Source organism: Bombus pascuorum, chromosome 11 (assembly GCF_905332965.1).
Source record: "Bombus pascuorum chromosome 11, iyBomPasc1.1, whole genome shotgun sequence".
In the NCBI taxonomy this organism is placed as follows: domain Eukaryota; kingdom Metazoa; phylum Arthropoda; class Insecta; order Hymenoptera; family Apidae; genus Bombus; species Bombus pascuorum.
In genome coordinates this window covers 10,737,557-10,988,336 of record NC_083498.1, presented here as the reverse complement: position 1 = coordinate 10,988,336, position 250,780 = coordinate 10,737,557, and the positions used below count along the sequence as shown (strand labels likewise).

General features: G+C 41.7%; 1 protein-coding gene and 2 long non-coding RNA genes across 3 annotated transcripts; 2 read left to right on the top strand and 1 right to left on the bottom strand.

Annotated features, from left to right (window-relative positions):
* The first annotated feature begins 58,921 nt into the window (after positions 1-58,921).
* On the top strand, positions 58,922-245,343 carry LOC132911969 (uncharacterized). Its single transcript, XR_009659127.1, has 4 exons — positions 58,922-58,958; positions 220,758-220,819; positions 239,179-239,378; positions 245,144-245,343. It is a non-coding gene; the product is annotated as an uncharacterized LOC132911969 (long non-coding RNA).
* LOC132911954 (uncharacterized) lies at positions 113,362-243,368 on the bottom strand. Its single transcript, XM_060969015.1, has 6 exons — positions 243,000-243,368; positions 153,610-153,815; positions 147,675-147,810; positions 146,654-146,787; positions 136,597-136,840; positions 113,362-114,463 (listed from the first exon to the last, which is right to left on the bottom strand). The coding sequence occupies exons 1-6, from the start codon at positions 243,115-243,117 to the stop codon at positions 114,312-114,314; spliced, it is 990 nt and encodes a 329-aa protein (XP_060824998.1). The 5' UTR covers positions 243,118-243,368; the 3' UTR covers positions 113,362-114,311.
* Positions 160,324-161,295, top strand: LOC132911814 (uncharacterized). The gene is made up of 2 exons (XR_009659087.1): positions 160,324-160,677; positions 160,769-161,295. It is a non-coding gene; the product is annotated as an uncharacterized LOC132911814 (long non-coding RNA).
* Positions 245,344-250,780: the final 5,437 nt, after the last annotated feature.

The following is a 250,780-nucleotide window of genomic DNA, read 5'->3' as shown; positions in this document are numbered from 1 at the left end:
GTCCCTTCGTGGACTAGTTACAACATGGGTGGCAACTAATCCGATTAGAATCCGATCTCCGCGACGGACAAGGAAAACGATGGCTACCTCGAGTCACCTCTATCCACAGGTGGCCAATTAATTTACAAGCGCACACACTTTGCGTGACATCGATTGATATCCCTAGCGTGGCACCAAGTCGAGCCCTTCCGTCTATCTACGACGAACCACGCTTTTCGAGTGTACCTACAAGGGTTTGAGGATAGTCGACGATGGTAGACGATGTACCGGGACCGAATTACCTGCTATCGGTCCCGTGTACGGCAAATGCGTCCATTGTTTCTTCGTCGAACAGAATTTTCACGTTGAAAGGGACGAAAAGGGCTTGTCCTCGTTTTCGGAGTCTGATTTATTGAAACTTTGTTCGGCTACTCCGAAGAGAACGGTATTAAGTGGAAGTTGATTTTCGAACGTTTGGAAACTTCCTGAGACACTAAGAGTGTTTTATAAATTACTCGAATACAAATTCACTCTCTCTCTCTCTCTCTCTCTATCTATTTTTATATACAGATTAAATAATTCCAAAGAATGGGACATACATTGTTCTATATCGTTTCAATTATCGCACAGTATATGCACGATTATTAACGATCGTTTAACGATTATACCGATACAATTTGATACGCGAGATTAAGAAATTACGTATTCTTATTTCAGGTGTCAAAGTATCTCAGTTTTTATATTTGTACGTATTCGAGGAATCTTTTAGTTGGACCTAATTTTGCAATTTTAACGTTAAAAATTTCTATCTAAGAGCTTTATTTTCTTGTCGGATTACGTTCGCAAAGTCGTACGATCAGACGCGAAGATCGATCGTAATACGTAAAACGGAAACAAGGAGAGACTCGAGTATCTATATAAGGTTAAAGCGACGAAAGTAGTTAAGAGAATATATTTTCGGTATTGGCGCGTCTTCGACTCTCTCGGTTGGAGAAGTCTGCCGGAAAATCGTCGAATTTCGAGCAGACAAGCACGGAACAAAGCGCATCGAAGGTGCGTTTTGCGAGTTTCCCCCTGTTATTCTCCCTTTTTTTTCCTCTTGCCCCTTTATTTTGCCCTTCGTCTACTCCTATCCTCTTTGAACACTTGTTGCACGCGGCATCGTGGGCGTGAAATCGATTTCGTTGCAGCCGATATCCGGTGACAAGAGGTCCCTGCGATTTTCCACGACGCGTGTGCTCGTTTTTCACTGTACCGATGGGCTTCGTTACAGACAATCCTCTCTCGCCCTCTTTCATCCCCTGCCCGTTTCGAAAACCATACCACGACCTCGAACTTCCGAGCCGTTTCCGCTTTTTCGGATTATCTCCGGCGAGTTAGCCGCGGGGTCGACGAGAATTCCACTGAAATTGCATCCCCGAAGCCGGACAACGCGATAATCCTCGCCAGCCCTCTGCTTCGCATGAAAAGAAACGGAATCGAACTACCGCAGCTCGCGAAGCGACCAACAAGTCCGCGAACGCGATGTTCAACCAGTTCCTACGTTTAGATTTCTGCCTAAGGGGGTGCGACATTTTTTCAGGCCGGATTAAACTATAGAGTTAAGGAATTTTAATTCTTTTCCGATATAGTTGCGGTACGATGTATTTCGTAGATAGTTGGAGACATCCTAAAGGAAGATTTGCCAGGATTTTACCTCGTACAACGAGTTTCTATGTTCAGATTTCGTAAGTTTCGTTGGCCTGGGTCGAATCTTTTTCCAGATGGACTAACGCGCAGAGTTAAAAAGATCTAATTCTTCGTCGATATTTTCAGGATTTCGTAAAATTTCTAGACAGTTTCGGACGTTTTGCAGAAAGATTTGCCAGGTTTTTATCCCATACAACGAATTTCTCTGGTTAGATTTCTAAGAAAGTTGACATTCTTTTGAGAATGATTTAGCGTGTTTATGAAAATTTAATTCTCGTTTGTTGTTTGTGGTTCGTCGAAGTTTGTAGATAATTTGAGAAATGTTATCGTCGGAAGAGCGTGTTAACCGTAATAAAATTTCGTTCGCAGACGCATTTAATTTATAGCCGAACAACGTATTTAATTTTGCAATTTGCTCCAACTTTGCAACGAGCCGATCGATTTCTCTCAAACTGTGATCCTCAGCCGGCACTGGCAACCGAGCAAAACTTTTTATCAAATTAGCAACGCTACCTGAGAAGGAAGCATAATTCGTCGAGGACGCCAATCGTTCCTTTTCACGGCATCTAATTGCCATGCTGTAAATTAATCGATCCCGAAAGCCAGATGAACTGTCACGATTAACCGGTGGCAACGAATTATACGCCAAGTTCTGACTATCGATCGAACATATCGCATGAAATTGCATAGCTCGATGATCCCTATAATTGGAATCGACTAAGGATAATTAGAGAAAGCTTTGAACACGATTTGAACACAATTTTTCGCCAAATTGTTACTCGCTAGGTAAAATATCAGGTTATTGCGTAACAAAACGATTTAGAGAAGCACATATAACATTTTATTAGAAACGGTAATTTGTCGTTAATTTGTAAACTCTGATCAAATTTAAATACAATTACTACGAATCGATCGAAGCGTCTAAATATTTGTAAAATCCTGCGCGATTTCTACTTGCAACTACTTCGAAACGAAATTTCTTGAAATTTTGGACGACCGAAATAGGATCTAAAACTATTGTCCGCTAAATTAAGAAATTTGTCCGCGTCTGGTCTACGTATTTTTGAAGTTTCTGGTTGCATGATGTCTCAGTCATCGGTTTTTTCAACGAACGTCTCTTTACAAATTCGCCTTATTAACGAAACATAACGACATTTTGTCGCGAAAGGGGGGTAACAAGAGATTCTCGAGTGATTTGCGAGACTGCAACGAAGCCAGGAAGGCGTTTTCCGCCGAAAAAGAAAAATCCCGGATGGACTTTCATAAAATGCGAATAAAGCTTCGTGGTGGTGGAATTTTATGTCAAAAAATAAAAAAGTATGACGCAGTGACCATGATTTATACCAAGAATAAATATCGTCGCGTGATAAACATCGTTTCTGAAACGAGAGAGTTTCGTTCGAATAATAATTGTCGATAGAACGAAAGTTCACCCAAATAATGTTCTTTGCATCCAGATCCTTCTATATATATATATAAAAAAAAGAAGATACAAGAAAAAAAAGAAAAAAATTTCGTCGAATCGATACGAGCTCGCGATATCAATTTCGTCCGTGTTCGTTTTCCAATGGGACACGACAGAGTCGGATATTCATAATTGCAGAGAACTACGAGAGACCGTCTGGGGTGTAGCAAAACAAGCCAACAGACGCTAACGGAAGTAGCAGTCGCGATCTAATGGACGGCGACGTGGCAAGAAACAAGAATTGCCCCGGCAGGACGACGATCGCATTCCAAGAAGAACGAAATTCCAAATAACTGGGGAGTAGACGCGATAAACGCGAGCATGAAAAGATAGGGATCGAATGAGAACGTTGCATAGTAGCGTAATATCGTGCGTACGCTATCCTCCATAGGTATTCGGATACTTTAATAAATTTCTGTTAATTCCGTGGACACATAAAAATTTCGTTAACGCGTAGAAATTAATTGTAAATTGTTAAGTAGAAACGGTAGTATCTGATACATTGGCGCGGAGCTAGTAAATGGCGAGTTGAAATTATATTACTAAAATACGTATTGTGCTTGACGGTGTTTGACATTGGATAGCGGCCATTATACATAGCAGAAATTTAAATGTTAAAAAAATAAACTAGAATATAGGAATAGCGAATAGGAAATGAACACAAATTGATTTGAAATTTCATCGATATAGTCGCGACGGTCGTGTTTCGTTGCCGCACGAGATATTTTACGTAACGTGAAAGTTGCTTCTGATAATTATGGAAATACATCCGCGAGCCACTGTAAATACAGAAGAAACAGCGACTCTGTGCGAACACGAAGCACGACGAGGCAGGCAGAGGCTCGGCGTATTACCCTCGCGGCCGTTTTCATTTCCGCGTATCCGTCTCTCTCGCTCGCTGTTTGCCCCGAAACGTTACATTATCAGTGGAACGGTCATGGAAATTGCGCGTTTTGTCACGTTGAACGCGGTCCAGCGGCAAAGGACGGGTTTCGCGAACGAGGAAAGGGGGTGTGTAGAGGAGAGAACCGGCGATCAACGGTCATTTCCAGAAAGCCAGGCTCGTGGACGGGACGAAAGGATGATAACCGGGCTTTTCTCTGGTATCCGGGGTCTGGATATAACACGCACCGTGGGCGCAGGTGAGACAGCCAGAGGGATGGGTAACGGTAACGTGCATTGCGTGACGTTATATAATGCCCTGTAGCCTCCCCTGCCGCGTGCAAAACTCCAAAACAAACTCCTTTATTCCGCGAATATAGGCGGCGGTGCGCGTCGCGCGAAACCACAATCCCCGCACATGTATCAAGCTGTCCGCGACTCGCTCTCTAATTTGCATTTCAACGCTTGCCTCTCGTCCATTATTACCAGCGGAACAGCTTGGTTGAATTTCACAGACGCATCCCGAGCACTCCTCTCTCTACTGCCCACCCTCCCCCTCTACACCCACCCTTGACGCTCACACCCTGCGGACCTGGTCGCCGTCAGGTTACCCGTTCTCTGGCTCGCTGGCTGTATCTCGCTCTAGCCACGATGTTTCGATGAAACTGCGCGTGACAAAAGCTGTTTTATTTGAAACGAAGAACGTCATATGCAGGAACCTAATATCGCGCGAAGAATCGAGACGAATCGAAGTGGCAATTTACAGAATCGAAAGAATACCGGAGATCTCCGTCTTCCTTTCTCTTTCCACGAATTTACGGCCATGGTAACGTAACCTGGAATCTGGCTAGCATCGGGTCTTCCGGTGGCCGGGCTCTCGATTTCCGTAACAAACGATGAATCCTTCTCGCGGCTCTGACTGCCGTGAATTTACAACAACGCGTGGCAAACAGCCGTCCTGATGGCTCGCGAATTTATCCGGAATTAAATTACACCGGGCGACGAATGCTGTTTTTTAACACTGGATTTTTGGATGTTGATGTTTTTAACGTGTCGGCGTTTAAACGTTGCGCAAACATTTGTCTATAAAGTAGTTGCTGGAGGCAAAAAGGCAAAGAAAAAAATATCGTCCATTTTACGGAGAGAAAAGCGACGCGCGAGACAACGACACGGAAATGTTACGATACGTTCCCTCGTTGCCGGAAATAAAATGTCACGTTAAACATTTCGCTACGCACGTCCCGCACTTTGCTTTAATTTCAATCTATCGAGTCGATTAACGTACTTCTCCTAAATGCGTCCAATGTAACTTTGAAATTTCTTCCTATTACAACGGAATATCGTAAGAAATATCATACAATATCAAATAGTATATTGCTTCCGGAAGATAGAAAATAAAATCACGAAAGCGGTTGAAGCGTTGAGCGATTCGAATAGTCAATTTTTACGTTTAATTGCGAAGATGTCGCGACAGAAATTTTCCGCGCGAACGTCAGTATCAGCGGGACGTTCGTTCTATCCAGTTAACCACTTTCGCCAAGTATCAATCGTCCTTTCACGGAAGAAACCGCCCCAGGAATGTCACTGCCGGTGGCAGAGATGTCAGAGGGATGCGGCCGTCTAATTTCTCAACGTTTTTCCGCTTATCCGGCCCGTCCGGTTGTTCCAAGGTTTCGCTCGCTCTCGCGACCTATCCCAGAACAAATAAAAGGTGCGTAAATTGCACCCCGTTTGAAATATGCGACTGTCCGCAAGAAATGCAGACGTGAAGACGGTGGTAAATCAACCGTCTCTTGTTTACGACAATGCGGCATAAACTTCCGTCCCTTTTTCTTTTGTCACCGCGCAAATAAATAGGATGTTTCAAGATGTTTCGAACGTACGAGTCGATCGAGTGGCTGGAGATGAAAGACGACGAAACGAACATTTTCGCCCATTAGATATTTACAACGTTTCGTTACGTTCTGATTTCTAACGATAGGTTGATGCATACAAAATATTATTCCGTCGAACGATCCGATGGGAAATCACATCGTCAACCGTATAAATTGAAAGATGTAGATAAAAAAATAATCTTTGTAGAAACAAGAGTTTGTTCGATAGCTTAAGAAAAAAATTCGATCTTGAAGAAGGTATCAACTGTTGGCTATAGAATACTTGTTTCTGGCAATTTACATTTTTCGATCATTTTAAATCGTTATCACGACGTAGAGGAGAATTTAAAGAGTATCGCTGGTATAGGAAATATGTAAGGTTGCTCGACGTACAGCTCGCGTGGTTTGGTCGACAAATGAGCTTCGTGGATCGAGTTATTGCTCGTAAAAAGTGCAGCGGTTACGAGCGTGTTATATCGCGGACTGGCATATCATTACCTTCCTTTGATGAAACGCGTACAATCCCATATCTGTACGTTAACACGTTTGCTACCACGCATCACGTATGCGTGACGCATCAGTGGTGAATAATAGAAAGCTTAAAGTTGATACAGTACGAGTATGCGTAATTTTTATACTAAATATTTCTCCATTCCTTTTATTAGCATCGGTTGAACTTCTTTGTAAATTCGCAGTACCGAATACGTTAAATATACATTTTTTCCGCGTACAGAATATTTTGTTTCTATTTTAAAACATTTCGTTTCGTTGTATACGCACGTAGATATATTTGATCCTAGGATCTGAGAAAAAGCTGTATTCGTAAAGTCAATCTCAGTTGCTTGCAATATTTCTCATTGTACGATACTTCACTTCCATAAAGACTCCTCTTAAGGGAGGATAAATACTTTCTTAAAGTCAAACTCAAACATCTTAAATACATACAGAAGCGCTTCTTCTCAGAACTACCGCTTGTAAAAAATATCTTTTTAAGAAAGATAAATCTACCATACTTGAAACTCCAACCGAGTAAAAGAGAAACAAGACTTAGCTACCGTTTACATTTTCCAAAATAGTAACCAATGTCACAGCAATGGTAAGCTTTCGTACTATCGAACGTCGAATGTATATTTTCAAAATATTTGCAACATTTGAAAATCGAAGCTGCCTTCTTCTTGCTGCAAACTTTTCCATTATTATATAGGGTGGGAGTAGACAAGTTTTCCATTATTTGTATATCGACTGTAACCAGCCTAACGACAGGAAACCATCCGAAGAAAGACGAATAAGAAGAAAAAGAAGAAGAAGAGAAGGATTCGTGAAAGTCTCGAAGCGTTATGGATCGCGCGGGAAAGAGGGTTGAAAGATTCGATGTTGGAGTAAAGAGGTAGAAAAGAAGAAGGATCGGGATGGAAGAATAGGTAGTGGAAGAAAAGGAAAGTTGAGTGGTATAGCGAGCACGCTGAAGGGTTTCTTCGGAGCTGAAGTGGCATTAAGTTGACACACAAAGAGGAGCGAGCTTAACGTCTGATAAAGCTGACGAGCAAACATGCTTTTTGTGCGAACACGCCGACTGCTCGGTATAATATGTTAATGTGTCGTGAAATACGTTGTCTTTAATAAACGGCGGCATGCGTGTACGTATTGTCGTTGCGATTTTAGGAAGAAATCTGTGACTGTCGTTGCGATTTTACGAAGAATAGAGCAGAAGCGGAGAAAGGACGTTGGCTTGGAAGACGCGTGGCGAGTTTGAAATTCCTTGAGTTTGAAGATCCAGAGATTTATTATATCTATGTCGAAATATATCTATGTATAAATCACTGATCGAATATTAAACAAATTTTTGTATTACGCGTGAGTTGAATCTTTTAATCGTTAAAGTCCCGAATGATAAACGCTTCGTTTAGAAGAGAGGATTTCGTGGCTTCGCAATTTTTGCGAATATAAGCTTGGTTTGTTATTTATGGGACAGCGTTCTACCAACGTAGCTACTGTGTCTGTATCAGTCAGCTTATCCACCATGCCTTTACCGACCTCTGATGAAGTTGGCAGAAATGGCGATGAAACGTCAGTCTAAAAATAATGAAAACACTTTATAGCCTGAAGCCAGAGCCAGTTCGTGATAAGGTAATATTCTTGCGGTTAGGTTCAAGAAGGACTTACATCGCGTTCAGTATGAACCTGACGGAACATTTCGAAAATGTTGGAAATTCTCTCGATACAATTTCCTTTATATACTATATGATGATGTGAGAAATAATTCGTTTAGAAATTCTTCTTTTTCTGTATAATCATATAACTCTATTAAAGATAAGAAATATCTATATTGGTTGTATCTATAAATACTAAATACTAGATACGGAAGCTGGCTAATCCCTGAAGGACGTGCGGCGTGCCAGCGATATCCGCAATATCACGCGTTAAAGTGCGTAACTCGTAACTCGTCCCCGTCCCTTCTTCGCAGATTACACGTTAATTGGCACGATCTCCCTGAATTCGGTGCCAAAGAGGGACCCTCAACCGATGTTAGACAAGCAAACGGTTCGTCAAACGCGTCCCAATTTCTCCTAGCCCTCAAATTCGCACAGGGAGGCTCAGCAGTAACGAATAAATATCAATCAGATAAGAATAAAATTCGCCTAAGGTGACGAAGGTTCAGCGATGACAGACAAACCTTGATTTCTCAATACTATAGTCTGACGTTCTTTATTCACAGAACCGTATGCGGTTGTTTTACTACACAGTTAATTAACCGGAAAGGAATCATAGTAGGAGATACTACAGCTCGCGAGATATCTCTCTATACCATGGCTTCGATAAAAAAGTATTGTATCCCTAAAACAAATGGGAGACGCTGGTTGAAAGGAAGCGGAGCACGAAACAAACAAGTCGAGCATAACTGGTTCTTAGACAGTTCATTAGGCGGGACAGACGGTGGTATAAATTTCCGGCGTCTGACGTTATCCATCGGAATGTAAAAATAACGAGAAGGCTACTCGGAAAGGGAGCGTTGCGCGCTATCGACGCACCGGACCGTTGGCAAAGATAATTTTTCTCGCTGTTAACGAGAGACAAGAGATCGTTCGCTAACGATGACGCAACGCAAGCCTCTGTTGCCGACAAAAAGAAAAAAAGAAAGGAAAAAAAAACACAGGAGAAGGAGAGGGAGGGAGTATCGGCTGCGATCGTAGTTGTCCTCGAGAGACAAAGTCGCTGCAATGGCTATTGTTGTTAAAGCTTAATCCATACTTGATCCGGTGTACCGCCAAAAAAAAAAGGTTTTATTACTTTCGTTTTACGTCGAAACGAATCGACAGGCCTCGATAACATCGGCGATATGTTACGAAGAGATTCGTACATACGTGTGCAGGATATTATAGATGAAACAGGAATACTTTATACCTCAGGAATGTAACGTTTGATCTTGTCTGACTCTACAACGATGAGACTTTAATCCTTGAATATGTAATCTACGCGTACGCGTACACAATACATGTACGTTTTTCCGAATATTTATAAGAACTTTTGGACACAATGTTTTCGTTCGAACCAGCCATGCTTGATACACAAATACATTGTATCTTATGTAAATTGTAAGAAAAGTGGAATATGAAAATATTTTATACGGTGATTCTCGAGAAAGACGAGCGATAACGTAATAAAGGTTCGAGGAGAACGACGTACGAGACGAGCAGGGGATGTTACATGGGGTAAGAATTTCTAAAAAGCAGAGGGTTACGTCGTATTTGGTCAGATATTGAAGCTTTTACGGAGGAAACATGGAATGTTAAGTACGTAGAATGGGATTGCACGCGTGTTTTGAACGTTGTTTGAGTTGAATACTTTCGGAGCTATCCCCGGCACAGGGAAATTGAATTCATTAATCAAATTCGCGGAAGAAAGGACGACGCATCTTTTTCTTACGCGTTGCCCCGTAAGAAATCCAGGATGATAAATAGCCGGGTCAGAAGGGACCAAAAGTTATCCTCCTTTGTTTCTCGGACTTCTTCCCTTAACCAGCGAGACTTTATCTTCCACTTGGATATTCACTGTTTTGGAACTTCTACTATTTTGTATCAATTTCACGTTTATCGCTTCAACAATTTTTAATTTCCCAGTTTCTCTGTTTTCTACGAAAATCTTCTCTTTTAACGTCTGTTCGTACTTGTGTTACAAATAAATGTGCAAAACGCAAAGAACACGAGTATATTTAAAAATTTTGTTCAATAATCGTTCTTCGGATTGTATTATCTATAAAAGACGTAAAAAGTATACGAAGGCAGAAGAAAGAAGAAATAAATAAATAAAAAAGAAGGTATATAAATAGAAGAAAAACTAAATCCGATATAAATTTCTTTCTCACTTAAACTTTTTTTTCTAACGTCGCGTTACATGTTAAAAGCCTCTTGTCCAAATATTTAGATGCATACTATACATTACTTATCCAAGTAACGTACATAAGATACTTGTCTTTTACTTTTGATACTTTTCTTCTTGTACTTGCTAAAAAATTATCAAACAGAGTTTTCGATATCCAAAGCACGATGAACAGAACGAGAATAGTATTACTATAGTTACTTCCCGTTGTTTCTCCATTTATATGCATTATCCTTCGACCGAACTGTACTAATTGTATGGAACAATTGATCACGAGGCGTTCTCACAACCGGGTCCGGAACTGTTTTCATGGAATGATCGTAACGGAACGCTAATCCACTTTTCTCTTCTCTTCTCTTGTTTTTAATCCCCTTCATCCAGTATCAATCGAACGCGTTCGGTCTTTTCAAAGGGCGACACGCGAGTTGCAAGTAATAATCGATACGTAGCGTAACAGGACGTCAAAGCGGACGCAGGAACTTTTATTCGGCCTTTGACACTCGCGAATCTCTATTTTCACTCTCTTCCTCTCTATTCCTATTCCTATTTAATACGGTTACCGTTTCCTATATGGGTTTTCTACTCAACAAGTAGATAATTCTGTATATTAAGACAATAAGATACGAATCTACCTTTGTATCGTTATCTTGCGCGATGTCTGATTCAATATCAGGTATATTTATTTAAAACACCTCTCCACGATCCCAAGTATCAGAATGATACTAACATTTAACGAAATATAATCTCTACGATTTCCGAGGAAGTATTAACTATGTCTATATTTTGTTCTAATAATTTTGCGTATTTATCGTATGTATTAAAACATTAACGTATAACGTACGGCAAGTAGATTCTGTACAGTGCTCGAGAAAGACCCTACGATATCTACTTATCGTTTCTTTCGGACATCGCTTCCATCAACGATATCCAACACGGGTTTTCCAACATTCGAATCTCGTGTTTTTGTACTTTCGACGCGGGAAAATTTTCGTAGCCGAACGTTTGTACAGTTGTAGCAGGTAGATGCTTTTGTAAGCGGAAACACGTTGACGATACTCAACCGTATCAGTTCTCGAGCGTAAATCGTGTTTCACTGGGATGCAAAAATCGTTCAGGTATTTTGACGAATTCTATGAAACATACACAGTATGTGTACGTAACACGTTGTCGTCACGTTACGCAACTTCGTCGCTCCGTCAATATTTGTATTTAATTTTCATCTCTTGCCCGCGTTAATTGCGTGCGCCTACACGCGCCAACGACGAGGGTGGGAAACGTCATTGGAAAAAGGTTCGTCGGCCATCCGCAATATTCGGCTTTACGGTTCACTTTTTCATGATTTTACGACGTATTTATCGAATAGTCGACGATATGCGCGATCGCGCACGAATTTACACGTATCTCACTCGCGTAGGTACGGCCGCGCTGTTTATCATTTTAGTGTATCCGCTGTTGGAAAAATCGTCAGCTCACGGGAACAGAGGTTGTCACAACTACGCGGTTAACCGATAGATTTACATCTCTCGCCTTTGTTATTTTGTCTATCGTCTTTGACTCTCGCGTGTTGATTTACCGTCAGTGTAAACATCGTTTAACTAAACCCGGTAGAAACTGCCAGCCTCCGTTCGGACGCAAATTGAAACCATTTCTCTATAGAAGACCAGTGTGTCGGATACGAGCGAATAAGCAAAGAGCATTAAGCGATAAGCTTTCAAAAATAATATTAACACCGTCGTCTTTCGCGTTAATTTTCGACGCAATCGAGGCAAGAATATTTCTGCAACGAGAATTACAGCTATGAAAGACAGCGAAGTCGAGATGGCAAAAATGCTTGAAAACGAAATGACGCAAAATAAACGCGCGTATCGGTCGAACAAAAGAACGAATTCAGACGCGTTCTCTCGCGTGTTTGTTCGCGTAATAGCTGTTTTGGACGCGGAACCACGAGTATCGTTCGTGGTCGAGGGGCGGTAGACCGTAGGGGTGGATAAAGAATTAATATTGTATTTTCGCGGGTGTTAAAAAGACGGAAAGGCAGCTGGGCCGACACGGATGCGGTCGGAATGAACTGGAACGCGTGGAACTTTGTGCACACGCGTCTGAAATCGTTTTCGCATTACGACAGTGAGAGAGAAATGCATGGAACTCTGCGTAAGCGGATTCGTCGTTGCTTTTGCTCGACATGGAATAGTTTGTCCCCACAGTGACGTGAAATTTTAACGCGGCTTGCTCGCCTTTTTTTCCCTTTCACCCTCCGCGCCACGTTTTTAACGATCCTCCATTTCCGTGTGTCGTTTACGCGCGTATCGGGCATTATATTTCGTTGACACACTGAAATCCGCTGCAGAATGTTGCATTGGAATCTGCTGCCGCGGGGATTCGAAATTTGAGAAGGTTTTTCGAGGACGGGTTTTATGGCGTTTGAAACGCGACGCGCATCAAAAGCCTTGCGATGCCTTTTGTTTATAATTCGCAGTCGTCTGTGTACCGAGAAATTGATAAATTTTACCATACTTTGTCAGACTCCGCGATAGCGTCGATGTAAACAAGAGCAAGTTGTATTAATAGCATCGGTGTAAGACGTTTTGTTTCCAAACTACGTCCGTTCTTAGAATATATAATAGAGCGGGAGAGAAAGGGAGAAAAAACGAAAACAGGAAACAGTGGCGAACGGATCCGTTACTTTGGTAATTCCAAGGCACAATTGATCGATCCAGATTTCTTACGATTATTCGCATATCGTCTCATTCTTCTAATACCTGCAAACGAGTACGTATACGTACACACAGGAGAGCGAAATCTAATTAAAATTACCAAGCTGCAACGAATGCTCAGAACCTTTTAAATAAAACCATCGCGCCTCAGCTTCGTATAGCGTGTTCCCTCGTCGATCGGAGTACTCAACTTGCCAGAGCCATGAACCGAGAGGAAATCGCGACGCTATCATCGTGCTCCATCCCGACAGCTTTTATTGGCCCATTCGGAATTCTTCTCTCTTAGAATCGACCTGTACGCAGGGTCGGAACGTTCGCTCTTTCGAATAATGTTTAACGTATAGCCTTTCGACGATGGTTATATAGGACGGTTGCCTGCACGTTGCGAGATATTTCCTGGCCCGTGCACACGTCCTCTCCCATTTTCCTCCCGTTGGTTAAGGACCGGGATCGACGTCAGGATGCGACGTCGCATTAACCGACCGTTAAATGTTAACGGCGCCCTCGACGGGGATGAAATAAGATCGCGGTGTAGAACTCGGACCTGGTGATAGAGAAAGACTGCGGATCGATTCCGGTGAAATGTGGAAACGTGGCGCGTACGCGTCGACTCCAGAAGGGGATGAACGTGATTCACGGGCTCGACGAAAGTCCACGGTTCGTGAGATCGGTGAATACTATTCCTCGTTGAACCACTGTTAAGGCCACCGTCCCCTTTTCTACAGCTTTTCTAGGGCGAGGATGATTGGTCGGAGTCCATGGGAACTCACCAGCGATTTTTCTGTCTGATTAACCCGCTGTACCATGGTTTTTTCTAAGGGGTGGTTTAACGGTGCTGAAAGACGGATGATCGAAGATAGAAACGCGGATGCTCGTTTTTTAAAACACGTAAGCAGATACGATAAAGTATAAAAGTAAAGCGAGAGGAATAATATCGATAGAAGATAGAACGATCAAAGTATTTTTAGACAGGTACCGCGTGAAACGTCTGTCGAAACGTACAACGATGGGTACGTCGCGTTTCGTCGTGATTGTTTCGTCGAGCAGGATACGTCGCGACGGTATTCGCGAGAAAATTTGCACCTCGATTGCACGCGCTCTTTTATTCATCGATTCCCTGACGAACTCGATGTCCGCTGTCGCTCTGATTCCTGTTTCGCGAGATTAAATCCGTCGATTACCATGCCGTACGTTCTATGAAAGTCGTATGGCCAGAGAAGCGAATGTTTAAAGCGCGAAATCGAGCAGCCTGGATTTCGTTTTAGGGTAAAAAACCAGGCCAGCGCGGTCCAATGTTTTCTCGACGCGAACGACATTCCGCGATTTTTACCCAGCTGCGTCCTGTCAAGCTGGATCACGTCGGATGATATTGGATTATTCCGAACGGCCGTATTGCCTCGCTCTGAAATATTCCCTGCAGACCGACTCGAATAAGTTTCCAACTGTTAAGCTTCTATCGTTTACCGGCAGATGCGTCCATAATCATCCTGTCAATGGAATCAGTCGATGAATAAATAACTTTCTCTCTGCAGATCTATATCGAATAAAACACTCGGGTGTCTATCATCGTCCGACTTGCGCTTATAAATCATTTTTATCTCGTTTTAATGTAATATCGACTAAGCAACCATTCGCAGCCAAATACCAGAATGACGAGTAACTTCTTGCCAAATATTTATTTAATCCTTTGCACAATCTCACCTGGCGATTCATCGAGTTCTAGGGCACGAAACCAGCAAACCGGTGCTCGTATCGCTTAACCGGCGCGTGTAAACGTCCCACGTTTCCATTGTAATTGTTTCGAACAATTCCAAGTTAAATACTCGCTGTTTTGTCGACTAATCGGTTTACCGTCAAAGGGGCTAAGTTAACGAGCGATTTTCCGATAGTTGTACAACCTGATGCACCTCTGTGTATGCATGTACGCTTGATTCATAAACTCCCTGTCGAAAACTCGCATTGTTCGAAGCGATTAATTAAACCATTACCGTGAAAATTTGCCTGTTATCGCGATTATCCTTTCTTCTCGACCCTTCGCATCTACCCTTCACGTTTATTCTTTTCTCGCAGTTCTATTCTCCTCAACTTCTGCCTACAAGGTGTAAATAAGAAGCGGATGCCGTCCAAGCATCTCGTACTTGTCATATACAGTTTCCAGACGGTCTGTAACTGTCACGTGTATTTTCCGATTTGTTTTAAACTTCGCTAATACAGTTATGGTAGTCTCGTATCGGTTCCAACGAGACGGTACATTGTTTCGTACAATACGCGTAAGACGTACATTCGTAAAAACGTCTACGAATACAAGTTGCGTATATTTAAAATAAACGTAAAGTACCGCCGCGTATAACGAGAAAAAACAACTTCAAACAACATTTTTGTACGCGAACTGTTTTCATCGCTGTCTCGAATCCACTTTTTTTATTTGCACTCTGTATATCACGTTTCCGCACCATCGATCCGCATCCATTTCCATGTAACTTTTGAAGTTGATCGTGTTACGCCACGTCCTGGCTTCTAACCTCGGCAAATAAATAAATATTTGCGCACGGGTTAATTAAAACACCCTCTTAGGACACGGGGTTGAGTTCCGCCATCGGCGTACCAAGAGTAAGCGGCACACCACTCGGAAAATGTCTAACTGACGTATCAGCGTTTAAAGGGGACCGTCTCGCGCTTTAGACCCGCCGGCGTTTTCTATTTGTCTGTCTTCTATCCGTGTTGCTATAAACTTTGGTTGTAGTCACGCGGACCCGCTCTTTGGAATCATGAAAGTTTCACAGCCGAATATCCTCGAACTTGCTTACCTTCGTCCCGTTTAAAGTATCCACGCAGAGACTAGAGATTTCTCTTTCTTGTCCTTATTACGTCGATCGTTTGTTCGAGTTAAGAATTTTCTAGAAAGCGCAGCTGCCTGGCTTTACCCCTATGCGTTTCCTACGCTGTTTTATCGTTTAATTTTAGATGGGTGTTGCTATAATACGTGTGTTTTCGTTTCACAGTTCTAAGAAGCGTGGATTGCGTTCTAAGTTTTGAACGCTCGTGGCATGGAATACAGACGTGCGGTATCTTATCTTGTTTTAATGCGACTGTATCGGTCAAATAAGCTCAGCCTACTCGCAACGTTATTCGGCGTATCGTTCATTCTGCAAAAAACAGTCGCACGCGATAAGCGCTTTAACGTTTCAAAAACGATTAATTTAATGAAATAACACGTAGAGGAATAATCCCTCGAACACCCATGGTGCCCCAATATTAATGGGAGGAATCAATAAGAATAGGCTACGCCTGTACCAAATATGTTACTATTTCTTCCGATCGCCGTTGCAAATTCAACGTTAAATTCATGTTAGATTTTTCTACACACGCAACACGAAGGTGAGCCATTTTCCATTTTAGGTATTCTCATGGAAATGGCGCGTCGAGCCAGGAAACAGACTTTATTTACGCATTCTTAGCCCCGACATCGCTTCGAGCGAGGATTTTCGGTCTCGGACAGAGTCGCGTGATCGCAGTTTCGCGGTTACTATTCTGAATACGTCGGCTTGTCCGTTATTTACACCTGTCAAGAGCGTCACTTAACACACTTCCGGCAGTTCTTCTGCGTCGCTGCGCACTCGACGCTAGCTCGTCTACGCTTCGGTCCGTTTACTTTTCATTGTGCCACGTGCATATGGGTCACGTACGTCGCCATGCGAAATTTTTCACGGAGAAATGACGGCGAAACGAACGCGAGCAGAGGATCACGCGGCGCGAATACGATCGAGGTGGTCGATAAAAATGTTGCTTCAGTTTACGGAGTATCGATGCGATACGGTGGATTCCAGGGAAATTCCATGCCTTGCGGTCGATTCTACGTTTCGTGCCGGCTGTTTTCCTTAATTAGGATGGTTCTAGCGCTCTGACTGGCTTTTGAAGCAAACGTAGCGGATTAAAGTGGAAATTCTACGAAAATCGGGTAATCGCGCGATCATTTGGACATTTGTAATTCCATTTGTAATTCATCGAGTACTTATTGCGTAATTTTAAGCGAAATATTCGTCGAGTTTCGTGAACTTTCTGTGGCTAAGTTTCCACGATGATTTAAATTATCGATATAATTTAAATGAAACGAGAGAAGCAAAGAACGGTAGAAAATTTCTCTTAGAAAAGAAAAATGCCGATTTACTGGCAATGTATCAGCGAGTGTCTGATAATACGTGTGTAGTTAAATACGTAATTATACCGTAATAATGTCTGCCTGTAAACCGTCTACGTAAAATCTCGCTAAAAACTCTTTCGTAATACTCTTGTAAAAATGTACGTGATGTTGAAGTTAAAAAGGAGCACAGCTGTAGCAAAAATGTTCCAATAAACTACCTCCTTTTTACACGGGTAGATACCACTCCACACGTGTTTAACGCGTCCGACCATACACACACCGTTTTTACCAATTTCACTTATTTGGCCTCATTTTCCTTTTCTTTCAAAATTTTCCCTATCTTTTTATACCTCTTGATATATAAATCATGATGATTCTTTTTTTTACGACACTCGATGCGTATTTTACGATCTTTTTAAATAGCCATAAACAGCAATAGCCACGTTCCAGTATTTTCACGAGAACAAAACCGGCTGGAACGAGCAAGTCAAATAGGACACCCGATACAACAGTTGCTTTTATCGCGACTAGTCGTAAAAAGCTGTGCTGTAATTGTCACGACTTCACCGGTTCTCGCGGAAATGCCGTGTAACACGCGGCGAATTATGCGCTCGCATGTTCTCGCGGCGCGTGTTCACACGCCGATAAGTGTCTATCGCTATGAAAATCCCCGTGAAACTCTCGCACACCTGATTTCCTACAAAATATTCCAACTGCGTCGTTCGCGATATCGACCACTGTTTTTCGATCGGTTCTATTTTGTAAGTGCGTCGATCGAATTACGGCTATCGCTAAAAATACATTCGCCCGTGAATTTACAGAGTATAGCGAGATACATTTTATTCGACGATGGTAACTTCAGTCTCGATTAATATTTCGGTCGTTCGTTGGTATCGAATATTACGTAGAGAACTCGACATTTTCTACCGTGTTTCAGAATATTTTACGAGGGCAAAGGTTTAAGTCTGAGGATTTAGGAACTTTCTCGGTCAACTTTTCGTTTCAGGTATTTTTTTGCGAATTAGCTTAACAAATAGGATAGTGCACGGACACGCAAAGATTTAATTATACTCCGTTATCCGAATCCTTTTCGTACGTGAAAAGCTACTCCTTTGATCAGTACATAATAACAGTCATCAAAACCGCATGAAAACTTCGGTTTTCATCGTGCGTGTGAAGCAAGCTAGTTTGCACACTGGTATCTTATGGCATTTGCATTTATTGTCCGTTTATTTAACAATAAAACGAGACCGACGGTACAGCGTATTCGGCGGTATCGCGGGACGCCGTAAATTCGACCGAACGCGGCCGGCTCGCATCGGTGGGAACCGCAAGAACGCGCGTTACGCGCGATACTAATTTCCGTTTTAATTAACATTTCACTCGGGCAATTAATTAACGTCGCCAGCGTTGGATCGCGCGGCTCGCGCGCCACAAAGAGACCACGATTCATTCATCGAGCAAACGTTCGGAGAACTGCGAACGAAGCTTCGAAATCGTCCCGCGATCGCGTTCCTTTCTCTCTACGTTTTCTATTCGCTCGATTAATCGTCGAAGTCGTGGCGATGAGGCCGAAGACGCGCGGCCACGGAACACCGATTTACATACTATTAATTAGAGGCTAGCACGTCCTATGCAAATTCCACGTAGCTGCGTATTGTATGTAATTAATGCGGCTTCTCGGCGAAGTGCGCGGTGATTAATGCAGGCTTGGTCGAACGTCGAGGGTTGGTTCTGTGCTCGGTTCCGAGGGAATTGTTGGTAGCTTCTTTGTGCACCGGGGCTTGAAGCAGAGGGAGGGTGGGACGCTGGACGCGTAATGCGAGTCTGTGTTGCTCTTTGGAATTCGAAATCGCTCGCAAGTTGCATCGTGTGTGAGAGGAAACCGAGAGTGTGTCTGCTTTTCCAACGCGGTGATTAACGCGCAATTTTTAATCAATTTTTGGTTTTCTAAGGATTTTACGATAGCGTTCGAAAGGGAAGAGACAACGTCGATCGCGGCGAGACTGTCTTATGGTAAGCGACGTAATGATAAATATTCGTTCTATCCGTGTATGTAGAACGATGAAGAAACACGGAATAATACATTTTAATGCGAGGATTTGGTATCGTGAATATGGAAAATACAACTAAAAATGGAACGATAAATATATAGGTTGATTTACAACGAAAGGAAGAACGATTCTATCAGAACAATTTTCTAGAAAGCAAATGATCGTACGAAAAAATTTATGTTCTACGTTTTTCATCCGTTTTGTCATGTAAAACAACTTTGTTCTCTATGGTATCGTTCAATTTTCCGGAAAACAATGGCTCGTTTTAAAAAACTTTACTCTACATCTTTTATTCGTTTTGATACGTAAAGTTTCATGACGTACGATTCATCGTTGAACGCTTTCAACTGTATGTTAGTACACGATTTTCGCCAAACAAGATTTCGTCTTCCACGTACTAACCCGAGTTTCGTTTAAGCATAATCAAATATCGCAAAGTTCCTTAAAATTATCAAACTGTAAACGTCTCGACGTTTTCGAACGATCGACGAAAATTCACGCAGGAATTTTTAACTATTAATTCGAAAGTTTCGACAAGCAAACAAATATCGCGTTACCGCGGTATCTCTATCAACTTTCCACTGGCAAGGAAACTTTAGATTTTCAATAATATTCCCGGTTATCGTTGGAGGATTCGTTGCGCGGGGGTTCGGCGTGGAGGCGTCCCGATGACGCCTCACCCCCTCCAACCCCAACCGTCGGCAACGCTGTCAGAAGTAGCAGAGTGTAGATATCGCGAGAGGAGAAGTTACGCGAGAAATTAACTCGCTGCTTGTTATTTCAGTTGCGGATGCGTTGCTTCCCCCTGGGTGAGAGGGTGGAGACGGCTAAACGGGGGTAAGAGAGGAGAGGGTGAAATCGAGTTTCTCAACAGTTGCATGTCGACAATCGGTAATGCTTCTGACGTGTACCAGCTTCCTTTTCGCTCTACGCTCCGTGTCCTCCTTCTCTCTGTCTGACTAGAACGGGGTTACGTCACTTCGCGTCTCTATCTTCATGCACAGAATGTATTGTACCACGATCACCGAGACACCCTGTATATATCTCGAGCTGCTATGCGCGAACGTACACGTGTACCGTTACTACTCGACTCGACTAGGCCAAGTTTTCACTCTTTGGAAACCGATGGCTGCTGTATTGACGGGCTGTTTGCTTGAATTTAACCGCGTAGGATAATGGTCGTGAAGCTTCCGCTAGGCTTCTCCACTACGCGAAGCGTAGTTCTTGAGCCCGAGTATTGTCGCGGCCAGATAAACGAGTTTTGAGACAATAGGCTTCGCGTTTAAGCCGACAATGGTCCGCCGCGACATTGCAGGACATGGGTCGGGTTGGAAGATTATTGGAATTTGTAAGGATTCACGGAGCGTGTATATAATAAATACCTATATAATAAATAACATGTACGTAATAGCGTTAAGAATATGGCAAGGTCTGTTGCTCATTGCGAGATCTATCCTAAGATAAGTTTGTTAGCGTCAGATTAATTAATTCGCGCGACAGATTCTCCCACTTTATGAATTGCTGTTGAATCGTAAAATTACTAAGCGACACCGAGCTGTTATTTCGAACGACCGTGCCACGGTGAATATTAAAACTCGAAATGGGCAAAGGACCACAGGTTCATTGCGATTCAGAGCGCAAGCCAGCCACGTGCGTTAAATCTCCCGAATGGTCCGTAAACTCTTTCGCGGTAAGTTACTAGACTTGGTCCTCGGTTGCTTAATTAACTGCTAACTGATATCGCGTCGAGATGCGTTCTCGTATCCGTTCATCAAGCCGATATTTTCCTTCTAATTTCTTTATTCGCCTCTCTGTTTCTTCGTTTTCCATGGCCACGGATGAATGATATTTAACACGGAAAGAAGGATCACGGAGAGATGGTGAGTTGCGAGAGAGTTGGCAGGAAATTTAAAGGGTGCGTACCGTCGAAGCAACCACGTATTATTAGCTGGTAGCAACGAATGATATTGCTATGCGGTGTATACTTACTAGAGTCGTGGATGTCGGAAAGTTATGGAATGGCTGGCCCTGTAATTTACCTACTAAGTGTTTGCGTACCTGGGGCCGCGGCAGTGTGCAAAGTTAACTAATTAAACACTTAGCCGAAGTTTCGAACAAATTAAACGAATGCCTCCCACCCACCCCATTCTCCCTCTCTCTTTCACCCTCTCGCTCTCTCCCTTCTAGCCGCGTCATTAAACATTCCTCGAAGTTTTTATTGCCCTCTTCTTCTTCTCCTTTTTCCCCCTTCGTGCCCGCTATATTTTTTGTTTCGTTATACCACCGGTTATGCGGCTATAACCTGGCGTTTGCCGGGTTGCTTCAAACGCCAAGCTTTTTCGGCACGGCGAGTACCCCTGGAATTGAAAACACAGCGATATCTTCTCCAAATTCCTTTTAACGCGGGACAGATTAAAATCGAAAACTTTGCGAAAGAAAAAGAACGAAAGCCACGAAAAGACGAGGAATCGTCGGTTCGAACGTTTTTCCACGAGCGAGACGAGGAAGAGCGATCTTCCACGCCGAACAATTTCCATGGGAAATCCTTTGCTCCCCGCCTCTTCTGGACAGAATCGATCGGCTGAAACTTTAATTGGCCGACATTCAAGGTAAATTGCCGGGCCACTACGTCGTCGATACACGGAACCGTATCTGAGCAAATATTATACGTGACTTCGATACGAGGGCCGGATAAATTTCCAGTAAATTTCACGCGGTCTGCTAACCCGGCACTGCTAACGATCGATAAACCGGTTATAATGCTTTAAATTTTAACGCTGATCCCTCCGGCGTGCCTGTAACATTATTATCGCCGCGTAGCCGGTGACGCACGCGTATACCGAACGCTTACTAATAAAACAGCCTCCCGGAACGCATACATCCTCTTTCACCCACTTTCAAACTATTCGCGATGAGTAGTCGAAGGCGTCCGATCGCGATATTTGTTCGCAACTTTCGTGGCTTTCGCCGATGTAACCGACCTATTTTTTACGTTTTTTCCCAGCGTATCGACCTTATCGCCAAGCCTCGTCGTCTTTCCCAGTCCGTTTACAAGAGTCCTTTTTACGGTGTCGCACGAGACGAAGCAGAAGTTTTCCATCACCGAGGCAAAGGACTCTACGTTGCTTGGTTTAGCGCGCTACGTTTCCTTATACTTTGCCTGGGATATAGCGTTCGAGTAAAAAGTACAGGAAGATCGATTAAAAGGGAGGAAAGTGGAATCATTGTCGCTCTTTTCCTTTCTTCGGTTGAAAATTTTAAGCAAATCGGCGAAACGAATAAGTTCTCCGGACAGTATTATTTTGTGCATTTTCGTACTCTCAAATTTCCTATAAACGAATATCACTACCATCCTTGACGTAGTTGTTAAATAATTTAAAAACGAAAGGGTTAATTTGAACGATGAAATTAGATCTTCAAGGCTACCGGTCAGGTAGTAGTCGTAAAAAGGCGCGAGCCTCGATCGTGGCCGCGGTTGATCAAGATTAAAAGTTTCAGGAGGTCCCAGTACGGCCAACGAAACTCCTTGGTTACGCTCGTTAAAACTTCCCTTAAGAAAGCTAAGACGTCTTAACGCATATAAATGGATCCGGTTCCATCGTTTGTCCGTGGGGGTTCGCTTAATTCCCCTGGGAACGCGTTAACGCGGTTTTTAGCGCGCCTCTGGGACATTGTTATAGTAGCCTTCGCGATATAACGATATAACGAGGTCTTAAATTAAAGAACCGAGTAGTAATATCGACTGATGCAGCCACGCTCTTATAGTCGACCACGTTTTCCTACTTTTTATCGATACGGGCTAAATTACGGCTAAAGTATAATTCACGTAATCTTAACCGAGTTCGAAAGTCTTTAAATTCATAAGAACGTATAAATTTTCGCAGCTTCGATCGATTCGTTTCTTCGTTTATCAATTGTATCTTTATTGTAAAGGAAATTTAGTAATTCAACGATTAATTTATATTAAATGTGGTCGTTGGAATAGAAGATTGATGCGGTTGCAATAACTCGCGCAGCTTGCGATGCTGTTGAGACACTTTTTAAAGCCGACAAATTCCATCGAGCATCTTGTACAAGATACTTCTCGTATCTGGTTACTTCTCGCTCTATCTCCTCAACTATTATTAAATTACTTCTGAATCGGAGATCCCGTGGGACCTCAGCTCACAGAGTATCGATGACCCGTGTCGGGGTCGACTGGAGTTTTAAATTGTTTCAGAACTATCGACAACTCCCGGCGCAATAGACAATCATCCTCCACTTACTAAATTGCTTAAACTATGATAGAAATTTATAATTTAATGGATCTAAAGGACTTTCGAGATATTTGATCTCTTCGTTTCTTTTAATCAAAGCTTTTGCTTGAAATTGTAAGAAAGCATCGTGAATTAACCATCGATATACATTCTCTATCGTTTCTTCGTTATTTAGAAATTAACTTTCCAGTATCCAACTTGTAAAATCTCTGTGATTATATATAATTACGTGTAATTACGTATCGTAATATAGAAACACGAAACGAGATTCTTTCGATTTTTTAGAATTAACGTGGTAGATCGGTGACGACGTATAAATGTGTTATTGATTACGAAAGTGTTAGAATTTAATCTTGAAGTTAAGGTTCATAACCTTTGGAAGACACAATGTTTGTGTTGAAATGATATTCAGTGATGTTTCTTAAACAGAACTACAGAACCTGATGTATACAAACAACGTGTGCAAGAACTGTTGATCGTTAGACCTAAGTAGTAACCCATGATCCCTTAAATACTTTTGAATCCCACTGTCTATACAGTAACGAGTATGACCTGTGTAAGTGTCCTGTTCAAATGCCTGTGTGGGTGCCTGTGTAAGGGTACTTATGCCTATGCGTGAAATATCGTCGTATTCCAATAGGAAGTATAGAAATACATCCACAGATATGGAACAAGTTTTTAAAACGACACCAAAAGTTGAATCAGATCTGCGATCCTAAATAATTCAGAAAACAATAGGAAAAAGTTAATCGAAAGAGAAATTGAAAAACACTTAAATAATGTACGAAGAGAAAACGAGGGGAAGCAAGATGAAAAGAAAAACATCAGCATTAAAATTATGGGGGACATTGGAGCAATTTTTCACGGCGTGCCGGGCTGTTCTCCAAACAAATACCTGGCAGCACCGCGAGCACCCATAAAAAAGTCATAAGGCGAGCGTTAACAGCGAGAGCAGCAGCGGATCCAAGCGGAAAGAAACACGCGTGTACGTGTCGCTAAAAATATCTCGCCGTCAGGGCTGTCGGCCCTGTTGGCTGAGAAAAGGAAGAAAATATTCGCGAACCGTCCGAAGAGGAAGGGCCGAGGCGAAACGCGACGAAAACGGAGAACAATATTTCGCTCGTGTTTCCCTCAGGTCGCGCATCTGAAAAGATATTGAATCCAAACGTACCTACTCGGCGTCGGCAAAAATTTATTTAACGCTACCGTTATTCAACGTTGGATCGGCGGTGAAAGCACCTTCCATCTTCAAAGACCCTGAGCTTCTTATTTGATAGAGTAATCCAAAGGAATCTCTCGTCGATGCTTACCAGAAGGGGAAAAACGAGAAACGAGAGAGAAAGAACGAATAGAGAGAATAAATATAGAAAATAAAACAGGGAGAAGCAGATAGAAATTCGTATGAAGCAGTTACAAGGGGAGGACCGATGCTCCGTTTCGAATAATCACGCGAACTCGTCTCGCAACCAGAATTCAGTGGGCCGTTCCTTTCAAAAAAGTTCGCTTCTGCATCGCGATCGATGCACGTTGCATAAGTTTCCTCCTCCACTGGATACATCTGCATGGAGAACGTTTCGTGTTACTTATGTAGCCTGGGATTCGGTTTACGAGGGATTTTTCGAAAGGGTGAATAGGGTGTGTTTGGTCGTTCGGGGTAGTCGACGGACTCGCGACAGAGTTTCGTAGATACTTTAAATGCTCGGAACGGGAAAACACGCGACGGAAATGGAGAAAGTTCAATGGTTGGTGCGTTTCGATATTTATAGATGTTCGTGTCGCTAATGCGTGGTTCTGCGCAGAAGATATACATTGTCGTATATTTGTAAAACGCGAAGCATTAATTTGGATCAAGTGGACTATGAAATACGACGTTGCACGACCTCTACGTCGAACCGAAGGAAATCTTAATTTATCGCGAGTCGCTAACAACCTATTATAGCGGCTGATACGATTGTAAACAATCGAGCGAAAGAAAAATAAATTGCGCGTTTACAATCGATAACTGAGCAAAGTAGCGTGTATATGTATGGAGGAAGTTGCGGTAATAGGAGCGAAATGCTCGGATCGACTCGTCGTTTAAAGTCACGGTGATGAGATCGAACGTTTGGTTGCCGCGTTTTAATATCTCGTATATAAAATTTACTCAGGCCAGCGCCGAACGTATTAATATCGGCACGGATTTACGGTTTGATTAACGACCGCGCGAGCATTCTATCTACGAAAAGCCCTCGAAAACGTTATTCAAAAGTGCTTTGACGCGTTACCAATTTCCCTCTTCGTTTGACTCCTCTTTTCCAATTAATTTCGCCTGCTCAGCCCCTGGCTGGCGTTCAGATAGTCAAAAGAGGAAAGGGAAAAGGGAGGAATGCTTGGCGGCTTCCTCCGCTGAGCTGATTCAATATAATTACTCGAACTGCGATTTTTATCCGTGTACCCGTTTATTCGATAGGAATCTGTAGGATTCGTTTCGCCGGAACGAATTAAACCCCGTCTTTCTTTGTAGTCGCGATCGGAAATGATATCGCGATCAATGAACCAGACCGATCATTTTTCCCTGCTTCTTTTTCTTTTATTCTCTGCCTATTACGTATCTGTTTCTGAAGCTTGTTTGTGTTAATCGCGCGATCCGACCCAATTGTTTCCACGGTTTTACGAAGTGGCTACGTTATAGAATTTCGATACGTTGGGGATTTCATAGCTTGTATAGATCTCATTATAGAATTCGACGCGATCATCCCGGTTTTAGCGTCGAGAAAATCTTTATCAGATGTTTGCTTCGCGGCTTACGTAAAATGGGAGAAAATTAAGAATCTTATAAAATTTCTAGAATATTTCCGAGTTTACTCGACGACTTTACTTGACGAAAAAAATCTTCTTCGAATCCATCGGAAGTGAAAGGCAACAACGACAACAGCGACACGATGTTTGCGTTCATCTGCCTCGTATCTTGCAGAAGGAGTGTCGATGTAATTGGCCGAGGATAAAAGCGCGAGACTCACGGCATCGCGTCGTTCATCCGGTGCGCGTCATCACACGTCGAGAACCGCTGAAGAATGTTCTCGGGTATCATGAAAATTTCTCCAACTACGCGGAAAGTCGTTTAAAAACTAATCTCACTGCCATTAAAAAGTTGTAACGAGTCGTCCAACTTTCACGCCCCGTCCCTTTTCCACCGTCTATCCGTTCCGTTGATCTCTTGGCTGGCCGAAAAATATCTCCCCGTCAAACGTACTCGAAATCTCAACTTTTCATTGCACGCGAGAGGGAGCGAGAAGAACAGAGGAGAAGAGAGAAAGAGGAAGTGGGTGAGAGAGGACCCGGCATCTCTGCACGCCACGACCGTTATTCTTTCTATCGTTCACAGGCACGACTACGCGCTCGAGAGCGCGCGATATTTACGACGAAAGCGTTTTTTAATACACCTAGCACGAGCTCCTGTACCGATGGATATTTACGAGGGGCGCAGCGCGAAAATTCGAAACGCGACAACGAAAATTAATCAGCGTTGTATATGGGATGCACAGGGTATGGCGCTTTTGTGTGGCAAGCTTCGATATGTGGTGAAATCATGAAAGCGGCGAGCGATACGAACGATAGAACGTATCCGGAACGACACGTTTGTTCGGTAAACGTATGCTGTATCTCGTTTTGGTTTTTAGTAATTGAGTTTCGAAGATGATAGGAGTCGCGACTATTGTACGCGTGGCATTTTTGTTCAGGTTAGCTGGTATTTTTTCGTGTAAAGTATCGTTCAGAACGAAGTAGCGTAGTATTTACGTTAAATAATATTAAATTTCCAATCTCAACGGTTTACAGAACGCTTTATTCGCGGTAGCCTGCTCGTTGAGACGCGCTTCGATTCTCGTTACGTTACTCTCTTCTAACGGGACACGCGTCTAGCGCGCGATGGGTTAACAAAGACTAACGAAAAGTTCAAATACCGCCAAGAAAAACGATCCTTGTTGCACTAAAATTACCCATCTATCGAGCGAGCGATCTTTACGAAACAAAGTTGCTTCTCGTTATTAAAAAACAAAGCAGGTGCTCCATTTTTGGCTTTGTTGTCGTGGTAAACGGTTCGTCGATAGCGTCGATCGTCCGCCCGTATCGACGGGGTATTGTTGTTCCAACAGGACCGACGTCTAATCTTTATCCGTTCGCCATTAAGGCGAAAATGTCGCGGGCGACAACAAGGAGACAAGTCAATAAAGCAGAGGGACAAAGGACGTAGAACAAAAGAGTTTTCCCTGAAGGACAAATAAGTTCGGTTATAAAGCAGCTGCTCGTAATATAAAAGACTACCGGCGAATGAGTTTGTGCGCGCGTAAACGTCGACTTGGAAACAGAGGTGGAACGAGGAGAAGGAACGGGGAAGCCGGTTAGAGAGCACCTTGTCGAAGTAGCGAAAAACTAACAGTTAAAACGGAGCTGAAGCAACGTCATAGCGCGATATTATATCCTTTTCTCTTCGCGACAAGAAGCAGAGAGTCTTTATGCGACTACGAGCGAACCTTCGACAAACTCGAAACGTTAGAAATGTCGTCGAACGAGCGGAAAATCGCTAAAGTCGATGTACGTAAGCGAATAAGTAGAATAGAAATACTTAGAACGAGACGAGGCTCGCTAGATCTGATTCGATATTCGATATTCTCGCGAATTTCTGATTATCGTCGCGATAATTTAAATTATTAGAACAGTCAGGATGGTCAAGCGGTATTTCATGAAAATCGTACAAATCTACGTACGGATATATCGCGTATATCTTTGTTTAGACGATAAACATCGCGAAATAAATTTTTCTCCGTGTTCGAACGTTTCTTTTTCGTTCGATTTCCTCGCCTCTGACGATGGAAATTGTGATCGCGATTGTCACCAGTGGTTCCTCCGATGTCAGTCTCAATCTGGTTCGACTATCCGCGGTATTAAATTACAGCGAGCCGTCCAGCACACGCTTCTTGCCAAAAGCTCTGGCCGCATCGATCGGTCCGTAGCTAATTGTCAATTTCCTGACCGATAAATCATGCAGGCTAGCTCGCGACCGCTCGCCCGCGAGATTGCCAGACACTGTATTATCGGTACAATTGTTGTCGTTAAAATTGCAGCGAACAAACACGCGGATCGCCTCGTTAGATCGTTCCGTTCAACTTTCGTTCGACATACCGTGCCACGGAATTCTCGTTGTAGCGTTTTATCGTCGAAGTATCGTTTAACGCAAGCAATTACTTTTTGACTTAAGTTAAATTAATTATGAATTATGCAGAAATTTGGGAAAACTCATATTGTGGTTAGGATTAGGTTTGTGAACGTTGGACGTTAGGAATTATGGTTGTTGGATCGTTGAAAGATCGAAGGAAACACAGGATTAAGGTATTTGGATACAGACGCTCGAAAGATACGAAACTGGTAGTTTGGACCGAGACGCATTGATCGACGAGCGCGTCAAAAGCGTCGAGAATTTTTGTCGCGAAAAGGACATTCTTTAAACAACTACCGTCATAGCTAGATGAAGTAATCGTTCCATACTCAAACTACCTACAAAGTAATTGATCTACATATCAGAGGAATTAAAGTACGTTCTACTTGTCTTCCTTGAATTTAATCAAGAACGATTTCGAACACGACGGATATTAAAAGAGACAAGCTACTATTCTCCAAGTGGTTCGATCGAGTTACTCCAAGAAGTTTAAGAGTCCTTTATCATCGTGAGGAGTCGTTCGAAACCCGTTTGCGGATCGATTAATCGACTAGTGGAATCCATCTATTTCTATTGAAACTTCACATGTAAGTCAGACATTGCTTTAAATTATTGGATACTAGCGACTTTCCTAAGTAAGTTATAATTTATAAATATAATATCGTCGAGCCATGCAACTGGGATAAATCAATTTAATATGTCCAAGTTAGAGTATACAAAAGTTGATAAAAAATACCAATACCACGAATACATCGATCAACTTCTCCTATGTTTCTAATTTCTCTGATGAACCTAGTTTGCTTCCTTGTTAATGGATTAGTTCTTCACTGCAGGAACTCGAGTTTCCGGTTTAACGAGACATTGAATTCGCAAAAGTGAACCGGTGAAAAGTGGCGTGCTCGTGTGACACGTTAACGATTGTTTCGTTAACGATCGTTAATAACAGACTCGCGGTACTTTTTCTTCTTTCGTTCCTTTTTCTTTCTTTCTTTTCTTTTATCGAACCATGCTAACGAACGCCTGTTTCTTTTATTTTCTCCCCTTCGCGAGAAGACGCCTCGACCATCATCCGCAACGATTAGCGTCGTTATCGTCGCGTAAACAACGCTTTTACGGTCGAGATGCGCGAACAATACCATATTGCAAGTCTAATGGCCGCGTGTGCTTCGAACATGCGTTAAACATTCGTGGCAATTATTTCGAAATTACTTTTCTTTGCGTCGCGCGCAAAGGAAATATTAGTGTCAAAGGTGACGGTGAGGAAAAGATTTTTCGTAGTTGCGATAGGACCACGTTATCGGAACACGTGTCCTAGTTAAAAGGTCTAATCCGATAATAAATTTTTTGCTGTTTATAAATTTTGCAGTTCCTCGTACGTTCGATATTTCTAGCGACTGAAATAAATAAAAGGTTGTCCAGTCATAGGTCATCGCACCTATCCGAGATTCGCGATGAGGCGTAGCGTTTCGCTCGTCCCGAGTTTCGCCCATTGCCTCTCTTTTCCTCTTATTCTTCTTTCTTTCTCTTTCGACGACGGCACCAAACGGGTTTTCGGGGGCGAGCAAGCGAGATCGTTTTCATTTGCAAGCTGTTACGAGTGCAGCATCTGCTGCTAAACGCTATAAACAGCTTTACTCGACTCGTAATGGCGGAAGGTGGAGTTTAACTTTGGAATAGGGTAGCCATCCATGCTGGCAGCTAGAGAGGAGGCAAGCGGACCCTTCGTGCACTCGTCTCTTGCCGTTGCTAGCCAACTACGGAGTGCTGGTCCTCGGTAATAGAATGTAAGTGCAATAATAGAGTCGCCACTTACTATCTACGAAAACCCTATTTCGTCTTCCGCGTCCACGTCCCCCTCGTCTTTCTTCGAGTCTTCTTCCACCTCTCGACCACCCTACGACGATCTCGTCCATCTTTAACTCGGTCCATTTTCTCCTTTTTTCACGCTCCTCTAGTTCTCTACCTTCTCTTCGCTTCGAGTTTGCCTTTTACCCCTACCACGACCACGCATACTTTACACGTACCGTCTATTGTCTTTTGAAAACTACGGACGAGGGAAAAGTCATGCAACACGAGAGAATGCGACTCCGTGACTTTGGTTTACGGTCAATGGGGCCGAGTACTTACAGAGGTATTGGAATTTTTAAAACGATTTTGCTATTAATTATTCGTTAAGTTTTCATAGCGACGCGAGTCTCGGATAGAGAATGTTTGGACGATTTCGATAGAGGAGGATATTTCACGTTTATCGCTTTCGAGATAACATTTACACGCACGGTCAATAAATCGAGACTAAGACAATTATAATTATAGAGACACGTACCTTAATTCCTTCTATTTATCGTAATCCGGTCTTTCTACCTTTTTCTCTTCTTAAACTCTTCTTCTCCGGTCTTTTGTTTTATTCCGTATGAATGTTGAACTTTCGCCAATTAACTCACCGCGTAACGTTGCCTGGGTCATTATCTGCCGTTTCCACACCCCCTTCGGTGCAATCGTTTACACGGCCACTTATGTCGGTTCCCTATGGCGCTAATGCCGTAAAAACGGGACGAGGAACCGGTTAAAAGCTAGCGTGGCTAAGTGGAAATTAATTGCCGGAGCAAAACCGATCTGCTCGATGCGCGATAAGGCTGCAAATTTTCTTTTTTCTTCGAACTGTTTTGTTTCGAGTAATTGGTGCTTCTTGCGCCTATTGAACGTGAATGATTCGATAGGTCGGAGGTACAGGATGAATATATTATATTATGAAATTTTCCGGCACAATCTTTGTCACTTTGAAAATTATAAAATTATAAAATGCCGATGTATGTAATCAAAGAACTTTTATTATTACGTCTCTAAGTCATTGGCTATTACAGTCACAAAGTAAATATTCTCTTTAATTCAAAAAACACGTACACGTACATTCAATATCCCAAAACATTTTTTTAATTCGTAGAAGATCAACATGTACAGAAATTTAATTAAAATATCTATATTTTACGATAATTTCAGTGAGAAAGTCGAAGGTTAATGAGTCGATACATTACATCCTCTTGTCTGTACGACTCCAACTAATTACTACGTTTGACATAAAGAAAATATTTCTTAAACGAGTTACACGGAACGAAGCATCATTCGCCATTCAGAGTCTATCTGAATCAGTAATTAACCAAGAACCGGTTTCTTCGTCCGTCCAGTCTTTCGAGAGCAAAAAGCCAACTTCTTTTAAACAGATCTTAAAAATCACTTTTCGATAATTGCCACGTGCTGGTACACGGAAACGTGTGCTTTCTGCGGGTAAAAACGCAACGATTCAAACGAGGCTAATCGTGCTTTTAATTGCGTCCCATCTTCCAGTTGGTTCGTAGACCGAAGGAAGCCTCTTTTCTCGTCCGTTTCCGTGGCAACAGAGCGGAAAAGAGCCACGGGAACGTTATCATTTTGCGCTGGCAAAAAGGTGTTCGCATCGTCTGGCCTGGTTCTCACGTGGCTGATACCTCGCTGCAGAAAAATTCGCCCGGCTTCGGAAAGTTGGTTCACACGGCCCGCTAACGGATCGCCACTTGTATATTTTTAAACATCCCGTCTACGATGTTATTTCGTTGGCGACCACGGTGAAACAAACGATCGAGGACAGCGTCGATCGGGCATTTGCTTGCCTACGTACACGATTTACTTCGTAAATTGTTTTTATCGGTGTTGTTGTTGTTTTCTTGATTCGTGACTCGTAATCGGATGTAATCCCTTTGTGATTTGTGATTTTTTTATCGGTAGATTGAGAATGAAAAATTGGGCGAATAACGACTTTTATGATATTTTTATCGATCGCAATCGGAGAAAATGCGGTCTAAACGGAGATTTGTCTCGTTTTTTTAGGTATTATATCGCGTGCTTTGTGTATTCCGGATATTTGATTTATCGTTCGTCGTATGTTCGTTGTACACAGTTTTCTAAAATTTAGAGATTCAAAATCCATGTGGTTAAATATATCGTTATGCGAGAATACATGTTTATTTGTACATTTTGCAGCAAAACGTAACGAGTACTGTCAAATTTATTCATAACGGTACGGACCAGTTGCTTTCAGTGGTCTAAATATTTCGCGTCGCATTACATATTCAAGCGAAATGTTGTACGAAGAATAAACGTTTACGGTTACAGCGTATTTTTTTCTTTTTTTTTTTTTAGAACGAAAGAATCGCAAAATTGTTAGCATGCTGTAAAAATAAATGGAAAGTTTGTTGTTCACAGCCCAGGGATACGAGAAATATCGTAGATTGTGTTTGACTTTATACCTGTGATATTTTCAACAGGACAGGAGAAAAATACCGGTGTAATTTAATATTCTCACTGTTTTCTGTGCTTTGGATCACGTAAGTATTAACTACGGTTTCGTACCATGAGATTGTTTTCTCTCTATATAATTTTACAAAATGCAATTTACGCGAGGTTTCGCATTTTCATTTTCGAACCGTGCGATGCTTTATTAGAAGACACCGACGTGCAAGTAGCGTGAAAAACAATTAAACGGCCACAAATGCCTTGGCCGAGTATAAAAAGCGTTGTTCTCTTGTTTAATTTCTCAATTTCATTTCCACGATATCAACGAGTCTTGGCGATGTAATATGAAAATAGCACAGCATGATAAACGATTCGACGTAGTCTAATTAAATAATTGCACCTAACTAATTAGTAAGTGAATACCAAGGCTTCTTGTACGTTATCGTTCGACTATGTGAAAGATATTCTCATAAAATATACGTGATATCCTAAAATAAAATAAAAAGAACAGATACAAAAATACTTACACACGATGCTATACGCAACGCGTTTCATTCGCCTTAATTACTTTATATTAATATTAATAAATAATAAAACTTCTCGCAAGATACGTCCATTTGGAGATTGAGACGCGTCCCACGCGCTTCCACCGACGAATCCTATAGTAGGAAGAGAGTGGACGAGGTCATCGTATCACGACTGACGGATTAACGTGGAATGAATCACAGGAAGCATGACGTATCCGAGGGGTAGCTACCCCAAGCTTGTCCTCCATCGTTAAACGAGTCGCGAACTTTCTTAATTCCTCGGGACGAATTTCCTATAGTGTAACTGAATGGAACATCTCGAAAATTGCTTGATACCGAAACTCGCAACTACGTAGACCGAATGAGAGAACTTTCGTCGGCGCGGTCGAAGCTTTGAGCTACGGAACGAACATGGTTTCTACGCGGTCCTAACAACTTCCGCTCCATCTTCCATTGATTATTGTGGCAGGATTTGAAGGGCCAATTAGAGCGTGGCTTTCGCGATACGAAATATTTCTCCGTAAGTTGTACATGCTGTTTCGGATAGTTGGTGGCAAATTTTAGAAGCACGCGGTGCTCATCGAAACGAGCATCCTTCGAAAAGGTCTTACGGTGTAAACTGTACGGTACAGACTTAGGTTTCTGTGAGAAAAACGAGAGAGAGTACGAGTTTCTCGTACGATTAAAGGGATACAGGAGATTCGAATAGCACAGAATAGTAATATTCATAGCGCGAGGATTGGAACACTTTTAATCGCATCCCCTGGATGTAACGCGATGAAATCGCTTTCGCCGGAAGGCGACAAGCCGCGCATTTGCTCCTGTATTGAGCGGCGGAAAATACCGTGCGATTCAGAGCGTCGAACGAGAATGCGATTGTAACGCGATCGTAAGTTGGGAAAAAGCGATCGTCCGATTGCTGATACTCGAACGAGCTGGCTTTGATAAGAGAATAGCGATATAAAGTCTTGGACCTATCTAATTGCGGATCTATTACGTTTATTTACTATCTACTTGCAATTTATTACTTACGTTTACCAATGAGTAAATATATTGGAAATTATCGTTAGGAATGTTAGATCGATGACGATGATATTTTATGACGATACTTTATTTTTTCATTGGATTCTTATACTTTGCATCTTCGAGTCTTTGTATCGGATTATACCAAAGAAAGATAAAAGATAATTCATAAAATCGTTGGGCTCGACGATGCGATAAATCCAACGCCGCTTCGATTCTTCGTTCGATATCATCCAGTATAATAATCGCGTTCAAAGACGTCTTACGCACGCTCGATGAACGCGCCGGATATCTTCGAGCATCTCTGTTTCTATTTCCCTTCTTATTTTTTCCACGCTCGGCCCGTTGGCGTCGTTTATTCTCCCACCGAATTTCAAGCCGGCGCGAAATGAAGCGAAATTAATTTCACCGACGGCGTCTGAACTCATCAGGAAAATCAGGCTACCCGGCGTGTTCCGCTCGAATCGCTCTGCGACACGTTGAATTTGATACCGAAAGAGCAGAGCGCAGCAGCGATAAAGGGGGAAAGAGAGAGGGAGAGGGAGAGAGAAAGAGAGAGAGAACGTTTGAAACGAGTTACACGAGGATGGCGGTGAATCCGAAAATTCTCGCTATTAAATCACGGTTAATTTTCTCTTCTGCAGGCGCGATAACTCTCCTGTCGCTGTGATTGAGCCATTGTACATCCCTTTTTTCCCTCTACCTCGTCCTTCTTTTTGTCTTTTACCTTTTCTTCTTTTTCCAGCGTTTTCTTTTTTTATTCGTTCACGATCCATTCGAAATTGCCAGGGGGTGAAATAATCCATCGAACGGCTGATTCGCCCGGCTAAAATTTGTTTCGCTTGTGCGATAAATCGTCGGCGACTCGTCTTCGCTGGAAAATTCTCGTCTCCTCGCTCCGTAGCAGCAGGATCGTGTCAATTAACGAGCATTCAACAGCTTCTCTCCACTTACGTCTCTTTTTCTTTCTTTTTATTCTCTCCTTTTCCTTCCGCTCTCCTCGCTCTCGTACAGTGTTTCGCCTTGAATTAAGGAATTTCGAAGAACGTTTCTACATAGGGTCGTTATCGATCGGCGTTTTGTTTTTCTTTCCAACATGTAATTCGTAGGCACCTAGTAGGGCACCACTTTGCTAAATTGAACGCGTAATTTTCTCCACGCACGCACACACCAGCACGTCTGCCGGAAGTCGAACGAATACCAGGATATCGCGAAGACGCTTCTCGTCGATTTACGACGAGACACTGTCTGTAGAGAAGTATCGACACCGCGATAAACAGCAATGATTCGACGATGTTCGTGCGTTTATACATCGGCGATATTTCCTTCCTCCTACTTGACGTACTTTCGATCGAGAAAGTGGAAGGGAAGAGCCGTGTGCTGTTATTAATTGATTGCCCAACGTTTATGCATTTTTATATTTATATAAACACAGGCAGAGGAATCGAACCTACCGCAGTTTATACTTGTTTAACGTCAAATTTCGTTAATTCAACTTTTTTTCTCGAGACTCGCAAGGAAAATTAATTTTCCTCCGGCAGCTGTATTTACCAAGACCCGATACCTTCTTTTCACCCGTTAATCTACGAGTCGTGTACTCCTCGCAATTACGTTCTTCTCTATTCTCCTTGTGTACATAGTGTTTCCATAAGTGAGCACTTAGTCGCTTAACTAAATTCTAAATCGCGAGCCTCTTTGCGAATTCCGCCGAGTTACGCCTCGAGGAAGCAGCATCTTCGCGAGAGGCAGAGAAAGGAAAGGATGGATTCGAACGATGCATTCTGCAGAATATTTAAATAACAGCCGATGAGCAAGAAGACTTAAAATGGTTAGAGGAAATGGTACTTCAAGTTGGTCCCTTCGCCTTCTGTTAAATTTTCATTAACCTGTTGTAAGACGACAGTAGGTAGGCACCTTAAGATCCTTTTTATTATTTTCAATTAAAGCGTCATTTCGAAAGATACAACGAAAACTATGGCGAGTTAACGTCACCGAACGTATAGATAGAAAAGGAATGGAACGGACGTTAAATAAAAATGAAGAAGCCTAGAAGATACGCGTTAAGGTCGGAATAAGATCCAAACGATTTGCAGAGCGAGTCGGATCATCGATTCTGCTGTTCGGTAAAATATACGGTAGAAAAGGGGGCGGTGGTTCTCGAGGAATACGTTTTTCCGATGAAAAACGACTGTTTGCGTTTTTAGCGGCAGATACGAATCTGTTTAGAGTGTCTGTGGGAGAAACGGTGACGCGGTCTCGGTTCGGTCGCTATTATTGTTCCGCCGGGGATGAGAGAATTTATGTTTGGTCGATAAGAGAAAAGGCGGTAACGAAAGTGCAAAGTTATTCCGGTATGGCCGAGATCTACGATAGTCGACTCGCGAGACTGACTGGCAGTAAGCGGTCGATTTTGATATCCCGTTTCGAAACTTTGCCAACCAAAATGAAGTCGATCGATCTCACATAGTTCTCTTCATCGTGGGAATGGAATATAAGCTTCGGACCATTTCGTTAATTCGATATCCGCGATCGATATTGTCGTGGAATTCTTCGTTTTCATAATTTTTCGCATCTCCGTTTTTCTCTTCGAAGCTGAATCCAATTTCAAAGACAACGTTAACGTAATAATAACTAGATACAAATCGTTCCATTTACGTCGTAATCTCTGTTTTAATTTATTTCTAGAATTCTCGCAAGAGATTCAGTTTCTACGTTCGATCGATTACGTTCGTTGCAGACTATTTTCCTCCTCTCTTCCGATCTTTTCTCCGACCATAGATTACGCTCGTCTCTATCATCGAGTTTCATGAATTTATCACCGATAACATTCTCACGACGATATCCAGCTAATTTATATCCCGCCACATTTCGAGGGAAACGTGGACATATCGACGATAAAGACACCAAAGATCGAATAACGTCGTTATCCAGACAATATCGAGTTTCCTAAGGACATAAGCGTGGTGAAAAACAAAGCCACGCCTATCTCGATCAGCGAAACATACGAAACTCGATGAAAGGGCGGAAAAAGTCATGTAAGAAGTTTTGGGAATAGTGGCCTGGGGTCTAGAGCCAAGGGATGAGTAATACGGGGAAGAATCCGGTAGGGAGTACAGGGTGTCTTAGAACAAACGAAAGCTCAGCAATCTTGGAAAACATTTGCCAAAACTAAAATTTCGTTAAGAGAAAGTTTCGGCTGATTTTTGTGATACAGGTCGAAGTAAAAGTTTAATTTCTTTGGGGAATGAATATTTTTCAGGTGTTACGCAAAAGGCTATTTTATAATATTTTATAATGTAATGTAGAGTGTCTCCTGCCAATTGTCCAGTCTCTTAATCCCTAAATTTACCCATTAATAAATTAATTCATCCTGTACGATTAATAGCTAGACGCGATTTCACGAGAAATCTAGATCTAATAGCCGATAACGTGGCAACTTGCCTTATCTTAATTAGAGCCTTTGAACCGTTTGTAAGGAGCCTAACGCTGAATCTACTTCGTGATCTTGCGAGAGCTTAATGTCAGGCAATAGTGGAATAACTTAGCTTATCCGATTTCCAAATTATATCTCATTAGCTTCGTAAAGATTCAGAAAGAACGGAACAGTGTTGCACCCAAAATTTCTAAGAAATCTCCATCTACCGTGTCATTTCCACTTTCCAAAATATGGTCACAACCTAATCGTATAGAATATTTTCGATATACTTTCTTAACCTTTCCTTCCTAACTTTCTTAAGAAGAGTCTGTCATGCGATCTGCAGGGATAAAAGTACGATTCCACGATTATTTTCGATATCGGTCATTCAGTTTTGACAAAGACTGTAGAAACATCGGCCGGAAGGTCTAGACAAGAGGATGTAAGGGACGACGCGAGCCCTCCAGACAATTCGATTCCCTTCGACTTTCATGGCGATTTGTTTCACCTTCGGGTTCTAGCGCCAGCGCGAATCGATGTTTGCTTTCGTTCGTGCGAGACCCTTCGTTTTTGCGCCATTTAAGAGGAAACCCTTTTCGACGGATGGCCTACAAATTTCCTAGACACTGACTGTTCGCGAGAACCTTTCCAGATTGCAAGAAACGGGCAATTAAGCCAGCAGTCAGCCGTCGAGTTCGTTAAAGCGAAAGTCAAACGAGATACGAGTTAGGCTTTCGCTGGCATCTTTCCTTTTCGATTCTTCGGTCAGTCTCGCTCGCTTGTTTTCGTTCGTCGAACCTCCGGAGTTACACGTCCTGCTAGCAAACAAATTTATGCGTCCTCCGAGGAACGCGGGGAATACCAAAGATCCAGGATAGGGATGGGGAAAGTTTTTACAACTTTTCGTCCAAGCGTCTCCTCCAAAAAAATTCTACACAAATGCTCTTTTCTTTAGTTTCAGTATATCTTACTCAATTTCTTTTCAAATTCTCCGTGCATCTAATTAATAACACACTCTAAGGATAAGTTTCGAATATACCGGTATGTATGTTAGCGGCAACGCACTTTCGTGCCGATATAATGGCAAATGGCTCGTCGTTAGTTAGCTTTACCGTAATTTATGACCGACGATTCGGCAAGGACTTGAGCCAACGTTTGGGAAGTCGATAGCCGGCGGCTGCAAGTATCGTTTATCGTTAAAACACGATTGCTCGAAATTTCGCGATAAAGGTGAGAGGATAAAACGAAGGAGGTCACCGCTGTATGTGGTTTTCGAGAAAATAGAAACGGAGGGCCTTTGGTATTTCGCAACATCGCGTCATAACGAATTCAGCAGGCGAGTACGCGTAGCTAGAAAGGGACCGATAAGCATGGAAATACTTGGACGTTCGATTTTTGCAACTTCTGTTTACAGGCGGTCGCTTGTTTTCGTCGGCCCGCAGCTAACTTGTTCACGGTTTAAGTCACGAAATCTCGAACAGAACGACGACATGCATAAAATCTGTCCCTTCGACGTGACTCGAGCTGGAAGTAAGAACTTGCAGCGAACTGCTTCTAACCAGAAGAAGAAGAAGAAGAAGAAGAAGGGGTTCAAGCTGTTCCCTAGGAACGGCCTGGTGTCTGCTCGAGATTGCACGGTGATCATTGAATATGGTACCGCATCAGAAACGCGTAAAATCTGCAAGCTGATCCGTTTCGCGGTTTTACGACGATAAATGGAGATCTTGTTTCGTGGTGCGGATCACCGCTGCAGTTTCAATTGCCGATCTCACGCAGTCGTAAAGAAGTATCTCGAATTTTGACCAGAACTTTGTTCGAACAGATTTATTTTGTTTTTCTTTTGTTTTTTTTTTTAACTGCGTTTGCGTAGAGCTATTCGTTTTAAAAATTGGCATTTGGTAACCGGGTAGCAAGTTTGGATTTTTCGAAGTTTTCTTTTGCTAAGGATTTCCGAAGAAGATTCTCGTGTTTGGAACGTAGGAAGATTTATTTTCGATCATTTAAAGTTACAAGGCGAATAGAAGTAAGCGTATCGCAAAAATATTTTAATAAAAGAAATTTAATAAATTATGTAGCGATAGGATAAATTGTCAGATTTATGGAAGCCAATTATAAACGATGATGGATGTTATATCAAAGATTGATATAATCACTTGATCGTTAATCTACAAATTATCCATAGCGACAAGTTTAATAGTTTGCTTATTCTAGCTATCGACTTTATATGTTCAAGTTAGAATATCTTCCAATAAATAAATTATCTATCTAATAAAATATACGCGATCACATTTATTCCTACCGTTGGTCTATATTCTATTCTAAGTAAATTCAACTATTAGCTGATTATTATTGAATTAAATTTATTATCTTACTCTATCAAACAAATTTAATACCGGTAAATCGAGAAAGCTCGTGCACCAGACGGTTGCTAGACATTTCGATGTTGAAAGCGCGGAAAAGAAAAGAAAAAGACTATAAAATTTTTCGATGAACCTAACGTCGTGCTATACTTGTAACTCTGCACCGATCGTTGCCGCTTATTGTAACTCGGCTGATTACACGCTTCGGTATTACGTATTCCGTACGTACGGCAGCTTATTACCAAACGAAATGCAATTCGGTGTCAATCTAATTCAAACTCGGTGCATTTGCGATGCTAAGCAACGCCTCGACGCTTCTCGTAGACCTAACAAAATCCTGGATACCCGCCCTCAAATTTGACATCACATATTCGAAATCTAATCGTATCTGGAACCTTATCAATCTCCGTTCGAAAGCCAACGAAATTCAAAAGCAACCCGCTCGCCACCCCACGTAGGTCGAACAAATTTCCCGCCTGTACCATCGCACGAGACGACTCTCAACCTTCGCCCTTTCCCCACGGGAATACAAATTCCCGTAGGTTGCCAGGCCAACACCGACAGCCTAGCCATCGTGCATAAAATTCGCAGTCAGCCGGCGTCCGCTTCGTCACTCGGTCGTTCGAACGCGATTTTAAAGCGGCGCTGTCGGCCTCGTGATTTCAACCGGGCGGAATCATGAATATATTCAAGAGGCGCGAATTTTCGTTCTGGCAACAGGGGTGAGTTAGTTCCGACGGAATCCCTTGGCAGCCTCTGGTAAACAATTTACGTCCTGCGAAAGCGCTCGTTTAATTTCACAGCGAGGGTCTCGTCTTGTCTTCGATTCTTCCCAAATCTCGAAAATTTTCTCTCTACCACCCGCCGTGATATTTCCGTCGATTTACAGTATGGCGCAAAACATCTCCAAAGTTCTGCTTTTCCTATTTACCCTCAGTTTCCTTATCATTTCCTATCGGTGTATGCACCACGAGAAAGAAGAGACGACTTTGATACTCGACCGGACGAATGGAACAACGTTCAGGATGATGGAAATTATTATTGCAATTTCTAGCGCGGATGTTTGTTTCGAGAGACTCTTTAATAGCGTTAAAGCATAGAGAGGATTTGGAGAGAACAAAAAGTTAAAATTTATTTACAGTTTATCTAAATTTAGCTCTACATGTAGCAAGGACTTTCCGAAGGACTAGACAACACACTCGCTTGCTCGTTTGTTTGTTTTAATCGCTCTTTTGTCTCGATTGAGACCTGGACGTCCTGCGACGCTCGCATACACTCTAGGCAGGGGGTGCATACATGTGTCTGCTCGCTCTTCGCTCCATCGCTCTCACACGTACAATGTAAATGTACTGTTTATTTAACAAATAGGAGAATATCGGAAGAGAACTTGTAATTGAGCGGACGATGCGCATGATTTTTGATCGATTTATGTTCTCGAATGGGATATTAGAATTTGCGAGTATAGGTAACCGTGGATGTTTTTGAAATTTATTCGGGCAGTGATAATACGAATTTTTGGCAAGATATCGACTATCGCGAATTTACGGAAAAAGTAAATTTCGAAATTTTACTCTACAGTGGTGTCTCTTATATATCTATTTATTTTCCCAACACTCCGCAAACTTTTTCATGAATATTTTTTCGGTAAATTTAAGATTAAATTTGAAAATTCGAAATTGCTTTAGTTTCGCGCGACCCGGTAGTTTCGCAAATTAACAAGCAAAAACTTTAAGGACATCCATACCAACCCTTCCGTGATCTTTTACGGGCTAAGGTGGTTCCAGGTAGCTAACGGTTTTTACATTTTCTCGAATACGGGAAATTTCGAGCGTTTGGACAAAAAGTTAACACCGGTGGGTGCACCTGGCCAGAATCGAGCCCTGCCTACACAAGCTGTCTCGTTGTTAGCGAACTGGGTCAGAACGAGTTGGAGTAAGAACTCCGAAGAACAATAGTCGTATCTGGTCGAAGAGCATTCTCCGTTGCACCGAGGCACGCTTGACGCGCAGTTTTATATTTTTCCTCGAGGTAAGCTCGAGGTGTGTGAGTGGTTTCGATGTAACGAGGAAGATTTTTGCGTCGTTGAAAAATTGCCAGTATCTGGCACGATAGCGTAACGATATTTTGTCGAAAATTTGCGTTTCGCTTATCCGTTGCTCTTATTTTACCGATTTTATAAAATATTTCTAAAAAGTCCTCCGTAAAAGCGAATAGTATCTCCAAATAACTATTTAATCTTTGATCTAAAACAACCGCGTTAAATTCGAAAATTTAACCTTACGAATATCCATAGGAACGCGAGAAAGGAAGAAACAAAGCCAACGAGAAGGTTGGCGTAATATAAGAAAAAGAAGTTGGAAAATTTGCCGGTGAAAAGAGAAATATTCAGTCTTGTAAAAAATACACGACTAGGTGGGACAGAGGCGGATGTTTGCAGGAAATTGAATTTACAATTTCACCGCCTAAATGCCCTCTTTTGTCGGATAAAAGCTGCCAGTCCGTAATAGGCCGGCGTGTCAACAGCTCGCTCGAGCTTTTCTATAGAATCTTTACCCTGCAACGTGACGTCGACCTTCGTAAATGATGTCACGCCACCTTTTCCCTTTTCCTCGTCCCCTTTCTACATTCTCCTTTTTACATTTCGAATCTTACAAAATTCCAGAAACTTTTATTCTCCCTTCATTCGTCGTTGTTAATCGAATTATTATCGATAGTTGTTGTTTTTCTTTCTTTGAGATGAAACGAGAAATATAGGGACGGTTAGGGGTTGGCTCTTTGCGCGTTTATGCTCCATCGAACTGACAAATGATCGATCTGCCGGGTGAATCTCGTTTTCCCGGTATCTGTAGCGTACTACGTTTGGCAGACAGTTCTTTTTCATATTTTCGAACGTCGAACGTAGAATTAGAATATCCGTCCTTAATTTGTCAAATAAATTTGTTTCGTTGTTCGAAAGCGGAGTTCGCGATAAGGATAGCTATGCCGATTAAGTATACAGATTCTAAACAAAAATTGACGTTAAACGCGAAAGGAAATAAATAGGGAGAACGCGTTCATTGTCGTTACGAATGGAAACATCCATTTGGTCGGAATTTAAAATAAATTGCTCATGTTCTGGGCGACGACGTCATTAGCGTTTGCTTTTCGTTTGTTTCGCATAAACGCGCGATACGATGTTTACGAATTTGCTGGACGATTATTGCTGGATTAATTACGGGAAGGCGCACGGTTCTTCCGATAATTACGCGAAAATGAGGACGCGGGCGAATTTAAAGCGCGACTTCGCCCCGCCCATTCGAGAATTTAATTACGCGGCCAAGTTGTTTTTCACCGTCCCTCTCCTCGCCTTTATGTGCTCGAATTCCGCCACCGTTCACGGTGAAAGTGGACGCGTTCCCAACGACTCTTTTTACGTCCCTCGATCGAGCTTTAATTGCGATCAGGTCACGATACATCGACTTCCAATTTCTTCTCGGCTGTGCTTCAGCTTCTTGCGCTTGTCCTCTTTCTCTTGTCCTCTTCATCGAGTTCCTCGATGAAACGACGTTAAATTTACACGGAGGTAGCGACTGTATTATCGATCGATCAACCGTGCCGTGTTATTTAAACAACGAGTGTATCTAACGGTATATACATACACGCCGATGAATTGGAAATAAGAACTCGGCTACTATTTTGTCGTGAGATTGCAAGACTGCAAATTTTAATTGCTTCTTGCAAGATCTAGGAATAACGTATTTTATTATTTATCTACCTATATATCTATATTCATACTGTTGAAGTGATCGCCACTTCTAAGAGAACTCTACATCTGGTCTTCGATTTTCTCGAGTGCTAAAGTCATCGATAGCGCATAGACAAAAGAATGCGTCGATGACAGACCATAAGCGGTACACGTGCGACGTTGGTTTCGGGGTTCTTTTAGTCTCAGGGTAACGTTGCTAGCGTGAGGATCTGGACCAGCTTACATCGTATTCCACACTTTGTACTTTAATATTCACAATATATATATACTTACAATACCTTACAATTTACCCACGCGTTTCTTTAATTCCACATACACCGAATAACCTTAACACATACTAACTAACCCCGCTGGGGGTAGCCGCCCACATGCTATATTATTTTTTATTTATATTTTTTTTTTCTTCGCCAACAAGATATAACACTTTACCAAATGTCTGCAAGGACAAATTGTAAAATAACCAAAATAAAATAAAAAAAAAAAACATACTAATTCTGAGCTTGTCCAGTATATTATACAGCATCAGATAGCAAAGTTGGATACGTTTAATAGTAGAATACATCGCTGCTATGTGTCGTAGCAGGCAATTAAAATTTGCGGTCTTCCAATTTCACGAATTTTCAATTCGTCATTGATTTCTACACTGTGACCAAATTGAAATATCGTTACAGCAAACGATCAGAGTGAACGGTACAGTACACACGTACGAGTACAGAAGCGGTATCGAAATCTAGTATTCGGTATTCCGATGGAACAGCCAGTCGACGAAAGTTTAACAAACATGGTGTTTAGTTGGAGGAACACTCGCGTAATTGTTCGTGTGCAACGATTACACGTGTACTGAAAATAGTGTAGCGTATATAGCGGTGACAGATAAAGCTCGGGAACGCGTTGTCAGCCGCAGCCGCAGCCGCGGAGTCGTGTTTATGCGAGCTCGCGTATCAGCTCGTTATTTCGCTAGGATAACAAATAGTTGATATGCCAGCCGCAGCGAGTGCCTGGATTTTACTGCGCCGTGGAATCGAGGCGGAAAGAATGATTTGCAAACTAGGGTCGGTGTCGTTACACCGTAATGACCGACAGTCACGTGGAAAAAGAAGTTTACGACGTCGTTCCAACGATTGTCCGTCAGACTCTCTCGACGGTCTTGCCTTCGTGTGGGAATTAAGCAAACCTACCTGCGTCGTTACCGTATCGTCAGGTACTGTGTTACTTTCGAACAGTTCCTTGGAACAGATTTCAGGAGGAAAGCGTGGGAAAGTTTTAGGCGAAACGGAATGGATTTGAAAGGAATCGTCGAGGATACTCCGAGTGCTTCGTTGCTACTTTGACATTTGGCTATGACGATCTTCCGAGTTGTTTGTTAAATCTTAAACGAACAACGCGCTGTTTGACAAAGTGACTTATATTCCTATTTTTAGCAGAATACAGCTTAGTTCAAAGCTAACCGATACCCGTTAAAATTAATTGGTTTCTTTTGAAACGTAGCGGTTAATACGAAAAGATCACAGATTCAAAGATTCGATCCAATCGTTCAATATCCAAAGTCAGTGGGAACACGCGATTCCACCTTTGCTCGGCTACTCGCTCTCCAAAGATTCCCATAAATTCTGTTTACACCCTAAAGCACGTTCGTAAAATCGGAAACGAGTCGGTCCATCTGTCGTGACCGAATGTTCGGCTGCACTGGATGTCTCGTGACACATTTGCGAGGAGCGGTCGAATGGGCGAATATGGAAACGAGATTCGGGAAATGGAAGAGGTAGACCCGTGGCAGACGATTCGGCCTTAAAACGAGGACCGAGATTAGCGAGACTCGGGCAGAGTGGCGGCTACAGATAAAGTGATTACTTTCGTCGACCGCGGTCTCATTCGAATCCTTTCTTTTAATTTAGCCTGGTTGTTCAGAGGGCGCGACCCTCTTCCTGGCGGAAGCCTGCTCCGTGACGCCGATAAAGTTAAGCCAGGAAGATTTATGCGCCAGAAGGAAGCTACTATCCTCCCCTGTCCGCGCGTTCATTGTCCGTTTTCCTCTGGTTTTCTATTAAAAAGCACCTCCTATATACCGTACTCTATTCGTACATTCGAAATAGACAACGTTTTGAATGGCACGCGTTCTCGACGCTTCGTTCTAGTCGCAGTGTCGCGTTGGTTTACTTAATTAACTCTGCCTAGACGGCGGACAGTATTTTTGTTACAAATTAGAACCGTTGATCCTGAATTTAATCAAGTCTAATTAACGCGCGCAACTCGGCCCACGGTAAATATGGCCGCACCCTCCACTTAATTCTGATTAAAAAGCGTTTCAATTCGTTTTATCTCGTAGTAATTATTCACGAATAGTTTGCGCTCGCTACGCCACAGATACGGCCCGCGCGGATCAAGGACGCGGATGGAAAAGCTTTAAAGACGGTTTTGCGTCGATTCCTGTCGTTTACGAGTGTCTTTTTACGTTATACGGTATAACTTATTACGTACGTCCCTTTACTACTGCCTTTTAGCGTTGCGAAACGCAGAGTGGTTCGTTAATAAACAATTAAAACCAACAGGTGCTTTAGAACGACGCAAGAATATTTTATGTTCCGTTTTCGCTTTGTGTTTCGGTAACGAGGCTTGAAAGATGTGAACGCTACAGCGACACGACGTACGTCGATCGTTTCTTTCAGCAACCAGTCATTACGCTACTTCTTTCGGCTTACCGGTAAAGTCTCCAATACGGAATTATAGTGGGACGTAATCCACAGTTACGTAGTTTCGTTTTTGTATTTAAGTTCGACTTGCTCGAGGCTATACGATCGGTGCTTGTCGTTTGTTGCGTTTATCGTTTGCATATTTCAAGCCTCGTTACCAGAGACGACGAAGGAAACTAGGACGACGTTGTAAAGCGAAGATGACAGGAAGCGTCTTTGTTGATTTCCTGATTCGAACGTTGCCCTGTGATTGAACTATCTATCGCGTAGGAAGATGTTAATCTTGTAGATGTAGCTGATAACTTGACAAAGTTTCGTGAGAGATCAAAGAAATTATTAGTCGAGAAACTGAATAAAAAGAGAATTTTAGCATGTGATCGATTGATGGTATTTTTTTTTAATTGGAACTACTTTTCTGTACAAAGCAGGAAATTCGATTCGTCGTATCTTTCCCCTGTAGTCTTCAAACCTGTCTTCCATCGTTCTCTGGCACTTTAGTAAATTTGAATCTATGGGTCAATTATTCTCTATCTTTCATCGACAAACTATGACCTGTCGACTACAGAAAGATTTTTCTAAATGACAAGGATCGACGTTTCATACATCCAATTCTGTATATCGTCACAGGTTTGTCGAAAGCTCGATAGTCCTCGAGCTATGACAAAACAAACGTCGACATATCGACGAGATTTTTTAGTTTTTTCAACACGAGAATATGCTCCGTACCGAGCGAGAACTATCAAAACCAGAGGAAATCGTTGCAATCGTCCTGTGATCGATTTTGCAGGCGCGATATTATAAGTAGTATTAGGCTGTTTATAGTCGGGCAGTTGATGTAAATCTCCGGCACATAGAAACCATTGTACATAGCAACCCTAAGTAATATCAAGTATGTATAATCAGGTACCATCTCTATGAATAGCATCAAGAAGTAGACTTTAAGTAGCATTAGACGTTGTACAGTCAGGCACACCATGGACGCTATCGGTAAGCAGAACTTCAGTAGTATTAGACCCAACCTAATCGGCCACTTTCTACGAACGATTAGCGCAAACTTATTAAAATTTCCAAACGGAATTCAAGTTGTAAACGCGACATATAAAACGTACGTTCTTCGAATTATACAAATTTTAGGATATAATCTTTCAGGGGTTTTCTCTTTTTGCTTTTTAAATAGAAAGATACGTTTGCTACGAAACGAGGACAGCGAAGATCGAACGGACTCGTTGTAGTTTGATTCTGTGGATCGCAGCTTAACGAAAACGAGGATGAAAACATCTAGAATTGCATCAATCACGTGGAATAGCGACGGTAATCGGTTTGCAAACGCGGTATCTCGAATTACTCCACGATCTCCGATCTAGTTACCGAGAGCTGTTTGTAATTGGCATAATGGCGAGTTTACGCCGATCGAGTATTGTTCCTGGCTGGTAACGCGATCCGTAGGATATTCCGGTGATTCTATCCGTTCTTCGTTAACGCTGTCAGGTATTAATGTTACCGTGCGTTCAGGATGGTTGGCCGATGATGATTTTAGATAACGTTAATCGCCGGGATTCGATCATCGTGATGCTGTCGTTTTAGTTAGCGATTCGATGATATTAATAAATCGGTAAATTCAGCTTGTAACGGCGAGAAGGTGGATAAACTTCATTCGTATTGAAAATGAAAATAGGAGAGAACGCGAGAGATTTCAAAGTTATTGTATGCTTTTTATTATCAATTTTTGCGAATTGTGTCAGCGAATGTTTTCCTGGTGATTTTCCGTGATAGCGACGCAAAGAAGATTCGAGGTAATCTTTCCGGAGAAAGCTTAGACCTTTCTCTTCCTTGTGAAATGTCATCGTCGTGTTTCCATCTCCAGTTCCACCTATCCCGAATCTAACCCAAAGCCGACTTAACTAAGCAAGGATACGCTCGGAACTGATCGTCAAGTATGGTAATTCCGTGGCGTTTGAAATAATTTCCCCCTACGTTTTTCGTGGGCCCATTTTTAATCCCATTTCCAATTCTATGAACCGTCCAGCTTCGTGCAAATATATTCGTATGACACAAGTTCGCGCGAACGAGCAATACATTTTTCTTCGCAACGATAAGTTACTATAATCATGTAGTGGCTAGTATTGCCGTTAGGGAAGAAATTGTCGTCCAAGAAGCAGCAAAATTACTTTGGAGAAAACCGTTAGTTCCCAACAAATAACTTTCTTCGGGGCACGATTCATTAGAGTATTTCACAACGGTCTCAATAGCAAATGGCTGGTGTCATAAACCTTGGATTTCCCAAAGGGTTCGACGACGCCAGGCCAGGCGGCCACGATCGGTCACGTCACGATCCTCTGTCCGGGCCCGCAGAAAATGCCGTTGCGTCGCCAACTTCCCCTGGCAACGGTAGCTTCCTCAAACGAGAATCAAAAGATACGCTAAGTTTCGGACGAAAAAAAAAAAAAAAAAAAAGATAGACGAACAACGCGGATCATCCTAGCCCAACTTTAACCTAACTCTAACCACGCCTTCAATCATATATTTATATATTACCATGATCGCATGTACCGCTACGAACAATTCCAATATCTTCATAAAAGGTGTCTGCAAGTACCGAAATACTTTCGCGAGCCTGTTTATATCAAGTTGTAAGCAAGTCCCAATTTTTATAACGTCTCTGGTAGAAATCGCGATTCTGTTAGTCGATCGACGAGACTCGCTCGCACATGGACACTGTGCAACTATAAATCGTCGGGGACACGTCCGATTATTGGTACATGGTCGACGCTATTTGCGACACGGAGTTAGATGATGCACGGGTTCCTCGGGGAGGATTTATGAAGCAATACCGTGGCTGGCGTTGACCCAACCGGCCAACAACCAGTTCACGACACGTGAAATAAACAAATAAGGAAGGAGACCGACTTTGAATTCTCTGCTCGTCGCGTCGAAACGAGTAATTTCCGGACTGCCTGTCGGCCCGCGGATAATCTATGCTCCCGTGCCACCAACAGCTTCCTTCGGCTTCTTCTCTCTACCGGCGCGCGATCCTCGCCGAGGACGCGAACAATACACCGTACGACGACGGGGTAGCGACTCGCGAGTCTGGCGTACGAAATTCGCCCCTGGATCTTAGCCAGTTGTACTCCGACTTCGTGCTCCGTTTTCTCTTGCTACGGGAATTGCGAACTCTGATGAACCGAGGTGGAGGCGTTTATCACGCGGTAGAGATTGAATTTTCGAAACGAGATCGTTCGGTTAATCGCAGATAGACGTAGGAATATTAGCGATCCTAGACATCGTCTGTTTGTTGCTATAGCGTGACGTCAGTAGCGAACCTGCAGCGATACTAAATTTGAAAATAATTCTGCCATTGAATTTTATTCGTTCCTCGGTGTCAATCACCTATAATGATAATAATAGACGTAATAAACGTAATTGGCGAAGCTGTCGAGTAGATTACGACTATGGTACGTGTGGCGAATTAACGATTACGTTTTTGCAGGAGTCGCAGAAATAGAACTGTCCGATAAATAAGTCACTAACGTGGAACATTTCGACTGAATTCTGCTTTCACTGGTAATTTCTCTCTGCAATGAAATTTCGGAAATCATGTTCTCAAACAAACGCTCCAACTCGTTCAATAATCCATCGAAGTTGCCAAGATAGAATTTATTCAAAACTCCTCCTCCCACAGTGAATTTTAAGTTTAGAGACGTACAGATTACAGGATGTTGCATTTTGGTAACGGCTGATCAATATTAACGAGTTAATTAACGTACTCCAGCTTTGACCGGCGCTGCAATCGGTGAAATCTATTAATCGGGAATCAGGTTGCCGCTAAAATATGTATTCAGCATAAATGGTGTATGGAGGCGTGCTACGGCTCCATGTTCGTCCATCTTTTTTATTCGAAGCTGTACCCCATTTCTAGTATGGCACTGAATAATTTTGTCCCGCGTCGCGTCTTGCTTTCGAAGCGCGTGCGTTGTATTTCGAAGAATGGAAAACGCTAGATAAGACGACTTAAGTAAGGAAAACGGCATTGTTCGACGCACGATCGAAATTTCTTAAGAACGTTCGTGCATAGGAAACGTAAAGCACAGATGGCTGCGAACACCGCTTCATCCACCGAGAGTTTACGTTTCACTCGATTTTACAACAGTGTCCACGAATTAATTTTCCTTTTCTTTCTTTTCTTCGTTCCACCCCTTTTTGTTCGCCACAGAGACGAAGTGGATCGTATAACTTGCGGGGTGAAAGAACGCCGCGTTTTACGGCGCCGATTCGAATCGATCCCCCCTTTCTTTTTGCTTTCTCTTCTTTCTTTTTCGGAAGGGGCGCGACTCGCGATCGAATATCGCGATACGCCGTTCGACCCGTAAATTTTTTATTCGAAATTTTATTCGGTCGCCCTTTCACGAGAAATATGCTCTTTTATCGGGAATCGTTTCTCGGAGCTAGAGATTACGAGCTTGCTACCTTTGTGCTTTACCCGCAGCTCTTATTTCTCGCCGTTGCTTTTTGGTTTAAGCACTGAGTAAATGTGACTTTGATAGGCGATGATGACCTTATGTAGAGGCTGCCGTAAAGTACTTAGAACGGCGTCGAAACGCCGAGGAATTGCGAGCGTAACGGAACGAAACAATCGTGTCGCACCTTTGCAGAATTTCAGCTCGCCGTACAGTCGTTCCGCGTCGCTACCTCCGCTCTCAAAGTCGCATAAATCAACCAAAGAACTTCGTTTAATGGTGTTGCCGCAAAGAAAAGAAAAAAAAAAAAAAGAAAAAAGAAAAAAGAAAAAATGAAATCTGTAGCCCTAAATCCGTAGAAACAGACGACCTCCTATTACTGAAAATCGTCTCTCTGGAAAATAAATATAACCGAGCCGGGAGCTCGTCAAAAATGCACCAGATGGGCGAATAATCAGGCGAGGGGAATAAATCGGAAATTGAACGAACATGAATATTTAATACGGTAGCTTTTATGAATAATGCAAGGGACGAAGATAGCAGACGAGAGCGTCGGTCACGGGAAGCAACAACGGTTAGCAGGGAATAGAATTTAGCCGTCGGTTGGAGAGCATAGTTTAACCATTAATCGGGATCATTGATTAGTCGACTTATTGGTGAGACGATGTTACGCGGTAACGGAAGCGAACCTAACGTATAGAACGGTGTAACGTGATATTAGGATAATTAGTTACGATATAAGCTAAGACAGCAATTATCGAAACGCGACATAATCGCGCTGTCGCCAGACACAATGGCGGTGGGCCGCTTTGATTAACCACCATCGTTAACCGACATGTCAATACGCGCAAGATCCTACAACGATAGTCCCCTGCACTTAAGTGGAATTCTCACGTACAGCGACGCGATATAATTGAGTCCGCAGAGGAAGATCGATTCCTGTCACCCATCGTGAATTCCAGCGAACAGAATATTTAGCATTAATAAAGATTAAAATGTCGAAGCTTCACGATACGGGAAAATTTCGATTTTTAAAATACTCGTTGGTAGAACGATCGCTGATGCGAATTTCGGCAACGATACGTTTTACGAACCATATAAAATGTTAAGGTTATTCAGTGGATGGAATTAAAGAAATGCGTGGGCAAACTGCAAGGTATTGAAAGTGTATATATTGTGAATAGTAAATTACAAAATATGTGGTACTATGTAAGCCGATCCAGATCCTCTCGCTAGCAACGTTACCCTGAGACTAAAGACAACTGCCGAAACCAACGTCGCACGTGTACCGCTTATCGTCTTTCCTCGACGCATTCTTTTGTCTACGCGCTATCGATGACCTTAGGCTCTTGAGAAACCGAAGACCAGATGTAGAGTTTTCTCAGAAGTGACGATCACTTCAACATAAAATAAATAACTTTACATCGATTTCTATTCAAATTTCAAGACGAGTTATATTTTTCTAGCTACGTTAGTTCTCAACGTACGACATAGTTCTCGTCGTAGTTGGATTTTCGTTTACGTTTTAACTAAACGATGAATACGTTTATTTACCAGTAGTCTCGAACTCTTTCCTTATTTTCGTCTGGCTGTCACGTTTCGACATTGAAACAAAGTATTCAGCGTACGAAGCCAGCCCCTATATCAACGATCACACGCTCGAGCTGATCTGGTCCTGAAATCCGTTCGAGTTAAATTCCGCGTACGGACGATAAAGGAAAGAAGTCGCAAAGTAGAGTTAAGGGGCTCGCAAGCGGCCAAAGTCCTTCCGTCTTTCGACTACTTTCTCGAGTCACGGCCAACCCTTCTTCCCAGAACGTATAACTCATCGAGGGGACTGCGATATATTCGAGAAACTAAATAGGAAAGAAAAAAGGCGGAAGGAGAAATAAAGAAACAAGAAACGCGTGAAATTTATAGCGCAGACGCAGCGATTTTTCGCCCGTGATTGAGTGACAAATACAGAACTAGGTAGCGTCAGAGGATATATCTAAAGAGTAAATCAAAGGAGAGATCCAAGGAGTATCGTAGCTTATACGGCCAAACGATATCCACGAGCAATTCGTATAAATCTATTTAAATTTCCACGCGTAAAAAATATTTCCATCTTCGGTTTTGTTCAAATTAAAAACAGGGTGGAAATTCCACGATATGATCGTTTCGGAATATTTTTCACGGTCTCCTTTATTTTTTGGTTGGACATTTCGATCCCGCGATTCCTACCATTTTTCCATCGGTTTTTTCAACGCAACACAGCTAGATACTAAGTGCATATCGAAGTATTTTTAATTGACGACTGGTTTTTCCACGGCAGTCGATCTATCGATTCGTGCGAATGCTTTCGAGTTTACTGGTCGGGGCTGGCGACCAATCTGAATGTCAGCCGTTCGTGGTATCCTGGCGTCGTGATGCCACAGTTATTGCATTACTGGGAACGAACATTCCTCGGGTTACGCCGAGTAACGTCAGAGGGTTGTGACAGCGGCGCATTCGATCGGATCCCGATGGTTTTCCTGCTAAATACACGGCCTGGTCCGATGAAAACGTTCTTGCACCGACTGACCAACCTGACCGGTCCCATAACTCGTACATCGGATAGCGTGGATTAGATTTCTAATCCGCAGTGATCGTTTCTCTGGTATTTCGTAATAGGTTCGTAAATATCCAACGAACTAACGGACAAAGATATTTTGGCGAAGGAAAGTCAACAGATAGGCGCGAAGACGTTGTCCGAACAATTAGACGATAGTTGCAAATAACGAGACGAGCGCGTGCTCGACCGTCCGAATCGATTTACAGCCGAGGATATTGACGAACAGAAGGAACTACTCGACCAGGTGGCCGGTACCAACGATCGAAATAAATTGCACTGCTATCGTCGAGGGAATTAAAGAAGAGCCAACATCTACTTTGTAGAGGGAATGGACGCGGACAAGAAGGGCGGAAGAACGGTCACGTCCTGACCAAGAGAAAAATATCCTGTTGAATTACAAAGCCAACACACCCGTTTCTTCCTTTCGATACGACCACTTGGGATATCTCGTGTGCGAAGCACCACGGGGAAAAGTACTCGGATGCAAGAAACTCTATCTTACAAGAAGAAGATAGAATGCATATGCGTTGTCAGGAAGTTTCGATGAAAATTAGTCGATGTATCACGCTATAAAGCTTCGATCAAAATAAATCTTTCGATCGAGTCGCTCATAAACTATAAATCTCTATTTTCGAGCTAACTCCAAAGCCAGCGGAACTCTCATCGCGCCAACTCTCCAACCTAACATCTCCGACTTACCTTCGAAAATCACGCTACCTGCGTCCCAGAAAATATAAACGACTTTTCAGTTGAAACATCTCTGACGACACGCTTCTTCGACGCGAACAAAGACGCAAGACAGTGACTGTGAGGCGGGAGAGATTCGTGGACGTGGAAGGAAAAAGAAGAAGGCTGGATAGCGAGGCTGCGTGGGCAAAACGAGTAGGAAGAGGAAGCTCGTCGACAGGAGGACGAGGGTCTGACGAAACAGACAGGCAGAAGGCGCGCAGACAGCGAAGCTGGTTCGTACGCTACGTATATTACGAAGAAGCTTCGTACATACGTAGCCGAGGTTTGTGTATCCATGGATAACGAGCTTCCTCTCTTGCTCGGATGCCTGTTACCGCTAATGAGCTACCGTTCTGTTTTCTGCTTGTGCGTCGCGTAGAAAGAGCCACGGCTGCCTCCAGCTTCGTGTCGAGAAACGCGAAAGCGACCCACGTCTTTATATTGGCGTTCGTTGAAAAGCGAATTCGTATCGGGCTCGCGTCGCAACTCCTATCACACAGGGGTTGCAACCACCCCATTTCTCTCTCTCTCTCTCTCTCCCTCCCTCTGGTGATGTACCGCTATGTCGCGTCGTTCTTGTCGCCATTTTTGTATTGTGGCATCTCGTTAACGCATGTGCGTGCGACCTGTCTGTCGTTAGGCCCCTTTTGTCCACCAGGATCCATCGACACCTACGTTTCAGAGAAATCGGCTCTTCGGCTGGGGCTGATCATCGACACGCGCCCGCGTCCTCTTCTCTCACCGCCGTCGACCTGTCAACAGCTTTTGTTCCTGATTTCTGCTCTCTCACGCGGACAGACCACGAATGCTCGCCTCTCTGGTTGAAACGCTGATTATCAACGAGTCCTCGAGCGATTCCAGCTGGTTAGACGAGGACATCGTGTACAAGGGATTAGCGACATTTAGTTTGCGGTTCGATAATTATGGGAACAGCGTTCGATCGTCTTTCTCCCTTCTTTCTTTTTCCGTGGCATTTTTCAAGCTTCCAGGAAATAGGAATGAACTTTCAGAAATCTTTCCTATAACACGTGTAGTATATTCGCCGAATGTTTCTATAAATGTTCGAACAGTCTCGTGAGCCTATATAACTTGTTGTATCGGATTTGTGCGATCGATTAACCAATATTTCACGATCGAAAGGGTAGACAATTCGGAGTACGATCGAAGTGGAATAGTCGCACCTGACCACCGACTACCAATTCTACCAGCTTCATCGCCAGTTTATCAGGGTATATGGAGTTGTTTTGCGGTATCAGTTGCTCAAGACGTGATTTACGCTAGCTGCTTTCCGTTTCTCTGCCTGGTCACGATTCATTCAAATATTCAGAACACCGTAAACACCGTGACGAACTGTGATTGGAGTGGTACGCCCGATATTTACTTATTCCCGTTCGGTAATTCTAAACAAACAACTGGAACCGCTCCGCCGTTGGAAACAATATTTCGTTAGGAGACTCGTCGACGATATTGCCACCGTCGCCACCGTGGTTTCATAAAGCCACCCGTGCGACTATTTGTATTTTAAACACCGGAAGTCTCTTATAGCTGCGCCCGACAGCCAACGATTTTTCTCCACTTGTCATTTCCACCTCGTGAAACTGCACTACCGAATTTCCTTCCAAATCGTTTCAAATTATTTCCCAACAATTCTTTCCACTTTACTTATGTACACCTTGTCGTTTCAAACGCCTATAACTCGCTACGAGACGCTGTAATCTTTCCCTTATCTTCCCAACTTCAACGCGTAGAACGTATTTGCGACAAACGGAAGTAACGAAACCGAATCAGGAAAATTAATTCGAAAATTACACGATCAGTCCTCGATCTTTCGTCGTCGTTGGCTAACGGCGTTGCTTGGCGCGAAAATTCACCGTTTCATCGGCACGATACGTTTGAAAGAAAGGCGCACGATCTCGCGGTACGCAAACGGCTTTCGGTGTCCACGAAGCGCCTTGTCAAAGCATCGCGTAGCCAGATCCACGAATTTATCTCGGTTTTCGGCGAGGGGAAACGACCACGTTTTCGCCGACAGCTAAACTGCCGACGAAGTCCGCTCGAAGCCCGGCAATTAACACCGTTTCCAGCCTTCCCTTTTCTCTCCCTGCGTCTCTCGTTTCTTTCGCTCTTTCCGAAACACGACAGGATGGTCTCGCGTTATAGCTTTGAGAAATTGAAGCGACTGCACACCGCACACGGCGGACGTTCCACCGCTTGAGATAAAGCGACGTGTGTCAGCCGCTCTCTTTGTTCTCCTTCGTCTTTTCGTTTTTCAGACTTTCGACTCTTTAAAGCCGTATAAATTACCGCCACGGCTAACGGAACGAAATACAAGCAAAATCCTAATGGACCGTGTAACGATACACGCAGGTTCGTGCAATTATTCCAACGCTCGCAGATATCTTTTATGCGAGTTACGCGGAACATTTTGAAATTCCATTACGATCGTTACGAGCGTAGCTGGTTAAAACGATATGACATAACAATTATCAATGTTATGAAAGTGACGCTACGGTATAGTGGATTAATTTTCCAGAGGAAGGATCGATTCAAACATGGAAGGCTCGATCTTCCAATTAATCGATATAGTTTAATAATACTAAGTTTCAACGATAATAATACGAAACAATGGCAAGTTATAGTATCGAGCGTTACCATCAATTTCCACAACGACTGTACGTACAAACACAAAATCCAAAACCATATCACCGGTGATCTTTCGTTTCCATTCGTTTATCCCATCCTGACAAATCTTTCACCGCGGCAGCTCCATTCACTCCATATTCTTTACCTCGTAAAAAAGGAAGAAAAAAGATGGTAAAAATAAAGAACCAACGATAATAAAAAAAATTAATAAATACATCGCCAGTTAGATCGTTTACCTGGTCGTTTATTGTTTAATAACAAACACACCTTCCCAGGAAGCTCGTAAATTTGTAGGGTGTGTACGTGTAAAGGTGTGCTTTACGACGCGACGTTAGAGTGCGTGCGAGTACCATCGTTACAGTTGGCATAATGCCAGGAGGTTTATTATTAACCGCAAACTGGCGAAGCTTAGAGTTTCCTCGTATCCTACCAACCCATGAAACGTTCCTCTACCGCCGAATTAAGAGGACACGACTAATCCTTGGGTGATACGTTAATGCGAGGTTAGAGGTATCAACGTTGCGTGGAAAATTTATCTAACCGGTGCCCGTGCAATTGTAAAGCTCGAGGTAACACACTTCGCAGCACAGACATCGCGGTTAAACTTTGTCAAAGAGTACAGTTATCGCTCTGCGTCTTAATTCGAGCGGAAACGCAAAGATCTTTGAAAAGACGTTGAAAATGCGAAGATTTGAGAACTTTGCTTATCGAATTTTATGCTCGATCGTGGGATCTGAACAAGGGATGGACATTTTTTTAAGCCTCAAGGACGCGGTTATTAGTTGTTCTGGCTCCTGAGATCGAAAGAGTGGAAGGTTTAGACGTAAGAATTTCGTCAACCGAACGAATGACGCGTAAATAGGGGCGTAAATTGTTTTCACGGGCTTTGGTGTTGACGCTTTTTGTCGTAACTCTTGATATCTTCGTAAAATCAGTTTTCATAAAATTCCAGAAAGCATCGTAGCGCTTCATATTCGAACAACGGCAATTCCACAAAATTTTGACGTAGACGACTGATCTTATATGCGAGCAATGTTTCATATCCTCCAGAAATTCCCTTAAAGGCACCTGAGAATCTCGCACAATTCTAATTTATACTCTCTCAACTTAATTTACTTAACGGCCCAAGATTCTTGAATTTGGCGCAAAACGAAAGGCCAATTAAGGGTAAGGGAATCGAGGAAATTGCGCGAAAAGCTCCGTCATTGGTTCCGCGATCGCTTGTAAATAGTGTCTCGTTAGGAAAGTTACCCGCGGAACACGATTATATCCTATGCTCGCCTCCTGTCCTGAAATCTCGTTAGAAATTTGTTTATAACGGTCTCGATAAAGTCGACGAACAACGCTCTCCTTTTTCCGAGAAACTTTGTACGGTACGCTCTTGAAACGCCGCGCAGTCATTTTTCCACCACCACGTTCGACGATTTGTACGCGTGGCTGCAAAACGATTGCTGCAAGCTGGCTGAAAACTTTCGTTGCGTTTCCTTTCGATTAATGGAATCCCGGAGGGTGAGTCTCAGAAATGCTGCGTTTAACGTTATATGCACCATATATCGTAGATTTAAATCTATTGGTTTCGTGCTTGAAAGTCGAGGGGTGGTGGTGATTCGATCTTTTGTCTCATAAAATTTCCAACATCTTAGAAGGCGACTACGTATTATATTGTTTCAAACTTTTCTACACTTTTTCTCACATTCTGCGTTACACGATCTTTTAACAGCTTCGACCATCCTTGCTTCCGAAATTCTACGGATGTTAATCGGTTACTTTTTATTCAATCAAGTTCTCTTTTCAGATACGAGATGCACACACGCAAGAAGAGAATCATCGTGTATGTAATCGCGTCAGGTCCATCGGGTACAGTGATCGACAGAGAGTCTGCGTATCGGTGAGTACATATCCTAATCTTTGCTCTTAACTTTGGCAAGTATCTGGCTATCGAATCAACGCTGTTTGTCCGTTTGATTCGTGGAAAGCACACGGCTGCCTAATTATAATATCGATCGATACGCGTGATATTATGTACGCTTTCCGCTCGAGATCTGCGCTCTGTATAAATTACGAAGCTGCAGGCTGTATTACGCCTGAATTATTTCCTTGCGAGTACTTGTTAGTAATTCTAACGTTAAATGGATGCTGGTTTCTAAAGCCAGGATTATAGAAAATCTATCCCGAAAGTGGATACGCGATCGTATCCGATGGTTGTAAGTCTGGCGAGGGACTCTTTGTAACAAATTGATTTCGAAGTAGCTTTAACTGCGAGCGATTTCGCAGCCCGCGAATAGCTGAAGTGTCTGTAAGTAACTGAGTGAGTAACTACGCGCGATTAAACTCTCCGGCCAGCTGGGAACAATTGAAGTCTCTGAATGGCTGTAACTAACTGACGTGCCTGGGAATTAGTAACTCGATTTAGCAATTAGGCGACCGGAATTAGCTGTTAAGCCTACTTCCGATCGCTCGTTCGACGTGTCCTCGTTCTCCCTTATTCGAATTTTTTCTTATCTCTTTCGATTATCTCGCGTTTCTAAAACGCTAATTCTGACAGCACTCGGCTATTCGAAACTATTTTGTTGGAAATCAAAATTAAAAATGGATAAACTAGCGGGCGAATAAACTAGATAGAAATTAACCGTATTTCGTGTCACGAGGCAAGGCAGTTTCGTTTTTCTGCCGGTGGTTAGTCGAGGGTAGGAGATTGGGCGCTAAACAAGGCCGTTGTAATTAAATTTTTGTCCCGACCGTTCTTTCTTCCCTTCATCTGGCGTAGAACACGAGCTCGTATAATTAGTGACGCCGTAAGGTTCACGAGGTGCCTCTTATGTCGTCACTTCAACGAAACACCGCTGGCCCGCGACTTTTTTCCCACCCTGAAAATCTCCTCTCTCCCCCTGTCGTCCAGTGAAATGGAACAAACGGAGGTCGTTACGAACGATGCAACTAACGAACAGCCTGGCGAATTATTCGGCCAGGAGAAAGAAACGAGCGCAATTTCACGCGAGCAGATGATAAGACAACGTGGATCTTGTGAAATTTGTAAAACGCAAGCAATTAATTTCTATGGACTTTTACGAACGAACGACCAAAATTCATAGCTTTCCGGGCACAGATTATTAGACCGTGATTTACGCAAATTTCCGTGAAATTAATTTATGTCTAAACGGACGATTAAGATTATCGTAATACATGCAGATAGGATTGGTTACGCGTTCTACACATTTTTCATTCGCTCACTGTTACGAGCGATTATCTGCTAATAAGAGTAGCAGAAAATTTAATATCATTCGTGTCTGTGAGATAAAAGTATCATTTTTCGTGGGCAAAAATCTCGGGAGAAAAGGCGAACCTGTTCATTCCAGCCGCAGATATAAAGAATGGTTGGCCGAGAACGTTGACGTCAACGCATTAAGCGCGCATTTTTCATCCACTGCTACATTCCGATTCGATATTTCCCTTTAAGCATTCGACGTTTCTGGGTCAACAGGGTCTTCGCGCAGTTCTGGACTTCTTATCAAATCAGCCGCTTCGTTAACCACTTCCCTTCTTTTCGTCCGAGCATCTCCGCGACCTTCCGCTCTTTCCAAATAAAAAAATTCTTTCGCCGGTTATTCCTCGCAGCACTTGCATCACTCTTGTATATCATACGTCTAGATTGATCCGCACGATTTACTTGAGATCGAATCCCTTTTCCGTTTTAATTACAGCGGAAACTCGATTGCTTCGTATTCGAGTTTCTCGTTCGCACACATCGCCCTAGTTTTCGGTTTTTCTGATATATTCAATCTTAAGCAGTTCGTCGACTCTCGAAGGAGACAACGAATTAAAACAGCGGTTTCCCTCTGTTTCGTTCCTCCGTGTTGCTGAGAGATACTCGCCTTTCAGAGATTTCCCACGCATCAGTTTCGTAAAGGAACGATGATTTACTACACAGACTTTTATTAAGCTTTTTGTTTTTCCGTTTTCTTATTCCCTCCTGTCTTTTTCCTCTTTTTACGATACCCTTATTCATTCCTATCAGCGTCTCTAGGTTGTCTTCTTATCGTCCAAGTACCTCTCCTGGTAACCTCGTCATTACTTCTTTCGTTGGCCTATCCTCGTTCTCCTGCGCCTTATTGCCGCAATTCGCATAACGCGTAGTTTGATTCAATCTCCGCTTAAAAGGGAGCGCAACGTTATGTACGTGTAATATAATCCGGGCTGTTACTATAATCGATTCCGCAACTTGACGCTTTAATTTAGCACCTAGGTACATTGGACAGGCTACTGTAACCTCATCTGCATGTGATATAGACCTAACTCAATCTCATATATTCGAATCCAAGCTCGATATGGATCTAATTGAAAACTGATCCCTAGTTAAACTTGGCATAACACAATCTAGCGGTAACTTAATGTAATCCTAACTCAATTTCTAACTCACGATTTAACGCGAAATTTTAATCCGATTGCTATCTGTTCTCTAAGCTAATACTTAGGGGAAAAATTACGTTTATCGATACGCGATTTCTATATGCCAACATAATTGCGGACAAGGTAATTCGTTCGAATTAAAATTGCAAAACTAGCTGAAAATGAACAGTTGATAAAAATGTTGCGTTACACGCTCCATTATTTCTATAACAAATTGTTCGAGTAGAAAGAGTAATCTGTTACGAATAAGGAAGAATTATTGCTCCGATAAAATATTCGAGTAGAATAAATGTATTCATCGTGTCGTATAATCGTCACCTCGTATGGGATCGCGTAACAGAATTATGGGGTCGTGAATATTTTTGCAACTGCCACGTACCAGCGAAATGAGAAATGACAATCATCCGTCATTAAAGGATCAAGAAGAATTCAGCGTGTTATTAATCGACGTAGGTAGGTAAAAGCTCAGCTTGCAATTAGGAAAAAATTCCCAACAATTTTTAAAACGATCGGAAACATCCTCGTGACACTTTATACCACGTATCCATTGCGAAACGACGTTTTCACCATCGACGATTACAGAATCGAAGAATCGATGAACTCTAAAAAACTGTTACAACGAACATTCAGACGAGAGATTAATTCTTTATGCAAAAATAAACAAACACGTTTATCTCGTCGATATGCAAATTTAATTTTGTCCGAGTAAATAGCAATAAGTGATAAAGTTATAAATACACCAAAGAATTGTTTGGAATTAAACTCGTTTAATTTATTATCGATTAATGTTTTATTTGCATATTTATTTTACGTAACTTTGCACGTATACAACTGAGTTTGCGTACAATATTTCCGTGCAAAATGTGCTCGCGAATGGAGAAACTCGAAGAAGCGTTGTTTTAAATAAATATTTATGCGAAAGGATTCGACCAATGTCCAACTCGATGCCATCGAGCAGCTCAATTTCTAAATTGCCTCTTACAAATTCCAAGCTAGAAGCAACAAATTTTTACATCGATTACACGAATCGTTATCGAAGTCTCCGGTCACGTAACAACGGCCAAGCGAAACACATCGGCTGTACAAAGAGACACGGTCCCAGAAGGGACCTTTCGACCCGTGGCCATCGCCTCTGATGGACACCGTCGACAAGAGGAGCTATGGCGTCCCAGGAGAGGCCACGAAAGGTTGTTCAGCGCGAAAGACCGACCGGAACTTCGTTCGATAATTTGACGTTTTACGAGGGGCACAGTCCCCGAAGGAAGAGAGACTGCCCTACAAAGTCTTCCATTCTCCTCTCCCCTCGATCCTTGTTCCCCCGAAATCGTCGCGAAGAAAGAACCTTCTCTTCCCACTCGCATTCACCGTTCCTTTGTTCTTTCTTTTCTTCCTATCGTTAGTTCTGCTCCTGATGTTGCAAACAGTCGATTACGTTATCGAGATTTTATTGGCCCGGTGAACGATCCTACACCGGAGAATATCCTAGTGGAGATGTTTTATCGCGGACGATAAATCGATATGAATGTCGCCTTGCTTCCGTGGATTTTAAAGCTGTTTCTTGACCACGTTATCCTTTCTCTCCGATTTTATTATATTCGCTTAGTTATGCGAAGAGTTACGTAATAGATATCGAAGCAGGTGATGTACGAGATAAAATTTAAAGGGCGAATATTGCTTACAATTACATTCTGTTTAGGTACATACGGATAGTTTGTATCAACGGTTTATGGAGGTTGTCCGATTATACACGAACCTACGCTACTTAAATTTCGTTGGCTGATGCTGCAATACACAGTCTGTTCGACTATATACAGCCTGATACCGCTCGAATTCTGTTTATTGACAGTTTATGTGAATTATCCGACTAGGTAAGGTCTGCATCCACTTGGATTTTGTTTGCTAGCAATTTATATACGCCGTCTAACTGCGCACTGCCTAATGCTATTTACGTTTCTCTTGCTCATAGTTTCGATGAACTGTCTGGCTATGTATAGTCTAATACTACTTGGATTTCACTTGCCGAGAGTCGCTTGTAGACGCGCTATGCAGAATTTTATTAACGTTATATCAACTTTTATCGGCGTAACGATCTGCGGTCTAATCATTCGAAGCGACGACTTAAAACTTAAAAAATTTCCCTAAACACCATAACTTTGTGCTGTTTTCTCTTACGAGTTTCGTCATCGCGATGCTTCTGTTTTTCCAATTTCTCGGGTATTCCAGGGACGCGTTGTGCAACCAGCACATTTTAATTAGTTACGAAACATCTGCGTTACGCCCATTGCCCTTGCGTTCGTATCCTTCGCCAGGAAATGCAAACGGTCGCATCGTTTTCACGTACGCCGTATACACGAGTCGCGATAGTTTATACGATCCGATTTACACGATTTACACGGAGATTCATAGGTGTGTAACGTTGGGTTACTGTTCATTGGATCCGCGAAATGTTCGATACATTTTTCCGCTGCCTCCTGACACGTCCCCTTTAAATGAATATGCATGCCGTGGTTAATCGGTCACGAAACACGTCCACGTTATTGCGCTTCCACCTGCTACATGAAAATTATCCGATACTTTTTCATTGAAGTTTTTCCCGATTGACCCTATTAGCGGATTACGTGGTTTTATTTTATTGGAAGATTAATTTCGCCCTTTCCTAAGTAACGATACAAGGAGAAACTCCTTCCAGTTGCCAGGAGATTGAAGTGATTTCATATTTATTAAGGAAGACTGCTACAGTCGGATAATTGCGAAGTTTAGAGTTTCTTGAAATTGCTTGCAACTCGAGATTTGTAATAACGTCTCTCGTAATTTGTTTCGGCGAAACACACATACTTGTTGTATCAAGTTTTAGTACTCGTTTCAAGATCGCGTCTCTCCAATCCTTTGACGATAAATTTGCGTATACGTATCGGACGGAAATAAAATTCGCGGATAACGCTGTCTCATTCTCGATATTATTTACTTAACAAAACGTACACCCAAGTACACCGACGATCGCTATATCTTCTATATTCGTTGGAACTGCTTACGAGTTGTTCGCGTTGACAGCCTCGTTTACCATGTTGCGTCTACCGTACGCGAAAGCGTATTATTACGTTGACACGCGTGCATAAACTCGATTTCGCGAATACCCAGACACGTAACCTCGCGATACATAGTCGACGACGCACGCCACTGTGTACGGAACGTGGGTGTGTCCATGTTGGAAGGTGGAGAGGGTGGCTTTTTTACGTAGATAGGGTGGCGCGCGCGCGGCTGTTGCCTCGGCCCGCAAGCGGTCTCAAAGTCGTTTCGAGAGGTCTTGTGTTTACATGAAAACACGGCGAACGTCGATTCGTGCTTGTTGTTAGCGTCGGAGCTTGGCAGAACCAAGGGGGTTGCGAGAGAAAAGAGTGAAAGAGGGGCGTGTGGAACGGAAGCAAAGAGCGTAGGACGAGAACGAGAGGGGATGGGATGAAGGAGCAAGCCCTTGGCGGGTGCGAGAGGCTTCGAGTTTTCAATGCACGCTATTCTACTATAGGAGCGAGGGTTTATTCTTTAATCGTGGTTGCTGTACACGCGCGACCGTTAGCGAGGCTACGCCGACCCGCTAACGATTTTATCGAAGGTACCTGGTTTTGAACGTTTTCTGATGTGTCGCCTGGTATGCGGCGACGTGCCGCCTTGTTAAAAGGGTGTGTCTCGTTCAACTTGGAGAGCAACTAGGCTGCGATTGATTTGAATAGGGGTGGCTCCCAGCAACTTGATTCGTCGAGGAAATTTCGCGTTCCTTTTTATTTCCATTTCGAGAGGATTCCGATCCAGAAAGGTTTAATATTCCGTAGAGACAAAGAGGTTAGATGTTACCTACGTACGTAACCGTAACCTCGGTCATCTTCTTATCTGTTCGCATAGTACGCAAGAGCGAGAGAAGAGAATGCGAGAATGCAAGAAGAAAGGAAGACGAAAGTCGGCTGGAAGCGACTACTTGCAGCAGTCAAAGCAGGGTAAACTATCGGTTTGTATCAGTGCATGAACCGTGCCCATAACTTTATTTTATCCTCCGAGGTTATATCTAGATTTATTGGTCGGACGTTGGACACGCTATTTCGGCGTTATTTATGGCTACGTCACGCCGCCACTGCGCGGCGCAGTAAAGTTGCAGCGTCGAGCTGCGCTCGCGATCCCACTTGCTCGAGGGTAGGGGGTTACAACGGTTTCCCATGGAGCGAAACTATCGAAAAGATCCGTCGATTTATCTATCCTGGACTCCACGGTTGCCCGATTGCTGACTCGCGATCATTCCACGCCGGAAATAAGCATTCTTCGGCAAGCACCGGTGTTAAATGCGTTCGCTTGCCGGCGAAATCGATTCATCCGACGTATTTGTCCGGGATCCTCGAAGATCTCCTGTCTCGACTCTCTCGCTCTTTGTCGAAGATACGGTGACAATTTCGAAATAGCGTCGATATTTATTGTTGCTCCGCGGACGACGTTTCTCATCCTCTCGTCGAACCCGATTTTCGTCCTGTTTCTACTTGATGCCGCCGACTGTGAATTTATCGGCGATTGCACTCCCGATGTTTCGTTTTACGTTAAATCGATTATATTTTTCGATACGAGGAATTACTTTTTTAATTCCGCTGATTTTCATTTACGTCCATTACGTCTTTCACATCGAGGTCAAGGTTTTCCATTTTTCCTAAATAAAATGCAACGCGACGTACTTTACGCGATACGCATTAGGCGTATTTCGAGTTATCGGTTCGACGCTTTTGAATTTGTTTTACGTTTAAACGATCGTTTATATTTAAGGGTGGAAAATCGTCGTCGAAACAGCCACGGGAGACGCTCTCCATCAGATATCGTAGTTATGTTATGGCGCAACGAGTACACAGCATCTGGAGAATTCTTAGAGCGAGTCTCTCAGCGTTAGGGTCACAATATGGTCCCTAACTCAGACGAGACTCTGAAATATCGTACAGGAAAATGGCACCTAAACTCGAGCAACCGTCTAAAATACTACGTCTCCGAGACTACTTAGGTCTACCGCTAGGCATATCGCCGTACCATCGAGAATTCTGAAAACTCTCGATGCCGACCAATAACTTCTATTCCCTTCTGCGAATCGCGTTCCCTATGCTCCATAAATTACACGCGCGCACACACGCGCATAGATAAAAGTATTTTTTGTTTTTACTCGTAACCTCCAGTCGTTGGATTCAGTTTCTCCATCGATCAAAACTGATTAAACTCGGAAATTTTTATCGAGCTGTAGCCTCTGCAGGTCGTCTATGTATGCAAAGTATGTATGAATAATATATGCTCGACTAAGGTAAAAGAGGTCTTCACCCGCGTTCGTTCGTCCCAGTGATCTTCTTCCGGTTTCCGACCTCTTCTCGATCCCAGTTTTTCTTCTTTCCACGCCACGTGGATTCGCAAAGAAGAGGAACGCGTAACTCGGGCACTTTAGAAGCCTTGACCGGTGGCGCGTAAACACGAGCGAGCGGAACCGGCCGACACGAAATGATATTTCCATGCCTCGTCCGTAAAAATCGATGGTTCGATCTACGTTCCGAGCAGAGGCACCGTGTAATTTTATCCGTGTGGGCCGGAATCGATCAACGGACCCTGCGAATTTCACGCAACGTGCGCTAATAATCTCGCGTTACCCGCGTTATAAGCGGGAGAAAGTCTTCTGTGGAGAAAAATTCACGGAGACCCTAACTCGGTCGTTCTTTCAGAATCTTTCTATTTGAGCGAATCGATTAGATTTAATTTGTTTAATCTGTACACAGGCTCTCGCAAGCACTTGCAGACACTTTCTATGATAACACGAGGGTCGTTTAAATATTAACCGGAGTGGCGCGTCTGCACAGTCTCGCTTATTCGGACGCAAAGGCGTGACAGTTGGAACAGACGCGTCTGAAACGCGTTCCACTTGACGCGATACTCTGTTTATCGTTTCTTCGGTAGACGACACAACGAACGCGAAAGAAGAAGTACACTTTTGGTGCACAACGTATAATTGTTAGGTTTTTAATCTTGGAAAAAGCACTGAAATGTTGCATAGATTGGGATTAGACTGGGAATGCGACGAAATCTCCTCGGAAGTTAATACGAGTCATGGAAGCGTGGTTTTCATCATTCGGGAGGAATTGAAGTTGCGCGAAATCACGACGACTTAAAGAGGAATTAGGAGCGCAACGTTCCAACAGCGACGAAGGAGTAGAGCAGTTCGTGTGCAAATCGGACCCGTCAGTTCTCCACTTTCTACGGAACTGGAATGAAAAAGTTACTAATCCGGCAACGAAAATGTACAGGGAGAAACGGAATATACATAGGAAAATAACCGAATTCTACCTTTTGGAACATTTCGCCGAAACGTAAAAGTTACATACGATTCAATGGTTTTGGTTCAAACTTTATTAATATAATCGCGATAGTCGCGTTTGGTTTACCGTTAATGAAATTTCTACATGTTACATATAACGCACACGGTACACGCGTAAAAGTTTTCTACGATAGATAAACGTTCAAATAATTTCACGAGCCACTAGGCGTCCACAATTTTCCTCTCAATTTACTCGCCAATCTTACGTTCAAAAAGTAAACAGTTCGCTTTGGGAACAAACTTTTGCGTTAATCCCAACACGCGCTATCGGTCATTACGCTGTTACCGCTATACCTTTAAATATCCAGTTTCCTCTCTTCGATTTCCAATACGCTTTATTACCTTGCCTGCAGCCGTGGACAAATTTTTCGCATTCGTAGCGACGCTCTTGAGGATGTCGCGAGAGGTGCCAGAATCCCAGGGTGCGCGTTAGTAAACACTGGCACGGAATAGAAAGGAATAGAGTACGTGGCTGCGTGGGCCGCGTGGTACGTGAAGAAAATTCAACATTCGGCGCCGTGCACGTAATCGATTCGGCGTGCAATTTGGCAAGGAGATCGAATTTCCAATAACGACGCGACACTGATTATCATGCGATTGCCACCTTATAGTTGCATCTCTCTTGGTAGAAACGCAGAGAATCGAAGGAGAAGAAATAGATAGAGAGGCGTAACGGGGGAGGGAACAGAGAGATAGAGATAGAGAGAGAGAGAATCGTGCCTCTCCAAAAGTGCCTCGATCTCCTTAGAATCGAGATCCGACGGCGAAATTGGCGTCGGAGATTCTCCATGAAAATCCATGAAATATCTGCTCGAGACTTCGCCGCCTCTCGCTGGCGTTATTACCTCATTATTGCCATCGGGCTTAAATCGATCTTCTCGTGCGCCCATTCGAAAGACTGGCCAGCTACGGCAGACGAGGAGCCGTTGTTCGTCAGCGTTCTATATCCGCGTCGTGTTCCGGTCAGTGGCCCACGCGCCCACGAATATCGCCGATTCCCACCATTGCAGGAAACAAATTTTCCTTTGTCGCAGCTTCTGCAATATTCCAAAACTGCGATTGAGCGTTCCAAAAATATTTTAACGTCTGACGACCATCTCACGAGTTACTTCGCTTCGGAAGATCGAGCGAATCTGGCTTACTAACGAGGACGATCCTTCGAAGATCGTATTGGACAAATTTTAGTCGCGGCCGCAACTATAAATTCTAAAGGTTGCGCAATCTTTAATTTGTAAATACGTGACGTACAGGCGCATAGTCGAATTTATTAAAATCCAACTTGTACGAATCCAGCACGCGTTCGATCCACGATCGAAACTTTGAAAGTACGCGGAAAAGCCGTAGTCGTGAAATTCGAAGCATCCCGTGTTTTCGCGTACGTGCGCCACGTTTACGCGACACGATTCACCGAGCAAGGGGACTTGCGAGTTCCAGCGCCTCGGGAGTTCAACTCGGAGAATGTAGGTCCCCGGCTTCTACTCGCTGTAGTACGTGACAAGTAGGCGTTCCGAGGGTCGAGGTGAATAAAATTAAGTGTTCTTCGTAGTTGGAGAGGGAGGAAAGAAAAAAAGAAAAAAAAAAGATGCGGAAGGAAGGAAGGAAGGAAGGAAGGAAAAGGGGTAGTAGCTTCCGGTAGTAGCGAAAACGAAAGTGAACCCGTTGGGGAATCGAGACCGCTGACGCGAGCTTTAATCGTGTTGTTAGGCGAAACTTTATTAGATCGTACGATATTATTGCCGCTACGTGATTCCGACTACGAGGAAAACCTGGTTTGTTACTCTGATCTTACTCCGCGATAAAGATGGAATATTTGCGAGATCGTCCGTTTGAATCGTGGCCGTTTCGTTTTAATCGTTTGCGGAGTATGGTTGGAATTACCGTTGTCAATGCACGTACATTGAAGGCAAATTTCAATTATTCGGATCGGGGTTATTCGGATTCGTTTTGCAAAGAAAGAACAATCGTTCGATCGATCCGTCGTATTTGACATTTTTAGAGACACTATGAAGTTAGTTTATCGGACCGCGATCGAGGTTGAAATATAAGATGAAAACGGGATGCGTTAATCGAAAGCAATTATTATTACTAATTTAGTAATTTTATTGATTTATCAGGATTTATTGTTTTATAGACTTACTTAAGGTACCGTTCAGTTGTAAATATCTAAGAATCGTTCCTGAAGATTCGGTTTCGTTGATGTCGTAGTCGAAGCGCGTGTAACTTGGCCATAAATGTCCGCCAAATGGGAAACGGAGAATATACAAAATTGGAAGTTTCGAAAGGGCGACGTGGAAATTAGTTTTTAACAGTTTTTTGATATCTATGTCGAGGACCACATCGTTATCAAAGTTACATTTATGGCCGACTGTAAGGAAACTACCGTTATAGGTAGAAACTTTCTTTTCCCACAGGTGTCGGAACTTAGCATCGATGAAGTAAAATAATAAAATAATCGGATCGTCGACAACTGGAATTGAACGTGTCAGGCCTTGAAACAAAGTTGGTCATCGATCGTGGCAAAAAGTTGCAGCCACAGGCGCAAATCGACTCACGGAGTCAAGAGGGACGATCTCTAGAAAAGTTGTTCGCACGTCGACGCCAGGACGGCGACGTAATTCGAAAAGTTGCCGATTGGATAGAGCAGTGTGGCGACTTAAATGCTCGACACACACTAACCGACACGTAGCGCAATTAGGGTTGTCGGCGTGCACACTTGGGCGCCACGTTCGCAGTAGGTTTCCTGGCGCAGCACCGGCTTTATTTCATTTTATTTTTGCAAAAATTTCCCCGGACCGGTCAGAAACTGTGCCAGAATTAAATTCGCGCGTGACCGGCACACGAACCAACTCTCATCGCCAGCTAAAAATTCGTAATCTTGTTAGTATCAATTTTTTTTCACGCCTCTGCAACTGCACCGGCGCGGCAACGTCTCTCGGTCTTTTTCCCGCATCGGATACGCGTCGACCATAGCATTACACGCTCGTTCGACGTTTCTTTTTTGTGCCAATTGAGACGAGGTACAACGACTTTTCGTTTAATAATCGTGGAACATATAATCGATCGGAAAGATCTTTCTACAACTCGCGGTATAAGGATACTTTTATTTAAGTAGTTCCCACGATATTAGTTTACTTAATAGGGAAATGAGTTTGTGTCGGTATAGGTTAAGAGGTGACGCGAGGAAGTTGTAGGAGATAGATTTTTCGAGAGCGAGGACTTTGCTTAAAATTAAGAAAATTCTTGGCGAGGTCGAAGGAAAGTAATATTCTTATGGAAAGCCGATTATGCAAAATTTGGAATGGCTGCTGAGAATAAGGAGGCATTATGCGTAAGCTAGGAACGAGAAATCTTTACAAGAAGGACGCCATTGAAATGCGAACCTTTGCTTTGTGTGCGTGACTCTTAGATGGAAATTCATATGCTGATAATGTACCGCTACCATCGTCGAGATCTCAACCCTAACGCTGTACTTTCAACCGTATTCTCAACCCTCGTCGGAATAGCATCCACGGTCGAAGTTGAAATTCTTTTTATCCTCGTTCGACTTTACTTTTATTCCGCTGCCAGTGACTTTTAACCTTAATTAACTTCGGTTCGCGTCAACTTTGTTCGGCTTTCGTCGTAAATCTTTAATTTTTTCAGCTGTAACGTTAAATATACGCGTGCACCGGCGACGTTACGTTTGTTCGAAAATTCCGGCAGATATTGTTTTATTCGACATTAAAGATTTACGAGCGATTTTTAAAATTTGTAGAAATATCGAGCTCATTTTGAGTTACTTGACGCGTTATCTTCAAATAATCTTCTTCCTGCTGGAGCTTTGTAACAAGATCCTTTTGTCCACAGCCTGCACCGTGGAATATTAATGAAGGAAACGCGATAAAATATTAATTTAATTAAATATCTCGTATCATCGACTCTACAAATTCAATTTAGTTGATTAATAACCAAAATCGTTGCTGACTTGTTGATCGATCCATTTATCCAGGCGCGTCATTTTCAGTAGTCGCGATCCGTAATGTAAATTCCATTAGAACGAGTACGCTCGACTCGGGTGTACAATCGTTGTTAACGAGTAATCGTATCGTCCACGGATCGCTATAGTATAATTACATTTTCTACATAGCAAACCAAAATAAACGTCACTTCTCTGTCATAATCTTCGGTGAATGTACACTATCGTTTATAAGTATCTGTCCACTTTTGTCGATTTGTCATAACGATACGATACGTGGAACGCTGTTAAAGCATAGAAATTAACGATGTGCCGATAATACAAGAAATATTCATCGTCGTAACACGTTCATAAAACGTTCCTAGATATATGTATTCAAAGTTAGAGTTAAGCGCGTGATTCGTTGCGATCTTAACTTTAAATATCGCTACTTCGATCGCGGTAATAATTCTACTGGTTTTAATCTTGATCTATCGGTTGGCCCATAAATATTCATTAAAGCTAGATAGAAGTAGCGCGCAACGTAGACTGCAGTAGGAATCGGTCTGGATATGAAATTTCCCTGAAATGGTTAAGGCGTACTTATCCGGCCGGCACAAATTTCAACGGGGCTCCTCTTCAATTCCTTTCCATTGGTTTCTTCATCTTGCGCCGCTGGAAATTTACCGAGGGATCAAAGCACGTGAAAGAAGCTCACGCGCTTCCCGGCTCGCGAACGAGCCGGTCTTTTCTTCTATTTCTACAGGGTGTCCTGTTTCCGTTCTTTGCTCCGACAACTTCTTTATTATTAATAATACTTCAAACTTTCATATCTCGACAAATAGCTCGGTTCTCTTTAATATTTAATTCTTTCGAGATCAGCGTCTCGCTCGTATCGACATCTCTCTTTTGTCTCGAAATCAGGTTCGTAGCATTTTTCCATTTCGCACGATGTCTTTGCGTAATTTCGGACGACGAAAGCACATTTTTTCCACACCCTCTAACACGTTTAGTACTTTGAAAAATTGAGGAAAATTTTACGTAAATGATTATTAAATTGTAAAGTTTATCAACGCGATTCGCTTCTGCAGTGTGTAGACTGTGTTGTATCTTTGGAACAAACGGAACACCCAGTGCATGAAGCTCGTCGCGACGGGAACAGGTATTGAAATAGGTGGCGGCGAGTTCTCTATGGTAGAGATGGAGATGCTCCGGTCCCATTTCCCGATACAGAAGTTCCTCTCGATTTCACATCCCAAATGCAACCTTCGTTCTTTCCATATATTTTATAATTTCACGGGTATTTCCTAAGCTGCAGTTCAGTTTTACCATCTCCACCGAGAGAATAATTACATAAATCGACAAAATTCCATTGCACGAATAAATAAGCGTCGAAAATCCCATGCAACCTGTAACGATAATTGTGTCTCGTTGACTCTTCCTTCTTCGTCTTAGAAACGTTCACAGCTGCGATACTTTCTACGTTCATAGTCGATATAAAATCCTAATACGATTATATTAACTTTCTACGCAAGTTCGATCTTTTCGCCGTTCCAAAGTCTTAAAAAAAATTCAAGAAAATTGTAGAACAATCGTCGACGTCTCTACCACGTTATACGATCGTCGTTTAAATCGGACGTTTCGGATGTGCAGGCCTGTTTAAACGCGACTATTCCAAGGATTCTAACAAATAGATAGATAGATATAAGATGGATGTAACAGAATGTATTATTACATCGTATTATTACATTACACAAATATATTACATCGTGTAACGTAAAGGATAGATAATATATTCTAAGCAAAGTGCAGATAATACGATATCCGTTAGAAAAACTTTCTGGAAAGGCCGCATTTGAAATCCGTCCGAGTTCCCTGCAATTTCACAAACATAGAGGCAGCATCCTGCCTTTTCAACGCCATTCATTGGCATCCGAATACCAGCTATCGGTTTCCGTAGCGGCGATACGTGGAAATTTTACAAAAGAATCGAGGCATCCAAGAGAGAAGCATGTGGCCCCATGTGGTATGCGCGTGTTATCCGCCAAGAGTTGCAGCGCTATAGAGCGACTTTTCCAGAAGAGCGCGTATGCAAAGAGCGATCTATATCGGAAACGGATGGAACGCCTTCTCGATCGTTGCGTTTCGAATTTTTAAGCGGCGATCTGTCGATCTGACGGTGCGAAAATGTATCCTACTCTCGATTCTCGTTATGACCGTATCGCTGGCAAAAATTGCTCGTACGTTTCAAGGTGAGAACACTTCGAATCTCTTTTGAAAATTCCATCGAGCACAGCGAAGTAGATAGCGAAGATGGAACCGGTCTACTCTCGAAGAATACTCTATTTTTTCGAGACAGGTTTCTACGTTCTTCTCTTTTACTTTCTTTTCTCGTTTTTCTGTTTCACAGATTCCAGCTTCGTTCACTACTTGCGCGTTTCTTCGACCGAAAGGTCACTGGCGGCAAAACGAAACCGAATTTCGTTATTGCGCCCGTTTCTCTTTTCTTTTCTGTTTTACCTCGTCGCTTTTTTTTTCATAGAAAAACGCGTAAAGGAATTCATGAGAATTTAATAGGGCGCTAACTCCCCTCGATTTTGAATTTAACGTTATTTCGCGTAGTCGCTTATGGATGGTTTGCGTTGTTTCCTCGCTCATATCCTGCTTTGTTTGTAGTTTACCGTGTTTTAGTTCACAGTATTTTCAATCCTGGCGAGCCAGGAAAATTCGTAGCCGATCAACTGGTCGAAGGAAATGTGAAACAATCCAGAATTTGGTATTTGCATGCATATTTCGATTGTTGTTAACTCCAAGGGAAAATTCATTTTAAAGTTTCTCTTTATATATATATGTATATAGGTATATTTTAATTTTAACTTATTATCGAAAATATTTCGAGAAGCATACCGAACGAAAGTAAATACTTTTGGAGTTCCGCGTTAGATACACTTTTACGTATTAATCAGGCATTATATATATATAGTTAGGAGGGCCGAGAGAAGCGTGAAAGGTAGGTGCTTAGAAAAATAGCTGGAAATTTTTCTTTGAAGAAAAAAGGATGGAAGTTCGTGGATCCTTCGTAGACGACGCCTCTGCGTCAACGGGCTCACCTCGGAGCCAGGAGAGGAAGCTTTTGAAATTATGAAATGAACTGCGTTTGACACGTTTTTTGTCGCGCTAACCCGCTCGTCGGGGAAAAAAGCGATCATGATTCATCGTTTCTGAGTGACTCTTTCCGTCCGCCACTTTTCACGTGGGAAAATCTTGCTGCTCGGTGCAAGCATCTATATCAACCACTGTCGATGAATTTTCGCGTTGATACGCAATTCGAACACGGCAAACGTCGACGATCTTGATTAATGTTGATGTAACGTTTCTAAAATAAGTTTTCTTTCTTTTTAAAAATACGAATTTTCGTAAAAATTTCCGGTCCCCTTACGAGTAATAACTTTTTCTTATTACAGAGCAGAGTTTTTATACGAGAATAAAAGGTAATTTCATTTATTTTTATACATAGTTGAAGCATAATATTTTAATAATTATCCTTACTTAATGCCAACGATTTACATTAATACGGTTAAACATCTGTTTGACAGAAATGAAATATTCGACTCGAACCAATTGTGAATGAAAATTTCAATAATGGGATATTTACCTTGTGTCCATCAAAAATGCAACGAAGATGATGAAATATTTACTTGGAACGACTAATCGAAAATTTACATTAGCTATCGATATCGATAGCGACGAATAATATTTATCGTATAACATTTGTAAACGGTATATCGGTTTTATCACGTAAACTTCCTTTGTCTTCGCGAATAGCGAAAGAAAGGCGGTGACATACCCTAGACATCGAAATATTTCCTTTATTAATGAACAGTTCTGTGCCGAATGTGATATACAGATAACGAATGAGCCACGGGGTACGACTGTCGAAACCAGTCCGGATTATTTATGGACTTCTTTTTTTACTTTTCTTTTCTACCCTCCGGTCGCTGCCCCGTCTACCGAGTTTCGCCACTATTCCCGGCGTTTTAAAGCGACGAAGAATCGTGTGTCTCGCGCCATACGAGCGCCACGAGCGGGGAAGAAAAATATTTCTTCGAGACTTTTTCCGACACTTCCCAGTTCCCGACGTCCTCGCGAAAGCTTTCAATTACGCCTGGGATTTCCAGTCAATATTCTCGATGATTCGCGTCACCCTCGTCGAATTCCTCGAATTCCTCGCGACACGTCGGATTTCCCACTTTGTTTACGCGTACACAATGTTCGCCAGCAAAATGTTTTTGCCACTTTGAGATTTCTTGCACGATAGTCTGGGAATGGCATTGCTTCTCGTGGCTTTGTACGAGGCCAAACTGATCGACCTCCGTTCTTCTTCTCTACGAGGCTTTCAATTTCACGGATACGTAATTAATATTCAAAGTCTTAACAAATTTCTAACCATCAGTTTCCTGCAAACTTATTTCATATATATTAAATATTTCTGCCTTTTCAACAATTTATTTATCACGAACAGACACGCTTACAACTGGGTTGAAGTGGTCGCTACTTCTAAAAAAACTCTACCTACATCTGGTCTTTTTAGTTTTCTCAAGCACCGAAGCCATCGACAGCGTATAGACAAAAGAATGGGACGAAGGCAGACCATAAACAGTAGACAGACGACGGTGGTTTCAGGGCTCAGTCATAGGGTAACACTGCTAACGTGCGGATCTGGACCAGCTCAAATTATATTCCGACTTGTATTTACACTTCTTGCATTAAAATATATTTTCTACTTTACAATTTATTCACGCGTTCCCCTGTTCGCACATCTAATAACCTCAACAAAAAGTATTTGACAACGTACTATAAAAAACTCGTATAGCCAGTCGTCATAAATACATGTTAAATAAACTTGAAATAATCTAACTGTGCAATATAAAATGCAAGTACATGGATATCGATCTGACATTGTCTTATTGCGATATATCCGCGACTCAGCGAAACAGTATGCAGTATCATAAAACACATTGAAGCGCAATAGAGGTTGCTACTGGCGCAGCCAGTTGCAGACTCTTCCTACGTCGATCGTTTTAATTAGTCGATGTTTCACAGTTAGCTAGACGAGCGTGCTGCTCGCTTCAAAAATTTCATTAGCATCGAACGCAGGTCGCCGGTCGAACGCGAGCGAGCTTTCTCCTACGGTCGGTGATTAATTAGACAATTTAGATTACGCGAAATGGTCGACGGGAGTGCCTTAGCCACCGGTTAACTGAACGTCGGTCTATTTTAATTTATGCGATTCGTTGGCCTTCTTCTTCGCGGAAGGGCCGAGTTTCATCCTCGCTCGTTCGCGGAAATTCTGTTTCATCGTTTCGCCGGCGATCGTTAATTATAACGCGCCGGAACATAATTGCCGCCGTCGTAACGCTCGGTTTTTATCGTCCGCGTGGTTAGATTAATCGAAATCCTGTCGAAAAAAAGGAAGGAAGATTAAATTGAATGGACGAGGAATTTCGGTAATTAGCTCACTTTTCCGTCGTTTCTCTTCTCCCGATTTCATCTTTTTATTTTATTTCGTATAATAGATTTCTCGATCGCCTTTTCGAATAATCACACCGTTAATTAAAAATCCACCTTATCACCGTCGTTCAAAGTGCGGAAAATCCAGCGAATCCCGGACCGGGACGAACAAATATTTGTCAATGGTGGTAAACGAAACGAATCATAAATAATCGTGGTCGGATCGTCATTATCATCGTCATAACCGTGACATTCGTGGGCGGTCCCGTATCAACGTTCGTACGATAGCAGAGATGGACGAACTCGATAAGTGACTGTCTAGATGCAATAATACACCGCAGTTACGTTTACAATTCCGTTAATTATTTCTCGTCACGGCAATAGCCTGGATGTATATCGACCGATCCGTATAATCGAACGTCGAGCGTTCGAGGACCTAGCGAAACGTTAGTTAAAACGTCGTTTCCGTTTAATTACTTATCGCGAAAGTGTCGCGAACAGTTCGGTTGATCGCGCTTTAATCCGGACGAATCGGTGACACGGTGCCCGATTCCAGTTTCGCCACGGCAAGCTCTCCAAATCGAATCTGTAATCTGACTTTAAGGTTTGTTGCGACGCAAATTTACTGATCGATACTCGAAAGATTAGTTTTACCGTGGCAGTTTGGAGATTATTCTACGTCGAAATGTAATTCCGCGATTAGAGAGTTTTATGGCTGTTGAGGAATTTTTCTCGAACGCCAGCTCCGCGTGAAAAAATTTCACTCTACGTCCTTGGACGTTAGCCGTGCACGGGGAATCGCCTCTTCTCCGATTTCAAAAACAGCCTGTATCATTTCAAATTCCTCGCCCGTCTGTTTCTCACCGCCTCGTTATTAGCCATCCATGATGTCTTTATCGGGAAACTATTTGCAGTTACGATCGTTACGTTAACGAGGCTTATCGCCGCGCTTCCTACAAGGAGAATACGTAATACGGCTGCTAATGGGTTCGACACGGCGCCACGGCAGACACCGGTTCACGAGCTCCACGGTTCTCGCGTCTCGTCGTTTCCTCGAGGAAACGAAGACCAACCGCCGCGCACATCGTTGCAAGCAACCACGTCTCGCGTTTGAACCGGTTTTAATTTGTCGCGGGTAGCAGCGCGAATCGCGCGTTAATTCGCCGAACAAAGCGGCGTTCGAGCTTCGAGAGATCGTCGAGCGTCGATGGGAGCCGCGCATTGTGTTACCAGCGTGCGTATTTTCAAGAAGTGACACCGTTTGTTCGTCGAGTGGCCGAGGGGTTGCAGTTTGTAGCGGGTTCAAACGAAATGTTTTACAATTTGCGTAGTACGGTTTACTTACAATATCGTGTTTTTTTATTTTTATTTTTATTTTTTTTCTAGAATTGGTCGGCGACACGATGTTTGCGAAATAATGGAAGAGGCGTTTGAATTTTCTGCTGGACAAGCGTGAAAATTGTGCGAATATTTTTTGTTCCCTCGTTTTGCGACGATTTCGTTGCGAGGTGTCGTTCAACTTAACTATCACAGTTAAATTACGAAAATTTATTTTTCCGATTCTGGTTTATTCGAGCAACTTCTTCGAATTACCCACTCAAATGCAGACGAATATGACTCATGATAAAACGATGCGCGTATTGTTTTATTTGCACGGATTTCATAATAACGTTACGTTTACGTAACTTTCACGCGCGTTATTTCACAGTTTAGTCTTTAACGCGTTAAATCCAACGTGCCAGAATGTTCGCGTTATAGTCGAGTGAGTATAGATTACTATTAAAGTCCTGCTCGATGATCTTTGCTTAATTGGCTGTATTTTCCCATGCAAGCGTGTTTCTCCACGCTTGCTCCATATTTTTGCATATCACCGAGGTTTATGGTTTTATTAACGTTTAATTATCCGCCTGCTTCTAATTACAAGGACGATGAACTTACCATGGAGTTTAAAAACCGTCGATCGAGTGAAACAGCTTTTCGAAATTAGAGATGCAATTATACCGTGTATATATGCATACACGTGTATATTATACTTTAAACTCGGAATACTTTCAATGAGATTTAACTTCACGACGAGGCATTAAATACAACGATTGACCATCCGACATTCATAAAACAAAAATATCATTTTCTAACTTCTATCTCATCTTTCTCTATCGTTAAATATACGTATTATCAAACACAATGATAATTTCAGTTTTTCTTCAATTTTGTCACAAATCTTTCAAACATTTCGATACAAAGAGTATCCTGCCTTTTGCGCGATTATTACCACGTTTCATAATTGAACAGAACGTTGGAACAACGAAGTTTGCCATTAAAATAATCATCGATCCGTCTATACTTGGTGCTCGAACGTCGGTTAAGTCGTCGAACCAAACCTCTTTATTCTGTTATATTAACTCGAACAACGTTTCTCCAATTGTCTCCACTGCGCTATCTCTTGCGGAAATCCGATTTCCCGGCTACGAGATCTTGGTTCGTTACGCGGCTCGGGATTATCTTCGGGCTCGCTCGCTCGCGTTCCCGCGAAATTTACGCCATTGTTAATCATTCGCGAACGATCAAGCGTCACGGTGACGCGCGATAACGCGATTTATCGAGCATTTAACGGCTCCAGACGAAAACGTCTTCGTCGTTTAAATAATTGAGCGAGCACCGAGTATGCTCGAGCGACGTGCACGCTCGGATGTACGAAATTTTGTTTCAACTTGTCACGATGGGTGTCGTTTAGGAACAGATTCTCGGCCGACGACGCCTGGCTTCGTTTTAAATTGCAATTTTCATATCGTTGTGTACCTTGCTAGGTCTTGACGACGACAGACTATAGTCTCCTGGGCTTATTAGCTTCAAAGCGAGTTGTATCAACGCAATGCACGTGTTTCCTATCGACTTTGATACGCTGGTGAATTTTGGAGAGGAGAACGAGAGCGAGTTAAGGACTCGCTGAAGAAGATTTTAAGGTAGACGGCTCGAACGCTTCAGCAATAATTTACAAGAACTTGTCAAGTTTTAGTTTACATCCTCGTCGACCATCCATCCAACGCCCCTCGTTGCGGACCGTTGGTTATCTACCTTCGTTTCCTCATAAATAATAAACGCGATAGTCGTTACGCCCGCGAACTGGCTTGTTTTCCACGTCGAATCGTCGACACGCGTGAAAATCGCGGCCTACGCGTGTCGCTTTAATTGCGTCAGCAGGAGATATCTTTATCCCCTGTCAGGCATCTAACGAGACAGGTTAAGAAGGATGGCCGTGTTACACGGCCGAAGAACGGGCCAAAGCAAAGAAAAGGAGAAACGCTGTGGAGGGTTTTCGAGGCGAGCGCGAACGAGCGTTTACGAGAATGTCCCATTATTAGGGCCAATATCCAGGATGCTTGACAATCCCCTAACGGCCCTCGAGTAACCCCTCTCTCGTCGAGTATTTCTTTCCCCCTGTCAGTTCACACGGGTTTTCGTCTCCTCGTTTCGTTTCGATAGAGCCGCAACACTCGTTGAGACGAAAGATCGGGAAGATCGAATTCGTTGTCATCGATATTTTTATAGGAATGGTAAATAAATGCGATGGCGTCGGCGTAATTTTCCGAGTTAATGCACGTTGATTCTTCGAACGCGCGGACGATCGTAACTAAATATTTGCGAGATAAAGTTCGAACAGAGAGGTGGAGCTGAATTTTTGTTAAAATTTGTTGAAGTTTCCTTTAGAATACAAAAAAAAAAAAAAACAGTCTTGTAAAAGGATACACTGTTGTTATTTGTACGTTCGTAAACAACACCCGATAACAGCTGGTAAATGTAACGAGATAGGATTGGGCGTGCGAATGGAGAAAATGGGATAGGCGTGCTAGTGATAACGGTTCGTCTATAGTCAGACACGGCGTGTACCTTGTAACGCGGAACATCGGTCGAAACAAACGTGAGCCAAAATTTTGATAATGAAAGTTAGTCGTGCTTTTTAGCTCTTAAAATTATCGCGCAATTTGCAACTTCGTTGTCTATCGTCAAAGTTTCTCTCAATTGCTCGTCGAATAGCCGCTTTATTTCAAATTTTATTCCTTTCGATTCAGAAAGATATCGTTATTTTTCGAGATTTTCTCAAGCGTCTCTATGCATATTCAGCCCGAAAAGGTTACATTTAACGTTCTTCTCGGTGCGTGGAAACTCGAGGTTCGCTCGTCGAAATTCTTCGTTAAACAATCGCAGCAGGAGTTTATCGAGTTCCGTGGTCATTGTCGTAACGGCATGGTTTCCGAATAAACTAACGTTAATTATAAGCGGTCTGACCTAGCTGTTCTCTTACCCCTTTCTATCTCTCTTATCACAGTCCTGCCGACTAACCCATCCATTGTCTTTTCATCTCCCGTTCTATTTTCCTGTCCCGGATGATCCTAGTTTCTTCCTTTCTTCCTTTTATCCTCCGGTTATTTTCTTTTCTTTTCTTCCCTTTGCCTTTTCTCAAGTCCTTTTTTTTTCCAACGACCGCTTCTGTCAGACTTACCGGCGTTCTTGTATTTCATTGTTTAATTTTTCTTCGTTATATCCGTGCTCGTTCGTCGCGTTGCCTTTCTCGGATTTGCACTTGGAAAATAGCGGAAGTCGCGAGCGGATAGACCGTCTTCTTTTGTCGCTGGCTTTTGTCCCCATGGCTCGGCGATGTATCCACCGGCTTATTGTCCGCCACGAAAAGTCACGCTGCTTGCTCCTGAATCGGCAGTTATATAATTGATCGTCACGCCGAGCTGCTACGTTAATTAATTAGTTACGTTTTATCCGGCGCGACACTGTTCTTTCTGCTTGAATTTCCGGTTCGATGCTCGCCTTTCCATTCGATTATACCGTCTTTTCCTTTTTTTTTTTTTTTTATTTCGTGCTCGAGAGGTTTGGTCTTCGTATATTGGCACGATAATTGAGCAGGTTGTCTGAGAGAAATTTAAATACACAGCAAAGTACGGAGTATTATCCGTTATGACGGTTGATACGGAATTCAGTCGTTCGTTCGACTACCTACTTTTCATTATTTTCTTACGTATTTATTACGCGGAGACTTTCGCTGTAGTAGCGTAATCGCGCTTTTACTTCGTTGCACCATCCTTGAAGACTGTCCACGCTCAGTCGTGGAGGAGAATGCGTTACGCGTTGTTTCAACATCCGCGTCAAAAGTTTCATTTGCTGAATAAGTAATTTACAAGCAACGTTTGCAGTTTCTACTTGTTTCTATTCGCTAATTCGATAAGTTACCGACAATTATTCATCCTTTGCAAGCTCGTAAATCCAGATGTCTCGCCGTTGAGTAGCCTATGAAGGATATCAGTAGCCCGAAGAGAAAACAGTAGGATATCTCAGACAAATATCTCGACAAACAAATCTGTCTAGCTGTTGTTTGAGAAATACCCGTTCCCCGACTAGAATAAACACGTATGCACACGCATCCAATGAATTTGTCAGCGTCAGCAGAAGCCATCCACCGTTTCCTTTTATATCCTTCGTCGTTGGCTCAAAACGAAATACACGCGAAACACCCGTATAATCCATTCGGCGCGCTAAAACTACCGCAAAAATCTAGTTAATTCGATTTACTAAAAGGACACGATACATTTCTCTTCGTATTCGATGGTCGATCGAATCGCGCTTCCGCTTCTCTTGTTCTTCTACACAGGCGGCATTGTACGATAACAGTTTCGACACAGCCGCATTCTTTTCCCTTTTTCACCCGTTTGTAATATCGATTTTCCATCAATTCGATTTAATCTTCCGCTTTATGCATATGACGTAATTCCTTGTTTTATGCCACGAAAGGGAGAACGAGACTCGACACGACGCCAACCGTGTTTGTTCCCTCGCTCCCTCTTTATCTGCGAAACTAACGTGGATTTCTCGGTTTAATAGATTTAGCTTGGGCTGCGGGTTAAATTAGGATCGCAGTTAGAATCGCAGATGGGTTTAGGATAGGTATACGAGTTTTACGCGATATCCAAGTTTATCTTAAACCTCGGAAATCCGAGATGTAGTATCGAACGAATACGAACAACTTTATTTATAATCCTCGGAAAGAAACGCTTGTTCGAAGTAGGAGTCTCCTCGCGAGAGGTACGCCAACTTTTCTCGTTAATTGTTCGGTTTCCTCAAACGCTGGTTTCACCTTGTCGATATTCGTCAAACGGAGTTAGAAGTAAACGTTTACCGGTATAAAAATTATATTCAGCGCGTAAACAGCATCGCAGCGAATGGAAGAAAAGAGGGAAAGAAGGAAAAAGAAGAGGTTGCAGGGTTACGACGAGGAAAGCGTCGTTCGTTGTAATTCAGATAGAGAGTCCAAAACAGATTTCATCCACGTTCCGCTCCCTTAATAATTATTTTTCACGTCGGCTCTTCTTCAACACCGGCCACCGCCCGTTGAAATTAATTCCGCTTCTTCCCTGTGAAACGTAGCACGCATAAATATGCGATTAAACATAACGGACCACCGACGTTCTGTTCCGGACAGTTTTATGTCACGTCGGGACAAAACCGAATAAATAAGATGAAAACGAAAGAAAGGAGGACGTTACGCTTCGTGAAAATAAAAGAAACAAAATTTGGAAAAAACCGTTTCGTCTTCTAGGTATTTTCACGGAAAGCGCGTTAATCGTAAAATTGTTTGGTCGAAAGGAAAAATCTCGATTAACAGCCGTATCGTCGGTCCCTAATAATCGAGTACAAAATTATCGGAAATTTCAATATTCCTTGACGCAACAGAGATCATTATCCTCCCACGTAGCGGTCCATGTTTCCCAACCTCTATCCCATTGTACATCTCGAGATATCCAAGCAGCGTCTTGTATCTATTTCCATTACGATCCTCGATAATCCTAATTCATTGTCGACGAAAATCTTGGTGCATTCGGCAGGGACTCGGTTCAGCGTTGGATATGGAAGCGGTGAAAAGGTTACACGGAACATCTATTTTTCACGTTCCATCGATCCGTGGAACGCGTATCGTCAACCAGGCAATCCTCGGGTTTAGATATTTGTTGTGTCGAGGGGATCCCGTGGGTTTCTTAATAACGGAGACGGTAGGCTTTCTTCATTGAATTCGTCTTGATACCATTATCCCGCAAAATCCGCGTGGAGCGAACCGTGCGGAATACATTTCGTTCTCTCTATTCGCATTCAATTCAGACTCGACGACGCATCGAACGGATCACATTACCCTACCTTTGTGCCAGATCGATACCAAGAAAAATTATGTTTTCACCCATCGTTCCGGTTTTGAAACGATTACGAGCCTCGAAAGTTGATCGGTTCAGGATAGTGTGTTAATCGGGTTCGTTTCACAAACAAACATGTTCGAAGAATTAGGCGAATGTACATTTCAAGCTGTCGTATCCCTGTGATTTTTAAACGATCGTAATTTAGGAAGAAGATTTGTAGAAGAAAAAGCGCAGTTGGTTAGTTTGGCTTGCGGGAGACTCGTACGATTTTCGAACGACTGTATCCGTCCACGACGCTACCTTCGCGATGTTCGCGATCTTTGAACAACGTCCGTCGCACGCGCTTACGATTTTAATTTTTGTTTTCAATGAACCGTTATTACTTGCTTTACGGTTTCACAGATCGATGAGATATTGTAAATATTCATCGTTGAACGTTAAAATCACGGGACCGTGCTGTAAAATTTGTCCTGAAATCAATCGTACGTCGAACGCGATCACTACGCTTCGACATACGTCCATGTATCGTGACGAAGCTGCGAGGTGACGGGATGACGAGGCGATAAAAGAAGGATAAATGGCGCGATCAAACCGATCGAAATGAATTTTTGAGCCGGGCCGAAAGTCCTCGTCGTCTCATTGATAGCTTCGGCCACGAATTACCACGCATTTTTGTCCGTTCTATATACATAACCGTGATAACAATGGGCGCGAGCGTTGTGAAATAATGGCGGAAAAAGAGTGCATTCATCAAGCTATACGCATCGGCGAGTCATCGAGATTTGTGGCCGATCACGTGCAAAGAGGAATTGAAAACTCAACGAGTATAGGGGAAATTTGTAAAGCTGACTCGGCTTCCATGCTCGATCGCCCGTGACTCATCATAGTATCGAGTGCAAGCTCATAAATACCGCATATCGCTCCTGCTTTATCGGGATCGCTGTTGATACTATCCTAAATTGCGATAGAAGTAGATTTCGAAAGAAAGCATTAGTTTTTCCGTGGCCTTTTAATTGGCCGACTGAAATTAAAACGCTTCGAATTCAAATTTTATGAATTTTGATCCGTCGTGTATTTCGGTTTTTAAAAATATCATCTTTTTAATTGCGCTATTAATTAAGTTCCAGAGAAGAGACGTTTACATAACTTGGAAGATTTAACGAATTTCTTCTAATAATATTTTCATGGTCTGCGAAATGTTGAACGGTGTACTCGTTTCGCTTCAATTTCACCGTCCGTCCTAGGGATCTCTCGTTTAAAGGTTCGTAGACAAAGACTCTTTCTCACGCTTTACCAATCCTCGGATAGGAAAATCATCTTAGAAGCAAGGTATCAGGAAATCGACTTGTTCGTTCCAATGGAAACTTTCGTAATCGATATCAACCAGCCATCGAATGACAAACGGCTCGCATATGGAGAGTCCGATCGTAACTTTACCTCCCACTTCGTTCTTTTCTCGTCGATTTATTCCACCAGTAAACTCCATTGATCAGCCGTGTCGTAAACTTCTATCAGCGTGGTTACCGAGTCCGTTTCCGACTGCTCGACTTTCGTTCTTCATCTACATATAGATAGTCTCGATCTTTTATCCTTCTTTCTTGCTGCTATAATGGACATCGTCATACAGCGAGAAAATTAAAGCATAAATCGGATGCAGTGACATTCCCCATCATGCTTCGCTATTTTCGCTAAAGAACGAAGCAAAACCGAAGCGTAGTTGCTGAAAAAATACAGTTTTTATAGCATTCTAAACAAAAAAAAAAAAAAGAAAAAATTCTTCGATCTAGCTTCCATTATCGTCCATCTAGAAATTCTTCTCTCTTCCGATTCGCATCCCTCTCGTTGTAACGCTACTTAAGCTAACTCGAGGTAATATAAAAATGCAATGTAAATCGCGATACCTTGGTAATGCGCGTTCGAATTCTGTCGCGTCGTTTGTTCGGATCGATGGGTCCAGGATTCGGCTGTCCCAATATTTAGATGCATTAACATGCTATGCGTGCACGTGCTACCGGTATGCATACGCGTGTAATGCTCACGTGTGCAGAGATTATAGGAGGCAGTGTTTGCGCGGGTACTGCGGATTATCCGGCATATTCATACTGGGTGTCCACAGAATAAGGATATAGGTTCGTTTCTGCAGTAAGCGATTTTCGAAGGGAGCGGCTCCTTCTTTGATTCAATCGCGCCGGTAAGCGATTTGCGTTTGCTTCAGGGTGATACGACTTTGACGGATCGAGGATCGCAAGCGGTGTCACGGAACGAGCGATGTCCTACACGTCCACTAATTGCAGTTCAAAATATAAAACCGATTGATCGTATACGGAAAAATGCTGTACGATTACATGGCTAAACGACGAAGAACCTAACGATCATCACGACCAATTAGGTAGCCCGAAACGAAGCAAAATTCACTATGAAATGACCAAACGTCTGCAAAGACGAACGATGGTTCCTATTAAAAGATGGCAAAGAGCCCGTCAATGATTAATAAATCAAGTGTCAGTCGGAAATGGCGAAATTCACCACGACACGTCTACCGTCGGAGAAAATCGGTTCAACGAATAAGCCGAGAGAGTCGCCTTTAAATTTCATTTCCGAACAGCTCTTTCGACCGACCGGGCGTTCTCGAGATCCCTGAGTCGACTCGCGTCAGTGTCACACGCGGACCCGACTCTCCCGTAAGATATTAAAGCGGCATTGTGTCCCCGGGGTGGAAAGTCAGGCGACGGATGCCAGCGCGGGAACGTCAGTCTCGATCGACCTCGAACGCTCTCGGGACGGATTATCGAGACTTCGTTGCCGTCGCAAAGTCGACGTGCCCGGTCAAACCAGACTCTCCTGGAATTCCCCGTGCCCAACCATCCCTCTCCCCTCCCAAAGATACTCACGAACGCCAACCCAGAGAATGCCAACTGTCCGATTCGGAGAGTCGAGCGACAATTAGCGGCGTGCCACCATCGGACGTCTTCTGCGGTCTCCTAATTTCGCGAAGGCTATGACAACGATCGAAACGAGTCGAGGAATCCAAGGACTGATCCTTGAAACGTTGTCGTGGCTACTGTTTTATGGCAGATTCGAGGGAGCAAGATTCTTCCTGGTGACGGAATAAGGGGATTTGTACCTTTGGAATTTTCCTCTTGAAGAATTTTCTTTAATTATGAAGATTCTGAGATTGGAATTGCACGTAACTCACGCTCGAGAGATTTTAAGGGCGATTGAAAGACAGAAGGTTTGAGATTAGGTCGAAAGTCGCAGGTACAATTTATCAAGTTCTTCTTTACGAAAGAAGTTTGAACGAGAAGAAAGAAATCTCTTACGCTTACAGTGTAATACGTTTCGTTTGTTTGCCAATTAATATTCTTGACAATTTTGTCACGTCGGAAATCGAGATTCCAAGAACGTGGCGTGTCCTGAACCTCCGCGTAACCTCGAGGAAGTGTCACGTGATATCCATAAAACCGAGCGCAGCCAGAACAACTCGCTATCCACGCATAATGCCCATCAACGACCGTCTTACCGAACAATAACGCGAAAAAGCCAAAGTACTGTTAAAAACCAGGAGCAAGACCGATCCATTGTTCGAGTGGCTATCAAAAGATAGAGCTGACAAACGAGAAGCAGCCTCGCTTTCGCGTGACGACAATAGGCCACGCCATTCTACACCGCAATAAGTTTCTCGAATGGTCGATTCCGGGCCAGAGATGGTCTTCCGTCGTTTCATGCTCTTGCAACGTCGTTTCGGTATTCTGGTTAATCCTGGACCGAGCCGTCGTCCCGTAAGTCGGAGACAAAACGACTCGGATCGCGGAGGATGGAAAAATTTCGCGACCTCGCCATTGTCGATCTCGCCTTAACTATTCTTTGATTTTCTTTTATCTTTCTAACTTTCATTTTTTTATCTTTACGTTATACTTTTCGTACGATTTTGGTTGGTCTTTGATTGCATTTAGCGAAACGCAAGCTCGATTACCTTCCCATTGCTCCGTACTTTGCCTCGATTTTTCTTTCGATCCGCGTTATCTTCTCGCGTTCTTTATCTCCAATATTTCTGTCGAGAAGCGTTTAATAGCTTTCGCGTATCTTTGGTTCTCTTCTGTTCGTTTCGGGAGTCCGTTATCGGCGATCTAATGCGGTTGCGTTTAGGATATACAGAGGAATCGCAGGATGAATCGGTTTGGAGAAGATCTCGCGAGCAACCTGAGTCATGGTCCGCGATAATAGTACATCAGCTGGGATAACCGAACGCCCGGGGCTATTGGTTTTTTGCCGACGCAATAGATTTCCGGCGAAATATAAATCGGCCGATGGCACGGTAAATTAATCGCGAATGGAAAGGCCGTTACATCCGTATGACACGAACGCTGCGATTCAGAAGCTCCTGGTCACTCGTACATCTTTATGGGTAATTTTTCTTTTGATGGAAAATTCCTAGAAAATTTTTTTTCTTCCTCGCATTGTTCGCTGCCCGTGAAGGATGTTCGTAGGTACAGCGTACAGTATCGTGCAAAACTTTCGAACCATTTACTATCGAACAATTTTTATCCATCTCTTAGTAGAATATAGATAACTGTATTTAAACAAAATGTTTTTTAAACTGCTTTCCGCGTTTACACCTTTTACTAATACTCGAATTTCGTTACCGTTGGAAGAAACAGAATTTACGAGAATAACGGAAGAACGCGAGCATTGTACAAATATGAGCGGTCGAAGGACTCGCTTTTTCAATGTACAGCTTGATTTATCGAAAATAGCTGGTTTAGTTGGCGCTCTCGCCATCGAAGTTACGAAAGAACGCGTCGAAGATATTCTTTCGCGGAAATGAATAGAGGAAAAGGATAGTATGTATTTTACGGAAGATACGATTCAAAGGATTCTATATTTGAGGCATCACCCTGTAGAGAGCAGAACCGAAGGTATCGCAGAGGGAAGGATACAGGCTTGCAGTATGCAGACGCACATGCACCGATCGAAGATAGATAAATACACAGACATATGCGTAATATAGGCGCGTGACTATGTACACGCGTAAATACGTTGATACCGGTTAATGTACAGCCAACGGCACGATGCGTCTTGAGCTTTCGGCGAAGATGATTTTATCGACAATTGGTTTCAGGAACGGTCTTTGTTGGAAATTGCCCGTCTCACGGAATGAAACTTCCTGTCTGTCATGGAAATTCGATCGAATACTATTCCTTACGATTTTACCCCAAGGAAATATTCGCGCTTTGCTCGAAAGTTAAATTTTAAAACGTAATACTAGGATGAAGGCTAGTTATCTTCGAGTTAAGTTATTCGTGTCCTTTGGATTTTTACCAAACTTCTTTTCCATTTATATAATAGGCAATTTTATAGAATAAATTTTTAGATTTCAAATATATCGAAGCGCAAAGAACAAGAAAGGCAAATTTCATTGTCAGGCAAAATTCGTGTTTAAATTTGCATCGCCGGAAGATGCGTATCGTCGTTTAAAAATTCTCTTATTACCACGTTTTTTATTTCGCGTTGCTCGTTTTCTTCTTCGGCAGTCCTCGAGGAATTTATGAATACGTCGGATGGTTAAATTCAACGTAGAATTTCCGGTTGCGTCTTTTCCTCGTCCTTAACTTCGTTTCGGTCGTTCCTCCGCGCGAACGAAAATTGCAGTTAGGCTAATTGCCGGCCTCCTTTCCCCCCTCGTAGCAACGAATTCTTTTTTCTCAGTCTCGTCAGGATTTGTCGCTGGCTGCGCGTTCAACGTGCAAAGTAAATAAGCCCGGCCGCAGCAACGTATCATTATGAAATTAAGTTTGAAGCACGTCGTCTCTCCGCGTTGCTGTATGATATTATCCAAACGTGGTCTGCCATGCTAAAAATTCTCAAGTAAATAGACAAACGTTTCCATATATTACGTACGTATACATCCGTATTTCGCACCCATTTATAATATTTTGCAAATTATAAAAACCTCGAAGAATTATTGTTTCATTGGAACTTTTGAATGTAAAAAGCACACGCTTATTTGGTACAGTAAGAAAAATCATAGAAAGAACATACATTATAGTATAACGATCGCATTCAATCTCATTGATTATCGCCTGATCGATAATTATCTCGGTGATTCGTGAAAATTCACGAACAAGCTATATACGCGCGAGTAAAATCTCAGTTGTACGAGTAAAATCCGCGAGAACTCGGTTTGTCTGTTTCATTGTTCGTCGAACGTTTTGTTCTCCATCTTGTCACTATGTTACGAGACTCGTGGCGGCGGTTTTCCAAGGAAAGCAGCGACTTTCCGTTCACGCTTCGACACGTTGCAAAGTCGGGTTCCATTGATCGATCCTCGGTCCAGCCTATTTAGATTTCACACATTTTCTCTTTCCGCTTCGATCGCAATTCTTGTCAGTCGGCTAAAGGAAGCGGAGTTTTATGGTGGCAGCCAGGCTGGATGGAAGCCATAAAGCCTCGTGCCACTCTCGGTCGTGGAAACCAGAGCGATAGGTCGCGTCCGACGAAGAATGAGGTAGAAGAAGAAGAAGAAGAAAAAGGAGAAGAAGAAGAGGCGACGATCGAAGGAAAATCAAGACGTTCGGTTGATATTAAACGATGAACGATAGATTTTGACGTAACCTAATTCTCTAACAGACGAGTAACTAGGTTGTCCAACCCCTTTCCAACGAACTTGCGGGCTGCGTACACTTTCGAGGTCGAATCAGATTTACGCGACGGTTAACGGCTAACCAGGTAATTCGGCCTGAAGTCCTGTCGATTTGCTTCCTTCCCAGATGGAAGAGATCGTAATGCGATTTTCCCGTTCCTAGCTCTGCTAATTATTCGTCGATCGATCCATCTCTGATTACTCGGTTTCCAGATGATTCGTCCTGCTCGATCTTATTCCATCGTGTCGTTTTGTCACCGTTATCGCGCTCTCGTTTCGTGCATGGAGCGTGTCGATAATTTTGTATTATAAATAAATAAACAAATTAATCGAGGATTCTCGACGTCCAAAAAATGAACAGGTTGCCTATAATATCGTAATGAACAATAGATAAAAAAAGGATAGCGATAATGTGTAGATAAACAAATAAGCGGAGAAGGTAAACAAACGGAGGAATATTTGTAAACGGTAGATCAGCAGGGAATATCCAGTAAAACTCGATTATCTGAAAAGACGTTGGAACACGGCTTCGAGAGGCTGAACGCTGTTGTTTCCGCTCGATTCGCACGATCCCGGGGCAGATTTGGCCGCGTTCAATTTACGAACGCGGCAACGAGCAGCATACGTAATTACGGTGCAAGCGGATTTTATATTATCTCGTATCTCTAACACGGGAGTTACGACGGTGCTGTTGTATCGGATACAGAGTTGCCGCTCTTTATGAAAGGGATGTCGCGATTTACATTTATACGAGCGATGCTACGCCAGAAAAAAAGAAGAGATATCCACCTCGCGACAGGTGGTATTAATTAAAATGTTAATAACAAACTGCGATGAACAGCCACGTATTTTCATCGTTAACCTATCCATAGCTTGTCCGTTGGCTGAATAAAAGTAATAAGACGATCAGCGCACGATTAGTCGGATCGATGTCTGTTTCCAGTTGGGAATTTTTCTTAACGTTTTATCAACAAACGTCGCGTTTAAGAATTAATTGTCGATATCGTATGTATCTTTTTATGGTCGAAACGTCGATCGGTGGAGGGAACGCAGCATTGATAGGTTTCTAGCGTAATGGGATCGTAGCAGCTTCACGAAAATTTGGAAACTAGAGTGTACGTATTTCTGTTACACGTACAAACTATATTTTCCGGTATTTGACAATTAGGAAAGATACGACGCGAATTAGCTAAAACCTCGTAAACGAATCGAAAGTCGTTTGGCAGATTCGAATCGTTTCGGTCGATGGCGAATTGGAATCCGCCGGGCATCGTGGATCGCCGCGTTCTGGATCTACGGTTCTGGACAGAAAAGACCCGAGAAATTATTGTTCCCTCTGATCCAATATCGAGGCAGGATAACTCTTTCCTTTGAAACCGGAGACGTCGAGTTATCGAGGTATGAAAGCCGATGGTTTCACTGGACGTCGCAATTACGCCTCCTCTATCCGTATAAGTCAGATCCTTCCTTTCTCTTCGCAGGCTTCCGTCGTGATCCTCGCTCGAAATGTCGCCGTACTCGTATAATAGTTCGATTTCGAAAAATCGAAATGCGAAATCATTTTCTTCCACGATTCTCCTTTCTATTTCCTACGAAATATCGAGTACGTTTTACGAACGAAATATCAACACGTCTGCCTTCGGTGAATTAAGGAAAATACTAAATTACTAAAATACTAAATTACTGTTTCGGAAATTAATTAAACGAAAGCGGTGCTCGTCGTTCTCGTTGATGTTCCGCGCAGTTTGGTTGATTTTATTCAACGAGCGATCGATCGGTGCTTGATATTCGTGGAACAGATGTTTTTTCGTGCGATAACTTCGGACAAAGTATTCGCACGGTTGTCCCGAGGGTATGCTGGAGATTTTTCATCGTGGTTACGGCTTCTCCGCTCCTCCATTGGCGTTCGACCACGTAAACGAGACAGAGATGGATCGAAGGACCGACAGTAGCCTGTTAAACGTTGCCTGGAACTCTTCATTAACGGTTTCGTAAATGGTTCGTGGGGTAAACTAGCAGCAATTTTCGGGAACAGCAGCTTCGCCTTACCGAACCGAAACTTTCGGAATTAAATATCGAACGTTGAAAGCGATACTCGTGTATGATAATTCGACGGAGGAACGCAAGGTACGAAATTAGACAGATATACTCTGTGAACCAGAATTTCGACCAAGAGTCGTTCACGCGAAGAAGAGATTGAACGTTAAAAAGTTTGGAGAAAACAGAACCATTCGGCTGTAACTTTTTCTACGAATCAAACATCAACAACTGGACGCTAGCAGATGTCTATGCAAATTCGTACATTTGCGAAGACAGCGGGAACTTAGACCCGAATAAAAATACGCTTTGCCTATTTCCCGAGAAGCAGTGGGAACACGCGAATTCCTTAAATTCCGTCGATAGGTAACACGAGCTGCGAATTAGAAATATCAAATTCGATAGAGCTCGCGCGTATTGTATCGCGTGAAATATCAGATTCGATGGAATTGAGGTGGAATTGCGCGCAGCTATTGAGCAAGATCGAGATTGTATCGACTCTGGCAGGTGTGTATAAGCAGTTTCGTTGAATTGGTCGTTTCTAATTCGTGCTTCGTTCAGCCTTGACGCGCGTGCATGCGCGTCGGTCGCGAAACGAGAAACGTAGCGCCGGTTCGGTTTCGACGATCGACGACGGTTTAAATGGACGCGAAAGGAACACGTCTGGAAATTTGCCGAAGAAAGAGTCGCAGGCGATCGAACGATCGCAAAAGCCGACGAAAAGAAGCTGCGAATGGACCTCGCGTAAATCGAATTCGAAATGATTTTATCGATAAGCAGGATAGGGTGCTGGTTTCGTAGCTTTCATTGCGAGCTATTAACAGTAAAAATAAACGATTGATAGGACGAAGGATTTTGCGAATGTATCGTAAGAATTTCGAGGTAATTTCTTTATTTTCGAACTGTTAAGAATTGTGGATCTTTGGTGCCGAAATAATGTTGAAGGAACACTGAATATACACTGGGGTGTAATATTAGAATAATATTATATTTATTACAAGAAGAATTCCTCATTTATTCTTCGATTCACACTTGCACGTATCTCAACACTTTCTATAGACTCAACAGCTAACCGGCCCTTCTGGATGCTTCTTAGCAATTGCCAATCGTCCTTTGTCTCAACTCAGGCCTGGACGCGCTCTGACGCTACACACACATTCACATGTACAGTGTAACTGTATCATCTTCCTAACACGATTATCGCGTTTTGTGAGAAATCGTTGTAGATTGTAGGTTTCTTCGATGTTATGGTAGAACTTTTTGACGATTATTAGGCGTCTGCTTCTTCGTCTACTTCGTTTCGGTCTTCCAATCTACGGGCAGTCGTTCAAAAAGGAAACGCGTTGTTAAGAATTGTGGATCTTTGGTGCCGAAATAATATTGAAGGAACATTGACTATACACTGGGATGTAATATTTAAATAATATTATATTTATTACTAGAAGGATTTCTCACATATTCTTCGATACATACTTGGACGCGTCTCCTCACTTTCTCTACACTCGACGACTAACCGACTCTTCTGGATGCTTCTTAACAACTGCCAATCGTCCTTTGTCTCAACTCAGGCCTGGACGCGCTCTGACGCTACACACACATGTATCCACACACTGATACTCACATACAAGTAACTCTAACACGCATTTAACCCAGTCCAGCACGAAAGATTATACATATCTCAACACGAACAATTAAAAAAGAACAGAAATTTGCATCTTCCATTTTCCCGTATATTACAGCAAGAGGGTAGTAGGAACTTGCTACGATCGTTATTACGTTGCCACTGGTATTTATACGATAGATCAGCAATGGACCGGCAAAGTGTCCGTCGGAAATCCGTAACCGCATTTCAGCGTGATAACCGCGGTTTCTACAGGATGACGTTGATGTAATTCTAATGAGCGAGGACAGACCCGGAAAACTGTAATTGCAAGTCACTCGTCATTAGCGATTAGTAAGTATTTAACGGTAGAATCTGCAACGTTCGAATTGTGTAAAATTTGTACAGTTATCTGGACAATGTCAATGACATTAAATAGATTTCTGTCCGACTCCTCCGATCTTCGTCTGATATCGCGTTGAGCGTTTTCGATGGTTTCCAAATAAAATAGAGATTGACAAAATTCTAAACAAGTTAGTATTTTCTCCTCTCTCTCTCTCTCTCTCTCTCTCTTCCTCTCTGTCTCTCTCGACGACGACGACGCGACGTCAGCTCGCTTGACAGATTTGTAAGGGAAATCTGGCTAAGTTTCTTATATACGTTGAAAGAACCTTCAGTTCCAAAGATGAAATACAGTTTTTAAGGAAGAGAAAAGGTATGTTAAGCGGCGGTGACGGTCCGAGCAAACTGCCTTTGCATAAATTTCCCTTAATTCCTTGTTCTTCTTCTCACGGTTTTCTTCGCGGTTCGACCAGTCTCGAGATCGTTCCGACGAAAAATCAGCAAGTAGTCGCGTCTGTCTGGACACGCTGCAACTTTTCCGTGGTTCCCGGACGAAATCTTGCTCGTTAACAGCTTCTGTAGCGAACAGCATTTCCATAATTCTTCCTCCCTCTTCTTTCTTTTTCCCCCGCTCGTCCTCGATATTTCTTCCTCGTCGAAACGTTTCTTCTCGAGGCGATCCATACTACCGATTTCATTCGTTAATCGTCAACTACTAATCCTCCGTTCGATTACTATTGTTTATCGTTAACGTACTTTGTCAATCGTCGGTAACAGATATAAAATTGCGAACGCGAATTCCAATAACAACGTAACTTGGTCGCGAACTTCTCGAACAACCTAAAAGTTTCGCGAATCACTGTAACTAAATTTATTACCTCTTCGCTCGTTCTAAAATCATGAGCCGTGTTCCACTCACCAGGAGTTCATCCTAGCATTGAGCGACGAGACGTTCTTTCTTGCCTCGGGGTCGTTGAATAAATTTTCTGAAAATTTTCCCGCTTCCGTGGACGTACGTTGCATACTTACGTATGTGTACAATCGGAGAGAGAAACGCAGATAAAGAGAGAGTGAGAGAGAGAGAGTTGGTACCGGAAGAGTACTCTCTTCTTGCCTGTTTGTCTTTTCCCTTCGATGCAACCGCTGCGCCGCCACGTCGAAATAAGCGTTCTGCCGTCGGAATATTTTTGGATGGCAGCCACTGTGAGCCCGCGGGGAAGCCGAAGTGCCGTCCAAGTACCGTGTACTCTTATTTATTTCCGGTTGCCTCCGTTGTCTCTGCAAACACACCGAAACTCTGCCCGCGACTCTTGATCGCGATTCAACCGTGCCAAGGGAACTCTGCTTCTTACCAAAACTACGCAAAGATCCGCGATTTTTCCACCATGCCGCCAAATTTTTAGTATTCTCATGCCATTTTTATTTTTATCTCGTTGCCTTTTTCTTCTCCGTAGCCTGGAAACTAGCTTCGTTTTCTGCATTTACGAAGTTTCTCTCGTTAAGAGATTGTTAGAAAATTCGGCGTTTTCGGCTCTCTCTCAGGAACGTTACGTTCGCGGGATTACGACTATCGATAAGGTAACAAAGTCGATCTAATTTCTCGTAAGTGTTCTAAAATTTATGAATGCGAATGTAAATGGTAATCAATGGAGAGATTACGCGGGTTTAATTGAAATGTAGATTACATAATTTCAGGTAATTAATAATAGATCCAATAGAATCTACCGTAGAAATTGTACGATATAAAATTCTCCGATCGCTAATTCACCGATGCAAACTTAATACCCCTCATTATTAACCCATGTTTCACAAATCTGACTATCCACCGTCCAGAAATCCACGCGCAGAAGCTGCAATTAGCCAACGCTAATTAACCGTGGCTTAAAGATACATCCGTGCCGAAGAAAGCGTCGGTTAAATCCAACTAGGACGATCTATCGGTCGAATATTTTTCCACGTGGCCACAAAGAACGATTCGGCTGTAATTTCTCTTTAGAACGTCGGATGAAACGGCCGGATTCGATGAAAGGCGCCAACAGCTCCGCCCGTACAGAGGATCCACGATATCGAGTCCTATACAAACTAAAATTCGGCATTTACAAAGGAGGAATATGCCCGGGCCACGTGGCGCATAATTGAACGAACACCAATATTTTTCGACAATTCCAAAATATACGTTGGCCGTGCTCGCATAATATTTGCCTGACGATGTTTTTGCGAGCGAAACGTTTACAATAAACGTCGCTGGGTAAACTTTCTCGATATCTGGCGACCGTTTCATTCTCTACCGTGCTCTTGCAACGCGTATGAAAATCGGCCTTTCGATCGTTTCAACCAGCCGTGTGCCACGTTGCTGTTCCAAGATTAATTAACGATTATTTTTGTCGATTGCTGCAAACGTAACTGGTGCGTCGTAGATCCTTGCACGAGTAACTGGATTGGCCCTAGCTCCGCAAATTAGAATAAAACATGAGCTTCTTTCGTAACTCCGATCGCATAAATACTCGTTGAAACGAAAGAGCGTGGCGTAGGAAGAAGATACTCTTCCAAAGATGTTGGAATATTTTGCTCGGTTGTTAGGAATCTCGAAGAATATTCTTTCGATCGAGTGGAACGCGTGAAAGATCCAACGTGTCTGATAAGTTCCCTTCGTTCCGAAATAACCGAAATAACAAACGGAAGGTGGTTGGTTCGCGAGTGTTGCAGGTGTAATTACGCGAGCAACATCAATTAGTAGCGGCGTTAATTATCTTTCCGGAGATAACTCGTTTTTCCGCGGCTCGAGGTTGCAACGATCGCGATTACTTTTTGTGTATGAGCGTAATTTGTCGTTTGGTGGAGGGTTGGGGAGTTTGCTGGGAGATCTCACAACGCGGACGCCAGTCGTTCGAACTTTTTTCTTCTCTTTTCCGGAATTCTTCTCTTTTAATTCCTCTTTTGTACGTAGGGAGAATCGATAGAATAATTTCGGGACGCTTAATATCACCGCTACGAGTAAAACGATCGTGTGTTTTTGGTGCAGCTTTGTCCAGCGAATAGGTGGTCGGACGTGAGGTTTTTCGAAAGTTTTTGTTCGAAAAAGAGGAACGACGAAAGAACGGATTTCTATCGCGGTTAATTGATTTCGTTGACGTGTTTCGATAGCCAAGGGGAAAATAGCGGAGACCTATTCCTCGCATAAAAAGGAACCGACGGATTAAGAAAAAGGAAGAAGTAGGAAAAGTGGAATATCGTTTCCTCGTTAAAGTAAGTGTAAAAGAATGGTCGAGTATATTAGTAGGAAAATTGAATAAATCGTATTCCGAGCAGTCTCCTACTTTCCAATTCTTTCGATTTCTTTTGGTACTTTGCGACGTTGTAAATGTACGTAGAACATTCTCCCAATTTTTGTTTCCAGCAGTAATTAATTAAATAATAGAGAAATAATAGACTAAGATCTAAAATATTGTTTTCTGACGAGAACGAGTGCAAAAAATGGGGTCGACGCGAAAAAGCGGAGGAGAGAACTATCATTATGGAGCGCGTTTAAAGTGCGTCTGAGAAGCGGAACGTTAATCGCGCTGGATACGTGTATAGAACGTCAGGCGAATTTGGGTTAATCGCGTTTCAGCGAAAATTGCAGCAACGACCACGCATAATGGCTTAAATACGGCCGTGCGTAATAGAAATATAATTTCATGTTAACGGGACCATCGAAATAGCAACAAAAAAAAGAGGAAAAAGGAGGAAAATAAAAAGGGAGAAGAGAAATCGCGAAAAACAGGAGAAAAAGAAGGAAGAATGGTAAAACGAGAGGAAAATGATGGTACGAAGAGAGAGGGAGAGAGAGAGAGAGGTAGGAAAGGGAGAGCGATAACAAAAGGTGGAAAAAGTTATGTTGAGAGTGATGAAATACTTTGCTCCGTTCTTCGCCGCGGCTCTCGCTCTAATTATTTAATGGCGATGTTCAATTTGCACCGCATTTTGCCCTGCTGCCGATAATTTTCCTTTTTTTTATTTCTCCTTCCTCTTTTTTTTTCGCCACGCTTTCTTGCTAAAATACCATGTAGTCCTATTGTTAGCGAAAATTTTAGTTGCTCCGTACCGTTGTTTTCACCGCTGCAACGGTAGTCCACGGTGAAGATGAATCGTCGAATTTGCGAGGACAAGATTAATGGTTTTTTTCCATCTCCTTTATCCGCCTTCGTTTTTTCTTTTTACTTGCCTTCGACGCGATATTGCCGCCTCTTGCCGCAATAAAATTCAAGCAGCTACGTTCGCAGCTATCCGCGTCGCTATTTTTTCGACCGGCAACGGTAGAAACGTAAATAGTCTTCTTGCATACTTTGTAGAAAAATTAAGACGAGAACGATCAATTTCGAAGTTTTCGCGCAACATCGACTTAATGGTCGAGTCGCGTCGCTTGTCTATCAATTTTCGGTGAAACCTTGGGAACGTTCGGTTGGCGTAACTTCTTGTCAATCGGACGACGAGCCGATGATCGTAATTAGCGAGGGATTTCGGGCGATGATCGCGGATGGATCTGGCGCGCCGCGTCGCCGTAGGGTTTCGCGCCGCGAGGGCGGATACGCGTTGGTCGAATGCAGATTTACACGGTGCATCAACGACGGCGTGAACCGGTGGGACCGGATTGTTGTTTACTCCGTCGCATAATTGCCCACTCCATTTACGTATCAATCGGCGCATTACCGTTGCGCCATAGCCAATTAACGTACGTGCTCGCGGACAAGCGCCAGCATAATACATACGTACGCGCGATCCAGCTTCCGTATGCGATCGCACACGCGTCATGCCTATTCTCTATGGGTTGTTCCACAACTGATGCGCGACACGGGCCGATTATATTACCTGTAATTTGGATTTTAAGCAAAGTTTCATTTCGAATACGAGATTCTGGTTTAATCCGAGTCCGTAACAAATTAGACGTGTTTTATATAAATTATATTGAAACTAGCGTTTGCATAAATCAGACGCGGTTGATCTTTGCGACAATTTAGATTTTTCCTGCTGTATTAACGTCGTTGTTTTCACAAGCATTCGCTTCATCTCGGAATCCATGTACTTGGTACATTTAGGGATGATTATATAGCGCGTATAACTTACGTCTAACTCGCTTCAACCTATGCTTCGTATACACAGGAACCTATTCTAAGAGCGCTTGGCGCAAGTTCGAATTAACTTAAGAAGGTAACTCTATTTCAACATATCCAAACCAGCCTCTAACTCCGTTTAATTAAATTCAATTTGTGCCTCAACAGCCGATAGCATTATTTTAAATCTGAAATTACGTAAGAAAATGAATCTACCAAGCTCTTGAGTAACTTTCCAACTGTAATCGCATTGAAAATTCGAAGCAGGCTCGCCTTACTTAACTACCTCATCTCCAAATTACCTAACCTATATTTCAACCTGCCCCGCCTAACCTCTCCATTGATCATCCTCGGCTTCGCTCGATTCGCAGATAATTAAAGTGATAACAAGAGACTTTGAAATTCCCTGCATCTCGCGCTATCTTTGAAAGTGCTTCGGCATGTTTACTTTCAGCCAGCCGGTCGATCGCCCTCGTTATAGCTACCAATTATAATCACGGGACGCGATACGTTGTTACGTTCGATCACCTTGTCAGATTTACCTGCATCTACAGTCACTTGCAAAAGTTCGCATCGCTCCATAAATATGAAATATCGTATGCAGATCGCGAGTATTCGCGCAATTTTATATTCGTACGCGTGTAACTAACCGATCGAAAGGAAAGGGAAGGCGATAATTACCGAATGGATGTATTATGGAATGGACGCAACCTGTGCGTCGGTAGAATCAGACGAGCCGTACGTGTCGGCAAAAGGAAACGTTTTTATCGAGATACGTATAATTTTGTGTGCTTGACTAGATTGACCGCGTAGTGGTGATACACGTACGTGAATATGAGCGTGTGGAAGAATGTGCGTGCGCGGCGTCTCGAAAACGAAAGAATGTAAACTGTTCAGTTAACAGTCTGGTACGGAAGAAGGTGAGACGCGTGTAAATGCGTATCGACGAATATCCTTGAAATCGTTTATCAAATAAATCTATAACTATTTTAATGTAAATTCTAAATGTAAACTTAGTGTTCCTTTACCATTATTTCGGCAATTAAGATCCAAAATTATCAACAGTATTAAACTCGAGAATCTTCAAAAATATTCAGAACGGATACTTCTGCGATCGACTGTATATGTATATTTCCTTCTTCTGTTTCTTTTTCCTTGTATGCTGTGGTTCAACGGTGGTACCGTTTAATCGATGAAAATGGCTGGCGATTCCCGATGGAAAAAGGAAGAGAAGGAAAGGAGAGCGACAGCTTCGATTGAAATTACTCGCTCCGGCGAGGGGAACCTTTTTCAAAGCACTACCCACAGGCCCTTTGTGCAGCGTTCTAGGTACTTTATCCTGGATTGGAATTATAATCACCATGATAAAGGGCTAATGAAACGTCGATCGAGCATATCATATGTTGGCGATAAATTCGATGCATTGGGCGCGGCGTGCAACGCGCCGGAACCATATGCATCCGACACGCTCTCGACCGATGCGCAACGGCAAATTTATGTTGCCCCTGGCGAAGTATCGAGAACTAGAATTCCGTTACATTCCGCTACCTCGTCCTCTTTTATCTCCTCTATTTTTCTCCGAGTAGATTTTTTCTTTCTTTTTTATTCCCTTCTTTTTGAAAGAGTTCGTCTACGAGGAATACGTCAGCCGGTTTAAAAATCGCGGATTTTAGTTACGCGATTGCGCCAGGCAGTGTTTTAGAGCGGCTCGTTTGTAAACTTTTCATAAATTAACCTTCGCATTTTCGTCGACGGTTTCGGTACACGTATGTGCATCGGTGAAATTAGACGATTGAAACGCGTTGGTAGAAGAGAAAGCTATTCGCAGCAAACACTGCAAAATGTTATTCCATCCTCTACGGAGTATCCTCGAAGAATCTTGGTATTCTACTCGCGAGTACCAAAAATTCGCTTCTAATCTTCTACTCTAATCCTCTCTCGAGAATATTACCACATTCGTGGAAGAGCGGAAAGAACAAAGTGGCTGCCGTATGCTCATCTCGCTGTCGTTATTATGAACCATGCTGTAGGTGTCACGTTTTCGCTATACTTGCCGCTGGACGAAGGTTAACAACGTCCGCATGAATTTTAATTGCCGATACCAAGCTCCCTGGTGCGCGTCGCGTAACTGGCCGTGACTGCCTGTTCAGATAGTCCTCTGCACGGAATGATAATGATAACGGTTATTACGAGGACCGTTAACCTGAGTAAGACCGCCGTCTTGTTTGCTGCTCGCCGTTAAATGTCTCCAAGGCTCGATCGAAACGAACGAGCTTTCGGGCCCGGGATCTCCAAGTAGATTGGGTCGTATCGAGACCTGTCGTTGGTTAAGAGACGCTGAAAGCTACGGTCAGTTTATGCATTCGGTTAAGTTTAGGTATTACGCGTTCGCCGTGAGATCGCACTGCGTTTCCAAATTATTAGCAACCTCCGCTGTTTCCGCACGGCTGTAACTTGCTTTCGACGAACCAAACCAAGGGAAGAAATTGAAATTTCCTGATTCGTTGGAAAAATAAAAAGCGACTGATTGATTAATTAATTAATAAGGAGCGATAGGAATTTTTATTCTATAGCGATCTGAATGGATCGGACGAGAGAATTTTTAATACAGACATTTATACAGATTCAAAAATTCGTGGACGCAACGACAAAGAGAAAAAAGAAAATGGAATTAAAGCGGGGAATTGTCAATATGCGCAAAATTCAACCGCAAAGAGTCTGACAAAGAAACAGATCAACGTTCGTCAACCTCGATGAGAGGTCTTCGATCAAATAAACGATCGAATTAAAGAAACCAAGTAAATCCGAACGGTAGACACACCCGTGGAGACTCTCCCAATCTGGCACGAACGAAACAAACCACCACGAATAACCCAATCGAACGTGTGTCCGCTATTCCGAAAACGAAACCAGCGAAGTTGATCGAAACGCTATCTGTTTATCAGGGATTCTTCGTTAGACGAAGTGGAGGTAATCAGTCGTGATTGAAGGCTGTGGTCGGTGAACGTGGAACGTATTTCACAGCTGTGAATCAGCGTCGCATTAATACCGAAATGTCCTGTTAGCCGGCTAGCAATTCCGCGAACGGTTTCACCAGCATTTATCGTTCTCGTATCAACGCATCCCCGTGGGCCTACACGCCGCCACCTGGATATATCGTAGCGTTCTCGTTGCCAGAAAATTATTCCACCATCTCTCATGGATACAAACCTGCAACTTCGTTATACCGATGGGATTACCACGAAAGAGAACGACGAATGACCCGGATGGTACGAACATGGTTGGTTTAAAATTGTCCTGAAAAAAGTTTTATTCTCCTGGTAGTTTTCACGTTTCGTGTTATCCCGATCGGGTAAATGGTTAATCGTCGTAATTGGTAGCGCTGTTTATATATTTGGAACGACAGAGATCGGATCGTGGTTAGATTTTAAACGAATAGCGAAACGAGCTCGTTGGAAAGTTGGTGAATTTCGGACGCTCGATGACGGTGGGATTGATTTTGTATTTTGGGAATTTAGAGCGCGCGATGAAGATTCGACGTTGAATTAGTTAGATTTGTAATTTTTAGGGTTTGAACGGCTCGGTGGATAGGAATTGGAAATTTTTGTTCCTACGAAAAAGATTTTCCAGATTCAAACGTAATCAAAAAAATTCCGAATTCGCGTAATTGGAAGTTCGAAGTGCGCACGTCGAGAGAGCCCATCAACCGCGAAACGGTCGGTAAAACGAGTTTTCTGTCATCCAGCCGGCGAAACTTGCGACGACAATTTTTACGTCCTCGTGTCGTAGGTACGGTAAAAGTTACAAACTACTGTTTTTTCCGCGCCTGGCCGGCTCTGATTGTTCGTGAACGTCGGCCGGAAACTCTGGTCCGCGTGGTTGGGAAATAATTTTCCTAATTAACACTGGAACAGCTTGCTAATTAAGATAGACGTTTACTAATTAACAATTGCTACCGGTTATTTCTCGCATCGTTAAAACGTCTCTCTCTTACAATTTTTCCCCATTCACCACCAGTATGCGATCCTTCTGAATTTCTACGATATTAATCCTAAAATTACATAATTATAATATTTATTTAGCACGTACAATAATTAAAAAAAAATGAATTTCTGTAAATATCCACAGCATATCGCTTTTGAACAATTACAAAAATGCCTGTTTTATGTATTTTATTCCAATTTCAGAATTTCAACATTCGTTGATAATTGCTAATTTAATAGATTAATTTCCATTAATACGCTTAACGATTCCGCTCGTTCCGTGGTTGCTAAAGAACATTTTCCAAGATACTTTCACTAGTTCCGCCGTTGAAACAACGAAAACGTACAACGAATCAATTATGCAGCCAATCCGTGTCCATTCCCTACGGCAGCAAATTCTTCAAATAGAATGTGCAGCATATATAGAGCTGCGCTAGCGTGCATGATTAATGCATGCGGTCTATTTGGAAAACTGATCGTGACTGGGCGTAGTCGAGACTCGATTTTTCTGCACGCTTTTATCTTTTTGCAAGTTTAACGATAGCACGTGTAAACTGACATCGAACGGTCCGGTTTCGGAGGATGAGACGTTTAAAGTCGTGCAATTTTTCTGCTGTCGCCTAAAGTGGATCGGTTTACAGCTTGATACGTATCAGAAATAGTCGTTGAAAATTTTATACCAAGCTTTTTCGATCCAAAGAGTCAGAAATCGAAGCGAGATGTAGATCTTTGATTCTTCTTTGAAAAGAAGCCACACAACCCGATTATAACTAACTAAATCGCGCATGTTAATGCAAATTCATAACAAAAAAAAATAGAAATTTCCTTCGTGTAATAAATATCACGATGCGTGGCTTACTTTGCATATTTTCTATATTTCTGAACGTTGTGCGCAAACTTTCGCATCTTGAAATTTTCCATAAATGCATAAATATCATAAATTCACGAATACGTTCCAGTTGGAACTTAAATATCGCAGATCTTTTTATAAAATTACCAATTTACATCCGTATATCGCGAAACAATATTTTGAAGGACGAAAATTATGTTTCTCCATGGGATTGGTTATTTCCCGGACTATGCTCGCTGCAACCAGAAGCAGCAGGATCCACGGCGATCATTTACAATCGCGAGAAACATTTCGGGGCCAGCCAGCAAACAGCTGCACAATTTACTGCGGCGTCGCACGAAACTAACACACCGATTCCGAACCGAATCTCGCACTTTCGCGCTTCGATGCGGTTTATAATAAATTACGCGAACCAACCCGTTACACTCGTCGTTTCCATGTTTTTTTTTTCCTTCGTTTTTTCACCTAAATAGTTCATCGTCCACGTACCGAAAGCGAGCTCTCCAGTGTTTATCGCGGTCAGTTTGCGCGTCAACGAACGTTCGTCGTCGTTCTCCATTATCAAATTTCCTTTAATCGAATCTTTTCATTGTCGATATTATTTATGTCCCTGGAGAACCATTTCCACGTGGTTTTTTTTGTATTATTTCACGGCATAACTCTTATCCGTCGTCGAAATTTCGGGAAATCGTATTCGCGAGTGGAAAAGGGAATTTATTTTCGGATTTATTTACTTATCTTCCGTATTACTATCTTAGGATAGTTGTTACTAGATTACGAGTTTTTGTAATGTTACGATAAAATTAAAAACGTTGGAGTAGGTTATAATTTGTAATATAGTACGTAAAACAGATCTCCACTTGATATCGAAACGTTAAGAGAGGATCCTGAAGCGAGACTTGTTCTCCATTTTGCGGAGGGATGAAAGTTCGAGGATTAGTGGGATTAAGGTTTTAACTGTTCGAACTTTACTTTGTGTTTTAACCAACTTTGCTGCTTCGATAAAGTAAGAGGTTAGTCGTTTAAAATTGGATTAATTAAAATTATGGAATTAAGATTCTACCGAATGGAAATTCGTCGACGATGAAACTCGCGCTATATTCTGAAAGAAACGTATCGTGAGCTCGAAGATTCATAGATAAAAATTATTTATTCGACTCGATAGTTGCACCGCACGAGCATACACAAGTAAAATTAATTGAAATTGAACTAGAAATAATGCGTATATATCGTACGACAATTTATTACTTTCCCGTTATAAATGCAATTTTTATTTTTCTATTATAAGGAAATATCAATTTTCATAATTACCATCGTATTGGAACGATATTAAATTTTATTTTTATTAGAAAATAATATACCTGCCTACTGTCGAACGTTAGAGAAACTAATTATTAGCAATGACGTGGAATTGTACACTTGGCAATACCATCTCATAATTGTACGTACGTGTTTCCTCGCGAAACGTTTTACACGTATTTGTAAAAGTATACAAGTTGGAAATTCCCAGTCCTATCGTCCCATAAAAATCCAACGAAATAAACTATACAATTCATGGCTACGAACCGCGCGAGCTGCGATCAATTTTCTTCCTCGCGGTGGTTCTTTTTTCAGGATGACTCCTTTTTGAAAAATTGCTCCACGGAAAAATCGAGGCGGTCGCGGCGTGGACTCACGCCAATTAATTACAGCCCGCTCTGTTGCGATGTTTAATTAAAAGTGCGAACGAAGGACCCGTCTCGAAATTCTCGCATCGCATTTTTCCGCCAACACACACACACACACACGCTCGCGCGCGCGTATGTACACGCCTTCGTGTAATTAATTAATGGATTTTGAATCCTGTTCGGAGGATGAAAACTCTCGCCTAATTGGAACAATTTCCTGCTTAGTTCGCTATTTTTTCCTCGCTTTTCTCTCCAGTTCTTTTTTATTCTCTTCGTTTTTTGCGTTAATTTCCTTGGTCGAAGGAAGAGAATGGTTGAAAAACGGATTAATTGGAGAGGCGAAAAGCGTACATAGAAGGCGGTAGAACCGATCAGGCAAACGAAAATGTAGATTCGTCGATTCGAAAGCATTAACGACTACGTCTTTTTTTATCGAAGCTTATCCCCGATTGAGAGTCGTGTACGCGTTTGCATTCTTCAACAGTCGTTGATTCTTTTAACGTGTAGAAGCGATTCCTGCGAGGAATTAGCCCGTATTTTCCGAGTGAAGCTATTGGAGTAAGGAAGAAAAACGAAGGAAAGTGAATTCTTTCGGCGAATTATTGATTTCTTGTCTGTGTTAAATCTGTACAAGACGACTTAATCCTGTCGAAGTAATTACTCGAAGAAAAACTCTACACTTTTTCTTTTGTATATCCGTGACCTGCAGACCGCTGTTACGAAGAGAATAGAATTTAGTGAAAGAAAAAATTCGCAACAACGAGAGCTCCGTCTTATTGTGCCCTTGAATATAAATTTTATTTTGGATTACAAGGTCTAGAAACAAATGAGCTATAAGTAGATTTCCATTGCTGTTGCTTGTAGCCTTCAACTAGAGCTACAAGGTTAACTTTTTGCTAATGCCCTTTGCTATAAATATATAAACGTGCTTCCTATCATTGCTTCTTCCTATTGTATTGTAACACTGTAAGAGCGAGGATCTGGATCAGCATATACTATACTTCAACCTATAGCTATACTTATTTCTATTGAGATATGTATAATTTTATGTGCTGGACTAGATTAGCTGCGTAGTAGTGGTACATGTATGTGAATATGAGTGCGCGGCGTCCCGAAGACAAAGAAATGTAAACTGTTCAGTCGGTTAACAGTCTGGTATGGAAGAAAGTGGTGAGACGCGTGCAAGTGTGTATCGATGAATATCTTTGGGATCATTTATCAAGTAAATATATAACTATTCTAATATAAATTCCAAGTGTAAATTTAGTGTTCACATACCATTATCTCGGCTATTAAGATCCGAAATTCTCAACAATTTCAATATATTTTTCTACTCAAATTCATCCACTCGCTCTTGTATCAGTCAACCTCAACATGTCTTGTGTATTATCGATTGATGTCTTATTACTATGGTTGATTCTTCCTATTTTTTTATTCATTTATTCGTCGCAGTCTTTAGGGAATATTTCAAATTTCGGAAGAAACTGTTGAATCGAATTTGCGCGAAATTTTGACGACTCGCGTGTTAACGTAGGAATTCTAGACTTCCCGCTGGAACAGTTTAACTCGAATTCTGCATCCGAGCCTTCGATTCGTCGGCTGCTTTTCCTTCTTTAACTCTCAGGTACTAGCTAAACTCGGTTGAAAGCTAAAACTTTGAAATTCGCAGCTCGGCTCTACCGCAAAAGCGTATTCACAGCCGGTTTCCACGGGGAAACCGAACCACGCTTCTTGACTACACTTTACACATTTTCCATGTTATTTCTTGGTACTTCTCGTTTGTATTTAGCACGTCAGAATTCACACAGTTTCTCGAGAATTACACGATAAACCAAATAAATAAGATGGCAAAGGAATCCGGTAACTTTATTTATGCATTTCCTTTACTCTGTCCCAAATGTTCCTTTACTCTGTCTCATTTCTTCCAGGACGTTCTTTTAATATCGATACGATAGTTCACGAAGAAATGTTAAAGTTCGTATACCCAAAGTTCATCGTAAAACGATCCTTCTCTTAAACCGTCATTTTCCAATATTTATAGCCTCGTTCCTGAATATCCACAAACCATATCCCGTTCGCCGTTGTTCCACCGCTGTCTAAACAATCGAATTACGTTGAGACTCGTTCATTTGGAAAGTTCAATGGAAATTCATACCCACGAGAATGTGTGTAAAAAAGTAGACGTTCGGAAAATAGTCGTTTCATCTATCAAGCATAACACGAGACGCTACACTTTGGATACTTTATTCCGTTTTTTCGTATTAGGTGCACTCTGTGCAATTTTACACTTCCAGAGCTTGTACGGACGCATGAAAGTTGCCAGTCTACTCATAACTCACAATGAAATATCAAACAGCAGGACGAGACTTAGAAAAACGTTTCTAGAGGTAAGAGAAATCTGTCGAGTGTACGAATCGGGCTGGTTCCTTCGTTGTCGACGAGGGTTTACTTTTCTTCAACGTCCAGAATCCACGGAAGCTTAAGGAAAACGAGAAGTATCGAAGCGAAACCGGGAAAAGCATCGAGGTCGGCGGGGTGGAGCGAGGTGGAACGCGTTCGGGGGGAAAAAAGCGAGAAGACAAATATTTGTCGTAACTCCGTCCGGTTTATGGAGGCCGTGAGTTATCAGTCGCTAACTTTGGCAACTTTGCCCCTCTTCCTCTCCCTTCTTCCTTCACTTTTCACGTTCTTGCCTGCGTTTTTCTTTCCGAGCGAAGTTTTTCACCAGCGCGCAAGTTGCGATGGAAAATTTCCAACCCCGTCTAAACGTCTTCGTGGCCGCGTTAACGCGAATCCTCCGACATTTCCGGAAGAAAGAGCCGTATTCTTTATCTTCAGACTTCATTTCATCAGAAAATTTTTTGATTTTAGCCTGATGGCTTTTGTTTCTTTCTTTTCTTTTTTACATAAAACTCCCAGCCAGAGTCGCGCAATCGTCGTATCGTAATGAAACTCGGAGAAAATTTTGTACGTAAATTATCGTAATCGCGGGAAAAATGTATCGACACAGATAATTCTACGTTTAGACATTCGTTATATAACAATCTAATAATATATATAGAAAATTATATTCAAAGAGAAATCTGTCACGAGATTGTAGCCTCGAGAGCAAACCTTTATTGCAACGCTGTAAAGATTCGATACAATATATTTAACTATGGCTCGTTTGGTCTCGTTAAAGTCTTCGTAGCTGCACGAAACCCGATACAAATAATTCTCCATCGCTGGATTCGGGTCGAGCAGGTAAATCGAGACCGTACCCACTACCTTCCAATAATCCATGCTTCCTAATTCTCGTCGAAACCTTCCTATTGGTAACACTCGTCGATAAAGAAGAACACGCCTTGTTTCCTACCTTTTATTCGTCTTCCACGACCATTTCCATTACTCCTTCTCAATCTACGATACAATTTTTCTTCTTTTTAACTCGCCTCGTTCCCCTTCGAACCTCGTTTCCTCGTGTTTTTCAACGGACATCGTTACAGTTGGTCGATCCTCGATTCGAACGACCAGTCATCCAATTATTTCGCTCATTCCCAACGACAAAGCTACTCGATGTCAATTAAAACCTTAACGAATTCGTTTTGCCGTGGCTTACTTGCAGCTTTATTCATTTATCACCTTTATTCTTTTTTTAATTTTAATCTTGTTAGAGATATATTCGTATAGAGGCGTAGTTTTGATTCTTAGCGATCCTGTTACGACCTGTTAATTGGACGAAACCTCGAAAATCGTTCTTTCCTCCCGTTTTAAGAAGTTTCTGCTTTCTGAATCCGATCGACGACGATCCAAATTTTTCGTCCTGGAAGTTAAGGTGAAACGAGGATCCGGCTTCGAACTGTTCTTTCGTCAATACCTTGTCTTTTAATTACTATTCTTCCAAAATTACCTGTCATCATATCGACGCGGAGATGAAACTTACTATTCGGATATTCCATTCGCCTTCCAATAAAAGCGTTTCTTCCATGATAAGAAGAAGAAAACTGGTATCAAAAGATAATGCTTGTTATCTTCAAACTAATCGTAGATCCTTGTTATGCCTTACTAATTTTCAAGTAGTAATTTCGTTATTTCTATATTCTATTTATTTGTCAAAGAATAAAGTTCTCTTATAAAAAGAAAGTCTCATAAAGAGGAAAGTAAAACCTGTTACTCCGTCTATCCAGTATCAAAAGAATTTTTCTTCCGAACAAAGGAGAATAGTTCGTATTAAACGATACGACTATCTTACTTTCAAATTAATTCAAGATATTTCTCATACCTTCTTTGTCTTTGATGGAAAAATGTTACATACCGTTTTACATGCTAGTGCTACTTTGCTCGAGTCAAGACCCGTTTCAGTCTCCTAGACATTGGTGCTCTAAGAATGATTGATAGTTCTAGTTGGAAATAAACTTTGGCCCCGTTTCCGTATTCCAAAGCTTGGTTAAATTGATCGGAAACGTGGTCCGCGATAAGTCTTGCTTCGAGGTGTTCTAGGCTCGTCCTTAATACCTCCGAAGAGATATTAATTCGCCAATTATCGAGGAAACATCGTCGACCCGTAATAAACTCTCTATCCAGATTATCGTAGGTGGCGTAGATAAGACGTAGGTGGCTGCACTGAACGATATAAAGAGGTGACTTTGCGAAAATTCATTTCCACCCGGCGGATTATTCTTCGGATATAAAAAATAATTTTTCTGTAATTTTGGAATCACGTATCAAAAATTATAGCACCGAAAAAAAAAATTATCTTCTAACGGTTCGTTCTTCTTCTTCTCTAGCCGAAATTACGGAGAATTAACATACCGAAAGAAAACGTTTCTTCTTTTTTTTCGAATACTTTAACCGGTCAAATTTACAGCGTCGACAAATTGGTGGCGACTTGAGGTCATAATACGGGAAGAAAAAGAGCGACGTCGACAAGGTGGAGAAAGAAGATGAAAAGGTAACAGGGAAAGACCACCGCGGAATCGACGTTAATCAAGAGCGTAGAGAAGGCAGTAAAAAGAGAGAGCGAGAGAGAGATAGAAGCCATTCGGTCCATCTGGCTTGTCGGCGAAATTAAAAGCTCTCTCGCACGTGTTCGTAGCACGTGGTCTCTGGTCGTGCGCAAGCTGACGTGCGCGGATGCCTAAAGCTTGATTTAGACTACTGCCGTTTCTCACTCACGTTCCTTTCTACGTGGACGATGCTAAGCTCGCCCCTTTCGCGCACCGATAACATCCACTGAATTTTAATGCGGATATTTACCGAGCATTCGGACCGCCACTGTATTAGGCGAGTCCGTTAAATCGTCCAGATTCTGCTAGCCTTCGCGTGATTGTATTAGGGGATGCTCGTTGCAATGGCAACTGTGTTTTCCTCGATTTTCATAGAACGGAGAGAAATCGAGAGGAACGTGTATCGAGAGTGGATCAGTTCAGGTACGATTGATACGATTTTTCGAAGAACCGATGGTATTATGGTCGGATAACGATATCTGTTAGCCGCGATAGCTTTGATCATACCAAATAATCTTTAACTTCATATTATGAATCATCTCTACATAATTAAGAAATAAATTATCCATTCTCGCGATAACTGTGCGTAACGCCACGTCGACTCACTGTTGAACTGTACGAAATTAAAGCAGCTGCAGATCGATCGTCGTCGACAACCCTTGAGAATATTGTCGCGTCGCTAACAAACCTAATTTACGTACGTCTATAGTATATGGTTGTTCCTATATGGAATCTGTATAGATGTCTCTGTAAGTTAGTCTCCACTACACATACGTACATACCATTCTACAGCATTATTATCGATTTCTGCTAGCTGAAAGTCTCATTCTTCCATTTCCGAAAAGAGAAATCGGGGTTTATAAGCGATTAAAGTCAAGATCAGCCCAATAAGAAGGGACGGTTGTTGAGGGAATGGCCGGTCGTAAACGTTGAAGTGCACTCACGTTGGCCAGGCTCGACGTCCAAATACATCGGCAAAATATGAATTATGTCGGTGAAACGTGACTGTTTGGCCCAGCGTAATTGCGTCGAAAGAGTTTCGGATCGGTGGGGAGGTTTATCGGCTCGTTAAATCGAATTTACTGGATTCATCGTTTAATTCGCTGTGCGGCCGCGTGCACGTACCTGTTCGCGGTATTTACATAAACCGATAATCGTTAGTTCGCACGCCGCCGGCTCGAGGAATTTAATAACGGCGTTCTCGTTGCTCGTTTCACGCTCTCGTTACCTGTTTCCTCGACGATCGGAGATCGGCTCCACGGAGAGGCTTTCTCTGGCCTAAAGGTAAATTCCACGCTCGAATATTTACGGATGATTTGGGAATATTAATTAAAAATACGTAAATATTGCTTCCTTTCCTTCTTACAACGCTGTATACGGTTACGCCGATATTCAGAACATAATATCAAACAACACGATACACGGAACACGATACTATTTCTCTATTATTACGTTACTGTAAATATCGTGTCGGTTGTTCTACGAGAATATAAGCCACTTATTTGTAGCTTGAGGATACGTAATCAATGTCTTCTTAACGATAACGTTTCATTGTACCGTAGACTTTTACGAGAAAACTGTATACACTTACCTGGATCTTTCGTTCCACAATCCTCAACTTCCAGCTACATTTTTACGGAAAGGAAAGGACGAGAAGAAACGAAATACACCGGTGATCGAATCGTACTTCGTATGGTAATTTATTACAATTTGTACAGATTACAAATCGGTACCTATGGTGTCGCGTTCCTCGTTAAACATCTTAAAAGGAGCAGATATTGAGCAGAACGCCGTTCGTCGCTGCGCTAACGTTATTCGTACTCGTTTAATATTAATTTACCCCTGTATGTATATATCTATATATCCTCGACACTCTCGGTGAACACTGGGGTTGCTAAACGAATGACGCGTACAACCCGATCGAAACGATCTTTCACCATGACAAATAAATAAATAAATAAATGAACGAATAAATATGGATCAACGACAAATACCGTAGAAAATCAACGAAGAAGCCGGAATAAAAACGATCGATTTGAAAGGTACGACCGTCCTTTTACGCGTGTCTCAGGGGCGTGTATCATATACAGGAGGTTACAACAAAACTTCTCCACGTCTTCTCACATTCATGTTGTTTTTATCAAATTCAGCCACGTGCCACCGCGTATTCTTCTTCTTCTTCGTTCCACCACTATTACCTCTTTTTTTTCTTTTTTACATTGTATAATTCGAGAAAAGTCGATGAATAAATGGCCACGAGTCAACAAAAATGAAAATCGTCTGCGTCACGATTTCGATTTATTTAGAAACGAGCTCGAAATAGGACAGACGCGTGCTGGCCAGGAAAAGAAACTATACCTGGGCGAGTATCTTCCTCGTCGATATTTTTGCTCGATATTCTTGTCTACGTCATCTCGACCTCCCGCTTAACACACAGGCCCACTCGTGAATAAAAATCAATTGTTATTCAAGCTATCTACTCCATACATAGTAACATACATAACTGGAAGCCCTAGACTACTAGGTTTTACATGGACGATGTTTTTTTATTTTCTTATTTTCCTCTTTCTTCTGTTTCTTAATCGGGTCAAACAGTGGCAGTGGTGTACTTGCGGGCGCGTACGAGCTACCTGCTGCTAGGAGTTGACGTCGACGAGGTGTAAGGCGTCATTGTTATCGTCGTCGAGGAGAACATCAGATACATGATCGCTGGCAGGATGAGAATCATCGTCGTCGCTGTAGTCCAGGTCGTGCTCGGGCTCGCGGAATTGCTGCTACCTGTAAATTCGAGAGAAAGGTAAGAGATTAGAGCGAAAAAGATTTTTTTTTAACGAATCACACGTTGTCCTTTTTTTCTCTCCGTTTCTTATTTTATCGAAGAAGTAGGTTAACAGAGAGGAACGAAGCTTGATAAGTCGAGAAACTATTTTTGCTCTTTTCGTCTGGTCCTTTTGGATTTTATTCTTTCATTTTTTGAGATTATGATTCTGGATATAAAGAGGCGAATGAAAACTGGTAATTAGGGAAATTGGTAGGTGCTTTCGTGTAATGTATCTGTCTTTTCGTTTCTTTTTTCGTGTGGCTCTTTTATTTCAGCATACCATTATTAAAAACGGCAAATGAAAATTGGTAATTAAAGAAATTGAGGACGATCCTGGGTAGTTTCTTTTTTGTTTCCACTTTTTACTTGAGCATAAAGATTATAGATATTAACGTGAACGAATATTAGTAATTCCAGAAGTAGATACGATATTCTTGTTACGAGAGAGTGTTAGAGATACTATTCCTTTCTTTTTTTCTGTGTATTTTTTCGAATCAACGTGAAGATTTTCGAAAATTCTTCGTTAATTCCAGCCTTTCCCTCCACCGTCTTAGAAAATATTTAATTTTTGCTAACAGAAACTTTTTTTATTTCCAACTGCTAGCTCTTAAGGTGTTGAACTTTTCAGAGTGATTTCACCGTTTGAACTTAAGTTACCGTAGATAAGGAAAAATACGTATCTTTTATTTTTGCCTGTTCTTCTCATCTACAAAGTTTCGTCTAAATCGCAGCCGGATCGTTCGCGGTGTTCCCTTGTTACGAACCTTGAAGCGTTTCACGGTATTCAATAGGGATTGGCACATCGTAAACCCGCGTGAACGTCAGATTTCCGATAATCTGGCTACAGTTGGAGCGCAAGATTGCAAGCTAGATTTCCCGGGGGTAAGCATGTCTGAAATGTCTCTGCATTTAATACCTGTACTCTGTGTATGCGTCAGATTTGTACCTAGCGAATATAAGTTTAAGATACCATCGCAGAGACATTCCATTTTTTATCCCGTTCTTCTTTAAACTTCTGAAAACCGCTGATCGAATTACGAAGCTTAAACAAACATTGGAATTCCCATTCTGTTTCTTTCCCGTTTTTCTGTATTTTTGTTTCCTCTAGGCATTCGCGAATCCACAATATTTGGTTATCGCGTATCAAAAAGATACGAAGTATCGGCGTATCGTTCGAACAGCTTTGCTCACTGGACACCGTTCAAATTATACGATAAATAAAGCTATCGATAGGAAGCTCGTTTGAAAAATGCAACATATTCGTATCGTTTTCATGCGTTCGATATATCGTCGAAATGCCCTCGTGTTGATTTAAAAATCGGGAATAAAGGTTTTATGTATATCAAATTTCTCATATGAGACGAGACCAAATACAGTGAGCACTGTAGCTCTTTTAATTAAAAAGCTGCGTAATACGTCGATATTGAAAAACGCAAGTAAATTGATGGATATATTATTTCGTCAATAATTATTTTGTCGGTCGAGCACGAAATAGTCGAGTGTCAAGGGAAGAATTAATTCGAAGATTCCTTGGACTGGCAGCGCGCGGCAATATCGAAAATCCATTTGCCACAGACTTCCGGGAGCGTGTGGTATTAATCAAACTCTGTCGCGGTTCCATCGGAGGTCAGCGTGTTACCGGCCACCCTCGTCCGAAACCAGAGGTTTTCCTCTCCAATTAGAAGCTCACCGAAACGATTTCACACACGCGACCCTCTCCACTGTCCTCTTTCTTAATTACAGTCGAATAAAAAGGATCTAAAAGAAAGAAAAAAAAAAAAAAAGAAAAAAAGATATCCCACCAGGAGAAGGAGAGAGAAGACAAAGAAGTAAATGGTCGAGGCACGTAGGTAGTCCAGCTCGTTATTTCCGGTGAAAATGTAGAGTCTGCCACTTCCGGCGCGGTTCCTTTGCCAAGTCCTCTCGGCCAGAAACCTGTTTCCGTAAACTTTGCTCCGTACTTTTAAGCCTTAATCCTAAATTATTTGCGAAAGAGCGCACCCACTTCTGTTCTCGGTATAAGGTCGTTTCCTATCCTCTTCTTTTTTTCCTCCTCTTTTATTTTATTCTTCATTGGCGAAACCGCGGTAAATTGAACAGTTGTTCCAGTTAAAACAATGGAACAGAGCTAGGTAGCAAGGACCAATTAGGAGGCACGGGTCAATCGCAGGCGAAATAAAATGTCTTGCCCTCTCGGACTTGTTAAAACGTACAAATGTTCCGTTTAAAGTGTTCGGCCGATAACCGCTTCTTTCGAAATCGGTAGAGGATCTTGGTGAATTTTTACTCTGTTATGGATTCGATCTTTTCGTCGGCTGAATAGTGTAATTTTTAAACGCCACTCTGTCTCTCCTCTCTCTTTCCATTCTGCGATGGAATTATCGAAAGTTTCGAGAATACGAATTACAGCACGCTGGGCTGGTTACATTGTGCGCGGAAGGGTTCACAATATTTCTTCAATTTACGAGGAACCTTGGAAGTTTAAAGGAAAAAGGGAAACGTCTGGATTATTGAAACTCTGTTGCCATTGTTCGGTCGAAACATTCCTTGCTTTTCTACATTTTAATTTAGTACTTGTTCACTCGTCGCTGCATTTTTATGAAGTACTCGTTTCACCGTTAAATTTTGACAAAAGTGGCATTGTTCGCTCTTCCTTTTTCAAAACGTTTGCAATGCAAATAATAGTTGTTATTTATGCATACTATTTTTGTTTAAGTTTTGCTGAATTTTGTTCGTACTTCCCGTGCTCTGAAAACATTCCATGACACCGTGCGATTCGAAATACATAATTAATATACGAATAACCTACAAATTCCTATAAATATTCGTATTAATAAAAAATATTTATTTAACCATATCGAATACGTTATATCCTGCAAGATGTTGAAAACATCGATCTATTCCATAAGTGTGGAATGATAGAGGATAGAGCTGTTCATATATAGGTATTTTTATAACATACGTATACAATATAACTACTGCCTATATTGATTTGTTAATTTAAATATTTAAATATTTACTATTTCTGTCGCGATGAAACGACGTTTTCTCGATATTTCAATATCCTAGATTCGTACAGACCTAGAGGAAACTGTCTCTGGTCTAGCACAAAAAGTGATCTGGCACGAAACCGTGTTGTTGTCGGACCGTTTTTACGTCGTAGTTTGTCTTGAGAAGATTCTGCAACGCCGGGTGTGAGGCAATGTGGGCGAAGGGAATCGCATTAGAGGCGGTGCGGTCGCGACGATTAAATTTTCAAGGAACAAGAAGAAAAGTAACAGCCAGCAGCGGAGCAGCGTGCCAGCTCTCGAGCAAGCGAATTAGCCGCTCTTGTTTTGGATAACGTAGCAATAATGGAGACAATCTCTAGAACTGCCGATTGAAATCTCTTTAAATAATACATTTTGCTTCTTTTTAGTCTTGAGATTTGCGTTCTTGGAATTTAATCTTAAAGTTAAGATTAATAATCTGTGGAAGACACGACGTTTATGTTAAAATAATATTCAGCGATATTTATTAAACAGAACTACGGAACCAAATGTGTATAAGCGAGTGATATAATTAACAACGTATGGAGATTGTTGATCGTTGGTCAGTTACTCTCAGACTAGACGTAGGTAGTGACCCATGATCCCTTAAATATTTTGAACCCCACTCTCTATACAGTAATGAATATGTAAGTGTCCTGTTCAAATGCCTGTGTGGGCGTCTGTGTAAGAGTATTTGTGCCTATGCGTGTAATATCGTTGTATTCCAACATGCGTTCTAAATAATTTTGCGTGATACAATTTTTTTCTATTCTGTATGCTCCGTGTTAATATCGAAATTTGTATCTTTCTTTCTTTTTTTAATTTTATTGCTCGCTTAATAATTTTAATTGATCGTCTGTGACATATATGGGTCCAGGCGATACATTCCCCTTGACATTTTGCTTATTTTATCCACCGATACGTACGGATTGAAGTTTCCGTATCTCTCATATTAAAATACGTACAATGACGGATGTACGTAAATATAAATAATATAAATTGATCCGATCGATTTATGAAAAGTTTTGTTTCTATCTTTTTGCTGTATCTGATAGAGGAGTTTTGCGATAAAGACCTTGCCTATTTATACACTCGACATAATTCAAATGAAACTTTTATTTTGGAAAAGCTACTATTCTAATTTTTACTAACTTCTCTTATTACAGAAAAATTTAATCGCTTTTTCAAATAAATATTCGATAACGTTTCTACTATGTACGTAGTTCTGACAGATATATATTGTGGTGAGATTAAAGTTGCAAATATGTTATCCAACAAAACAAAAAAGATTTCTTTATATTTACAGTTTGTACATAAACATGTTTGATTTGCTTGTTCGTATATATTCTCCACTTGTTTGTTTTTGTTCTGGATTTGTTTGTTTACATTTTCTGTTTGTGCTAGATACAGAATCCTAGTTATGATTCGTTGTGAAAATGTTCGACGATAAAAGATTTAAATGGGATTTCTCGAAATTCTTCTTGTTTACCCGCACGTGTATTATGTTGTTATATCATGAATCTTTCGCGTGGCGGTCTTTCGCTTCCGTCAGCGTTGCCATAGAACACTTAAAAATGATTTTAAAAGCAAGAAAAATATTACAACGTGTTAATTCGACATCGTGCATTTTCCACGACTTATTCTTCGCTCCATTGCTTCGACCATTGCTTTGTCGTTCATTGATTCCGTGTTTCATAAATATTCTTCTATTTGCATTAAGCATTGTTCAAGAAACCACTAGGAGAGACGATATAAACAAGTTTGTCGTAGACATTACGCGTACTTCGATCTCTGTTTAATGTCTGACCATATGCAAACCGAATCTACTGTGAACCGAAACAAAGTCACCTAGTTAATTACTTTTTTGATTACTTTGCTACCAATGGTGGAAAGAATATATGTATATAGCGTGTCTATTTTATCAGAAACCAAAGTACATCCTACGTATCTTTCGTACCATTTTTACCTACAACTTTCGACAAATTCTTTAAAGACGTAGATTCTTAAGAAGTAGAAAAACAATTCTAGCGGCGTCATATTATTGCGCCTTGGAATACCAACGTTGCTTTGGTTCGTTAGGTTCAAAGCTAAACGAATTCGGGAAAAAATATTATCGCCGTTAACTTTTTATAATAACGCCTGTCGATACGAATAGACGTGCTTTCTAAGACAGACATCTAGTCGAATAGTTTAGCGAGCCGAATAATCGAACAGTTAGAGAGTGGAATAGTAAGCATTGAGCGAGCGACGATTACTCTGTACTTGTACTTAAAGTGATTTTATTATAATTGACTATTATCTTTTTACCACTAGTCTCTTTAATAAACCAACCAACACGTTCGATAAACCACCTCACGATCGTTATTTCACACTAGCCATTCGCTTTGTCGGAAAGAATCGCGCAAGATTCGTGTTTACGGGTCGAAATACGCGCGGTGGTAGTTCATCGCTGGCCGCTGTAGGATGGCCGAAACCAATTCGAATTGCATAACTATTTAAAATATACGGCTCCGAATACTGTCTGTTAATAATTATTCCACCGGCCGGGAATCGTTTACATACAAACAAGCATTACTATCAACGTTATTACTGGCAAAATTACGACGCGATCGTGCGTGAATCGCGAAACATTATACACAGATCGAAACCCGATCGAATCGTTACGAAGATGATTTCTATCTGGCACGCTCTGTCGCGTTCCATTAGGATGGAAGGCTGGCACTTTCGTCGATCGATACGCTGTAATTTCACAGCATATGGAGAATAATCTTCGTAGAGTGTAGTTTTAATATTTCTCTTTTCGGATAAATATTTCCCTTTTATTGCTCTTCTTCTTCTTTCCCTTCCTTCTCCATTTTCGTTTTTTCCTACCGAAGTTTCGAACTTTGATTTGCACGAAGTTTCACGGGAAAACGTTCGTAGAAAAGTTCGGAAGAAGTTTCTGAAAACTATCGTGACAGACTAATAGGTAAATTAATCTTTGTTAGTTTCTCGTGGAAAATCGACGGATTCGCGATACCAAATACGCGAAGTCGGAGAGTCCGACTAAGGAAGATAATACAATTCGACGCTGTTGTCCCATTGCCTCGACAAAATATTCACCGAGACTCGGATAGCGCGATATTTCGCTGTCGTGTCTCGAGTCTCTAATCCGAAAACACAGAAAAACCACTCCTCTCGGAAGAATCCGCAGGAAATCAGAACGCCATCTCCATCCAATTCGATTCTCGCGATCGAATCCCCCGAAAAACAAATCCTCCTGACTGTGCTCGAACATCCTCCGAAGCAATCGCTCGCTCGCTTCGGCATATTATCTGCGCGCCCGAGGATCAAAAACCGAGAGTGAAACGTAGCTGCGCGCTATGCAATCGTACGTCGACGAGTAACAGCGGAAAAACGCCATGAAAAAGAGCGAATTAAAAAACAGAGGGGAAAAACGAAGAGATAAAAAAAAAAAAAGCGAAAGAGAAATCGTCAGTACGCCTAGCCAAATCCAATTAATCGAATATCGATCGTCCAGGGATTCGTTCGCGTTTCCCTTCTCTGTTTCGTTTTTCTCCAGGCATACCGACCGGTGCCTGTGCTCGTTCATTACGGAAACAGTGACCCGCCTACCTGGACAAACCGGTACGATGCCAGCTTTATGAAACACCAAGATATTTCGCTCACAGGCGGCCTTTATCGCCGGTTCGTGTTTAAGGGAAGAGGACTAATAAAGTTTCCACGTGGAATCGCCGCGGCCAAGGAAAGCGAAGCGCAGGAAAGCTTGGCGGGTAAAAAGCAGAGAGGAGAATGGGCAGTCTAGTACTAAAGGATAAAGAAGATTTAAGGATAATATAACAGCAACCATAAAGATTTTCTGGAATTGAAATTGTAAACGATATTGGAAATCGAGTACACGCGAATCACATTGTTTGCGATAATAGAGCTTTGTATTATACGATAGAGAATTCTTCAGAAATAACTAATTTTCGTCTCGTCGAACGGAGAAAATTTTAGGAGTGTCTCCTTTCGCGTTCGAAATAATTTTCTGTTAGAATCGCGCGACACGTTCGATTGTAAAATCTTGAACAAACAAACTTCGTTTCAGGAAATTGTTCGTCTATTTCATTTTGATTTATTCCAATATATTCACCGATCACGAATTTCCAACGCGCCAAGTCGAAATTTCAGGTGTAGCGGTCACAGTTAATGGGCGATTACGTTCCTCGTCTTCCTTTTTCCATATCCTTCTGTTCCTTTGCAGGTTTCGATATTGTTCTTGTTTGTCGAAGGCTGCTCTATCTGTCCAATGAGCTGTGTGATTAAAAAACAGTGCAACCAGTGGATAGGAAATTATCGTGGCCGAGTTCGATGATCCTCCGACTCTGATAAACCAGATAATTGCTTCGTACGAAAAAATACGTTCGGGTCTGCGATGGAAACCTCTTATTCTTGTAATTTCTTGTAATACTTTAGAATCTTTATAGGAATCGGTTGGAAACCGAACCGATCAATACTCGGCGATCGTGTTTCGCGAAGAAGAATTACTTTAACGTTCGACTAATTCAGCAGAATTTCGTATTAAATAATTCTTTCGAATCACGTTGAGAAATGGTACGATAAATCGGGTTGGCTCTGATACAATTGCTATGCTAGGAATATAAAAAATCTTGCAAGGGAAAAAGGAAAGTTGAGGGCGAAATCAAATTGGAAACGTTTAAGAAGTTGAGATTCGAGGAGAGTGATATTAAAAGATCTTCAATTAACTCGAAGATACCAAGAGGAAAAAGGGGGAAAAAATATTACAACTTCTTGATTAGCTTTCTATTAGGTAAAGGAAAAAGATATTCGCGAGCCTTTAATTAACTTTTGACTATCCCAATAGGAAAAAACGTTTCGTTCAAAGTAATACCGACGAACGTCGCGTTCGGAAAGCTGCGAGCAAGCAACATAATCTCAAGGCTGTTTAATTAGTTCTTAATTGCCCGAAGAAAATCTTTCGATCGAGCTTTCGTCGTGAACGTAAATCATCGCTGTATGTCCGGAAACTGTATATTCGGTGAAATGTTTGAAACGAAATCTTTTCTTACACGCTCGCTCGTCTATTATTCCAACAATGTCTTTGCTAGCAATTTGGTACACGTTAACTCGCGAGTAATCGACGTCCGATAGACTCCATTTAGCGATAGAAAACCGTTCTCTATTTTTTTAACGAACCAGTCACCGTATTGGCAGCTATTTGGACGCCCGCCGGTTGACACGGTCGACGCGAGTTATTACGTCGAGCAACGAGCTACTTCGTACAATCTCGTTAGATCTCGAAGTTTATTTTTTACCACCCTGTCTGCTCTGGACGTCGTGATCCGTACTACAGGCCCTGTATCGTTTTTTCTTCCACTTTGATCGGGTCATTTCCTCTCATTACGCCAAAACAATGTATCTTCCTATAACGATGCGGGGATTCGTGTTATTCATTTTTCTTTTTTTAAATTAATCGCGTTAGCAATTATATTTTCTCTGTCTTTTTCTATTCTATAAATATTCATAGCTATACGTATTTCTAGTAATCGTCGACAGACACCAACAAGACATACTGCATATCGAATTCCTTTAGCAACTCCACTTTATCGCGTTATAGTTAATTTAAAAGTTTTTATAGGTCGTAGACATTGTTTGAGTAGTTTAATGAATTTCATAATTTCGTTCGCTTAGTTCGTTTAAGAAAAGTCGTTATACGCGGCTAGGCGAGTCGGTTTCCTCTTTTTCTTCGTTTTCGCTTCTTTGAGTTGCGCGCAAAGACGGAAGTAAAGCGTTTGTGTTATGGGAGAGGCTATTTAAGAATGGTGGATGATTTTAAGATGTGTCGGGGATCTTAATATCCCAGTTTCTATTTTCTCGAGCGAGCTTCTGTTTTTTGTCTGTTAGCGAGCCAGATCGGATCATCCTAATTTCTAGGAACGAACGTTCTGTTAGTGTCGTTGCCTTCTAATAACCTGTTTCGTTTTTCATACGCGTCTGTTTAAATATTCGGTGGCTAACGATGCCGAGGCCATTTAATTTCTACGTTCAAGAAAATGCCTCGCACGTAATATTTTAATAAAACCAGCGCGAACCAAGGAAAAGGAAAACCCGTAGGGGCAGAGATGGAAAACATTTTCATTAAACATTTTTTGCTCGTACTACAAGAAAAAGGAAGTGAACTCTCGCGTCTCTCTTAAAGAGTTTCAATTTATCCTCGAAAAATTAATTTCGCGGCCAAATTCATTTTTATTTCCATATTATTTCTTTGCTTTCTTAATCTTTGATTTATATTCCACTCTCCTTCTCAGAAACGTCCGACGCAATTTTTTATTTTCCTATCTTATATCTTGCGTTTCGTTCTTACTTTTATTTCACACGCTATACTAAGAATAGAATATTGCTATAAAGGAAGAAGCAATAAAGTTTATGACAGTTTTGAAGACGTTTTACGTGAGAACCGATGACTGTAAACTTGTATCGAACGAAATTTAAATGTAGAAGACTTGCCTTTCTTACAACGGCATATTATTCTACGTTACTACTTGTATTTCGTTGGTTCTCGATTATAACACTTGGCAGTCTCGATTATAAATCAGTAGCATCGCCGATAGACTTTATTTCATTGAAAATTCACTCGTAATCGTCCAATCGCTTTGCGATCAATCACGCAGAATCCATTTCCATCCCCCGATTTCTCCTAGTTTATTCAATCAACTTCGACCATCTGGCGCTGCTAACTTTTCAGCGCGCGAAAGAACCGGCTCGTTCTCCTTTGCAGGCGGTCGTAAAATCGACTTCTAGTCTCGTTAACACTTGCCCACGATCATTCGATGACGTGCGGTTGGATCGTGAGGCGAATACGCTGGAATTGACCGAGCTCGTAAACCACGCAGTCGTAAAGAAGCGCGTCGATCTTTCGTTCAGACGCTCGTTCGAGCGGCGGAACACGATTAGAATCGAATCGACAGCAACCCATGGATGGAACGACTCGTGATTCATTTCTGAAAGAGGACGATACTACACCTTCTCTAGCGACGATTTGCCTCGTTCGTACATATTTTCTTGATTTTCCTGAGTTTTCAAAAAAGTTGTCTCGCTTTGGGACCCTTGAACGAGTTTGCAACTCGTGCGTTTGCGTGCGTTAAGAATTCCTTTCTATTCGTGGATTAATGTCGTTGTATACATTTTGAAGTTTTAGCGTACAATTTCAAAATGGCATATTTTCTAATTATTTTAAATTATTATTGAGATATATGTGATTTTGTGTGTCACACTAAATTAGCCGGGTAGCAGCGACACGCGTATATGAGTACGAGTGCGCGTGTTGGAGTACGTGGGTGAGCAGCGTCTCGTAAAACAGAAAAATGCGACTGTTCCGTACGTACGGCGGTAAAAAAGATGGCGAGACAAAAAGAGCGTTGAGACACGTGCAATATGTATCTACGAATATCTTGTAAATCGCATATTAAATAACTGTGAGACTATTTTAATATCATTTCTATGTGTAACACGAGTGTTCCTATACATTTATTTCGGTGACCAAGATCCACAATTCTCAGCAATTATCCTCTCGTGATTTTTCTGTAAATTATAAGTTAGAGATTGATAGGAATTGCACAGTAGAATTTTTAGGATTTGTGGCACCAGAAAACGAGATGAAGAATTTAAATAATTACGAACTTGCAACCTTGTTACTCGAGTATTCGTCGACGCCAAAAGATTATTATACGTGGAAAGAGAAAGAGAATTCGCGAAGATAAACGCAATAGAAGTACACGTTACATCTGGCGATATTCGAAAAGGAACGTCGTTACTTTATAACGATGGAAGATAATCTATCTTTCATTAACCTACTTACTCGTTACTCTACACTTTTTAATCTACTTATTCATTCATCATCTCTTCTTCCGATCTGATAGAACTTGTAGAGGAAATGAAAAAATGACGTTAGCAGACGCTTGTTACTCAAACCGCATCTTCTTTTAACAAGATAAAATCTTTTACTCTACACGGTAATTCTCCTTCGAAAAAATACTCTTCTTCCCATCGTAGAAACTTTTTTTTTCAAGAGAATCTTCCACGCAATAGCGAAATAAAAATATTCTCTTTAAACAGCGTTTTAGTCTTTACGAACGTTTCCCTACGAAGAGATCTTCAACGGCAACAAAACTACACGGTGCACGCATAGATAAATCACCGTAATGCAATTTTCGCACATACCCACCGTGCCATTTCACTCTTCCTCAAAGAACTTCGTCCCTCGAACTGCCAAGAAGTCGCGCGATAACGCGGAATAAACGATTCTGCAGTGTCGACGGCCTCGAATGTTAAATATTTTCTTGGAATTAATCCGGTCTGTCGGATGCGAGGCGGGCAAAAAACGGCGTCGCGTCGCAAAAGGAGATGAAAAATGACGGTAACGAGAGGAATACCGTACTATTGAACGAACAGAGACAGAGAGAGAGAGAGAGTAAGGGGGAGAGAGAGACGAAAGAGGGTAGAGTCGTTTGAGCGACGTGATATTTCGCTTTCCGTCGTGGATTATAAAGCAGCGTGGAAAATGGAATAAAGAGCGGTAAGTGGCTCGCGAGCGAATATAAATATCCATCTGGTGGAATAATAATTATTGGAATCGAGAAGATTCTAGCGACTGAACGCTGCTATCACCAGACCAGGTGTCTTCTAATTACGCGCCGTAATATTTCACATTATCCAGGGAATTATATCCTTCGTTGGCTTAATGTTCGTAAATCAACGAGCGGAGAAACCGAGGCGTCGTCTACGACTCCGGTCGATCGCAGATCGTTCGTCGGTCATCCCGTTAACGACTATATTTCTATTCGGATTCGATCGTCGACGGGTATACATCATTTACATGACGCGTTCGGTGGACAGTCGCAGCAGGGAATCAAGCGGCCGCAACAATGGTGTACGCGTCACGGGGTTGCTGCGTTTCGCTCGTGGCGTACACTACGTCAAATCAAAATAACGCGCATACACGCTGGTACAGGTTGGCAGCGGCCCAATTATTTGTTAGCCCGGAAACGTCGGATCTCGTCGCATCGAAACCTCTATCCATGCAGCCTCTCTGGTCTCTCAGATACAAGGACAGAGAAAAGCGAGACACCGCCGAAAATCACAATAACGAAAAATAAAAGTAAATGCAAGAACGGACGCGAAACACGGATGAACAAGAGAGGGATATGCGGAGCGGTGGTATCTCGAAGCTTGTCAAAACGTATTCGTCCACGGATGCAACGCATTATATAACGCGGTAGCCGATAGATCGCGATGGTCGTTCGAATGGCGCCAGAGGACACGCCGGGGTTCCGGTGATTGCAACCACTGGCTCGAAAACCGGCTGAAACGGGGAGAAACGTGACAGGGATTCGCTGGATGGGGACAACAGGGGTGACTGGTGTCCATCAACGTTCCGTCGTTTCTCCATACCCACCCCCATTCGCTCCATTCACCGTTCTGTTGTTCCGCGTTCTCTGTTCATAACAATTTCGATAGCCAGCCGGGTGTAATTGCTTTTTCGATGCGAAACAAGTTTCCCAAAAACGTCTATATTATCCCGGGGATAGCGATTGCCTCGCCATGTTCCTAACTATTTCGCCACTCGATCTCTGTCTTCGTTTTTGTTTCTCGTTTTGTTTCGTTTCCCTGTGCTTTTAATATATTTTTTCGGTCGTTGTCCTTTTTCCAAGGAGTGTTTTCTCGTTTCGAGATTGAAACGAGTACGTCGCGGCTTTGACAGCGTTCTCGGGTACCGCTATCGTGATTATCGATCGGTTGTTTGAGATTCGGTTGCGCGAGTGGTGAAGCGTTTAAGCGTGCGAAACGGATCGTTGGGTTACCTTACGTCGCACGATGACGAATTTGTCGAATAGAAAGACTTCGGTTCGTGATGGATCAAGGATGACAGGGACGTTATTGCGATCGTTGTCGGATCATTTAACGAGGGAGGAAAACCGTTGCAAACGTATTTTTAACCGAGGAGAAAAGAAGCATCGGTTTTCCTCGAGCACGAGAACTACTTTGCCTCGATATCTTCTTTCTTTCGCCAAAATATCTTCAGGAGCACAGGGAATTTAGCCATCGGTTGTCTTAAACGGCGATATCTTTGGTCTGGAGAACGTTTCGCTTCGTTTCTAACATATGTAGCACATATGTCGAAGCAGAAATTCCCAGTCGATTTCACAAGATCCGCTTTGACGTGGCATTCTGAGCGAAATAATCCGCGCGCGAAACGCTGTCTCCGCGGTTGCTTTGATGGAACTGACCGGCACGCGGTCACCGGCCTGTCCGGCTTGTCAATCAAAACGAAACAATTTCGGATGGCTTGGTAAATTGGCCGAGACCGTCGATTTGATTGCACGACGCCAGATGGGCTTACCCGTGAGGGAGGAATACAGAAATGGATTTCGAAAACGACCACGAACAGGCTTTCGTCTAGGTTTTCGTTGAAAAGTCGAGGATTAATTTCCTCGGTGAGGAAAGTGACGCCGTGGCCCGATTTACGACCGTTTCCGCCCGCAGCTAGACTGCAACTCCAACTGCTTCCTTCGCTTCGATTTCACAGCTTTAGGAGCGTCGGACCCCGGTTCAACCTGAGGTCTTCCAGGCGCGGTGATTAATTGGGTCGTTTCAACGCTACAATTCTTCGAAATGGATCTTTTGCGATTGTTTATGTAAAATAGAATAAATACAGCGATGACAGTGTGTTGGTTAGATAGGACCGACGTCGATAGCTGGTTGAAGTAATTAGTTTGAAAATGATGATTAAGCGGACAAAGCTGTATCGCGAAAGATTGGCGTTGTTTGAATTGCCAAGAAAAAGTGTGCTACTCGTTCTCGATACAGGAACACGGGAACTTGGTTGTCGTCGTTTCTATACAGATCGTCGGACACCGATAGTTTACAACGATCTTGTTAGATACCGAGCACTGTAACAAGCGTATCATGTCCATGTCAATGTTCTTGAATACCATGAACTTGGTGAAATCGATACTCGGTTACGAGATAACGATATTGTACCTGAAACGTGTGACACCTGGTTCGTTTAATCGATAAAGTCGTCAAACTCTCTCTTTAATTTACTCATTTTGCACGAGTAGCGTTTTTCAAACAAACTCTTCGTTATCAAAGCACTCACGCTCGTAAACTTTCCACGAGCGAATGAAAAAAGGAAAGCCGAAAGAATCGCAGAGTCCGTTCGACCCTCTTATTAACGCGCAAACTGCAGATAAGACACGATGACGAGAATAAATTTCCATATTTGCATTTTACCGCTGCATCTGAAATCCCTTACCCTCGAACGTTGCTTGAACGTAATTCCAAGACCGAAAGAAAAACAGTCTCACTGGACGTTGGAGTTTACGTTACCGAGTTACTAATCGAACCAGATAGTTCGTCCAACCCCCTTTTCCACTCCTCCGTCTTCTCGTCTTTTTTATCTTCTCTCCATTTCCTTCGCTTTTTTTCTCTTAGCTCTCCTACTCTATCCACCGCTCACCCTTCCTTAGGTTTTCCCTCCACGACTTCGAAGCGCGCAGCCAGCACTCTCCTTACTATTCCAGGATACCCTCGAAAGTGCAGTGGAGAACTCGCCTCGCATTGATAATGCCTCGGCCATATTCCTGGCGAGAGAGCAAGGAGGATGCTCTAGGGAGAATTTCCAGTCGAGGATAGGAACGAGGAGAAAAGAAGCGGCCGAGAGGGTAAAGGGATTGTCGAGGGTATCGGCCGCGAACCTTATCGAACAGAAGAAACGGCCGTGGGACGGTCGCGTTACGGGGATGAATATTAACCGGGACCTGTCACCAACGATCCTCCTGCCTTTCGCTCAAACTCTCGACTTTCGACTTTCATCCTCGCTAGACGCCTCCGTCGCTAGTGTTTAGCAGTGGAATCTTGAAATCTGGCGAGCTGCAGTCAGTCAACTCGGATTACTTTGTTTTGCTGGAATTTTCCGAGTCGTGGATTTTCGAGAGTCGAAATGTCGGAGAGCTTGCGGGTTGGATGCTATGGAAAGTTTCGAATCGCTATGTGTGGCACAAGATCGAAGAATTTAAAAGGAGGTCAGGTTGAAATTCCGTATTACCTTGGAAGACATTGTCGTGAAAAATCTGGCGAATTAAAGGAAACTACTACGGATCTTCGTAATTTCCTTGTCTTTGACGAATATAATTTAAAGGTAGCGTTAACTTTCACGAAATGGTAAAGGGAATTGGGATTCGACGTTTCGAATGAAATTACTACAGCGAAATCCAGCAGGCAGCGTAAGTTTGTCCGAAGACCTCTTTTCCAAGATGAAGAAGACAGCGAAGTTCAATCGCAACCTCCAACTACCGGAATATCCCTTGAAATATCACGAACCCGTACGAGCGCCGGATACATTTGGATAAAGTCGAGCCATAGGATCGAGGATTGCTTTTTCCGAAAGGCATCGTCACTCCGAAGAATACCAGACCGCGTTTGCGCATCTCGCGATGCCATTAGCGAATTACTTTTTCCCGTGTAAAGCATCGTCCTTTGGTGGCATAGATCCCTTTCGCCCTTCGACTTCACTTCGCTCTAATATGCACCAGATCCATGTGAATAGTCATTCATAGAGGTCGATCGAATGTCAAGAATCGAATGATAACGGCGATTCAATGGCACGATCTATCACCTGCCAGATCTTCCTCGAAAGGGACGTGATCGAGAGAAAGGAGAGTGGATCGTAAATACAGCGATTTTTCGCGATAGATTTGCCGAAACATTTTTATCGAGAGACAATTCGCAGCTTTCTTTCTATCGTTATATATTTTTAGTCGTCTTTACGTAGCCATCCATTCTCACGAAGCAAGAGCAAAAATTGATAAAAAGAGACGATCTATGTTAAAAATAAGAACCGTGCCCGCTACAAACCATGCAAAATCCAAACAGCAGCAATTGAATACTCTGTCGCGAGTACGCTGAAGCGAACAAGATTTCGAGAGCTGCAAACACGCCATAAAAGTCGTCCTAAAAACCATCGACGAAAATCTTCTTATTCCGACAACGAGTTTCTATACTTTTTCCCAACTACTAAAAAAGGCGGAAACCAACGAAAGGTAAAATCTGTGTACAGACAGAAGCGAGGTAAACGTTTCGAACACGAGAGAGTTTAGCGGATCCGGTTCGTTTGGTTGGAGACTCGTCTCGGGACAGCACAAAGAGAAGGTTCGATTTCCGGCACTTTCGCTGCGGAGTAATGGTATTGGCAATCTTCTAGGCAGCCACGCCATAGGCGAATACTCGGAACGTCGCGACGCCGACCATCTTGTGTCGCGTTCTACCGACGGACTCCGCGTGTCGGCCATCAAATTCTCTTCTTAAATCGCGAGGAACCGCGTGAATCAGACGTGACATGCCTCTTCCGAAAGATGAGTCAGCGTGCTCGTAAACGAGCCACCCTCGTTGCAATCCCCGAACGATAACGAGCTATGGTTACGACTGGTACGCGAATGAAGACATTTGGACCACTCGTATGGCGTTCTAATCGCGTTTTCGGTTGATCGCTGTTATCGATTTCAGTTGATTTGGATTAATCTTCGTCGAAGGAGGTTGTTTCTCTTTTTCGTGGTGATTAAGAGTTGTTAATGAAAAAGTAATTGGTGCTTGTCAGAAATTGATTGGACGCAAACTAATAAAGACATTTGGATTACTTTTATGGGATTCCTAAAAAGGTTTCGACGTGAATTCGATTGGAGCGAACCAAGTTCTAGCGCTTAACTGTTGGTTTACGGAGAGCTGTTTCTTAAGAATGAATCAATTGCGAATAAAGACGACTTGTATGGTATTTTGGACGTTTCGGTATTGTCGATTTGGCATGGAGTTTTCGGTAATCGAAGATCGGGTTACGAGAAGGTTCTTAAATTGGATTAGAAATTGATTGGTTTCTGATTAAACACGGTATACGTAGAATGTTGTGCGAGATGACGATTCAAACTTGAGCGAATACTTTTCGAGAACCAATTACACCATAGAATGCCGCATTTTTTACCAAAGCGACGCAGCAACGATTTAATTTCTGTACCATTTCTACGATGTAGAAAAAGGTATATTACGGCAGAAGGGCTGAACGAGTGTTCGTTCTCCTTGTTGCAAACGTTTCAACCCCTTGAGCGTTCAGAATGAGCGTTAATCAAAGAAAGGAAGCCGAACGTTCGCTAGGACTCGTTAACAGCGCGTAGGATTGCTACCGATGGAACGATCTGGATTAATTATACGGCCTTATTGGTGCGAGATAGCTCTTTGTAAAATCGTAAAAGGCTACAAGAAAGAAGCGAAGGCAGTAAAGGAGAAGAAAGCGAAGAAATTGTTCAAAGTTGAGAAAAATGTGATGGTATCCTACGTTTAAGAAGATTGGATGGTTTCGATGAAGATATTTTAGAGAAATATGATCCATTGAGCGCCACGTCAGACCGGACGTCACAGATTTCCGCGATATTTCAGCGCGGATTTCTCTCAAGGCTAACGCCAGACGAGCGTGAGGATGAACGTTCGTGACTGCGAACCGTTATTACGTACCAGAATACTGTGAACATTTGCGTTTACGTGATGGAGGGCTAATGGCCATTTCTGATACCATTTTACTTGGTAATGCAAATATTTATTTATTCTGATTATTAGGAAAATTATCGGCCATAGAAAAAGGGAAAGATGGTTTGATTTCTGAAAATGTCGGTACCGGTCGATGAAATAAAATTGCCCTACAATATCTTTGCATTTTGTTCGTTGCACGAGGAAATTTTGACAATCGTATCGAAGTCGAAGTGTGTTGATCGAACGATGATCAGGTATTGCAAATGGTTTCATGGAAGATTTAGAAACGATAATGGAAAAAATATGAAGCTACGTTATCGATTGAATATTTATGGATGGTTCTGAAGAATCGAGAGAAAAAAAGAAGAGAATGGTGGGCAGAGCACAATGAAGGAATACTTCCGCAATTTAAACGCCTGTAACGCAGACACCGAACTATTTCCTTCGTGAAATTGGCGGCTCACTTGCCTCTTGCCTTCAACGAAGCCTCGAGCGCCATTAATCAATGGGGAATTCAGCAATTAACGCTCTGGTTTTATTAACGTGCCACTCTAACCAGCACCCATGCCATCCAGCCGATATATCCACACCTTATACAAGGTGTCTCAGATTTTCCCCATTACGACCTATTACGAGCATCTATGGGATCGGGAGGATCGTCGATCCTGATTAGAAATTGAACAATCGTTAAGAAACTAAAATATGATTGCGACTCTAGAAAATATTCTTCGTTATTGAACCATTCAACGAATAGTTTCGAAAAAGTCAATATCTCTGAAAATAATAAAATATGGCCAGTGCGAAACACGCTTGATTTGCTATTTCGATATTTATGAATTTTTCATCAGACGTTAATCAATTCTTTCCGAAATATCGAGCGCACGCACGTACAGATGACTACGTATACTTTGATGCATGTGTAATTACGCATCCTGTGCGATGCATTCGTTCATGGTCGTGCACATTTCATATACGAAATTTTATCGAGTAAATCCTCCGGTAGCTTCGGCTGGATAAAGCCTTGCATTTTCACGCTTTTTGTCGGTTCACCTTTTTCCAACCCTTTCCTCTTTGCTCCACATTGTTCTTTTTCCTTTTAGCTCGCTTGACCTCGATCACCGTGGTCGCTGGACCGCAGATTCCTTTTTTCAATTTTAATCCCCAGCCAATAGGCAGCCGATGGCAAAAGGACGAGCAACGCAGTTCTTCTGACGAGATTTCGCGATCCCCTTGTCGACACCCAACCGTGAAATTGTCTTCATTAGGCGACTCGTGTGAAACTCCACGAGTGTCGGGTTTAATTTTTCGCGCGAAACAAAGTGTGTTTCGCCGTGAGAAAAATTGGGGAACGAGCGGGGAAGAAGTAAGTACAAGACAAGGGAAATTTCACGCGTCGAATAAAACCTTAACCGAGAAGGAAACAGAGGTAAAGGTACCCTTAATTAATAGATTCTGCCGTTTCAAAGGGCAATTTTGACACTAAATATCCAATCTTACTTCGTTTCAAACATACGTATACATATGCTCTCGCCAAATCTAATTTCTCGACCTCTCTCTAATTTCCTCGAAATTCACTGTCCCCCGGTTCACCCCGACATCAATTACCTGGAATCCATAGACACGTACACACACCGTGTAGGATGAAACTGGAAATCGAAACCACGCTGTTACAAACAGCATCTACGAGAGTAGAAGCGAAGTCGATGGCCGCGGGTAGGATAATTGCTCGGTGAAAGGAAAAGCCGCGACAGACAGTGAGATCGTGGCGAACGATTCGACCATGGATCCCATTTCCCGTAACAAGCTAACAGCTTTGCTTTTCCAGCTGGAACAATCGGACTCCCCCCTTGGCAGAGGACCGATACCACCGTAACAGCCGTATAACTGTCGCGAAGCGGCATGGTTTACATGAAAGATCGCGCGTGACTAGACGTGATCTGTACGATCGTAAATGCTATCTCACCGCTGTTGTTGGCTCTGTGACGTTACAATGGAACGCACACTTGTTCCGTGAGCTTCAGGATTATTTTTTCGTTAATTAGCACGGAACGGTTGGGTGAATAGAAAATATTACGCGTTTTAGAGTGCTCGTCGTTTCTTTAGATTCGACGTTTCATTTATAGAATCACGATATTAATATCGCGTGTTTTTAACATTTAATCACGAACAGAATGTTTATTTTATTTCTGAGCCAAGTTAATTTATTCTATTGTAAGCTAAAGTTTGTCAAACTCCTTTGAGTATTAAGAAAAATTATAACGAAAAAAGGGGATTTTTAATAATAATAACAATAATCAAAATTTAGTAAAAATACATATATTTCCAATTAAGCGCCAAAAGTAAGTTGATAAAAAGCACTCGTTACCTTTCATCTTGTAGTTTTGATTAACGACGAAGCATTTTTTTAAAGTTAATGAGAAATTCGATCGATTTGTTACGAACAATCGTAGCCGATTTTCATTCGAAATTCGCCGGTATTTTAAAGGGATAGAAGTGATAAATACGATATTATTGGCTTCGTTAATGAAGCATGCCGAGCACGATTTAAACGTAACATCGAAATAATTGCATTGTTTAGCGATTGCTATAGTCGTTAATGTATATGTAAAATAACGACGATCCTTGTCGCACATTTATCGCTAATGAACGAAGATCGTAGGAACGAGTGTTTACGAGAACCTGATGCCCGACGTTCGTGACTTCTATCGCATCCAATTGTTACATCATCCAAACGAGGAACGAAAATATAATAAAATTCTTCGAGCGCAGAAAGTTGAACTTTAACTTTATGGATCTGCGCAGAATTGTACGTTACGAGTAAAATCCGCTCTGCGGCGATATTTTTATTCGTCGCTGCGTGTAAATTTTTTTCACGTTTAATCATTTTCCCAAAATTAATCCTCTTGCAATGAAAGTTGGATCATTGTTGCCACGAGCGTGGAATATTTTATTCTATGGACATTAAACGAGAAACCGGCTGGAGAGCAGTTTATGTACAATAATTCGGTCGGATAATATAATAATACGTAAACGTAACATAGAAAATAATAAACGTGAAATATTTGCATGAACCAGATTTGGCTCGGTGTTCGCCGTCTACCCAATGGTTAACCGATTGGTTCTTTATCCGTCAAAGCAATTTCACTGTTGCGAATATTTTATAAAAGCGTATGATAACGAAACGAAGGGAAAGTTGGCGAAAATGCAACGGTAAATTGAGACGAAGCTTGCTGGGCTTTCTAGAGATAGCGGCTTGAACGATTTATCGAGAGCGATGCAATAAGGAAATTACGAGGACTCGAGGATTTATCGAATCTTCTCAGCTCGTTTCAGAGCGTAACTCTAGTCGAGGACGGATTGCGATAAAAGTGCTTAGCTGTAGCGAGTCGTAATGGAGTGTGATTGATAACGCTTTGCTCTCCTCGATCAGACCCAGTTTATCATTGTTAACACGCGCGGACAGACGTGGACACGTGTTCCCTGCAACTTGGAATAAATTCTCTCTTCCACCATTTCCCCTCTAATTATCCTCAAATATGTATATTTGTGTTTTATCACAGATCGATCTCAATTTTTGACAAATCGAAATTATTGTTATCAGGCAACGAATGAATTTCTTTCGACAGCAAGTACCGATCGATGAATCGAGTGAAAAATTTCAATCTCGTTCTGTAGCATAGAAGAGAAACTCCAAGGCCGTATTAAAATACCTGCAATCCATAAGCGATCTACCTTCTCGTTCCTTCTCTACTACTCTTCCCAATCTTCCTTGACAAGATTTCTTGAAAATCTCGGTGCATTCAGTTGGACCGGTAACAACCCCTTCCTGCATGTTCGTCGTGGATTACGCCCCTAAAATCGGGAGGTCAGTGAGCTGGAAGGAAGATAAAATCCGCGCGATTCGTATTCGCCTCGTTAGATCGGAACGACGCAATTAACAACGTCGATCTGGTCGATCGAGTCCGGACGCTGGAAGACGCCTCCGCTTTTGTCCGATTCGACTCGATTTGAAAATTTCACCGCGGCTACATCGCTGTTCTTCGCGACGTATAAACGAGAATATAGAATCGATACCGATTGCCTGGCGTACAGTTTCTCTCGGTGACCTTCCTATCCTCTTTCGTCACACAGGCAAAGTTCAGCTTGCAGTTATCTTGCCACCTCTTTGTATTGACGATTTCAATTGCCAGCTAGGACAATTTAGATCCAGCCGAGCGATAAATGGCGCGCGATTGAATAACGCCTTGATTAAACGCGATCCTATTTCTGATAATTCTCCCGCCTTTTACCGCCCCTCGATCCCCTTTCGTGGAATTTTCCTCGCGATAAAGCGCGGCTATTCGAAAGATGTCCGGAATACTTGGATCTTTTGGTCAATTTGTTGGCGAATTCGCTATAAATGAATTATTCCATCTTCTTCCGGATATCGTACTCCACCTTGCAATTGTCATTACGTTATCGTTACAATTGTAGCTTCGACTTACGATGTCCACGAGGTGGTGACTCGCCGGTGATGGAGGCGATGCGTGGTGCGTCCTCGCTGATTTCGATGTCAGCCGACTTCTGGTAGACGTCCGCGATGGAGGCGGTGCAGCGCAGGACCAATCTTCCATTACGAAACATGTCGTTCGTCACCTTGAAGTCTATGGTCGATTTCGATACTTGCGAATCGTCGTCCTGTGGAATGACCAAGTATCTGGTTCTGTACGTCATGCTGTTGTTCGTGATCTGCAAAGATGTTGAAACAGAGAAAAAGTTTAATTCTCGGTTCATATTTTTGGATTATAAATGATCGTAGTAGTTTGGAATAAAGACGATCATAATCATTCGCAGGATATTTAATTTTATTTGAAGACCACCGATGGTCTCGATATCTGTTACAAAAGAAACACGGCAAGCTTCGGTTATTTCAACGACGAGGTCGTTTCCTTCTACTTTCTTTTTTTAATTTTGCGTTTTCTGTTGTCGGCGGTTTGAACGAGAAACGAGGGTTTGTATTTTTCATTTACCGCTAACGGTTAGGCAAGATTTAATTAGAAAATTAGTTTCGCTATACTCGTCAAGGCAGAGAATGTTTGTCCGTTAACAATGCACTAAAGCGAGTGTACACGTCAAATAAATATTTAGCAGCTAGAAAATGAAACAGATTAATTCTGAAGCTCGATGTTGTATATACTTGTATATACTTTTATGTATAAAGCACGAATTATTACCACTGCGAGAAAACCGCTATCGTTGAATATGCTATCGTTGAATATGCTATCGTTGAATATGCTATCGTTGAATATGCGACGATGATTTTGTGCCGGGAAAATGTGTCGTGTTGTCTTATTCAAGGCATTGAATAAATAAAATACTCTTCGCAACTACCAAAAACTTCAATTAGAAAAATCTCTATCCCGCAGATTGTCGTGTATGCGCTTTTCGAGCCGACAACTGCAACTAACACTTTTCCTCTGACATCTTTCTTAAGACGACTCGACGAACCTAATCTAATCTCGCTTTCCAAAGCACGAAACATCGTCTATCGAGCGATACACCGTTCAAACCGTTACTACGCAGCTATTACGTTATTCCTCGGGCCTCTTAACGTTTTCCTGGACAAATAATTATCGATCGCCTATCAGAGATTCGCTAGTCAATCCAATTTCCTGCTTGCCATCGAAGACGGCGTCTCCGCAGATTCTTCTGCAACGTCTCTCTCAGAAATGAATTCGTTGCTTCTAAAGATATTACGCAGTTTCGTTGCTCTTAAGGTAAATGAACGACGGGAAGAGGAGCTTCGAACCTTTCTCTTTTCATTTTCCCATCTTGTTCTTCCTCCTTCGCTTTACTTCTTGCCGATTTTCTTCAGAGACGAAAGAAGAAAGGCTAAAGAAACAGAGGAGACGCGACACGAGAGTCGCTCGGAGTTATTACTTCGGGGAACAAACGAGGGGCTGTGCATTAAGTTCGCGGGCTCGCGATGACGCGAGACTACGCGGTCTCTGTTCATAAAACATAATGCATAAAGCTTGTGCCTTGTCGCGTATCGCCGTTTCTACTCTTCCTCTCTCTCTCTCTCTTTACCTTATTGCTTTATCCCGTGATATCGCGACTTCTCTCGCCAGTGATATCGACGTCACGTGGAATTCTCGGCGAACGAGAACGTATGACGTCGTTTCTGATTTTTATTCAGATCGACCGTGTTCCTCGATGCAACGTTGACACGCGATGGTTAATGGCGATGGAAGTTGCTCGTTTTGGGAAGATGGCAAATTCTGGTACCATGGATGCGACCTTCTCAGACAATTTATGGGGTTGAAGTTCGGACGAAGATAGGTAGCAGTCGTGGAACAAATTTTAAACTGCCCCGTCTTAAGTGTCCTGAATGACGATCGACTAACGATCAGCTGTCGAGTCACCAATTTTGTTTTCGACTGCAGTCGCGTTGTAGCTTCTAATCCAACCCTATCTTCGAGACAGTGATTTTCCCGGCGGGAAATGGAACGTAATCACGAGCCGGTGATCTCTCGAGAATACTTTGATCACGCGACAGCTCTCATTAATTTCGCAGTGGTGAAATATAATTAACCGGATATCCCAACGTGGAAACTTCGTCAGCCAGATATCGACGACGGATCGTTCGAGATTTATCGGCCCTAGCTGATGAAGCGCAGATACCCTTCGGTATTCCTTATACTTCTTCTCCGACTGTCACCGCGATATCGTCTCGTTGAAAATACGATTTTCTGTGATTCGTCATATTGCGAAAACTTTATGAGCGTTTCGAGTCTTCCTGGCGGAATTCCGCGTCGTTGTAAATTCGCCGAGTTTTATCGTTTTCTCGGAATTCCCTGCCACTGTCGTTTATCTTGTCTGCATCAGCGCAACCATACCGCTTCGTACAAAATTCCTAGCGTGGATCCTCTAAGCAGAATGTAGGTCGCGTTCCTTCCGCCAGTTGATAGCTCTTGTTGCATTTGACGATTAGCATTTCCAAATGGATACAGGATAATCATGAAACTTGGACGAATTTCCTTCGATCTTTGATCGAGAAGCTCGATTATTATTACGAACAAAGACCGTGTTTCTTGAGGGAAAAATAGTAACTGGAAAAAAAAAATATATAGAGAACTCTTACGCTACTTGTCAATTTTAGCATCCACATACGCGATCGATCACTTTCGAATTAATTTTTCAGGAGTCAAACAATCAACGTCGATGAAATTGATCAGTTTGTACAAGGTACGTACTTAGCTGAAATCATACGTAAATTCGTGCACGAAACAACGAGAAATTTTCTCTCGTTCGCAAACTACTTTCTCGAATACAGTACAACGAAGAATATCTTCGTTTATTCGAATCCTAGGCCAACTAGATCGCAAATACTACAATCACTACCGATGCTTTCGTTCGTAATCGCGGAATTAAATCACACCCTGTCAAAAGCAAACAAGCGTACGAATAGTTTTGAACGATGGTGCGTATTTCATTCAACGCTATTTTTGCTCAATCAAAACCCGCTTTGAAACAAACACTCGAGACCGGAGTCACCAAGTGGGTACTTGATCCTCTGCCAGGAGGGCGCTCTTTCCACCGATCCGGAATCCAGTACTCGGTCGTATTTTCTCGCCGCCGCTTCTTCCGCTTAGCCACGCGAAGCATCGACGAATTTTCTGCCACAAATCTCAACTTTCGGACGAAGATCCCAACGAAATTCCCTTAATGTTACGAATTCGGGATACGGGACGAGTGTATACGCGTGGATACAACAAGGCCGCTTCCCAGGGGCCTGGCCATCGAAAATGTATTATCACGGTGTCCGTGTCACGGATTTGTCGGAGACCGTCGCGCGAATCGGGAACGCCAGAAACGTCGCTCGTTAGAGGCTTCTTTCCGCTAGACGACGGACAGAAAACCGATAAACGCGTCATCCAACCCTTCGCGCGACTGTCATTGCCGTGATCTCCGGGTGCGTTGCAATTTTCGAGGACGAATGGTGACGAGAGGGTTTCCCTGCCATCCGAGTTTTCCAGTTACCCAAGTGGAAACCGGGTTAACGGACGTCGAACTGTATTTTCAAGATCGGATGGTTGCGTTTCTACTACGTTTTTTTACAGTTTTTCCTTAGTTTTCATCGAAGTAGATTTGCTTCGTACCCGCGGCCAATAAAATATTCCGCTTCTTATATTATTAAGCTAAGTGTAATCTTTGGCGCTGAAGAATATCGCGAAGCTCGATTAACCACCGATATTCCAAAGAATCATTATGTAAAACGACAGGACGAGTAGACCACTTCGATCCACCACAGAAGAGAGGAAGCTGCGCAACCAATAATAACTTCGAGCAGGGAGGATGCAATTAAGTTTCATCCAACATTACTCTCGCAGTCTGCGAAAGCTTTTAACTTCCAATATTGCCGGAGTCAGCCTGTGTATTCGTGGATGCACACCTGCGAACGCGTACATTTTTGCGACGCTATACACGCACGACGTTCCAAAGCATCCATACATACGTATATAGGATGTCTCTGAAATTGTGCCACAAGCGATCAGGTGATAATTCCACGTGTAAAAATAAGTTCTCTCTCTCCTCCTGTTAATATCTGTAAACACGAACGGTAATTGCTTCCTGCCACGTTACCGTTATCTTATTTCCACAATTTTCGTATTTCGAATGCTTTTGTAAATAAGGACGAGAGTATTGCCTTCTAAGAATCATTTTATTAACGTAACAAGTGTTCGGAATGTTGCCCAGAATGTTGCAGCATACATAGCCTCTGCTGTCCAATTAAATTATTGTCAGCACGAGCAGAAAGGAAAGTCCGATACCTCGAAACTTACAATTAGTACGCGCGCACCTGGCGGATCTTCGAACTCGTTATTCTCGAAAACGAAGCCCCAAACATCGAAAAGATATTGTTTTTTATTTTTCGACTTATCTTTACTCGTAGAATCATCGCCCCATCGCTCGTGCCATGATTTCGGAAACAGTTTGTATATTCTGCGTGACGAAGAGATGGAAACGATTTGCTATTCCGGTGACCGGTATCCTTGAGCTAACCACCGATTGAAAAACCTGCATTTTCTCAATGAACCCAGCTTCTATTTTGATGTTTGAACGACGCAAGACTTCTACCTGTTTCAACCCCTTTCTCGGCCGTCGTTCTTCCGCACGAGCTGACGCGCGTTTAACAACTTCTCCAGGCTACCTCCGTCGATATTTCTCGCGAGATATCTGCTTACAGTTCGCTCGAGAAGACTTAAAACTCTAGATCGTATTAAAAGTTGCATCGTCCCGCGAGGCTCGCCGGAATAAATCCTTTGCCTTGAAACTCCGCTCCTTCGATGGGTGAACCGAGTTAACACTTTGCTTTCTCGCCGGAGGGATATTCTCTGTTCTTTCAATTTCACCATTTAGCTAGACAAACTAGATACGATCGTGTTTCGCGCACGGTATACCATTGGCAAGAAATATCGCTATATTTTGCCGGAATTTTCTCCCTTGGTCGTAATACAGCGTAGTTTCTTATACAGCATGTAGACATTGTTTTCGAATAAATTTTAAACGGGAGAATTTTAAACAAGATTTTTCTTCATAGATCCTTTATTTAAGATTTGATATCAATTTTTCAATTTGATATTCCATCGTCTCGGTTACATTTTGTATTAAATTTTGCTACATTTTCTGAATAATTCGTTCGATCAAATATTGAACGATTCACCGCGAGACTGTTCGTAAAACGAAGCGCGGAAACAAGGCGAGGGTCTGCGATGATGTTAGGAAACAGTTGTCGACAATGGATCAGGAGGAGGAGAAAGGAAGAAGAGGGCGAGGGTACGGGTAGCTTGGTCCTGGTGACGCGTGTCAACGTTCACTAGCGCAGGTAGAAGCCAAAAATGGCAGGGCGAAATTGCTGGTCCCTGCTGCATTTTCGCAGCGGCTATTGTTACAGGCTGGACACGCGAATTTTCGATCGCGCTTAGAGACCTCTCCCTTTCCCCTCTGGCCATCCATCCTTCCACTCTGTTTCACCATCGTCTCTCGGCCCGTTTTCGTTCGGCGAGAAACTAAATCGCCAGCCGCTTTCAGCTCTCGTCGCCACGCGTTAATTATAACCGATCCGATCCCATAAAGCGGCCGAATTTATTTCCCGAACCCGTCGAGACCGGGAAAATTATTTCGTCAAATAAATCTCGGACCGGTGGACCGGGGGCTATCGACGCGTTGAAACACCACCAGGTAGAGAGATCGAAGAGCGCACTGACTGAGATATTAGGAGCCGATACGCTCACTGATTTGTTAACAGTGCAACTATGGATCGCTATATTATAAAATATGGATTTGCATGAAAAAAAAAAAAAGAAATGGAAATGGAAGATTTATTTATAATGGTCGCAAAAAGTATTGACAGATACCTCTATTTTTCAATGAAGCGTCCTTTTATCAAATTTTACATATTTCACTTTGATGCTATCAAATTTTTGTAGTCATACGATAGTATCGTTAAATAACACGAGATTTAATGTACTCGGACCCAATTAATTGATACGTAAACTATATAATAAATACAACGGCGTGTCGATATCTCTTCTAACGAATGTATAGTGTATTATCTGTATTTATCTGATATAGCAATACATTTTAGCGTTAGTAATTCACCGAATAACGCAGAACGTTAAGAGTTAAGCACTAAGCGAGCAGAATCCCAACAACAGGAAACATTCGCGCTGTCCGAAGAACAGTAGTCTGATTAACGACTAAAGTCGAGCAAATAACTTCGGCATCCTTTTCCTCGCGACATCGCGGTCCATTTAAGCCTCGGGCAGAGCCCTGAGGGATTCTCGAGAGCTTCGATCGCCAACTTTTCTTAGAACTCGAACGCTGTTAAACACGTTCCTCTCTGCTTTATCCTTGTTTTCCTCCGACAAATGTACATCCTTCCTCGCCAATAACATTTTTACGTTTCCGTAAGTGTTCTCAAAGAGATTTCTCCAACATTTGTTCCGGAGGATTCGCTGAAACTTGTTTGATACTGTTTTTACTTTATTTAATAGGATCGAAGAAACATATTCAAACGCTTTTTACGCACTGTTTCGTTAAAAATTGGTAGGTTCGGTGGAAAAGTGTGACGAATATATTCTTTTATTTCAAAAATTGAAAGATATATCCGAGCTTTTATGGAACATACGCGTAATAAATCAAATATTTCGATTTTTATTCTTGAAATATTTACATAAACATCTTCAAGCTTTTATGGCAACGCGTAGTAAAATATTTTAATGTTTCGAGGCATTTCTATTTGCTATTTTTTTTTTCTGCTTTCCTAAAATCGAAAACAATTCGCACGCGATTGCATTTTGAACGTCCTCTTCTTTAAAATCACCGCTTGAAAATCAAAGAAATTGGTTGGTTCCTTTATATTCTGCGAGGCATACGCGCCATTTGTTCCGATCGATCGCGTTACGTCGGCACGGTTCTATTCAATTTCCGTCCATCTTCGACGCCTTCGATCCAGTTTTGTTTTTCAATCAACACTGGGGCCGACTGTAACTACCTGGTCATTTCACATTTCAGCGCCGAGCTTTCGTGCGGTAGCACTGGTGTACAGCATAGCGACGGGAATTAAATTTATCGAGATCCATCGAGATACATATCCGGGCAATCGGCGTGAGGGTGGAGCGACGAACAGGGGAGGGTGGATAACCGGTGGCTCGCGATGCCTCGTATGCAAATAAATCGTTATTCCGCGGTATTTGTTAAATCAACCAAATTATTCCGTTAAATCGCAGGCACCATCGTGGCTCGACGCGTTTAATCGATCACGATGACCCCCGATGAGTTATATGTTTTCGATCGGGAACACGCGATGTTACGGCCACTTCCGCCCGTTGTCTTCTTTCTCTCGTCCCATTTTCTACAGTTTTTTCGGACGAATCGTGGTGCAAAAGCTAATAGATATTTTCTGTCGTTTAATGTTACTTTTGTTTCTTTATTTCTTTGTCGTTCTTTGGCGCAGTCGTTCTTTGAAATTTAGTTTTAGTCTGATATTTCCGATGGCGACAGCGAAAATACTGGCACTGTATCCTTGTTTCTCGTATTTTTTCAAATTTTCTGTCACCCTTTATCTGTATTTTTCTCTCTATAGCGATGGTTATTTCACCTCACGATGTACGCGTGACGCTATTTTACTTTAATTTCATTTGTTTCCAACCAGAACGATCTAATTCGATCCAATCCGTTACAAACAACTAAACTTGTAGTCGAAGCAATTTGATTCTATCTAATCCGTTATAGACGTGTAAAAAGTCGTCCACGCCTATTTTACATTTATAGTGGCTGTTTCGTAATAAATAAGAGCAATCTGAGATTTCGTCGAGACAAATTATTTCTCGTTTAAAAGATAGGCCACTTTCGCCCCGTTTGATCACCTCTCGAACCGATATCTCCACCAAATTGGATTTCAGGTATCAAATTCCGGCTTCGAATCTTCTCCCACGACGTTCTTTAAGATTTGTGCTGGGAAAATTCTTAGAAAGACAAATGACGTCGATTAAAGTCCAGGACGGGGTTATTCGAGGAGCATATAAGAGTGTAACAGGGAAAACGGCATTCATTAGTTTGTCGTCAGACCTTCCATTGGTTATCGCGTCGATGTGCCTTCATCTGATTTATGCTCGTCTTCTTGACTCTCTAAGTGAATACTTTGCCACGTTGAAACTCGTTTAACTTGTTGTGTCTTCGAAATGAAATCATCTAACTCTTTGGTCCATTCGATCCCAAAATTTATCGTTTTCGGTCGATCGACGAGTTCGATTTATCGTAAATTACCCATTTATAAAGGGTACATTTTCCTTCTATTATTACAATCATTCGCAAAGTGAACGATTAATCTTAAGTAAATTTACGCTTCAGACCCTTTACTCTCAAGTGCTCGAAACACCGTCGGTTGCAGGAGAAACTCCATCGTTGTAGAATGGTCCATCAATTTTGAAGTATCACTACCCTTCCCTCGAGTCCTCGAATCATTCTACGATTCCTCTATCATCGAGCATTCGACACAATACACGACCGCCGTATTCCAAGAACCTGTCATCCTCATCCACGCGAATTCTCGACGCTATCTCATCGCTTCTTCGCCTCTCTACGCTGGAGTCTTTCGAAAAATCGGGCGAGGCATATTTCATCGTGTCCTCCTTAACATTGGATTTCTCTGCGACGAGATTCACCGCAGAATCAAGGATTCTACGAGCGTTTCTCGAGAGTCTCTCGCGAAATTGATCTATTTTCAAGGAACATCCAAAGGAAAAGATCGATCGTACGATGGAACGGACAGGATCGATCGTTATCGTTCTGTTTTTCGACGAAATAATTGCCGTTTGCTGGATACGAGCCGTTGAACCGTGGCTCGATCATTTATGTTTGCTCTTGTTTACACGCGCCGCGTACACGGCCAAATAATTCGTTCGCGTGCGGGGAAATTAATTACGAATTATAAGCGGAACATCAAATTGCTCTAATTAATTAATCCGTCACAATGGGCCCGAATACGTGTTTGCTTGTGTCGGCCGCTCTTCGCCGGCCTAATATCCGGCAACATTAATAATTCACTCGAAATAATCGCGCCCCGCTATTATTGTACCCCCTTGACATATCACGGGTCACCGCAAAAACCAATGGCTATTTTTGTCTCGCCCCACCCACGGCCATCGTTTTTGTTCTGGTTACCTTGGCGAGGTACGTTTTTGATTAATTCCTGGCCTGGAGAAAATTTGTGTGCACGCGTGTTTTTAGTACGAAATAGGTACGAGGTAATAACGAAGCGCCGCCAAATGGATTGGCATTTTCTTTCTTTTCTGTTTTTTTTTTTTTTTTTTTTTTCGGAATAGAATACGTGGAATAGAATTGCGAATAGTACGTTTAGAATATTCAGGGTATTGTGGAATATTTCTGTATTTAAATACGCGATGCGCTAGTTAATAACGAGACACGATCAAATGAATTAGCTGCCATTTATTTGACATATCCTCGTGCCTAAAATGTTTAAGATGATTTCTGGAATATTTTCTCCTTTGGAATACGCGAGATAGTTGCACGATACTCTTATATTTATTACCAGGATATATACACGATACTCGTGAGATATTTTTCGATCGGAAAATCTATCGACTAATACAATTCATATATTTCTCTCGGAAGAAACGTCTTCCGAATACAAAATCTTCTCCACTCCGCACCCTCAATCTCCTCAAGCACTTCCTTAAATTCATTCACTTTCCTTCACATCCCTCGAATCACCCTTCCTCGCCTTTCCCTCTGAAATTATTCCTACAGCGAGAAACACCTCGTGTCAACGAGCTCACCTGAACGGCGAACGGGGTGAAAAGGTAAATGGAACGTAACGGAACGAGGGGTTAGAGGTTGGCGAGATGGAAGTCGAAGCGAGGGTGTTCCTTGTGGAACTTTAATCATCCAGTAAGGTCACGTAGCTACGGCTCGAGGACATACATATATAGCGGCTTGGAATAAGGCGTGAGAGAACTCCGACGATATACTTACGAGATCCTTGTTCAGCTTCCACGTAATGGCGGAGGCGGGCCTCGAGTTGCCTGTGGTGCAGTTCGCCCGCAGCAGCTCACCCACTGCGATCCTTTCTTTCTCGATACCGATCGTCGGGTCCGTTTTCGGCGCGTCTAAGGCATAATAATTACGTTGTTTAGCACACGCGACTGCTAACTCGACGCCTGGCGTAAAGCCAGCTACACGTCGAGGCGTCGATGCGAAGAGTGAGCTAGAAGGGCTTGCGAGTGTTTCCGAAGATCCTTCTTGGTTGTAAATATATATATATATATATATATTATTTTTGTAATTATAATAATATTATAATAATATTTAATTTTGTAAATATAATATATATATTATTTTTGGAGTTGGATAGAGTATTTATTGCTGTTATATATACATACATATTTCATTATATCCCATTTTTAAAAAATCAAGCAAAATTTGATGCTCTTAATTAATTTGTAATGTTCAGTTTCTTGTCTCGATAGACTTGATCAACTTGCAATAGAGATTTACGTATTCGTGATACATTTAATCAATCTGACTTATCAAATCTCGACGGAGTTGACTTATGTTTTGTAATCCTCCGACGCACGGTCGATAGATACCAACAACGATTCGTACAAATTACAGAATCTAACAATAATCCAGTTTAAAGCTATTCCATTAGTCATAACTACTTCACGTTTCTCAATTTCGAACCGTTCAATCCTTCGATACAATGGAATCGGTTTTTCAGCCCGTGGATAATTAAAGCGGCATCAACGTTCGAATTTCTATTCTGGAAAAGGGACGAGGAGAAAGAGAGTTCTTCCGGTAGTAGTTGAGGGCCGACTCGCGTTCCTGTTGGAAGTCTTCCGCGATCCGTCGAATCCAACATGAAAATGGGTGTCACGTAGGGGCGCACGTGCGCCGCATTACGGGATGGCGCTCGCGCGATTCAGCAACCAGAAGGATTTGTCTACTCGGTGAAACTTTTTAATTCTGAACCAAGTCCAGGCCGACCACTACTCACCTACTACTTCCATTCTGGCCCTGTTGATCAACGTGTGGTACGAAGGGCTTCCGGCAGACACCTCGCACTTGTACAACCCCGTCAGGTTCCTCGACACGTTGACTAACGTAACGTCGTTCGAGTTCGATTTGGAAACCTGTAAAACAAATCCATATCGAACATCGTTGATAACGAATATTAGAATAAGTGCTATTATCATAGATAAACGATTAGGATCGTTTTTAAAGACTGTTCTTGGAGCTAGACAATTGCCTATCAGCCAGAGAATATGAAATTGATTTTTCTCGTCTTTTGCCCAGACGGTATCGTTTAAAATTGTTTAACTAAATAGAAACTTGTCGTTTTAACTTTCCTAACAATATCCTTGTAGAAAATCACGTTCAGAAAAATTTCCTAAATTTCTTCTGAAACTCGCCAAGACCGAAAACGTTGATCGAAGTTTTATTTCGACTCGCGGTTTCCGTCTACCGTGCGTTAAACTCGCGGGACCGGAAACCATCGATGCTTTGGTGAACGATGCTTCCATCTGGAAGGAAGAGGTCGAGGAGACGAGCTGCATCGCTTGAAACCGCCACGAGGATACTTTTACAGGCGATCGAAATCTGATAGCGTCGAAGGAACTACCAGCAACTTTCTCTGCACCTCCTTCTTCTCCTTTTCGTTTCGGGCGATATGGTTCCGCCAGGAAGTTGACTCGACTCTCGGTTACAGGATTGATGCCCGACTAAAATGTATTCTTCTATCGGCTCGCCGGAAAATGCTTCACTCGCTTCCACGGATTCGATTAATTTCTTTCGAACGTTCGTATCTCTCGCGAACTATCTTCCATTCTATTTAACTTTTCGAAAATCAGTTTCCTGCATGAAAAATGGAGTGTCGTTGCTTAATGGAGGAGCCTACGATTTTGAAGATCGTCGATACAGCTTGCAGTTCGTTTATAGCCGTTCGTAATCCTTTGGACAGTTGCTACGATGAATTAATATTTCTACGATCGAACAACGAAACGACAGACTGTGTTCCTTTCCATTGACAGGATAAATAGAACTTAATTACAGGAAATAGAATAGAAGAAACGAATTTCATAGATGGAAAAATAACAGTACCAAGACGATATCATGGTGATTACTTTCTGCACTTGTTTACGGAGAAGAAAAAGAATATGCGTAGTACCATCTATTCACCGTAGTTTCCAACAGATTGCTCGCTGACAATTATTCCACGTTACAAAAATAAAACAAGAGACTCCCTTTTAAATTTCAGGGCATCCACCTACGGATTTCCAACGTTGATAACGATCTCTCAGCAACTTCATAAACGAACCTTATCCACTCTGTCTCTTTTGTATAAATTTCGAACGGAAACGCGTATAATTTCCCGAATCTCTTTTCTCCTATCTTCTCCGCTCGCTTCGCTCGTTTTACTTTCCAGCTCGATTCTCTCCCCCCCCTCCCCAGAATTACTTTGTATTCCACGCGACTATCGACCTTCCATCTAACCCTCTCCCCACGTCTAAATCTCGATCGGACTATATTCTACCCCCTCGACCGACCCCTCGTCGTTGCAATCATTTATATGCATCGCGGTGGTTCCCTCTGCCTGCTTTATAAACTACACCGGATACGGAAACAAGCTCTTTTCACCATTTCCTCCGCCTCTGATGGAATCGGTGGACCGACGAAAGGAACGTCCGCAGATCGTAGAAAGACGTTTCATCGATGGATTCCCGTTGTTCTTTCGAAATATCGGAAGATCGATATTTTTGTATTTTCGTCGAAAGACGAGAGTCATTTGATACGAGACGAATAATCTTCGAATATTCGGATTTCCTTTTCGCGCAGTTATTTTAAATATTAGACGAGCCATAGTTATTTTTATTTCATGGTATAGCCCATCGCGATGAACCGATTGCTTTCCACGAAGATTTACGAACGACTGAAGTCTCGTGTCGTCGATACGCCACCTTGTTTTTCGAAACATTCTCTACCTCGTACAGGCTATTCATACGCGTGCTACTTCTATGAATCCTTGTCGCTAGCCGATCTTTTACCATTTGTTTGCTGTATTGAAGGAATAAATCAGGTTTCGTAGGAAGACAGTGTTATCGCGGTGGCTTGTCGTTTCCAGGATGAACAGGCTGTTGGTTCGGATAATCCCGCTGCAGATAATCGATAGTGGTTGGAGATAAAACGATCTAAATAGTAATATTGGTAATACTAATCCATTAGAGACCGATGTTATAAGCTTTCTACGTTTCGCTACATTTTACCGTCACCTTATTAAAATTCTGCTCTTTTTACATTGTATATGAAGAGAATTCCAAGGGTTTCCTTGATATTAGGTTGTCCGGAAAGTTTCTTTCGTTTCATAAGGTGATAATAGATGAACAACAATTTCTGTTTTATATTATTTTATCGAATTAGGTATGATCCATGTAGCTCTATTTCTATTATTATGTTCGTGCATAATTCAATAAACTAATATAAAACAAAAAATATTGTGCGTCTATTATTTCCTTATAAGAGTAAAGAAACTTTTCGGACAACCTAATATTTTGAGAAAGAAACGATCGATAAAAGCTGAATTGGAACGATAATTAGGACGAATACGAAGTCTTTGTATCTTAAAAAATGTCGATACCAGCCGTATCTTCTTGGAACTAATGCACCGTCTCGGCCTTTTTAGCTATCGGCGACTCTACAAAACGACGTTGTCAGCGGAACAGCACCTCGGAAACGAGTGTGGAAATTTTATTAAAGATACCTATCGGCCAGCTCTATACATCGCGCGAATGAAAAATTTGTTTTCCAATGTCTCGCAACCGAGTCGAAGTGGAATCGAATCGATTGCCTTGGTTTCGAAACTCTTCTATCTTGTCGGCATCCATTTGCCATCGTTCGCAAATAGCAGCCAACCTATCGATTCGACTAAAAAGTAGTTTACAGACTCTCTTTGCTTTCCTTGAGAAAAACTTCAGACCTAAATAAATTACCAAGGCTTTTTAACATGGTTTGTTTAATATTTACAATTCATTTTAGTTTCATGTGACTAATTGGTTTCTTCCAGGCTCCAGTTAAATATTGCATAGAACTTTCTTAGATTAGAATTACGTATTAAATACAGCGTTTTACAGGAGATTAGAATCGCGCATTAGATAGAATTTCTTACGGTTAGAATTAGGTGTTGGATAGAATTTTATCTGAAAGCTGTCATTTTCGCATGATCTCGAGGGTAAATAGAGGTGAAACGCGTCGCGTTTGCCTCTTTATTGCCTCGAAAATGGTTCGAACGAATTTCGATTGACGATACTATGTTTGGGCAACGTGGTGCTAGCTGGGTACAGCGTGAAAATGGAATCTAAACGCGCCGCTTTAACGTACTCGTATCCTTTTCGTGTTTACTTTGTATATCGTTTCTACCCATTTTGTGTTTTTTAAATCGCCGTTGCTAATATCAGTTTGTAAAGTATAAAACGTTGAGCGACGACGTACAACGTACGACTAGGAGAAATGGAAACGAGAACAAAATACAGTGGAGAGAAAACACGGGAGAAACGGAGATACTCGAAACGATATACGATGAAATATTCAGAAAATTATTCGATAAAAATTGTCCATCCTGTATTCGTGCGTTTTTAATATAAAAATTGGTATTAGAACGCGAATCGAATATTTAGCATCGCAACTTTCACAGGTGTAAGAACGCTGATTAAACTCTCTACTGTTTTTCGATCCAACGAAAAGCGGCGGGTTCGCAAAGTTTTAAAAGGACTGGCAATTCTTTGCGCGATAAAATGAACAAGCCTGACTAGTTTACTCTGGCGAGGATGGTGACATCAGGTGGATTCGATAAAAGTGGCGCGCGTCACATCGACGTGAAACTTTTTGCCAACCCCTGGGGGAGCGCGTAAGTGCGAAACCGAACCGTAGACCGGACGAAAGAAATCGATAGGGCTGATTTATAGCGCGAGCTACGACCGCGACACGACCCTTTGGAATCCCCATTCAAGTGGATTTCATCCCAGGTCGGCCGACTTCCTTGTTTTACTCGTCTCTCCAACTTCACGCCCCAACGTCCTTTATCTCATCACAGTGATTTTCTTTCCACTCGCGCCTCCATTTAAATATTTCTCACGAATCGAGAGATTGCTAGAGAAAGGTCAGTTCTGATTGATTTCGATTCTGTGGTTGATCGAAATAGCGAAACTGTAAGCAAGCTTCCATCGCGAAATAGTTGAGAATACGAGCTTAAACTTTGCCAGGCGAATGATCGAATTTCAAGTTTGAAACTGAATTTGATTTCTAATATTTCTTTCCCTTAAATGAATTTAAACAGCCCATCTTGAGATATAATTATGTTTCAAATATAATTCTTCGAATATTTTTTGAGAAAAAAAAAAAGAAAAAATAGACAAGTTGCGAGCACTCTCGACAACACACTCTTGACAAGCACAACCCTTATCCCATTCGAAACCTCTAAAAACTCGCATATCCCTCGAACACTTGCTCGTTACACGGCAACTCTCGGGAGGGTTGCAAAATTTCCGCAGAAAACGCAGTTAGAAAGTTTGAAAAGCGCGACGATATCGCGGGAAGCAGGCGGTACAGTCGATGAGGGGAAAAACAGGATGCTTCGCTCGAAGGCGGAAAAATCGGGCCGCTATTCGGTCTTATCTTCACTTGCTTTCGAAATACAGCCGGCAGACTGATAAATGGACGTCGCTAGTACGTGCTTGTATCGGCTTGCAAAAGAAGTTCGCAGCTTTTGCCGCTGTTTCCTCTTCGAACACGTCAACCTGCAGCGAAAATGCATCAACTGAACGAAACGATCATCGTGAAATTTTTTCTTCCAAAGGAAAAAATGGAATATTTTTCTGTCATATACTGCTGTTCATATAAATGCGAAGCAACAAGAAACGTTGGTGATTCTCCTAAAATTCTGATACATTTGGCGCGAATTCTTGGCGAGAAATCTGCTGCAATCTTGAAATTACCAGATTCGTTTGCCGAAGAAACTATCCTTCTCACTTTTTCTTTTCTCCCTTAGAGATTAGCCAAATGTTTTACAATGAATTAGATACTTGGATATCTAAAAGATCAACGTTGAATCATCGATAGGATACTGTTTCCTCGGACGGGTCTGTAGGTAAAGAAACGCGAAATCTAACCAAAGGGATAGCACGAACTTCATGAGGTTTCTCTTCATAAAGTTTTATCGAAGTGCTCGTTAAGAGTTTAATTGCGCGCATTAGTTGACGGATTCAGGCGCAACAAGCCGCGTTTTTGGCTTCCGTCTCCGGAAAAACACTGTTCTCGATGTAATTAACAACGTTTCGCACCCACGAAGAAATTATGTCCACCCTCTCGCAGAAACACAACGCCCATAGATCCGCGCTAGCGTTCATCTTTGGCTCTCTGTTTCATACAAGTCGAAACATTTAAGTAGCCTACCGAGACATCTGTTAGTTGGAATAATTTCATTCTTATTGCCGAAGAGATTCTGGATTTGTGGATTATTTACATATTACTACATGGACCAAATTTTTCTAAATAAAACGTCGATTTCATCAGACACACCTGCGCTGTAGCAATCGAAGAAACAAAAAATACCAAGCCTGTCGTTTTTGCATAACGTACATATGTTTCTTCTCGGATGAATTTCGTTTTAACCCTTCAACTGCTACGATACGATGTTTCCAAACGTTAAAACACTTGTAAATCTGGGCTTCGTGTATCGATATTTGTATTTACGTCATTTGTGGAAAAACAAAAAAAAGAACCTGTATACTTGGATACATTTTTTCAGCTGAGCCCCTCGTACGTTACAAATAGATTACGAATGTTTATGCGTTCGTGGAAAGTTCAAAAGCAAAATGCATAGAACGTAATAATCTAATCTAAAAGTTAGTTAAATTGGAAGACGAGAAGAGAATACTCACATTCACGTGCATTCCATCGATGTTAAAGGTTTTGCACGGAGGATCTCCTTCTGGCAGGTACCGATAGAACTCCGTATCCTCGAAATACCATTGCAAGGAGTACAATGTCAATCCTTCTAGATCGTAATGACAGGATAGCGTCACTGTGTCGCCCGATCGTACCACCGCTGGCACGTTGATTGTCAGATCTTTCAGTCCTGTTGCACCTATAATCAAATAATGTACGCAATTTTGTAAAAAAATGCGATTGCATCTAGTAACAGTGATTTCTATAAAGTTTAGGCAGAACATTGGTAACAGAAACAGTAGCTGTGAAATACAATCCTATTTTGTTCGAATCGCTGAACGTGTATACGTGGATAGATATATGCGTTTTTTTTTTTTTTTTTTTTTTTAATACCATAGATCATTTTGAGGATCGGCCATTTTTATCGAAAAAGAAAAAAATTTCATTTCGATCAGGAGAGGAAAAAATGCAAAAAAATACTCGACTAACACGTATATATCGTAACGTATACTTACAAATTTGTATATCGCGTAACGGGTATCGGTTTCGTAGATTAATACTGGCCGCAGGGTTGTGTTACCAGTTAGAATGGCAAAACGGATAACCTTCGTATATGGCGTATTTTTCCATCCACTGTGACGCGTTCGTTTTGTCGTTTTAATTGGCGATACGAGGTGAAATGCTTGAGAGTTCTGGATAAAAACCGTCGAATGACAAAAACCCGTCGTTCTACGGACGTTTTTGTAATTAGCTGCCCGGAGTGTAACTATAGTACGGTATAAAGCGCCACTTTATGACGTGTGTTTTATCGTAAAATATTGTAACTATTCACGACTATGTTATATTCGTATTGAACAAAGAACTTGTAATTTCGAGAAACGATTGCACGTTGCCAGAATTTATTACATAAACGTCAAAATTTGACACTTTAATTTACAACTTTTATAATGTCAAAGGGTTACGAGCAAAAGGCATTGTAAACTGGTGTATTGTTCTCCGCGAGCCTCGGTGCTTTCATCCAGCCAGTTATTTATCGTTCTAATTAGTTATTCCAGCCAGTAAGAATGTAGAACGTACGACAATTAAGTCCCGTTTCTAGCGCTAATCTAATCGCGCAAGCAAAGTCCATTTAGTCTGCCAAGTATCTCTTTAAACGGATAAGCAACCCTCCGGCATTACGCGTAGCTTGGAAAACGTCTAATCTTAACACTCCACGGTTTCTACTCTCAGCTCTATCCATCCGTCGCACTCTATTCCGATTTAACATGGTTCCCTTTATACCTTGTCCTTTGTTTTACATTCACAAAAAATTATCTAATGGAAAAAATTAATATTTATAATTTAACGCCTCCAAAGGAAATATAATATCCTTTCGTTTCGTCGTTTAGTCCTATTGATATTTGAACGAAACTCACATTCTTTGTTCTTTATTATCATTTAATTTATACTTTACAATTTGTCCAGCTGGACGTTTGGTACATTTTTCTAACTTAATTGTTAAATAACGTGCGGATGGCTACTCCCAGCGGGATACCATCTTCGAGTTTGACTATTTTATTTCTTCAGTGAGCTCGGTGGGGTGTTTTCTTTTTAGTCTTCTTTCTATGAGAGTTTTGCTCGCTTCAACAACCAGCTGGTTTGGATGTGTTGCCGTTCTTTCCTGCCGATTTCTTCTTTGACTTTTGCTTTCTCTTTGAGTATTTTTAAGTCTTTGCGTAACCTACATTTGACACTGAATTTCACGTTTTTGGAGGACTGCTTCGTTCAATGATAATTTCTTTCATTTTCTCATCATCCGGATGAGACTTTATTTTTAGGACTTGGAATTGGCTATAAATGGCGGCTCGTGCGATGTATCGTCAGTTCCAAGTATCATAGGTCGGACAGAAATTATTCTCCAATCTCAGTAGCTTTTCCTTATCGTACAATCTGAGTAACGTTTACTTCCAAAGAGAAACTATCACGAAAAAAGATTATTTTCCAATCGCAAACGCGTTCCACCGAACAACTATAAATTCCATTCCATCGATACTCCAGAAGCACGCGACGAACTCAATCCGAAGGTAAAAATATTCCTAAATATACCGTTTCTGTTCGCTGTTCCTCGACGAAACATGTTAAAGCTGGCATGCGTTTCCTGAAAACCCATATCTCTGAATTTCCATGCACTCTCGTATGGTTTTATCGAGAGACTGTGTTCTTGTTTGCCATGCCATTTGTCTGCTACGGCATTATTCGGTTTCCGATTCAAGGGAATGTCGAATGGTGTAGACGTATCGTATCCTCCTCTTCGTTTGTTTCCTTTCTAATTTCATCATTCTCCTTCGGTGCAGAGAGGCGTACCATGAAAGAAGGTTCGAAAAAAAAAAAAAAAGAAAAAATATACGCTGCTTTGTTCTCTATGTAGATGAACCGAGAGGGAAGAAATTGATTTTTTCCTAGTATGAATCCAGACTAGTCGCAGATGTTCCATTTCGTGCAGTCTGTTTTCCTTTGTATCGAATTGGTGAAATAGAATCTGACCGTGGAATACGAATCTACGGTGAGTTTTCAGCTCAGAAAGCTTTCTCCCTGGTCACGCTTCAAAAGCGAAACTATCATTATCAAACTATCACTGCAGACGCGTCCACTCTCGACGTTTTAATTATCGTTTCGTTCGTGTGCTTGTACATAAAATTGCCTTCTTCGTGGACGAGAATAGAAGTTTCAGATTGAATCGTGCACTGAGCTCGCTAGGTAAGTAGCGTAGATTGTATGTACATTTAAAGTGGTTGGAAATAAGGACAAAGATTTGTAAAGAAAGATGGAATGGCAGAGAATAAAATATATTGTGAAATTTGTTTTATGCATTTTTCTGCATCCGCGTATATAAAAAAATTCACCTGCTTCTTTAAAGTAGTTGTAGGCTTTGAAATAATTGACTAGAAAGCAATTTCGATTTTTTCTTTTTTTTTTTTTGTATGTTCCCAAAAGCTTGTCGAATATTTTCTCAACGAAGGATATGAAGCGAAATTTCAATCGCAAAAACGGAAGGTTTTTCTATTATTTCAAACAGCGAATCTTCTCGGCACGAATAAATAAATAGGAAGCTCTATCCGGAGTGGAAATAAAAATTGATCGTTTTCGAGAGTATTTTTCGAGGCAGAAATCGGTAGGTGGTAGTTGAAAATCTCCGGGAATCGACCCGCCCGAGGAAAAAGAGAGCAGTCGCCTTTAAATTTCGCAGAGTGGCGGAGCTTTCGCGAGCAGCTTTTAATTCCCGGATAATTCGACGTTCACGTGGTCGTCGAAAAATCGTCGGCCCCGATATTCCCATCGGCTTTCTGGCCATTGTGCCGGGTTAAAAAGACCCTTCGTCGCCCGTTAAATATCGATTTTAAAGGGAAACGAGCGCGACACCCCCGTGAGAGACCTCGTGTGTGTTTTTACGCCCGCTGTTTCTATGGATTCAGTTAAACGCACACAGATGGATAACCTAGTCCTTCGTTTCGATACAGACTTATTCAGCTATGAACGTTCCCACGGGGACCCCGTTTCTACATTTCTCCATCCAGCCAGTGGGATATGAGCCGAACGATATTGCCAATTCTACGTGCCACGACGGAACAATAACTCCACTCTGAAGAATTATCATCTCCCTCGTGTCTCCTTAATCCTTTCTTCTGTAGCGTAACGTGAAGGATCTTGGAATATTTGCGCATATTCTTCCGTCTTTTTACCTTGTCAGGGTAACTGATATCGTATTGTTTGTTAGTATAGAGTTGGTATGTAGTATACGGAAGAAAAATTCCGGAGAGTCGAAGAAACTCAGAAACGCGTTTTCGCAATTTTTCCACGTCGACTAGACAGCGCAACCTTTCCTCCTCCTGGTATATGTTTTAAATTCAGACGACAACTTTCGCAGTTCCCCGTCAAGAGTTTGACCGACGCTCGTGTCTGTGTCGAGGCTAATTAGCGCGAATGTGTCTCAGTTGCGATAAGAAAAATGTTGGTTGCTTTTTAACCATGTAACACGACATTCGAAACACGTCTCGCGTGCTCGATTTGTATCCATCTGCGATCCAAATTGACATTATCTAAGAAACTATGATGGATCACATGTTGACAACCGTACTAACAATCGAAGTATTCCAAGCATTCGATCGATTCACATTCACGTATAGCGTGCAAATTAGTCCGCCAGTTTCAGTATGCTAACTGGAATTTGGTTAGCTTGTGGTGAAAATCGAACGCGTTTGCTTTTCACGTATTTGCACGAGATAATTAGTGATTGGAGGCAGAGGATGGACACATTCCTGATGCATTGACGAGAAATTGGAAAATGTTATTCATTGCTTTTTGAATGATTAAGATAATGTACTATTATTAATTACTAAAGTTAAAATCGCATGCTGTGTTCAGTTGTTTAACTTGACAGTAATAAATAATACCTTGATTTTAAAAAATCAATTATTTCGTTAGTTGCTACGATGCATATGATACGTTGATTCAACGATGTAGTATGGTATAGTATAGTGATATATGTTTTTTACACGAAAGGTATCTACACGACTCGTTTGCTAAAATGGTTATTTTAAAGTAAAAGCCAAAATCAATCATTTGACACGTTGTCTATTATGACGGATACCTACGCTGTATCGATTCGATTATTTAAATAATTTCTCTTCCACAATTTTAATTTTTGCTTGTCTCTCTTGCCAACTAACTTTCTAAAAATACGTATCAATTTATTTGCCCCAAGACAGCGTTAAAACAAATCCCAGAGCGCAAACAGCTCGAATTTGCTTTGTTATGGACGAGATATCGATATTATTCGAAACGGAACAGCAAAAATACAGTCAGCAAAAACTTACGAGGCGTTTTTTATCAGCTCTAATTGGCAGCTGGGGAAAAGAAAACCGTATGATTACACTCGGTGAAAATTTTGATTTTTGATCGATTAACACGCAATCACAGAATTCTCATAAAAAAGTTTCGTCTTTTCCGTTCTATTATTGAATATTTTTCGCTCTTTCCCTCTCTCGTGAATAACCACCGATATGCATCTGTATTCCGCAAAGAGAATTCGTTAATCACTTAAATTGATAAACATCACTGGTATAGTCGACGAAGCGTGGCTTCCAAACTTTTTATTTATTATTCTATTCAACCGAAAAGCGGGATATTAAATCAAACATACCTATTATACTTGCAGAAGAACGATTGCAAAAATAATGTTTCTACATAACTTGTGATTTTTTACGATATTGATCGAACAGCTGAAAAAATAAATTAGTAGTAAACAATAATACCGGATTGACGGGTATAAAATGATTTTTCGGGTAAATCTTATTTTTTATGATGACTAACTAGTTTCATTGTTCCATATTTATGAGAATTTAAAACTTTATACAATAATTTCGAAATTCTTCGAATATAATTAATATAATCTGTTTCAAAATAATTTATGCATTGAAAAATTGTCTATGCGCAATAAATGTCTTTAACAATTCAATATAAATGTATAGTTTATAATTCCAATTAACTTTTATGACACTTTTCCCATATTTCAACTGGTTAGAGAGCCAAGTGAACATTCTAATTATCCATGATAGCCAATAATGAGATTTTGATATTTTTATTGTAAATTTTCTGAATATTAAATACACGCAACCTATAATAAAATTTAATTAAATTTAATGGACAGCATTGCAGGTTTATTAAATTCAAAGTTCGTAGAAACATTATTTTCTAGCCATAAAAAGTACAAAAATTTAATCAATGTACTCAATTTAAATCTCAAACAGGAAAGAAAGAAAATTAGTATGAGAAACAGCATTAAAAAAATTTTGGCGCATCTGGTAGTAAATCGTAAGTAATGTCAATTTGCACAATCGCAATAATCGTTAATAGTATCGGTCCAGAGGATAATTATAACGATCTCTGATCGCATAACGGATTCCGTGCACGTGAAAAAGTAATCGCGACTCGTGGAAGCTGGGATTGCTTCAATTTCATGTTGCCTACTAAGTGAAATACAGGATAGACCGGCGAAATAGCCTTGTTTGAGCCGGCCTCGGCCTAATTACGCGGATAATTATCGGCGCTGATTGGTAGGCGGCTCGTCGGTACGACCCGCTAATGAATATGGATAAATAGTAAGTGGATCAATATTGGTTTTCGCCAAAACCGCGGCATGGTGTAATATAGTCGATTTATGGGGATTGAAAGTCATCTAAATTCTAGTAAAAAAAAAAAAACTACGGTCTATCACGAGTGTTCCGTGTAGTGCAGCTCATAATTATTCGATAGATATAGCTTTTACGCTATTGTTTGCTTCCACCATATAAACTATCAAGTATAAAAAGTATAAAAAGTTTTTACAAAAAGTTTATAAAAAGTTCAGTTTTCATAAAAACTTACTATATTAGGCTATAGAGACTAATTAGTAAATTAAATTAAATTTCATATAAATACATTTATCGGTTTCTTTGCTATATATATATATGTATATATTCGATAACTTTTAATTTTGAATCTCATATAACAATTGACTAAGAGTACATGTACAGTTTGCTTGAAAAATAGCAGGATTTATATTTTTCTAAAATGCGTTAATTCGTTATAATATATTCAAATTAGCAATCGTATCTCGCGCGCTGGTATTGCCGTGCGGAAAAACGTTCGGATTTCTTCGGATACTTTCGTGCTCTGGAGTTCTTCGATGGTGATCTAAGCGTAAACGTGCAGTTTATTGTGTTTCAGTGTAAAATTAATAAAAGTAGTAATAAAAGTAATAATAACATCTACATATATAAAAGTAACAAGCTGTAAGAGTGCATCGCCTGTATTTATCACGAAAATGCCTACGATATCCCGAGAATCCTTATCACATCAAAATCCTGACAACAAATTTCTTCTGTCGTTTTAAGGTTATGTTTCCGTTTTATATGCATGAAACACGTAAGCGTTCAAATGTAACCGGATATTTTCTTATGTTTAACAAAGTGTACTTTAATTATTACATTATTAGTAAATCAAACTGTAATGATAACATTTTTAGCTATCATTATACAGTATCGGTAAATAATTATAAACCCAACAATATTTTTACATTTTTCATTATGTTGACTGAAAAACTTAAGTATCCATTTATGTATTTCCATATTATAGTGTGAAACAAAGTTGACTTGTATAGAAATTAAAATTTTGTTTGTGGGAAATCCAACAAAATTTTAATTGTTTCTTAACTATGTACGTTTACTAATACAGTTATTAAATACATATGGATTGAATAGAGTAAAGACATCAAAGTATTGGAGATGAATTCGTTGTCAGAGACTTAATTATCAACACTCTCAGGTTATGTATGATGGAGAGCTGAAATTGATCGGGTATACGTACATGATACCAACTTGTACGAAATTGTGAGAAAATATTTCATAGCAATTTATATCAAATACATATGCGAAGTTGAACAATAGAGATAGGTACTGTATTAAAATTATTTGTAGGTAGTACAGTGAACGTGTCAACATAAGTACTATGACAACATAATTCTATTTTACCGCTATTTCAAAATTTGCTGTCACCGTAAACGCCGATGACTTCAAAAGTATCAAAGATTCTTTGTCGTTCTACTAGCCATCCTCTCATCTTCTATACAACATAACTTCCATCATATCATATGTGTAAAAAGGTACTGTATCCCCTGTAATTTATATTAATAACTTTACCAATAATAACTACTATTCTGTATATCCTTTATATTCAAAAGCAGAGGAAAAGATTCAAAGTTTTAGGAAAAGGTCTATAATTCATTTTTTCCTTATTTTATAAATAATATAGGAAACACAAAAGGCAATCATTCGTGTCTAAGCAAAACTCCGGATAGGGTTGTAGTTTCAGAGTTGCAGGTTTCATTAATATTGCAACACGCTAGGGAAGGTTCTATTATGTAGTTCGAAGGTTGTTGCAATTTTTCGAAGTCGTGAGTAAACCTAGATGCATCCTAATTAACGTAATTTAGAAATCTCCCTTCTGCTGCAACTACTTCGCGTATATATAACAGTCCAATTAACGCGGGTTCAGGATTCACGGAGCTTCGGTGCAAGTTACACACAATTAGTTGTCCAAATTTGGGTGTCATATTTGCGAAGATTCATCTGCCATACTATACTCGCTATTTCTTGCCCAGTATGCCTCCTCTTGCTCTTGCAGAGTCTAATTCAACCAATTTCAACCCTTGTGCAAGTTCACACAGGTAGAGAATAATGTAGACGCGCATGCTTCTGTATTTTCACGAAACTAATTTTGTTGCACGGTTTCCTCGATGAATTGTGTTATTGTAACGAACAATCGCGCTTTTCATCTTTTGTATGTTCCATCGTACAATGCTGCTTGTAACTCTTTTCGAGTCAGCGCGCTGTGAAAATATCGTTACCGTATCTAATTGTGAGTATACGTCGATTCAGAAAATTAGCCAACACAACAATTTTCACTATTCTGCTGTAAAATATTTTTGTTATAACATTTACGATTCAATGTATATCCAGACACGAGCGTCTGCTGAACTTCCTTGCTTTAATTATTAACACTGCATATATCATCGTCGTTAATTTATGACATCAGAATACTTAATTAATATATGACAAATTTCCATTTGAAACTCGCATAACATGATTAACAGTTTACGATAGTATGAGGTTTTGGATTGAAATCGCGATGGAAAGAAAAACGAAGATTTGGAAGATTAGAGTTCGAAGAGTTTGCTAATGCACTGATGAATGTGCGTAGCTAATAAAGCTATAATGTCGATAAATCTGTAATTAACGCCGTTGAAGCGTACGGCAGTGTTTTGTACAAAGTGTTCTTAAGCTAAAGTTTAATAGGATTTTAGACTTTGTACTGCAATATGTTATGCGAAAGCGTTGGAGAGGAAAATATTTGGTTATTATATAAATTAATTTTTGGATATTTGGTACTTGGTTTTGATATCGTCTTTTACTTTACAAAAATTTGAAATTCTAGAATCAGTGATTATTGATTATCTAAAAAAAGAGTCAGTTTAAAACAATTGATATTTTATTCCTAACACCTTTCCTCTTTTAGTAGCAACTGTCTTTTCACGATATCTTAATACAACTATTTAACAAACACATATTGCATTTTATGTCATTCTCTGTTCCATTAAGTCAAAATATGTCATTTATTGTAGAAATTTTCAAAAATGTCCGAACGATTTATTATCTTCGCAAACTTGTCACTTCTATGAACATGCTCGGATTTTTTCCAAACTTTGCTTCTATAATCGCGGTGATTCCGTCTCATAATTAGGCTGGCAATTTTTACGCATTTGTGGATAATTTAAATGTCAAAATAAACGAGAAATAGGTAAGGTACTTACGATGTTTAAAAAGCGAAGCAAATCTTAGCTTGGACTTCGTTTCTCGCTATATAAGTCACCGATGTTGTGCTAATAAAGTTTCAAAATGTTTTGCATAACGCACTCAATATATGCATAAATGTTAACCAAATGCGATATATCATAAATATATGCATAAAAGTTTTCCGTGATAAATATTCAAATTCTACCGTGAGTCGCCATAATCAACTGACATTACTACTCGAACGAAAATTTGATCGTTACTCGTGAACAATCGCGTTTCTGAATCTATGCGTGTTAGAGTGAGAAGGATGAATGATTGAACGGATTGGTGACGTGATCTTGATTGAACCGACTGGCGATGCCCGCGGCTGCGTTAAAAATTCGCACCAGATCGATCCGATTTCCGATTTCTACGTGAACAGTGGAAAAATGATAACGTCGACTGGAACCTCAGCCTCGTTTTTGTTTGCACGTTTTGGATAATAAACAGTGGAACAGAAAAGAACGGCTTGAAAATTTTTATTAGTATATATTATTAGCTTATATTTGATAAGAAATCATTTTGATGATACATTCATGTAGATTTAATTATTTCGGTTGCTCGGAATTTTTTAACGTTTTATAAAAATACTATAATTTGAATACAAAGAGTAAGTAAGTAAGTCCTCTCTCTTTTACGCTCTCATTTATTCCAGTTCGACGAGAGAAAATAACAATTCTGCAACACGTACCGGAACCAGTTTCCTGGAATTCCCACCTCCTCGTTTAAAATAATCTCGCCCTTTACACATCGCAAACTTCGCAGCCCAATCGTCACGACAACCCCCATCGCGTTTCTCCGGTTTCCACGCCAGCCGCTGTAATCGTCCAGAATCCCCATAGCGGCGCGATATACGCGTATATGTATGGCGCGGAGAGCCGTGTTAGCGGCAATCGTGCCGACGATAACGACGCTGGATGTAAACTGCGAAGTTACCAGGTTAGAACCAATCGTGTAACCAGAGCTGTATCTCGCGTAACGCGCCTTAAGGAGCTCCCCGATTGGCGTTCGAGCAGAAATTTGTAGCGCGAGTTAAGCCTCGAACCTTCGGTAGAAGGAATGGAATTTTCGTGCACAACTATCGCAGGTGGCGTACATTAGCCGATAAACTTCCTGTTTAAGCCAAATTCGCGACTTCCCAAACCCGTTTCAATCCCTGGAACGTCATTCCACTCCGCGATCACGAGGATTTTGTCTATATCTTCGTCTTATTCGACTTAAATTACAGGCGAACCATTGAACTGGGAATGTTAATCATTTGGTAATTGTCGATTCAACTTGATGTCGTTTGCTGAAGTATGGTGTGTGGTTTTTGCTTCAGTGTACGAATAGAAAGCTGTGAATCCGTTTCTGCGCTCTGCTTCTCAGTGGATGTTGGAAAACACGTATTTTTCACTATAATAGTAAGTTTCACTTTGACATCGTAAATTGTTACAATATGTCGGATAATATAAAAGTAGAAGTTCTGTTCGAAAAGCGATCATCCTTGATATTTCTTTATCTACGGTATAGTAACAATCGAAGAAACATTTACAGTAAAGAATGTCATCAAAGATTTCTGGAATACGTAGAAAGATATTGAGAAAAGGCGAATATTTTCAATCGAATCGAAAGAAGAGAAAGGAATTGATGAAACTCCGGGCTTGTCGAGTTTTTTTTCGCGCCAATGATTGGAAAATTTCATTTAATCTAAAAAGTATTCGATTGTTCTGGCTGGCGTAGCAGGAGGAACTTCCCGTGGAAATTGTTCGCCTTTAACAAGAAGATTCTCTGCAGCATCATCGAGAAGGAATTCGGTATCCGTTCGTTTCCTCTGGTCCAGGTCGAGAGTATCCCGGGGGCGAGAAAAGTTTCCTACCCCCTATAAAAAATTATTCTTTGTTCCCCACCGATAGAGGTTCGAGCGAGAGGTTTTTCTTTGACAACTTATCTCCAGGCCGTCGAACGGAATGCCGTGAAATTCATTAAACTCTTACGTCGTCCCATCTACCAAAGGGGATCGAGGCCTTCTTTGTCGAAAAACCGGACTTATTATCTCCGGAAAGCTCATCTGAAAGTCATTCGGTGCCTTTGTGAAGATCGACGCCCTTTGCCGGGTGTCGATATTAAATCGACGCGGCCAATTTACTCTCGTAACGAGACCTAACGAAATTTTCATTGTTTGTCGGTTTATCGTGGCCTTCGTTTGCTTTGCATTCTTGGGAATCATCCGTGCGCCCCGCTTAACGCGTAATATAATATTAACGAACGAAGAAGATTCCAACGAACTTTTTAAAATTTTTTAAAAACATATTCGGCCAAGTATGGATTAGATTAATTAGCTTGCGCCAAGGCTGCTAATATAGTAATTACTAGACTATGAATGTCTAGCGATACTAATAAAAAACTACGTGCTTTTTTATACGTGTATTACAAAGGTATAATATTGTACGATATTTAAAACAAATATAACTATGTATTTCAATCTTTACGAGAGGAAATGTTAGAATAACTTATCAACGTTCTTACGGTTAACGATAGGAATTTTTAAATCGGAAGACCGAATTGATACGAATGTGAAAACATCGTCAATCGCGACTCCGATACTCGAACGATAAAACGTTTCGATATAGACTCCACTGTCTATTCTAAACGTTCATCGTTTGCTCGATCTCTTTTATCTCGATTATTCTCGAAAATCGTGTATGCGTTCAAACTCGCTTCTACGGAAACCTATATTTTTCCTCTTCAAAAAAAAAAAAAAAAAAAAATTGTATATCTTTTATTTCACGCTTTTTATCCACTTTTTCACGGAGAATCGCCTCTTTTCTTGTCCCGTTATATATCGCGTTGTATATTTCCTCGCTTGGCCGTTATTCCTTTATCGGACCGCGTAAAAATGTCATAAAACCGTGCGTGCATAAAGCCGCGTCTCCAATGACTCGAGACCGATCTTAATCCTATAACATCGACGACGTGTTATTCCACGATTTCCTCCGTGTTCGGTTTCTGTTTCTTGCGCGTTCGATCTCTCGCGATCGTCTTATTCGTTCTAAGCACAAACGATAGAAAATAACCGCTGTTTTATGACGTCTTCCCAAAAATTACGTTTCTTTATTCCATCGCGATGTCGCTATTGCGTTACTATAGCAGCGGCTATTGTTTCTTCGTACAGTCACTTAAAACGCCATTATCTTTGATCGTTCTGCGCTGATTTATTCCATCCAGAAGAATAAAACAGAAACAAAAAACACGAGTACCTACGATACGATTTACCTTCTATTTTTATATTTTCATTTGTACGCGTTTTATCGTTGGGAGGCGATTTTCACGAGAAAATGTAGAAATCTTATTGTAATTTCTAGTTAAGAGATATTTCCATCGTGATATATCGAATAGAATGGCCTATATCTCGTCCCAGTCTAACAAATTTTTATCGGTCAAAGCGTTGCGGAGATCGCCGAGTTTTTCCACGACACTGCTATTAAGTCTCTCCTTTGCCGCCTCTTTCTCTCGTCCCGGCGCTGGATTGTCGCGGTATCTTACGCCGCTTCTATCATTTCTTATCGCCAACGTCCACGTTTCCTAAGATACGGTGAAAATAATCGCGACGTTGGCGATATTTTTAGGATGATGCATCTCTTTCTCGCGAGGACGCGCCGCGCCGACACTATTTTCCAGAATTTCGAGCGTGACACCTAAACCCTCGTTCACATCGCGACCAAGTTTCCCATCTTCCTAACGTACTCGTGCAACGAAAAACCGAGAAAAGTTCTACGTCCTGTAATTAAACTACGTCAGAAACTCGTGCAAATTTAATTCTTTGTTTCGCTCGTAATATTAATCTTCCTAACCTCGTTCGTTCATAACCTCATTCGTTCATAACCTCGTTCATGGGCGAAATAAAATTGCAACGACACGATTTCTTTACACCTCGATCGTCGGACGTAAACGGTAGAACGTTGTTTCCATAGAAATACGGATATCGCGTAGTGTAACTGCTTTTTAATAAAAATAAGAGCGTGCAATATAGAAAGTAATCGACAGTTTATAAAACTTAACATAATCATATTAATATTAAGATAATATTGAAATAATAAACTAAAATAGTTTTAGTTTATTATTTGATAGAAAAAACAGAATTTAGGTTTCGAAATTCATGATGGAAGTTGTGTAGGGAGCCTAAGACACACTTCCCGGCTACTTCGAATAAAATGTTCTTTAGTAGAGGCTCTTAGGCAGATTTCTTTGCAAGATAAGCGCATGTTTACAATGGTCACGTCGTCTTAAATATAAGTGACGAAGAGAGGGAACGGACAGCCGCGTTTCGCCAGTCCAACGTTTCCACCGCTTCAACCGTATAATCTCTGGGCGAGAATTTCGTAGTCGCTAGACGCGATATCGCCTTAAGCTGGTCTTAATTACGCGTTTCTAATTACTCGCACGACTTTGGTGTGTCGGATATGTTGCCACGTTCTCCGGGAAAATCTGCATTTAGACGCGTTTACGCTAACTTCGTTTACGCTAAATCGCCTATGGCTGGCTGGCAAAATGATTATGAAGATCGTTTCTGCTAAATAATTAATGTTATAGGAATTACCTTGTTCGCCAAGTAAAAGTGTTATAGTGTATTTTTAAGAACTTGATTACTCTGATCTACGAAGTTTCCTATTACGAAACTTCTACTGTTTACTAGTTCTATTAAAACTACGATCTGATAACACTTTCTTCTTGCCAATTAAAAAGTTCTGTATTATTAACAAAGTCAACAGTATCTCCAAAAAATTAATTATTAGAAATTGCGCAGAATATCACTTAAAAATTGATCATTCCTACTCAACGATTATTATTTTCGTAGAATGTACATCGTTAAATATTTGGCAAAAATTATTCGCCCGGCAGATCCTATGATAAAATTTCTGTCTTGTAAATATCGAAGTACACGTGGAATATTTTTTTAAAAAACGGTAATTCAATATTAATCTTCTCTGCATCGTAAAAAGAATGGGAGGCTGCAAAAAGGATAAAGAACTGTCTGTGAGTTCTTCAACGGGATTCAAAGGGTGCACGCGAGATCTCCAGCTTTAATATCGAGCTCTACCATCGTTCGTTATTAACGGTCCACAGCAGCCAAAAGTGGCGGAAAAACCGTCGAAGAAATGAGAAAAACTCTCGTGGTCCCTCGGTGAGCTTCCGGCTGTGTGACGAGTGCTTAACAAAGTAGCCTAACAGCTGCCGCATCTAAACGCCACGTTTTACCCCTGTCACTGTTGCTGCTCTCTCTCTGTTTTCTAAAATCGTGGCGGAAAGACGTACCCAATCTAGACCGTGAAAACAAATAGCCAACAGAGAAAGAAACAAAACGGAAGAGACAAAAAAGGGAGAGGGGGGAAGACGAAAAAAAAGGAACAAAGAGTAGAATCGTTTTCATTTCAAGCTAACTTCTATTCTCCTTCTTCCTCTCCCTTTCGTTGTTACAGGGAAAAAAGCTGAGAGGAAACTACCCCCTTATTCGTCCTACTCCATCCACCTCTCAACCGTCCGCGAATGGGAAATTCAATTTGCCGGCCGGCTTTCTTATTTGATCGTGCGCAAACACAAAACGGGGACGAGCCTCGTTTCGTTCTGCTTCACCCTCTTTGCGCTCGTTGCATTTTTCAAAATCAGCTCGTGGCCGCGCGGAATTGAACTCGCTAGAGGCTCTTGTATCGCGGAAACGAATTTGCAGTCTGGAAATGGATCGTTCTCGTGCATTCTGTCTTCGAAATCGAGGGAAATACGCGGCTGGATGGATTTTTCGACGGAGATTCCGTCCCTCCGAGACGCGAGCACTTTGGATTCGAGGGGTGTGGGATCGACTTAATTGTCTTCTCGTTTCGCAAAGAATGCCTTGGGGTGGCTGAAGGGATTTCCACGGGATGTTACAGTCGTCGAGTATCGTTTAGGGGGGGGAAGACTGATTGCGTGAAAGCGACGTCGATCGCTGGAAATTGATTCGATGTGAATTGGGACTCGAGGTAGTTACGGGGGTTAATACATTCGCTATCTTCTGCGGAGATTTTCCAAATGTTTTTTTTGCGCTCTTGACATGTGGAAATTGGGAGAAAATTTCTGCTTCTGTATTTTTTTCTCCTTTTTTTTTCTTTTTTTTTTTTAGAAACTTCTTTGGGAATTTTTTAACTCGATTAAAATTCGTATATTAAAATACAGATATAAGTTACGGAAATTAATATCTACGTTCAAGATTCTTAAATATATTTTATACCTTTAAAATGTGGAAATTACGATTTATGGAATACGGGACGAATTAAACGTAGAATATTTAAAAACATGCAGCTTGTTTCATGAAAAATTCCTTTAATCCAGGATTTGTATGTTAAGGTATATGAGATATCGAGATACTTCTCGTTTCGCATCGCAAAAATCTTTCAAGAAAATTGAAAACACCTAACAATTATAAATGTGAATTTTTATAGAACGCTTCAAAAATATATGCCCTTCGTTTAATAGATTTCCAAGCGCTTCCTCTAGGTTTTACTTTTAATTTTTTAAAACTTGAAGAGGAAGATATTTAAGAAATATGTAGCTGCTTTTTCTACGTTATTTGAAAATTCCTATGAAAATTTCCTCTAGATTTCTTCGCATTGTTAAAACTTACAAAGTTTGTTAGACTGTGCGATATTTTCCTAAGCTTTTGAGAAACTACTCGGAGACAAAGGATTTACAACCCAAAGCACTTCGGCAACCAAACACTCGAAGCTGAAGAACTCGATAAATAGATCCAATGTTCCATTCACCGGCCATATTCAACGGCACCCATTAAAAGTAACACTCGAGGTAGCAACCCCTCACCTCGAGGCATCTTAAATCACGTTCCATTACCCGACGAACGTCACCCGTGGATGGTGCTGGCTCATCGGCAACTAAGAAAAAGCCAACCGCGCTTTCTCTATCCGGAGACGATAAATCACTCGTACCCGACCATTTCATCGAACTGTCCCTAACTAAATAAGATTAACGACGCATCCATTATTGACATTCAAGGTAATAAAATCAACGAAATTATTTTCCTACCAATTTCCATCGCGAATATTACCACCATAAAAAATTTCATTTTTCTTTATTATCTGAATTTCTAAAGGCAAACATTCGTTCAATTCTCGTCTCTTATACTACTCTTACCGTTCTCTGTTTCCCTCCAACACCAACCACGGTTCCAATCATCGATTAGCTGAACTGTTTCTAACTAAACAAAATGAAAAATATATTCATCGATAAAATCGGCGAAATTACGTTATTAATCGTTTCTATTCGGCACTTGTCCATCTTCAGGAGATCCATCTTTTCTCTTTAATTATACTTTCCTTTCATCTTCTAAAGGCAAACTTTTATCCAGCTCTGATCCCTAAGGATTTTACAACCCTTATTTCCCTCATACCTAAAGCTGCAACCCTCGATTGCCGTTTTCAATGTCTTGTTTCCCTTTACCGATACAGTATTGTCTCATACACAGGGGCGATAAACGACGTTTAATCAGGTTAAGAGAAGACCCTGGAGCTTCGCCAATTCCGTGCGCAGGATTTTTCGAAAGTACCAAGGGTTGAACGTAACTTACAGCTAGGCTTGAATTTTCGATCGTGGCAGGGTCCAGAATCCGTTGAGAGCGGCGGAAACCGTTTCAGCACTGTCTTTGAGAAATAACGCCTCTTAGGTAGTGAAATGACGAGCATGAGAGCGAGACGAAGATTATCTGGACGGGAAATGTGCCATAGAGGGGGCTGAAGAAAAGATTGGGTGTTTAGTCGCGAAAAAAGTGGGTCACGCGTTTATTGAGTCAGGGCTTTAGGTAGATTTCGTTGTTTGCGAATTAAATTACGCTATCTTCTGCGAGCGAATATATTATCGTGAACAATAAACGAATAAATTCGGGGAACTGTCGAAGGAAGAAAATTTCTTCGTACTCGAACCGTTAAAACGTACTATTATTCCCTTCGTGTAAAAGTTGTTCCATTCTGAATCGACTAGTTTTATTCGATGTTTTATCGATATCTGAATTTTCGTTCCAATTAAACTATACCGCGATTCATATAAAAGTATAAGGGGTTTAAGTCATCGTTTTGCTGCTTCTGAAATTGTTTAGGAGCTATAATTTAATTTATTTCAAAGCGCGAAAGAATTTTTGATCTATCGACTGTTAACTCGTGCGCGTAACGTGTCACCAAAAGTCGTTTCAATCGCTCGGTTCCAACATCTCCGAAACACTCGCGAACTTTCTGATTGCAAATTATACGGCGAACGGAAATTATGCGTGCAGCGTTGGAAACAATTGCTAGTTGGAACGCGAAACGGATTACGGCAGTTGAACGTCTCGGAACACTTGGGAATTCTCGGGAAAACAAGATCGCTGATAAGCCTTCTATCCGCCTGTCCGTAGATGAGGCCTCTCCTGTCACGGTTTCTTGCCCCCTAACAATCGATATCGCGGCTGTAATCGACCGGCAACGGTGTAACGCTCTCGAGATACTTGGTATTGGCAGACGGGTTGGACATGCGCCATTTCTTGTCCTCTTGCAAATGTTACCAGCGGAAAACCGTCGCTGAATCAACGAAAGGTTTCACACCTTCGGCATGGTTGTTTGAACCTTCGTGGAGGATTACCTCTTGGAAGGACAAAAAGAAAGGGAGAGTCTCGTAACACCCATTCGACCTGCCAGTGTCGTTTCTAGGGTATGGAAGTGTTTTCTTTAACGTAGTCGGGTTGATAGCTGGCTTTCGTGCGAAGTTAGAGTTTAGCTGGAGGACACAGTTAATGGACCTTTTATGAGTAAAGAGGATTATTCCGAGGGTTCTTGGCTCACTTTTTGTTAGGAGACAGGGCATTTCGAATTTCGGGATAGGGATTGTTACCGAAGTTGGTTTAATTGAGAGTCGCGCTGCTATGTCGCGTTGGAGACAGAGTTTCACTGAAACTCGCTCCGTCGATAAAAATCCTATTTCCACGCGAAGGCTGGAAGTATGTTTTTGCGAGATTCGCGACTGAAATTTCGGAATTTCGATATTTCGATTTTCAAATCATGTTTCGTTCGAAAGAGCGAGAGAATCCTTTCGAAAGGATAAAAAAAAGATAGGGGCAAAGGCAAGGGAATCAGGACGATTCTTTCGAGATTCGAGTTATCTTGGACATGCGACCTCGTCGTTTACGGAAGAACCGTTCCCGCTGAAGAGCCACTTTTTTACTCGAAGTGACTATACTCAAAGTGTCACGGAGAAGATCACGCCCTGGCCTCGGAGTTCGATCCTGTCTCGACTGATTAGCTCCTTTTTCCTCGACGACTTCCTTCTCGCCGAACGAATTACTTCCAACTTTTCTGCCTCGAAGAATCGAATGCCTCGGGAGCATCGAAATTCCAAACTTCCACTTTGAAAGAAATGAAATCTTGACACGCGTTATATAAAATATGGTAAGTATCGTTTCACCGATGTTTTAATTTTTAGACAGTCGACTACGCGTGTTCAAAACAAGCGAAATATTTTAGCCGTGAGAAATAGCAGCTATTTTTATCCATATGTATACTCCAAATGTTATTAGTAACATTTGATCTCGAACAACAACGTAGAAAGAAGAAATTTTACGTTCCTGCCTCCATTACTCGAAACATAGAAGGAAGCCAATAATCTGCTTGGATCCGAAGCAAACATTCAGAGACGAGCGAGTAACGAGAACCCTCTGATGCGATTGAAGTGCTGGCAGTCTACGTTTCTCGGTCTTATCATAAATTAGCAAGTCTGCCAACGGATTAAGTCGTCCTCTAGGCCGTTTGTCCCGATCGTTTCGTCGGTATGCATTTAAAGAAGGATAATCGAGGACGGCTCGCGACGGACCCAGCCTACGCGGGAAAGGGACCGTCCTCTAACGAGAAAACTTTCCTTCGACCGGCGATTCCGGTTCCCTTATTTTCCAGGGCACGCGCCATCGTTCCTCCTCTCGGGATTCAGATTAAATCCACGAGCACTTCGACTCTGTTGAATCCTATTTCTCTCTCCTATCGCCTGGCCCGACACCTTAATGAACAATTTGCGGCTTCAGTTCGAACGACTCTTCTTTACCCGAGCGCTTTTTATCATAGCACTCTTGTGCCACGATTATCCTTCTTTTGTGATTCGAGGGTTGTGGAAGACTCGTTGTTTGGTTGGACTGCTGATCTGCTTACGCAAGTGATATAAATATTCTGTACAGATAGAGATTGGAACCGATGCTTGTGCTTTTGGAACGAGTCGAGGAATTTTCAGCTAAAGGATTCGAGTAAGGACGATGTTCGAATAAATGTTTTAAACCATCGTTATTATTTCACGAAGCTGTTCTTTTCTGCCATCCTCAAGTATTTGTTCAGACGTTGGAACTTCAGAGTATTTATCGAACTGACAGGCGTTTTGAAAATCGCGGTCGTTTCAGTCGTGTATACAAACGAAGCACGAGTATTTCGCGACGTTGCACATGGCACTGTTCGTTTTAACCCCCCGGGAGAATTATTCAAGCCAGCGCAGCGGAACGAACGAGTTCCTGGTAACTTATTGTGAAACTTGCCGCACGGTTCGAAGAAATATAGTCCGCGGCTGTAATATGCTTGAATTATTGACTCGTGGCCACCGCCACGTCTCGCTGAAAACTTTCCGTATAAACAGGGGACCGCGAAGCTTTCGTGAGACTGGCTGGAAAATTTCGGAACTTTCCGTCGTGACGAGTTCACTGTCACCGGCACATATTTCGATAAGTTTCAACAAGTGACTAGATCGTTGGCGAACTCGAGGAATTACTCTATCGTTCGTACACGTGTATTTGCGGTAGAGAAATAATTTCGCTATTTTGTCTGTAGAGTGTAATTATCTTTGTCACAGCCCCCCTGTCGATTTTAATGTTAATATACTTCATCGTAAACTTGTTTAGGAATCAGCGAAGAAGAATTTCTAGCAAATTGAGTGTTTGTTAACTTTGTTAATTGAGTTTGTTATGAAAATTTCTTTAAAAAGTAATGGACGAGAATTTACGATAAATCGAGCGTCTCGCAATGTGCCTGGCCAGGTATGATCCTTTTCTACTTAGAAGTTTGCGTCCACTGAGCATCGTCTGGCGCGTCTGACCATACACGATCCTTTTCTCCTTGGAAGGAAACTTCTCAGCTGTTCTTCCACGTATAACTTGTACTTAATATGAACAACTCTTATATGAAAATCTTCCTGTATCTACATTTCCCCAAGTGCCTAATTATTTCAAATCAACGTGAAGTATTTGAGCGTCTACCGAGCTTCCGCAACTTTAAACTCGAGTAGAATTTCGTGAGCAAAGTTCGTAGCAATTGTTCCGTACACAATCTCATAAACCATCCACAAAGAGCGTATTTGCAACAGTAAAATCCTTAATACGAGCGTCTTCTTAGTTTCCCATCCGTGTTGCAACAAGCAAAGACAAAGTTTCGCAAACGAATCAGCCAGAGGCGACAATTTTGTACCACGCAACAAGCACACGCACGTATGGCTAACTTCGTTTCCGGTATTGTGTTCGTCTTATTGTCACCGCCACCCTCTCGCAGGCTCAGCTTTGTTTCAAAGCAGACGCTAAACCTTCTTAGCCATGTTCATCAGGTTGACAATTTCTGGAAGGTCTGCGATCATCTTATTAAGTCGTGGAACTTCGAGTCTCTCTATCGCTCCATTCGCGCCATTATTCGTCGTCCTTTTTTCGGCTATTAATCTCCACGTTTGCGTGGAAAAAATTCGCGTCGCCCAATGAAGTGTACCATATCTTCTATTCGAAATATATAAATAAACGCCACGCTTACAATTATGATTTAATCAACGATAATTCTGCGATTGAGGTGTTCTCGAGATTCCTGTAATCCTGTCATTCGTGTCCACGTCATCATAAAAATTAATCTGTCGCGTGGAGTCTGCCTCGCAGAATATTCTATCAACGTGGAGGCTGTCGGCGAATTGCTCAGAAGAAGCAAACATTCGTTACGTGTCGTCGATAGAGTTTCGCAAAGCGTCCAAAGTAATTTCGTACGAAAATTAAAATATTTCACGGAAGATTAAATCGACTTTGCTGTATAGACGAAGACGTTTCCTAAGGGTGGAAAAAGCTGTGTGTGTTTTTCTTGTTTTTTTGTATTTCGTTGGTAGGAAGGGTTCGTATCCAAACGTCTTTTCTCCGCAAATTCAACAAGAAAGATATTCCTTTGTCCAGGGTTTCTTGGTAGTCTGTGGTTTCACGAAACCACCAAGGATATTTGCAAAGAAACGGATTTAAACGTCTGGCGCGTAAAACTCGTTCGATCGTCGCTTTCCGCGCTCATTCCCGCCCACGAATACGCGTTTCCCTCGTGGAGTTTACAGACGACGCCGTTTCTGAACGACGCTTCGTTGGAATGTGCCGGATGATACGAAACTCGCGATCGGAAGGCATTGTGTCGTTTAGGAGATGGAATTTCCTGTGTGGACTGGCTGAAATTCGGTCGGTTAAAGCTCTTCCGTTTCCTTTCCACGGGTTTACGTGTTAGTCGTCGAAGAATACTGAAAAGAATGCCTTGGAACCAACTACTTGGAAATCGATTCTATTGGCAAATGCGGTTGGTGGGATGTGCAATATTTGCTTCGAGGTTTTCAAAGTGCACGCGCAACTACTTTAAATCTGCAAAGTGTAGATCCGTTCAATCGCCAAATATCTGCCTTTCTTTAACACTCACGATCTTTTAACGTAGAAGAAAATTGTTCGAAGGGAAAGTATCTTAAATCGTTGGAACGAACAAAAATTGCTAAAATAATGAAATTGTTCTCGGACTCTTGAATTTCATGGCGTAGTGTGATTCGCTAGCAACGATTCCAAGCTTCCGATCAATAGCGTAAAACGAAATTGTATTGGCTCGCATCGTGCAGCGATAATCGGAGCGAAAGATGACTGAAAACAGGGTGTTATTCGGTTACATAAATCGGGCGGAAGCGGACCGCAATTCTCCCGGATGCAAACAGCCACCATGGCGGCCGCAAATTCCCTCGTCGACCAGGCGTCACGGGAACGACGCATAATGCATCACCGAAACACGCGCGTCCGAATATGCATCTTGACTGACCGCACGGGGATCGTGCCACCAGCTACATCACCGGCAAAGGAACGTGAATTAACCCGGATGCCATTTTCCCTCCCGTTGACGAAATGTCCGAGGGCTGGTTGAGCGGAAGGAAGAGGATGGTTTCGTCTGTTTCTGACGTTCTCAACTGGATGAACGAACGTCGCGCTACTGAACGTTATAATCACGATAACGCAAGAACGAAGACGCGTGTTGAGATATGTATAATCTTTCGTGCTGGACTGGGTTAAATGCGTGTTAGAGTTACTTGTATGTGAGTATCAGTGTGTGGATACATGTGTGTGTAACGTCAGAGCGCGTCCAGGCCTGAGTTGAGACAAAGGACGATTGGCAGTTGTTAAGAAGCATCCAGAAGAGTCGGTTAGCAGTCGTCGAGTGTAGAGAAAGTGAGGAGACGCGTCCAAGTATGTATCGAAGAATATATGAGGAATCCTTCTTGTAATAAATGTATTATTATTTAAATATTACATCCCAGTGTATAGTCAATGTTCCTTCAATATTATTTCGGCACCAAAGATCCACAATTCTTAACAACGCGTTTCCTTTTTGAACGACTGCCCGTAGATTGGAAGACCGAAACGAAGTAGACGAAGAAGCAGACGCCTAATAATCGTCAAAGAGTTCTACCATAACATCGAAGAAACCTACAAACTGCAACGATTTCTCACAAAACGCGATAATCGTGTTAGGAAGATGATACAGTTACACTGTACATGTGAATGTGTGTGTAGCGTCAGAGCGCGTCCAGGCCTGAGTTGAGACAAAGGACGATTGGCAATTGTTAAGAAGCATCCAGAAGGGCCGGTTAGCTGTTGAGTCTAGAGAAAGTGCTGAGATACGTGCAAGTGTGAATCGAAGAATAAGTGAGGAATTCTTCTTGTAATAAATATAATATTATTCTAATATTACACCCCAGTGTATATTCAGTGTTCCTTCAACATTATTTCGGCACCAAAGATCCACATTTCTTACAAATCGAAAGTATCCGAAGATTAACACTGAATTTTGTAACTCCCAAAAGATCTGTAAACTTAACGATACCACTAACGATCCAAAATATCCAACAATTATCAACGAGTACACTGTAACTTTGTGGAAAACTGTAAATCACGTAATCGAAGAATGAGAAATTCGAGGTGCAGCGGATTTGTGGTCGAAAATCGAAATAGTCGTCGTGGCAATAAAGACTATGGCGTGTGTATCGGTGCTTGCATCGCGGGCGATACAATGCCGCTTCGATTATCGATAATCCAACGATAAGAAGTGGAATGGATAATCCGAGGCTGGCGAATAATCCGAAAATCCCTGACAAGAGAGCGCCGTGCTTTATTACTATTAGAAGTGGCCGGCCTCTTAAAGTTTCAAGTTTAATCCAGAAACCGGTATAATCCATTCGTGGATAATTGAGTAGCTTGCCGTGACTTCGAGACGCTGCGACCGCGAACCGGATACAAGCTGCGACACGTCGTTCGGACGAGTTGCGAGAGAAAAGTTAGAATTCCCCGGCCTCTTTGGTTATTGGCCTTTGAATGCCGATCGTTCGACCCTCGCCCAGAGAAAAATGAAATTCCCTACGGTTATTGGTCTCCGACCTGGATAACTGAATTCGACTCGTGGAAAGTCAAATTTCGAACGGTTATCGCCTCGATGTTTGCCTTCCTTAGTCTTCTATGGAAATTCGGGCTGAATCTATGGAGACGTTGATTTTGATGGCTCCAAGTGTCTTCTTCTCTTTTTTTTTTTTTTTTTTTGTCATAGAATATTTTTAAGCGATAAATTTGTGTTTGCGTATCTTGAAACCACAACGTGTTTGATAATTCATAGAATTCTCGAGTGGCTTATTTTCCTCGTGATTATCGATATATGTAAGTCTACGCTATCAATTCGAAAGTTCCATTTCTACACGATTCATAGATTTCTTTTCCTGTCCGACTGTCACCAGCAAATCCTTATTCGCTCGAACGATATACTTTCAACCGATAAAAAGTGTCCATTCCATCGCGTTTAGTCGTGCTGTTTGGCGAGTATTAAATTAAAACAATAAAACATGACCGAATGGAAGCCGCGTGTGGCTGATTAAGAAAAAAGTATGCTACATTAATCATAACCGCACTTCCGAATCTGTCTCTCCTTCGTACAACTTGCTTTATTGCCGCGTAAACTACGTTTCCATCGTCCAAGACCGGACGGCTTAATGTACAATCGATACGAATGGCGAGGATTTTTCTCCAGGTTGGAAAACAAGCTGGGAAATCTGGGAAACTTCTGACGTTGTTTCGCAAATTGCTGGCCGAGCTGGCTAATACGATTTTTTTAACTTAACAAGCGTTTAACGTGACTCCGATTTTAATTACAAGCCGTAGTACACTTGGAGAAATCGGATTAATTTAAATTACGATTTTGCTGAAAATTCTCGTTTTTTTAAGGCTTCTCTTACTCTGTCCCCTTCTTCCACTATTTTCCAAATTGTTATCCTTTAATCTCGGTTCGCACTTCTTATATTTTCTTGCCTCGTTTAGTAACTTTCTTTTGATCTTAAGACGTAGCACTGCGATTAAAAGCTTTTACCGTACGCGTCTTATAATTGTCAATAAACATGAAGCTTAATGCAAAGCTATCGCGATACGAAGAAGACAGGCGAGTTGGCTAACAGTTTGGGTTACGTTCGAGCGTTCCGTAGCAGTTTCTTGTTTCGATCGCGACACCGACGATTCGGCTGATCGTCTAATTACACGCAACATCGGTAATTGCGTTGCTCCAGCTGCTACGCTCGTCTCGAAGTCTCTCGTTTTACGCGAGACAATGTGGCGTCGATACGATGCAGTTCTAAATATAGGACTATTCGATGTCTGTGCATCCGGTTCCAAACTATTCCCACGGATACTGGTATTAATTATTTCCGATAATTCAGAGACTGGTTGGCTGGAGTGGGTTTGTTCGGCTTATTCTGCCGAGTTAATTTAATAGAGGTAAATTGGGGATTTACTTTATGAGAATTGGCTTGAAATTGTCGCGTTTATTTTACGATGCCGAATATTCCTTTCTTTCTTCTACCCAAATAATTTACCAGTTACTTTGGTATTCTGTAATAAAATTATTTGTTCAAATGGGCATTCTTCTATAGATATTTATCGATTTCAATATTTTCTATATATTAGGTTGTCCGAAAAGTTTCTTTCGTTTCATAAAGTGATAATGGATGAAGAACAATTTCTGTTTTATATTATTTTATTGAATTATGTGTGATCCATTTCGATCTATCTGTATTATTATATTCGTATATAATTCAATAAACTAATATAAAACAAAAAACATTGTGCGCCTATTATTTCCTTATAAAACGAAAGAAACGTTTCGGACAACCTAATATCTTAGAGGTAATAATCGTTGTAATATTTAATCGATGAAACAATTCTCGGACTTTGCATAAGCATCTGTAGTCTATTTGTCACAAATTAATCAACGAAGCAGAGGATAGATGCATTTTTCTTTCGCGCTAGTAGCTTCGTTAATTCCGTATCAGACAATTGCGTGTTCTTGCACCACTCGATATCGTTCGATATCGTAATTACAGTAAACCAGCCTCGATTCTTAAATGCAGACTTTGTCGATCGTTTTTCGGAACCAACCCTCTCGTATATTTCAATGGAATCACTCTTACGATAGAAAAGGAAGTAGAAGGGGGAAAATGCAGGTAAAAAAGAAAGATGAAAAATTGGAAATCGAAGCGACGCGACTATTATTACGACGAAGCGCGTTTACCATTCGCTTAATTATTCTCCTCCATTAGAGGTGAATTTACATGGTTCACTGTGGTCAAACAATGTGGTTTACTTAACAAAATCGGCGCAGCGAAGTTCAAAGCTGAATGTTTACACGTTCCAATGGAATTGTCCAAATTGGTTCGCTTAAAAATGGCGTCGGGACAAATTGCGTGCGTCAGCGTCGAAATAATTCGCAAACGTTAAACGTTCCCGAGCAAATTACAGAATAATTTGTTTATTTCGATGTTTCAATTCGAGCCGATCATTCTGAGTTGAAAACTACGTCGAACGAAAGAGAAGAAGCTCCGCATCTTCTTTCTCGAATGTTTCCTCTCGTTAAATTCTTCGTTGGATCATGGTTGGCTCTAATAATTCAGACGCGTTAAATTAATAAAGGAAGACCTAGAGCGAACAATTTGAAAATCCCGTAAGATCGGTAAAAATCAATGACACGCCATCCTGGGTTCTTGATTCTCAACTTTCAGCGCCTCTTTAATTCCTCCGCGTCACGTGTCGTAGTTTAGAACAAGTTCCCCAGAGTTTCCGTTCTTACGAACTTTATTCTCGTTCCATCCAGTTCCTCTTTTTATTTTCTTCGAGTTTCTCTGTTCTCTGTACGTGTATACGTGCGGCATGTGTATACGTGTATCTACTCGACGAGATCTCAGCTGGCCGAAAGAAGGGGTGCGACAGTTTTGAAGCGTCCCACGGGAGAAATCCAGTTATCGCTGGTGGACCGGTCTCCACGCCATTCATTCGAACCTTCCACCGACCGGATGATAATTGCATTAGGAATCAGCGTCTCGAACGTCGTTGCGTGCCCCCGAAAACCCGAGTCCGTCAAATTGGATTCATAAATTGCTCGCTGTCTGGCCCGTGTTGCCGATCGATCAGGTTTCCGTTTCTTCCGTCTATCTGACGGTATGTCGTAGACTTTGTTTCAATGTTTTTAACGTATGAACATTCGTGCTTTAGGATTTCGATTATGTTTATCGTTTGTTTATCGCTGCGAAGATTTTTCTTTTGTCGTAAGAATTGTTAATTAGGATTTCTCTGTAGCGCGATCCGTGGAGTATCAATTTGAAAGAGAGGATGCTGCTGTTAATTACAATTTATTATCGTTAGTGAAACATCAACTTAATAATCCGACAGCGTGGAGATGGAAATCGAAGGATTATTTACATTGTCTGCCTCGAGACGACAATCCACGATGGTCGTCGGAGCGGAATAGGCACGGAATAGGTTCGAGCAAGCGTAGATATGGCGTGTTTCTTCCAAGCTGGCAGAGAGTCGCGTTAATTAACACGCTGCGAGGACGAATAAACAAGTACGGACCAATAGAGCTGCTAGTTAACTGGGAGTTAACTGCGTTAACAAACTCGACGCGTTCAACCGAGGCAAGCTTGGATCACGCGAATTTTCCCGTAATTGTAAATTACTGGCTGGCACACGCGATGAACTTTCCACCGCGTTTCCCGATCGGTACCTGGCTGAATTGGTCCAGAGATGGGGATTGAAAGGGGATTGGGGTCGCTCTCATTATCCCTGTGAAATTCCTAGAATCGCGAGCCCCGTGTCCGGGGAATATTAATCGTTATTGGAGAGTCGGCGAAGGGTTAATTGTTAACGTTGCTACCTCGATTGCAGTTGCAAAGAGTTGGCTGAACGTTACCAGCCGAATGGTCTATCGTTTTGTCGTGGTTTCGCCGTTGCGTTTAGCAATTAAAGCTTCGAGTGGATTTCGTTCCCCTTTAGTAGCGTATTTTTTTCCATTTTTATGATTTTTACGACTTTTAGCTCTCTTTTTTATACTACGGGGATGGTTAACCCTTTCAGAAACGAAACGCTTTTACCTTGGGAAGGAAATTGCACTTATTGTTGAAAAAAGTTGATTATATTCTTGCAAGTCGCAAAAAGGTATCGCGATGGAGAATAAAATTATAACTTGATTAATTGCGAAACTAAAGGGATGATACGTTTAAAGGGTAGACGCGTGATTGAATTTGTATTTTCAAAAGTTTTAAAAATTCTACAAAAAGGTTTCAGTATTTAGAGAATGGAATAAAATTTCTGTACGTCCCAAGGAGTTTCTATAATTTCTACAATTATGATAAGTGCTCGGTGAATCTAATCAGATGTAGAGTCGTGATTGGAGGATGGACCGTAACGTAATTGAATCACACTCTACCATAACGAGGAATCTTTAGTATCCATAAAATTCCACTTCATAAAAATTCGATGTGCCTCTAGCGTGACTGACACTTTATTCCCCAAATAACGTTTTACGAAATTTCCTGCCACTTTGAGGAAGACCTATTTAATTTTCAACCAACTGTGATCTCTTTTTATACGTCTATTTCAAGTGGTTTAAGACTACCTAATCCTTTTCCTTTCGAGTTTCAAAATTATCTGTATTTGAACAGTCCTAGTACTTTTTCATTAAAATTTAATTTTCAATACTACTTTGCAGTTTAAGAGTTAATACACAAATCCAATCATAGATCAGCTTTTACGTAGCAAACCTTGTTTGAACATTCCACGAGGTTAAAAATTATCTGGATCGAACAGCCTCGATACTTTTCTATAATAATATGCAAGATACGACCAACAAAGCATTTAACCAAATCTAAGCCAAACCTTAGCCGTGCATAAATTTATTTAAATCTTGCAGACGTATTTAACGATCTTAAGAGCTAGCGATTCGATCACATTAATACTTTTCCATCGAATATTAAATTTTTCGTATGGTAATATCATTTTTCCGATACGTGTTTACATTTAAAGATTCAGAAGATCTAGTCAAACTACAACTAATCCTCGTCGATTCTTTCTTATTCGTTCATTTGCATTCGTCCGTATCGGTGTATTAAAAATATTGTATAATTGTAAAAATAACCAGCGTCTGGAATAATCACAGATCACGAAGATTAATGTAAATGTATTTATTACCGTAACGTAAATGTAGAAGTAGGTCTTTCCCGCACAAGAAACCCAAGAAGATCCATTCGATCCTCGCTAATCCCTCTTTGCATATTTAATAAGCTTGAAAAATACTTGTAATCGAATAGACTCGACATTCTTCCATTAAATATCAAGTTGCTCGTATCGTGATATAAAAGAGCAGCTTGCCAATCGAGAGATCCTTCCAATCGCGCATCCAATCGTTCTCTTCTTCTCTCAAATACCCTTTTGCCGGTTCTTAGACATCGATTCGCGTCTCACGGGATCGAGAGAGAGAGAGAGAGAAAGAGAGAGAGAAATATCGGAATCACGACAGACCCGATGTAATACTGTTGATTCTTATTCAACATTTACTTTCAATAGATTCGCTCTGTAGAAATAGCAGACAGACGGGGAAATAATAAACGTTCTGAAGGCGATACGCTCTTTCTTTCACCACCGATCGTGAATACGTAAAACATTCGCGAGCAGGGATCGTCGTTTAGTATCGCTTGATCCTCCTGGAGTTTCCCATAAAATTCTATGGTATCCATCGTGAGCAACTTCCTATATCTGACGTCGTTCTCCTCGTGAAACTATCGAGCTTCCGATTTCATCCTTTTCCATAGACGAGATTTGCACCGATGTTTAGTAATAAATTGTAATGGGATATGTCGAGATAGTAGATAGATTCTCTACAAACGTTTGCAAATAAAAGACGAGCGAGTTCCTTTCTGGATTCTTTCCGGATTTCTGTAACAAAACGCTTTATTGGGAAATCACGGTACGCGCAAATACGATATATATATGATACATATGCATAATTTTAGTTCGATTTAAAAACTCGGCGAATCGATTTACGCGTTTTACAGGCACATCGAAAATACTATTGGGTCGTCGTTAGATGGTGGTATTGACAAAATCCGCAATCACTCAGTTGCCAATCCAATAAATATATACGCGTACGTAGAAAGACAACGAAATAGCAAAAAGGAGAAAAAAATATACGCATGGATTTTACAATTTCTCGACGTAAGAGTAAATGATTGGCTACTAAAGAATTTTTAAAGAGATCGTTTCTTTCTTTTTTCTGTGTCTAAATGCAGATTTCTTCTAAATGAACAAAAGCTCGAAAGCTATTTCAAAATCTTTTACGAATTTGTATACCTTTGGCTGTGTGAATCGAATCAGCGCGCAGTTTGTTCAGCCAGCAAATTAACAAACAGCGGAAAGAAGCTAGTACAGTGGAAAGGAAGCGAATGGAGTGGGCGGTGAATAGCGACTTCAATTAAATCCTCGCGGAATGTTTCATTCTGGCCGAAGCGGCTATTCAAAGTAAATCCAGTTCGAACGGTCGATGTTTCGTCAGGATGATCGAAGGGTGCCATTGGTTCGGGAGTAAAAACGTTTACAGGCGTAGTAAAAGTGTAAGGAAACAGCATCTCTGTAAACGATTTGGCGTATCGACGCACGACGTTCGAACGTGTTTTCTTGTTACGATACAAGGGAAAAGACGAGGTTTTTTTATTCAATTGGAAACTTGCGAGATCTATTATTGGCGTATTTCAATCTCGAATTCGCAAGGTAATGGATATTCCGCTGGGAATCATTTAAATTTGATTTAAAAACGAAAGAAAAACAGGATTTGATGTATGCAATGGAAACTGGGAATTTGTTATTCGTGAATTTTAATTTAGAACTCGAGCAATGGTGAAAATTATCATTTAAATATGATTTGAAAATGAAAAAGAAAACAAGATTTCTTTTATACAGTGCAGTCTTGAAATTCATTATTCATATATTTTAATGTGGAATTCTAGGTGTTGTGAAAATTATCTTTTAAATCGTTGAAAAATAAGAGGTTGTCGGATATACTTAACGCTAGAAACGGTTGACAACTGAAACACGATTAAATAAAATGGAAGCTACGTATATGGAAAGCTACGTGAGTTTGTAAAATGTAAAATGAGAATGAAGCTTTCGCTTGTTCCTTTTAAAATTATTCAGATTTCAAAAATATACGCGTAATATATAGAGACTATCAGCATCGATAAGAGGAACCCTTAGAAAACTTCTGGCAAACCACAATTAATTCGACATGCTGCGAGTACAAAACAATCGTCACCTCCACCAAATTGATTTGCAAAAAGACCGGTCTAACCGACAGAAATTCGTGAAAGGGGGCGTGCAAGTAATCGCGCTGTATTCTCGATTAAATGGTCGTTCCCCTTGGCGAGGCTTGGTCCAAGCTTTCGCGCTTACACGCGGCTGCTGAATAATGCAGCTAGACGCCGGTATCCGGGAACAACCGGCGCGGTAATTACGTCGTTCCATTGAAAAGAACTTGGCTTGATCATAATTTCGCCATTAGCTTGGCGCAGAGCGAGCACCGTGGTGGGGATGACGAGTGGAAATCGGGTTTCAGAGGGAAGAAAAAAGGTCACGGACACCGTGGCTGGACGTTAGGATAAAGCTACGGCAACGAGAAAGAAAAGAAAGAGGAGAAGAGCGGGGGGAAAAGGAACAGGATTGCTTTGAGGAACAAAGAAGACGGTATATGGTAGAAGAATAAATGGCATGTGATGGTAGCGGGGATAGTTTTAACCAGAAGGAGAGAACACAAAGGGGAAGAGATAGAATTAAGAAGAGACAAAAAGATGAAGCTTCGCGGCGGGGATGTTTGAAGAGGGGGGGTTGAAGCATTTCGCGCGGTCACCGCCCGTAGATATTGCATTTTTATAAGGCGCAGCATGGTTTCTAGCCTCCTCTTTTATTTCTTTCCGCTGATCCTCTATCTATCTTCTTTCTCGTTCTCTGCTCTACCTTCCTTTTGTTGCCGCGAAAGACGCCTCGCTTAAAGTTGCCCCGGGACGAGTTAACGACGATGCGATTACCGAGCGATTCCGCTCGCTGTTTCGAGATAATTCGATTTTTCAGTTTGCAAATCGGTTCAACCGTCGAAACGTAGATTCAGAGGAATTCGCGCAGATGCGTCGTGTACATGTTCTTTGAAGAAATATCAGTTGGGCTGAGTGTAGAGTTCGTAGATATGAAATTCTGTAGCGGAGGTCCGATCATAGACGGACTGTTCTACTTACTATCTGCTATACGTTCATTCCTCAATAATCGTTTCTTTGTTCTACCGTTTTATTTGAAGAAAGAGATTCCGAGAAATATTCGACGAGACTGCGCGTGTTTTAGAGTTCGTAGATGCGAGATTCTTTGGTGTTAGACCGATCACAGACAGACGTTTCTACGTACGACCCACTTTGTAGATCGCTCGACGTTCTTCCTCTTACGTTACTTGCTCACGAAACTTTTCACTGACTATGCAGTTATGATCACTACGTCTTTAGCTCTATATGCTTAGAAGAAAATCATTCGAATCCAAAAATGCATCTCTCTGTTAACAGTAGCTACAAACCCACGAAACTTCCATATAAACCTACGAATAGGTCAGTTTCATCGCGCCACTGCTTCTCGTATTAAAATTCAATTTACGGTTTGCGATCATTTCCCGCCACCGAGAAACACAAACTACCCTCTTAGAGCTCGCGATACGTTAAATCTGCTTCGCTCGACGTTGGGCTCGAAAAATCCGATTAGTCTCTTCGACAATCTCCTTAAGAACTTTGGAAGATCTCGACGACCGATTTCTTGCTTTCGGTACCTAGGGGGTGTACGAGCTATTGATTCCACGAGTACAAGCTAATCAATCGCCGCCAACATCGATCCCCTTCATTCTCGCAATTTGTTTCGCGACTCGCTTCCGCGATCGTTCCAGAGCCTCTCATCTCGCGTGCATCTGGATGTCCTGTTCGCTTCGAGGGACGAAACTCTCAGTCTGGCATTGTTCCCGTCACTTGGAAGTTCGACTAAGTCGGAAGTTCGTCGAGAGACGGCCAACTCGAACGATTGTTTGCGTACGTATTGGCTGGTCTGGCTGGCTAATAGAGCGTGCTTTGGTGGAAGAAACGAGAAGGAGATTTAATTTCGGGGGTTTCTACTAGCTGGGGAATGGGAATTAGGGTTGTATATATATATATATATCTCTGCGGGGAAGGGGTTTTGGGGCTCGGATACTGTAATTGGTTTTGATAAGATCGCGTGAAACGGAGAACGAGATTTTATTTTAGGAACTAGATTAGGAAATTGTGAAATCGCTGGCAAGTCAGACTTTTTAAAGAGTATAACGTAAGGTTAGAAATTTAATTTCTTTTAGGGGCGAAGATTACATGCAAAGAGAAAGGATGCCGAATAATGTAATATCGTGGACGAAAGGCCTAAGAGATATCGGGCGAATTATAAACAAGCGGTTGCGGAACGTGTGCGTGGCGAGGCTAAGACAAAAGACGCGGGGCTAAGACAAAAGACAAGGGGTTGCTAAGGGACAAAAACGAATTAACGGTTGGTGTGAGTTGAGAAGCCAGAGACTATGAGATAGTGTTGTTAGCGTTGTCGAGAGAGCGTGGTCCGCGTGAGAGAGAGCGTTGGATCCGTGGTGACGAGAGTTGCAAATTAACTACCTAGTTGTCTTAATTATAATACGTTATCGCGATTAGTTCACGTTAAATAACCACGGTTTCCTGGTTAACCAACATCTGTTTAATCCATTGTAAATAAACTAATTGTTGTAAAGTTCCTAGAATAATTTACACCTCTGTTTATTAAAATTGCTAGGACGACTTCTATACTTGTTTCGAAGATGGAAAGAGATTTTTCTAATTCTAACTAATTGATATATACTCTGTACAGGAATGAACATAATTCCTTTACTTGCACGACTTAGTCGTTTGTTGGAACGATAATATTTTCAGCCAGCAACAGGTTCGTATCAGGTTTAATTATTTCCGAGGCCTGTGGCAGGTTTCCACTTGCAATCGATCAGAGCACAGTTCCCAAAATCCATTGACATCGAAGCGGATTCGATGCAACGTGTGCATCAGGAAAACAGGTCACTCGAGGGATCTCGAGACACGGCTATAATTGCCGACCAGAGTTGCTCGTACGCTGATAGCGAGGCATCGCTGGCTAATTAACCGGGGCAACTACGGCGCTCGTGCTACTGAAACGCGGATCTCGATAATTGCTGATTAATTTAGCCTTGAATTCGAGTGGCAATTTCATTGGACCCACGTCGTTTGTCGTTCTGTCTACCATAGCCACCGAAAACACACCGTTAATCGTTAATCGAGTTTCTTTCGTGTTGATTAACTACGTGTAGGATATCACTTCCGTGATATTAGGAGAAGTATAATTGCAAAGTTAAAATGGTCAGAAATTGAGCGAGTGTTGTGGTACTGGCGGATGTGTAAAGCCACGCTTCTGAAAATACATATATCTGCCGAAAATACACCTAATATTTATGAACATAAATTTACATTTAATCTGCCCGATTATTAACACAGTGAAAAATTCAAAGGTAGAAATCAAGGGAAAGGCAACCACAACAGCTCGTAGACGAAATACAAGTGGAACCATTACCTTTGATACCTTCGTTCCGTTACTTTGATTCGCATTCCAACGACCATTACACCTCTACCGTTGTACAAGTTTTTCCATGCTCCGCGTACCGAGAGCAAGCCAAGCCACGGCTCCTGACCCGTTTACGTTTCATCGACGAGACTTTGAGCAACGAACCGTGCCATTCGAGGCACACGTCGAAATTGGTGCATTAAAAATCACCGGTTTGACCAAAATCCAGTTCGAAAAGATCCTACCTAATCGTGCACGTACCGCAAAAGTCAACCACTCCGACAGAAATCGAGTTTCTCTCTGGTACGATTAATTTGTTTCGATAGCTCGTTCCAGTTCTCTGTTTCAGTCAGCCTCCAGTTTCACGTGTTTGCACGTAGTTAAAACGTTCGACACGGTTGTTGCTTGGGTCGAGCATTAAGGTGAGTTCTCTTAATTTCGAGGCCCAGAACCCGTCGAAACCCTGTGCCGGGAGGAACGAAGCGAAAACGAAGCTTCTTCCGCGTCCGCGGTTCCAATTACACCTTCTCCTCTTCCTCCATCCTCGCAACGTCTTTCTCCGTTCCACACCCCTAATTTGCTTCCCATCTTCGTCCCTCTTTGCCCTTATCTCTCCCCTTACGTTTCTCTACGTTCGTTCAATCCACGCTTTCAGCCTGTTCTCAAGCTCCTCGTCGATGTTTCCACGTCTCACTCGAGTTTGCAGTCTCTCGTAAGGAGAGCAGACATAATTAGCCGCTCGTATTTTGATTAAGTTCTCCATCGAGAAACGAGACTCGGAAACCGAGCAACGTTCTCGGTGTCCTTACCCCCTTCCCCCTCTCCCCGCCGGAACTCTGCGCTTCATTAGCGGACAACGCGGTAACTGGCCGAATTACTGAAAGGAAAACGCACAGGATTTTCGAACGCGATTAATTGTTCGACCAAGGAATCAGAGTTGCGGTTTCGAGGTTTTAATTATTGCGGAGGCGAGTGGTGGTGACCTTTAGCATACGACGATCGTAAGTTAACTCGAGCTCGTACGAATAAATCCGAATTAGCGTTACGTTAGCTTCGAGTTAATTTATAATTTAAAATGAATAATTGCGGATACGAGCGGTAAGCTTCGAGGCACGACGATAGTAAATCATGCAAGATTCGAAAATTCGAATTAGCGTTTGAAAGGTCTCTTGCCATAAACTAAATTGAATCGAACGCGTGAGGATTGGAACATCGATTTGTTCCTTTGGGACGCGACCCGGCGAGGAGTGACATAAATTAGGTTTGCTTCTTGATTAGGTGCTCTGGGAGACGACGTACCTTTGAAGTTCTTAGACTGCAGATTTGAATAAATACCGTACTGGAATCTTGGTCTTTGTATCGAGTATCACACAGAGCTCGTATCATAGAATATATTCTACTTAATGAAGCGAAAAATTAACGTTATATAACATTGAAATCTAGCGAATATAATACGGGGAAATTTAGCTATAATATAGCAACGAGTTGTCCTTATTTAATGTAATCGATCAGATGCAAACGTCTCAGTTTTCTTTTGCGTAGAAGTACTTCGGTCTAATTATTAATTAAATTGGCATCTTGTAAGTATAAAATGCACAATGGCATAGAATGTAAAACACGGAGAAAGAGGAAATCGAGGTAATGCCGATTGAAGAAATATCTCATTCAAGAACATGGATTTATAGTGCAACCATTTTATGAATTTCCTGCTTAACTTAATTAAATTTATTCCTTTTTAGTCGAGTTGCTTTTCTAAAGAAACACACTACGTTCAACGTTCACAGGCACCAAACACGATCTCGAACAGAAAAAATACAGGAAAATGCGAAGAAGAATTCTTGGAAAAATAATTATATAATTGCAAAAACATTCGCCAAAGATCGTGCCGTCTTGTTTTTCACAAAACTCGAAGAAAATGCGGGCAGAAATGCAGCGAAACGTCCGAGTAAAGTGTCTTTATTTATTTTCCATCTGTCGACTCAATTATCTCGAATTTCCCAAGGCGGACGAGCAACCAACCCGCTGATTGGACGTCGCGTCGCATGTTTAATTAAGCCTGTGTCACGAAGACACGTCGTCACGAGTACGTGCGAACGAAACAAACAGCCTAACGACGTTCCCGCGATTCCGTGTACTCGTCGCCGCTACGACAAGTCTGCCACGTTGCAAGCAGACCCTCGTCGAAGACAAGACGTCGATTCCACGTTGAAAAACACAACGACGTTCACTCCGTGGCAAAGAGAACCAACCAGAGTACCCGTTGCGAAGTTTTAATTAACGTCGCTACTTTTACAGGCGTTGTATCGGACGGTTCAGTGAATTCGATCTCGCAATCTCTCGCCAGATTTCATTCTTTCTATCGGTGGAAAATTTTTCATTCGATGGTTTTTACATGTAGAAACTGGGAAGACCCTTTTTAATTTTTTAGCATAATATTTTCTTATACTTCCGCGATGGTTACTGTATACTTTTAGTACTTTTATAAAGTGCGTAGACCATCGAACGTTGCCGTGGACACGGTATTTTTATTAATTTTTCTGCGAAGTGTTGCTTTTTTGGGAAACGTCGTAAAGATTCTTTTATATTAAGATTGCGGATTAATTGTCAGAGATATTTTTGACCAAAAGTACGTTCGTTCAAAGAGAATCAAAGGAGTTACATTAATCAAAATATCTTCCTTCGTCTTCTACAATTTTTGCCTATTTCTCTGGCAAGAGACGGATGTCGCGACGATAGAACGATTTATTTTTCGAATTGATCCATTCATCGGTGAATTTTTGCACTTCTCCGATATTTGAGAAGCGTGTGCCTTCCGGTACGTGCTGCATTGACCGGAGAAGGTGGTAGTCCAATGGAATCGGAGTCTGGAGAATACGCAGAGTGGGAAAGGACTTCCTATTCGAGCTCCAACAACGTTTGCTTCACGGTTATTGCAACGTCGTGCATTGTCATGCAAGAGAATGACTTTGTGTCGTTTATTTGATATTTGTGGACGTTTCTGGTCTAGAGTACGCTTCAAGCTGTACGTAGTTGACGTCGATAACGATTCCCAGTAGCACCTTGATGCAGTTACAATGGTTCATAGAATCCATCTTCTTGATCCCGCCAAACAGTGTGCATTACCTTCGACTGTGAATTCTACGGGTTTCATTTCGCTGCTTTTAAAATTCAATCGTTTACGTAACATATTAAAAGTCAAACATAAACATCGAGACGCGATCACATTGTACATTCGATATAGCCGCGAAATCCTACGACCGGAGCACTCTGTCGAAAGCCTCGAAGCTAATACACGCCTCTGATATTTCATTTTGTGGCCAGCTAGTTCACCATAAATTCCTCTAAATTGTGGAGCTTCGGGAACTAAAAAACTTTTATCAATTTTTCCATGAATCGTAATATCGTTCTTAATCTTCCTCACGCTCGTTTCCCATAATTCTATTAGCAGGAAAGGCAGCGAAACGTAGTTAGCTAGCCATAAATTCCTTCGGACACTTCGACGAAGGTCACGCGCTCGCGAATAAATCGAATATCGATCGGACGAGAGGTGGTAACCTGGCTATCTCGGGATCCCAGACCGCTGTTCCTTAATTGATCGAACAGGAAGATCGGTGTCCGGAACGCGCGTTTCCTCTTTCTTCGTCTGCGAACCGAATTAAAGTAACGAGATCGAAGGAGAATTGGAATCCTACGGTAAAACAAAAAGCGCGAATTAAAATAGCCGGGGATAACGAAGCGAAGCGAGAAGATTTGCCACGTCGGTTCACTGGCCCCTTTACCTCGTTATCCTATCCGTGAATCGATTCCAAGGAACGTTTCGCGCTATTCCTTCTTTATCTCCGATTCTACAAAGGGTTAATTTTTCAAATTTAAAGCGAAATCTATTCGAGTCTACGTGGCTGGCCTTGTCCTTTTAAACATAGAAACAAATTTAAATGCGTAGAAAAATGCGCATATCTAGGGAGATACGTTTGGACGATTCCGATTTGAAATTGAAACGAACAACGCAGTACCGAAATAAAATCATTAACGCTTTACATAATTGTAAAATTTTATCACTTACATTTACTTTAACGTTATATATACATGCAACTGCTATTATTTCGCTCAATATTTCACCCCTTAAAGGAACAACGAATAAAGCGAAATTCCTCTTTCGTACCAATATACTGAAATCGAAGGAAAGTCGTCGAAAGAAAGAGAAGAATCTCTTTTGTTGAAAGAAAATAGAAGAAGAAAGGATAAAGTCTAAAATAATCACGACGCAACGTTCCCTAATAAAGAATAACAAAGGAAACATAGTAAAGCCACGAATTCGAGAAGAATTTCAATTCTGTCGTCTATAGTACACGGAGCAAAGCCCTGGATCGATCGGTTTGAAAATGAAGCCAATCGAGAACGGGGACAAGGAACAAATTCGATCGCGAGCTTTCAGCCTGTATCGGCGAAAGGTGGTGATTTTCCTGCGTCACCACCGGAGAAAAATCGACGACGTGGATAGAGGTGAATTTGTTTCGTTGAAATATCCGCGATCGGTCTGACAGAAATGGCTGGCAGGCGCTTGGCCAGCATATCGCGTGGGAGTTGCTCGAAGGCTGTGAGCTCGTCGCGATCGCCATCGCCATTTCGATGCCATGCCATTCGGGTTCCCGTAGCCGTTTCCGTTGGGAAATGTCCGCAAAGTCGCCGTCCTATCTTCGCATCCAACGCGAAACAAACTGGCGACGATAAGGCTACGACTTCCGTCCCGAAATCCTCCGGAACGGACTTACTCAATGATATCTTCATTGCAGTTGGAGATGATACTTCGAAACTTGATGATAGACGGAAATAATTGTGTAACTTGGTGGTCGTTCGCTTCGATCTTGAGATCGTAGTTCGATAATTGCAGTCAAGGTTGCAGTTTAGTCGAGGATTATGGTTTTGGAGTTGCGATTGAAATTTGTTTAAGAAATCTGATACTCGGCGAGAGGTTTAGGGTAGTTTTTCAAATGTATCAACATCGAAGTTAGATAAAATAGACGTTAAATTAATAAATTTGTAGATATAGCGCGTTCAACGATAATTTTTTAAGCTCAAATATACATGCGATAGTTGTACGCGTAATCAGAAATTAGATATATAATCACGAAATTTACATAATCCACTTATAGTGGGTAGTGCGTGAATTATGAAACTCGTAGGATGAATAATAGAGGAGAAATCTGTCAAAATGTTTAATAATAGATTCTAAATAAAACTATTAATATTTATAATAATACATTACCGTAATATAAAAATAAGAACAATGGAATAATAAATCAACGCGAATAAATTACTCATCTCGTAAAACCTCATAAAACTCAATTTACCCTAATTAACTCTACAAATATTACCCTTCGCTCCCTCGAATCATTCCCCGATCTAAACCATTTTCGACGATCAATCGCAAATAGAATCTGCCGATCGGCAAAAGAAAGGTCCTCGATTCTCCGTTCCAAATATTTACAGGCAAGTTTGGAGACCGGCAGAGGGGTGCAGATTTGTGCGTGGAACGAGAGCAAGCCGCCTTATCAGACCGTTCATCCTCCATATGGGGATTGGCCGTCGCTTTTATGCGACGTTTTCCTCGTCTACCAGCCGGCACACGTACGTGTTTCCACGGGAACGACAGTTTCGTCGAAGTTTTGCCTCTGCTGGCCCGGAGATTTTTCGTCGGGATAAGTGAAGGGTCTTATCGAGAAAGGCGAGAGTTGGTAACAACTTGGACGATATTATCGCCGATCTGACGGGATGCGAACGATTCCATTGGTCGACGATACGGCTTGTTTTTTTCGTCACGTTGAACGATGGTCAGTATTCTTATCAAAGATTTCGTCTATATCGTGTTTAATAGATTAGATCCTGGTCGCGAATATATCGCTGTATTAAATATGAAATATCCTTTGATGCACGTTCGAATAAAGTCACGATAAAGTCTCTTGATAAATGCTTCGTCAAAGAATAATTCGAACGGTACTTTGTCAAATAATTCGTCGTTACGTAACATTTACTACCGTAATAACGTCAAAGAACGAAGGAAACATACCGATAACCTCGATTCCTTTGATCCGCGCCCAGACACAAAGCACACATTCGCTTCGCTCGTCGCGAGAACGTCCCTCAGGCTGTTGAAGACAGTCAACAAGGGCTTAGACATTTTCCAAGAGTCGTCCCCGCTCGTTTATCACGACCAAACTGAGCGTAACACTCTCGAGTCGTTGAGAAGTTTCTCTCTGCGTGCAATTTTTCGCGAGAACGGATCCGAGACGTCGACGCACGCACGTAAAAATACGAAGAATCGAAGGCAATCGTATGCTCGCGTTCACCCCTCGAGGGATTTCCGTCCTAGTGGCGTCGATAGATCGCACTCCGATACTCTCGAGACCGTCTCACGCGATATTTTCCTCGAAGATAAACCGTACCAGACGCAGAATTTTTTTAAGAAAATTTTTACATATCTTTTAAATCCTTTCGAACGAATATTTTCCACTCTTCCATTTTTCGTTCATCCGAGTTGTTTGCTTTACAAAACTGAGCGAAGCTTTTGCAAGTTAATCGATGAGATTTCTTTGACTATCGGCCTTAACTGTCAGCAATCGAATGGAAACCTTGCAATAAAAACTTTTTCCCTCCAAAATAGGCCGTGGCTCGGAGATATGAAAAGGCACAAAGCGTTGGTATCGGATCGATCGAGTTTGATTTTTTTCGAGGGCATGCTCACGGCTAAATTTCCATGCCGGTATCCTCGCAGGATTTTGTTTTCGCGAATTCTTTCGTGCCGGCTTTTCCCCCGCGGGAAATCGTGCAGAAAAATCAGCGAGTGGCCGCGATTTCAAGAACGTCACCAAGGGAGACTGAAATTGCCGGACAGAGGTGGTTTGTCGTCACTGAGAATAATTACTCGTCGAACAGGAGAAAGCGGAATAAAAAGTACCAAGGGGAAAAAGCGGAGGAACATCGATAAAGAAAGAAAAGGAGAAGAAAATGGAAACGGGAATGGGCAATGTTTGTTGCGAGTATTTTTATCGAGCGGAATTTTTCTCGATCGACACGCTCGTTTATTAAAAACACTGACGTTAATAGACGAACCAATTTCAACGAACTGAAGACTAAGTTAATTAATGAAGCTCCGCTTTCGTGTTCATTTTATGCTTTACGTCTTCTTTTAAATAGAACGATGTTGTTCGTTTTAAACGAAGTTTTATATAATTACGGTAACGTTGAAACGGATGGGCTACGAACGAGCAATGTTGCTATCTTTGACGATGAATACTCGTAAGCGCATTTATGGAGGTGTTACGAACGTTTCTTTGTCTTTTTGTTAATGTCAGTTCCCTTATCCTGCTTTCGTGCACAGTGTTTTATAATATGTGGGATACGTTTCAGTAACGGACAAACGAAACAAAGCTGTGAAAACAGTTAGATAAACACGCGTCCTGGTGTACTTTGTTCTCGAGTTATATCGTTGCATCGCGAATAGTCGACTGTTGGCGACTTTCAAATGGACTGAACGATAACGCGTACGTGAGTATAATTTAGCCAATGATTCGCGATACGCTCTGCTCCAAGGTTTGAATAAATATCGATCGAGCGTGTAGAGTCTCGAACCTGCGTTCTTCGTTCCTTTTCGCAAAGTATACCAAGACTTACTTAACCTCTTAATTATTGGCAACGAAGACACCGTCCTCGGGATATCGGAGCGGGACACAGGTCACTAGAGTCGGGGAAAATCCCAGGTGAAGATACTCACCGGCTGCGTGCATAGATTCGACGCTCGAGAGTTTGCGATAGGTCAGTGCCAGAAGGAACTTGGACCATCTCGTTCGTTTTTATTAAAATTTAAAATTTTCCTGGCTGTAGAATTTAAATAGTACATGGCAACGATACGTATGCGAACGTAAACTGCAAAATAGCAGACACGTCATGTCCGTGTCGTAAATCCTGCTTAAACTAATTACTACCGTCTTGAGATATAAGTTGGGTAATATTAGCGAAGTGAACCGTAAAATTGAAATATTTACAGACGAGAGATAAAATTAGTAATAATAGCACGTGTTGATCAAGTATACACGATGGTTACGTTATCCAAATAGAAAAGAGGGAATCAAGAATGATTTTATTCGACATCAATTATATTCGTTTAACTTCAGTTGCAACAGTATACACAATACAACTGTGTACTAGTACAAGTTATACAATAGCAAATTGTACTATAACGCGTTATAAAATAGTAAGTTCGAATAGGCGGAAAGAACAATGTGATGTAACAATGTAGATAAAGCTCGATTCTTGAGAGCACGTGTCTGACCAGTAACGTTCCACGACTACTGCGAGTCAGAGGACAGTAATTGCGAGGCGTGGCGCTTTATGGTGGTCTGTTTTACGACCGGCCATCTGCATACCCTTGCATCCGGCTCTTAACGACAGTAGTGTTTTTCCTGACATTCCGGGAACCGACTTGCCGAATCCTAAATTTTGTCCCGTAGGTTTATAAAATAATAATATTACGCTTCAGTGAAATTAAATCTTATTATGCAAATGCAAAGGATTAAACAAAGAGAGAAGAAGATAGGACGGCGTAAATTTTTTAACGACTCAGAAGTCCAAGAACAGAATTCGTGACACTCCTTATTGTTTGATATTTCGAAATATCATAAGTTTGTATCGAGATTCTATTTACGTTCTTACCTGATATTTTAAACGCGAATAGAAGTACGAGAAGGTTGTTCATATTTGAGGGAAAATATAAATAGTTGCGTCAGATTTTGCTTACCAGCAAGCTTTCAGGAAGTTTAAGTTCACATACGACCGGCTTAATGTCCTGTACAGTTATAAATTCAGCTCGATCGTGTTACAAATATCGGTAATGACGGTTGGCGAGTGTATGGCCGTAGATAAACACGCGAGCAGCTTCCATCTGAAAGGGTCTCTATCTGAGGGTCCAACCGAACGAACTGGCTCGTAAATTTCGTCTGGAATTCGAGGGAGAAAAATCTGGAGCCTCGGTATCCTCTGTGGACCTGGTCGAAGATTAAGGTTCTTTCGATCGCGACACAGATCGAGAAAAAACAGAACAAAAATATAAACTACATTTACTATGATTCGAGAAATGTTTCCGTTAAAAGATAGTTATCAACGTGGAAAGAATTTCCGAGTTTCCAAACCACTGGAGAACTTTGCGTGTATTTTTAAATCGAGTTTCTACGTAGCAAATTTTACGAGGATTCAATTACACACGAAAACCGGAATCGTTCGGTGCTAAGGATATTATTCAAAGTTGAATGTCTCGAGGAATCTTAGGTGGCTGCTGCAAGTCGGCGAACTTCTTAACATATGAAATAGAGTCGTAAATCTCACGATACCTCGGAATTTTTACGCGCCACGTTTATATCCCTCTTATTCTGCACACAGTTTCTCACATTATTCCGCTTTAAACATTCCTAACCATCATCGCGTCGTTCTATGCCATAAATACGTTTGACCTGTTTTACTGTACGAGATGAAAATAATTTTTCCCTTATCGAAGAAACTTTCTTCTACTCTAGCATCGAAGAATGCTATACAAATTACGATATAATATGCTGTTGATCGATATCCATGTACATACGATCAACACGCATATATTAATCATCGAATTATCGAAGAATTCTGTAGTAGCAAAGGATCTGGTAAAAATCTGAAATCTGCGAAAATGTTCAAATTCGAAAGAAACGAGCGCGCTGCTTTCGAAGAAACGAAGAGAAAACAGTGGTCCCAGATTGGCTGGCTGCGTACGTAATTGTAAATAACGGTTCGGTGTTATTCGCAAGTTTTATCTCGAGGCGTTTCCGCGGAAAGCGTTGCGGCAATTGCCGCGAAGCTCTATGCGAAAAGTTTCGACGTTCAAGCGCAGCCACTCGCTTCGTTTCCCCGTGCCTTATCTTCATTACGGCCGGTGGATATTAGGCAGCGAACTCCAGTCCTGGATAAATAAAGCATAAGGGAGGGACGGAGAACTTAAAGGGGGTGGTACGTAGAACGCGTCGTGCAGCACGATAAAAAATATATTCGCGTCCCGGTGAAAAATACGTCGGGAATGCCGGACGCTTGTCGTTCGTCTACGTTCGCACGCTAAAGGGAAAACACTTTTAATCACCGTGAACACTCGTGATGAAAGTTTCATGTTCTAAATGCGAACCAAGCTTGAAAAGTTGTTGCTCTGCTTAACGACTCGTAACACGATACCTTTTACTTCGTATTTCGTTTCATTTAAATTGTTTTTTTATCTACGCGTACCGAGTAGTTTATGCCATCAATGGCTTCCGACAGTCAGAAATAGTAAAATTTCCATTAGAGGAGGAAAATTTTACATCGACGTTTCTCTGTAACGACTAGGTATATCCGTAAAGGTATTCACGAGCCTTTCCCAATTATTTTTTTCTACGAGTATTATTGAATTTGTACGACTGCAAATTTCTATGAACATACGTACGTAAAGAAACGAGATCTAAATAGAGATTTGTTTCGTATTCCAAGATAAATTGTAACAGATATTTTAGATATTTCCTGTGCTTTTGCCTGTGTATATACATCCTGTACATTTTCGCGTATTTAAATTTTCTATGGCTGCATAAATGTCCGTAGTTTGAAGCAAATAAAATCCATCGGGTTCTGTGTAAAAAACGACATCCGCGATCGTCGAGTAGATTAACGCGATCAAAAATCTTTCACAGCCTATAAGGAAACGATGGTACGAGGGTTGGCCGCAGACGTCTAATTCGCCGTTTCACCTGCGCGCCCGTAGAAACTCCCACGGCGTGCTTTACAATTCAATCGTCGTCTCTCGTCGCTTTTACTGTCGTTTCGATCGGCGTATTGCGATGGAAATAAAGATAGTCCCGCCGAGGAAGGGGAGGATTAAACATTGACGATAAGCCACTCGCGCGGAACAAGAGGAAAACGTCCTCGAGGGAAGCTTCTCGCGTTGGCCACGAAGGGAGCAACCAGGTAAAGAAAGGGCTGTGCTTATCGTCGAGTCGAAAGGACGAACAGAGAGCTGACCGAAACGGAAAAGAGAAAGCACGACGTCCGTGCAACGTGGACAGTCGATGGACGCGCACGAACGACGCGGAGAATCGGGACAAACGACGGACAAAAGGTACGCGCTTCGGCCATACAGCGCCGGGCGAAAACGTTTGTCGAGGCACGTACGATTCTGTTCGCTGGCAGACGAAAAACCGATAACAACGCCTCTCCGCGGGGGCGACGGAGGGTGGAAGACTGACAGAAATTGAAGCAACCGCCTCGTAGACAGGTGGACGGACGGTCTTAGTCGCGGGGGTTGAAAGTGTCTTGCTTTCGTTATCGTTCCACTCGCGTTTTCGGTGACTGGCTGTTTCTTGGGAAAGAGAATTTTCGTGACACTGTTTTCGACGAAAAATCATTTCGACGATATTTCGACGTTGACGTTTCTTCGTATCTCTTTTTTTTGACAATTATTGGAGGAATGGTATTAACGAGTCGTTAATAATCGAAGAAATGTATAGAATTTTAGAATCGTATATATGGAAAATATTACGTATATCGTTAAATATATTAAGAACGTATGAAACGTTAAACTCTGGGAGATGTTTATGGACTGCAGAGCAGCGCGTATTCGTTGGTTGCTCATAACGATTGCAAGTAAATTAGAGGGAACGAAGAGACACTGCGAAGTTGAATATAATGGTGTCTTTTGTCGTTTGAGATTGAACCTTCAGTCGTTTCTCTGATTGTGCCATTTACATCTTCGTTTCATGAAAATACCATTCATTTTGATATGTTCTGTAATATGTTTTAATAGAGGATATTACGTGGAATAATTTAAGCACGAGTTATAGTATTTCCACGAATCTCTCAGAACTTTATCTCCTAATTATCATTTGAATCATCCTTCCTCAAAGACGCGCCATAACTGAATATACCGTAGATGTTTAGCCTAAATGGAACACGATTCGAGACGTTTCAACGTTTCTTGTTAACAGCTTAGATTCGTAATTACCATTTGAATAACTATTTCTTGAAGTCTGTCTGCCATCAGAAATCTTATCTTAAAATCTTCCCTCTATTACCTTTCTTACCCTCGAAAAAATTAAATTGCCATCGAAAATGATTCCAGTGTCAAAGTTGAACGTTCGAGCTCGCGAACGTTGTTCGCTCTTAATTTTAATTAACGCGTTTGTTACTTATTTGAGGCACTTCGTTAGAGAATCAATCAACGAGATCGAATCGCGGGCTTCAAAAGGAAGCGCAGAAGATTACCAGGCGTCCTTGTTGAAAACCATAAAAGTGAGATACAGTTTCCGACAAAGGGTCAGAAGGCAATACTGAAAAAAAAAAAAAAAAAAAAAGAAAAACTGGAAAGCTAGGAACAACCAATACGCATAATGCCTATCGATCGAGAGGGTATCGTTTTTCAGACGAGATGAACCCACGTCCATAGCCGGTCGACGAATTGTTTCCTGGCTGTTATTGAAATATTACGGTCCTCCATTTACCCGTGAAACATCGAATTCCATCAATCTGTTGTCAAAATAGGAACAAATAAAAATAAAACACAATAGTCTTTTCAACTACAAAGTTCTCTCATCTTCCTATCAATTTTTCCCATTCTACGATCGAAGATTCTATTTCGATTTAATCGTACTCGTGATTATAAGATTCTCTTTGTTATCTTCTTCGTTCTACAATACAAACATCGACAGAAATTGGGATGTTTTTCAGACACTACGAAATATATGAATATACGAGAAAAATTATTGCGTGGCTCTAGCAAACTGTGAAATATGAAAAGTTACTCGCGACGAATGAAAGTTTCGTCTGTAATAAAAATTACGAGCCTTTGTATTTCCAGAGTTAATCTCTCTTGCTGGATAAAATTCTCAAGAAGAAAACAGAGTTTTGCTCGACCACTCGGGGAATCAAACCGAATTGTCGGCAAAGGCGTACATAGCCGGGATGAGAAAGAAAGAAATCATCTACGATTAATTAAAACGCGCTTAAGCCCTGGCTAAGAGAGTTCCAGAGGTCGAGAGGCAGTCCAATTAATTGGAGCGATTCTTCGCCGCGTCACATGACAAATCCAGCCCCGAATCCCAGTCCATCGACCCGATCAATTGATTCTTTTTCCTCGCGTCTTACTCTCCAAACCCGTTCCGTTTCAACCTTCGCGCTCTATTTCTAATTCCGTCGTAAGGGTTCCTTAACCTGTCCATCGTTTACACAGCAAAACGCATCAAACGTGTGTGAAATTACTTCGAGACATAGCTGGCTATTAATTATTCAACTATTCAATAGGAAAATATATACTTTCCTTTCTGTTTCAAAGCAATTCCCTAAATATTTTCTAATTCTGTCGGTATTCTAGCAAGCGCGTGGTATAAATTTGCACGAACATCTACTGTTTAATCGTTAAACAGATGTATACAAAGTAAAGTAAAGAGTAGCAATAACTGATATAAGGTAAGAAAGGCTCCGTACAGCTTTAAATTTCGTAAGTTCAATTTCCGATACTCGTTATCCCAGTAGAAACAGTTTCGATTACTTTCCAGCCTTCGTACACCGTGAAAAGTATTCAGCCAAGGATCTTGACAACGTTCCAAGCAAAATACCCTCGACGATGAATTTCAGCTCGTCCTTACGAGCTGCGTAAATATTGAAACGCGTCTGGGACCATTTTTGCGACAGGCTAGGGTTCTCGTGGAGCAGAGGGCAAATATAATTTCCCGATTATCTTTGATCGATACGATTTCCAACGGGACACGGCTGCGCGATTGCTCGTTTTTCATCCAATAACTTGCAGACTGACTGGCGATGAGTCGGAATTAAAGCTTTCGAAAGATCAACGAAAGGGGCGGTAAATGGGTGAAAATCGTCGATTGGGCGGGGTTACGAGTTCCTTGACGTGGCGAGTAACGAGGAAAAACGGAGGAACGTCGATCGACGTGAGAGGCCACGAGCGGGAAGAAATTCGTGGGGACGAGACGAAACCGCGAAACTCGATCCATCGGGATAAGGATTCGAGTAAACTCGAAGTCTGGCGTCGGGCTATTAATAAAAAATTAAGAAACTCGAGAGAACGGAAGTAGCCCTTGCGAAACTTGGCCACGATGGACCGGAACCGAGTTAACCGCGGTCAACCTCGGCCACTTATCTTGAAAATTATTGGAGAACCGTGAGGAAGTTGGAGTAACGGTGTGTCTCAGGGGGATGAGCCGGGCACGGGGTGGTTCTCGGAGTAAAATGGAGTGGAATACGGAAATGGGTCAGATGAGTTTATTCCTCGTTGTGCTGGTCGACGAGCTGATCGGTGTGTAGAACCGTTGGGAGAGCGTCGATAATCGAGGGACTCATATTTAGTTTCGTAAGTCTGTAAATTGAAAAACATGGAAACATTGGCCTTTTATATTTACCTTAGAATTTAGCATTATTAGTTTTATCATCGTAATTGACGAGGTTGCAGTATTTGAACAATAAAGAGCCAAAATGTTTGTTGAATCTTCAAAGATTAATGGATGTTTAAATTAATGATCGAGTAGAACAGTTTTGTTTGGAAAGTGGATTATCAAGAGGAATTAGGTGTATTTGCTCGTAGGTCGGAAGATCTGGTTACGTAAGCAGTTTTACGTACGCAGAACTGCATTGCAGTATAATTTCCCGGGTATTCTTATTAAGTTCGCCGAAATTCAGCAGAACTGAATTTTTTCCCCTCGTACATTTCAGCCATGCGGAAAATGTTCAGTTAGGATACTTATGTACGTGCATAAGTACACCGGTTCTTCTCACAAAGGGTTAGTAAATATTAAGAAGGATCTAGAACTTTCTGTATAATACTCGAAAATTGGCTGCTAATACCGTAGAATTAATAACATCTGTCCGAATAGCCCATTAATAATGGTATATCGTAAAACCTTCATAATTCTTCGTCAGCTAAACTCTCGGAACGCTTGACTCTAAATCCAAATTTCATTAGTTCGTGTCTCGCTAATCTAAAATTTATTTTCATCCATGTTTCCTCGTTGCATAATACCTAATCGTGCTACTCGATATTCCTAGAATGTTGCTCTAATTTTCTAATAGTATTTCTAATTATGAAAATAGAAGTATAGCCATAAACGATCATAAACATCAGTCTTAAATGCCCAACATCGTAATAAAACCTTAAAAAAGAATGACTTTCCGTGTTAAAGTAAATGCAATTCTTCCATCCAATGGGGGAATGATGCAATTGAGAATTCGTTCTAAGGTCCAGGAAATAAGCTTCTAACTCTCAGAAAACGTAGTTTCTTCGTTCATTTCCTGTCAGTAAGATGCTTCAAACTGTCCTTCCACCTTCGGAATTAACATTCTCACCTTCGTATAACTGTCGGAATTAGGTTTTAGAGCGTTACTTTATCACAAAACGGTGTTGATGCGAAAATACTCAGTGTAGATCTAAGAAGATAGGAAACTATGGTGTGAAGGAGACGTGAATATTAAATGGCCGCTCGTAGACGGGCCATATTGCAGGTCCGTACATTATTACAAGCCGTGGCATGCTCGCGTCTGTTCGCATTCCAGCAGCAATGCAACAAGGGACACAGGATCACTGGGCGGCGTTATCGCGGAAAATAAGCAAGCTCGATGGAGCGTGGCACGTTCGCGATGACAGATAGCGCGGCGCGTGAACTTCCGCTGCGTAATATCATCCCCGTGGACGTTGAAATATTTGGGAACCGGTTGGTGATATCCTCGTCGCTATTCGCTGCTTATTAATTCCGAATTAATGTAACGTTTATTAAGGGTTTTAACCAACAGTCCAGGGTAATTTCGTCATCTGTTAATAAGTGATAACATCGATACCCGAAGACACAAATCACGATCTGTACTCTCATTTGCTATAATACACGTTTGTGTACATGTACGTATGTACGCGGAGGTGCAATAGCGGTTCGTTTACGTTAACGAATTTTGCTGGGCGACGAATGCAACGCGAACAAACCGGAAGAGTAGAGGGGAAACTGCAGCGGCAGCCGGATCTCCGGTTACCCTCATAAGTTATTTACGGTATTCGAAATTAGATCCCGTAAAGTATGCCCGGGTAATTTAGCTCGGAAAGGAAGCATCGCGCGTCCCGTTTTTATCGCCGAATTTCCCACAGAATTCTCCGGCCAGGCCCTTCACCCGCCCTTAAGCGCGAGCTATAACCGTAAAGTTGTTTACGCGGATAAAAACAGTCCCATTCATAGAGTGGAAGGAAAAAAGAAAGGAACGAGCCTACTTTTCTTCGTGGTGATGATTGCGCGCCTGATCATTTGCTCCTCTTTATCGCGTTAATAAATGGAAAGAGGTGTTCCGAGTTTATTTCCATCTGGTCTATGTGTTTAAATCTTTAGGCGCTATAAAGTGTAACCCATTTCTCGTTCAGTTTTATTCGTACTATTTCTACGATTTAACTATTTGCAACTTTCTGTGTTGTATATATTTTTCGAATCTTTTCAACTTTTATCTCTGCGTATTTAAATGAACTCTAAATGTACCTTTGGAACAATTGTACTCGGACAGAAATCAGACACCGAAATAATTATCGATTAACGTTACGCTGTGAAATTGAGGAAATTACGTGCGCGTACGCAGCGATCTACGAAGCATTCGAAAGAAGCAACAAAAGTCCATCGTCGTGACGATTCTCGACCGGAGGAGTCGGCGATCGATCGCAGGCGCTTCAAAAATATTGAAATTCAAATGGATTCTCGAGGCTCGCCTTCTTCCCTCCGTTACACACAAGGAAGAACGTTTCTTGGTCGCCGACAGAGGTGCAGAAGGGAACGAGAGGAGAAAGGAACATGTCATGAGGAGTATGCTTAATAACATCCCCACCCCGAGTCAGAATTTTAAGCAGCCACTCTGTCGTATCCCGACGAGATCGTCCGAGGAAATTGCCAGCCAAAATGAAACCCTTCACGGACTCGACCCACAGGAAACTGGCTAGCTATGGGGGTTCGTCAGCTCGTCGATTCCTCCCTTTTCTTTCCATTTTGGTGTTATAGAAGAATCGATATAGAGGAACATCAGATAGTAGCGAATTAGTTTTTTTAACCTACGTCATATTTTCTTAATCGCTAACAATATCGTAAAAGTGGAAAATTGCGACCAGATTTTTATTTGATAAATATGAACGCAAATGCCAAGAGTTACGCTTAAAAATTATATTCCGATAAAAGAATAATAATTGCAACGTCAAAATGAGTCTCGCTCTAGACTTTTTTAAGAGATCGCATATAACACGCAAAAATATCGAAGACCCAAAGTATTGTACTCTTTGCTGATCGATGCTCGTTAGATAAAAGAAATCTCCGTTTAGGTTCCACCTATTTTTTAATTGCGTGCTGTAAGTAGCAACTTACGACGCTTCATATCACACCCTAATGATCAAATTCGCTAAAATTCCAATCTTATCAAAGTTACGCAAGATACACCGCAACACATCGTTCGCAAAACCAAGGTAGAATTGCTAGTTCGAAACATGGTATCGGAGACAGCTGATCCGATCGATAGGATCTTTCGGCGAATTCTACTTAACTCTCTCGTAGCTCGGGAGAACGGTTACTCTCGCTCAACCCTACTCTTTCCCCTTCCCCCCATCTAAATCCTGTTATCGGCGTGTCGTTGCGCGTTATCGGCGCGATTGTGCAGCCCGAAAGCCCCGTTTCACGATAGATTACTATAGGTCGTAGCTGGCCTAACGTCCAGCTACGGCCAGACATGAATCACGGCTTATGTCACGTCGGATCCAATTTCTAAAATCGGCGCGCGAACGAGTAAGGCCTATAGAAATAACGACGACGACGATCGTCGTCTCTCAAAACCAACATACGTATATACTTTGATATCCAAGGATATTGATTTTTGGACGCCAACAGTCGCTTCGGTTCGGGTCATTTTCCTCGATTCTGGACGTTTCCGAAGGGATAAGGGAGTAATACAGGGGGAAAGGACGAAGGATGGTCATGAGAGGAAAAACTGCTGCTTCATATCGACGGAGATTGATCCAAAGTGAAGAAACGGGATTCTTTCTCCCTCTCACTCTTTCTCTCTGGATTTCGATATCGATATCTCGATAAGGTGGCTGGGATTGCGAGAGTCCAGTGTGATTCTTATTGGGGTTGGAAATTTCGAGTGTGGGAGGGTTAATTTTGGAAGAGATGGAGCGGTGGTGCGAATGATGAAGTGGTAAGAGAAAAAAATGGAAGGAGTTGAGTATATTTTTTCTTTTCTGCAATGATGGTCAATTGAGTCGAAATGAAAATTCACAGGCTTGTAATTAAGGATATAATTAAGGAAGGAAGTATACGTGTTTACTGAATCGTAAACTAGGTCGTTGTGAAAGTCTGAATACTCCAATTAACACTTCCGCGACCGTAATTTGTTCGTTTCCTTGATACTGAAAGCCGCTTGAGAGAGCAAGTCCGAAACTGGGTGAAACTGTCGTTAACGTAAAAATTACGTGTTGTGGTATTTCGTTTTAGGATGTTGTATGTTAAGAGAGGCAGAACATGATAAATAGATGTATGATAATATTAACGAAAAACTTTGATTTACATGATTCGATACTATCCACTTATTGCTATTAAATATCGGCTAAGGTATCCGGATGCAGTATCATCGCTCAAACATATCACGTGTCATTTAAGCAGCTTCAGACGAAGACAGTACGTTCGCCTGTTGTAATCCATCAATCGGAGTGCAATCATGTAACGCAGAAACCTGCAACTTTAAACTCGTACTCTCGGTCTTTGCCTGTCTAGAGAACAATGTTTGACATTTAATCATTGCGCCCAATCGAATCTTGCCACAACGCTATAAGATTATTAGGGAATCATTAATCATACTATTGTTACGCCAGTCAATTCAGCTAATGGATTGTTCGGAAGGTAATTTTATTTTGTTTTATTTTTTTTTTTTTCACATGGAAATGAAAGACGAGTTTTTAATAGAAGGAAATAGCTTCACTCAGTTATGTAAATTCAATCTCGCAGCAATTTCTCGTGCTGTCAAGCGACGATTTGCTTCCACCGATGACTTCATTTGGTCTTCGTCACTGGCCTTCCAGCACGCGATGCATCTTTGAGATCAAAATTGCCAGAACGAAATTTCGAAAACCAATTCTGTCACTGGCGTTCAGTCAACACATCCTCGCCATACACGTCACACAATTTTTTCTTGCTTGCACTGCGTTTTTACCTTTACAGTAATAAAAGAGCAAAAGCCAGAAAAGTTCACTTTGCTTTCCCATTTTTGCTTCGACAACAAACAAAAATGGCTTGTCAGATTCAAAAACAAGTTTTCCTTGAAACGTCAGTAGTCAAAATATACGATCATCCTATAGATTAGAACGAAATTGACCGTTTAAAAGTACGGACTAACGACATTTAAACGAAAGAGACGAAATTAATTTCCGAACGTTGGATAGAATATACAAATCTGCGGTTTATTACAATCGTCTTCTCGAGAAAACCAACAAAATTCTCATTACGGAAGCCTCGTACGTTGCAAGTCTTCGCAATCTTTTTGTTTTTTCCGGTGCACGCGATATAACGCGAACGAGTCGTGAAACGCGGTATCGAGAAACGATCGTCAGTCGGTTTCATAGTCTACGAATACGCGGCGAGACGCGTCAGACCATCGCCAGCTAAAATATCCTGATCTATTATTGGTTTATCAGCTAGATCCCGCTACGTGTCTAGCCTGTTACAGTCGATTATCGTAAATCGTTACAATACGTCAGTCATGTTGCGACAGCGCGGGGGACAATAATTCTCGGTTGACAATCTAATCCCGGATAGCAAACCGATGCGGATGTAATTTAATGGCGAAACAAGTCGACCGTACGTCAACTGCTGATTGAGAAGAGGAGCCTCGTACGAAGATAACAGGCGTCAACGTCGAACAAGGCTCGACGAACCAGACGTTCAAACAATTTCGACTCGTCAAAATCCAACGCGAACGATCGATTTTGTGCCCTCGTTTCGTGACAGACAACCCTTTTTTTCCTCGGTCCCATTTTTTATTTCTTTGTTCTGAAATCCACGCTCGTTGAATCTTTCACGATCCCTTTCTTCGGCTTTTTATACACTTTTCGTGTTTTCTTTCGCGTAATGCTACAGGAAATTTTCAGAATTCGAAATATCAATCTTTCGAATATTCTAAAATAATCTACAATACAACGTCCGCATTATCCATAATCTCGCTTCCTATTTTATCCGAACGTCACTCATCGACATTCGGAGTGACTACTAACACGATGGAAACCCGATGATCGTGAAATTTCGAAATCTGTAAAAATCAGGATACACGCGATATTTCGAAAATTTAACAAATATAGCGCGTTTATCAAAATTGATCGATCTAAACTACGTTTCCCGAGCAAAAAGAAATCACAATCTCCGCGTTGAAACGGACGTCTCGACGATCAGCCTTCGCGCTATCGAACTTGCCACTCGAGCGAGCGACAAAAAATCTCAGCTTCGCCCTGAGGAAATTCAAATAGCCACCCTATCCGTGTTGCAAATGAAATCTCGCGAGTTGCCGTGTGTCGTCGACGAAGTCACCGAGTGGGAACGAGCGCAAGAAAAGAAGAAACTGGGAACGGGAGCAAAAGGGTGGAAAGAGAGAGAGAGAGAGAGAGAGAGAGAGAGAGAGAGAGTCACGGAAAACTCAGCGTACGGGGTGTTGTACGAGAAAGCGGTTCGGTTGAAATGTCGGAGGTGGTGGCAGCTCGACGTGAAACTTTTCAACGAGTTGCTTCGTCTCTCTGATGCTTTTACACGCGGTGGCCTCGCAGACACACGCACCCAAGAGAATGTTCTCTCTCTCTCTCTCTTTTCTGTTCGTTTGAAACACGACTAAGAATCGTTCGTCGCGTCAAAGTGATCCTTCTATCCTTGGCTGATATCTTCTACCAGTCGTAGATATATAGACACGCCAGTCATTTTATCGGAACGCAGTTTCCTTCTCGAAGATTCCGCAACTTCCTTCGCGAGTTTCCGATTCCCAGCGTTTCGTCGAACGTGACCACTTAAGCATCGTGAAAATGGAACCAGAGGATGATAGGTAGGAAAGGGTGCGAGAGGCAGAGGGTAGTTTTTCCACGAGGAATCCTTGAGAACACCGGTGGTTCGACGGATCGATGAATTATGGAGAATTGCGGGGCGAGACGGTGGAATAGGGTAACCGGTTCGATTCGTTAACGGATGGTCGATGGTTATGGAAGGCGAGAAGTTTTAATGGGATTCGAGGGAACTTAATCTACCTTCGCGTGTGTAAAATGAAATTTCTTGTGAAATCGAGGGTAACTGGCATGAAAAAAAATCCTTGTAGAATTTAAAAGCAATCGAGAAATGTATATGAAGGTTACAAGACGTTAATGCCAACATACAGCTGGTAAAAAGGAACGAGTATAATCAGTGTTAAAAGTGGTATAATGAAATTAATTAATCGAGATTCGTTAACATAATGGGCAATCGACTGTTCAAACAATTTCGTGACCATTGTGAGCAATATATTTGCAATAAATTTATAGTAACTTGTAAAGTACTGTTCTTATCGATCCAACGTTGGTTCTTAAGAAATAGGTTCTTGCTAGGAATCGAATGTTTAGCATAACGTGACGTTTTAGTGGATATAGATTGGCCTGGATGGACGCGTGTAGGTGGACGAGGAATAATAGATGATTGCGGTGGTAGATACGCCTGATCGTAGAGCTTGCTGCTTATATTGGATTACATCAAGAGTCCGCGATGGATCAATTGGTGATCGATTACAATTCCACCAAGCTGCAGACCAATAATCGATCCAATTTTCTCTAGACTCGATTTAGATGAGCTTCGGGCGAAATTGTGCTGTTCGGTCTACGTACTTGTAAGATTTCAGACTATACAAGTTTAGATTACATAGATTATATAGGATTATGCTGAGATTTAGATTATATAGATATAGAACTATACGTAAATTTAGATTAGACGAGTTCACATACTTGCAAGCCACCCTAATCGCTTTGAAATTCGTCGATGAATAGAACGCAAAGGGACGATTAATATTTCCTTTGTAAAATCTCTCGGAATAGAATATAAAGATAAATTCTCGACAATTTAGTTATTTAAACTTTTAACTATTAATATCTTTCAAGTTACAACCTATTTTCTCAAACATTTGTCAAATACACGAACGTTCTATCGAGAACGATGGAAAGAGATGTTTCGAAAGTGCTTCGAGTTAAACTCCGACCTCCACGCAACTTGCAACCCTCCCAGGAGAAACGGAACGTTCCCTCGCCACCCTGTAATATCCAGAAACGTTTAGGAGCAGACAGAAGCGAGTTCTTGATCGTTGCTCGTTGAAATGGTCGTGAAGCCGCTTATTTACATAGATATCCGGCCTGGCGAGGATGGGGTGCGCGGATTAAGGTCGCCGTCGCCTCGCATCGCCGTTTCCAACCGTATCCATTGCTCCCTTGTCGCGGTAGCGATCCATCGCGATCGTTTGAAACAAGCAGAAAAGAAATGGAAGAAACGAGAACTAAGCCTGATAACAAAAAATTCCTGCGTACAGAAAACACGTGGAACTGGGAAAAGTCATCGCGACAAGCTTTCGTGATACCGGATGTCGTTATAAAAAAATAACTTAGTATAGTTGATACGTGGGTTTCGTTTGATGGAAACCGCTCCGTAGAGGACCATGGAAATTGTTTGGTTTCCCTCGTTGCTCGCGTTTCATCCCCTTGCAAGATGAATGTTTTATTCACCAGGTTCGAAATCGTGGACGGAGGTGTGAATTAGATGGTGCAATTGAGATTATTTTGACCACAATGGTTTCCCATCGCAGCAAAGTCGTGGGTTTGGAATTGTAGGTTGGGTAATGTGGCTTGCGCGAGGGGTAGTCGTGAATCGTAATTTATATTTCAAAATGTGAGTAATACCGCGGAGAAGCTGTTTTTATCGGGAACGTAATGGAAAAGAACGAGGTAAATTTTATGAAGGTATTTCTTTAAACGAGATTTGTCTGGCTACGTACCGGGCTATTCTACTAGCTGTCGCGAGTAATTTACCTAGTTACATTGACATTAAAATTCTCGGATTAATTGCCATAAGCAATGGGCTAATTGGGATTGTCGGAATGCTATTTTAATTAGAATCGCGATAGCAGTCATTTTCCTTGCGCATGATCTTTTCGATTTGATGTACGTTTTAACAAACGTTGCTAAATATTTCTCTTTGGTTAGTATCGAATTACGTTCGTTAATCCGTTTCATTGATTCCATTATTATTGTTAGCGGATGGTTGGATATATCGATAGATGTAAGATACGTTGCAGGTACAACATTAATAATCAGTTTTATATTTAATGTCTCAAAGCTGAAATAACGCATTTTATTTCGAATTCTGCACAAAGGGAACTAATATTAAATTACAGCAAAATAATGATTTTAAACGGTTACAAGACTAATTTATTCTGATAAAACTTATCAATCCGATGTCCTTTCTTCTCATTTTCATTCACGCTCTGCCATATATACTTCGTATAAAGTAAAATTCCTATCGCAATTCTTTTACGAAATACCAACTCAGGTATCAAATTTCTATATTCCAAAGAAAATCTGACAATTCATCGAGCGTTAAATTCGTATCGTTATTTATTAACAGGTAGATTACAAGTGAAAGTATCTAAAATTTTCCATGTACATTTCGTATCGTGACAATGGCTTAACAAAAATATACAAATTCACCGAGCATCAAACTACGAATGACGATAATAATATCAAAGAAACTAGGAAAAAGAAGGACGAAATGTTATCAAGAATAGCCTGGTGCATTATTTTAATATAATCCATTTGCGCGAGCTTCCACGTCTCTAAATCTCTTAAACGAATTTCGTCCGCGTCTTTCTCAAATCACTTGTCCGTAAGACAAACGCAAAAGCGGGAACCAAAAACGTTTCCACAAAACAGAAGCAATTAATCCCGAGCGAAACCACCGACACCCTATTCTCTTGCAACGCAATCTTCTTGTGCTCGAAGAAACCCTAGTATAAACGTTGTTTCGAGCAGCTCACCTTCAGTAAACCGGAAACAAACTGTAGTCGAATTCTCGCGACAAGCCGTCACCTCTTAACGGCGGAAGATTCATTTTGACAAACAATGCAACGTGCTTGCGAGCTTGCAACCGGAAACTAGCGGACCTAAGAGCGTTTGGGATGTTGGTACGACGCCCGTGATCCGCAAACCGAGGAAAGCCGAGCGTCGTCGTCTCGTGTAAATCGCGAACGGTTCACGTGGCTGCTGGCAATCAGCGTGAGACACGAACCTGTACACACAGGTAAAGAGCGTGTGTGTCTATGTGTGAGAAAGAGAGAGAGAGAGAGAGTCGTGTTTCCACCCCTGACTTCTCCCAATTATCTTCAATAACCGCGAACACGGAGACGAGACGAGAAGAGAGTTGGAGGAAGGTTGAGTAATCTTCTCACGTTTCAAGCGGCCTGCACCGATGCCGGAAATAAATGACTGCGCGACACGATGTAACCGCGCCCATTGTTTCCGCTGGAACAACTGGCGACCGAATATAGGGTGGCTCGACCGCGGTCCACGGCTGTGTCGCACGACGAACGAAATGGAACGATAAACAGGGTGACAGGTTGGTTCGAACGCTTGGATCGTATGGGTAATGTGTAGATATTGAGGGAGGAGTTTGGAATTTACAGGATTTTAGAAGTTGGAGAACAAAATTCACGAAGGAATTAACGAAACGTGGTATTGGTCCATGTAGGAATTTTTCGACTATCGTGATTGATATCGATTTTCGTTAGTAGCTAAAGAACGCGGGGAAAAAAAAGAATTCGCAAGAATATTTCTTCTCCGAAGACGGGAGACGCGTCTATTGGAAAAGCTAAGCACGAAACGACGAGAAATTGAAAATGTCTATAAAAATCTGCGAGCACGAACTTTAAAACGAGACTTAGAAAAGAGTTTTAGAACAGCGCGTTGAACAGGGTGACGTGTCTACAACATACCTGCCACAGTATCTTACCGAAAAGAAAAAAGAAGAACTACATATACGAAAGAAAAGTTTGGAGAAAAGATTGTGAGAAAGTTCGCGGAACTAGAACGCAATAATTCATTCTCCGAATTGACACCCCTGTCTACACAACGTCAAACAAGAGAAAAATGCTGGTTTCCTTCCTTGGAGTTTCGTATACGGGTGGAAAGGGGTGAAAGCAAAGTCGAACAGGCTGCACTCGAGCTACCTTTGCCAGAAAGGTCGGTGAAGAATTAATATTCCAGGATCGGCGGTACGAAGAAAAGCGTGCCGATATGGCTGGTAGTAGACAGGAAGTTTACGCATTCACGTGGACGTGAATGCGGCGGAAGTCGGGCGATAAAAGTGCCGACCAGAAAAGGAAGGTATTCTTGCGGGGCCGTGTTCCAATCTAACGCGGTTCTTTGTTTGACGAGAACGCCTCGAAAAGAGACACGAATGAACGCTCGTCAATGCGTCCAACCCCATGAATATCGCGCCGCAAATTTATCGACGTCGGTTCGACCTTCTACCCGCATTTTCACGCGGACGTTTCCGCGACTACTATTCGAAGGATCGCACGCGTGGATTTTTGTCGTCGATCGTTATATCGAATAGCCGATTGTTCGGCAAACGACGAACGTGGTTTCTTTTTCGTTTGCAAATTTCGCGAATGAAAATTCGTATTAAATTTTCAAAAAATTCCAAATCCTGCGAAGAAAATTTCTATTAAAAGATTAGTTCACAAGGATTTCGGTATCGTTGATAGATCTAGGAAGAAAATTGCAAATCGGCTCTGAATTTTCGACGAACCAACCACCGCGAAAATGGATGCGCACATATCGCGTCCGCGCGCAATTGGATTTCGTCTTCGTCGGCTGATAAACTCGCCCGATTGGAATAATTCCGCTGTACGTATCGCCGCGGTTGAATCCTATTAACCGTAAGAGGGTTGAGGGGGTTGACGCCGGTAACGTCGAGGGTGCAGTGTAAAACAGGTTTTTGCAGCGGCCAATAAGTCGCCGGCAAATTAAGCGGAAGGGGAATTATCGGGCTACGAGTTCGGTAAGCTGGAGGTTCGATCGTGGTCGCTTGCTCCGACCGGCGATCCGAGTTACCCCTTCTTTTTCCTGTCCCTACGGCTGACCAGGGAAATTGAACTGACTAGAGTGGGTTTTCCAGCATGGATATGGGATCTTTGATAATTAAACGATAAAGTTGCCAAGCTGTTTACTCGTTTTTTCGCGTTAAATTTATGTTTTGTATTATGTAGACAAGGGATGAGTGTTTGCAGTACAGCTTGACCCTTTCGTTATGGCTATCTTTGTCAAGTAACAGCGATACAATATCACTGCACGAAGCGTATGCTTCATATAATTTCCTTACAATCGATTTTGTCTCTTAGTTAAACTAATTAAATCTTTATGTAGATTTATGAAATATAATATTTCCTATAAAACTGTTTTACAGGAAGGTGCTTTTAATATATCGTACCTCCTCGAACGAAGTTCATAGCTTTCCGAAATAGTCAAAGAATTACATTCATTTCATTCTTCGTACGTTACAATGAAACAAAGAAGTTTCTAAATTGATTGTGTAAATCCTTTTATGAAATAACGAATCATACTTCATACGAGATACTTCTTCCGTTCGTATTAAGACAAATAATCCTTTGCAGCAGAAGTAGATTCGTGTTTGAGCAGACAATTATCAAGATGAATGAGAGCTTCGTTATCCACGAGATTCTACGATTTCTCGTTGTTTGATCACATTCTGCAAACAACGTGCAACGAGGATCGTCGGATAACTTTGCAGCCTTTTGTATCTCTTCCAAGGAGAATGACCCTGTCTCCGTCCAGACAACTCACGTCTACAATGTATCGTGGCGCGCGCAAGTAGAACAACTCCGTATTCGATCAGACATTCTTACAACGCACGAAAGGCACGTATAAATTCAATCTGTCTCTCGTTATTCTTTCTTATTTGCATTCAACGGTTACTATACCTCGCTATTTGATTACGCTTGGAGGTTTTCTTACGTAATCTGTTCGTTCAAATTTCTTATTAAAGTTTATAAATCCTATACTTTACATCGGCTCTTGGAATTCTCGTTCATCTCTATATTTTCTGTAATTTATTTACATATATATTTCACGTAAAAAGAACTCATATATATGTAATATCGTGGACAGATTGCCTAAGAAATATCGGGTAAACCATAAATAATGTCGCGAGAAAGCCTAAGTGCTGTCGGGCCAAAAGAGTCTGGGAACTTCAATGGGCCGAGCGGCCCATCAATGTGTCGTCGGTCCTTCGATCGAATAGTTACGCAAAAAAAAGGCCTACGTGACCATGACTATGGGTAATTACGAAATACGTAAGTGGTGGGGCTATGAGAAAAGACAAAGGGATGCTTAGGGGAAAAGGACGAATTAACAGAGAGTCGTGAGTTGAAAGTCGAGTTGTAATTAGTCGTTGGTTGAGAGCCGACTTGTTATGAATTTCAAACTATTAGTTGCGAGTTGTAAATTATCCATTTAGTTGCCTCAGTTATAGAACATTACTGTATTTAGTTCGCGTTAAATAACTGTTTAATTCATTATAAATAGATTCATCTATCAATAAGCTTATCATATAGGACAGAAATCATTGAAAACCCTAATTTCAAATATTTCTGAATAAATAAAATCCTATATATACTGTTAGAAAAATCCTTATTCGTTATCACGAAGTTTCGACTACTCTATTAAATATCTTTTATCCGCCACGAGGTCGAACGACGCGACACGGTTGCTTCTTAATCGAGCCGTTATCCCCGTAACCGGGATAAACGCTGAGCCGTGCAGCTGGCAATCCGGATTACTCGATTGTCAGGCTCGATTGGCCGAGCTGATTGAATTCCTAAGAATCGAGGTGCTTTTCCCTCCTCTGGGGGACTCGAAAAGCCGCGAGAAGCCTCGACTCTTCCGAGCATCAAATAAAATATAACGAGCGGTGTCCGAAAGACGTTGCACGGAGCGATGAAATAGGAGTTGTTCGGCGAAAGGACCGACGACGAAGGAGCCTTTCGACGCCTCCACTTCCGGCCAACATCTTGTCGTTCGAGTGGACGATAAGTGTTTTCCTATCGACCGTTCCATTCGGATTTTAATGGGCCGACCTCTGACGGTTCCGTGTCTCTTTCGCGGACAAATAATCTCGCGAGTGAATGGATTGCCTCGCCGAAGCAATTTTCTCCCGTGGAAGGTCCGGCAGACAATCGGGTGCCTTTAGACCCACGGAACTCGAGAAACTCGCGCGTCAAATGACACGAATTTCTCTATTACGTATATATATATATACATATTTCTTTTTGTGTGTGTGTATGTGTGTGGAATTTTGTAGCTAGAATAGAAGATTTTATTTCTTTTATAAATTTTGCTGAATTCAATTCTTCGATATTATAATCAATGAAAAGCGAATGTATTTGACAAATGTAAGAAACATAGGGCGTGATAGAGATAAAGAATCGCAAGAAATTGCTGCAACACGAAAAATGCCTGAGAAATGAAAAGATTTCTACGAAAATTTGTATGCGAACATCGTTCGTTATGGTACAAGGACCCCCCGACTGTGGCTACCCTATTCGCGTATTTATAGCGATAAATTCCAAGCCGAAACCTCGAGTATCCGAGTTTCGAAATACGCATCAAAGATTCATCAAAGGACGACCGTCGCGGAATTCTAATAAAAATGAAACGAGTCGAAGCTGTCTTTCTCTCTGATGAAAGTTCGAGTTTCTCGTCGAGTGACAGAGAGACTGCGGCTGTTTGTGGAATTTCTAAAGGTCTGGGAAACCTTGGCGATTATTCTGCGTGTATTTAAGTCAATTTAATTAAGTCGCATAGTATGAGGACGGAATTATATCGCGGGATAACTGCTTGTATAAATTTACCCAATAACCGAGTGCAGCAGAGTAAGTAATCTGCTTTTAGGGCGGCGATGATGGAATAGGTGATTATGTTTCGTACTTCGTTGAGAAAATGAAGTTGTCTTAGTCGTGGCTTAGCTACTCGATTGCAAAAATTATTATTTTATGGAGTAAGGCTCCGAATCTGAGTCTACGACGTACAATGTAACGCGTTGTATATAAAAAAAAAGGAAAACTTTTAAGAAAAAGGAAATGCACAGTATTGGTCCTACTTACGACCTAAACGACAAGTGTTGACAGATTCCATCAGGTTGTTCCTCAATTCTAAACTGGAGAAGGTTGACCGTGTAAGCGGTGCAGGTGTTTCGAACACTAGGATCGGTGCAAAAAGTCGCGGGAAGTTCGGTTAACGCGTTTAATCGACCGCTTTTTGCGATAATGTCGAGCGGCGATAATTTAATACGCTGAAATTGATGAAAATTCGCGAGTAGCGATAAGAATTTGGAAACTGGGTCACTCTAACGAGTTAGTCGGTGCTAATCGTTTGAGATTCGCTACCGGGACATCGAATCATTTTTTCAATGAAATATACATTTCCATCCAAGAACTTGGAACTGTCAAATACTTGGGAAAATAGTTAAGAGGGTTTAATAACTAAGTAGAGTGTAATAAATATTTAAAAGGTGAAATTTGTAGTCCCGTGAAAGAGATAATTGCGTAATTATCTCCTAAATTACATATTTTCGCGAGAAACTTTCCCCTTTCATCTTCATTACGCGAACGTTTGAAATAAAACGAGAACACGCTGAAACCTCTGTTCTACTTGTATTAACTCATTCTACGTGCTCATTTTCATGCGATTCGTTGCCAAAAGAATCTAGGTGCTCGTTCGTTACCCGTTAATTGAAAATCGGGGACATAGAAGAGTGCACGCGAGAAATATCTTATCACAAACCAGCGGCTAAAACTTCGTCTAACGAACCGCCGCGTTACACAGTGTGCGGAACATAAATTTTGCCAGCTAAAAGAACGAAAAGAGAAAAGATGAAAAAGGATAGAAAAAGGAAAGTACAACAGAGAAGGGAGAGAAAAAAGTGGAAAATACTCGGCCGCTGGCCGTGGCTATTTTAAATCATTACGCGACTCTCCTGGGGGAAAATTTCGCGGTGAAACCACGTGAATTCCTCGGTGGAAGGCGTCGGATTTAAAATTAATTCTCCGCGATGCGATTGTGGCCGACAACAGAGTGATTAATCGACTCGATTTAAATGAGGTGTTCGTGCCGGGGAATTTGACATAATTCCAGAAAATGTTCGTCGTGTTTGCTAAAATTTGTCGTTGTCTTTGTGGATACATACAGAGAATATTGGTTACTTTGGAACAACGTAATTGTTCATGTTCCGTTGCTTAAAATCATTCGTTAAATTATACGTATGTATTTTTGGTAAACTTCTATGCCAAGATGAACTAACTCGATGATTTTTTCCTCTCCTTACGTTCAAATTATATATTCGAATTTCTAATTTTAAAAGTCGTAGCTATCTTTTTCCAAAAGTTGTATCCTCGTTAAAAAATTGTAATTTTATATTCAAACTTTTATATCCAAATGTAGTAACTCGGCTGCTGTACTTTCTTCAAAAAACTGCGATTTAATGTTCTCTCGAAAAACCTCGTACTCTGTTGTAGTCTTATATTTCTATGAAAAAGATATTCTGCGATTTGACAGAAGAATCGAAAGTGTAGTTTTCGATCAAACGTTTCTCCTTATATTCGTTCAACACCGAACGTTTATTTTCGTTACAGCACGTACGTTTTTATTATCTGAATTTCGATTGTTTAACCGTTAAATATTCGTAAAGAGAACTACGGTATCGTACGTATTAATCGTTATAACAAGGATTATTCAGTTCGTGGGAGATTGCACGCTCGATCGAGCGTAAGAAGACGAGCTTAAACCGTGAAGAGCACAGTTACCAAGATCGAGAGGCAAGATCTGCTCGATGTTACGACTAATTAACTAAATGCACGCGGCTGGCTCATTATCGTTCATTTAATAAAGTCCACCAAGCGAAACTTTGTCGCCTTTGTTCCCGGCCTATTGTTTCCGCAATTCCTCTACCGTAAAGTACCATTCCATTCCAGCAGTCTTGCCCCCTACCTTTACCAAGGAATTCATGGATCTAGAAATTCCTTTGAACGGGCGTCGATTTCCACGCAATAATTATCCGATGTATTAACAATTCCAGTGCTTTTATTTCTCCACGAATTCCAATTCCTAAAATTTGCTTCCAATGATAAAAGTACCATCGATCTTGGAAAAGGAATATTCCCTTTTAAACGACAAACTTACAGCGACCAAACAGTCGTTGCTCCTCGGCATTATCAAAAATATCTATTCACGCTATAGAATGCAACAACCACCTGTTATCTGGTTTTCTTCAACCTTCTGCCCTTATATCTCGACTAATCTCAATTTTTCGAATATTTTTCTTAAAAGAAACACGCGCATCGCGATCGGGAAGGAATTTTCGTAAAACAGGAAACCCGTGGACCGATTCCGCTTCCTTGGCTGCCAATAAAGCGAAGGAAGTTGCGCGACGTGGTCCTCTGAAAAATTTATGAGCTACGATCCAGACCGGATAGAAAGAGAGAGAGAGAGAGAGAGGACGCAGTTTGACCCAGTTACGATCGAAATGTATCTCGCGCGAATTCGACGAGACTCGTTAGCGATCGACAGGAGGGAACCACCTGTTTTCCGCAGAGCAGAGGCTGAGACTCGTCTAAGAAAGGTAACAGATTACGATTCTGGCTGGATTTTGTCGCGGTGAGTCGGTAAAAATTCATAACGACGAACTGTGACTTCGACTCGGCAATCGTCACAGCGAGAGAGATCGATTCGGTTACGTGACAATAATGTCGAGCAAACGAGAGTTCGGATTGGTAGGGGTGTGCGCGCTTGGGTTTCTAATTAAAATTTTCTATGATTTATCGCGGTTTTTATTAATGTGGAAATGAAACTAATTACGGAGCTGAAAGTCGTGCCGCGAGGATTAATTGGCTTCCGCGAAAAGTAAATCAGATGTGCAATTAATAATTTTCTAGGAAATGGAATCCCTGTATGCCAACGAATTCATGAATTTAAATCGGTGTCGTAAGAGGGCGGTGAATTGAATTTTTTTCACGATGTAAAAGTGTAATCACGAGGAGTGCTATGTTGTTGATTCTTTTTACTTTGTGAAACGTGTTGTAGGGTTCCGATATACAGGGTGTTTAATTACATACTTGAGTAGAAATTACATATAAATTGGATTGAAATTAAGGTTTTGTTCTAATAAATCAATCAAACATCCTCAGCTTATTATTACCATTGTTTCATTCACCCACAAACAAAATATCTTCGATTTATCTTGACCGTCGTTCCTTTTTTTCTGTTTCTCAGGTCACTTTCAAGCATCGTTTCACTGGCACGGAAAAATTCAGAAATTTACGAGACCATCGAACGTAAGTTACCAAGTCCAACTACTATTTCGAAGATATAGTCTGAAAAATATTATTCAGATAAAGTATCTCTATCTATAAGAATTTAGCCCGGCCATAAATACAATTTCACTCTGCTCGCCATTTAACCCCTAATAAAACTCTCGATCCCTAAAGTTTCGACCTACGCTCTATACATAACCTGAGAGACGTTGGGGCGACGAAGAGTGTAGCAGTTTATTAGAAACTAGAGTATATCTGCAGAACAGACTCTGGCAATTACAATTTAGACAGTTTCCCTCGGGACAACAAACCAACATCTTGAATATTCACCGCTCCATCAACGTTAACTCTAACTATTTGAAAATCAAGCGAGAATTTTTCAAAACTGTTCCTTTCTTCTCGACAAAAGGGGCACCGAGCGTGCATTCCATTGGGATGTTTTCCATCGACGTTTGAAAAAGCTTGAAACTCTACGATTTTTCTACGAGATGCTTTCATTCGGGGCACTCGAGTAAATTCGTTGAGCGATCAGGGCGACGAAGGGTCGCTGATTAATCAGAGAACGTTTCCTCGGTGACGTCGGTAAATTCCGGGAAGAAAACGGAGCCGGTGGAAAAACAGGCTCCGCTGAAAAACGCGGAGGAAAATATGAAGGGTGACGCGCCAGTTTCCGATGGGAACGCAAAAGCTGAGAGAATCGGCTGAGAAAGTGGTGAAATAAAAAAAGCGACGGAGCAAGTCCTTCAATTTAGTTTCCTTCGATTTAATTCTAAGGATCTGAAATTTTTATTCCGAATTGATTGACTGTACGATTCGATCAAACGACGAATAATCGAGGTTCGCTAGAAAAGTAGCGCGAGTGTATTTCTTTTAAAACGAAGAAGGCGAAATATTTGTGTAAATATCGTCTCGATTCTCCATTACTCGTTAACCGTACGAAATCTCGTGTTATCGTTCGACGATTACGCAACTGCGTGAAGCGCGACTGAACGTGTAAATTTATGCAAGTCGGTAGACCATCGATGGAATCGTGGCGGTGAAACTGTCCCACGCGCGACGCCTCGCGATTCGTCCCTTTTTGTCCCCGCAGACTTAACAGCACGATTATGAGTTTCGACTAATTAACTTACGCGCGGTACGATTAACACGCCGCCGGCCCATTACTTCGAGTTAGCGAAGCGTTAGCCGTGGCAACGGGGACAGGGATGAACCAGTAGACGAGAGTAAGCTGAAAACGAGGACTGCCAGGGGTGGGACGTGGTTAAACGGCGAACACCGTTTAGTAAAAGTGATTCGAATCACATAATACCGTTGAAAATCTTGTCAAGGGAAAAGATCGACGATTTCGACCAATTAGAAACGCCTCGTGAATGACATATCCCTTTGGTCGAAGATGCGAAGGGAGAATCATTTCGAAGGTTCGTTAGGCTCCGAAGGAAACGCGAAACTTTTCCAAAAATGTGTATTGTCGTGTCGCAGCGAAATATTAATCGCTACTTCTACAAAAAAGAAAAAGAAAAGAAGAAGAAAATACGAAAATTCGACATCCGTAATTGTACCGATTCTTTCACGCAAACACTTTTATAGAAGCTTCGTTATTTCTTTTCATGTTTCTCTTACATCGAATCGCATTGTTCGTTTGTTTAAATTATACGGTTACGTAATTCCTCAAGAGGTCGGAAACAATTATTTCTTCGTTGTCGGAGGCGAGGAACGGAGGAAGAAGGCTGTGCGAAGAATTACATAATAAACACGTTACCCTGAAGCTGAACGTTTTCATCCGCGTGCACCTCTGCGACGTTCGTCACGGTCTGATTCACGAAATTAAACGGGGGAATTATTAACGCCCGAGGGTAATATTATTTCCAGTAAGGAAAACTGCTCGCCATAATGCTCACGCGCGACTCGCGTGACGTTTCCATCCAGCGCCAATTTCAATTTTCGTTTGTTCAGTACTAGCTGGCACTACGCTTTCAAACACTACGCTGACTCCTCTGACAATCGAATCTCGCGCGAAAACCCAGTTCTCCAGCTTGTTTTGTCTCGGTAAACGTTACGCGGTACGAGCTACTATTTCTGTTTCTCGTTTCCGGATCTACGGAAGCTGATATTATGTTGTATTCGCATTTCCAGCAGCTGTAAGGCTATACCGTACGTTTTCAGCATCGAGTGCTACCAGTTTTAGATATTATAGCGAGATTTTAAGTCGAACGATCCCGATGGTTATTTTCATGAAAATTCTTCTTCGTCCTGTATACTTATCGTCTAGGTAATTTCATATAAAACGTGCAATACATTTACAGTTTCATGCTACGATATAGATTGTAGGGTAAATTAAAAAAGAAATTGCGATACGAGTTGGAGTTAAATTGAATTTGGAGAAGATTATAACGATAATACACAATGGTATATGATGAATTATACTAATATCTTACAAGAAACAAGGAACTATATGCTGCGTCTCAACCAAATAATCCTGCTCCCTTATTCACCAGCGAATCATCTCCAACCCCTATTCATCATCCCCTAAGACACGCAGTTTCGTCAAAGTAGTCTTCAGGAACTTGGAAACAGGGAACGTTGGTTCGGTGAAAGAGAAACAGAGAACGATTCCTCGATACGCTGTCAACTGGACCATCGTTTCCAAAACTCTGCATCCCGAGGGTTCGACAGCAGGGGTACCGCGTTTCTTCGTCGAGTTTCCGAGTTAATTCCCGAACTTCCCATGTCTAGCTACGTCGAGCTTCGGTGTGTCAATGCGGCGAGCCGCGTCAAAGCAACGGAAAATTGTCCGTGAATAATTAACTAACTCCCCCACAATTCCACGCGAATTCACTTTCTCCGTCGTTCTCTTTTTCACCCCCTTGTCTCGCTCTTTCTAACGTTCAAATGCGTTCCATCAGAGGAAAACGGGACAAAGAGAATGCGGCTGCGTTTTCACAATTAGCTACTTATTAAACGACGCCTCGTTTCACGGGAAAACGCACGGAGAAGAGAGAGAGAGACGGAACGAAAATTCACCCCTATTTCCGGACAACGCTCGCCCAACGTTCTCGCTTTTGATTATTTACGTTTGCCTTTACTACATTCCTCTGTTCTTCCTCGTTCTACCGCCGTTTGCGAGCTTCACCGGTGAAATCCAGCGAAACTAAGAGATAGGAATAGCGTAGGTGCGGTTAACGGCACAGAAATTGACGTAATTGTCATATCGATTAACTCGATCGTACCAATTGATTACGCTCGTTAAGGACTCGTTTAATTTCTTCCGAGGAATAATACCGAGCATCGTACCTTCTCCCCACTTTGTTCTAATATTCTGTAACGTTCGAGTTTTCGAACAACGGATCCACCTTCGACGATCGATTCTATCTCGGAACAGAAAGAGGAAAGGAAGAGTTTCTCGTCGACGGGGAAGAAAGTCGCGGGATAAACGAATTCAAAGGAACGCTAAGAGACTGGTGGCTGTCATGGTGCTACGGAAAACAAAAAACCTACCCCCGGGATTCGTCCTCGCGGAGAAGGGAGAGGGTAGATCCTTTATTAAAAGTGGCCTGGAGAAACAATGAGACACTCGACATTGCAAAGAGGAAGGGAAAGAAGGTGGCTGGAAGAGGTGGGAGCAAGGTGAAACGAGCGCATAAATTATGCTTATGAGCCACTTCGTGTGTTCCCGACGCCATTTTAAAATTATACTTTTAAATGTGGCCCGCTGGTGTAGCAGGAGACGTTGCCATTCCCCGTCGCCGACGCCCAACTACCCCGTTCCTTCTACGACATCGGCTCGTCCACGTATCATCCCCGGGTTTCACCCTCGAGAATTTGTTGCCCCAGCCTAAGAGCATTATTTTGTTAAAAGTACCTACTGGCTACCACTGCGACCCGGAATAAATTCCCCGGTCCAAAAGGAATCACCCTATTTATCGTCACGAACTGAAACAGCTGGTTTCTTCTGCAGCTGCAACCCTCGTGCCGCGCGGTGATAACATTTATTATTGCGAACGGAAGCTGCATGCCTCGAACTACACCCCCTCTGCCGAGTTCGAGCGCCACTCCTTATCGTTTTGCCACGGATAACTCCTACGGAGCAACTCCGCTTTCCAGAGGGTGGATCTTCTTATCCTTGTGTCCGTATTTTTGCTGAGACTGTTTGCGTGTTATCAATCGCGCGCCGGATAACGCGCGGTTGTTTCTCGAGAAAGATAAATCGGCTTTCTCGAATTTTAGCAAGTTTGTATTTGTGTGCTAGGGAAAATAATAGGTATAGTTGATTAAACGGTTTATCTCAACGCGAGAAAATACTTGTTGGACGAATAGAAAGTAAAAATTGGTATCTTAACAGCGACCTCGCGTCTGTCAGTCGTTAGTTTATTACGATCCGCAAACTGTCTTTTAGGCGTTACTTTCGAGAAACGTTTGTAGAATTTTGAAGTTATGCAAAGCCGAGATAAACGAATGTAAGGTTTCGTGGTAAACGAAGAGAGCGAAGAGTGTAAGAAATTGGAATTCTAGTAGATCGGTAATGAATAGGAAGAACACGAGCCTTCGTCTTTTCTACTCAATTAAAATAACTCGCTTAAGAAGAAAAGCGACTGTATTGTCTACTACGCTACTTCCCACCGTTTCAACAAATTCACAATGATCCGCTTACATTTTCCACTCTGTGGCTTACGCGGCTGCCCCTAAACACGCCGAAGAACATTTAGCAGAACCTCCTTCCTTTTCAGTGAATCCATAGAAAATCCAGGCCCCTGTGCTATATTTGCGAAATTACGTTGCCAGGAAATATAAATGATAATTCGTCGACAAGGAAAATTCTAATATAACCGTAACTTGAACGCTTTAAAAAAAAATGTTAAATTCATTCTAGAGAAATTAACTCTCGGAGTAGAAATCACGGAGTACGCTGACTGATTCGAAAAGAAGAAATTGAAATAAAAAATCGCGTATACGGATAACGACTTTCTCTTACTCTTCGCAATCTCAAGAAATTTCCTAAGAATAGAAGATCGTAATTCGGCCAGAAATGTCTGAAAGAATTCTGAAGAATCGAGGTTACAGAAAATTTGGAAGAAACTACATTTTATATAATCAATTTTTTGGTTCCTCCGCGTAAATTTTTAATTCGCTCGAACATTGGAGAAAGTTTCGTTGGAAAGCGGTGATTTCGTAGAAATAGTGATATAGCGCCACCATTTTTGGCAAGAAATAGGAGTAGAATGCAGTGGAAGAAGTATGTGATCCTCGGTAATAGCCAAACGGCTCTCGCAGCTACCTGAAAAACTTTCGACTCCAAGGTGAGTCTCTCCTTTCTGCTTTTCTCCGTCTCTGTATCCTTGTATTTTTCGTACACTCCGTATCCTTTCTCGTCTGTTCCTCTATCGATTTCCATCCTCTGTATCCTGCTCTTATTCGCCGGCTTAAAACATCGCTTCTTCGCTCGTCAGGCATCCTAAGAAATCCCACTGAAAATACCACGTTGGAGTATTTTGCTGATATCGTTATCAAATACTAAATTCTCGATCAAGTTACAAATTCGTAATACATAAACTTCTCCGCAATATATTTTACACCCAACTACTTTATTCCCTATTTTAATATAATTTTTTCTATTCTTTCGTTTCATGTGCGTGTATATGAGACATAATTTGTCTCAACCACGAAGCAACCACGTCAAACCAAACGCGATCACACGAACTACGACTTGACTCGTTCTTCCATCCTCGTCTCTGACTCGCCGAGTTCACGAAACATTCTCAAGCACCAAGAGAAGTTACTTCAATGATCAGAACGGCCAACAATATCGATGCTACATCATATCAGCCCCCAATTTCAGCAGGAAATAGCAACAAGTTTTTTTCGCGCGCCATTCCACGCCAGACTGGAGGAACGGACCGAAGTTTCCTGGTGGATCCGTTGTTCTCTCTCGATCTTGCCCGGCCACCGGGTCTCTGCCCCTCATCCCTTCTGCTGTCCCATTGTTTCTCTTCCTCCCGAAGGCTTAACGGCTCTTTTATCGTCGGGTCTTTCTTCGGTCGCGCGCGCTACGGGTGCAACCGTTATAAAAGCTGCAGGCTTGCAATGTAAGAAACGCGCGATCTCAGCGCGTTCTCCGAACGGGAACAATAGAAAATGGAGCCATCCAACAATCCACGCGCCACCCCGTCCCTCCGTACTGCGACATTTCCCTTCTCTTGTATTTCTATAGATGGCCCCCGCAGATTCTTCCTTCAGATTATTGTAAACATTCTACGAACGGTTGTCGTCACGCGCCCGCTATTGTATCGCCGCGAGACGCAGCCGGAAAATTGAGAAGCGGGATCAGATCGGTGGCGATTTTTTAATGGTAGAATTCCTCGTAATTTTTAACTCTGCTCGAATTTTTTTCTTTTTTTTAACTCTGCAATACCATCAACGTTGCTGTGGTTTTTCCTATTTTATTCCTCTTATTTGACTCTATTGTCGTCGATTACGGCGTCTCGGTATTATCGGAGGAATTATTTTGCTTCCTTCCGTTGATTCTGGTTTTCTGCGCGACTCTTTCAAGAAAAATGAAAGCAGTGATCGAGATGCTGATTTCGCTGATTTCCCCTAGTTATCGGTGTATCCTGGTTGTTACGGGAATTTGGGAATAGAGGATGTCAAAGCTTGGAAATTTAGAGGCGTTCTTAAGGTGAGTTTTCAGCATCGTTCGCGGAAGAAAGTGAATGGGCTCGTTAGGATACTTTTACGGTATTCTCTACATTTATAGAATGAAATATTCTAACCATAAGAGATACTAATTTAATACGATAGTTTGAGAAATATTGATTTAACAGGATATATGTCAAGGACTATTGGCCAAATATTATAACAAATATTAATTCAGTAAAATATTCGAAGAAATATTGCTGCTTCGATTACTAGTTACAACGACACTTAAATAAATAAATAAAAGATGTCGAGTGTCTTAACAATATTCAGAGCTCGTTAAAAAGTTCCAGAATTCATTAAATACTACAATTTTCGTTTCTTGCGTGCGTTAATATTAAACTATTTATTAGAAGACATCAATTATGAAGCTGCAAGGAATAGGAGATGAATAAAATAAATAATTCAGAAATGAAGTCTAAACGCGAAAGGGCAAAGGCAAACGCTTTTTCCACAAGCCAAACGAGAAACGAAATTCAGCTTTTTCCCCATCGATTGCCACGGCGAAGGAAGGAAAGCGAAGCGAAGCAAAGGAAAGAGCAAACGAAAAGAAACCGTGGAATCTAAGGAAAAGACGGCCACATAAATAAGTCGGTAAGACAGCACGGAGAGACGGGAAACGCTTCCGGATGTAATTCTCCAAATAGGTTCCGGTTTCGATTCCACTCGACCGAGCGTGACCAGGCACGCGCATCGTCCAGCTCGCGGCGCGACGAATTCACGACATTTTTGCGGTTCATAGAGCCAGAAAATGGTCGCATAGGCCATACTGTTTCCACTTCTTCGTTGCTGGTGTCCGCGAAGAATAATTTCCATTGACAAAACCGCCAGGCTCTATTAAAGATCCATGCTAAATTACTTCAGCTTCTTCGTTTCTACTTTTTTCCATTCATCCCGCGAAGATTCTCTCAGAAATTTCACCAACACTCGGGATCTTCTCATTTCGCAATTTTCCGTGTCCTGATTGAAGTGGTTTTATGCGTGAATAGATATCGAGAAGATTACGCTAACATAATCCAGCAAAAACCGATGGTGAATTGATCGAAGAAAGCAATCGGTTCCATCTCGTTGCAACTTCAATTTCCCAACGCTCGAAATAGAAGAGGGAGGTAGATATAAAAAGAGAAAAAACAGAAAGAGAGAGAGAGAGAGAGAGTGATAGGATTCAGAAACGTCATATACGCGTCGTTCTAGTAGGGAATGTCATTCATTGTCTCCGTTACCTTTTCTCCCTTCTCTAAGGAGTTCAAAGAGCTAAAAACCTCTCAAACGCGAAAAAACTCATCGCGGTAATAAGTCGTCGTTGCGTTGAAAGAATAACGTTCAGGCAGCAGCGGAGTCTCGCTAGCCTTTGTGAGAAACCTTTCTAAAATGCCCGACGCGAATGAAATTAAAAACCATGTAAAGAGGGAACGTCCCCGTGGATGTAGACGTGTTTAAAAAAGAATCTGCAAAGGAAATCTCCGGTGGCTCTTTCCCGACGATAAAAACATCCACTTGATTCGAAATTGTCTCTTCTTACGAAAATTCTCCATACGTTGGAAACATTTGCGGAACAGTTCGTGGCTGGTTCCGAGGGAACCGATATGCGAGTCGTTTAAGGAATTACATACGCAACTGCCTCTCTTTAAATTTCCCTTTTCTACAGAGATCCTTTCAGATATCAGCATCATCTCCTCTTACATCCTTGGTTATTTCGGAAAGATTCTCTTCTTTGAACTCAGACATTTGCATGCATATTTCTTCGTGTGATTTTTACTCTGTTTCAAATATCGCGTGTCTTTTTGAAGATTTTAGATTTATCAGAGATTAGATTATTTATCAAAGATCGAAGTGGAAGGAAACACGAAAAGACGAGGAAAGAAGTGGTCTACAATTTTAATTCAGCATTTTAGATGACAAAAAGGAGCGTGAATTCCATTCCGTTCAATGTAAAAGCCTCCGATACCTTTTATGATCCAGCAGAATCGATCGAATTCACCTGGAACAATGAAATCGTTCGGAAACGAGGAACGGAAGGACACCTGGCGCAAAAATCGAAAACGCTCGCCCGACTCGCGATACTACGCGCTCGCTATAGTCGAATTACCGTCGCGTTCCCGTTCCTCTTCGATGAACCAACGAGAGTAAAAAAAAAAAAAAAAAGAAACGTTTCTCGCCGATACCGGAAAAAGAGAATTAATATGAAAACCACAGGGGGTGCCGCAAAACGGCCTGGCCATGCTCGTTCGCAATAATCGACTCTGGTACGAACGTTGCTCCTCTCAATTCCCGCGAATGAATTCAATCGAATTCGGCCGATTGACGTTGCCCGGTTCGACCGGCTTCTACGAATTTCCGCGCCAGCAATTGTGTCGTGCCAAATTTCGAAATGATGATCGTTTATTTCACCGTGACCCGCGGAATGCGAATCTTCCTCGGGGCTGAAGCTTTTTCTGAATTTTTACAGAGGATCAGAGTGTGTTTCTCTATGCAAATTCGTATTTTCATAGGCACGCGTAGAGGATTCAATTTTTTCCTCGAAAAGTAGAACTCATCGCGATCATTTCGAGACCGACGAACTTGAAATTCGACGAAGACAACGGTAATCTTATTGCCTTTTTAAAGTAAACCAAAGTTGGCAATCGAGGAAAAGCTGCGACAATTTATCTGCTTTTTTAAATGTCGAATATAGGCATAACGATGAAATAAGTCAATGAACTAATCAGCGAACACGCTGATCGTCCATAATTGATTTCTAATGATCATAACTCGGTAATGCAGGTTTAATAGCCATGAGTGGTTTATTGCTACTCTGATTCAATTAATTACATCATTAATCGCGTAATAATCGTAGCTAATTTCTTGCTAATTGAGATGTGATTCCGTATTACACCGATATCTATCCAACGTGACATCTATCTACAGTTTTTCTCTTTTCTTTTTTCTACGCCGTATATATATAAAAAAAAGCATGAGATTGAAAACTTTTTGCATTTCTTGATTTCTTTTTTTTAAGAAATATCAACTGTGTCTGACACGATACCTTCCACTACTACTTGCACCACGGCTTCTCCTTTTTCCTTCTCTTATCGATAAACATTTCTCCTCTTCTGTTGTCGTGCGCATCATATTTTCTTGTTACAATTTCTGATACCTATTTCCCTCAGAACATAGTCAAGATACACCGTCATTCAAAGGAGAAAACTTTCTCTTCGTAAAGCAATCGAGAAATGTTTCTTCTTCAAAGAAACTCTCCACGACAAAACAAGTACATACGATGTTGTAAGAATTGAGAAGCGGAGAAGATTCGACGTAGCAAGATCAAAATGAAGTCACGCGTAACATACAGTGACTGACGAAAGCGTTAAAACACTTAATATCCCACGAGGTTTATCGATATGATCGATAATTGACCGATCGAATACTCTTGCGATCTCTAGGAAATATTATGTGCGTATTAAACGCCTCGTAATTTCCATAGAATTTTTTGTCAAACTTGTTGAGGTTATTAGACGTATGTGAACAAAGGAACGCGTGGATAAATTGTAAAGTAGAAAATATATTTTAAATACTGAAACGTAAATACAAATCGGAATATAATTGAGCTGATCCAGTTGAGTCTACAGTTTATGGTCTGCCCTCGACGCAGTCTTTTGTCTATACGCTGTCGATGGCTTCGGTGCTTGAGAAAACTCAAACACTTTATCAATATAATTATCATAGTCGAATGTTGATGAAGTTTCGAAGTGCTTCGTACAACGTACATAATACTTCACATACGTATAATTCCTAAAAGTGTTGGAATACGTTGCGATTCTGTGTGCGCGGTTCCAGCGAAAATATATATGTATATCCCAAGGCAACGATACCACCGTGTAACATATTATCATTTAACGAAAACTAGCATGAACTCTCCGCCGTCGGAAACAACCAGCCATCCTCGATGACACGCAAAATTTCGCTCGCAACACGGTGAGAAATGGAGGCTCGAAATGGAACACGGGGGGTAGTTTCGCTCTCCATGATAACGCTTGTTGTGTAACGAATCAGCTTAGGAAACACGCTGGATAATGAATGAATAATTCGCTTTAATTGAGTCCCGACACTGGTTGAATCATACGCAAACCGGTGACCGTTAATTAATTACGAAACACGTCTCTCTTTAAACCGTCCACCAACTAATGGACAACTAATTCGCAAAATCAGAAAAATTCAAAATACACCGTTCACCGTGTCATCGAAATACAACGGAGCAAAAGCGAATTGATTAGTCAATCGTCTGTAATTCGGATAACGTAAAAGAGCGTTTTGTTGAAGTGGTCACCGCTTCTAAGAAAACTTTACATCTGGTCTATTTAGTTTTCTCAACCACTGAAGCCATCGACAGTGTATAGACGAAAGACTGGGACGAAGGCAGATCATAAACGGTAGACAGGCGATGCGGATCTGGACCAGCTCGATTATATTCCTATTTGTATTTACACTTTAGTATTTAAAATATATTTTCTACCTTACAATTTATCCACGCGTTCCTTTGTTCACATACATCTAATAACCTCAACACGTTCAGTGTCTCGTTCAAGAAATATTCGTTCAATCGGTGACGATCGAATCGCTTCGACGAGCGAACAACATTTCTTGAACGTTATACCTTTAACTTTGCAATTCATCAACCATCGACATCCGACTCTGTCCTTTTTTTACTCTTTTTTCTCCAGTTTGTCTTTCTTCTTCGAAAAGAGTACATTTTTAATCCAACCTTGAGAGAAACGAAACACAGTCGACAGAAGCATTTTCCGGTAAAACTTGGAGAAGGTTCCGGTTTAAACAGGTTCCCGTTTCTCTAGCGCGTCGCCCATGAGTCGACGGAACAAATAGAAACGAACGTCGACGTCGTCTTTGCTCAACACTTCTGGTCGAATCGGAATCGTGGAACACCGAAGGCATCCGCAAAACGCGTGACGGTAAACAAGCGAGCAGAGTGCGGAGAGAATCGCGTCGATCCTTAATTCGGAGCGACATATTGAAGCATGGAGAAGAGGATAAGACGGGTTTTACGTTAAAGTCGAATCGTACACTGGCTCGATTTAATAGAAGGGAAAAAAGAGGCAACTCGCTTCGCTTCGTTATGTTGATAATTAGCGAGGGAGTTGCTACAGCTTTAATTGGACTCGTTCCCAGTTCTGTTTTTTCCTACGATTGCCCAAAGAGATGAACTTACCGTAGTTGGTACTTGGAAGAGATCCGTGGATACCGTGGAAGAGTTGCGATAGTACGAATAAAGAAGGAATAAAGAAAAATTAATATATTTGATATGGTTAACTGCGTGTGAAATTAATTGGATTAAATTAAACTACGCAATAGTTCGTAGAAATTAAAAAGTAATTACAGAAAGAACGAGACAGATTGTCGTAGGAAATTTATGTTTTGTAGAGATATACAGTCTCTGTAGTATAAATATCTGCAAGAAGGAATACGGTATGGAAGTCTCATTAGCGTAATGAGCACTGCCTTTGCTCGCTAGAAAATTAACTGGCATCTGAATTATGGTGTTTCGAATTTCTAAATTGTTTCTTACTTACATAGCCTGTCCTCGTTTTCGCTCCTGGGACGTGTCAAGCGAACAACGAAAACGTTATCATCGCTTTTATCGATTAATCTTCTGCGTGGAAAAAATTCGAATTTCCGCTTTCAAAAATGAAAAAGCATCATTCATCGATCAATCCTCTCCACGGAAAATTCGAATTTCACCCTTCAGAAAGTACAAACACATCGTTCATTGATTACCACTTGCCACGAAAAAGTTCAAATTTCCTTCTACAGCAGCTAGAAAATTCCCCGTCGATGAAATCTCTTTTCCAGAAAATTTGAATTGGCACCTTCTGAAATTGGAAAACGCTATTCGTGTCGGTCAACCCTCTCCGTGAAAAAATTCGAATACCCGTTCTCCAAAATTGAAAATTTCTCCTATAAAAAAAAAGAAACACCCTTGCTCCCATTTCTCTTGTAAAATCTTCTCAGTTGCACGAATGCGGTAGATCAACGATAATGCACTCTCTAATAAGCTTTAAGCCGCGATAGAAAATCTACACACCTGATTCTCCCCCTCCAAAGTATTTAACACCCTATATACGAAGGGGTTGTAAGCTTGTCTACAAATTTATTCGCGTCTCTTCGCCTCCTGTTATCGGCCTAGCGGCCAGATCGGATTGCGTGCTTCTGCACGTACTACGAGACCGAATGGCGACAAATCAAGATCAGATGTGGAAAGAGGGTTGCTCGTGGTACTTGGAAACCAGTCATCCTACGAAATCGAACGTCGAGCAAGCGATCGGTATATAACAAACAAAACGTAAGAAGGACGAGACTCGAGCGCACGGAAGCTTCTTAGGCGTCGCAAGCCATCGTCGTGAACGAGTGCAGCGATTTACCATTTTGAAAATATACGCCGCTGGAGGGTAGTTTTAGAAACGTGTATGAGAAACCAGGGAACGTTACCGGAATTCATACAGGTCATGATAGATGGACTCGACTGGCATAGGAAACGCGAAGCTTCCTCGCGTTGAGTTTTTGCAAATTCCGCGGAATTCTCGCTCTTGGAAAGAGGTGGCAAAGCTGTTTACTCTCTCGAGGGTTGTTCTACCGTGGAACGTTTAAAAAATTGTCACGTAGACTTATTCTCTCTTTTTCTATTTTCCTTTCTTTGTCTTGTAGAAATGTTCGCTTTGATTTCCATCGAATTGTTTGCGAACGACGTTTCCGAAAAAGCGTCACGTACGTCTGTCTCTCGTCTTCTACGTACTCCGTTAGAATGAATTTTCGCGAAACGATCGTATCGCGAACAGAGTGGAACGAAATGTGGAGGGAAAATTGGTTTGTGCTATTCGTGACTTCCGATACGCTACGTCGCCTTTTATAGCGACATTTAAGCTGTTAACATTTGAATTCCATCGATAAATTCATCGAGGCGTTAGAAATTTTCGTCAGATCTATCGAATTGTTCTTTCGTTTCGAAAGCAACCTTCGATAAAACATTCGAGAGAAATTAACCTTCTTGATCTAGAATTGTAGAAGCAATATTTTTTCCACAATCAAAGGACAATCGCATAGTTGTGATTTTTTTCGTTTTCGTTTCCTAGTAAGAAATCGTTCAAAGAGGACGGAACGAAACGTGCTCGTTGGTAGAAGAGAGGTAGAGGGATGTTTACGAATCGATCGGTGATAGAAAGGAGAATCGGTTCCTTTTCGACGCACGCGACTGGCATTCGTTTCTTAAAACGAGCCGTGATATACACGTGTCTATCGATAAGCAACCTAGTTCGTTCGCACGACTGTACCAGAAAAAGAACCTCTGATACCAGAACTTTGTCGGAGATCGTGACACCCCGGACACCTCGTTTGCTCAGTTCGAGTAAACTAGCTCTCTTTTCAGTTGACGAAGCTTCGACAAATTGTTCCACTTAGAAGAAGCAAGAGAATTTTATCGAAACTCTTTCTTCTGAAATAAAATCTTTGCTTGTATACCTTGTGTCGAGTTATTATCAAGTAGTGGAATAATTCAGAGATCCAAAGTATTGGGAAACTCGCGTTAAATCAGCAAGAAAGGAACGTGCTCTTTTATTCGTAAGTGTTTTTTCGCCCAATCGCGGGAAGACGCGATCGCGTTGAAGCGCGTCAACGGGAATCGTAAATTCCCGTTACGATTATAACAATCGACACCACGAACAGGTCGATCCCCTTATTTCTTGTGGGATAATAAGGGTGTTTGTTGCGCAATAAAACTGTAATCAACAGTTTTATAAGATTTACATTTTCAACAATTTATTACACTTATTATTGCGCCGTGTCGGAAGATATATTTGATAATTATATCCTTGCTAGTTGCTTCGTACAAGCAAAAAGTAGATTAAGTTAATGTCGCGTAGACCGTAGCGAGGCCTAAGCTCGCAGCAACGGTAGATGACTACGTCGAGATAGAAAGAACAATAGATGTGACTGATCTAAATGTGTAGCAATAGTAGATGACTGCGCTGAGATGGAAAAAACAGTAGATGACTGCTCTAAGGATAAGACCGTTGACTTGACTACACGAAGATTGAAAGAACAGTACAAGACCCGTCTCGTATTATTAAGGAGGAAAGCTCGGTGTGGGTGTGCCTTTTTGAACTAAGAACGCGGATTCGTTGTTCACACTTTTTGGTAGAAAAGTGAGGGTAACGATCCGCGATGCCCATTGGTTATAGCCAACGTTAATAAATAAAAATATGAGGAGAAAGTCTGCTGCAGATGTGGCTCATGGGTGTCCTTGTTCATGGGGAAAACCTGCTATTTCGCTGGACAAACATCCGCTTTGTCCGTAATTTGTAAGAGCGTGCAATAAACATAAGGACTGTTTTAAGGACCATCCATAAATCGAAAATACTTATATGAATAGAGATTAAGCTATAAGGATTCGGTTTATGGCGGTTCCTTAGATTTATTGCGGGTCAGTGTAACGATGCGTAGGTGTTGGCAGCCAGACCATGAGGGACGTCGCACGGACCATCTCACGCGACGTAACAGTAAGACAAAAAAAAAAAAAAAATACAATTAAAACGTAACCTGATTGCGACACGAGTTCCACTAAAAGATAGTTTCCAATAATATCGAATTCTTTAATAAAATGTCTGTCATAGACAACATTCTCCCATAAATTAAATTTTCCCTCAACTATCCTAAAATTTCAAAGCGAACCAGAAGAAGCGAAATGGGGTGGCAATTCCTTCACTTCGATCGGTATAAAATCGTGCACGACTGGTGTAACAAACTAATTGACTTCTTCGTTAGTCTCCAGTTTGCCTTCTTCCTCTTCTGCTCGCGGCCACGACTCTACTAGCCGAGGTGAACAATTTGCGAACGATGAATAAAGAAACGAGTAAAATCCGCGATCGCTTCTCCCTCTATTACAATGAAAATCTCGTCCTTGCCCTGAGGAGGGCTCGTAACGAGCTCCGATTCCGGACTAGTAACGCAGTAAAGGAAACACCCCGGTACCATCGTCGACGATACTACCCCTTCTCTTCCATCTTTCGTCGTACAATACCTCGATCGAGTCTCGTTATCGGCCTATTTCTCGTTCGTTACCTTCCGTTGGTTTGTACGCGGCTTGCGATGGTCCCTCCACCTAATTCTCGTATTTTATATCCGTTTTGTTTCACCTTTTCACAATCTCGAATTAATTTTCGACGATTTTACAGTGCTACTACTTCTGTACTGCTAAACTTCTTTGCTTCGAAACTACTTTACTAATTGATGTAATTTTGTATGAAGTTCCTTTCGAGAATATACTATATCTTCTGGTATTTATTTATAAGAAATAAATAATTTGTATCATGGGAATGGATCGCATGTACTCTTTGATCTTTTGTCCTTTGCGTGTCACCGTGCTTCGAATAAAATGAGCGCGAAGTGGCTACAGGGATGGATAGAAAAGCGGTACATCGTTGGCGCCGATTAAGTTAATTTCTAGAAATGTTTGATTGCTTCGAGTTAACATTTATCGACGCTTTACTGTCACTAACATTATTTACTGCTCTTCGCGCGGAGCGTGGAAGCGACTGTGAAGTAAACAGCAAGTGGAATAAAACGATCGCTGATCAGATAATAATCCTATACACGATCTCGTAAAAGTTATCGTAGAATAACCACTAAGTAGTACAGGGCAATCAATGGTCGACCAGTAATCCTAGATGAAACCTACATGGATGTAACTGTGGGGTAATCGGCAAATAGTTGCAGAGTATCACAAACCAGACACTAATGCTAGGTTCTGTATAAAATCTACGATCAACGTGAAATAACAAGCAAGTAGTACAAGACTATCGCATGAACTATGGTATGAACGATCGAGTAGAACAAGACGACAACTGGTCAGACAACAGGGCTGTACACATACCCTGGAAGCTGTTGTAGAGAAACAAGCTAGTAAAATAGGATGATCTCTGGTCAGACTACTACTATAAACGAACCGAAAGACACGATATATTATTAAGCGTGTTGATGAAGATGGAAATGGAATTGTTGGAGGATCGTTGATGTTAGATCAGACGTCGGGATATCGGACAGAGAATAATCCTAAATTCCCATGGGAACAATGCTAGGGAAAGAAGGACACTGGCGGGGTACGATGGTATTATGTTTGCATACTGCATCGGAAAGACGCATTCTCCTTGGATGCAGCTTGCACCCGTCTTGAATATTCATGCGAGTCTCGTAACCGATGGAAATGTCAATGCGCGAGACAAGCTTCGTACGAGGAACGTCAGGGGAAGAAAAATAGAAGAACGCAACAGAAACGATGTAATTGCGTTTTATATATTTCTGTATCTTTTTCTCTCAAAATTTATTATTCAAAAGAGAGGTATTCTACGGTCGATTCTACAGCGTCGCGTAGAAATCACGATAAGAGACGACGAAATCTAGACGAATTAGCGGATCTCGTTTCAAGAATCTTTGGCCACTTGGTTTTGTCGATGCGGTTAGTAATTATCAGAGAGGCTACTAATTTGTACAGTTTTTACCCTTAATCAGCGTCCGGGTTGTACAGAGGCTCGTTAATTAACGAAACCCGGTCGCAAGGTTCGGCTTGAACGTGCGCCTCGACCTGGAAACATCATATCTCTAGCAAACCAAGGGGTAGGTGATTAATCAACGCGTCGCTGACTTAATATAGTCATCCGCGGACTATCCTTCGAACGTTCTACCACGGGGAAACGAAGGAACGGGGTAGAATATGCAAATCTGGTCCTCGATGAATCATCGAGCGACCGAGTAGTCTGAGCGATAAAACTCGAGCCTCGAAAGGAGCTCGTCTTTCGTTCGTACAGACCGATAAGGGTGAGAGAGTTGAAAGGGGGGTGGGAACGAAGGAATTCCGGACACGTACAACGGGTACGGAGCACGAAGGGTTTACAAAACGGTCGGAAGATGAAAGAATCGCTAAAAGGAGACATCGTTCGACCCGTTGAAAACGAAATAAAACCCGCTTCGAGTCGGTTTTCTCTGCCCACTCTTACGTTCCTCTCTCGTTCTTCTTCGTCCGTGTTTCCCGTGAAACCAGCAAGCAGGATCGAATGTCCGAGGCCAACGTGCCTCTGGGAATCCTTGCTCGTTTCCTAGTGCGTCGAACGAGACCGACGTAGAAAGACTTCTTCCGAGGGAGAACAGAGCAAAAGCAGATAGATGACGAACCAACCGTTGAAACACGAGAGAGTGGAACAATCGGAAAAAGGGGGTGGAAGTCGATGAGGTCTTCGAACTGCGCGAATACCGACCTACCACTTTCCACCCCTCGTTCTTCGTTTCTGCATCCTTCGTGCTCCGATTTCAAAACGAAGGAGCGACGAGGACGAAAAAGAAAGAAGAGAGGCGCGGATTGAAAGAAGACGGATAGAGGAAGAGAAATCAAAAAGGAAACAATGTATCGTCGACGAAGGCGCATCCTGAATACCCTATGGCTCCCAGCAAATCTTTCGCCTGGTCTACTTTCGCGTTCGTGACCGCGCCATCGTTTGATCCTAGACGACTCGAAAAGACGGTAGAATAGACCTTCCGCTTGTGGACACTCGAGTCTCTGAATCGAGTACACGAACCTAGCAATCAATGCATCTCGCTTGCCGGATGATTATTACTAGGCCACGTCCGCTAACAGATTTTCTCCTTCTCCTTGCCAGATCTCCGATATCGTCGAGCTGGTCATTAACCCCGGTGCTCCAGTTCCGCGGTTTCCGCTAGAGAAACCGCACTGCCTACCGAGTTCTGACCTTTGTTAGGAGAAGTACAACCCTTCCTGTGTAGCCTATGCCGGAATCTTAGGAGCTCTGTTTGCGGTATGAAGAAGGATAGATGCGAAATGGGGATTCCTAATCACAAGGTATTAAAGTCTTGATGTTTTCGAATTGAGTTGAGGTTTTAAGTATTTCGTATAACTTTTATAACGTGAATTTCTGACAATATAATTAATACTGTTGATCTTCATGCGTAGTACGTATGATTCTAGTATTATCCGGCTTTTAATCTTCTATTTTATTTCCAATCGTTCCATTGTATCCATCCAATCGTTCCAAATTGTATAATTTTCACTATCTGCCACGAAGAAACGTTTCTACAGAATTTTTCGCTACGAACTAAAATAATTCGTGCCTTAATTTTGTCGTAGAATAGAATAAAATTTTCCAGTCCATATTTTCTTCTTTTTAACGTTCCTGCATCGCGCCATCTATCTTCGACATATTAGCTCGATTTCTACTTGCCATAATCTATTTTCTATTAATAATCTATGACCAGAGATCGACGATTTATAAGCACCGGGATTGTTGAAAGTTCACGCGCTAAGACGATTAATTCGTTGTCGGCGTTTCGACCGCAGAGCTCTCGTCGCGCGGCTCGTTAAACGATGTAACCGACGAGCGGATAATTCGATCAAGTAATTCAGAATAATTGGCTGAGCAGGAGCGCGAGCCAACTTTGGCCTGTTCGCGACAAATGCAGTAATAAGAAAGCTTGCACCCGGGGCTAACGGCCGGATGCAATTAGCAGCTTCGAATTGACGTCGTTAGATTAAGAAATTTCGTTTACTGTCGTCTCTGTAGACGCTTGTCGAAATGGAGAACAATGAAGAACAATTTGACAGCAGACGTTTTCGACAAAATCGAATGAATTGTTCCGTGATCCTTTGTCCGCTGTGTTCAATTCTCATAGATTTATGGGGGGAATTTTTGTTAAGGATATAAATTAAAATTTATTTTGTGGAATTTTACTATTTCATAATACCGATTGATTGGATGAATTGGAATGAAAAATATTTCACTTTTGAAATATACCGTATATAGATAGATTAGAAAAATCTGCTCTCTTTATGAGCAGTATATAGCCAGTTGTATTTCTGTGTTCGAAAATAAATGAATATCATTTCTGGCCAAATAGCGAACACCGAATGGCAAAGTTAATGGTCGTGGGTACGCTATTTATGGCTTTGCATTTGCAACGCGTCCACGTCGTTCATTGCGTTTTTACGGGTAACGCAAACATCGTCTGTAAAATGTCCCGTAGATCTTTTACTTAAACGTTCCACGTCGTCCCGTCGATTGCTACCAAGAAATTCTATTTAACTGGACGTAGTGTCAGAAATCTCAAATCAACCACGCTCGATACGAAAGAAATTTCAAAAAATTTCGCACCAAAACCCAATCAATTTCACGGATATAATTCAGCGTGACTTTTATAAAAGGATAAGAAGAAGAAAAGAGAGGTATCAGAATCCATCAAAACGAGTGGCTATGAAAGGATGCCTTTATTTTATAACCAAAAAAACCGTGACCCGTTCGAAGCAATCCTTTCGAAGGATCCACGAAGAGGTTGCACAATCGGCGAATTAGATTCTCCGTTCCACACGGCTCGAGACGGTTCGTTTTCGAGCGTGACGGCGAAGGAGAAAACGGGGAAATTGAATTAGAACAGCGGGGATCTCGGGCGAGACGCGCGCCTCGCGCAGCCACGTTGAATTAAGAATTTACTCGGGAAGTTTCCCCTTAAACAACCGGGCCAGCCTTCCGTTCGCGCTGAGGAACGTTGGATCGCTTCTCCCCGAAAACGAAATAAGAGTATCGCGTGCACAGCTCCGTTTCTACGTTCTACGTTCATCTTCCATTCTTTCTTCCTTCCTTTCTTTCTTTTGTTCGCAAGAACGACAACAAGAAATTGGAAAAACTACGAGGAAGAAAGGGAAGAGTTGTAAATAAAAGAAGGCACAATGGGGACAACGCGCAACCGCAATTACCAGATTAAAGTCAAAGTGCTCTATCTAAAGTCTATGCTTTCCTTTGGAGCGAACGTCGAACGAATCGGAGCATCGACGGTGTATGCATAGATAAGGCAGAGGAAGGAACAATTTCTTCATTGAGAGAAGTTCGAGGAAAGCATAAAACACGTCGTTGTTGTGTGTTTCCGTGTTGGAACAGGGGAGCGTGGATTTATTCAATCTCATCACCTTTCACATTCTAACAACCTGACCTGGGTTAAGGAAGTGACAGAATAGAGACAAAGACTGGCACGATTAGCAGATTGAAATTAACGAGGTGTTGTATACGTATTATCTGTATTATAAACTAATCTGTTTATATATTATGATAATTCCTTAGTGGGGAAGTTAGCGTCGATGAAATAAATTCACAACCACGAAAGCTTTCAAACACGACGCCAAAAATATTCAATTATCTTTATAAAGTCATTTGCATAAAAGTGTCACGCAAAAGTGAAACGACACGTGAAGGAAAATGTGGAGAATAGCTCTGGAAGCTACAAAAGGATATGGTTCGTATTGTTCCATATCGATCTCATAAAATCGAACTTTAAACATACCGTAAACGATTCTCGATCCTGGTCGTCATCCTCGGAAGAAGCGTCGAGTCATCCATTCTCCATAAAAATGACGCGGAGAGAAATCGCGGTTCGGTCGTGAGAAATATTATTTACATTCCATCGAGTAAGCAAGCGACGGGACTGAATTTCAATATCGAACTTTCGCGAGACGAGTGTTTGGAAACTCGTCTGCATGTAGAAAGAGTCTCGAGAATCGGCGTGTGTGTACATTCCGGCGCGTGTTCGTCGCGATTTGTCTAGGTACGTATCCAGTCTCGTTCTCGAGACTCGAATCAGTCGACTGGAAAAGCCATGGATCGAATAGGAGCGGATTCAGAAAATTCTGCAAACCAACTACTGGCTAGAGAATCCCGTTAAAACCAGAGAAATCCGATGAAAATGTACAAAAAATTCGGTCAACATTCGAGATGTCCAAAGATAGGGTGTATTAAAAGCGAATTGGAGGAAATATTCGAGGGATTTTTCCAGATTGCAAAGGGATAATAAAAGAGATTGGACTATAAATGTCTGTTGAGTAGAATGTGTTCCTCGAAAGGAAAAATTGCTATGTTAAGAAAAACTAAAGAATTAGACTAAGAGACGAAGAATAAAAGCAAAAGTTAATCGAAGAATTTTAAATACCACCGGTTAGATAATGTTACCGTTATTGGCATTAATTGTTCCAAGGAGCAGAAACTCGAAATCCGAGTAAGGTCTTGGAAGAGCGAACAAAAGTCACGGTAACGATGCAATCGCTGGCAGGCTGCAGAACTGCGTTAAACTACCCCCATTTTGGGGAAGGATCGCGAGTAAGCCTTGCTCTTTGCTGCATCAGCAGGTTCTGCTTGTGGAACGACGGGGTCGAACCAAATCTGCAAACGCAACTCTGGAGAATCGGCGTTGCTTCTTCCAGACGAGGATCAACTTCGAACCAAGGGTTCTTTACCCTCTCCGATCGTGCGTAGTTTTTAACTTTCCTCTTTGAACTTGCTCAAATTGAACTTCCCTTACAGGGACCATCGAGAATCATTGTCAAATCCATCGCATGTATATTTCGTTTTAGAATTCGTCACTGACTGGTCTCGTTAAAATCTCGTCGATGCTCGAATGGTTTCGCAACCCCCAAGAAACTTACCCCCCACTATCAGCAGCAGCTGGAACAGGGCACGTCGCACTTTCCCGCACTTCCGTCGAACGTCTTTATCCATTCTGGGGATCCTGGTAGCGCTCGTAGATCCTCGAACGACGATCATCGGCAATGTGGATGTTCTCCGCGACTTCCGTTCTCCGTTATTGCAACGTGGCGAACAGTGTCAAAGGACGCGAGCCGCGCGGGCAAATGTCATCGGGCCCACTCGACTCTGACTCCGTGGTTTCTATTTGCGCGAACAGTTGGCTACGTTACTGTCAGAAATCTGAAGAAATCCGTGCACAAAAATACACCGCGACACTGAGGGGCGCGCGCGCGCTCGGACGTTCTCGCTACTCACACGCCACGCGGACGCGACAGTTCCTGACTTGCAACTGACGAGGGATGCTGCACGAAGAGTTTGCGCCAGCTTCGCGCCCGCGCACAGAATCCTTACTCCCCTGCGCTCCTGGCACCCTAGGTCACTTAGTCACCCTTCCTCGCTGCCTCTTCTCTCTTCCACTATTCCAGCAACGAAGATCGAAAAGAGAAGGAAGATAGTTTCTCTTTTCGGTTTCTTCCTTCTTCTTCTATCTTTGCGCCACCGTTCACCCCACTGTACGCTATCCGCCTCTTCGTCGCCCTCGATATCAACACGCTCTCACCCTCCGCACGCTTTCTGTGGCCACCCCTCTTTCCGCGCTCTTCCACAGTTGTTTCTTTCTACCATTGAATTTTCGACGATTCTATCTCGTTTTACCTGTGTTCCGTTACCGTGGACCTGTAGGGGAGAGGGCAGTTCGTCTCTTTTCGGTTCGTTTTCACCCCCTCTTTTTCGCCGCTTCTTAGTTAGTCCTACCTTTCTGTCTTCGTCCCCTTCAGGCTGGCGCGCATCCTTTCGCTGGCTGTATCTCAAACACTAAAGAGATTCTTAGGAAATTGAATTGAATCCCAACCCCCCCCCCGAGCTACCCTCCTCCGCTTGTTATTTCTCTTCTTGTCCTACCGCTTCCAGACGCTTGTCCCTCTCGTTGTTCGGGCTCTGTCTGTCGGTTGTTTCAACCCTTCCCCCTCCACGTTTATTCGTTCTCCTCTTCGACGATCCGTCTTCGTCTCCTTTGCTCGTTCGTCACGTGACTCAAACTCTCTCGTCTTTGGATATCCTTTCTCTTTAACCGACCATCGTCACCTTCGCGCCATGGCTTCCACGGCGACTGATTGTCTCGCCGTTAAGCGGCAATTTATATGTTAACAGGGCCGATTCGGTCGAGAGTCATGCATACGTTTAAGAAAAGGGGTTGGCGATATAGAGGATGGGGAGGAAGGTCGCGTGACGACGTTCCAGGCACGACGATTCGCTCGTTAGTCGAGCCGACGATCGGCCCGTTCCACCGATAGCGATCTACCCCCATGCTTCCTCGCACCCCTAAAGGTTATCGGCTACATGGAAATTCGAGCGAACTCCAAGGAGTACAAATAGTTCGACGAAAGGGGCTGAAGAGATTCGAGCGAGGTCAGAGATTTTACGATGGATTTCTTAAATCAAGGACAGGCCCCTAGTGTTTTACTGTTCTAATCTTCTCATTCGATATCGAGAATTATTTATCGCGGACAGTAAGAGAATTTTAAACTCTTGATCATGGTGCCAAGTGTTTAATCGATGCTGATCTATTAAGAGCAATTCATGTAGAATGTTTATTTCTGTTCATTTATTTTATTGAATTCCCTATTTTTGATCTTCTTTTTTTATATACATATTGGATTTGTAAATTTTAAAGGGTTGTTGAATATTCTTTTTCGTCACTTTAATCCTACAACGTGATAAACGTTTGAAGAAATTTTTATGCAGAACTTCTATAGGAGTTTCACGTATACAGACGTTTCACTTCATTTTTGGATGGGACGCTTCATTCTTTGAAACGAATTTTACGATTTCGTAGGAGTAAATGTGTTTCTCATTTAGCTCTTGACTTTATCTTCGTAAAATAAGACGCTCGTCGGTCGCGACGATCTCGCGCTAAGCATATTACTCGAGGGAAATAAAACTACGATGTGAAGTCGCGAAACGTGACCGTGAATTTCATTTGTGTCAAACGTCATCGATGTAGAAGATTGTGGCACGCACACGAGTACAGGAAGTTAAATTACAGGTGCACAGGGCGTGTTAACCGTGTAGTCAACGTAGCGGGACACGTTCGTGGATCAAAGCTGAATCGACGCGTGCAGGACAAATAGACGGGGCATTAGCGCGTCTTCACCGTTGAAATCGCACCATGACACGCGTCCTTCCATTCACAGCGTTTTGCATTACAACCTGCGACCTACGATCTTATCGAAGACCTCTCGAGAAAGTTTCTTGCAATGTATTTTTCTTGGACAATTTTATAGAAAGTAGACGTTTGCATTCTGAAATTTCGTCAAATTATTATACGTTTCTCAACGCTATAGCATTTCCGAAACTTTCGCCCATCATTTCCCTGCCTGGTCCTAAAATTAAAAGTTAAGCTCAAGCTGTGAACAATCTTTCTTGATACTTTCCAAGAAATCGATCTCAACCATGTGATTACCGTTCGCGTAACGAGACTTTGATCGTCAGCGAAAAAACGCGACACAGAGGATGGTTTTTGATCCAAGTGAGCGGGTGGTGGGCGAATAAAAACCGTGAATCCGCGCGGAAGTAGAGGCACACGAATTGGCCCGACGTCAACCGCGAAGCAGGTATTTTCACTTGAAAAGCGGGCGGGTCGAGTGAAAATAACGACGGCGAACAGAGTCGTAAAAAGTTGAGGGAGATTAGCCCGTCGTGGAATTAATACTCAAAGCTCGATTCGAGCGGCATTCGCCGATTATAAGCGTAATTCAACCGAACGTTGCACCCGTTTTCTTGCTCTTTCACTCTCCTTCTCTTTCTCTTTCTGCTCTACTGGTTGTCGATTCTAGCTACTTCTGGAAACAACCTGCTATCGAACTAATTAACTTGTCGTTGACGTATAAAGAGAAATTTTGGGAACATTTCTTTTTCACGAGAAAGTTTTTTTTTTTTTATTTTATTTTGGTTATTTTACAATTTGTCCTTGCGGACATTTGGTAAAGTTTTCACGAGAAAGTTGAAAGAAAAATTGTCGAAGAATATGGAACATTATCATTAGGTAAATAAAGGATTCGACACGGCATCAAACTTGGAAATGTCACTGTTTCCTTTCAAAGATATACTTTCTAATCTTCGTGTTTTTCCTTTTTTTTTTTTTTTTTTTTTTTTTTTTTTATTGAGATACGTATAACTTTATGTGCTAGACTAGATTGGCCTCGTGGTAGTAATACACGTATGAGAATACGAGTATGCGCGACGTCTCGAAAAACAGATGAATGCAACTGTTCCGTTGGTAGTCTGATATGGAAGATGGTGAGACGAAGAAAGTGTTGAGACGCGTGCAAACGTATATCGACGAAGATCCTGGAAATCGTTTATGAAATAAATCTAAAACTGTTTTAATATGAATTCTAAGCGTAACCTTAATGTTCCCTTACTTTTATTTCGGTAAATAAGATCCACAATTATCAACAATTTTTTTTTCAAAATGACGCGAGATAACACGTCACACTGAATTCTGCGTCCTGAAATCGTCGGTTCTAATCCGATTTATCATGGCAAATTCGAGATTACGAATCGTTGGACGGCCAAAAATTGGGGAGAATGTAACACAACATGGCGGGTGATTCGCAGAAGGATTACCACAACCGCGAGGAGCATTAGCGTCGCGTATAGAATGGAGGACGGGCTAGGGTGGAAAGGGTTCGGTTGAAACGCAATTTAATGCAATTTCTCGTTTAGTCGGAACTTTTAAAGTTGTTAGCGGCAGGTTGAGTGGCCCTTTCTCGTTTCCGCGATGCACGCATACGCGTTGCTAGTCTCTACACCCTCCCAAACCTCTCGTGAAGTGTTCTATTGTTCTCAACAGAGTTCGAGGTTAAACTTTTGAGGTTTAGTTGAGAACAGCGTGATTTTCTTTGCTTTATTGCATTCGGTATTTTTGTTAATATAACAAATTCTTCTGCAAAAATGTTGTTTTAATCATTTTACCATGATAAAGCACTTGATATTTGTTTTTAATAATATGTAATCTTGCTTACAAAAGTTTATTATCTTTTTAATTGGTTTGATGATATTCTCGAAACAATTACATTTTACTTTATTCAAAGTAGTTGAGAAACATATGCAAGCTCACCTAGATTATTTCGGACTAGCTAAAGCTCAAAACTAGAATCGGCAAACTTATACGGTTATATAAAATAAAGTTCAGATTGGAATAACTTTCGCTCTTTGATTAAAAATTTTCATTTTAAAGCAGGTTGTATAAGAGCCTTTCATCAAGTATATTTCATAATATCTGAGTTTATATCTTTCTGGCAGAAAAGCTGAAATAATGTCTAAATTCTTGTCAAGCTTCGCTGTCTTTGCAACGATCTTTGTGTTTTTGCGCCAAGTCGAAGATGTCTTAGAAGCGCTTTAAGATTGGATCGAGGTTCCGTAATAGCGTGCAAAAGCTTGAAATTCTTTCGTCGGAAACCGCGTTTGGGGCGTGCACAGGAAACTTCTGGCGATAGCGTGCTTTCTCGTCGACTAAATGAGACTAAACCGTCATTCGAAAAAAAAAGAAGAATAATTCACTTTGCCGCAGTCGAGAGGTTAAGAGCGGCGAGTTTAGATTCATTATGAAGTTTCGCGACTTAAATGAGACAGTCGCCGCGAAGAAAGCAGCAGGGCTTGGCTTAAAGAAGTTAATTCCGGGTTCGTTGTCAACTTTTTCGTCGTTGCTACCGAACGAATGAACGTAATTCATGGAATTCTTATGTTGGAATTCCGTCTAACGTTGATAGCAGTTATTAATTTCGATCAAAGTAAATATTATGAATGAAAGAATGTTAATAACGAAATGCACTATCCATCGTTGTTTTCTATACTTTTCTAAAACGAAGGACGATGTACGAAAATCTTGTAAAATCCAGGACAACGATATTTTTCAGGGATAGGAAAATATTGTATTGTGATGGCAAAAGTGTGTCGATCCCAACAACGTAGTATATGGATTAATAAACTGACTCTGGTAGTAAGCAAAAGCATATTTGTTTCAATCGTAGGTAACAAATGCTTTATATGTTACCACGTAATGCGAATGCGTGTAATGCACACGATATTATACTAGAAGGTAATGGAATTGCAGAAACTGAAATGGTTGACATAGAAAAGCCAAAAATTGAACAGATATGACGCATGTCCTCGTTTCAACTCGCTACGAACCCCTCGCTGTACATCAGCAGGCGATTTATATTCAAAGATTTAACTAAAAGCTGCGTAAATAAAAAGCGTAGATAAATTTTACCATAGAAATTATTCAGAATCTCGAGTGACACTGAGTGTGATACCTTCTCTTAATAAAAGAACTTTCGCCTAACGTAGCCAGTAACAAACGAAGTTACTCAAAGCGTAGATTCATCCTCCAGCAACCGGAGCAAAAACCAAGAAAGGGACCATCGAACCGATTCGCTGGTTTAGCATCGTACAAGGACAAAAGCGAAACAGCCTTCAAAGTACGATTTCGGTGATCGTTTAAACACCAGCGTGGCTTTGTCGTGAACCGATCCGAAAGGCAGCAGCGAGATTCCCAGTAACTTTGACATTCGAACGAAAGGCGTGACGGCGTTGGTGGTCGCGAGTAAATTGAAACAACGCCGTTATTCGTAATCCAACGTGGAAAAGCGCCGCGGAACGTCGATCTCGTGGGAGATGTTACTCTTTGAGTGCGGTTTCCCTCATCCCTATCTACCCTTTGTCCCGCTTTCCTTTTCTTTCGTTTGTTTCGCTCTCTCGCGTTTTTCACGCCCGCTGACATTAATTTCGAATAATTCGATGATCCCTTTGGGGGTTGGCTGATTTCACAGATACACGCGACATCTTTCTATAAATATTTCTTTTTACAAGAATATACAATTATTCAAAGTTTACCAATGGCAAGTAGTCGTTGGTTGTTCTCACGTGGAGGATAACGTGATCCAAGGCTGCGTATTAAAAAAGAGATTTTCTGTCACCACTTATACAATCATCCGAAGTAGCTCGAACGAGCGATTCCGTTTAGCGATTAAAAAAATGTTTCGATTAATTTTTATGCGTGAAAAATTTCCCACTCGCCTGTTTATGTAATGGTGTTATTCGATAACAATTTCAGTTTGTCTGTTTACGTTCGAGTTTCTTTCTATCCTCGTTTGTTTACATGTTTCAGTTTGACACTCTTCATTTGTTTGTTTACATATTCGTTGATGTTTATTCGCGATACTTTATTCTCCGCTTGTCGAACCAGCATCGAATAATTTTAGCGATCCGCGAAACCTTCGTAGTTTACCACGCCATTGGCAGAGTTTAGATTGTACGTATAGAAAGTTATTTTGTTTTGAAAAAAATAAGTGAAAAAATGTAACTGATACGTCGCAATTTTCCTGGTTTTTATATCGAGTCTATTATCGAAAATCGTTTCACGATGAACTAACAATGTAAGAGTTCGATATGAATTTTAGCTGGCGGTTCAACGTCGAATAAACAGGGTATGGCCCCTTTAAACCGAGTTATTGTGGCCGATAAACGTTCAATTACGTTCTTGCCACTCGCTTTCTTCGACATTTCAATTCACTTTTATCCCCTTGTGGAATGCTAACAAAGGATGCTTACCGCGACGTCTCAGCTATTCGCTTTCGCACAACGGAACGTTTTAACGTCCAATTCGACAAACACGTTTTAATCGTACGAGAAATCTTTATCGAAAAGTACCCACCGGCTACGCGATATACAACGAGGAAAATGAATTTCTCGTTAATCGAACGAATAGAGGAGCACTCTGGAAAATATAGACAATGTGGTGGATGGAGTAAATTGTATAACTTGGAAATTGTAGTTCTATTATTGGTGTTAGTTAAGTTTAAATCGATAATTATAATTTTAATTGGTTTCAACATCCATTATGTTTAAATCGATAAGGATGGAACATTAGTCGTATACTTGTGCAATGAAATTGAGAAATTGACAAAAAATTAACAGTCGATCGTTGTAATTTCCATGAAGCTCGTCGCACGTGTCGGGAATCAAAGACTATTTCTCAATTATCATTACATCGATCATCAGTTATAATTGTGAAATTTTTGAAAAGTTTCGAAACATTGTCAACGCATAATTCCGCGTTTGACTCGTCGCGTGTCCAATTGTTCGAAGGAGAAAAGGCATTTGTCATTGTAGCGATCGATGATTTCCATCGACTGGCGTATATTTTATTTATCTCTCCATTACGAACGTTGGGAACGATGACGAGAGAAATTGTTGAAAACGTTCAATGGGAACAAGAGAAAAAAATAAGGGAAACGCGTGCAAAAGCGCGGTTGCGAGGGTCGTGTCAGCTTGGACAGCCCTTTAAATCGAATTTAACGATCAAATTGCTCTTTACTCCCGCTCACAACTGGCTGATATTGTTAATTACTTGTTTGTCACGATGTCCGTCGCTAAACAGACGCGTCGGTAAATTGCATGTGACATCTACGTAATTCTAAACGTACATAACGTGAGAGAAACGGCGAAAAAATAGAGAGCAAGCTTTGTCGCGATCGCGATCGACGATGGCGCTAATGTACGATGTGGAGATCTCGAATAGGATAGCGTATAACTTCTGAGTGTTGGTGCAACGTTATATTTAATAATCGTTTAATAAAAGCACTTGATAATAGGAATTATAATTTATTAAATCACT

Excerpts from the sequence above, each read along its gene's own strand:
- LOC132911954 (XM_060969015.1), bottom strand. The coding sequence starts at position 243,117 with ATGATCGTCGTTCGAGGATCTACGAGCGCTACCAGGATCCCCAGAATG. Across the intron at positions 146,788-147,674 it reads GGCCAGAATGGAAGTAGTAG|ACGCGCCGAAAACGGACCCG; the intron begins GTGAGTAGTGGT and ends ATTATGCCTTAG. Across the intron at positions 136,841-146,653 it reads GGAAGCTGAACAAGGATCTC|ATCACGAACAACAGCATGAC; the intron begins GTAAGTATATCG and ends ACATCTTTGCAG.